This window comes from Ceratotherium simum, chromosome 1 (genome assembly GCF_057802395.1).
Source record: "Ceratotherium simum simum isolate JZ-2026a chromosome 1, ASM5780239v1, whole genome shotgun sequence".
In the NCBI taxonomy this organism is placed as follows: Eukaryota; Metazoa; Chordata; class Mammalia; order Perissodactyla; family Rhinocerotidae; genus Ceratotherium; species Ceratotherium simum.
In genome coordinates this window covers 76,155,191-76,443,548 of record NC_141900.1, presented here as the reverse complement: position 1 = coordinate 76,443,548, position 288,358 = coordinate 76,155,191, and the positions used below count along the sequence as shown (strand labels likewise).

The 288,358-nt window shown below is 38.9% G+C and overlaps 1 protein-coding gene and 1 non-coding gene across 6 annotated transcripts; one reads left to right on the top strand and one right to left on the bottom strand.

Moving 5' to 3' along the window:
• Positions 1-136,724: 136,724 nt before the first annotated feature.
• Positions 136,725-287,686, top strand: CTTNBP2 (cortactin binding protein 2). Of its 5 annotated transcripts, XM_004418768.3 has the most exons (23): positions 136,726-136,894; positions 148,253-148,360; positions 201,800-202,024; positions 215,413-217,069; positions 223,267-223,470; positions 224,886-224,985; positions 227,305-227,455; positions 231,702-231,959; positions 241,862-241,979; positions 245,313-245,588; positions 247,722-247,817; positions 249,035-249,114; positions 259,213-259,299; positions 259,381-259,480; positions 269,287-269,439; positions 269,616-269,803; positions 273,149-273,327; positions 275,827-276,032; positions 276,387-276,572; positions 279,835-279,898; positions 280,714-280,846; positions 281,983-282,084; positions 286,591-287,686. In XM_004418768.3, the coding sequence occupies exons 1-23, from the start codon at positions 136,814-136,816 to the stop codon at positions 286,834-286,836; spliced, it is 4,998 nt and encodes a 1,665-aa protein (XP_004418825.2). In that variant the 5' UTR covers positions 136,726-136,813; the 3' UTR covers positions 286,837-287,686. The 5 variants fall into 5 exon arrangements, with proteins under 5 accessions (XP_087286106.1, XP_004418825.2, XP_087286123.1 ...); XM_087429997.1 differs by lacking the exons at positions 136,726-136,894; positions 148,253-148,360; positions 201,800-202,024 and having other exon boundaries at positions 216,759-216,906; positions 286,591-287,683; XM_087429996.1 differs by lacking the exons at positions 136,726-136,894; positions 148,253-148,360; positions 201,800-202,024; positions 215,413-217,069 and adding an exon at positions 217,154-221,721 and having other exon boundaries at positions 286,591-287,683.
• Positions 271,522-271,627, bottom strand: LOC147918248 (U6 spliceosomal RNA). The gene has a single exon (XR_015553543.1). It is a non-coding gene; the product is annotated as a U6 spliceosomal RNA (small nuclear RNA).
• Positions 287,687-288,358: the final 672 nt, after the last annotated feature.

The following is a 288,358-nucleotide window of genomic DNA, read 5'->3' as shown; positions in this document are numbered from 1 at the left end:
GTACCACGGTACTGGTTTCAGAAAATGCTAGGATGCATTCTCCCTTAATCCTTCTCACTCAATTCTGCTATTCTTCCCAGTGTTGATTCTCTTTGATTGTGTCTGAGGTGACAGCAGGTATTGTTTTAGCCTCATGAAGTGATTCCTATCTCAAATATTCACACCCCTCCAGACATACTTGCTGGGCCGTTCTGTGTTTACTCGAGGCCAACCTCAATAACAGCTGACAATTATTGTCCTTTTATTACATACCAGACACTGTGCTGAGAACTCTAAGTGCATTATCTCATTCAGTCCCCATAATAATCCCCAAAAGGCGGGCATCTTATTATCTCCATCCCATAGAAGAGGCCCTGAGGTGTTGCAGTGCTAGGATTCCAATCCAGGTCCACTTACTCCAAAACCTGGACTCTTCATCATCACACTCTTCACAGTTAATGAATGAGTTCAAAATTCACCATCATTTAATGGATAAAAGTTTCAAAGAGCTAGAGAATTAAGGAGTATCTCAGTCAATTTTTGTTACAGTAACGCTGCGCAACAAATCAGTGGCTTAAAACAATAATAATTATTTATTCTTGCTCATGTGCTTATGAGTTGCCTAGAGTTTAGCTGATTAAAGTTTGGCCTGCCTTAGCTTAGTTCCAAACTGCAGCTTGGGCCCAGGTCTGCTCCACTGGTCTTTCATCCTATCCTCTTTGACCTGGAGCATGTTCTTCTCATGGCCCTAACAGAAGAAGAAGTAAGTGGAAACACATGCTGCCTCTTAAGGTCTAGACTTGAAGCTGACACACTGTCATTTCCACCCATGTTCCATGGGCAAAGTAAGCCACATAGTACAGCACACTATCAATGAGAGGGGGAATATACTCCACCTTTAGGAGGAAGGACTGCAACGTTACATGGCAAAGAGTGTGGACACAGGGAGACATGGAGGAGTGGGGAATGAGAACAATTTATACACTCTACCATAAGGAGATAAGTGGTTAAGAAAATGAGTTCTCTCAAGCCATGCTGTGGCAGTGACCCACATACAAAATAGAGGAAGATTGGCACAGATGTTAGCTCAGGGCGACTCTTCCTCAAGCAAAAGGAGGAAGATTGGCAACAGATGTTAGCTCACGGCAAATCTTCCTCAAGCAAAAAGAGGAATATTGGCAACAGATGTTAGCTCAGGGCAAATCTTCCTCAAGCAAAAAGAGGAAGATTGGCAACAGATGTTATCTTAGGGCCAATCTTCCTCGCCAAAAAGAAAAAGAAAATGAGTTCGCTATATTGTGTGAATGTTTCTAAAGAAGAAGAAAGAAAAAGAAGACTTGAATTCAGTGGAGCAGAGAAATAGAATCTAATGTTTCACTCCTAATCCTCATGTTTAGAGATGAGAGAGAAGGTCTGAAAGGTCTCAGAGATTATCACCTGCAAATCTAGCCACTGGGCAGTGATTTTAAGGATAGGCAGGTCAGTGAGGAATACTGTATTATAGTATCAATGCTCCTGAGATAGACTTGGCTGACAAGTCAGGGTATAATACTTATAAGAATGAAAACAATTGGAATTGGGAATATATGGAAAACTCAGGACTTACAGAACCTGTAGTCTGAAGAATACTTTTAAATGATTTTTAGACCTCTCAATCTAGCACAGAATTCTAGACTCCAAGTCAAAAGGTATCTTCAAGGTCCTCAAGTATAAATACCTACCCAGCGCTTGAATTCTCTCTGTAACATGCAGTCTTTATTTGAACATTTCCTGTGACCATACTTTCCGAGTCCATTTTGAAAAGCTCTGTCTTCCTTGTCATTTTAATGCATCCCATGTCTCCATGTCATTCCTGGGTGAGCTAGCAAGTAAGACCGTCCAAGGATGATAAACCTAGGAACACTCCTCCCCTTCCTGGTGATGAGCCATTCCAATGCAGAGCCGGCTTCGTAAGGCCCTGTGCTTAGAAGGGCCCCATGCTTGACTTGGTACTCTGCTGGTGCCACCTTGAAATTCTTAATAATTTTTTAACAAATTACATTGCGTTTTCATTTGGCAATGGGCTCCAAAAATTGTGTAGGCAATCTTGATCCGGAGTCATCAGCATCATTGTCTATCCCTGAATCAGTTCCCCACTGCCTGATACCTGACTCTCGCCTTTCTATTGGGGCAGCTCCACTGGCTTCCTTATCTGATTTGGTTTCTGCTTGACTCTGTTCTTCACCATCTCTTGATTTCACTGTTACCTGGTTTTGGTAGAGCGATTCCCTCAGTCTGCCCCAGCTGGACCAGGCCCTCACTGACACCTTACTTCCTCCCCCAGGGGAGAGAGATTTTGACCATGACTCTCAGGGCATTCTTCCTTAAGCCAAACTTAGATTTGGCCCCATTTGTCCTATCTCTCCCCATTGGAGCTATGCAAAATAAATCTTTTTGATTCTTCACCTTTTTGAAGCCAGCCTTTCAAAGCAGAACTGGGGAATAACTTGGTAGAGACACAGTTGAGCTCCAGGGAAGGGCCCAGGGGCACCTGACCATTGATGGGGGGTAAATAGAAGGTGCTCAGGCCAGGCTGTCATTATCCTTGTCTTTTAGTCTTCTTATCATAATCTGTCAGCTGCACTGATTTCGTGCCCACATGCGTCAATTTTGATGTGGTGAATTCCATCTTTAAAAAGCTTCGTCATCCTATTATTAACAAACTAAATTCAAAAACATAAAACCAGATAATTTATATTGAACACCATATCCTCTCCATAAATCTATAAATTATTTAAGCAGATCTTTTAGGTATATGATAGAAGAAATAGTACAAACAGCGGACTAACAGAAATTTCAAACATATTTAACTTGAACTTTTATACTTGATGCCAAATTTTAGAGTAATATTTAATGCTTGCCTTTTTGTTGTTGTTTGTAAAAATAGCACTTGTTCTTGTAGAAAACTTAGAAAGCAATTTTAAAGCCACAAAGAAGAAAACAAACATTTCCTACAATCTTATCTACTAAAAATAATTGCCCTTAACATATAGTTTAATATTTCTTTGTTTTTTCTATGAACATATATGTATAACTTTTAAAAGACAATATTGAGTATATTATTATAGATACTGTTTTATGACTTACTGTATTTCTTTTAAAATTTTATCAAGAGCATTTTCCAATTTGACAGGCCAATTCAGAGGCAAACAATGAAGCCTAAAGCTATGCAGTGACACAATTGTACAGTTCTGTCAAAAGCAGTCGATTCAGGAGAAAGAAATTAGAGTGGTCTACTTGAAGTTATGTAGGCCAAACAACGGTTTGATTTGCTCACTATCCACTAATACTAAATTAAATCCACCAACCGATTGGCATGCTGATTTGTGATCAGAGCCAGGGCTTAGGATTTAAAGTTATATACTGTTTTAATAAACACAGGGCTGTTCTGGATCCTTCTTTACACCTTTCAGTAAAGACTAGGAGTTTTTCTTTTAAAATTAAAGGCTCAGTTCAGAAGAAAATATTTTTATCTTCTTTAATGAGTTGCAAAAACAGGCAGAATAACATCCTAAGCCTATTAAAATTAAAGCTTCTGAGCCTGAAAGAGTCAGAAAAACCCAGTAGTATTTTGATACCCCAAGATTTTTGTTTGATGTGAATAGAGTTACACATTTAATAACTAAATACCCTTTCTTTCCCTTCTAAGCTTTTCATCTTCAAAGATTCAGCAGTATATGATTATTCCAGCACTAATTTTTTTGTCTGCCAGTAAAAATCTGTTCATTTAAAAATTCTTTAAAAAGCACCTGAATCCATTATGAATTTAGTGACCATACTTTAATTGTATAACTGCAGATGGTAAATCTATATTCAAAGACGCATTCCTGTGACTGATAAGATGGAAATCAGTAATACAAATCCCATGAATATTGATAATCTCTCTCTCTCTCTCTCTCTCTCTCACACACACACACACATACACACACACACACACACACATATACACAACATTTCAAAGTCATTGCTGGAATATTTTCCAAGCTTACATTCACAAGTACCTTTCAAAGAGTTAGATGTTGTGTTTTTTTAATTTAGTGAAAGCGAGAAGCAACTTAACATTTGCCTAATATCTAATCTATATTAAAAATCTGTTGAGCTTAGTTGTTTTTCTTTTTCTTTTTTTTTTTTTTACTAACCTTACATTGGTCTTCAAATTTGATTCTTTTAAACATGGGCATGATACAAGTTGTCTACAATAGACCTGAGAGTGTAGGAACTTGTGAGTTCTGGCAACCCTAAGAGTAATCATAAAGCAAACAAAAGCTAAAACTCAAAATTTCTGGACACTGCTTCTGTATTCTTGCTTTACCCTATCAGGTTCTATGAAAAACAGGAGAAAATGGGAAAATGTGACAGATTAATTCTCTAATCTTGATACTGAGCCTATTTTGCTTTGAGTTCTGTTCTTCTTTCCTCTCTACTCTTTCCTGCATTCTTAATATATACTTCTTTGATAAATGAGAGGTAATATTAAGCTGCTTTCCTCGATGTCTCTAAGATGATGCATTAACACTTCCATGCTTATTTACTAAGTGCACGCTCCCAATTTATAGTTATAGTTTGTCACCTTGACCTCATGCAGCCGTGTGTATACTGACTCTTTGTTACATATTTTGGACTAATTTGTACCCAATACACTGTAGCCAATATATCCAGATTTGAAGAGTCTGGGTCATTCCTGAAAACGCTTTTATAATATGGTGTACATACTCAAAACCTCTCTAGACTTCACTTTCTGGAAGTCAGTTTGGTTGGTGGCTTAGCACACAGGGCTGGTCTCGAGTACACCTGGCTTCAAATCCCAACCCTTCTTTTATGTCATTTTGGGCAAGTTTCTTAGCTTTTCTATGCACATTTTTTAAATGGAAACAAAAATGATACATAAATTATTTGGTGGTTATGAGGATTAAGTGAAATGGTGTACACAACGCACTTGGTGCTAAGTGCTCAAAATATTAGTTTCTATTATTTTTATATCATTTCAGATCAGTTTATGAGCAAGAAAATGACCTCATTACTTCATAGCCATATTTTATCTTGATCTTACAATGCTATTCCCCAGACTTATCAGCCCCTTTATTTATGAGACTTGTATCTAAATGACTTTTGACTATGTCTGAAAAGCAAATTTACTCTTAATGGCAACTATTTCCTCACATTAAAAAACAGAAAACAAAATGTTGTGAACTTTAATGGAACACTCAACAGAGGCATTTTGAGGAATGAATCAAATGCACTCTTTAAGTCCAAGCAACTTTAAGAAAGAAATAATTGTGATATTCAAGAGGCAGAAAGTAGATGTCTCCTTCAGCTAATTTAATCCTGCTGACATTCACCGAACATCTGTGTTTTGGCCAGGTACCCAACCTCCTCCAGCAGGGTGCAAAAATCCTGGAAAGCGGAGTCCAGGTCTTTTTCAGCATTTCATCCTGAGCACTTAGGGATTATGGAGGAAAAACTTAAGAACTCGATTTAAAGATATTTTTCTACTCAGACAGAAAAAGAAAGCACCAGCAGCTACCAAGAGATTCTAATGGGATGGTAAAGGGAACCAGAACAAGGGAGCGATGTCTCTGACCTAGTCTCAGCAGATCGTCCTTCTGGGGATGCATCCAGGAGTGGGATGGACTTCAAAGTTTATTGTAACAACGGCTCAGATCTGGGGTGGGCTGGCCACGTGAAAAGTTTGGGATATATTTTACAGACTGGCTTAAAGGAGGAATCAACTCAGAGCTGGCATCATTTGAACCATGTGTCAAGCTCACCTCTTTCTATCAATCCACAAAGATTTACTGAGCACCTACTAATTGCTCAGCACTGTACAAGACCCTACGAGAGACAGAGAAGAAGTGTAACCATGGCCATTGCCTTCAGCAATATAACAGTCTTTCGCCTTTATTATCTTCTCTCAAGTGCAGGTAGTTGCACTTTCTCCCCACTAACAGGCTTTTTGTCAAGTGCGACGAGGATATTTCTAGCCGGCTCATCTGCAGATGAAATTACTTTTCTCTGAACATTTCTATCCTCTCTCTCAGTTGTCCTTAAATTCCTGGCTTCACAGCTGCAAAATGCCCCTGAGACTTCAGACCAGAGCTCAGTGACTTCCGCAGGAGCCAACAGAATTAATAGGAAAGATGAAAAGTGGGAATGAAAGAAAAGACACCACACGAGACACACATTTATCTGCAAGTGTTTTATAATTCATATCTCTCTGACTTTTAATATTCCATTTGTGCTTTACAATATTGTTCATATTTATTAACATAATGTTTATAAGCATAAAATTAATAATAGAAAGTTAATGGACATTAGCATCCAAGAAAATGCTAAGCATGTGGAGAAATCTGAGTTAGATTTAGCCATGCCCCCGTTACAGAATGTTAACAGCACTTGGGTCGCATTACATGTAGTAGCTGTAAATGAAACATTGCTTCCGATCTGTAGTGCTTTTCCATCCCCCAGTGAAAATAAACATGCCACAAGAAAAACTAAAATCAATATCATAGCAAGAGAAATCAGAGTGGTTATTAGTATATTAATTGAATACCAGATGGAAAAGCAAAACAAACAATAGCCTGCCAGTCTCCACAAGAAACATTTTCTAAATATTTTAGAAGAAATTTTAAAGCAACATGTGGTGGTGAGGTACATGGGTAATATATTTTCAACTACCCTGAGCTTGCTGGTGACCAAAATAGCCTGTGTTTTATACCACTAGGGGATGTGAAGTCAAAAATTGTAGAGAAGTCTACCAGCAATCTAATGGGGAGTGACCTTTACGGATGACAAAAATAGATGCTAAGCTTTTGGTGTAATTGTGGTTAGTTTAATTATCCGGCCTGTGGGGGGTGTGTGTGTGTGTGTGTGTGTGTGTGTGTAATCCTGTTGTCTTTCTTGCCCCATGCAAAGGCCATACACTGTGGCCCCAGTGGCTCTGGGTGAAGATCAGTGCAGTTCAAGTGGCCCAGAAGCCTATGGGTGGGTTTACTCTGGGCTGGCATGGCTGGGGACTTATGGGTGATTCCTGTGAGCTGTCTATACTGACCCCACTCACAGCTGAAACCTGTGAATGGCAAAGTGTCTACCAGCCCACAATTTAGCAGCACTTGTAAACATTGCTCAAATCAACCGCATGCTGGAAAATGTGTCCAAACATAAGAAACCATTTGTTCCCTTTCATTTGTTCCCCATCATTTCTACAGGGAATATTTATTATCTCATTTCCTCATGTATTGTTTTCTAAAATGTAAAAAGATTTTTGTATATAATAAAGGACTCTCCTTAATGTGTTATATCCCTACAGACGCCTTACTTATTTTAACATGGACTTTCAAATGTCAAAGTTGACATATTCACCCTTTGTTAAATTCGATTATTCATCAAACACTATTGGACACATACTAGGTGTCAGGTGTGGCTGGGCACAAAGATGGATAAAGACACCTCCTCTGCCTTGATGGAGCTCCTGGGTGAGAGCGAGGCCAGTCACCTTCACCAATCACTGTGATGCAACAGGGTAAGAGCAGTAATAGGAGTATGGTAGATGTGCTACGGAGCCATGGGTGAGAGAACATTTAGTTCTGCCTGGGAAGGTCAGGGAGAGCCTCAGGGAGTGACCGAGTAAGAATTCTCTCTGGAAAGAGAAAAGATCTTTCAAAAGAGAGAAACTAGGTGGTAAATTCTTGGCATAGTATACATTCGTCTTTCAGGTCTTGCTTTTCCCAGATGTCTTCTAGAAATCCATCCCTATGGGAGGCTTCCAAACTGGGTTCGGGACACTCCTAGGCTATCTCTTAAACATCACTCATAGCTCTCATCACTGTTTTAATTATTTGCTTTCCATACCCCCTCTAGATAGGACTTTTCTAGGAGTGTCAAAATTACTCATTGTGGAATTCCCTAGCCCAATGCCTGGCATGTAGCAATCACTCACTAAATATTAAATAAAATAATAAGTGTGTGGGATAATCTAATGTGACGTGAATGTAGGGGACATGGTAGTCTGAGCCAGGTTGCCATAGGCCTAAAATGTGCATCTAAGTGAAGTTATAGATGTTATCATGTGTTGGGCAGCAGAGATTCAGTGACTACTTTGAGTGGTGGAATGATGTGGTTCCTCTGCTGGCAGGTGGGGTATGGATTGGAATGGGGAGTGACCGGCAGCTGGGAGACATGACCCTGCTCTGCCTCTCTGAGTGCAACAGATGCAGTGTATAGAGATTGGAATGTACTGACCTGCAGCGCAGGAGGGGACAGATTCTGAATAGTAACGTCCTACGGGATTTCTAAGTTTGTCACCAAGCTGGCATCTGAATCTAGGTTACTGGGTTCTAGAACATGGAGTGGAGGCATAGGAAGGCCAAGAATAGGAGGTCAGGAAGTGAGGACCTGAAAGAATTCCCTGTGCTGAGCAGCATGCAGCCACCGTGAATATTTATTGGAGGCAGCTTGCCTGTTAAGGGTGGTGACAGACTGGTGGGTAGAGAGAAGAGAGAGAAATCAAAAAAGACTTCGGGGCTGGCCTCGTGGCGTAGCGGTTAAGTGCGCGTGCTCCGCTGCCAGCGGCCCGGGTTCGGGTCCCGGGCGCGCACAGACCGATACACCGCTTGTCAGGCCATGCTGTGGCGGCAACCCACATAAAGTGGAGGAAGATGGGCACGGATGTTAGCCCGGGGCCAGTCTTCCTCAGCAAAAAGAGGAGGATTGGCATGGATGCTAGCTCAGGGCTGATCTTCCTCACACACACGCACACAAAAAGACTTGGATTTGGGTAACCTGGTGAGTGCTGATGCATTACCAGGTTAGAGAGGGAAGGAGGAGGAGCAGCTGGCAGCTTGCTAGAGCTGTGATCAGATTGTACAGCAGGGGGAGGTAGGAACAGGTGGCAGATAATGCATGGATTTTGTTGAGCTCTAGTTGGGGAACTTAGAGAAAAATCAAGATTTTGCATTGTGTTTTCAAGTTCATCTGTGAGAATCACTTTACTTTACTTCTACAAGTAGCTTTTTATGAGCAGGAATGCCTTAGCTACATTCCTAGTTCTAAGAGAGACTGTTCAAACTTTTTATACTAGTTTAGTTAATTAGGATCAGATCAAGGAGGTCTAAGTTGGTGGGTTAAGCACCTTCAGGTTGGTGAATAAGATCAGCCTCCTAGGGCAAATGGTTTAAACATTTAAGTAAACTTTTTTTCTATAACAAATATTTTCTGCGTAGTTGCCTATAATACACACTCATAGTCTCAAGACTACAAATCAGCAGAACTTGGAACCACCTACACAAAATGTTCAATATGAGGAGAAAAAATAGACAGATCAAAACCTAATTTTATAATGACAAGTTGTAGAGTAAGTATAACTTTAAGATACATTTTTATGGTAACTGTTATATAAATATTCTCAAATCTTCTCTCTTATATATTCAAAAGAGGGCTAATTGTTAAGCCAGTGCTTTGCATTTTCAAAATTACTTGCATCAACAGCTTTGTAAACTTTCTCTTATATCGTTTGCCAAAATAATTATGGCCTACGGATTTAAATTGGATTTTATACCATTTTGTTAATTAGCTTAGTCAAAGATTTTTGGGACTTATCATACTCTCATCATACTGAATGAAATATTGTTCTATTTCTTTTTTCTTACAGTGGTTTTTTTTCTCAGCCTAAAATAGGAGTACTCATTCCTGTGCCAAAGAGTATGAAAAGTCTCAGGAAGAATTTGGCGTTTTTTCCTAGAGTATACATTTTACTTGAGGAACTTGTCGGTTGCAAAATGGGGGAGGCTAATTAATTTAACACATTTTTACATTAAAATAAATATGCTATATTATGCTAAAATGAAAATTCACATGAATTTATGCATATTAAAAAAGAACAGCACACAAGACTTCAAATAGCTATTAAGCTGGCTGCCAGCATTTGCAGCTTCTCACTCAATCTCTGGTGAGGTTTCATGCTTCTAAAGACCAGTCTTGCAGATGGGGCATTTATTCCCATCACTCTGGTTGCTGTTCTAAACAGACTTCAAGAAGATGTCATAACAGAATCAAGAGCCCAGAAATAAACCCATGCATATATGGTCAGCTCATATATGACAAGGGAGCCAAGAATACCCAATGGAGATAAGACAATCTCTTCAATAAACAATGCTGGGGAAATCGATATTTACATGCAAAAGAATGAAACTAGACCCCTATCTTACACTACTCACAAAAATTAACTCAAAATAGATTAAACGCTTAAATATAGGACCCAAAACCATAAAACTCCTAGAAGAAAACATAGGGAAAAACTTCTTGACATGGGTCTTGGCAATGAATTTTTGGATATGACACTTAAAGTACAAGCAACAAAATAAAAAATAAGTGGGACTACATCAAACTAAAAAACTTCTGCACAGCAGAAGAAATAACCGAAAAATGAAAAGGCATCCTATGGAATGGGAGAAATATTTGCAAACCACACATCTGATAATGAGATAATATCCAAAATACACAAGGAACTCATATAACTTAATAGCAAAAAAAAATCATCCAATTTAAAAATGAGCAAAAGACCTGAACAGACGTTTTTCCAAAGAAGATATTCAAGGGGCCGACAGGTACGTGAAAAGATACTCAATATCACTAATCATCAGGGAAATGCAAATCAAAACCACAAGGAGATGTCACCTCATACCTGTTAGAATGGCCATTATAAAAAAGACAGGGGATAACAAGTGCTGGCGAGGATGTAGAGAAAAGGGAACCCTTGTGCACTGTTAGTAGGAATATAAATTGGTGCAGACACTATGGAAAACAGTATAGAGGCTCCTCAAAAAAATAAAAATATAGAACCATCATATGATCCAGCAATTCCACTTCTGGTGTATATCTGAAGGATCCAGCAATTCCACTTCTGGTATATATCACCACCCTGAAAAGATATCTGTTCCCCTATGTTCATTGCAGCATTATTTACAATAGCCAAAACATGGAAGCAACCTAAGTGTCCATCAATGGATGAATACATAAAGAAAATGTGGGGTGTGTGTGTGTGTGTGTGTGTGTGTGTTTACATACAGTGGAATATTACTCAGCCTTTAAAAAGAAGGAAATCCTGCCATTTGAGACAACATGGATGGACCTTGAGGGCCTTACGCTAAGTGAAATAACTCAGACAGAGAAAAACAAATACTGTATGATCTCACTTATATGTGGAATCTAAAAAAACCAAACTTATAGAAACAGAGATCAGATTTGTGGTTGCCAGAGGCTGGGGATGGGGTGGGGGAAATGAGTGAAGGGGGTCAAAATGTACAAACTTCCCAGTTATAAGATAAATAAGTTCTGGGATGTAATGTACAATAGGATGACTATGGTTAAAATACTGTATTGTATTTTTGAAAGTTGCTAAGGGAGTGGATCTTAAAATTCTCATCACTAGGAAAAAAATCTGTAACTGTGTGAGGTAACTGATGTTAACTAAACTTGTAATTATTTCGCAATATATACATTTATCAAATCAATATGTTATAGACCTTAAACTTATACAATGTTATTTATCAATTATATTTCATTAAAACTAGGAGGAAAAGATATCAAACAGCCCAAAGTAGTGGTTCTCTTTTATGTTTCACTACCTCACGGCTACCACATCCTCATCCTACGATCTGAGCACCTATAAAATTACAATGCTTATCTCACCATTTAACAATCATTTGCATGTCTCTCCAAAGTGCGAGTGTCTTGGGAGCAGGCTTTATTTTTCGTAATCATTTCTATATCCACAGCCCCTAGCTCCTGTCACAGAGTAAGTAAGTAATAATTGTGTGTTGAAGGACTGGGTGAATGAATGAATGCATTAATGAATCTCAGGACAGACCTGAGGACAGACCACAATTCATACACATAGCACTCTGATAATGACCCTGGGGTTACCCTCATGATTAGTCTGGGATGGAACCGATCATTACCATGAGGTGATACACTAGGCTGTGAGCTATGAGCTGCAACAGAACAAATCTTGTCACCACGGCAGGAACAAGGAGAGTCTCCTGGGAAATCAAATCTCTGTGTAATAACGGAGGGAACTAGATTTGTTACATTAAAGAAGTGTATGTTCTGCAAACTCACTGGGAGGAGAGACCCTGTCAGAGATCATCCACTCTTCTGGCAGCTGAGACAAAAAAGGACAGAAAAAAAATAGCAGTGAAAATAATGTGCTTTGAAGACTCTGTCTACCGACCACAATTGAAATGATCTGCAGTCAACATGTGTTGTTATTCCAGTAACCCATATGCCCAAAGAGATTGCATCATTAAGATCATAAAAATATTAGGTCATTTTTTCAGGTATCCAGACGTAGTCTTAGAATTAGTGGAGATTTTTTTTTAATTAGTAAAGAATGAATTGGCAACAAAAATAAATTGAGTTTTGCACATGAAAGATGAACCTAAACTACTATTTCTAAACTTGAAAAAGGAGAAGATTTCATCCATTCAACAAATATTTGAATTCTATTATGTGCTGAGCACTATTCCAAGCAAAATAAAGAGCAAAATAAAATGAGTAATAGACCAAATAAATATCAAAATATTTGCTTTCCAATCACATGTCCATTTAAGAACTTTGGAGTTTGAACAACTCACACTTTGCCATTTGCACCTTTATAATAGACATTATACTTTAGGTGTTCAGTCATGATGTGGTAGCCACACATTTCCCTGAAGAGTGAGGGGGAACATTTTCCCTATCGAGTCACACTTTTCTGATGAAGGATCTGGGGCATCAGTGCGGTAATACAACAATAACTTGCACATTCCTGTTGCAAACTTCAGTTGCAGGCAGTACGAGGACGGGCCATGGGCTTAGTATTCCATGGTTAGAACCCTACTGCCACCACTTACTAGTTGTATGACCTTTGGGCAATGTACTTATGGTCTCTATGACTTAGTTTCCTTATTAATAAGCAGAAGTAATCTGTTTATTTTCCCACCTGCCTTCCAACAGTTATTATGAAGTGAGATGATCTATATCAAGTGCTCAGAGCAGTTCTTGGCACCCAGGGTATACTCAGTAATCATAGTTGATACCAGAAATATAAGACTAATTAAATTTTAAAAAATACCTTTCGTGGAAGTGGATTTAGAACAACAAACAGACATGTTTTGGAATGGGAAGTTAAGTCCAGAGTGGTTGATCAAAGAGCTAAAATCCACCGATGTAATTGGGCATTCATGATGTCCTCAGCACTGTGCTAGATGCTGAGGAGGATGCAAATGGCCTGAAAGCTCATTTCTGTCTTTCAGAAATTTACATTTTATTTTGGGGAAAAAGGCAATAACAGATGGAAATAATTAAATAGGAAAAGATTGAAACAATCATTTAAGGCCACAATAAAAGAAACATCACAACATAGTATTATATTAAAATAAATAATAAAAAATATTAGGATTTTATAGTTGTAACTTTAAAAAACCCTGTGGAATTCCAGTGTTGACTTTATTTATATTATAATGTAACCTAAATATAATGTACATTTATATTTATGTACAAACATAAGCCAGATATACTCCACATGCTTATGGTTCTTACATAGCTATAAAACCAAAACAAATTTATAAATTAAATATGAAAAAATAACCAAAGCCACATACTCCAATTAACAATCATGGATTTAATGTAGTAAGTAATATTGTTTTACTGAAACTAAATTGGCGCAGAGTCTTTTGAGTCTGACATGCTTCTATGAGTGTGTGCTAAATGATGATATAATTCTCCCAGCACTTTTTCTTTTGAACTAATGGTCATATTTTCTGCATGTAGAATACTTTGCTTTCATTTAGCTTTCACTTAATGCAAAAGCATCATTTGCATCTTAAGTCTGCCTATGCTCTTGTCTTATTAGCTTGTTATGATTAAAGTGGTACTACTTGGGGCCAAAAGAGTCAGAAACTCAAATGGGTGCTGAAATTATAACGGCAATTATCAGTGATAAGGTATTCATCAGATGATCCAGAGCATGCCTCCATTTTTTAGATTATCATTGAATGAAGCACACACACACATAGTCAGATATAAGTTCTCACAGAGAACTAATGATACCCGAGAATAGGTCTGAGGTTGAGAAAGTCTACAGTAAACAGTTCCCAAATGAATTTTACAAACAGGAAATAGAAGTGCTACCGAAACTCAGAGAGAAAAGATCATTTTGTATTCAGATGATGAGTGAGGCAGGGCTTATGGAAGAGACAAGAACCTGGAATCACGTTATTATTGTGGTGTAGGATACATTTATTCATGGTGTTGGAGGCCTGTACATAGGTGGAGGAGATGAGGTCTTACCTAAATAGAGATCTTAATCCTTAACTTATGGATTTCTTAAATAGCATTCAGAATTTATATGAGAGAGCAAAGAGAGAGAATAAAGGACAATGTGATGTCGGGGGAAGACTTATATTTACTAGAAAATATCTTGATGAAGTGTATAAAGGATTTAGGTTTTCTCATCTGTGGTACTGTTAGGCAATGGCCCTGGTTGATTCATAAGCAGCTCATTTTAGGGAAACCCTGTGTTCAAGGGAATAGTCCTGTTCTGATAAGAAAGATTTAGTGTTTATTAGACTCACTCATCTTGAAATGCTCTTGTTATTGACCAAATGAGAGAACGTTTGCTTCCAGACTGCAGGTCTCAGTGGTCTTGCACTATACTGATTTTCCACTTCTCTAGCGTATGTTGAAAGTTTTAAAACCAATAAGAACACTAAAGCACAGTGTATTCACAATCCGGAATTCTTACACTAAGGGGATCTATCTGCTGAGTACCTGTAGAAGGTTGCTTACAAGGTGTTGGTTATGGACTCAATTCTGAATTGTGCCCCACCCCCATTCATATGTTAAACACCTAATTTGACTGTATCTGGAGAGAGGATCTTTAGGAGGTAATTAATGTTAACTTAGGTCATAAGGGTGGGATCCTAATAGGATAAGCTTGGTGGCTTTATGAGAAGGGGAAGCAATATCTCTCCCTCTCTCTCTCTCTCTCTCTCTCTCCCCCATGTGAAGACAAAGCGAGAAGGCAGTGATCTGCAAGCCAGGAGGAAAGGCTTCACCTGAACTCAACCATGCTGGCACTGCAATCTTAGACTTCTAGCCCCCCCAGAACTGTGAGAAATAAATGTCTGTTGTTTAAGCCACCTAGTCTACGATATTTCGTCACGGCAGCCCGAGCTGACTAATACAGTGTGAAACAAAATTATTTCTGACCTGCCCTATTTTCTCTTATTTTCATTTTCTTTGACAGACATACTTTTGTCTGATAACAAGATTTCTCAGTTGAGGGCATGGACAATGGTATGATAATTTTGTCTGGTTTGGTTTTATTTAGATTGTCTTATGAAGACAAGAAGCTACATTCCAATTATCCACTAGAATGTTATTTGCAGTACAATTTCTAGGCTGCATACACCTGTTTCACTGGTGAAACCTGATTCTTGTTTCTGGCACAATTTAAAAAATTGCTGCAAGAGCTGGGGGAGTTCTTTTACCCAGGGAGATGAGAAATTTCACAGATTTCATTTTGCGTGTGAAACTTAATTCATGCCTCTAAAAACTATAAAATATGGAGACTAAATATAGTCCATCAAAGGTATGAAATGTGAATGAACAGCAGCGGAAACCAAATTTATAAAAGAAAAGAAAATGGGTTGAACCAGAAGCCTACAGCTTATTTAAATTCTCCTTATTCCATCGCCAGGCATCTGCCTGAACAACAGATTGAAATTTGTGGTTATGGAAATGGAAGAACGCAAGTGTGGGGCACGCTCTTCCGCGTGCTTTCAGCGAGGAATTGTCACCCGTTTAATTGACCTTTTCTCCCGCTGTGGACTGTCACAGAGCTATCAGAGGAGGTGACTTCAGATGGGAAACCACAGGAACCTTTGCAGAGGAGGAGGGTCAGGGCTCCCTCAGAAAGCAAACAGCCCTGGAGCTGCACAGGCTTGATGCGTGGCCCACTCTCACCTTGAACACATTTCAATTCACTTCATTACACATGATTTGATCGACACGGGGTGACTTTTCAAGTTTGGAATCAGACTGTTTCTGAAACGTACAACAGGTCAATAGTGTGCTATTTCCATCCTCTTAAAGCAAAGCAAAGCGAGAGGCTTTTGGTTCCCAGCCTGGGGAGGTGTTCGTGCTGGTGGGTTTTAGGTTAGGGTCAGTCATGATGTGGCAGAAGGTGGGTGTTTTGGCTGGTATGAAACTTAGTCCATCAACGAAGCTCCCGCTGTACCGTGAGGTTGAAACAACCCCTAACACTGAGATTGTGTCTAATTCTGGGGCCTTACTTGGTGTTAAAGCATAACCTACGGGGCTTGTGTCTGATACAGGTGGTCCTTTATCTTTATTAGTGTTCAGGTTTATCTTTCCCATCTGATTCTCAGTAGGGTCCACTCAGGAACCCATTCCAAGGCTGCTTGGCATCTGGGTTTCCCTGAGCTCACTATCATGACCCTGTCAGGATCATGCTGCTGTGCCCATGAAGCATAGGGCTATGCAAAGCTTGGTGGCCCTTTATAGCCCTTCACCACTTCCCTGCTATGCTGAGGCACACAGGAATTATCCCCCTGCTCCTGGGTTGGGGAGGGGGCTCCATGAGGCTGCTCAGGCCTCTGTGCCAAGGCAAGTCATCAGGGTATTTTTACTTGGTGGTCTTGCTGCTTCTCTGATTCTACATTGGCAGATGGGCATGGATCCCCTCTGAATTCAGATTCCCAAACTAATCTATCTTCTCTCTCTGCCCCACCTCTGGACTTGCAGTTCATAACCCCACCCCTATCCCTCATTCCCAGCAACACGTGGTATCCACTCATTATTTGCTTCCTCTCTGACTCTCCTCCTTCCACTCAGCTCTGGAAAACAACCCAGTCTTGATACTCATGGGTTCTCTATTCCCCGAGTCTTTTCAGGGTCTAGTCCTTTGTCAGTCAAAGGCTTTTTCTCTATGTTTTGTTCGAGTACCCTTCCCTGAAGCATAGACACCTCACAATTTAGCTGATGAATTATTGTCTTGCTTTTATTATCCTGCCTTATGTTCATCATTTCAAATGGATAAGGTTGACGCCACCTTCCAAAGTAACTCAGATCAATTTTCTAAGTTTTCTCTAAAATGTCACTCCATTTTCTGAGAAAAGGGCAGAACAAGGTCTGGGTACAATTGTGACATCAATCACATTCATCTTCAGTAATCATAATCCGTCTCCTGTACCCTTTTTCTCCCTCTCCACTAGATGCTCATTAAGACCTAGGTCCCTCTCCTCTTGTGGCTCCTCTCCTCTTCTCATCAGTGAGCAAGTGGGCAGATGAATGCCTACTTTATCCAGAGCTCCCGGGAAATGATGTGCTCCACACTGACATTAATTTTCCAGGCTATTGAAGCTTACCTGTCTAAGGGAAAATTTTTAAAAGTTGTACTGGCTTTGAATAGAAAGTTTCTCAACATCCTTTGCATTGGTTCCTATCTTTAAAAACATGAATTCAAACTCCTATCTCTTTCCCTTGTAATAGTTTGAATCAATAACCATTTACGCAACAAGCATATATTGAGCATCCATTATGTGACAGACTCAGAGATACAAAGATGAATGAAATAATGCCCTTGCCATTTAAAGAGATTAAAGTCAAACTAGGATGAGGATATTGAAGACAAATTACTACAGTCCAGGGCAAAAGAGGTGGTACTAGGGCTGTGAACAGGGCATGGATGGGACAAGGAGGAGGAGCGGCAACTCTGCCAAAATGGGTGACGAGGTACCAGGACAGGCTCCTCAGAGGGCTGGTAATCTGTTATGAGGGACTCTGCCCTCCTCAGAGAGTCCAGACTGGACCGCATTTTGAGTTCTCCTGTCTGCTGTGATGGCATTTCCGTTTCCCCTACTGCTGCCACACTGACAGCTGTCACTTCTCTCCTAGCAGACTCTTCCCCTTCTGATTTGCATTTCTAACCATCTGTGAGTCGAGAAGCCTTATAACCAAGCTCCTTAGAACCAGGGCTCCCTTGGAGTAAATAGGCTTGCAGCAAGCCTGCTGGGGGTTCTGTTAGGATAACGGGCAAGAGAGTTGTTTGGGCCAGCCTGGTGGCGTAGTGGTTAAGTTCACGCGCTCTGCTTCTGCGCCAGAGTTTGCAGGTTCGGATCCCAGGTGTGGACATATGCACTGCTATCAAGCCATGCAGTGGCAGGCGTCCCATATAAAATGGAGGAGGATGGGCACAGATGTTAGCTCAGTGCCAATCTTCCTCAGCAAAAAGCAGAGGATTGGCAACAGATGTCAGCTCAAGGCTAATCTTCCTCACCAAAAAAAAAGAGCGTTGTTTGATTGCTTATTTTGAGTAGACTATTTTGATTGCTTTGTGCTTCTTTCCTGGTTCTTAGTTGACTTGTGAGTTTGGTAGATAAGCAACCTCTAAATAAAGTCAGGGTCATTATGGGTTGTTAAGAGAAGGGTTTTTAATCTAAAGAAATTATTAATAATATCTCTATTTAATGAGCATCTATTATGTGCCAGATTCTTTACCTTTGTTATTTCTTTAATCCTCACAATAGCACTGCAGTAGGTAAAATGATCCCCACTTTATGGAAAAAGAAACTAAGACTCAGGGGACTATACAACTTACTGCCTTTATGATGTTAGACCAGTTTCCTGATCTCCCTGTTCCTCAGCCCCTTCACCTGTAAAACAGGGACAGTACTACTGTGTGCCTTTCAGAGTTGTTGTGAGGATTAAATGGGTGAATTCATGTAAAGTGCTTATAACTAAAGTGCCTGGTACGTAGGAAGATTGAGTGGTAGCTGCTACTATTGTTATTGTCAATTTTATTGTTGCCAAAGTCATGTAGTTACTAAGGAGCAGAACCAAAATCTGAGGTCCATCCCACAGCAGGCTCTCTGACACCAGGAAGGAGAATTGCTTTGTAGCGGGCGACACTGCTCAGCGTGGCTCATATTACATGAGGAAGGAACAACGCGTCCTGCCTCTGAGCCCTGTGAGGGCAGAGTTGTGTTCTTACTCCTGCTGTCTTATCATTGACGCCCCAACTCTCACTAAAAGGGCACTGAGTTGTGACATTTTAAGAGAACATGGTAAGCAATTGCTTAATGTTATTTTTGAAGTTTCTCTCAAGTTCAAGTTTCGTTTTGAAGAAGTACAAGAAGTACTAAAGCCTCCACAGACATGGCTTTTCCTCTTATGGGGAGATACTGTCCAAGAGCTTTCTTACACTTCTTTGGAACTTGAAGATGCATAATTCCAGGCAGTATGTTCTTCATGTTGGCCCATTTTATTAAAAAATAACCCCCACCTGATGTGCTCAATGGTTACAGTCATGACTGAGAGTGACAGATTAAGAACAAACTGAGCATGTTTCCAAATATCCCAAGTTTCTGTCTGTAGACATAACTGTTTACAGTATGGATAGGACTTGGAACAATCATGTGCATGGATTTTACTTGATAATTCTCTTTAATTTCTTGAAACTTTAAAAAGGAATGTTAGCATGAAATATGCCATTCCACAAGTAATGCTTTCTTCCCCTATTTTTTCCAATTCAAAAAGAAAAAACTTTACTCGAAGGGTGTCTAGAAGTTCTCTGAAACATAATAGTTTGAAATGTCAATAAAATCTTGATTTGTGATGGGAGAATAGTGATTATATTATCCTCTCTTTTCAAGAAATCTCAGAACAAAAATTAAGTCCTCGCAGCATAATATAAAATAGAGTTGTCATCAAAAAGCACTGATTAGCTATTATTCTTGAATGATTCTATGCAAAGATGCTACCATGCATATAGCCCTCAACAAATACTTATTAAATTGAATTAAATCTTGTTACCCTACCCTATCCATCTCTGCCTCCTGGAGACCTAGTAAAAACTAAGGAAACGCTGAATACAGCTAACATGACATGAATGATATCAACATTTACAGTATAAATTTAACACAGTGTGAGTGTGTTTCCACAACCCTGAGTCGTAGAGATTCATGGAATTTGTCTTATTTAAGCACTCAGTAATATCACTTCCCTTTTTTATAGTCTTTGAGAGATTCTAAGATGAAATGGGACTTGAAGCCATACCTGAATGAAGCAAGGAACAGTCCTTGGCAAACAGGATGAAAGGCAAGTGTTGGGGGAGGGTATCGCTTTCGGGAGGCAGGGAGGCCCAGCCTCTGGAGGAGGCCTGGAGGCTCCCGGAGAAGGATCAGACTGAGAAGTCCTCAATCTTCTGTTGTTTGGCACATTTTCAACTTAAAGAAAGCTAGGCTGCCGAAACAAATCAAAAAAGCCTTTTGTCTTTTTTATCCTTCTCTCTACAAATACCAATTCTATCTGGGGAAAAAAATCTATATGTTATTTGGAAGGCAAGGACTAAAGAAATTTTCACAAGAATTCAGCTACCTGTAGAAAACAACTGAACATTCTTAAGGTCATAGGAAGTGGAATCTGACCTTTCTGACAGTCACTTTGATACGTGGCCACACACTTTTCTCTGGGTAGTGGGGCCGCTTGATGTTAGATTCTGGGAGGTAAGAGGAAGGAAAGGGGCATTTTGCATCTGAGAATGCCTCATGCAAAACTTTAGGGGAGCATTTCCCTGCAGCATCTGCCACGGAAGGAAGGAGGCTTCGGCCATGGAGGTAGAATGCAGAGAGAGGGGCGCTCCAGGCTGAGCCTCTGCCAGTCACTTCTTCCGCAGCTTGAGCGTGATAGGGAACCGTGTGGGGGCGGGACACAGAACCTGTGAAGCCTCAAAACCAGCCAAGAGGAAGCAAAGGGGGAGCAGGGTGTATTTTCTGTTTCCTTGTAATCCTCTGCCTTGTTGAAGGGAAGCAGGCTGGGGACCCAGTTCTGGGGATTTGCGACTGAGTTAGTAGGGAAGTATCATTAGCATTGCTGAGGAATAGTGCCTCTTTGCAACCATTTGAAACATGAGTCAGCAAATGCCAAGAGCTTAGAAACCAGAGGCTAAGAGAACAGGAGATGAAATCGAGGCACCTTTCACCTTAAACAACACCTGGGCTGAGTAGACAGAACTGTGGGGCATCTCTGGACCAAAGGGACTGTTGCTGGAGACAGCAGAATTGATTAGGTAAAGAAGGGCATGTGATAGACAGTCAGGATCCTTCTACCCAAGAGGCTCCCTCTGTTAGTCACTGATAGTCTCACTTGCCTGACCCGGGGCCTGGGGACACAGCACTGCCCCATAATCCCCCTTAGGACCTTGTCTTTGTAATGAGTCATCAGGAGCATCACACTCAGATAACTATTTAGAGTGCAAGGAACTACTTCTGTACAGGTGAGAAATCCCAAGATACCAGACTGCAAACGGGTCAGCATATTACAGGTTCTTATTTGGCCCTGTCAGACGTAAGTGTGGTTTATTTTTACCCCATCATGCTTCTCTGCCCTTGAGCAATCATTTTTAGCTTGAGACTGTGAGGAAAGCAGACTTTCAGCTTAGCACATTCTCCCAGAGGCAGGCTGAAACTGTTCTCCTGGTCCTTCTCCAGCACGCGAAGCTGGATTGCTCCCCTGGTCCTCATGCCCTCAAGTTTCTAGACACAATTTCTTTTCTAGGAACTGAACCCAGTTCAACTTTGTAACCTATTCACTTCCAACTCCTGCTTTAACTAACTGAATACCCTTCCTTCATTCTTTTTTTCCAATCTGTTTCACCTTTGGCCTCATGGTTTCATTTGCTTCCCAAATGAAGCACATGTACCCCCAAAAAAGAGTACACCCATAACAGAAGGGTGGGATGTTCATCACAAAGATGGCAGGAGGCAAACGGAACAAACAAGTTCTTGGTATTCGAGTGTAAAGCATTTGTGAGAGAGATGTTGACACAGAATCCAAGAACTGTAAAACTGAAAGAGACTTAAGTTTCTTTTAACTGTGGTCAAAGATTTGACTCGTCTCTTTGACTGTCCCCTCCCAAAGGTCATTTAGCCTATGCTTAAACACCCTAAGTGACCCGGAACTCATTACCTTTAATTAAGCTTATGTGATATATGGGAGCTCTGACGGAGTAGTCTCTTATAGAGAGAGCTGAAATCTGAAAGGCCAGCGCGTGAGGAAAGGAACCGAGGGGTTCTTAGGTAATCTAGCCCAGGCTCCTAATACAGGACAAGGGCAGGCTACTTGTTACCATCAGTACGTGTTATTAAAATTGCTGCTGCTATGGATGTCTGTGCCCCCTCCCCCACAATTTACATGTTGAAACTTTAATCCCCAATGTGATGGCATTTGGAAATGGATAGTGAAGATGGATTTCTCTCACGCAACAAGAAGTCCGGAGTTACTGCAGGTGTTTGTTGCTGGCTTTGGTACTCAAGCTCATGGTTGTCAGGGCAGGGTCTCTGCCACTCTCTTAGCCTTTCCAGGATGATCCCAAGATGGGTGCTGAACCTCCAACCACTTCGTCTATATTTCAGGCAGAATAGAAGCAGAAATGGAGGGGTGCTTACGTCAGAGAAGCAAAGCTTACTCAGATATCCTCGGCTGACATCCTTTTGGATAGAATTATGTCCACAGCCATGCTTAATTACAAGAGAAGCTAGGAAATGTCATTTTTCAGTTGAGCACATTGCTACCCCAAACAAAACAGGGTTCTGTTAACAAGAAAGAAAGGAAATGGCTATTGGTTAGGTAACTAGCGGTGTTTGCCAGCATGTATCAATAAACCCCTGGTTAAAACCCATATATGTAAATTATAAATGTCAGGACTCTTACAGGCAATAGAATCAGCTCTGGCTAGTCTGAGCAGAGAAGAGTTTATTAAAGGATATAGATAGCTCACAAACTTCTCTGGGAGGGCCAGAAAAACAAGTTTGTATATAATCAGCCATAGACACAGGTATGAAAAATGCCCATTTGCCACACAGGATTTTTATTGCAAAAAGGCTGCTGCTGCCTCTGATACTGTCCACTACTTGCCACCTAACATGCTAGGACCAGAAACCAAAAACTCCACCCCAGCTGCCATAAAAGAACCAGGTACCCTCACGCCTGCCTACTTAAAGAGCCACTCTCTCCTCGTGTTGTTCACTTCCACATCCAAGTCTCTGGTACATGGGACTGCATCCTAGCTGCTGAGCATCTGGGAAACATAGGCCTAAGCTTTCCAGCCTCACTAGTAGAGGAAGACAAACTAATAGGGGGTTAGGTTGGGTGTTGAGTAAGCCAACCTCTGGTATCATCACTATGTTTTTGAAATAGGGGAGAGCAGGAGTTCTACTTGGTTGTGTTTTATCAGGACTGACCGATAGTCTCCCATGGCTTTGAAGAGAGATTTGATGGCAAAAAAAAAAAAAAAAAATGGCATCATCTGGTTCTAGAAAACAATGGCTTATTGTGAGAGAAAGAGAATGACACACTCTTTTCAATTCTATTTCTTTTATTCTGCATTACATGGTACATTTTTGTAAAGATAACAGATGGGAATCCTATATTTATTAAGGAGAAAAAAGAACTCTTCATCTGCTAGTGTTTTAAATAAGGGAAATACATAGTATTTACTGCTACCCTTTGAAGACCCTTTGAAGATTTTAATTAACACTGAATGTATTATTCCATCTGCTTAAAGGAATAGACCACATGGTCACAAGGCCTCCCATTTCAGACTGGCAAACCAATACATTGGGTCTCCTTGGTTTGAATTAATAGGAAACACCTCAACTAAAAGTCCTCATTATATATTTTATATATTTAAAAATTCAAAAAAAAACCATTCAAATACATGTCTCTTTGAATTCAGCCCAGTCTCCCATAGTGCAATGATTTGTGATGTGTCTTTTTTTTTTTTTAACAATTTTTATGGCACTTTATATTTCATAGAACACTTACACATATTTTTATATGATCCTCTCTACCGTGTGAGGTAAAACAGAGTAGATAGTATTTTCTCTAATTAAAGATAAGAAAATGAAGGCTCACAGAGATCCAGTGATTTGCTCCAGCTTGCAAAGTTCAAAAGAGGCTTGCCTGGCCCTATAACCTAAATCTTTTCATTTCCATCCTAGTACTCTAGCCAGCAATGAAAGCTTAATCATCAAAGAAAGAATCTTCTGTCTTTAGGAAGATTATTTTTCATCAACTGGGCTTTACTTAGGTTAGATCTGAAATGTAATAATGTATGTTAGAAAAGTTATTTCAATAATATGGCAGTATGATATAATGGTTGTGACCATCCAGGGAGACAAATGCGGGATTGAACCCTGCATCAGCTACCTTCTAGCTGAATGACCTTGAGCAAGTAACTACTGAATCTCTATGAGGCTTAATTTTCTCATCCATCAATAGAGGACATAAATAAAACTCATATAGAGATGCAGCACACACTCTATGTTCCCTAGAAAATCAAATCACTCCACTGCTGGACTATTTTAATCAATTGAGGTCCATTCATTTATTTAAAACATATTAAACACCTACTCTGTGAGGGCTACTATTCTAGACACTGGAGATACAAAGATTAATAAAACAAATTCCTGCCCTTTTGGCACCAAAGAGGGTGTGGCCAATTTTACTTGGGTTGTGTGTTTGTGTGTGTGTGTGTGTGTGTGTGTGTGTGTGTCTTAGGGTCAGGAGAGTGCTAGAAATTCTCTATAGGTGATTTATTCCTTGAGATAGGTCTTGAAAGCTTGACTACATAAGTTTTTGAAGGGCTACGGTTCTGGAGTCATTATCTTATCTGTGTCAGTTTATGGGAAAAAGGAAGAACTGAAACATAAAGCCACCTACTGAAAATATTAAAATGACCTTTCACTTAGGTTGGACTTTTAACTACTTCAAAAGTATTTTGGGTCTGTTATATTGTTTATAGAACACACTTAGGGAAGTAAGGTGGTATTTCCATTACATTGATGAAGACACTGAAGCCTGAAGAAGGTAAGTCTTCTTCCAAGTCCCTCAAATACTTCAAGGTAAGAGTCAGTCCAGGCACTGAGCTAGATGCTTGGGACACAAATGTAAACAAGAAGAAATCCCTTCCCCTGAGAGCTGTGGATTTCACCATTGGACTCACAGACAGATATGTTGGCTAATTGCATACCAGGTTTATTATAATTTAGAGGCAAAGTTTAATTCATATATATCTGATTATGTATATTAATGGCCATTTTTATTACTTTTTTCCAATTTTAGTGTCAAATACATTGGAAGAAAACAAGTGCATTTTATTTCTGATGTCTTTAAAGTATTTTCTTGAGAATATAAATTATTAGTTTGCATTTTGACCTTTTTCTTGTTGAAGTATAATTTAGCTATAGTAAAACGCACAGATCTTAAATGTTCATCATGCATTTTGACAAATGTATATACCCAGATTTAAATCACCCAAATTCCTCATGGTCTTTTCAGTCCTCCATCTACATTCCTCTCCAGAGGCAACTGCTGTTCTGATTTCTAGCTTAACATCATAAATTAGTTTTGCCTGTTCTTAAACTTCATTTAAATGGAACCATAGAGTATGAATTCTTTTGCTCAACATCATGTCCGTAAGATTCAACCAGGTTATTCCTTGTATCAATAATTCCTTTTTAGTCCTAAGTCATGTTCTATCAAAAGAATATCTTCTTCATAGCCATTCCCTTCTTTTTTTTTTTTTTTAAAGATTTTATTTATTCATTTTTCCCCCCCCAAAGCCCCAGTAGATAGTTGTATGTCATAGGTTCACATCCTTCTAGCTGCTGTACGTGGGACTCGGCCTCGCGTTGGACGGAGAAGTGGTGCCTTGGGGCGTGTCCGGGATCTGAACCCGGGCCGCCAGCATCAGAGCGCGCACACTTAACCGCTAAGCCACGGAGCCTGCCCCAACCATTCCCTTCTTATGGGCATTTGAGTTGTTTCCAGTTTGGAACTGTTATGAATAGGGCTGCCATGAACATTTCACACAAGTCTTTTTGTAAAAATATGTATCCATTTCTTATGGATATATACCCTAGGAAGAGAATTGCTGGGTCTAATGTGGTTTAAATAAAAGGAGTATTGCTAATTATATTGACATATACCTAGCTCTCAATTACTGTACTAATATGCTCATATATATATATGTATCAAAGAGTAATGTAGATATTCCAGAGTAACCAAAAAATAATTCTAGATTTGGATTTGGAACTTTGTGTTCGTGTCCTCTAACCACATCCAAGCCTGGAAGGAAACAGTTGGATATCATTTTGCATTTTATTTAGTACGGAAAAAAGTCAGCCCAAGATCAAAATTTGTCAAGGATAACATGTATGGATGCATGAGAGTTGGCCACCATTTCCTTTATCCCCCACAACAAATAACCATCCACTATTTTACCTAAATTTTATAGTGCTTACACATTAGAAAAGAGAAGATATCAGATCTGAATTCGGCTAAAACAGAAACTTTTATCCCAGTCAGACCTTTAACAAGATGGTATCCATCTTTTTTTCCCCTCAAGGAGAGAAATACAGAGTTTTTAGCTTTAAATATTTATCTAGTTGATTCTATCCTTTCCTACATTTTGTCTATAGACAGGAACCCTATGTTTTCCAACCAAAACTGGTCGTTTCACCCTTCATTCAACAAATAATTTTTGAGCGCCTACTATGAGCAAGGCTTGGTAGAACATCTTGAAAATAAAGCATTGATGCAAGATGGATTAAATCTCTCCCCTTATGGAGCTTGCAATTTAATGGAAATAGATGTTAAGCAACTAATTACACAATCACATTTCAAAATAAAATTATAACATGCTTTATAAAGTAGAGGATGTTAAAAGAGCATGTAACAGGGCTGTGAAATAAGACCTGAGAGGTGGGCAGGAGTCAGTTTGAGCATGCCTGTCTTCATCTTCATGTAATGAGAAGCCACTAAAATAATCAGAGGAATGGGATGATTAGAGTTGGACTTTTAAAAGTTTCCTCTGGCAGTTTACTCTGGCTGCAGAGCCAAAAACTAGGAAGCAGATAGTGACTTTTCATTCCCTTTCTGGACATCATCTTTTCATTGACACATTCCACAATACCCAAGACCAGGCCCCCATTATCTTCCTGCTGCCCCAGCCTGCCCACCTACCAGGGCTTGCCCTTCCAGAACTACCCTGATTCTTCCACATCAAAGCCCATCCAGGTAAAGTGATAAACAGTTTTAAGCTAAGTTTCTAATGGCAGAGAGTAGACTAAAGTGATATCATCACCCCCTCCCCTTCCCCTGCCCTAAATATAATAGGATCCTTTTTGTTTCAGTACGAAGGAGTAAAGAAATGGGAAATTTTGGTCATCCAGGTCAGGACAGGTGGAAAAATATTTTTAATATGGGTAGTCAGGATGTTCATCATGCTATATATCCTATCAAATTAGATCACTTACTTAATCTGCATACTGTAGTCCTGGAATACGTTTCTTTGTTTATCATTTCAGGAGGGTTCTAGAGGCAGGAACAGTTTCCATAGTGGATTCTCATTGTAGCAGCTAGCTACCCACTCTCTTCACCAAGATCAAGGCACGTGGTATGTTTCAGAGCTTGTACAAATTCCATTTGTCATGCAGCACGAGGGTATCTGTTTTGCCTCATTGCTGGAGTGGGGTGAGCAGAGCCAATGCTTTTATTGGTGTTCTCATTTTCTGTCCAGGTCTTTTTTTTCCCCCCTGAAGATTTTGCAATGATTTATCTATGTTAAGCTAATCCTCAGTAACCTTGGAAAGATGGAGACTAAGGAAGCAGAGAAGGAAAAGGTCAGGAAGAAATCTACCCAAACAGTACTGTACTCCTGACTTTAAAAGGAGTGACAACAGCTGAGAATTTTAGCCACAAAGGACCAGGTGGGAGAAGGGAGGGCATCTTTGTTGAGCAAGTCCTTGCAGCACTCTTCAAAGCTGCTGCTGCTGGCCCTACAGGAAAGCCACTGAAATGTGCACCAATTAGGCCCCTGAGATCTGGGAGAAAAGCTCTCCAGGGCACCCCTGGGAGGGGAAGAGATTGCAGGCGCAGCCCTTTAGGTCAATATACAGCTGTAGCATTATTTCTCCCTGGGGCCTGGGAGAGTGATGCATTATAGAGAATAATTCCAGAAACAAGCCTGAGCTACAGAATTAGCATCCACCTCCAGTAGCAGCTTTCAGTTTGTTAGAAACACTATCCAAGGGGAGGCATAATTCACTCCTGAGCAGCTTGAACTAATATCATTGTTTCTCTCTAGCTTATATATCAACTTCACACTAGAATTAGAGTCGATAATCTTTTCTTCTTTCTCTAGCAAGCCAATCATGACAGTCCTCCCAGTGCCTGAGCATTCTCAGCATGATAAAATGTCTAAGAATGAAGAGCTTGCACCTTGCATTCCGAGAATAGTGAGGTTTCCAGATGGTGCTGGGGAGGAGGTGCAGATAATAGCAACACTGGGCTTCTAACGGAAGAGTGTTCACAGGCAATATATGGAAGCTCATCCAGGAAAAGGCAGGCATCCCCTAATTTGACTGGGCAGGCCATTAGTGACCCACTCACTGGGATATTAAAGGAAAATAAATGTGTGTGCTAATCTGTTACCAATGAAATCTAATAAATAGCTTCTCCACTTTACCACCTTTGAATTAGAGGTGGAAATTATAGAAATGAAAATAGCTCACTTGTCAAAACACTCAGTGCTATAGTGTTTGGAGCAATATAAATGAGGCTGAGAAAAAAAATTGCTGGGGTAGCAGTTCAGAAAATCACACTATTTGCTGCTCTTCTATCTCTGACATAACATACTTTCTTAGTGAGGGCTAGTAAATTTATCCTTAGCTGTTAATAGAGGGAAGTACATTGGTATCAGATAACCTGCATTCAATTATGCAAGTGAAAGCATTCATACATTATATTGTTTATTATGTAATTTATTCACTTACTGATTATGATTGTTATTAATTATTCATTTGTTGATTCAAATATCTATTAAGCCTACTAGGCCAAAGACTCTACGCAATATCTGGATACAAGGAATAACCTTCATGGACTTTATCCTAGAGTCGCAGTTCTTAAGCTTTACTACGTATCAGAAACACCTGAAGAGATTCCATCTCAGTAGGCTGGAGTGGGGCCTGAGAATTTGCATTTCTAACAAGTTTGCAGGTGATGCTGATACTGTTGATTGGGGACCACACTTTGAGAACCACTGGCCCAGAGCAGTGGTCCTGCCCATTAAGATCAACCAAGGAGCTATTAAAAATCTTGATAACCAGTCTTCACCCCAGACTGTGCAAATCAAAATATCTTGAGTAAGACTTAGGCATCCAATGTTAAAGGCTCTACAAACTGATAGTCTCTTGGGAAAGACAGACAAACCACAAAACCAACCAGGAGTTCTAGAGGAATCAAAGAGAAGGTAGAGAATGTAGAGAATGTGAATGGGAGCCTAAGATGACTAGGAAATATCATTCTGAAGATGTGAAGGAAAAGAAAACAAAAGTACAATGAACCATGGAATGAATATTTCAAATGGAAGAACCAGCATGTACATAGGCCCTAAAACTGGAGAAAATTTGCATATTTAAGGCATTAAGAAAGCACTAGCATGGGGCTGGATTATATTGAGTGAATGGCATAGTTGTCCAGTTGTAGTTGTAAAAGTAAGCAATAATGGGGCCGGCCCCATGGCTTAGCGGTTAAGTGCGCGCGCTCCGCTGCTGGCGGCCCAGGTTCGGATCCCGGGATCGCACCGATGCACCGCTTCTCCGGCCACGCTGAGGCCGTGTCCCACATGCAGCAACTGGAAGGATGTGCAGCTATGACAGACAACTATCTACTGGGGCGTTGGGGGAAAAATAAATAAATAAAATCTTTAAAAAAAAAAAAAAAAAAAGTAAGCAATAATGTAGAGGCTTGTAGGCCAAGACCAAGCTTTGAGGAAGAAGCAGAAGCCATTGCCTAATCAGATTTGCATTTAGAAGATCACTCTAGCTACTGAAAACAGATTGAAAGGAGATGAGAGTAAGGAGGGAGACTAATTAGGACTTTATGAGAGTTCATCGGGCACAAGGTGATGCTGGCCTGGATGGGGTGGCAGTGGAGATGGACCATGTGTAGATTTTAGTTTATGTTAAAGGTAGAATTAATAGAACTTGCTAAGAGTTAGAATGCAGACAAAGAGAGTAATCAACAATGATTCACAGAGTGCTGGCTTTGGCAGCTGAGAAAATACATTTATTTGTATGGGAACAGGATAGATTTTAGGGGAAAAAAATCAAAATTTCTGTTTTGGACATATTAAATGTGTTTCCTGAGAGATAGCCAACTGGAAGTATTACATAAGCATTTTGCTACTTGAGCCTGGAGCAAAGAGGAGACTTTGGAAACGGAAAAAAGAATTTGAAAGTCTTTGGTTGTTATAGCCATGAGATTGGATGATATTACATAAGAAGAGATTAGAGATGCAGGACTCGGCTCAGCCCTGTGAAGTCTATTTTATTAGTGGATGGACAGAGGAGAAGGAGCCAGTCAAGAAGACTGAAAAGGAAGCAGGAGAGCTTAAGCAAACAAACATGGAGTCGGAAACCAAGATAAGACGTGTCCAGAAAGAGGGAAAAGGTCAATTTGTCAGAGGCTGCTAAGAAGTCAAGGAAGAGGAGAGAAAAATTTCCATCGGATTTTACAATATGGAGATCGTTGGTGCCTCTGACAGATTTTTTCAGTGGTAGCATGAAGGGGAAAGGTGGATTGTAATGGGCTGAAGAGTTACTTGAAGGTGGGGAAATGAAGACAGCATAACCAAGGCTTTTAAAAAGTTCTACTTGTAAAGGGGAACAGCAGCTAGAGAGGGACATGGGTTAATTTATAATTTTGTTTAAGGTGGGAGATGCAGGAAAATTTATATACTGATGGGGAAGATCCAGTTGACCACGAGAAATTAGTGATACTGAAGAGAGGAATACCAGAGTAAAAAAGCTTAAGAAAGCAAAGGAGGAGAGATCCAGAGAACATGATGAACTCTTAGCTTTTGTGAGCAGAGAGAAACTTCCTAATAGGAAGAAAGAAGGCAAAGATCAACCCCAACACAGATAAGTTTGTAAAACTGGTCATGGGAAGATAAAGGACTTTCTTATGATGGCTTCTGTTTTTCTCAATGGAAGTATGAGAAAAGTGAGGTGTTAGGGAAAGATACAGAATGATAAACTCAGAGTATGGGAAAGAAACTTACCTTGAGGGTGAACAAAATGGCTATTGTAAGGAGAAAAACATTATCACCAAATCCTCTTAGAACACTGTATTTGGTAGAAAATGCTTGGGGTAGAAAGTGAGCTCTTCAAAAATTGATTGCTACGGTGCTACACATTAGACAAAGGGAGAATTTTATGTGGTTTCAGAGATGAAAGTAAGAAAAGAGACAAATGGGAAGAAAGAATGAAGCCAAGGTGAGGGCAGAAGCCTGTTCTCTGTGCTATGTGAGCTGTTCGTGTGATTCCTACCCCCCTACCCTATATCTCTAATAGTCTGTTGAGCACACAAAATCCTTTGTGTGTGGGTTCCTCCTGGAGACAGAAGAGCCTAAAGCAGCCAATTCCTTAAAAATATGAGTCCCCAGGGATGAACATAAATCGTGAGGAGAATTTAGATATCTCTAGGTATAGAAGGGGTTAAAACAATCTTTTCTAGATCTCTATCTCTTGATACTCAGATGATGTTTGTATTTCGAACTAAGGATGCAAGAAGGAACGATGAGTAAAATTCAGCCTTGGGATGGAGGAAAGTAAAGTGCATCTCCCATGCCTGGTCTTGGGAGTACTTTCAATCTTCTCTCCTACTTCTGAGCTCTGAAATCTACCTGGGAGTGCCTCTTCTTCCCTCAACATCAATGCCAATAAGATTTCTGCCAAGTTCTGCAGGAAGCATTATTACACGAAGAACTGCATTTCACTTTGTGAGATACTGAACCTCTCATATTAGATTTATTGGAGAAGCCTCAGAGGATAGAAATGATAGTTACTAGGATAGGAGATTTATAGGAAGAAAAACAAAGGAGTTCAAACTGTCAACCACCAAAATGTCACACCCAAATCAATAGTGTGAATGGGTCCAACCCACATTCCCTCTTGGATATCCAAGAAAAACTAACGTATAAATATACCGAGTGAAACAGGCCAAATGAATTATTCATACCTGAGTACTTGCCTGCTCAGTTTCTTCCAGACTGTAGGCCATTCTGTGGATACAGAGAGTAGGAAACGGAAAGGGGAAACTTTCAATAATTGCTTGCCCTTTGCTGGCAACGCAGTACCCAGAATTTTATGCTTCAGTGAACTCTCCAATATTTTCCCCATCTGAGCTTTGTACTACTCTACTCTACTGGTATGATAAAGATTCTTTTCAGATTTGGAATCAAGACCTAAACTTGGTTACAGCTGTTTTTTATATTCACTTGCTTGACCTCCAAGAAATAAAGTTCTACAAATGACTCCAGTACTCACATAGCTTTATCCATATCCTCACACAAACCTCACATTCCAGCCATACTAAACCACTGGCTGTTTCCTAGACATTACAGGGACAGGGATGTGAAAATCATTTCTCCCTATCTCCCCATCCTGCCCACCCCCACCACCTTCCTTGATCACTTTTATTCATCCTTTAGACATGGTTCATGGCTCAGATTCTCCTGGGAGCCTTCTCTTGTCCTCTTATACCCCTTCCAGTTAGATGATTTACTTCTCAGATTCTCCTTTGTACTTCTATAGTATCTTGTACCTATGTCTATGATAGCATTTTCTTGACTATAATATAATTTCACCATAATAACATTATTTTCCTATCTACTACTAGATTGTGTACTCTTTGAAGGCAAGTATTATGGACTGTTCGTTTTTTATATATCTACTGCCTGGTATATACTATATATGCAAATATGACAATAAATAAATAAGCAGAACCTTGAATTAGCTAGGATAGTGAATAATGAAAATTAACTTGTTTATTGTTAGAACATGCTACATAAACTTCTGTGATAGGTTTATCACTGGTGATAAACGTTTTCATTATGTTCTTAGTCTAGAATTAAATGCTCAGATACTGTAAATTTATTTTCAGAAGTTCAATTCAACAAACATGTATTAAGTATTTATTATATGTCCGACATTGTGGTGGACACTGGGGAAACAAAGACTAATGAGACACACCCCTACACTTGGGAACGTGTGGGTGAATTAAAGGGTACACAGATGATGCCAGGAACATTGGGAAGAATATGGACCGGGAGAGCACAGAGAAGGGAGGAATCAGAAGAACCTGGGCTTGGGGAGGGGGAAACTTTCCCAGAGGAGGGGACACTTGAACCAATGATGACAAGAATGGACAAAAGGCAGGGTATTGTGGATCAGGGTCAGGGCTGCTGATAGAGGGCATTCTGTCTTGCTTATCAGATTTGCCATGGAAAATCCATCAATACCATTGTAGTAACTTCCAGAAACCCATTCAGGCATTTCAGGAAAAGTCTCTTCAATCTCTCCTTTTATTATTAGCTCTTTCCTCTTATGACCCAACCATGCTCAAATCTCTCCCACCTTTAAAAATAACTAGAATAAATATCAGGTATAAATTGTTCCTTGACACTTGAAGCATAAGAAATGCCACATTTTTTTATCTTTCTAAGTCAAATTAATTTCATTTAATGATGAATGCAGGCCTCATTCATCAAAGTTGGGGAGAAGTCCAATAGCAGTCATTATGCGAAGCTTCCCCCTCTCACCTCAGGTCCAGAGAGTTGAAGGAAGATCCTGATAATGTTACTTTCCCAAACCCGTGTGGTCTATTCACAGGCCACTGTCTCCATTGATGGCAGCACTCTTTCCTTGCTAAGCTTAACCACTGAAAACCCTGAGGGTCTCAAGTTCTCAGCTCAGGGCTCATCCCTGATATAGGCTCTGCTGTCTTAGAATACTGCAACTCTCTTCCAAATCTTCAGGATCTAACACCTCCTCAAATTTAGAGTCCCTTCCTTCAATTAACCCTCAAAGTATAAAACCTTCAAAGGTGGTTATCAAACCATCTGAATCAGAATCACCTGGGGTGCTTGTTAAAATGAAGATAGCACAATCACCGCTAGCCTACAACTTCAGAATCTCTGTGTGGAATCTGAAGAAATGTGCCTTTAATGATTCCTCAGGGTCCGTAAGGACCCACTGACCTATATTCTCAGCACCAAAGTCTGTGAAGCAATTGTCTCCAGAGCAGCCTGTCCTCACTCCACCCCTCCACCATCTCCAATTATTCATTTATTCTCATATACTCACATACACATCTGTTTCTTTTCCATGGGCAAAAAATCCTGAATCTGGGCTAGACTCTGTCTCCCGAGATATTTGATATGGGCAAGGGAAAAGGAAGGAGAGACGTTATATTTCTTCTACGATGAGTAAATGGTAGTAAGCAAACAAACAATAGTTACAAAAACAAACCAAGAACCCAAAGCACCAATGTATCCTTAACAAGTCAATTTGTAATAGGAAAGTATCCAACTCTCTCGTGACCTTCCTCTCCCCTCCTCCCAATCCTATACCATCTCCTTTTCTCCATATCCAAGATTTCAGAAAGAACAATTTATACTCACTCATTCCACTTGGATTCCCTCCTTAACTCACCTCAGTCTATCTTTTGATCCATTATGGAATCTTGGAATGATCCCTTTGATGGGGTCCTGTGGGCCTGAAAAATGACCACCTCGGTAGAAATAGCGACAAACTAAAGACTGGAGGCCCTTCTACCAATTTCTAGGCATCACGTAAGCCACCAAAATTCTTCTAATACACTGGGGAGGATTCAGCATTCCTGAAACTGACTTTTTTTTAACTGCTCTGCAAACAGGAGGCTCTGAAGAAAATTTAAAAATTTAATTTGCTGTAGAAAAATAAAGCAATGTGATATTCTTATCCCTAAGCATTTATGGAATAAGGTTCATATTTAAAAGTGGTAGGTGCTGTAATAGAATTATATAGGGCATACTGGGGAGCCAAAAGAAAGTTATCAACTCTCTTGAGCAGAGTAAAGGAAAGCTTCAAAGAGGAGGCAGCTTGGGTCAAACCTTAAAATATGATTAACTGTTTGCTATTGAACTCCTGGTTAACAAATTTACTGTTCTCTTTTCATTGCCTATCCTTCTTGTCTTGGCAGCAGCATTTGCTACAGCTTATCCCTCTTTCCATCTTTCCACTGCTTGACAACCTTTCTTCTGTTAGTTTTTATAATGCCAATATCTCTTATAAACATTTTCCTAAATCCCGTCCTCAGTCTTTTTCTCTTTTAACTCCATATTATTTCAAAATAACGTCATCTAAAATTGCACATCCATTTAATACCTATACACTGACTCTCAGATCCATATGCCTGGCCCAGCTGGCTCCTCCATTCACGGACCTGAGTATTTACCCAGTCACCCAGCCTGGAGGCCTGGGCCTCAGCCAAGTCTCATTCCTTTCATCTAATCCTGGCAATTCATCTTCTAACTACCACTTGAATTCATTACTTCCTCTCTATTGCCACTGCCACCGACTTGCTTCAAGTTTTCATCATTTCTCACCTTATCTACTGCATTTCCTCCCTAATTTGTCTTTCTATTTCCAGACTTGTTCTGTTTCCAACACATTTTCCAGTGCCAGTTACTTATTTATTAAATAAAAATTGAGTCGTGAAAGTCTTCTGCTTAAAAGCCTTAATCATTCCTGTATCTCTCAAGATTCTAGGTTGCATCTACAGAAATGCAATTCAGACTGGCTTGTGCAAAGGTGAGAATTTACTGGCTCAAGTAACTGGAAAGTCCAGAGATCGTATCTGCATAGCCACAGTCATGTCCAGACTCTCTCACAATGACATCAGGATTCTCGCCTCTACACCTCTTAGCCTGCTTTCTTTCTGTTGACTTTATTCTTAGGCAGGCACTCCCAAGTGGTAGCAAAATGAGTTCAAGCAGTTCCAAAATTAAAATTTCTACCATTTTAGTCCTCTAGCAGAAAGAGGGCACCTCCTCCCTGATATTTCCAATTAAAATTAGAATCTAAGTCTCACTGCCTGTCTTGGGTTACATGAACAGCCCTGTGGTAGACAGAATAATGGTCCCCAAAGATGTCAATGTCTAAATCCCCAGAACCTGTGAATATGTTATCTTGCATGGCAAAGGATCTTTAGAGATGTGATTAAGTTAAGAATCCTTAGATGGGGAGCTTATCCTGGATTATTCAAATGGGCCCAATGTAATCACAAGGGTCTTTACAAGGGGAAGGCAGGGGGGTCACAGTCATAGAAGTGATGACAGAAGCAGAGGTCAGAGAAAGGGAGAAAGATTTGAATATGCTTTGCTGATGGTCTTGAAGACGGAGGTAGACGCCATTAGCCAAAAAACACAGGTGGCCTCTAGAAGCTGGAAAAGGCAGGGAAACAAAATCTCCCCTGGGGCCCACAGAAGGAATGCAGACTTACTGATATCTTCATTTTAGGACTTCTGACCTGTAGGACTATGAGATAATAAATTTGTATTTAGATCACTAAGTTTGTGGTAATTTGTTACAGCAGCAATAGGGAGCTAATACAACCCCTGAACCCACTACGGTGTTTAGGATAATGGAATGCTTTGACTGGACAGGCCTAAGTTGTGTGCTCATGGAGGTAGGATTGTTTGATTCATCCATACCTGGTAGTCAACATGGGGGATGTATGGTTCTCCAGGGAAGGTCAGGTGCAGTAACCTTCATAGAGAAAAGATGCCTGGCAGGTAAAGGCAATAAATGTCCTCTACAGACCCTCATTGTTTTCCACGTAAAGATTCTCAGTGCGGCAATAGATGACAGCCAAAATCTGGTTTTTACTTCTTTTTCTACTATTTTCTTATTCCTCTTTCATTTCCTCTGCCTGGACAACCCTTCCTTCATTCTTCAACTAACTTCTACTTATCCATCAAGACAGCTCAGGCATCACTTCTCCCAGGAAATTTTCCTGGATAGCCTGAACTAGGTGACCCTCCTCTGTGCTCTCCATGCAGTATGAGCATAGCACTGATCACACTTGCTTAGAAGCAATATTAAACCCAATGATAACTCTCATAGCCAATTATAGTAATTGTGCTGGAGGAAACATGTAAACTTGATTTCCTAAGCAAAACAGAATATTAGCTATTTTTGTAAGCCTTGTTTCCATGGAAACAACCATCAACGTGGCAGGAGGGATTCATTGTGACTGTGTTTGATATAGTTCAATAAACTGGTATTTCCCTCCCATTTCTTTCTCTAGGAAGATTCAGGATTTGCTTAGAAATCTACTCCTTACATGATAATTGATAGAATTGTTACTTGAGCTTGAAGCAACTGAAAACTATTGTTGTCAATGAATACAACAGCTTTCACTTCCTGCCATGACTCCCAGCCACAACTGCTGTTTACTTTAGAATGTAATTTAGGAAAAAATAATTCTAATGTTAATATTGAGGGTGCTAATTAGATATTACTTCAGTCCCCTCTGCTTAGAACAGAAGAATATCATAGGTCAGAGAAGGGATGTTTTAGTTCTAGTTCTTGTTTTCTAATACGAATTGATCTGCTTCATGTCAATAAATCCTCCCGACATTTTATAGTCACGGCACTAAATCACGAAAGCATCCACGTCAAATGAAAAAGCTGCTCAAAGGAAGGGTATTAAATGATGATTTTTAGGTCTTGTCACCAACTTTAAAATGTATTCTTGTTAAGGCATTGGATTTACATGTTAATGGCTATATTTCACCAATCCTGCCTAACATATCTGCTACCGTCCGTAGCAGAAAGTTATTAAACTTCCAAGGACCCTTTGGCTGAGAGAAGTTTTGAAATAAATCAACGAAAATGAGCGCGGCCTATTTTCTGAGTGTGGCACATCATGTCCATTTGACATTATGAGCACAGTGTTTCTTGTTTTTAGTCCAATAATATCCTTTAATTTTTGCAAGTTGTGGAAAGCAGTTTGATAGACCACAGGAAATATATTCAGTTATTTCGTGAGCAGAAGGAGGCATGAAGTACAAAACGGGATGAGGAGCATTTTCAAGTCATTGTCCTCCTTTTCCAAAAATGATGCTTTCCCTTTTTTCTTTTATTTTAGCATCAAGTCTAAATTTCCCTAAGGAGCTTTACATAAGAGCAGCACCAATTAGTCTGATGTGGCTGTCCTTAGACGTATTTGTTCTATATTATTATTATTTAACTGATAAACCAAAAAAAAAGTTTAAAATTCAACGGGTGAATGAATAAGCAGCTATATTTCATCATGCTAGCTCTGAAGTACTTCTAAGGAACTTAAGTAATTTTTTACGAAGTTATTCAATGCTGGTACCTAAAGATGGCGTAAGATAATTCACCTCCTATTACACACAATGCCCTACCTTTTCTCCTGCGCCCAAGCCTGGCCTACTTGCTCCACTCAGCTGCTGTTCACATTCTGCTCTGTGCCTCTGCTTCAGGAAAAAACAGGCTGACCCGGACTATGACACAGCTTCCTCAGCCTGTCGATGATTATTTTGATGTTGAAATGTCTTGTAAAGTCAAAAAGAAAGGCTTTTACGATGTTTTTCTGTGGAGATTTCAATGCCAAAAGAAAAAAAGGATTATCCTGGGACTGTATGAGTGGTTTCTTGCCTGAGAAAGTCTAAGCACAGATGCAGATTTTTTTTTTCCAATTTCCAACACTTCTGGTGGTATACTGGTAAAAACTTTGTAACATTTGCTTATTTATCCAGAGAAATCCTGCTGGAAACTCACACTCACGTCATCATTTGCAAGTTGTCTCAAAGAGTAGAGAAACATTCCCTTGGATGTCAAGAATGAGCTCTTCCCTGGATAAGGGGATTATTTCAGATTCAGGGTCAGTGTATTCCCACAAATAGTAACTGATTAAACTCACTATTCTCATTCCTCATAACATAATAGAGAATATACTTAATTCTTGGTTTGAAGTTTACATGTTCGAGATCAAAGAATTTCAATGCCTTATGTAGATTTTTAGTTCAAAAGTAGTTTATCCAAGGGTCAGGTTTCCTGAGGTTACTACATAGACACTATTAAAAAGTGAAGGAAAGCAGTTTAGCAAAAGCATTAACATCGTTTGGGGCATAATTTATGAATGCAGCTTTGTTGGAGAGCTCTGTCAGGTGTGGGCAGAAGCTGGACACCTGTAAACACGTGGCTGGAAGTTTCTATGGATGATGCACTTGAATCAAGCAAGGATCATAGGGGGGACGGCCCATCTGGAAAGGGGGACGAGCAGCCTCAGGAAGGCCTGGGCTTTGCGAGGGGAGTCAAGGTTGGACTCATAAAGCTGTGAGGGAGGTTATTTTAGGAGCAAGTAAGACTTGGTTTTTTGGAAACAGGCATAGCCTCCTCAGACTGAAAGGATCAGGCCTGAAACATCCACTGCTGCCCCCCGGCAGCATAGCTGCAACCTCCACCCAGGACCCTGTGCCCCACTGGCAGGGTGAGGGCTTCCAGGAGCAATGGCAGGTTACACTTTATTGCATTTCTCCACCTGGAGTTCCACAATCCTCAAGGTCGGTTAAGTACAGGAACTCTAGTTCAGGCAGAGAGCAGAATGTGAGGAAAGCCCTGGTGGCAGGTAACCCCTGGGGGTCCTGGAGATGGCTGGAATGTTGGGCACTGAGGGGGCATGGTGCGAGAAGAACCTAGAAAGGAAGACGCCCCATACCTAGGGTTGACAGATAAAATATAGGGTGCTCAGTTAAATATGAATTTTAGAGAAACAACAGTTTTTAAGTATGTGTCAAACATTGGACAGAACATACTTATATTTTTTAAAAGTCCATTGTTTAAAATTCAGATTTAACTGGGAGTCCTATATTTTTATTTGCTAAATCTGGCAATCCTACCCATATGCCACACTAAGGGAATGGATCTATCCTGCAGGTGACAGAGAAGCATTAGTGGACTTTAAACACAGGGATATTATGAGCAAATCTGTGTCATAGAGAGAGCTTTCTGTCACCAGGGAAGAATGTGGATCGAAGGAGTATGAAGCCAATGTTAATGTGGAGGGTCTTGGGGCAGGGGGAAAGCGAGTGAAGGATTTGGTCACAAAGACATAAACCCCAAAATAACACTATTTTGGATCAGACCAGTTATCTATTCAGTCCCATATTCTGTCTGCAATGCTTTGTAAAAAAAAAGAATGTCATGGTAAGAAAAACATCTGCCTCAAGTCTGGAGACCCAGCTTTCAGACCGGATGGAGGGCATTTGAACTTGTATAAATCACTTACCCTCCCAGCATCTAAGCAACCTCGATATACACAGGCTTCTACACACAGGTTTCTATTCTATTCTCAAATATTAGGGACATTTCCCCAAAGCCCTTAACACATCAAGGTTTCATGGTCTAAATGCACAAATGAGATAAGGCTAGATGCTTATCTTTACCCTCGGAATCCTTTCTTTGTCTTCCAAATCAAATCTCCTCCTGCTTTTGTTCAGGACCCTGCATCAGGTGTCTGATTCTCCCCATCTCCTCTCTCTGCTTCATAACTGAGTGTCTCCTCTTCGCTCCTGCCTAGTAAGTCCATTTGCTCTTGACTGCATGTAAATTTAAGGCTCTGTGTATGCTTTTTGCCACGTAAAAATGCCATTTTACTCCTCCCTCTCCACTAAAGCTACTTGGTCCCTTTCTTCTGCTTAAAGCTCACTTTTTACATGAAGTGTTTCTTAACCATTCTCACCTGGTTATAATATTGGTCTGTTCACGTACTCATCTTGGGATGTAATGTCCCCACACAGCATTCAAGTGTAAATCCCTCTATGTGACTGCATTTTCTTCTATAGTTATTATTCATGTCTTTCTGTATCTTTGTCCCTTGAAGGCCAAATGGTCCTCCTCTCCCCAGCCACCATGTAGATGTTTGTCTTCCCATAGTATGTATTGCAGAGCTGTAGACTATAGGCACCAAATAAATATTGTTGTGCCCCTAAGAGCAATGGTTTATTTATTGAATCAAAAGCACACCCTGGCTTAAACAAGTTAAACAAAGCCTAATGTAGTCCAAAGCACTGTTTTTCTTTGAAGCTGACTTAACGAAAAGAGGACATATTGGCAAAATGAGAAAGAGAAGCTTGGGCCAAAGATGAGATGGCCATGAGGAAAAGCATGATAATAAGTTGGAACGTTGGAGAAATGCAATGTCAACTTCTCCACCTCCTCAAGAGTAGTAAAAAAGCTGGCATAAAATTTCAGTGTTGTGGATATAGTGTTGAGAGAGCAATATCAGAAACAGTAAACCATAGATGAAAAAGTGGAAATGTTTTGAGGTGATTTTAATTTCAAATTCAAGAGACAAACAAATGATGTTCACATATCTTGTTAAGAGATACACTTAGATTTTTTTCTCTGTCCATAAAAAATATATCTGGAAGAAACAGAAAGAGTCATTGCATGGTCTGGGTTTTTATCCAGGATGTGTCTGTGGTGATGCAACCAGGAAGACAGAAATCACTTTGAATATTTAGAGCAGAGGAAATTAAATACAGGGAATTGGTTACACGGAGAATAAGACCAAAAGGGATCAGTGAGGCAACCTAGGCGTTAACAACCTCAGGAAGCCACTCTCACCCCTAGGCTGAGGGGACAAAGGGAAGCCACAGTGTTAGCAGAGCCAGGGGCTGGGGCCATCAGAGGACGCTGGGACCATGGGGGCCTGTCCATTGGGAAGTGGAGCCATGAAATAAAAGTGGCATCTGTCCAAACTGTACTCAAAGGAGAGTGGGTAGGGCAGAGAAATACTCCGGCTTCTTCCTTCCTATTGCCCTCCAGCCTCCTGCCAGTGCCTCCCATTGCCAGAACCAGCTGTAACCCAACAGACACAGAAGCCTAGCTAAGGTTTCAGTATCTGTAACACAGAGTGAGCACGAAATGGCGGGGAATTGATCTGACTACAAACAGACCTCGAACTGACTTTCTCATGTAGATAATCTCTCTCAATTCACGACTACTTGGTTTTTTATATATTTATTTACTTTATTTCTTATTTCTGAGAGGATTTGAGGCAGAATCATCAGCCAATATTTTTTCCCCTATTTCCATATGGCATCACAAACACATACATTGAAATCATAAGGGGGAAAAAAACAGACAGAAATGCAGTCTTTTATAGGTAAGGCAAAATGACCTTGCAAGTAACGCTTCTTCGCATAAAAGAAGCTTTGGTATGTGTTAGGTTTAGTATATGCAGTTACTTCCATTTGAAAATATATCTTTAGATCTCTTGTCCTCTGGCCACTTCTATACAGGATGTTTAGAATGCTTCATTTCTCCGAGTTTATGCGTGTGCATGTAGGTCAGAGGAGGGATGTTGGAGTGGTTGGTAACGCAATTGGCTTTCAAAAGCAGGGGAAATAAGAAATTCTCGGGAGATATGAACAATTCGATATAAGTGTGCCTTTGTTTGATGATAACATTATTTTTTATTGTGTTTTCATTAAGCATCAATAATACATGCAGTCCAGAAAAGAAAATCTTCTGGCTAAGTACATTTCCATTTAACACTGGAGAGAAGCAGCCTGTGAGACTTGAAACTTCACGTATGACAGGAGGCCTCTGTAATTAGGGCATCCAGAGGTCTGTTCATATCGTGTAGTGGTTTGTAATGGTGCCTTTAACTGCTCTGCACAGATTATCAGAAAAAGTCACATTTCCAAATGAGGCTGTGATGTTGAGCAGGAAGACTTCCTAAGTGCCACAAAAGTCAATTCCCCATGTACAGAATAGCATACAGTGGGGAGGAGAAAGAACAGAGCAGAGGCTAAAGCTAAATTTTATTCACTTGTTGGACCCATTTTCATGAGGAATTCCACATTAAAATATTCATTTATTCTTAAGATGGTGAAAGTTGACACTACTGGGGAAAAACATTCTGCAAGTGTTCATTAAACTAGGACATTGTTTAGCACACTATAGCTACTCACTAAATGGTGGCAATTAATATTGCAGAGAGAGATCAGGAACAATGAGAACTGATAAAATACTACCAAATTTATGATTAGGACAACAAACACTTCAGCAACGTGGACAGGGAAAAGGAACAGGCCAAAATCTAAGATGTAAGGGAGGGAATAGACAGTAAGAAATGAAAGGAAGCTACGTAAGCCCTTTGTTCTAAAAGTTTATTTAGGTAAGGAAGGAGAAAACAGAACAGAAGTCAAGTGCTAGCAGCAGGATCAAGAGACGTTTTTATTTTCTCTCAAGCCTAGGAAATCAGTGCATATTTGAAGGCAGAGTTCAAAGATGCCACAGAAAAAGTAAGAATGAGCGAATGAATAATTGAGAGATCAAGACCTTGGATAAGTTAAAAGAGGTAGGATCAGAGAGAATTAAAGGCACAGGTTTCAAGGATTCTAAGAGTTGGCCTTGGAAAGATGTGACATCCCTTTTTCCTCGGATACACGATAAAAAGGAAAAAGAATGAGCTTATAGTATATAATGTTTCAGAACAGAGCTCATCACCTTGGTGAGAGTTGGCCTCATCAAGAGATTGGAGATTGGACTTAATGCTCAGGTTATGGCAGGACTGTGGGTCAGAACCAGGTACAGGTAGAGGGAGGAAGTCTACACAGGATAGTAGAGCATGGTACCCAACTTATGGTGACAAGAAAAAGGCGATGGTACAGCACATGGCCACTATCAGGGATGTAGCAAGGGAGAGAAGATTGGAGTTTCAGGTATATAGAGAACACTAGTGGAGAGTGTTCACACTGGAGCATCTAGAACACATTGGAGCATCTAGAAGCAAATGACAAGGTTTTAGCAACGGGATGGTTGTTTAGACAGAACTTTAATAATCAAGGCTAGTAGGGAGGAGAAGTGATTGCTGAGTAAGACAATGTCCACCATGGATCAAAAGAACAAAGCAGAAGCTCAATTAGTAAAACTAGCCATAAGGTCAGAGGGGGATTAACGGCACATTTACCTTGGTGCACTATTGCTTGAGCTATAGCCTGTGACTTGAAGCAGGGTCTATTCCAGAGCCTCAGGTAGGGCTGAGCGGGGATCACATGATCCTTCTTGAGCATAGAGGGGAAGACAGATGAAGTTAGAAGGAGGAGGAGTAGAAGAGTTCAGAGCTGATGGCTTTCATCTGGTCGGAAAAGCAAGAGGAGATGCCAATTGCCAAAACCTGGAGAAGTAGGTGGGCTTCAGGTCTGAGACCAGAGAAGATCTGGAAGACCTCTTATGCCTGGAAAGCACAAGCAATCTCTAAGAGAAGCCTGAAAGGATTGCCAAATAGCAGAGAAACCCTGGTTGACATAGATGCATAAATCCATAGTGGTCCAAATTCACCATCCTTTCACAGAATAAAATAAATCATTCTATGCTCATAAAGCCTCCAGTCATAATCTTTTTAAGAAATTTGTCAGCTTTGGTTTAAACCGTTTAGTTAGCTTTGCATCTATTTTGATTCAATTTTTTAAAATATTTTGGTCCTTAAATGGTTCTTCTAATATTCTTGTTGCAATGCTTCATATCACTGAACAACAAAACCTAAACCATTTAGATTTTCATTTTGTTAACAAGTGAAATGGATCCTTATTTCCTAATATACAGGTTCTCAACCTAAATTATGTGTTTTTTCTTTCAAAAACCAAATTCCACTTGGAAGAGGGCACGAGTGTGATGCCTGAAAACAAAGGATAAAGAATAATGAGCTAACATGGAAATAGAGTGGAAAGAAATCAGATGTTAAATAAGAGAAAAATGCCCAGTGCTCACAGCCTCACAGTTTGAGAAACAGTTGGCTAGATCTAGATCGTTTCTTCCAACTGATTGATTTGAATGTCACAAGAAGGGAATTAAATTATTTGCAGGCTCAATGGCTCATCGCTCAGTTGTAGCAAGAAATAAAATTGGTTGGGTATGAATTCTTCATAAAGTTGTGCCAATTAGGACATGATCAGATCATCATTTCTTTTCCAGTAAATGATGGAATTGTGCCCAGCTAGTTTGGTCCTCGTGGAAATCAAGCAATGTAATGTGATCTTATTATTTTAGTTAATCGATGACAAAAACTAGTGACTGCCATGTCGCTAATTGGATAATATTTATTAAAAACAAAACCAAAGCAGACAGGAAAATAGCTAACTCAATCATGTTGAATGTTATATACATCCAACCTACATCTTAATTTCCTTGTTATTAAATAAGTGAAGTGACACTTTGTCAAAACATCAGTGAAATCCTTTAAAATCATTTTGTAAAAATCCTATGTTAAATACCAAAAATTATTGTTACGAGAAACTTACAATTTTGACTCTCTTTCAAAGTTTTCAGTAATAGCACTTTGTACTGAGGTCAAAATTTTCTTCTAGGGAATTGAAGAGCCAATGAATAACAATTTGCCTATTTCACAGAGAAGAATGTGCGTATAAAATTACTCCTAATTTCCTGTGTCGACTCCATTAACTAAATTTACGTTTGAGAGATGACCAAGGGATTATTAAGAATAAAGAAGAGGATTAAATTGAATTTAAGCTACCATTCTGTGGTAAATGTCAGGTATTCCCTTTTAAGGGATAGATTATGGACAGACAGATAATGGAAGCCAGTGTGTCACCCAAGGCCTTTTTGTCCTACTCACTAAGTGCTCTAAGATATATGTATTTTCCAACCTGCAAGTTTTAGTGATTAATATGTTTACATTTAAAAACAGGCCTATTTCAATGCAAAAATGATGTATTATTTACATCATAGGAAGACTGAATATGTAAGTAGGAAACATTAACTTAAATGTAATTCTGACAATTTCAAATTGTTTTTGGTATTGTTCTTATCTCTGGCTTCTCTGAAAGGTGATTGTACTTTATTTTTTTCGTATGACATGTACATTCTGCTCCATTGCTTAAACACCTCCATGGTTTCCTCTTACCTGTCAGACAAAGGCTGAAATATTTAACTTTAGATTTTTCATGGTCTGTTCATAACCTACATACCTAGCATGGACTCATGTCACTGCCCTCCACAGACACTGTTAGTTGTTCCCAATGTCCATTCTCCCCTTCTCCATTAGTAGTAGAACCTTGAGTTCTAGCTGGCACCACCCAGCAGTCTTCCAATCACAGCAACTAAAGCTATATCCTAACTAATACAGATGTCGTATTTTTAAGACAGTGAAAGAAGTGTACATAGAGAAAAAAGCCCTGGGCTTTTAACCCAAAACTACAGCATCCTTATTACGTTACCCCAGGATCAGATCATGGTCTTGTTTCTTTCCCATCAAAACTCAAGAAGCCATTAGAATTCTTCTCACTATAACAATATGGGGAAACTATTTCTAGTAAAGTAAATCATGGCGTGAGCCAGCTGCAAGTTAGTTCACCTCGAGCACATGCACAAGACGTGAAGCAACAAAAGCAATAGAATTGCTAGAGCTTTGGCTTATAATTAGTGGAGACTAAGATCGGATCCATTACAGACGCAAAGACCGGAAGTCCTCAGAAACTACAATATCCACCAATGTGGACCAGCATTATGAAAAGGAAAAACTCTGTGGGCACCACAGAATCATCATGGCAACTAAATACTCTTTCAGTCAGTCCTGGGTAAGATTTCACCAAATATAATAACACTGTGGGATGATTCTCTAGCTTTTTCTGCATATTTTTCAATTGTTTGTACATATTTTTTGTATTTAAGCTAAACATTTATAAAACTCTTTATAGTTCATAACCAATCTTCTTATATTTATCAAGTAATGACCACTTGTTAGGTACCATTAAGAAAATGTATCTGGGCTTCTATTTTCAACATTAGTATGGACTAGAGATCTCAAAAGCCTGCCAAGCACTGACATGCTGCGTAAAATATTTTGCAAACATCCTTTAAAAGTCATATATGAATTTTCAAGAATGTAAGAAAAGTCCTCTTAGGCAGGAATGTGAAGCAGGAGCATAAGACAAGAGAGGTCAGAAAGCCCTGTGGCCATGCAGCCCTGAGAAGGAGGAGGACAGCTGGATCTTCGGATTAATAGTCATGGAAGGGGACCAAAGTCAAGGGCTTGAAGGCACATATGTTTAAGGGTCAAGTTGGAGGCCCATGATATAGAGCAGAGATCCAAGAAGAACTATATCCTCCAGGAAAGAGTGAGGTAGGAATGAAAAACCATAAACAAAACCTGCCCATGAGGACTTGTCAGTCCTGACTTTGGAGAAAGGGAAAACATATCTCCCCTGAGAATTTATAGCCAAAGGCCAGCACTTATGGGAGTTGGGGCCAGATATTACACTTTTTATCTATCCTCTAAGACCTGAATTCAGTAATTGCAACAAAGTGTACCAGAGTTTCCAGTGCCTCCTATGCCTACTAGAAGCAAAGGCAAATCCTTTCTGGAAGAACATCTCCTTGATCCAGACCTCAAAGTATTCCCATGTATAATATTCCAATGAATATATCTTGTAATAAAAAACAAAGCTCTAAAACATAACACGGTAATAGCACCATGACTAAGAGTCAGCAAAAAAGAACGTCAGAACTGGACCTTTTTAGACTTCAGATATTGAAATTATTGGACAAAGCACATAAAATAACCATATTTAATATGTTTAAGACATATAATAAAGAACTGAAACCACAAGGAGCAAGAGATTATTTTTTTTAAACCAGTCATATTTGAAAAAAATCAAATAGAACTTTTCAAAATGAAATATAAAATCATTGAAATTGTAAAACGTGGTGGACAATCACAGTAAGTCAGACTTAGCTGAAAAGGAAAATCACAAACTAGACCATAGATCCTAAAAATTTTCCCAGAATGCAGCACAGAGAGAAAAAGAGATAGAAACTATGAAGAAGTTGAAATATGAAGGATAAATGCCTAAAATATATCCCATTGAAGCTCCAAGAGGAGAAAATAAAAAAGGAAGGAGAGAAAATATTTTAAAAGATGATGATTGAGCGCTTTCCACAACTGAAAACACATCACTCTTCAGATTGAGTAAACCTATGAATTCAAAACAGGAAAAATAAAAAGAAATTCTATATCAAAACGTATCACAAAGAAATCCAAAGAGAAAATAGAAGATCTTAAAAGCAGCCAGAGAGAAAAGACAGGCAAGCTAAAAAGGAGAAATAATTAATGCATCCAATGGCTTGCCTTGTCATTAGCAAAAATGGAAGGCAGAAGACAAGGGAATCAGTAGCATCAATCTGTTGAGAGAAAATAACTCTCAATTTAGAATTGTATACTCAAAATTAGCACTCAAAAAGGAAAGTAAAGAAAGACGTTTTTAGCGAAACAAAAACTGAGTTTACTCAGTAAAGAAAAATCTAAGCGATGGATTTTAGAAAGATGACAAAATTTTCCCAGAAAGAAGGTCTGAAGTGCAGGAAGGACTGGTGAATCAAGAAAATGTTAAAGATGAGAATAAATCTAAGCAAATATTGAACAAAGCAAAAATAACTATGTTTAATTTGGAGAATAAAAATAATTGAAAGTTGCAAAGAACTATAAAGTAATGAACAAAATAGCATGAAACCTAAAAGGTAGTGATGTGGTAGATGGAGTTAAACATCCATAGGTCCTGGCGCTATTCCCGTGGAGGCTTACCTATTGTCTTGTTACGTAAGCGTGGTAAAATTTCAAGGGTTTTGACTAGGAATAAAAATAGAGTCAGAAACATCAAAACCAGTAGAGAGGGAAAAAATGAATGATAATAAAAGTCTATTGACTTAAAAGAAGGCAAGAAAGGAGAAAAGGGAAAAAAAAAGAAAAAACAGGACAAAGAGAAAGTCCAAACTGTTGGTAGAGATTAACCAAAATACGTGTAAATTGACTGATTCCTTTCCTGTTAAAATACATAGATTGTCAGACTGGATTAAAAAGAAAATCCAGCTAGATGCTGTGTATAAGAGCCCTCCCTAAAACATAATGGCACCAAAAAGTTGGCAAGGAGGGAAAAAAGATATACCTGAAAAGTGCTAATTGAAAGAAAGCTGATGAAGTTAATTTATAATACACTAATATAATTTAAGGCAAAAATCATTACTAAAGACAAAGAAGTTCACTACATAATGATCCAACTTTCGATTCATCAGAAAGATATAACAGTGCTAAGCTTTTAGGCACTAATAATATAACTTGAATTGTATTATGCCACTAATAAAATTATAAAAATAACTTGTTACTCAAAAACTCAATGGATCAATATTCATAAGTAAGAATGGCACCTAAGTGCCTTTTTGCAGATTAATCCTTATCTGCTTTGGTCATCAAAATTATTTAGCCTCATAAGATGGGTTCTAGAATGTTTTCTCTTTTTTCTGTGCCAGGGTTAGAATTAGCTCCCTTGAATATTTGGTAGAATTCATCTCTAAAACCATCTGTGCGTGGCATCTTCTTTCTGGGAATATTTTTTTTAATTTTTTATTTTATGTTATTTTTTTTGGTGAGGAAGATTAGCTCTGAGCTAACATCCAATGCCAATCCTCCTCTTTTTGCTGAGGGAGATTGGCTCCGGGCTAACATCCATGCCCATCTTCCGCCACTTTATATGTGAGACGCCTGTCACAGCATGGCTTGATAAACAGTGCGTAGGTCCGTGCCCAGGATCCAAACCCATGAACCCCCAGCCACTGAAGTGGAGTATACAAACTTAACAACTACACCACCGGGCCAGTCCCTGGGAATATTTTTTTTAAATGCTTGTTTAATGACTTTAGTAGTTACAGAGCTACTCACAGTTTCTATTTTGTCTTGAGTCAATTTTGATGAATTGTATTATTCTATGAAAATATCCATTTCTTCCAAGTTTTCAAAATTTTTGGCATCAGAGCATTTTTTTCCCTTTCTCTATTATCTGTAATTTTTCATTCTTCAAAGCGTTTCTTTGAAGCTTACGTCTTTTTTTCCTTGATCAAACTTTCCAAAAAGTTGTCAATTTTTTTTGTCTTTTCAAAAACCAATGTTTAGTTTTGATGATCCATTCATGTCTCTGTTTCTTAGTTCATTATTTTCTGTCTTCATTTTGACTCTTCTACTTTCTTTGAGTTTATTGTTCTTTACCAGCTTGCTAAGATGCCTAGCTCATTAATTTTCAGACTTTCTTCTTTTCTAATAAAGCATTTCAATCTAAAATTTTTCCATTAATAACACTTCCAAAGTTTTGAGTTATAGTATTTTCTTTATTGTGCAATTCTAAGTATTTTTGAATTTCCAATTTGTTTCTCTTAAACCATGAGTTATTAAAAATGTATTTTAAATTTCCAAAATTATTTTTATTTTGTTCTGCATACACATGCATGAGTGTGAAATTTAAGTTTATTTTTATTTTTTTAATTTCAATTTAATTTCATTGTGGTCAGAGATGGAATTCCATGTAAAATCAGTCCTTTGGAATCTACTCTGACTCGCTATATGGCCAAAGCATTGTCATGTTTTGGTAAACGTTTCAGATTTTTAGTAAATATTCCTTGTAACTTGAATAGAACTGGATTCAGGAGTTTCTATATATTCATTAGATCAATATTTATTAAACCTCCTGTATGATAAGAATCAGCTGAGGCAGTTTGTAAAAATACAGCCTTCTGAGTCTCTTTCCTGGTGATCCTCGCTCAATAGGTCTGGTACTAGGCTATCAGGAAGCTTTGGGAAATCCTGTAGTAAAACAAGCAATTTTGTTATTCCATTCAAACCTTCCCTATTTGTACTTATTTATGTCCATTTGATCTATCACTTATTGAGAGAATTGTGTTCAGATATTCCAGAATGATTGTGGATTTTTCATGTTTTCTTTTAATTTTGTCAGTTTTAAATGTATGTGTTATATACACACACACATACACCTTTGATAGGTATATTAAATTCTCTTCAGCTTCTATGTCCTCATTTGTAAAGTGGACAGAAGTGGAAATGGAAATTATTTCAAAGAATCTTAGGACAAATAAATGGAAAATGCAAATAAACAAAGTGCCTGGTCCCTGGTAACTGCTGAATAGGTCATAGCAATTACTTTCTATAAGGTCACTTTCAACCCTAAAATTATCCACAGATATGTTCATGCAGTCCATCTATTTAACTACAAGCATAGCATGTTTTATCCTTGGTTCAAACTGATACTGAACCAAGTGGGCTCGCCTCCTGGTGAGTTAAATAAGACTCTACACCAGTAGAAGTTGTCTCACAAAGTAAAGTGTATTTGCAGCTAATAGGAGGCCACGAGGAATCATTTCCAAAGTCATGGTGTCTCCGAACAAAGGAAAGCAGGAACTTTTATTTGGTTGGGGAATGAATATTCAAAAGGGAAAAGCGGGTATTTGCTTGCACGGGCTCAGTTGGAGAACATGCTTCCACATAATGAGGCCCAAGCTCCTCCTGGAGAGATCTTTGCATTAAAAATAAGGCAAAGGGGGCTGGCCCCGTGGCTTAGCGGTTAAGTGCACGTGCTCCGCTACTGGTGGCCCGGGGTTCGGATCCCGGGCGCGCACCGAGGCATGGCTTCTCCAGCCATGCTGAGTCCGCGTCCCACATACAACAACTAGAAGGATGTGCAACTACAACATACAGCTATCTACTAGGGCTCTGGGGGAAAAAAAAAAGGAGGATTGGCAATAGATGTTAGCTCAGAGCCGGTCTTCCTCAGCAAAAAGAGGAGGATTAGCATGGATGTTAGCTCAGGGCTGATCTTCCTCACAAAAAAAATAAAAAAATAAAAATAAAAACAATAAGGCAAAGGTAATGGGCATAGCTCTTGTGGTGAGGCTTGGTCAGTTTCAGGATGGCTGGTGGTTACATCTCCTTAACATACAAAAGGAAAAGAAACAATTTGGAAAAACAGTTAATTGCTTCCAAACCCACCTTTTAGTTTCTCGAGGCACCCAGCCGGTGACAAAACCACACATCAAAACTCTATGTGCATGGACTATGTTACCTTCCCTGCCCATAAACATGTCAAGAAGAACTGTTTCCCCTGGACTGAAATGAGATGTTGTACTGTTGACTTTCCTCAGGACACGCTACCAGGCATGGCTTTGTTGTGTTTGTTCCTGAGGACATTGTCGACTTCTACCAGAGTCCCTAACACAAAGACTCATGAGAGAAGACTTCAGGAGTTAACTGTTAGTCAGAAGCTGTGATCCTCCTGAGGACCTTCTATGCCTTTTTCTTGACCTTCACATATAAAAAACAATTTAATTGTTGGTGTATATTATTATTTTTTCATTCCTAAAGCTCAGAACTAAATTCATCACTCAGCTAGAGCAACTAAATAGAAATTTGTAGCTTGCTTAGGCATAATATACTCACCCTAACACTCTCCTTAGCCCATTTACATCTCATGCTAATTTAGATTTTCCATGTCTTACTTTTATATTTTTGCTTTGCAAATTTATTGCATGTATTTACTGTTAGCACCTAAAGTCTTCTTGGAATAATCCAGGATATAAGCACATACATAGATACATAAATAATAAATATATATATTATACACATAGATGCATAACTGTCTACGTATGTATGAATTTAACTTGTAGACCAAATGGAAAAGATTACTTCACCTGAGGACTTCATGCCCGTGTCTAAGACTGTCTAATGGAAAAGACAAACCATAGAGCTATTACATAAAATATTTATATTATTCAAAAAGATAGAAAATAAGTGCCTCTCTTAGTTCAGTGCGATACTAATATAACTATAGTTTTTAAAGCAAGCTTAAAAATTTACAGAATTTATGGATTTTCTGCTTCCATAGGTATTCCTTCTAGAGTCATAGGAGGATTATGGCACCCTTTGTATTGAAGGCTTACTTATGGTTCTGTGTTTAGTCAAAATGTCATTTTTAAAAGAAATAGCTTATTTTCAGAATGGTATCTTATTTGCAGAAATTCACCTGCTGAGAAAAAGGAGGAAAGCTTGTGTGACTTGCTACAATCTGCATTATTCCGGCAATTTCTCTAAATGCATTCTTGAAGGACCGTGCAGCCTGCTTCTCTTGTTCCAAGTCTAAGATACTCTCCTCTGAAACACCATGGTGGTGATTATGTAGGCCCAGCTGTTTAGGGTGGTTTACTGGAAACGTTTTTAAAACAAAACTTTCTTCATGCCTCCTAACTCCTGTCTTCTTAACATTAAAACCACCCTTTGTAATTTCCTTGTTTTTCTCACATTGGCTGGATCTGAAGGGAACGTTTGTTTATGCCATAGCAAACACAGCTTAACTGGTATTTTGGCTGACAGAACAGCTTTGTTTCTATGCTTGTATAACCTCCTCTTCTGACAGCAGAACTTGGGGAGTCAGCCTTCTTAGCAAACTGCCTATGCAACGCCAGTGGAAGACATAGCGATCCTGTTATTACAGGAACACAGAATTGGTTGAAAGTTTTTTCATTTTTCATTTATTGACTTAAGGAAAAATAACCCCATGTTAAAACCTGAATATTACCTTAGAAATCAACAGAGATCACACTGTAGTCAGCTTTCAAAATAAAGGACAATTCTTTCATCTGGTAGTGGTAGCTTTAGGGCACCATAAATTTTCTTCTAGGATCTTCACAGGGTCCACAAAGACTGAGAAGGGTAATGATGCATGTCAGTCCCGAGGGAGGCTAGATAAACATGGTTTAAGATTAAATTGTTTCCTAGCAAAACAAGAATTATTAGATCACCACTTGCAGAATCAACCATTTTTATAAATATATGTATGCAACGAATAAAACAGTGGGCACTCTTCTCCAACTGGAAACAGTGCAGTTTCCAATTTCTGTTGTAAAGGGTCGTGATTTTAAAACAAACAAAAAATAAAAACCTTAACAACCAAATGTAAACTGTGAAGGCTCTTCTCCAATGACATAACGCTATTTCAGATACTTCTGGAATATTTATTGGAGACAATATTGTTTTGAAAGTCCATTGTTCAGCTATTATTCATCTCATTTATAACTCCCTCATAGCGTTGTTCAGATTATTGTCCCAAGTACAAAAGAGGAGATATAATACCACTTTTAAAATGACAATATCTCCCTAATACCCCGTTATGCCCTTAGCAACACACATCATTCTCTCTTTACTATAGTTTGAGCAAAAAATTATTAAAAGGGAGTCTATGATCTTTGTAGCCCCCATTGAATTCAAGTCTTAAGTGGCACTTGAAGCCAGTTAGAACCCCTTTGGTAGCAGTCCTCTTTGTAAGTTGTACAGTCCTGGCAAAATGTGGGTGGAAAGGGGATAAGAAGTAGCTTCTGGGTCCTTCTAAAGGTTACATGAGTTGACCTTACAGCCAGAGAGCAGAGCTGTGGGTTCATTTAGTCCCCCTATTTTCCTATAACTACACTGCAAGCTTGTTATCACATTTATCATGTGGTTGATGTGTGTCTGTCTTTATACCAGACAAATGACCCAGGAGATAGATAATATGAACTAAGAAGTCTGCAAGCTTGGCCCTGTCCTGACTCTATCCCTGTGCAATCTTGAGCCTCAAATTCTCCAAAGGTAGGGAAACTCATCCTTACCAGCTGCTTACAAGGAGGGGAAGATCAAATTTATAAAGTAATTTGAACTCTTCATTAACAAAAATCATCTATCAATGTATATTACTCACTATGAAAAAGAATTATCCTGTCCACAATTTGCTTTCCTTTCGCTTTTGATTAATTGTATCATGTATTGTCAACCGGGTCTCCACAAGGAAATACAATTAGCATTATCGATGTTAATGATGACTGAGAGTTGACAGGGAGCCAGATGTCTATACAGAATTCAGAAAAAAAACTCACTCTAATAGTCTTATAATCTAATTTAAAGAAGGTAACAATTTCTCAATTTCACTGAAATTTTTAACTTCGGAGAGCTAACTTATAAAGCAATCAAAAAGAAGTAAAGATGATAAAGGAGTGAAAAATGTATGCATGAGGAAAAGGTAAAGAAATAAAATATTTGGCAGGAGAAGTGGAGAATTGAGACTGACCTAGTAATAATGGTTTGCAGACTTGTAATGATTCCATGCTTTGGGGCAAAGTCAAGCAATTCTGGGTTAGTTTTTTCTTGGTTACTTTCATCCCCTGCTCACTTCTTTTGAATGGGCCCAAAACACTGCTTTCATTTATCCATTTATATACTCATTTCATACATTTTTATTATCTACTGTATGTAAAAAAACTATGCCAAGTGAGTGGGTGATAGAAAAATACACAGGACATAGTCACCTGTTCTCAAGAATACGTGTCTCAGTAGGAAAGATAAGACATAGACACAAATCAGTCCCATTTAAGGAAGTATGATAAACTAATGCAAGAGAGCAGGGAAAGGAAAAAGGTCCATTTCTAGTTAGTGTGATCAGGGAAGCCTTTTGAAGAGGGTCGCTTCCATCTGACTCATACTATTTCCCATCACCACTGAAAAACTCATTACGTCTTATACAGATAAATTGAGTAATGCCGAAATTAAGATAAATTGGTATGACAACATCACCACTCAGATTATCTCTACTTCTTCCAAGCAGTAAAAACATTCTGTCCTCTTGGCTGGTCTCTATTTTGTGAAGTCGCTCTTCAGCTCCCCTAGACAGGTCCTAGTAAACAAGTGTCACTTCTGGTACATTGGGTTGTGTTGCTACACTTTTAGATCTGGATGTTTTAATGACTTCTTGCTCCCTACTGGGTCTTGTTTGGGTATTAATGTAAAAGGTTAATGTTACTTGCCATCTGCATTTATCGTTACACTGGGTTGCGTTGGGAGGCTAAATGACCAAGTCAGATTTTGCCTATGATGGTGTGAGGGACAAAACAAATTATTCAGCCACTAAGCATCTGGATGAGGGTAGGACTTGATAAAATGAAGACCCCCAAAGGATGGTGACTCAGACTGCATATCAAGTATCTAGTGATTACAGTTTTTTCCCTGTAAAAAAAGTCTTTCTTATTCCTTTTTAACAGGAAGAAATGGCAAGGGAAATAATCCAGTACAATGATCTTTCCAGAATAACAATAACATGGTTTCTCTGGACCTTGTTCATGTCCTCACTGAATACTCACATCAATAAACTGAGAGACAAAGGCTTCTCATAAAAAAAATATAGAATGTGCTCAGAAATAAACCCACACATATACAGTCAACTAATCTTTGACAAGGGTGCCCAGAGTACACAATGGGAAGAGGATAGTTTCTTCAATAAATGGTGTTGGGAAAACTGGATACATATCCACATGCAAAAGAATGAAACTGGACCCTTGTCTTACACCATTACACAAAAATCACTTCAAAATGGATTAATCCTTAAGTGTAAGACCTGAAGTAATAAAACTCCTAAAAGAAAACAGGGAAAAAGCTTCTTGACATTTGTCTTGGCAAGGATTTTTTTGGATATGACCAAAAGTACATGCAACAAAAGCAAAAATAAACAAGTAGGACTACACCAAACTAAAAAGCTTCTGTACAGTAAAGGACACCATCAACAAAATGAAAAGGCAACCTATGAAATGGGAGAAAATATTTGCAAATCATATATCTGATACGGGGTTAATATCTAAAATATATAAGGAACTCATACAACTCAATAGCAGAAAAACAACCTGATTAAAAAATGGGCAAAGTACCTGAATAGACATTTTTCCAAAGAAGATAAACAAACGGCCAACAGATATATGAAAAGGTGCTCAACATCACTAATCATCAGGGAAATGCAAATCTAAACCACAATGAGATATCACCTCACACCTGTTAAGATGGCTGTTAATAAAAAGACAATAGAAAACAAGAGTTGGCAAGGATATGGAGAAAAGGGAATTCTTGTACACCATTGGTGGGAACGTAAATTGGTACAGTCATTATGGAAAACAATATAGAGATTCCTCAAAAACTTAAAAATAGGACTACCATATTATTCAGCAATCTCACTTCTGGGTATACATCAGAAGGAAATGAAATCACTATCTTGAAGAGATATCTGCACTCCTATGTTCATTGCAGCATTATTCACAATAGCCAAGACATGGAAACAACCTAAGTGTTTATCAACAGAAGAATGGATAGTAGTATATATGTACAATAGAATATTATTTGGCCATAAACAAAAGAAAGAAATCCTGCCATTTGTGACAACATGGATGAACCTGGAGGGCACTATGCTAAGTGAAATAAGCCAGACACAAAAAGACAAGTACTGTATGATTTCCCTTACATATGGAATCTAAAAAAGTCGAACTCATAGAACCAGAGAGTAGAACAGTGGTTACTAAGGGCTGGGAGGTGGGGGAAATGGGGTGATGTTGGTCAAAGGGTACAAACTTTCAGTTATAAGATGAATAAGTTCTGAGGATCTAATGTACAGTTTGGACTATAGTTAATAAGTATTGTATACTTGAAATTTGCTGAGAGTAGACTTTAAGTGTTCTCACCATAAAAAAGAAGGTAACTATGTGAGGTGATGGATGTGTTAATTAACTTGATTGTAGTAATCATTTCACAGTGTGTATGCATATTAAATTATCATGTTGTACACCATTCAAAAAAGCAAGTTGTATGACCTAAATCTATACAATGTTCATTTACCAATCACACCTCAATAAAGCTGGAAAAAATATGTATACGATGTGATCTGAAAGGTGCTGCAAAAATGCCAGAAAGTCAGAGAATATCAGGAAACAAGGCCTATCACTATAACTACTCAAACAGGATTTTTTTCCGTGGAAGAGTTGTTTCTTTTCTTTCTGAAGGTAATATTCTTTCTCTTTGAGGAAAATGAGAAACTTTTGATGTCTTGGGGATAAAGAGCTACTACGTATTGAGTGCCTACTTTATATTAAGCACTTTATATACTTCATTTAATCCTTACATCTACTGTGCAATATTATCCTCATTTTACAGGGGAGGAAATAGAGACTCTGAGAATGCGTGTCTTCACTCAGGGTATCCAACCAATGAGTGCTGGAGTCAGGATTCACACCCAAGACTGTCTCATTCAAAACTTGTACATGTTCCTGTAGGCCATAATGCCACAGAAACCCTTCAAGGTAATAGCTATCCCTCAATACTAGGGAGTAAGATGTGATCATGGAAGAACACAAAAATAAAAAAAATCATACAGTCTCCCAAAAGCGGAAGTAAAACCAAGAGAATGGCTTTCTAGCATACACTTATAATTCGATGCTTATTGATATATTGTACAGCATTTTTCCAAACACTGTTGAAAAGGTTAAAGTATAACATTCATGTCTTCCTATGCTTTCCTGTGGCCTTATGTATTTATTCTGGAGCCCTTCCAGGACCAGCCAAAAAGCTGTGACGTTTGTGATGTTTCTGAGGAGTTTGCAAGGCTATAGGTCGTGACCAGGCCGTGTTTCAGCTGGCCTTGCTGTGCTGACGTCCTCTCACTGGCTTTCCACTTTCCTGCCTCAAGTTCCACCTTCACCACGATGTATGCTTGACTCTCCACCAATCACTTAACCTTTTACAATTTGTGTTTCTAAATTGTAAAAGAGAACAGAAATCATCTTTAATGTTTCTGCAGCTCTAATGTTTGGTAAATTATAACAAAGTTCTCTTTTTCTTTTTATAAAACATATTTATGTATTAATTTGGGTTGAATAACCATTTATTTTAAAAATTATTAGTGAAATTCCAGCAACCATGGAAGAACTATGAAGATTCTCAAACTGGTTATTCATCTATTACCAAAAAAAGTGGTTATTCAATGGATTTAAACTTAGTTTATTTTAAAACTAACTTGTAATAACTAATAAATACACAATGTTGTGTTAAAATTAGGCCACTGTTGTTAAGCCTGTTGAGATTTAACTGAATACAATTCTACTTTTTGATGATTAAAGACAGCAAACTCTAAACTGCAATATTATTTCATCTAAATATAAAACTGAGGCAATTAAGAAAAATAGTATGAGGAAACCTTTATGTAAGGTGTTTCTTTTCCTTCTTTTTCTTCTTTTTTTGTTGTGTTTTTGTTGTCCTCAATGAAAACGAAAATATTAATAACATCTTATTCCTGCATGGTCTTTTTGATTTGCCAAACACTTCCATACGCAGTGGAGTTACGTCTGATGTGAGGATTGTGTTCTGAAGTCATCTCATACAGTGGAAATCACATATGGGTAAAATTACCCATGAAAATCCCTTAACCCATAAAGAATAGTATGCATAGTTTTATATATTCAAGATAAACGCATGCATGAAGGTAATATTTATAGTGTAAAGTATACAATAAAGAATAGTCCACAAAATTCATTTCTCAAAGTATTAATTGCATAAAAAAGCACTCATGGTTATGTATTTTAATTTCGTGGAAGAATGCACATTATTTGTATAACATAAATGCAAACGATGCTGCTCCGCATGGATTTCACAACATCCCTTGAGAGCTACAGATTATTCTATCCCTATAGTAGAGGAAAACAAGGCTTGGAGTAGTTTTAAATCTTGTCTAAAGCCTCAAAGCTAATAAGTGGCAAAGCTACAATTCAAATCTGTATTTATTTTACTTTCCCGCTGAAGTACATCAACGTTTTTATTCAGCTTCACTGAATTTTGCAGTTTTTTTCACTACAATTAATTTTCCCAGACAAAATTCTCTTCTTCAAATCATTCATTTCACTGATAATTGAGAATGAGAAAAGGTGGGGGAGAAAATGACGTTACGTTTGATATGTAAAGTCTGTTAATTACATTTAATCTGACTCACCCAGGAACTAGCCCTCTAAATTTGCTGTTAGGCTACTTTAAACATGTGAGACTTTATTGGGAAAAAGTTTTATCAGTTCTATCTCCACTTCTGAAGAGAGAGGGGGTAAAGTAGATATTTAACTACAGATAAGGGGGTCACAATTTCCCCTCCTCAGCTCTGGCCCAAAAAAATTGTTTTTAATTTCACAGAAAACATGGCTCAGTTGGTATGAGTAATGGTGATTAACATCTTGATTCTTATCTGTTGATACATAAAGCCTCATTTCAAGGCAAACTTTGTGTTTAAGCTCTACACTGAATCCCGCGCGATGCCATTTGCTTTCTCGGTCATTTGTTTGCTTCCATTACTATTACACTTAGAAAATACAGTAGTTTGTATGCTTTGGGGGTGCACATTGTACTTCAAGAGTTGGTCATGAGGACAACCAATTTTGGTCTGCCCAAAGACCAAGACACAGGGTTACAAACCTTGGCCTCAATTCTTATCCAATTAATAGTCTGGATGTGCAGCTAGATACAGCCACACCCTAACCTCCTTAGCCATATCTTCCATGTAAGAAATAGCATAATGACAGGTATGGACACGTAGAATAAATAAATAATGCAGCTGTGAATGTATTAATGTAGAAGTTATAAATACATACATTAAGTGACTATGTGTTGGAAATCAAGAAATTCTATTTATGGATTTTTTTTCCTGTTCCAACAGCTTGCGTGTTGCTTTTCCAAAGCAGAGAGAACACCTGTTAGAAATGAGCCCTTACCATCCTCTCAGCCGCTTCTCTTTTTAAATGTATCTTTCTATGCATTAAACCACATAGACATTTTTAGACTTGATAATTATCTCAAGTCATTATTTTTCAGAAGAGAAGCTGAACCCTCTCAATGTTAAGTGACCTGTCCAGGAACATTCAGAACTGAGACTAGAATGAAATTTTCATTAATTCTTTGATTCATGAAGAGGTATTGAACACCTACTGCACACCCGGAATTTTTGCTCTTTTCACCACATTGCTCCTATATCAATCAGATAGAAAGTTAGTTGATTCAGAAATGTGAAATAATAAGTGAGTAGTATAATTGGAGGCTAGTGTATAAGAGATTTGCTAACAGTGATTCCCAGGAAGAGAATTTCCAGGAGCTGCCTTCCAAGCTGCCTGACTGAAGTGAAGCAAGGATAGGTGATAAGGAAAGAAATCTGGGGCAAATAAACCTTTACTGTCTTTCCATGTGTTTTCTTTGGAAGAAAAGAGACATTAGTCCCAAAAAGTCGATGATTACAGGAAAAAGAGAAAAACGTACAATGAGGCGTAGGAATTACAGATTGTGTCCTCTTAGTCAAGGCCAGCTTCACGGGCATGGGATCTGTGCAGTTGCACAGGCCCCAGCATTTACAAGGGCTCCTGCACATTATTTAATACTCTGCAGTTGCCATCTTAGAATTCTTAATAATTTTTCACCAGGAGGTCCCAGATTTCCATTTTTCACTGGGCCAGACAAATTATGTTGTCTTCCCTGCTCCTACTTTTCTTTGCAGGGTCTGTTCTGCCTCCTTCCTCCACAACTCCTGAGTTTCCTCCCCCTCTCCTCCTCTGTTTCTGTGTGGGCTCCACTGCCAGGACCTGTTTCTGGTATCTCTATTCCTCCTTAATGTAAATCTGGTTTGCATAATAAATTCTCCCTCTGGAACTCAACTTCCAGGAGACTCATTTGGAAAAATGGAATACTGTTATACAACTTGCTTTTCCTATTTAATAATATTTTGAGGACATGCTTTTATATCAGTAAATATGTCTGCCCTTTATTTTTTATACCAGTAAAATCTATAAGTAGCCTGGATGATACCCCCCCATTGAGGACTCCCTGATACCTAGAGATCTGATTAAACTTGATACAAACCCCAATTCTACAATCCTGTGAGAGAAACCACATGGTTTCTGCTAGTTCCTGTGTGTAATTCTTCAGGATCCTCATCTGCATGTGATGTCTTTGTTTGTGTTCTATTAGTCCAGGATGAGGGTCTGGCTTCTTCACCAGTTTCACAAGATGTCCAGTAATATATATTTTGTGATGTACATATACATTTTATTGAAGATTTGAGGTGATTGGTGTTGAGGGGAGAGGTTCATGACAAGGTGAGACACTTGTCTGAAAGCCTAACTGATCTCTGTTCTCTCACTCATCTCCCTTCTTTCTCCAAAGTAACTAGGACAATTTTGGTCTTGTTTTACATAAAAATGTTCACCAGTATCGAGATCCTATTAAGGTCTTACATGCTACCTGAAGCACTTTCCCAGCTAAACATAGTTCCTAGCCAAAGAGAAATATTGGTTAAAAATTTTTTATATCAATCGTTTAAATTGTTAGCAGTAGTTTTCCCAGAAAGGTTAAAATTCAGAGAATTTTAATTATGATTTACATTTTATGATTTTTGGAATGTTTATACAAAAGATAAAGTGGCATCAAAAATGACCTACAGGGCCGGCCCCGTGGCTTAGCGGTTAAGTGCGTGCGCTCCGCTGCTGGCGGCCCGGGTTCGGAACCCCGGGCGCACACCGACGCACCGCTTCTCCGGCCATGCTGAGGCCGCGTCCCACATACAGCAACTAGAAGGATGTGCAACTATGACATACAACTATCTACTGTGGCTTTGGGGGGAAAAAATAAATTAAAAAATCTTTAAAAAAAAAAAAAAAAATGACCTACATTTTTCAAACTGGGCATGAATATGTATTCCAGATATTATTGCCTCATTCTAAAGTTCTTTTTTCCTTTTTTTTTTTCTTTCTCTTCTAAAAATATTTGTTAGTTATGAAAGAAGCTCTTTTTTTCTGGGTCACAGAGAAACTTTTTATTTTCTCTTAAGAAAAGTGAAAAAATTTATGCATTTTTCAATGTTAGAAGCTTGGTGGGAAAATATATTAAAGTTCAAAACAATATTAGAAAACACTTAACCCATCAGTTCTCATCATAATATGTATATTCATTAAATATTTTTCATAAATACTATATTTTGAAGAGATGCTTTCATGAGCTGACAATATATTTTAATTTGCTGATTTTGCTTTGCATTGATTTACTTAGACCCCATTGATATATGCTACTTAATTACAAATATGCCTTTGATAATGGATGGGTTTGATTTCATTACGCAAATAACTTCCCCAATGTAGTTGTTTAAGAGAATCTAGCAGTCTGTTGAGAATCCAGAAAAATGATTTACATACTGTTCTGCATTAACCAGTACTTCATGCATGGCCAGTCATTTCCTTCTCTTAATTGGAAAGTAGCCAATTAGCCTATATATAATTAGTTTGCATGTCAAGCAAATGAACTATTGAATGAAAACACTATATAATGTAGTACCAATTAAGGGTCAGTCTGCTGGAGTAAGCAAGCTCATAATCAGCCTCCCTCAGCTCCAAATAAAATATTTTTTGAAAATACAGTTAAAAATAGATAGAAACTTTACACCATATCTAAAAATTAATGTAAAATAGGTCATAGGCCTAAAATTACAAACTTTTTTTAAACACATACAAGAAAATCGTTGTGAACATGGGTTCATCAAAGATTTCATAGATACAACACCAAAAGCACAATCCACAAAAGAAAAAATTAAAAAATTGGACTTTATCAAAATTTTAAAACTCTGCACTCTGAAAGACGTTATTAAGAGAATAAAAAAACAAGCCATAGATCATGAGAAAATACTTGTAAATCGTGTAGTTGAAAATAGACTAGCATCTAGAATGTTTAAAGAACTCTAAAATCTCAATAATAAGAAAACAAACAACCCAATTTTTAAATAATGGGCAAAAGATTTGATTGGACATTTTACCAAAAAAAAGTTTACAGAATACAAAAAACACATGAAAAGATGCTCAACATTATTAATCATTAGGAAATGCAAATTAAAGTCACAATGAGCTACCACGACACACCTATAAGGATAACTAAAATTAAAATGTGTCACTTACCTATGGCCCAAGAAAACCCTTCAAGATCATCATAACTGGTGCTGTACTATAAGAGGGCTAAACATCTAGAATTTTTCTACCCACATGAGATAAAAACAAAACTTCTAACCCAGAGATCTGAACATTCCTACAAGATGAATGACTAGGCTTTGAGGAGCCTATAAACTTCCTGAAGTTACGAATAATATAGTATGTGTATATCTGTATGTGTATTTCTTGAGTAAAGAAAACAGGGATATCATCAAGTTTTCAATGAGGTCACTTAACAAAAACAGCAATAACAACAAAAAAAATTATGAACCCACCCTAACCAATAGCCAAACAACACAGAGAGCTGAATGAGGCAACCATGAAACCACTGTATCAGGAGAGGTGTCCATAAAAATAAGGTCCCTTGGAAGATAAACTTGCAACTGTAAATTATAAAGCACACAAGGAAATTCTTTCCATGTGAGACACTCAAAAGATTCATACATAAGAAGAATTCACAAATGATAAAATATAAATGATAGCATTCTGCATTTAAAATAAGTATGTTTAAATTTCTCAGAGATATAGAAGTGACTAGCATCCTGGAAACAAGAACATAAAGTTATCAAACAAGAGCAGGAATATATGAAAAAAGACCAACTGTAAACAATAGAAATGAAAAAATGGCTACTGAAAGTAAAAAGGATCTTAATATATGAAATAAAGAGTAAACTAGAAATAGAAAAATAAAAGTAGTGAGTAGAAAGATAGAACAGAAGGAAGCACCCAGAATACAACATAGGAAGAGAAGGAGGTGAAAAATGTGAAAGAGACGGGCCAGCCCAGTAGTGTAGCAGTTAAGTTTGTGCTCTCTGCTTTGGTGGCCTGGGGTTCGCAGGTTCAGACCCTGGGCGCGGACCCATGCACTGCTTGTGAAGCCATGCTGTGGCGGCATCCCATGTAAAGTAGAGGAAGGTGGGCATGGATGTTAGCCCAGGGCCAATCTTCCTCAGCAAAAAGATGAGGATTGGCATTGGATTTTAGCTCTGGGCTAACCTTCCTCACACACACAAAAAAAATGTGAAAGAGATATTAAGGAAAATGGCAGGCAGACTGAGAAGTTGCAAAATATAAGTAAGAATACAAAAGTAGAAATTATGGAGTGAGAAAATATTTGCCAAAACAATATCTGAAAATTTTTCAAGAATTGAAGAAAAGCATAAATCCTCAGATTTAAAAAATCTTACCACACGTTGAACAAGGTAAATAAATTTTAAAAAATACACTAGTAGACATATTGGTGAAATTTCAGACTACCAAGGGTAAAATGTAAATATGAAAAGCTACTAGAGAGAAGTTATAGATTGCCTACAATGCAATGACACTAGATTGAACACAGGCTGCTTCTTAGCAGAAATAAATAAGTGCCAAAGTACAATGAAACAATATATTAAAAGTGCTAATACAGACTAACTTTTATTCAAGACAGAGGGCAAAATAAATACATTTTCAGGCATAGAAAGACCTCTCACTGAAAGGATTAGTAACAAAAATAGCAACAACAAAATGAATTCAAAAAGAAGGTGCAAGAAGAAACTGTGGACAAAGAAATTGTTTAAAGATGTAAATTCAACTAAGTATTGCCTGGAAAAAAATTTACTGAAGGTAACGATTTCTGAAGGGTGAAAATGGGCCTGAACTAAAATTCTAGGTTACCCTCAGAGAAGATGTGAGAAGGCAGTTTGGGACACTAGAAGTCCTTGGAGAAGGCTAGAAATTGTTGCTATCTTCAGAGTCTTTTATAAAACAAGGTAATATCTCACATTACGGTGGTCTAGTAGTTCAGATTCTTCAGTGCTCTCACTGTTGTGGCCCCAGTTCATTTCCCAGTCAGAGAACCACATCACCGTCTGTCGCTTGTCATACTCTGGTGACTACATGTTGCTGTGATGCTAAAAGCTATGCCACCCGTATTTCAAATACAAGCAGAGTCACCCATGGTGGACAGGTTTCAACAGAGCTTCCAGACTAGACAGACTACAAGAAGGACCTGGCCACCCACTTCCGAAAAAACTAGCCGTGAAAACCCTACAAGTAGTAGCAGAACATTGTCTGATGTAGCGCTTGAGGATGAGAAGATGGTGCAAAAGACCCGGCGGGGTTCCTCTCTGCTGTACACAGGATCGATAGGAGTCGGAATCGATGGGATGGCACCAACCAATCTAACATTGCACTCATAACTTGTAAATATTTGATTTGAAGAAGGAATTTTTTGTACGCTTATTTCTAAAAGTGCCTTTATTTTTTCCGTAGAAAATAGTAATCTTTTTCCAAGTGAAAGAAACAGTTGATCTACGGAGAGTGGGATATCAGTTGAGGTATGAACACAGAATATGTCATTATTCAGTTGTCTTCTGAATTTTCCAGATGCACAGGATGGTGTTATGTTTTAAATATTTATTAAATGAGCTGTCTCCTAACTTTAAACAGAAATTATTCAATCAGGATATATATGGATTAATCACTGAACTGGTATTGAAAATAGTTTCCAAATGCAAAAATTAGTTATAATGATTTCTTTACATAAATTGGAAACAATAAATTCTGTATGCAAGTTCTGCGCTGTAAATTATCATAATGCTCTATGGTCAGTACTACTAGGTATGTAAAGAATGCTGTGGCAGCACAGACTGTGGTTTGGAGGGGGGATGTTCCTGGAGTTGCTGAACCTGGTGTTGAACCATCTAGAAAAGCAGAAGCCAGGCTTGGTGAGAAGGGAGTTGTTCTAGGAAAAAGGAAAAACACATGAAAATAGGCTTAAGTGGAAATTCCAGGGCATCACTGAGGAGGCAGAGCTATTGTCTTCCATCATTTTACTTTCAACGAAAGGGAAACTAACCCTTTCTGAAACTTGTCTGAATCCCAAGGAAGTATCACTACTCTTTTAATTTTACCCTTACTTTGTTCCAGATGGCTTCCTGCTGTCACACCCCCACCCCCACCTAAAGAAATTTAACCAAATCATGATGTATAACTCATTCCACAGCTTATCTGCTATGTGTAGAGCAACGGACTAAGTGACTGAGTAGGAGGAAGAAAGGAAAGAAATACAACTGCAATCCTTTGCAGTATGACTGGATCACCACTAACTTCTAGGAAGGAAAATTTATCCTTTGTCTTGGATTGATTATCTATCAAAGAGAGCTATGCCTGACCAGAATCTAAAACTGTCTATCTCTGAGAACAGCCTCACTTTCGTACCACGTGCTCTATCCCTAGAATTGATTGGTTGGAGTGGAAAATGCAAAATAAACACCGCTCTCCTTTAACCTGTATTGGATAGAATGGGCATCATCTCAGGAATAAAAGAAAGACGATTTTTTGTAAACCAGGATTATTTTAGCAATTATAAAATGGAAAATCAAATCTGTATCCATGAGGAAAAAAAGCACAGTGATATCCTCCCCTGGTTTATTTTGGAATCCAACAAGAAATTTAACATTTTTTTTATGACAGACGAGAGGGCAATGAAGCATTAAGCTAATGGTTGGTTGTCACTAGAAATGCATTTTGGTCTGTCTGTGGGATGACAAGAAGACTGGCATCCAGGGAGGGATTGTTATCTATTTTCAAGTCCACGGTCTAAAACCTGAAGCCTTTGGAACCAGAAGTGTTTTGGCATGCACTTTGTCAATATCAGAAAGGTAAAATGGGCAGATAGCAGACACCTTCTTCCAGATGTGGGGCAGAACCTCAAATTAAACACATTCACAGTTCTGCTAGAAAATGTATTAGTAATTCACACCAAGTGGGATAAGTAAAGACTATTAACAGCTTCTTGCCTGTTCAGATCTGATTCGCTGCCAAGAGAGTTCAGATCAGATATTGCCATTAAATGAGTTATGAAAAACTTTTGGTTTTCAAAATTGTGGATAAAGAATTTTGAACTTATATTACCTCTGGGGGGACAGTGGGTTGAATAGAGTTCACACATTCTTCAGTTTGAGCAAAATTAGTTACTGAATTTCCTATCATAGAATGTTAGTTCTCCTCTTATCCTGAAATAGGCCCTCAATGTATTCTGGGTGGGCTTTGGTGGAAATCTAGAAGTCATCCAATAGTTTAATGATGATATTTTTGTCTACTTTATTATTATTATTGTCTAGCCATGAATCACATGTTAGTTCTATTCTTGTTGATTTCTAATAAATAAAATACAACAAAATTAAATTAAATGTTGGTATCAACCTACCTTTTCCACTAGGCCACAGATTCAATTGTCCACATTATTTGAGGTGTGCTCTATTGGTCTGCTTCTGTGTTGGTTTTCCTCTACCAGATGAGCGGAACAACATCAAGGAGCCCATCCCATCCTAGCCAGATTCCCCTGGATCCTCATCACATACTTCTCTGAGCACCACAAAGTGTCAGACAAACAGAGCTGTAGCATATGTGTGCTCAGGTCCCCGCTCCTGGTTATATGGTAGTGCGAGTACCCCAGCCAGACCATCCTCCACCCAGCCCTACTTGTAGGGGAAGGATCTCCCATAGCCCAAGCTTTTCTCTCCGAGAAGAGCATACAGTTAAATGGTAAGTTTTAGGTAATCTCTCTGTGGCACTCCCTTAGGCCCTAGATAAACTTAAACTACCTTGTACTGTGACCACCTTAAATTCCACAACTCTTTTAGCAGCAGAGAATGTGCATCTCTTCCAGCCACGCATTGTGCTAACAGAGGAGAACGACCCTTAAGTACTTGACAGTTTGTGACAAATCCCGTGGGGCCACACACACACACACACACACACACATACACACACACACACACACCCCCCAACTTCAGTTTATTTTTATCATGAACTTTTTTCTTTGTATTACCTTTGTATACTTTTTTGCCTTGCTGGTTGAAGGTCTTAGAGTAAAAGTAAGAGGATTATGAACACAGCTTAGGACAACTCTCCCCAAAAAAGAATTATTAATGTTTTAAATATAGATACATTTAAGAAAGTTTTCCTTACATTTAAATTTTTCTTGGTAAAATATTTATAAGTTAACTTATTGTCTTTATTGTGTCCAACGTTACAGGGAAAAGCCAATGACTTCGTTACAGAAAAATATTCCTTGTGATCAGAGAGTGATCAGAGCACTGGGTCTAAAGGGATCCCTTCATTCTTTTTCCAAGTCATACCTGAGTTATGACTATGCTAAACGATGGCATCCAGGGTCCCCATAGACTGTGCCGCAGGCCAGCATAAACCAATTAATTGAAACCACCCCGGGGCAGAGAGCTCAGAACACTCGCTATGACTTGCTCCCATCTGAAGCAACTGCCCTTCCTGTGTTTGCACTGGGTCAGTATTTCAGTGAGACCGCCCCCTCCCCCTCAGTGTTCCTATTCTTGGAAGTTTTCAACATTCGTGTTAAAAAAAGAATAGAAAAGAACTGTGCAGGCCTCTGATGGTGGTTTCTTTGTTTTGTTTTGGAGCTTGAAGGAAACTTTTAGACCCAGGAGCAGAATGCCCTCATTTTACACAGGAAGATACCAGGGTGGGCCGACTTTGGTGCCTCTGACCCAGAGGGTGGTGAGGAGATTTGGAAATGTGTCTATCTTGAATGTTTTTGCTCATATTTATGTCACTGTTTTATTGATTCAAACAGAAAGTTAAGCTTTTAACAACTTGGGGCAAGCCATTGTTCTATAATCTTTGATGTTTTTAACTCACCTAAAATAAAAAGGAAGTGGAAGCAGTGTATTAAAATGAAAATATGACTCCATTGTTCTCGGCTTCAATAATCTTTAACTGTTTCCTTTCTGGAGTCAGTGTGATACTGTGTATGAATATGATATTTAGGGTCAGAAATCAGAGTTTGATTCCAGGAGCTACTAATTATTAATCTGGCCTTGCACAGGCTACTAAACTTCTTAATTAATAGGTGTAATGATATCTACCTCCTGAGATTTTGTGAAGATTAATCGGTTAATCAGAGGAAATAATGAATGTGCAATCCATGGAACATAATAGGGATTCAGTAAACGCAGGTTTCCACCCAGGCCTGTCCTTTCCTGAGAGACAGAGTTTTAATGAGGACACCACTTAATTTTAACATGAATACAATCACTTCTTTCTTAATCATTTCCTCCTAAATCAAAAGCTGACTCAGAGCTTATTTTCCCTCTCCAGACTTGCTTCCTAAGTCTAAAGTGAGGTACTTGGATTATGTTTCACCTTCAATGTCCTTCAGTATTTTGGCTTCCATGGCTTCATCCCAGTTTTCCTCTGGCCTAGGAAAATCCAGTTTATCTCAACCATCAAATCCTTCCCTTTGCTGAAAGAGAGAGTAAGTTGAAACACTTGTGGGTGACTAGCGGGAAAATGTCTTACAATTTCTCCTCTACGAAAGCATATTTTTCCATTTTTGTTAGCTGTAAAGTACTATATAATCATATAAGTATTATTAATATTACTACTATTATCGTTTTTGCCACTCTCACTATTCTGCTTCCTCCTTCTCCCATAATCAGATGAGAGAAGTAAATATTTCATAATAGGATAAATATATAACTAGGTCCATCAGAAAAAAAAAGATCTATGTGTATATACATCCCTACTAATTGTACTGGTCATAGTTTATGTTCCATCGCACCTCCATTCAGTCCTGTCTACTCAGTCACTTGCTCTCCCTTCTGACTATAGTGGCACTATTGATGGCTCATGACATGCCTGTGGTCAGAAATTCTGGCTGCCGCTGCTACCACCACTACAGATTCGGGAGCCCCCTGAGAACTCCTGCACGTAGGATAAGGAGAACTTTCTGCCCCTAGGCACTGGAAGGATTGGACAAGAGAAGGATCTGGCTTCCCCAGTGGTCACCTGGAGTGGCTGAATTACCCAATTTAGAAGTATGGAGGTGTTGTCGCTCAATGGGGCAGACTTTGACCAATAGGAGAGAGGAAGGAGCCAGCAGAGAAAGTGCTCTGTCTTCCACGCCTCTCTCCATCCCCCATGGACAGTTCTGAGATGTAGTCCCTTCATACAATCTCTCTGGAGATGTCCTATGAAAATTGAGCAACCAGATATGTTTGGTGATTGATGTAGTCACCTTGGTAATGCACCTCCTTGTATTTGCTCTCTGTCACACGTTGGGTTCCCTTGGAATCAGACTCTAAGATAAAGTTTGGTGTGCTGCATTAGGGAATCCTCTTGGGATCCATGCCTGTAGAAGGGAAGAAAGAAGCCGTTTGAGCAGAGAAAGAAGTTGAATTGTGATATAGTAAAGACATCAGCCATGCCTATAGATAGCTTTGAAGCTTTGATGGCCCTCCAGAATTATCCTAGATTGGTGCAAGGGGACTGGGCACTTTTACTTCTGCATCAGTCATTGGATATGGGCTGTCCTGGGAAGGCAGCAACCTTGAGAGAAGCAAATGCCAAAGAGGGTTGACAGTTGAGGGCTCTCTTCTGATAGCAATCCCAGCAGTTAAGGGAATAAGTCTACCATTCCTGAAGGAGGATCTGGGGGATGCATCTCAGCATCTACTTCAATGTACCCCTCTACTACTCAGATCCAATTCTTTGTATAAGTGGGAGCAGCTCCTTTAGGACTCTGCAGGGCCTCTTTTTCTGGGAGAAACTTGTCAGAGGAAGGTTAATGGGGTTAATTATAGCCACCACTGCTGCAGATGGTCTCAGGGCCTCAATTGATATACATCATCTCCCTCCTTTGTTGTCTATTCTAGGTTCTCCTCACCCTCAGATAGCACCTCTGCTGGTCTCAGTGGCTAACTCAATGGCATGACTCTGTCCCTCATCCCTGAGGAATCTGAGCCCCTTGAGCATCATGCCCTTTGCAGACTATGGTTACTATCTGAAGAGACATCTAAATGTATTACCTGGGAGCCAAACATATCTCTTCCTGTCATTGTGTAGCACTAGCCCGACCTCAGTTTCAGTTAACCCTGACAGGGTGGTGACTCCAAAGTGCCTGGAGAGCAGTCAGAACCTAGAGTTCATTGTGAGTCTTGATGTGTGCCCAGTGGAAGTGTTGCTTCCTTGGAACCAGGACCTCTAGACACATAGAGTTCAGAGTCATGAAGATGGGAAACACAAAATTCCTCCAATGGCTCCTTGGGAGTGATGGTAAACAGGCCACTTGTGCTTCTAATTCTTGGGTCCTGGGTCTATGTATTCTACCTATTGGGGACACAATATCATAAATAACTGTTGATTTAGAGTACATACTGTATCCTGGAGGGAAGTTTCCCACCCTAGTAAGGTATCAACTCTAAGCTGGTGCTTCCACTGTGCTTTCTTCCTCAGGCCAATCCATTGCTCTATCAGGCCAGTACCTTCTGAGTGGTAAAGTATGTGATATGGTTATGTGTCCATTCCTGTACATCTTTTGGTGTAAAGTAGGTCCCTTGGTCTGATGCAATATTATGTGGGATCACATGCTAGTGTATCAAACACTCAGTAAGACCTTGGGTAGGTCCTATGGGCAGGAAAGGAAACCCGTGCCAAGAATATGTGTCTATTCCTGTCAAATGAATTGCTGGGCCATCCAGACCGAAGGAGACCAATGGAGTCAATTTGCCACCAAGTGGCTTGTTAAGTGATGATGCTGTATCAGGGCCATAGAGCTGGTCTCTGTTGATGGCAGGTTAGACATTTGTCAATGGCAATAATAGATCAGCCAAGGTAAGGGGAAGTGGATTCTGTTGGGCTCATATTGTTGAGCCCTGCTACCGTGGCTACTCCACTCATGTGCTCATTACCCCAGCACTCAATGGCCAATGACAGAGGGTAGTTGATGTCAACTGTCTGAGTTGTTTTGTCTACATGGTTGTTTAGTGCCTCTTCTGTGATAACTAGTCTCGAACGGATATTGCATGTGATACAAAAATCTTCATACTTTGTGTCGACTTCCATATGTTCATCCACATGCTTCCTTGTCTCCTTATAATCTTTCTCCTTCAGGAGAAACCCATTTGTCATTGCCCACACATCTGGATATATTATAACCTTGGGCAAGTTCTCTTTGTTCATAAAGTCTATTAGTCAGGTGCACAAACCAAAGTGCTGCCCACTGACCACACTCAAGTCAGGCTATAAAGCAGCCACCATCCACTTTTGACTTATACCTGCATGCCAAGCCATTCCATCTATGAACCAAGCCTGAGGTCCTTCCTCCATCAGCTGGGCATGAGATTCTCCTCTGCAGCTTAAGAGTCAACTCAGGGAAAGACCCTGGAGCAATAGTGGTGGATGACATGAGTGGTCTGGGCCACGTGTTGTGCAGTTTGCTTCTATACTCTGGCCTTGCTTGGGTTCAGTTTGAGATGTACAATTTCTATCTTACGATGGATTAGTGCTGGGCCGTCCTGAATATACGGCTTAGTAGGTTTGACAGAGCCCAGCTCATGATGGCAATTCAGGCCACATGGTCACTTAACATCCCATGGTTAGGTACATCCTCTCTACCTAATTGTATGACAGAAGCTGTTCTTTGATAGGGATCTGCATTATCATTCCCATTGCGGCTTGCCATAAACTCCATATGGCATCTTTCTCACCATTGATGCCTTTAATACCATATGGTCAGCTAACTTTTTTGTGTGGCCCAAATAGCAGGCCACTTGCACCACATGAAGAGCCCTTTCCTATTCTGGACCCCACTCAGAGCTGGCAGCCTCTCATGCCACCTGGTATACAGGGCAGAGTAGTAATCCCAGGTGTGGAATATCCTGCCTCAGAATCTGTCAGACATGGAGGTTCTTTTTATGCAATGGGAGGTGAAAGACACAATAATTTCTCCTTTTTTTGGAGGAGTTGTCTTAGGCCACTGAATCCCCAAATGTCACTGATGTGATAGGCCCATGAATCTTTGCAGAGGTTATCTTCCACCTGCTAGGTCTTACCAAAGCCTCCAAAATTTTCACCACTTCTCACTTTTATGGTCCAATTGGCATGATGTCCTCAATATAATAGACCAGTATAGCTGCAGGATGTTAAGAAGATTCAGATATCTTTGGACAACGTTATGACAGAGGGCAGCAGAGTTAAGGTAGCCCTAGTGCAAAACATAAATGTGTATTTTTGCAAGTTGGGTTCCCTGGGAAGCAGACTGAGACGGAGATTAACATGCAGGAAGTTTATTAGAGAGAGATCTTGAGAAGGGATGGAAACAGAGGTGGGCAAAGGGGAAAGCTGGGCTATGATGAGCCACAACAAAGGCCTCATCTGACTTCCTGGGGAACTCTGGAACTGAGACAGCCCTTCAAAGTTGTCTTGAATTGAGGCGAGAAGGCCAGGCCTTTATGCTGCTGCACTGACCATAATTGGTTCTGCTCTGGGAAGAAGGATGAGGCATCTCTCTTCATGCAAGGCAATTCCTGAAGAGGGCTGACAGCTAAGGATTGTCTCCAACAACTGTTCCAGCAACTGAGGGAATAACATCATCATTCCTGAAGTGAGATCAAGGTGGTGCATCACAGCATCCACTCAACTTTTCTTCCTCTCCTGCCTCATTTCCTTCTTTCTTTTACTCTTAATTTCCTGGGATGTGCCCTTAATAAAGTATTAGCATGTAAGCTTTTGCCTCAGGCTCTGTTTTCTAGAGAACCTAGGCTAAAAGACCAAAAAGCTGTATATGTTTGTTTTGGCTTCTATTTCATAGCCCTAAGGGACCTGCTCCAAATTAGAACTCTCTACTATAAAAGGAATGTATAGAATTAATACCACACACACACAAAAGGCTTAGAACAAGATGGATTAAGGGACAGGACATTGACTTCCAGTGGAGCTCAACTATTCACTTGTGAATATTAGGAATGTAGCTTGGTCTCTCAGATTTAGTTTCCAGTTTGATATAGTGAACATAATAATATCTGATTTTTCCAGCCCCATAATGACATCAAGAGTCTGAAAGAGTATAATGTATAACAGAGCACTTTACAGATCTCACAATGATATCTCTTATGTTACTAGATGTCTCTAGAAACAAATTCTTATCCTTCCCCACCACGTTCTCTAGAAAATGTACTGAACGATGCAGCAGTGATGCCATCCTTCAAGAATCATTGCCAGGGCCACATGGAGCACAATCCTTTACAAATGCAGTGATGCTAGAACACTAGGAAGCTACCAGTTCAAATGTCTCTCTTGTCCCCTGCCAAGTTTCCTGACACTCCACCACTGAAAAGTGAGGTTCTTCTGCCTTAAAGCCTTTTTGATCTTTTAGTAAAAGCAACAGGGCAATAGTATTGCCCAACTCCAGGCAATACTCCAGACACATTGCCAGTGTCTAAATGGGGCCTCCTGGGGTTATGCTGTGCCATGGCCTAGTTGACAGGTACCTGCGAGCAAGACAGGCACCTTTTCTGTGGGGAGAAGAGAAGAATGGAAGGGGAGATATTGGGAGTCAGGACAACGAAAAGAGGAACTGAAATGTGAAGTCGGGGAAAAGATTTTCCCTGCCTTCTTGATTTCAATAAGGTCTAGCTGTAGTTAAATATATAGTGGGTCTCCACCAAGGACCACAAGAATAGCACACTCCCTGCCAGAAGAGAGCTAACACCAGAGCTGTATCACTCCTGCCTGTGACCCCTTGCTATTCTACTTTCACTTCTATTTCCTTCCTTCGGAACTCATCAATGGATTCCCTCAGTGGGATTTGTACCAATTTCTCTGTTGACCTGTGTATGAGAGAGTGATGTTCATAATTATTACAAAAAAAATTTCTAGTCCCTCTACTTAAGCCTTACAATTAAAAAGACCTTCACTCTGACTAAGAATAGGAAATTAGAACATGACCCACTCTTACTTAATTAGCCCCCTCTTTTGCTGCCAAGATTTAATTCTGCAAGTCTTTTGAAATGCAACACGTTAGAAATGAAATAACACAGAATCCTCAAGCAGTCTCAGGGGAGGAATGGGTAAAAGTCTTTTTTAAAAAAGCAAAAAGGAATGGGAAAATAATTAAAGGAAACATCTCTGACATATTAAAACTAAAACAAACCATATGCTATGGAAGAAAATTATTTCCTGTGGCCCTGGATGAAGGCTGGTTGAGGAGGTCCTCCTCTCCTTTTTGAAGACTGTGCTTTGGCTAGTCCCCCTTGGAATCACAGGGCCTCATTCCCTCTGACCTCAGGGCTCTGGGTGGCTGTCCTGCTCCTCAGTATCTGCTACTGAGCCTGCCACAGAGCCAACAGCAATTACTGGAATGTCATTCAATGACCTACTTTCCAGTTTTGTGAACCAGTAAAACCAATTTAGTACTCTCTTTTCCAAAGCACAGACTTCATTGATTTTTCAACAGACTGATGCCAGCCACCCTAGACCACAGCAACATTGAACAGTCCCTAAGCAGTTCTGCTATGGTGAACTGAATTGCACAGTCAACTAAATATGTGCATCTACAGTGTATTCTTTATTGGATCCACACATTCACTCTGAAGTAAAATATCTGTAGATAAATCAACAGAGTTACAGAGCGCCATTTCCAATCCATCAATTGAAAGGAAATGGCAAGATGCCAAGAAGCCAAGCCTGGGACTTGTCAGTGCTGGTCTAACAAGTAGCTGCAAATTTGAAGTAATTTGAAGAATACCCAGATATTAATTCTGCACAAAAGAAAGAATCATAAAATGTCATAGGTGGGAGAGACCATGGATATGACCTAGTTCAGTGATCTTCAACTGATGGGTAGGATGTGGGTGGGTGGGGGGGCTGTTTATTGGAATCACTAGGGAGCTTTTTAAAAATATACACACAGGTTATGTAGAACCTCCTGACTCAGCCTGAGGGTGTATTAGAGTCTGAGAGCGTTGGGAGGAGGTCTCACAAATATTTTTAAATTCTGGTAAATGACTCCCCACCTTCGTAGAGAACCCACTGTTTTACAGAAAAAGAAATTGAGTCCCAGAAAGGTATGCTTTAGCAAAAATCACACAGTTAATAAAATCTAGAACTGGGACTACTTAGCCAGATGTTCTGATTCCAAATTCAGACTGTTATAAATTTACTTCATTATTCTAGAATATGATCAATCTGTCATTAAATTTAGAGATTACATGCTATAATCCTTTGTATCTTTTCACCTCAGTGCCTACCTGAACTCCTTACAGGTGGTATGAATTGACTGTTAATTTGAAAACATAGATTATAAAGTTTCTTCAAATGTTAAGATTTTATATGCACAAATCATCAATGGCTTTCCTCAGTGGGATTTGTACAGTATCTCTTTTGACCTATTATGAGAGGGTTACCTATGTATGAGTGAGTTTCTTAAAATAGCATAGTTGGGTCTTCCTTTTAATGCAATATGACAATCTCTACCTTATAATTGGAGTGGTTAGACTATTTAAATGTCACGTAATAACCAATATGGTTGGGCTTAGGTGTTATATTTGCACTATCTATTTTGTTTCTTTTTTTCCTTTCTTCCTGCTTTTTCAGGGGGGTAATGAGATAAATGAAGTAGTTTATGTATAATTTTATTTTTCTCTATTATTGTTGTATTAGCTGTGTCTCCTTCTTGTTGCTTTCTAGTGGTTACTCTATGGTTTATGGTACACATTATTATTATTTTTGCTTTAGGCAGTCAATTGTCTTTTAAAGAAAACATTTAATTAGAAAAAAAGTATTTTATATTTACTCATATTTTTAATTTCTAGTGCTTTTCATTCCTTTATGTGGATCAAAATTTCCATCTGGTATTATTTTTCTTCTACCTGAAGGACTTCCTTTAATATTTCCTATAGTGCAGGCAGTGTGTGCTGGAGTTGACCCACATATGCTTGTAAGAGACAATTATGTGCATCTCTTCCCTATCCTGCATTCAGAGATGATTGGTTGATAGCTTGAAACTGGCCATAGTAGGATTGTTTACACCATGGAAATCAAGAAATGCAACAAATCTAGGCTTGTTTTCCTGGAAAGCTATTTATTAAACATTTGGCATCATGCAATTTAGTGCAGGCCTGGTTGGCAATAAACTCTCTCAGCTTTTATGTCTGAAAATGTCTTTATTACATATAAATTTTTTGAAAGAAGCCCATGACCCCCCAAAAAGGACAAATATAAACAAAATAACATCATTATACATCACATTCAAAGTACTAAAAGCTAGTGAGAAAAGAAAATCTTAAGAGCTCTCAAAGGAGATAAAGACACATTATGTACAAAGGAGCAAAGATTAGAATGACAGCAGACTTCTCATCAGAAACATTGCAAGCTAGAAGAAGATGGGGTGACATTAAGGCAGATTAGCTGCCTAATATCCTTTAATACATTCTTGTACTGTGTAAACTAGCATGATAGGAGTCTGTTGTTTTCGCCTAAAAAACCCAGCTGATACATTCTCTATTGTATTCTGATTTTCATAGTTATAATCCCAAATGTACCTCTCAAAACATTCTAGCACTCTTTCATTCCTCAAAGTGCTAAATTTTCAGAATTCTGACTTTCCATACTCACATGTAGTCAACTAATGCATAAAATGCTTTTCCTAGTATATTCCTGACGTAGCTCCATAGAGTCTTGTAAATCCCATAAGACCTCACCTTGGCAAAGATTGAATATATTTCAAGGGGCACCAGAGAAATGTTGAATAAAAGGCATATCCTTGAGAATCAGATAGTTCTGTTTCCTCTCCTTAATGGAAAGAGGAACTCTGGTGGGAATTATATTATTCCCTAGTACACTCAGGATGCCTGGTGAAAACCCCTGTGCTCCAAAATAAAGACTTTGCCAAAGGTACCTGGAAGAACATTGAAGGTTTTGGTCGTCTAGGAAGCCATTAACTGTCATTTCTACAATGTACACTTCACAAAAACAGAAGAAGAATTAATAAAGAAATCAACCTAGGGTCCTTACCGCATGAACATGAAGGAATTTTGACCAGCCAAGAAACTGTGTTGAAAGAAATTAGCTATTCAAGTGTGTGATACCACATAAATTCCTCCTCTATTTTTAGAAATAGAACAAGATGTCTTGAACATGCAGGTTTTCCCCAAAATATTTAAACTGAGTTTGTTAGTGATTATGAATTAATATATGTAATTGGCACAATAATTGAAATTAGCATAATTACAGTTTTTAACAGACTTTATCTCCAAGTGCCCCCAGGATGGTCTTTCTGTGCTCCTCCTCCCCTCCAGGGGCTCCTTTGCTCCACTCCCCTCCCTCCCTTTCCAGGACCCAGCGCACCTTCTGTCCTTCACTACGTTAGTCCTGTGTCAGTAGAGGAGCAGGTGTATTCGTGCATGCATATGTGATTGATAACGCTTCACTACTAACTCTCTGGCGGGTGTTTGCATTTCAACTTTAAGCCTTAGGATGGAGTGCTATGAGAGTCTGCCTCTGGCTTTCTTGTCATGTCTAGATTTACATTCCTTGTGAAGCTGCCGACAAGACTCACAGCCAGTATGTAAGGCAGTAATATAGATTGGCCGTGCCTGTATTTACCTCGGAGCTGGGCATGCCTTTACAGGTATTCCACGCAGAGAAGAGCTGAAATCAGTCTCTGAGGCCTTCTTACTAAGTTATATATTCAAGAAGTACTGAAGATTTAAAAAATAAAAATACAAAAGCAAGTCTGAGACGTCATTACAACAACAATGTGACATGCCATTCTTGTACACAGCCAGGGTGCACCATCACTGTGATGTTATCTGCCTCCTATAGGAACTGAACCTGCTGCAAGGAGCATTTGCCTTCGTGAGAAATCTGAGAGCCGCCATGGGCAAGGGGAATGGAACACTCCGTGGTCAAGAAGGCTCACCAAACGGCTTCAGGAGCACAGCCATTTCACCCATCCTGATTCTCGATTTGGAATAACAGTTATTTCCATTTGTTATATTGCCTGATAATTTGCAAACAATTTCATATATGGCAGCTTTGGGAGGACAGCAGGAGAGGAATTGTTCCTACTTAACAGGTGGGTCTCAGAGGTAAGGGAGTTACTCAGGTGACACATCTAGGAATGCTAGAGAAGAGAATCAAACTGATTCTAAATCTAGCACTCTTCCTACCACCTCCCACTCTTTGTCGTTCATCTCCCCTGAAGGACACACACATACATACACACACACTATAAGAGGTTGATGAATACTGAACTAGTCCGTGTACAAAGAATACATTTATAAGCAGCTACAGAAGCATCATGATGGGTTGGTAAGATAACAAAACTCACTAGGTAGGGAAGGATTCAACCCTTCATCCCACAAGCATGTATTAAACACCTGTGTGTTAGGCACTGGACTAGGGGCTGGGCTACAACAGTATGTAGGGTTGATAGGGTCCTGGCCCTCCCAGAGCTAATCTAACCATTAAGAAAATGAGAACAGTTGTTCATTTCAGCAGCTAAGGTTTATGCTCACGGTTGCTTAAGACTGGAGCTGACTGCTTCACCCATCACATTCTGCCTTATGCTGTAATTTTCTTATGAAAAGTCCCTTCTCTAGCTGGTTATAAATACCAGAGGGCAAAGATCACACATTTTTATAAGCACCATGTCACAGCTCAAGGGAGGAGAAGGGTGGACAATGTGTGAAAAATTCCAGGGATAGCTCTCTGTAAAGGGAGTTGAGGGCCATTGGTTGTTGGTTTTCACCTCCCTAAATCACTCCACCAGGCCCCACTAGAGTCATATGTTTTCTTTATATAAAAAGGCTTACCCACAAAAATGTTGGGAGGGGGCAGAGATTGGGCATTCAAAATGTGATTCGGAGTATCAAAATTTCTTGAACAAAACATCTGAGTTACTCATTCTATATAGGCAAAGACATAGCTATCTGGCAACTCTGACCTAAGATGCCCGTATGCTGCACTGTGGCCATACGTGGTATAACACACGTGCATGTGCACTGCAGCTTTCATTTCTCTGTAAGCAGGTGAGAGAAAACAGCCCCCAGTTGTACAAAATTGTGAGGGAGGGCTAGTTTGCCGTATGCATCTTTTTCTCTATTCTATTTGCAGCATCTACCATATTCGTGTCCCATAACGAAATAGGAAGTAATCTGACAGGAATATTTTACACTTTAGTATTCAAATTCAGCAAACATTTTTGTGTATCTACTATGTGCCAGCAGCCATAATACTGATCACGTTTCAAAAAGAGCTTCTAATCTGTAAGAGAGATAAGAGACCTACACAGAAAAGTATAGTTTCTAAGTTACTAAAAAAGTGGCACATAGGCACATAGGAAATGGATAAAAGATGATAGGAGCAAGTGAATTGAGTAACTAATAGATAAATGATTAATTTGTTCAACCAATATATATTTATCCCATGTTTCAGAAACTTTGCCAGTTGCTGGAGATACAGAAGAAAATAAAACAAGCTAAGTACTTGCCCTGATGAAATTTAAATTCTAGCAAGAGAAATAGATGAATAAATAAATAATAATGGAGTAATGTCATAATATACATTTTTCCCAACCAACCCTCACATGTTCTCCACGTTGCACCCCTCCTGGACTACAGGCTATTCTATGTATGAGCCATTTTTATTAATATCTCTCAGATGTTGTTTCCAAATTTCCTCCACTTTCTGGTCTGATTTAGAAGGTTCCCTCTCATCTTTCAAGGCTCAGCTCACAAGTCAGCTCTCCTTCCAAGCCTTGTACTAATCCCAGGAAATGTTAGCGTTCTCTCCTCTGGGTTACCATAACACTCTATACATTGGGCCTCAATTTCTGGAGGTGCAACAATGAGTGCAATTAAACATTTATATGCCTTTTCCCCCATTAGACAAAGAGTTTCTGAAGAGAAGTGGCCATGGCCTTTCCATGGACCTTCCATGCCCCACGCTTAGGAGATCACCTGCACATGGAGCTGAACTATAATCGTATTATTAACCACAATGATAACAATAACACAAGCTAAAAGTGCCACTAATGTGCCTGGCACTCTGCTAAATGAGTTAATTCCAAATAATCCTTTGAGTTATGTATTTTATTATCTCCATTTTATAAATGAGAAAACTGAGACCCAGAGAGGTTATATGATTTACCCAAAGTCAGAAAGATAGTAAGGGAGAAATATCTGATGAATGAATTAAAAAATTGACTTATTTTACTATAATAAAGAACTCTGTGCACCTGGATTCATCCTTAAAAATTAGATATTCATAAGGCATAAGCATCTGCTCAAAACTTTTTAAAAATTGGAGGGATATTGATCGTTATCATCATCATAGCAGCAAAATCTAGTTACATTTCAAGTTTCATGGACCTGAACAAATGTATATGGTTTTAAAACTAAGAAATAAATGATTACGTGAAGGAACTCTGATGCATACAATTCCCGGAGGAACACTTGAAAGCCTTGGCCTTTATTTTCTCTTGGACACATATTTTCTCCAATTTCAAAGACAGCTGTTAGAAGGAAATGAGGCAAGGGATTTAGGGACAGTCATGAGACTTCAAAATAGAAAATGGCATTTTTTTCATCATGCAGTGTCTCGTTTCCTTCCATGGCACAGTATATACCACGTCTGTGACCACATAGCTGACATTCACTGGATCTTGGAAAATCATCATGGACACAGTAGCTCATTTCCATAGTTAACACAGAAAAGTTGGATCAAAAATATTCACATTGGATGATTTATCCAATTTGTCTGTATTATAGAATCTCAAGAGTCACCAGCTTATTGTGCACTCGAGCTTGTTGAGCTAGAGTGGGGAAAGACAGAAGCTGAACATGTTAATTCCTAGTGGTCTGACGCACTATGATACTAAATTTGTCTGTAAAAGCTCTGAGTCTCATATAGTGAAGTTATCATGAAAACGTAGAACACTGCAGCATTTCTCTTTAACAAGGTCTTCCTGGTATCCATTTCTTTGCAATAAAATTATCTTTCTTGATACAGAGATAGGAAATAAAGCAGATTTTGACCATTCTCTCTGGGGTCATTTTAATCAGCCTATTGCCTTAGCATTCATGATACCAACAGCATTCATTTTGAAAAGTTCTTTTCAGTCATCCTAAATAAATGAACCATTAAAAATCCAATCAGTGATGGTGAGCCTGGGTATTATAAACAGTCATGCTTTGAATCTCAATATATTTAAAAATATTCATATTATTGGGATAGAAAAAAATGTTACTTAGTACAGTATTAAACTGGTTATAATTTAAAATCCATATAATTTTGCTTGTCAGCTAAAGACATACAAGATAATAGCTGGTGGCTCAGCCATCTCTCAGCAGGAAGAGGGCTAGCCACGCAAGACAAAGGAATCCATTGCTCTACCTCTGGTCAATCTTCAAATTAGTAAGAAAGCCCTAGATATAGGAAAGATTAATAGAAGGGGTGTTTAGTGAGCCCCTCCCTCAAATAAATAAAAGCCCTGAAGAATCCTATTACTTGTTTCAGAAAGAGCTAGAGACTGTAAGTCAAGGACCGTGATTGTTAAGATTTTGCAGCCTTCTGGGAATGTTTGTAAAATCTCTGTGTTGTTTACATTTGTTATCTCCTGTTTGTTTTTCATTCCAAATTGTAGTAAAACCCTTAAACTAGGTGGGAGGCATAAAGGAAGGTGAAGGGCTACAGAAAAGCCTCAATGAGAGTGGTGGCAGCTGCTGTGACGGTGAGGAAGGAACATAAGCCAAAGCCCATAAGGCAGGCTGTTAGGAAGGGTGGACTGGAAACTCTTAAGCAGGGACTGATGCTGCTTCCACAGGCAGAATTTCTTCTTCCTCAGGGAAGCTTCAGTTCTGTTTTAAGGCAACTAATTAGACCAGGCCCACCTAGATCATTGAGGATAACCTCCTTTATTTAAAGTCAACTGATTTTACATGGTCATCACATCTATAAAAACCCACAAGGTCTTTGAAATAAGCAGAAACACTGCCGACTTGGACTGAAGGTGACAGAGATAGGACAAAGTGAAAGAGAGATGTTGGACTTCCAAAATTCTACACTTAGGAAATGAGCTGATAGAGCTACTAGCTGCAAGCATATGCTACCCTTCAAGGAAAAAGAAAAATGACTCTAAGGACAGGAGCATGGGTGCAGAGGCCAGAGGCGCAGAGTCAGAGGCAGGATCTGGAGGCACAGAGGTGTACAGAGCTGCGAGGAGCTCAGAGGACAGAGCCTTGACCCACAGAAACTGAATGGAATTTGCTCTGCTAGATTTCAGACTTGCTTGGGGCTGGTTACTGTTTTATTCTTCCCTTTTTTCCCTTCTGGAATGGGAATGTCTATTCTATGCCTAGCCTACCAGTGTATATTTTGGAAGCAGATAACTTTTGTTATAGTTTCATACAGATGGAGAGGAATTTTGCCAGAGGATCAATAATAACCAGAGTCTCACCTGTATCTGATTTGGTTGATTTAGATCATGAGATTTGACACTTTTTTGAGCTGATGATAATTAGATGAGATTTTGAACTTAAACTTGATACTCTATTTGATTGAAACATTTGGGGGTGTTGGGATGGGGTGAATGTATTTTGCACATAGGACAGATATGAGTTTTGGAGGTCCAAAGGGTGGACTATAGTGGGTTAAATGGTGGCCCTGCAGAAGATATTCTCACATCCTAATACCCGGAAACTGTCAGTGTGATCTCATTTGGAAAAAGAGTCTTTGCGAATATAATTAAGTTAAGGATTCTGAGACGAGATCATCCTGGATTATCCACATGGTCCCTAAATTCTTTGACAAGCATCCTTATAAAAGATACATAAAAAAGAGGGGAAGGGCATTCAAAGATGGAGACAGAGCAGAGTGATGCAGTCACAAGCCCAGGAATGCCAAAAGCCACCAGAACCATGACGAGGCAAGGGATGGAATCTCCGCTAGAGCCTCTGGAGGGATCACAGCTCTGCTGATACCTCGATTTTAGAATTCTTGCCTCTAAAACTGTGAGAGAACAAATTTTTGTTGTCTTAAGCCACCAAGTCCACTGTAATTTGCTACAGCAGCCTTAGGAAATTAACAGTCACCAAGCAGTAGAAATGTGGAGGGGGCTCCCTGATGCAATTTTTCAATAATGTGCCAGAGTATCCACAAAAGAATGATGTCCTCCTTTTATGCAATGTTATGCTAAGTGAAAGAAGCCAGGATCACTCATGACATATTGTATAATTCCATTCGTATAATGTTATGCATTCACCCTGGAGAAAGCTGGCAAAGCTGTAATGCCAGAAAACAGATCAGTGGTTCTCAGGGGCTTGGGGTTGGGGATAGAGGAGTCTCCAAAGGGGCACAAGGGAACTATTGAGGATGATGGATGTAATCAATATCTTGTTGTGATAGTTATACAATTGTATGTTTGTCCAAATTTAAACTGTACACTTAAAAATGGTGTATTTTACTGTATGTGAATTATACCTTGATAACCTTGACTTTAGAAAGTTTTACCTTCCAGTGATATAGGTTTATAGAACTCTTGCTTTAAAATGTTTGTAACAAGTATTTTGGAACCACGTGAATATCAGTCTCACATTGATATTTATTTACAGCTGCAACTGACTTGGTTTTACATGAATTTTTTATTGTTTTCTGATATCAATTCATTTTCAAAGGATAATGATTGTTCCACCATTGAAAATATACAAAACAAAAAACAAAAAATCACTACACGTTCTACTTTTAATTTCTAAAGAAGAGTTGAAAAAGTGTTTTGTTATTGAAATAAGCGTATAACATCCAAGTGACTACTTTGTTTAGTTTAACTTAACAAATATTTATTTAGTGTCTTATGTGGAAGACACTCTGCTAAATGCAGGACTGGAACTAGAAATGGTTAGAGTGATGATTAAGAAACTATTCCTGGGGCCTGCCGGTGGCACAAGCGGTTAAGTGCAGGCGCTCCGCCGCAGCGGCCCGGGGTTTGCCGGTTCGGATCCTGGGCGAGCACTGACGCACTGCTTGGCAGGCCATGCTGTGGCGGCGTCCCATATAGAGTGGAGGAAGATGGGCATGGACGTTAGCCCAGGGCCAGTCTTCCTCAGCAAAAAGAGGAGGATTGGCAGATGTTAGCACAGGGCTGATCTTCCTCACAAAAAAAAAAAAAAAAGAAAGAAAAAAAAGAAACTATTCTTCTGCAGTTAGAAAGAAGTATAAAATAAGAAGCAAGTAACTCTAATACAAAACAGATTCAAACTAAGAGCTTTGGGGTCTTAGAAGAGGAAGCAATCATACCCAAATGGGAGGATCACTTTCAGATAGATGAGATGGAATTGAAAACAGAAAACTGATGACTGTGGATTTCAACAAAAAGGGGCCTCCCAGGTGGAAGGAACTGAATAGGCAAAGACACATGCTATGGACTGAATGTGTCCCCCCCAGATTCATATGTTGAAGTTGAAGCCTGCTCCTCAATGTGATGGCATTTGGAGATGGGGCCTCTGGGAGGTAATTAGGTCATAAGGATAGAGCCTATGTGAATTGGATTATTGCCCTTACAAAAAGAGGAGACAGGGGAGCTTGCTCTCCACTCTCCAGCATGTGAGGATACAAGGAGAGGAGTACCATCTACAAACCAGGAAGAGTTATCTCACCAGACATGGGATCTACCTGAATCTTGAACTTGGACTTCTCAGCTTCCAGAACTGAGAAATGAATGTTTATAATTTAAGCCACTCAGTCTGTGGTAATTTGCTACAGCAGCCTGAACTGACTAAGACAGTGCAGAAATAAGAACAAACTCAGGGAACAGTCAATAGTCTCTTTGACAAGAATTAAAGTGCATGCAGATGAGTGGGAGACAAACCAGAAAGGGAAATTAGGATAGTTTTCTGCATATCTTAAATGGCATGTTGGGGGATTTGTATTTAATTCAGTGGTCAGTGGGGAGCTATTAACGCATTGCTTGAGAATTTTGAGAATCTGATAAAAGCTATGGATGCATTTGTCCAGAAAAATGCACATGTGTACAAAACGTACGTACCATCTCAGGAGCTTCACAGACACCTGGAGCTCCTCCAGGGCCTTCCTTCCCTGGGAATCTCTGGATTAAAGAAGTTTTAAGAAGGAGCCTTTACATGGAGAGAATTATCATTTCATGTTATTTTAGTTCATTCCTCCATACATGATCAGAATGGAGAATTAGAGTGACACAACTTACAAACTAAAATAGGTTTTCTTAAAGTGTGATCTATATGACAATCATCTACAGGGCTTATACCACATCTGTATTCCTAAGTCCCACCCAGATATGCTCAGAATCTCTAGTGGTGGGGCCAGGTGAGATACATTTTTAACTAGCACCTAGCTGATTGTCATGCCCACTTCACCTAGAGCACTGCAGAATTAGTGATGAAGAGGGTAATATGGTGGACATTCTTCGCTTTCGACTTCCCAGCAAAGCCTGGAAGAGACAGAAAGAACTCAAGAAAAAAATATAAAAGAGATTTCTTTCAACTCCACCAATTCCCAAGACATTCTCTGCAGTCAGTTCTAATTTAAACTAAGCATAGGAACATCTTCCTATGTGTGTTAGACAGGACGGCATTTACCCTGGAGAAAGATTTCTTCTTTACATTAGCCAGAACATTGAAGAGGAACATTAGCATCGTATAGTCACAGTGTTGAAAGCTACTGATGGGTCCCAGTGGATTAAGATAAACAGTCATAATCCTTAACCTTAAAATGATCATCTGCCACAGCAGCCAGAGTAGTTTCTGTTCTGTGTCTTGGTCTGAAAAGATCCAAGGTTTCATCTATATATCAGTCAATCTTTTCAGGAAGGATTTTGCAAAATGACAGTAATTGGCAAGGTTCTGGAATCAGTAGGGTCTGTTGCTTATCAGACTTTTATGGGATTCTGACATCTTTTCCTTTTTGTAAAACAATCAACATGACTGTATTCTAAAAAATGCTATTGATCCCTGAAAATTTGTTTTTTGATTCAGACATTCCTCACATTCATTCCTAGTTAGGAACACAACATTTTATGATTTAACTTTAAACCACCAAATCAATGTGTTATGCTTCCTGATTATTTTTTAACAAAAGAACAAAAATAAGTTTGTAGAGTAGGTTGATTGAGGAGTTAGTTGCTAAATGAAGCTATCATTTTTATTTTCCTGACATTCCAAACCTATTCATGAAATATTTACATAGCAAGCACACATACTACTATCCATACTCAAGTGTTCAGTTCATGGAAGAACAGACTCACAGTATTTGCCTAAATAGCCATTTTTATTCTTTCTTGGGTATGGTAGTATATATTTATTGTTTTTGACTTCTCAGCATCTTTTTTCCTCTTGTGGTTACAGCAACCCCTCTTCTTTGGGAGAGCTCTTCCTTCCCAACTGTAGTCATAAAGTTTTATTGGAAGCTGTCAATCACAGAACTCCACCTCCATCCCAAGATAAACCAATCACATTATCTCACCTCATCAAGGGACCATCTGATTGGCCTGAAAATGGACACAGAGTTCTCCAGTTTTTGAACTGGAGCTGGGGTAGTTAGGAGAAAGGTGATAGGGAGATGAAAAGGAGTTCTCTCCTCTCTGAAGTGTGTGAGTCCAGAGAGGACTTTTGTTTAAGCCACCCAGTCAATGGTATATTTCCAGGCACACTGAGAAAGCAGATCAGAAGCAAACAAAAATGAAGCCAGCATACAAAAGATGAGATGGTTTTAAGCAGCTCCTTTGATTCTAAGAGCCACCCTAATGTGCTTCAATGTTATGCTATCTAATGTGGGATAGCCACTGGCCACATGTGGCTAGTTAACACTTGAAAAGTGGCTAGTCCAAATTGAATTGTTTCATATGTCTAAAATAACATTAGATATTGAAGACTTGGCATAAAAAAAGAAAAGAATGTAAAATACCTCGTTAATGATTTTTTGTAATGAATACATGTGAAAGTATAATATGTTGGATATATTAGTTTAAATAAACTAGATTTTAAAGTTAATTTGATCTATTTCTTTTAATTTTTTTAATATGGCTTCTGGAAATTTTTATATTGCATATGAGTCTCAAATTATATTTCTATTGAAACAGCCATGCTCCCTAGTGAATTTGTTTTTGGTTTGTTTGTTCATTTGTTTAGCGACTTTGGGTGGGCTTTGTGCCATTGGCAACCAATAGAGCCCTAATTGATGTTGAAATTGGTAACTGGGACAGAAGCATTGAGAGGGACAGATCCAAAATGTGGAACTGACTATGTTCAGGTGCAGAGGGGGCAGGGAGGTTTTCTCCATCCTGAGTTAGGAAACTCAGTAGCAAAGCAGTTAGTTAATCATTACACATTATTTATTGTTATTCACGCCATGTGCCTATCCTCACTGAGCGTAGAGTTTTACAAGACTTGGTAGAAAAAAACTGGGATTTTGGAGGTTTTGGCTACTTCTTGCAGCCGTCAATAAGGTGCTGCAAAAGAAAAAAAAAAATGTGGTCCAAGCAGAGACAGCTGAAAGGGGAGCAGGAGTAAGCTGTCTGGCACAGCTGCATAAAGAGAGGCCATTCTGCTACTGGGCATGCTCTAGATTTCAAAAGACATCCTACTGCACCAAAACCCAGCCAATGTGAGCCAGAATGAAGAAGCCAGATCCTCTAAATGTCCACAAAGCACTGTTACCTGACAAAGGCCATTCTCCTTTCCCCAGGTTACAAAGGATATTGGGAGCCCCTGGGGCAGAGGGCCTTTTAGCCCTGCCCCATCATGGCAGCCCACCATGCAAAGACAGAGACCAAAGTGAGATGCACTCAGATGAGGCCTAGGAGGATGGGTGGTGCCCTTTGAAGAGTCACCAATAGACTGAAACCTTGGAGGGAGAGGGGATCCAGACTCGAATATCTTGACATGGCAAGATTACTGGCTTTGTTACTAGCAAACAGAGTTCCTAAACAGGAAACCTCCTAGGGTTTTAAAAAGGTTCTATTGTCACCACCACCATCTCCAAACAAAGAAAGGAAAAAAACACAAAAACAAGCCTGGCAAAAAGGAATCCAGGATTGCCCACTGCCTAGGGCAATTCTTCCTGTCCTATTATTGCCAACAGCAGGAAATGCACAGCTAAGGAAGTATAGGCCCTGTGGCAAAGACACCTAGCTGTCCACCTTCAGACATATGCCTAGGCCCCCTTACAGTGAGCTGTGGTCCTTTGACTAGTTATCTCCAATGGCATATGAGAGGAAGTGACTTCTCCCTCTCCCAGTCCTGGCCCCTGAAAATCATGTGCAATCTCCATGCTCTTTCCCTCTTCTAGCTGACAGAGGTGGAGAAGACCACCAGGACAACTTTGGAAACTGTGTGTTGAAAATAGCAAAACTGGAGCCTCCCTGGACAATTATGTAAGCAAGATAGAAACTTTTTTCTTCATGAGCCTTTGCATGTTTGGTTCTTTTTGCTCTCACTTCCTAACCCGATATATCTGCTAATAGAAAAATCCTCACAAATGTCCCTGATGACCAAAACCATATAAAACACTAAAAATATTCATCTTTCTGGTACAGACCAGCTGGACTGAATAACCCAGTAGATTATCCATTGCCCTAAAGGAAAGTTTACCAACAGGAAGAACCTGCTTCCTTATCTAACAAGGCAAGGATAGTGTCGTTGTGTGCTGCTTCCCTGCCCCCTACTTCTAGGCAATAATCTTTTTCAAATGGAAGATTTTGTTAACAAATTTTTTTCTATTTGTATATTGGATGTGTTAGGGGTGGTTAAATATCTCACTTGGAACACAGTAGCAGGGATGACAAGAAGCCATAGCAAGACCTCAGTGAGAAGAATGGACAATAAACAGACATTATGGACTCAGAAATGGTTGCAATAAACAGGGCAGAAATACAGGTTGTGTCCCCTGGGGAGAAGGTAAATATATGTGGAATTGTAGTATAATCATTGCAATAGGAATTTGGAGAATTATTTATAACTGTAGACAGGTATATTTGTATATTAGACACTAAACTACACAGAGTCCAAGTTTCGTAGTAGAGTTTGGGTCAAGATCTGCATAAAAATTTCTAGGCATCATCAAGAAAATAGACTTATGGAAACCATGAAAGGAGTAATCAAGGTTGAAGATAAATATTTTAACCAAATGTCCTTTTTTAATGACTTGAGTACAACATACCAATGTTATTCATCCATCTATATTTCAAAATGTCACAGTGCTTGATAAGTTAGTACCAAATAAAACAAAAGGTGAATCTGCACTGCTCCTCTCAAGCCAGTCTCTTCAAGGTATTAAGACAAGTTTGGTGAACACAGGGAGGAAAATCAGACTATCCCTAAGTAGACGAGGGATCATTACAGGCAGCAACCTCTATTTGTTTAATGACACTATCTTTTGCTTGGGTATTGTATTGAATTTTTTTTTTAAAAGAGAGATGTATATTGTTTCAATTTAAAAACAGTTTATTGTAACAGAATTATCATCAGAGATAGTAACAGAAAACATTTATCCTGTGAAAAATTATTAGACCAAAGACTTACAAATCATATTTTGAACTTGAGTTTCAACAAGAATAAGTCTTTCCTGTGCTTGAACTAAAGCCAGCACCTTTCCCTGATTGGTATTTCAGCATCAAAGTCAGTCTCTGCATATCTAATTCTACTTTTCTCAAGTTTGTTTTTTTTGTGTGTGTGAGGAAGATCGGCCCTGAGCTAACATCTGCCAATCCTCCTCTTTTTGCTGAGGAAGACTGGCCCTGGGCTAACATCCATGCCCATCTTCTTCCACTTTATATGGGTCGCCGCCACAGCATGGCTTGCCAAGTGGTGCGTCCATGCGCGCCTGCGATCTGAACCAGCGAACCCCAGGCCGCCACAGCGGAATGCGCGCACTTAACAGCTTGCGCCACCAGGCTGGTCCCTGCTTTTCTCAAGTTTTTAAAGTCTTGAATACAATTATCAGGACTGCTGAACCAAGAAATTCCTCTTTTTGAGAGTAGCAGGCTAAATTAAAAGGATAGTATTTTTGTGGTCAAGTATCTCCAAGATGCCTTACTGAAGGAGCATCCAGTTAGCAGTAGAACAAGGAAGCAGATGCTGATCTGTAAAATCAATGTAAAGTCAATGTCAGTGAAACTCCAATTGTTCCCCCATTGTCCAGCCCCCTCAACTTGACTTCCCCAGGTTCTGCTATAAAATGCAATTTTTGTTTGACCCTCCTGGATGAAACATGGTGAAGAAAGAGAACTGATCATTCTGATTCTACCTCATACTTACATGGGGCAAGTTAAGTAAACTTCTGTGAGCCCATTTATTCCTTTCTAATATAAAGACAGTAATTTTACCCTGCATTCTTCATAAAGTGATTGGGATGAACATGAAAGTTACTTACAATCTGCAAGTTACTATACAAACTTGAAATCTTTTTATTATATAAAGAAACTTCCAGAGATATTTTACTACTTGACATAACAAACAGGAGGCACGTAAAAATAAGAGGCAATATAACATGAAATAAAAAACATGAGCTCTGTTTCTGGCAGTTTGACAGACTAGATACCCTGCACAGCCATCTCAATTGGAATAACTAAAATTTTGGATAAACTATAAAGAAGAAATATCTTTTAAATGTATTTCTGAGCTGAAATGCATTTAAGCTGAAACATCTCAGCTGAAACATCATTTAAATGCATTTCCTTTCCACAAAAGGAAAAATTTTGAAGAGGACAAAAATGAATTGAAAGTAGTAATGCTGGGAGGGAACACAAACATAGCTTAACAAAGTATTAGAATATCAAATCCAGCAATGTGTATAGATATATATGATATATGTATGGTATATGTTGATATATGTATATCAAGGATAATATATCATGGGCCATTGCAGTTTATCCTAGGGAAGCAAGGTTAGTTTAACATTCAAAAATCAATGAATGTGGCAAACTTCCAGTACTAGCCAACATGCAGTCTATCCCTCATATTGATTACAAATAAAAACTCTGAACAATATCCAAACAGAAACTACTTAGGACTTAGAAAATTAAATATTAGTTGGAATATTGGGAAGGGATGTCAAAACTTGAAGAATGACCAATGTGGTGGTAGTGAATTTCTGAGATATTTTTTCCCTCCTTTATCTTTTGTCTTTGATCCAAGGGTGGGCTGAATCAGGCGACAAGAAAATGGGCACTGTCAGCAAAAACTCAGAGAGAAGCCCATCTTTTGGGCCAGAGAAGCAGAACAAAAGACCCCTGCAAACCATAAAGTGTGGTGAGAAGCCTCTCTCTCTCTCTTTCTCTCTCTCTCTGGCTCTGTCTCTCTATACCACCCCCTATCCCAGCCTGCCCAGAGGCAGTCTCAATAACAAAACTAGGCTGCGACACAGTTGACAGCCATGATGGTGTGTGTACCTCAGGCCCTAAGAAAAAGCACATCCATCTGAATAAAGAAATGAGGAAAATAGTCTCTGTAGTATAAAGAGTGGAAGGGAATCTCCATAATTTCTTCTCTCTCTTTTCTATCATCACTTTCACTCGAAAGTGGCCCCAGTCACACAGAAATGTACAACACTGCAGGAAGCTAAAACTCTGAGAGAACCCCAACTTTCTGGCCAGATGAACCTGAAATGGGGACTCTAAGAACCAGAGAATGTGAGGGAAATTTCAAGAAAAAAAGCCTGGAGAAGGGGAGCCATGACTTTGGTATGAATTGATACAAGTTTCATCTTATCTACAAGCTGTATATGCACAGAACACACCTAAAGAAGAATAGCAAAGGATTTGAGAACTGAACTATGATATAAATGACTGCCCAAGTCCAGACCAACCCCTGAGTTGCACATGAGAAAGGGAGACCCAAACAGACTACAAAAGCCTTGAAAACTGAACTGCATACGAATCACCACACACAATAGTCAAGACACATCTTTCAATCCAGACCTTTGCTAGTTTGATTGCCTTTCAAAACAAAAAAATCAACATTCTCTAGAGGATCTTAATAGGACCCAAAGTTTCACAGCATAGTATGTGAAATGTCAAAGATATAATAAAAAATTTTTCTCAAAATACCAAAATACAGGAAAATCTGACCACTTCTCAAGGGAAAACACAGTCAACAGATGCCAACCAGAGATGACCCAGATACTGGAATTATAAGAAGACGACTTTAAAGCAGTTATTACAAGCATGCTCTGTGAGGTAAAGGTGAGTGTTTTTGAGACAAATGGAAAGACAGAAATTCTCAGCAGCGAAATAGGAACTATAAATAAGAACCAAATGAAAATTTGAGACCTGAAAATTAAAATATCTTAAATGAAAAATTGACTTGGGCTCAACGGCAGAATGAAGATGATAGAGGAAAGAGTAAGGAAATTTGAAGCTGTATTAATAAAAATTAGACAGTCTGAAGAAGACAGAGGAAAAATACTGTTACATTCCTTGATGTTGTCCCACCAGCCTCTATGAGTCAGATCATTTTATTTCAATCATATGATTGGAGTCTGAAAAAAAGGAAAAAGGCATTGATGCAGAAGAACATTGGAAGAAAAATGATTGAAAATTTCCCAAATTTGGTGAAAGCCATAAATGTACAGATTCAAGAAGTTCAAAAACTTAAAACAAGGTAAACTCAAATAAAGACATACCCAAATGTATCATAATGTAACTATTGAAAACTAACAATAAAAAAAAAATCTCTAAAGGAGCTAGAGAAAGTTGACACATTATATTTAGAACAATTCAAATGACTGCAGATTTCTTGTTAGATACCTGGCTAAAGACAGGAGAACAACATCTTTAAAGTGTAAAATAAAAAAGAACTACCAACAAAGAATTTGATAACCAGTGAAAATATCTTTCAGGAATGAAGGCTAAATAAAAACATTCTCATATGAAGTTAAGAGAACCCATTGCAAGCAGACCTGCTCTAAAAGAATTGCTAAAGGAATTTCTTCAGGGTGAAGGTGAAATGATGAAGGAAACTCGAGCCTTCAGGAATGAGGGGAAAGTCGCAGAAATAATAAATACCTGGGTAAATATAATATTTTATATATAAATATGTTTCTTGTCACAGGTACTTTAAAACATTTAAGATTGTTGAAAGCAAAAATTACAACATCACCTGGAGAGGTTTCAATATATGTAAATGTAATGTATATGACAATTATAATTAAAGAGGGTAGAATAAAAAGACCTATATGGTAGCACGTCTTCTATGTTTTATCTAGAATGACAAAATATTAACTCTGTGTGTACAGTGACAAGATTGGTATATATATTAAAATTGCTAGAGTAACCACTAAATAAATTCAGCGAAATATAGCCAAAAAGCAAAAAATAAGTTACTAGAATACTAAAAATAATAAAAATTTACATAGTCCAAAAGAATGCAGATAATGGAAACCAGAATTTTAAAAAAGAGAGAAAAAACAAACACTTTAAAAAATGGTAGACCTAAGTTCAGCATTTAATGTAATACGTTACATTACATTACATTAAATGTAAATGGCATATACACACTAATTAAAAGACAAAAGTTGTCATATTGATTTTTTTTTTAAAAACCAAGTATATGCTAGCTATGAAAACATCTGCCTGATATATAATGATGTGAATAGGTTAAAAGTAAAACGATGGGGAAATATACCATATAAACACTAATCAAAAGAAAGCTGGAGTCAGACAAAGTAGGTTTCAGCATAAGGAAAATTACAAGGGACAAAGAGGGCATAATGATACATAATGATAAAAGAGTTAATTCACCAAGAGGCCATAACTACCTGGGATATGTATGTGCTTAAAAATAGAGTTACAAAATATATGAAGCAAATACTGATAGAACTGAAAAGAGAAATAGATCATTCCAAAATTGCACTTGGAAACTTCAACATTCATCTCTCAGTAATTGATAAAGCAAGTAGACAGAAAATTGGAAAACATATAGAAGACCTGAACAGTATCAACCAACTTGACTTAATCAACATTAAACCCCACTTGGGCCAACAAAAGTGGAATATATATGAAATATTCAACAAAAAAGATCATATTCTGGACCCTAATACAAACTTTAACAAGTTTAAAATAATTGAAATCATACAAGGTATGAAACTAGAAATTAAACTAGAAGTCAACCACAGAAAGATACCTGGAAAATCCCAAAATATTGAGAAATTATAAACAACACACTTCTAAATAGCCCATGGGTCCAAAAGGAAGTCTCAAAGAAATTAAAAAATACTTTGAACTGAACGAAAATAAAAATACAACACATCAAAATCTGTGGGTTACAGATAAAGTAATATTTCAAGGAAATTTTATGCCAATAAAAGTTTATGTTAGAAAACAGAAAAGACTCAAATCAATAATCTAAGCTTTCATCTTAAGAAGAGCCAATTAAACACAAAGTAAATAAAAGGAAAGAAACAATAAAGATAAAAGCAGAAATCAATGAAATTTAAAAAGGAGAAACAGTAGAGAAATATCAATTGAACCAAAAGCTGTTTCTTTGACAAGATAAAATTGATAAACCTCTAGCCAAACTGATAAACCGCCAGCCAAACTGACCAAGAAAAGAGAGAAGACACAAATGACCAATAACAGGAATAAATGAAAAGATATTACTATAAACCCTGAAGGCATTGTAAAGAATAATAAGGGAATACAAAGACAATCCTATGTCCATAATTTTGACAACTTAGATGAAATGTACCATTTCCTTGAAAGACATAAATTACCAAACTTCACACAAGAAGAAATAGATGGCCAGAATAATCCTATATGATTTAAGAAATTTAATTTACAATTGACAACCTTCCAAGAAAGAAAAATCCAGTCCTAGATTGTTTTCCTGGTAAATTCTACTAATATTTAAAGAAGAAAAACTAGAATTTTTCATGATCTCTTCCAGAAAGCAGAAAATGAGGAAGCACTTCCCAACTCGTTTTATGGAACCAGCCTAGCCTTTTCTATACAACCGAGCAATCCCATTCCTGGATATTTACCCAAGTGAAATGAAATTAACGTTCACGTAAAAACCTATACATGAGTGTTTAGAGCAACTTCATTTGTAATCACCAAAAACGAGACAACACAAATGTACCTCAACTGAGGAGTGCATAAATAAACTCTGTTACATTCATACAATGGAATTCTACTCAGCAATAAAAAGAAAGGAAATATTCATATAGGCAAGAATGTACAGGAATCTCAAATGCATTATGTAAAGCAAAAAAAGCCAGACTCAAAAGCTATATACTGTATGATCTTATTTATATGACATTTTAGAAAAGGTAAAACCAAATGGATAGAGTGCAGATCAGTGGTTTTCAGTGGATAAGGGTGATATTGGATATGACAGTAAAGGGTTACCACAAGAAATGGGGGGATGGGGGTTGGGCGGGGTGTGAAATTGTTCTGTATCTTGACTGTGATGGTGGTTATACAGTTCTATGCATTTGTCAAAACTCATACAACTGTACACCAAAAAAAGTGTGACTCTCGCTGTGTGTAAATCACATAATTCACACCAAAAAGTTTGAAGCTTGCTATGTGTATGTTTAAAATACGTGGAAATGAAAATTCAAAAATATCAATCAATGTAATTCACTATATTTATAGCTTAGAGAGGAGAAACCATATGATCATCTAAATAGATGCAGGAAAAAATTATTAAAATTCAGCAAACTTCAGTAATTTTTTTTGAAGGTTGGAAATAGAATAGGATCTCATTAACCTAAGAAAGGATACCTACAAAAAGCATATCAGAAAAATCATACTTAATGATGAAAAGTCAAAATAGTTCCTTTTAAGAATAGGAAAAATACAAAGAAGCTCATTATCACTTCACTTAGTAAACACTGCAGTAGAGGTCTTGGCCAGTATAGATACAGAAAAGTGAAAAAAGAAATAAAATCTATAAGAAATGAAAGACGTATGACAATGAAGAAAAGACAATCACAGCTATATTATTAAAATCAGTAGTGTAGCAAGGTTTGCTAAATAAAATGTGTAAAAGTCAAGTGCATTTCGTATACATCAGCAGCAATCAGTAAAAACAAGAAAAAGTGTAATTAAAAAACCCACACCCTTCACAATAGCAACAAAACATAAAGTACCTATGAAGAAATGTAATAAGAACTGTAAACAAAGAGGGAGAACTCTTTTTTGAAGACAATTGGAAAACTTTATTGAAAATATAAAATAATATCTAAATAGATGGAGAAATGGATACTATTCACTTGAATAGAAAAACTCAACATAATAAAGATGTCAGTTGTTTCCAAATTTAGCTTCAATGCAATTTCAATCCAAATCTCAATAGGATTTTTCATGGAAATTGATAAGCTTATTCTAACATGGATTTGAAAGGGCAAAGGATGAAAAATAGCTACACACTCCTAAAGAAGAAAAAATAGAACAAGATGGGAAGACTTACCCACCAGACACAAAGACTTAATATAAAGCTTTAGTAGTTCTTAATGTGATATTGCACTAAGGCTGGAAAAGAATAGAGAGGCCAGAAATAGACCAGAAATACATAAACCCTTGATTTGTGACAGATCAGGCTTTGCACATCAGTGGGAAGAATTGATTATTTAATACGATAGTGCTAGAACAACTAATTATCAAGATGAAAAAATAAAATTGGAGCCTCACCTCATATTATACACAAAAATTAATTTGGGGTAGATTAAAACTTAAATACAAATAACAAAATGGTAAAACTTTTAGAATACCATTTAAAAAAATAATTTTATGACCTTAAGATAGGGGAAAGATTTCTTATATGAAAAGAGCACAAACCAATAGGAAAGAGATTGACAAATTTGACTGCCTCATAATTAAGAACTCAGTTCATCAAAGAACACCAAAAAGAGAATGAAAAGACAAGTCACAAACTACAAAAGATATTTCCAATACCTATAATCTGCAAAGGATTGTGAACCAGAGTCTATTTTTTTTTTAAAAAAAAAAACTCTTGTAGAACAATAAGTTCAAGACAAGTAATCAACTGGGAAAAAAACTTTAGCATATCTCAACAGAAAGGATACACGTGTGTCACAATATGTAAGACATTTGTATTATATAATATATATAAGACATTTGTATTATATTTGTGTATAATTTGTAAGACGTATACACCTCATTAGGGACTAAAGAAAATTCAAATTAAAACTACAATGAAAATCCATTTCAAACCCACTAGATTGAAAAAATTTTTTAAGTCTCGCAATTTCAAATGTTAGCGAGGATGTTGAGCCAGGAAAATTCTCATCCACTGCCAATGGTAAAATGGTACAACTCATTAGAAAAAAGTATGCCATCACCTAGTAAATTTAGATGTGCACAAGTCCTGTGTACGGCAATTCTAATTCCAAATATCTTTACCAAAAAATACTGTTGTAAATGTTCACCTGAAATACATACATGAACACAACTTTGCTCACATTAAAAGAAACCAACAAACAACACAAAAGTTTACCAAAAGTAGAAGGAATACATAATTTGTGGTATATTCACGCTGTGGAATATTATACAATAATAAAAATGAAAACAACAACTGCATGCATCATCAGAGATGAATCTCAATATCAGAGACAATACTGAGCAAAAGTAACAACTCCTAGAAGAATGACGTCATTTATATAAAGTTCAAAAACCGGCAGAACTAAATAACACATTGTTCAGAGTTGTGCTGTCCAACATGTGCTACTATAGTCATGAGTGCTATTGAGCACTTGAAATGTGGTTAGTCCAAATTGAAAGGTGTTCTGAGTATAAAATACACACCAGATTTTGAGATTTTGAAGTACAAAAAAATAATTAAAATATCTTGATAATTTTTTTGTGCATTATCTGTTGAAATAATATTTTGAATATGTTGGGTTAAATAAAATATAACAATTTCACCTGTTTCATTGTAATTTTTTTAAATGTGGCTATTAGAAAATTTTAAATTAAATATGTGGCTCTCATTATATTTCTAGTGGACAGTGCTGGTTTAGAGATATCTACACAGGCTTTGTTTTTTTTTTTTAAGAATTAGTATTATTATATATTTATTTTTTAATGTTTTTTTGTTGTTGTTTTCTGGGAAAGATTCACCTGGAGCTAACATCTGTTGCCAATCTTCTTCTTTTTTTCCTCCCCAAAGTCCTAGTACATAGTTGTATATTCTAGTTGTAAGTTGTTCTAGCTCTTCTATGTAAGTTGCCACCACAGCATGGTTACTAACAGATGAGTGGTGTTGTTCCACGCCCGGAATCGAACCTGGGCCACCGAAGCAGAGTGCGCCGAACTTTAACCACTAGGTCATCAGGGATGGCTCATAGGTCTTTAAGTTATAAATAAAACAAGGGGAAAGATTAATACAGAATTCAGAATAGTGGTTATATCTATAAAGGAAGAAGAGGGATGTGATCAGGTAGGGACACATGGGACTTCTAAGTTCTGGTAATCCAGTTTTTGTGCAGAGCAGAGCTACCATTGTTTGTTTTATCATTAGTCATTACATTTTTATTATATATACACAGTTATGAAGGATATATTTCACAATACATATTCAAATAATCAAATTTGAAAATAAAATTTACATGAGCTTTGGAACCAGATCCATCTGGGTTTATACCCTTTCTCTGTCTGAGCTGTTGTTTGACCATAGATAATGAATGAGACCTCTCTGAGCCTCACTTCCTGTGGGGTCAATAATATGCTCCTTTACATACATACACGCACTCACAGACTCATACACACACAGGGTTGTTGGAAGATTGGTGAAATTATATAAAATGCCTAGCACATAGTGGATCCTAAATAAGTACTAAAATTACTAAATAATTATTTCATATATAGTTAATGGTATATAGTTCAAAATACTCTGCTGACAATACATTTTCCAAAATTGTTTCTAGGAAACTAAGAAAACGAGATTGAATGGATTTGGGTGAATTTGTTTGTTATTATTCAATGACTGAGGGATAAATAGATGATATAATGCAGTTCTATGACTATCCAGTAGTTCATGAAGTTAGTGATATTGCACGAGTTTGGAATATTGCATAAAGAAAAATTATGTCTAGATAGACTGATAGACTAACATTAAAATGTGTGAATCGTTTTATTTCTAAATTTATTCTAATTTAAGAATGTTTCAAACAGTAAATTCTTATCTTCAACCTTAATACAACACAGTGCCAAACTTGAATTAAATTGATCAAGTACCATAATATTTAGACTCTCATATTAAATACCTAAAACGCACTTTAAATTTTTACCTAATTTCCTTTTACATGATTTTTTCTATAGACTGGGATTTCTATTTTTCATGATGATGCCAACACATGGAAGGGTATAATTTTATATTAGGAATATATTTTCATGGGAACATACACTGTATTTAGGTTCTATGGGCTGCATATGAAAATACTATAGGGTTTAAAGTACTTTATATATATATATATCTCCATCCATGTTATATGCATAGTCAATGTACATATAGGTGTATACCTAAATATATATACTCATGTAAAAATAGAAATTAAGACTGAAAATCTTACAATTATGGATTCTGGGACCCACAACTGAATGGGAATGATTGCATTAGAAAAAATGAAAAATGTAGTTTCTTTGTTCACTGCAGCTTCTCTTCCTGATATTATTGTATGAGGAAGTTAACTCCTAGAGCATTATTCACATCAGAATTAGTTTATACAGAGAACTGTTTAGATTGGTTGATGATGTGGAAGAGGGACCTCATTACTCTCTGATGAGGGTAGAGATATGTAAACTTTAGCTTTTTAGAACAAGGAATAAAAATAACATTAGTAGAATTGGTGGGGAGAAAGATTTGAAAATATGAATATAGCCAAAGTAATCTAGAGAGTTTGGGGATGTAGAATAAAATTCCATATATTTTGCTCATATTAGAGCTCCTCCAAATTATTCCTTATTCAGTCAAGGATAGCAGAAAACAGAATTTGCTTCCAAATTGTTCAAATAAAGAGACTTTAAGGAAGAGACTTCTTATAGAGGTGTGAACAAGATTAAAGCAACAAATGTGATTTGGTGAATCACTCAAAGCCCTTCTTCCCACCACTGGCTGAGGAAAATAAGGAGGAAAAAATGTTGCCAGGAGCCCAGTGTGAACCGGGGCGTCGGGAGAGGCGGGGGGCTGCCTGCCATGAACACCAGTCACAGAGGGATGCGACTCCTGCCACAGTTTCAGGGCCAAAGCAGAGAAGCATTGGGGAATAAATATCTGGGTCTCTCTCTCCCACCCTCCAATCTTCTGCTAGTGCCTCCCGTTGGCTAAACTCAGCCTGAAACCAGACAGGGAGAAAGGCGGAGATTGGATTGGGGCGGGGGAGGCAAAGAGAATTAGGAGCATGCGCTCTGTCACATTACCCTATCTCCTGAACAGCCCTTTTACTACCTGTAATTGCCTTTTTAATTTAGTCGTTTATTTGTGTATATTCATCTCTCCCTCAACCCTATGGAATTTAGAGTCAGGATGTAAGGATTTGGAAACTTCTGCCCCTAATCCTAGGACAGAGATAAAGTGAACGAGATGTGCACAGGATTCTGCTGTACATCAATATTTCCCTTTCCTGAAATATCAGTCAAGTGGGCAAAGAGGGAGAAATTTTAGCTTGATTCTCCCGTTTCCTGGTTCTGCATTGTATATATTACTAGAGGAAAGACATTAGCCTTCTCTTTCTCTCTCTCTCTCTCACACACACAAATACACTAAAGGGCAATGTGTTTCCTTTAAACAAATTATCAAATGCATACAACAGGTTTACATACAAATTATTTTTTAATGATTCCAAAAGCCATAAGAAGAGAATTTCATTTTCTTTTCTATCACTGAAAGGCTGGGGGAAAGACTAACTGGTAATGAATGGTTGTAAAGATGAGGAACGCGGCTGGCCCGGTGGCGCAAGTGGTTAAGTGCGTGCGCTCCGCTGCAGCGGCCCGGGGTTCACTGGGTCGGATCTGGGCGCGCACCGACGCACCACTCATCCAGCCATGCAGTGGCAGCGTCCCATATATAAAGTAGAGGAAGATGGGCACGGATGTTACCCCAGGGCCAGTCTTCCTCATCAAAAAAAAAAAAAAGAGGAGGATTGGCAGATGTTAGCTCAGGGCTGATCTTCCTCACAAAAAAAGAAAAAAAAAAGATGAGGAAGCTGTAGACTATAGGATTACCTATTTGGAATAGCTACAAGCCTTTCACCTTAGTAGTCAAGCGAATGTTAAAATTCAACATCTAGATTCAGTTTTCCTTTTTATCCAGATTCAGTTTTCCTTTTTATTTCTAGTAAAACAGAGATCCACACATTGAGGCAGAAAGGAAATCAAGGAGAAGGGGCACATCATCCTTTTTGCAAGCATTTGTGGAGAAGTCAGTGTGTGCTAGGCCTGTGCTTCGTACTTTATGTGCCAGCTTAGAGAGGATTAAGAATTTATGCACACAGCTAGGATATTGCAGAGTGGAGCTCCCAACTCAAAAACTCTGTTTCCATAGACTTCCCTACCATTCTAATCCATGTGAAAATAACAATAACAACAATCTTAAAATAAGCTTGCCATTTTTTAAATAAAGCAGAACTTTAATAAAGAGCCATGAAATTGAAATTTGCATGTAGGGCTCTTGTTTTCCTTGTTTCTAATGTTTTTGGAGGAGAAAAATTGCAATTTATCAATTTGGACAATGACACTGTTGTGTCCAGCATCGCTTATTGGTTTACTGCAAAGATTTATAGCAGCCTTGTTTGAATTATCTGTATTTGAGTATGAATCTAAGTCCTCCCAGCTAAGATTGCAATTCCAAATTGTACGAACACAGTTCAATAGCTGTCAAAAGCTTTTCTATGCCTTCACAGTTTGATGCCACAAATTGCTAGACAGCCTGCTTTTAGAGTTTAAATAGATCACCTCCCTTTGAACTCTTATAACATCCAGTTAGATGGTGGGGCTATAGCTAGGTAGCACAAAAATAATCTTGCTAGGACTAAAATGCTATCAGTCTCCTATCATTTCCCTACATTCTGCTAATCATCTAGGTATTTCCAAATATCTGGGTTGATAACACCGTGTAAAAAATATATCTAGACATTTTAAAGCAGGGGCCAACAAACTATGGCTCGTGGGCCAAATCTGGCCCACCACCTGTCTTTGTAAATAAAGTTTTATTGGAACACATCCATACTCAATCGTTTATGTATTATCTATGGCTGCTTTCATGTTATAACAGCAGAGTTGAATAGTTGTGACACAGACTGCAAAGCTTCTGCAACATCCAAACTACTTACTGTCTCATCCGTTAAGAAAAAGTGTGCCAGTGCTGCTTTACCTGAAATTTCTCCATTTTCTTAGATTTTTTCTTATTTTGTTATTTCTCAATAACATGATCAGGAAGCAGAAAAGTTCCCTCCATTTTCTTTTGGAGCATTTAATCCCTCTGAACCAGTTATTACATCTCACAAACCAGAATCAGCACTTTATAAACCTAGCCACTTTATAAAGTACACACAAAAGGTAATGTAATAATAATGGGATGTGTGTAATTCTTGTTAAGCAGAACATGAGTTAGTTCAGAAAGAGCTGGAATAATTTTCCATCTCACAAATTTAACCACGCTTTGGATGAGGTGGGCCACAAAGGGTTACAGGCCAGGTTTTGGAATCAGACCTGGGTTTGAGCCCTGGCTTTGCCAATTATGAGCTCTATGACTCGTCCTTTGCCTGCATCGGTTTCCTCCTTTGTTACATGGAGAAGACAAGAATAGTATCCATCTCATTGGATGGTTAAGAGGATTAAATTCTATTAAAATGACTATGCTGAGCCTAGTGCTGGCACATAGTAAGTCATCACATTCTGCCATCAGCGACTTAGGAAAAGAATTGAAGAGACTTCAGAAGTGAATGAATGAAGAAGGGAAGAAAGACAGAATTAAAACCACCAAAAGAATGGAGGCGTCTTCCTGCTTTACTGCCTTACACTTCAATTTCTAGAGTTAAGATGTAGTTCTCTCTTTAGAGACAAAAGAGCAAATGCTTCAAATATGAGGTGTCTTCATCAGTCAAATTATTTAGAAATGTATGGGTTTGCTTGTTAATATGAGCAAATGGAATTTGTGGAACCTACAGACATCTTACTCACACTCAAGGCTCCTTTCAAACCTCAGGGATCCTGAATGAGATGTGAACTCATCCTCTGTGCATGTGGACACATAAGCAATAACTGATTTCATAAGCTCGGGAAGCATATTTACTTTTAGCAAGAAATGAGCTCTTGCTTGGAAAATTGGTCTGAAAACCCATTACTGCAGTGGATTCATTTTCATTTATTTCCCAACAGGTAATGGAGTTTATTTGGAGTATTGAGAGAGAGTGCTTCTCTGAAGCTGAGTATTGTCTCATTTACATGCAAATATTTTTATCTTCATCTTAGATAGAAATATAATCATGCTCTGTAAGGCTTGTCATGCACCCAGAATTTAATTAATGATGTGTCTGCACAGAATCAAGATAAAAAGCTGAAACGAAAAAAATTTGGCAGCACATAGCTTCGAAGCTCTTGGCTGTTCTAGTAATTTCACTCATTTATTCATTCAGTTATTCATCGCTTTAACAAATATTTATTGGGTTCCTACTATGTGTTAGACAGTTGTATATGATACAAATACATAGACGGAAACACAAAGCCTTGCCTCCAAGAAGGTTACAATTTAACAGAGAGCCAGAGGCAAACAGAAAGGATCCTTCCAGTTTTGATGAAATAAGGCCTAAGTACATTGGAAATGTGATTCCAGGGGGAAAAAAGTAAGCTTCACATAAATGTAGTGTCTTACTAAGCCTTGAAAAATGGGCAGACAAATGTGGAGGGCATACCAGGCAAGAAACAGTATGCCCCAAGTCTAGCAGTGTGCAGACCATGAGTGTTTGGGGAAACTAGAAGTGGCATAATACTTCCAGAATGTACAGTGTTAAGTGAGGAGAGGGTACAAGACAAGTGGAAGTGGCAGTTGGACAGGGAAGGTACAAGACAAGTGGGATTGGCAGTTGGACAGGGTCCTGATCATGAAAGACTTTGTCAAGCAAAACACTCCGGATTTTATCTGAAGGCAACCAGACGCCACTGAATAATTTTGAGCTGTAGAAGGAAGATTCAGATTTTCACACTAGCAGTGTCACTTCAGTAGCTTTCTGAAGGGTAGTGAAGTAAGGCTAAAAGTGGGGCAACCAGAAAGTGGCCTATTATGACAAATGGGCAAGTGGTGCCAAGGTCATGAGCGATATGGGTAACCACAGTTATAGAGAAGTGTAGGGAAGTACAGAGAAGGTAGAAGAAATATTCTTCTACCCTCTAGGTCCTTCTAGCTGGTCTAAGAATTAAAGTGACATGAGACAGAAGAACAGGAGAAAATCAAACAAATTTAATAACACATATACGTGGGAAAAATCCAGGAAAACTGAACTTGCCAAAACGGCCGAAGCCACCACCTTAAATACCATCATCAGCTAAAGACAAAAGAGGATGTTGGGTGTAGTGGTTTGGGACTTCAAAGGGGAGAAAGGCTATTCATATGAAGATGGAAAAGCAAATGTTTGGTAAATAAATGTTTGCCATAGCTAGCAAAGACAATGGGACATGGGGAGGACTTTGATCAACTGTGCCTTGCTAGGTTCCTCCCTGTCTATCACACTTAGTTTATATTATACTATAGTTATCTATGGTATTAGCTCCTTCCTGAAACAGGCCTTCTATCTTAAATTCTTTTAGGCAGTTAGAGGGAAAGTCAAAGTCTCTTTCTGAGTCTTTTTTTCTTAAAAATAATCAAGCCAAAGAGATACATTTTGGGATGGTAAATTCTGATCCCCTACAGAAGGGGGCCTAGCATGAGAATTATTTAGGAGGCAGGATCACTGGAACACAGGGATGGACAAGATAACTGCTTTAAAGGAGAAATAGTATTCCGGGATGATACCCTCACCTCTGGCTTGAGCACCTGGGTTAAAAAGGTATCATCTATAAGATAAGAAATTCAGGAGAGGATTCATGGGGGCAGGGTATAGGATCATTATAGAAGATGATGAATTCTGTTTGGGACACCATCACTGTGGAATATGTAAGCAGAGATGCCTAACAGGCAAATAGAAATGAAAGTTTGGGGCTCAGGAAAGAAGTCTGGACCAAAGCTATAAATCTGAGAGTCATGACCATTTAGGTGATATTCGATGTTGTAATCATCAATTTTGTGTCAACCTGGCTGGACTAAGGGATGTCAGATAGCTGGTAAAAGGTTATTTCTGGGTGTGTCTGTGAGGGCGTCTCTGGAAGAGATTAGCATTTGAATTGGTAGACCGTAGACCGAGTAAAGAAGATTACCTTCACCAACATGGAGGGGCATTTTCCAATCTATTGAGGGCCTGAAGAGAATAAAAAGGCTGAGGAAGGGTGAATTCACTTTCTCTGATTGAGCTGAGACATCCGTTTTCTCCCCTTGGATATCCACGCTCCTGTTTCTGAGGCTTTCAGACTCAGACCTGGACTTACACCATTGGCCCCCCAGTTCTCAGGCTTCCGGACACAGACTGAATTACACCACCGTCTCTCCTGGTTCTCCAGCTTGCAGGCAGTAGATCATAGAACTTCTCAGCCTCCATAACCGTGTGTGCCAATTCCTATACTAAATCTCTTGATATTATCTAGATTTATCCTACTGGTTTTGTTTCTCTGGAGAACACTGACTAATACAGATGTTGCGGGTATGAATGAAAACACGCAAAGAAAATGTAGCATAAGGAGAGAAGACGAATCAAAACGGAACCTTGAAATGCTTCAGAAAAAAAGCAAATAAGAAAATTGAAAGTTACCTGAAGGACGGCATTTGGGAGACCATCGTTGGCTTTCCGGAGATAGGTTTTAATGGGAGGCAAGTCAGAAGGCGGGAGGTGGAAAGTGGTTGCAGGATGGAGTGGGAAGAGCCAGAAGCTTGACCGTAACGAGAAAATTGAAGGGAATAAAAAATGAGCAGAAGGTTGTTTTGGGTGGGAGAGAAAAGGCCAATGAAAAGGGAGAGGTTGAAGGCTTGGGAAACGTAAATAGCTATTTATTAGGTCAAGTCCTACACATTTTAACTTTTTTTTTATATAGATGAGTCCAATTTTAAAATAAACAATTTCACAGAAAAAAATGATGGGTGATTCTACTTGATGTTAAATAATGATATTGAGTATCTTCTCGCTTTTAGCTGGAAGTTTTTGCCTCGGATAAGTAGCCTTGTAAAGTTAATTTTGGTGTGATGAAAATGAGAGAGTTGATTTGCCAAACACGAGGAGCATCTGAGTGGTAGAGTCTCTCTGAGTTGAGAAGGAAGCAGATGTGTTCTTTCTGGAGCCCATAAACACAAGATCCATTACAACCTTGTCAGTGCATGAAGAACTTGCTTTCGAGTAACGGGTTGCCCTTTAACGAAGTGTGTTGTTCCCTGTGTATGCGGATGCTCAGCTAACAGTGGAGGCAAAGTCTTCAAAGAGCAGCTCTATAAACCACAGAACTTCTAAGAGAAAAGATGCTAGGGAACCTGTTTTCTCAGCTTTGCTGCTGCTGCTGCTCCAACCGGCTCAGCACCAGTCTCATTCCCAGAGAAGAGGTGCTAATAGTTTGGAGCCAGGACAGAAAACCATGGCCAGGGCCTCCCCTGGGCCAGGCCTGGGGAGTTTCAAGTCCCTGAGGCGAGTTTGAGCCAGCACTGACTGGGCTGTGGTAGGCACGAGAAGAAGACAAGGGGGACAATAGAGAGAGGAAGAAACCCAGAATTCCAAGTGATCCAGAAGAGGGCAGAGGCTGTAGCTGAAATCAGGGGAGGCTGAGAGATCAAGCAGAGCCCACTTTGCCATTCAGCAGTTATCAGAAACTGATCAAGCTTGGGGTTTTGCCTGGTACCAAATAAGTACAAATGCCTGAGACACTGTTCCTAGCCTAGAGGATATAAACAATCCACACTAGGAAAAATATCTAAAAATTAAAGTACCAATCCATTTATTTCTTCAATATATGATATATATTATATGACCAATGTGACAAAAACACAGGTTTTCATGTGAAATAAAGGACTACATGTATTTTAAGATATTCTTTATGAGCTTCATTTTTCTGTTAACACTTGTCTACATTACCTGATACCTTCTATTAGTCATTTCAAAAACAATTCACCATAAATAATGGAATCTACTTTTATTTTAAATCAAGGTGAATAAATATTTTCTACTAAAATCCCTTTATATGTATGTTATTTGTGCGAAATTTAATAAAGATTAAGAAAGATTTCCAAATTGCAACTTACTTGATATTATACTTCATGGCAGGTAAAAAAACATTTTTCTTTTTTTTTTGTATTGGAGGAACAAAGAAGTAAAATATCAACCAAACTGAAAATTCTACTATGTTTCTTTTTAAGGCTGATTGAATTCACTTTTTTTAATTGAATTTAAGGGTATGACAGGAATATGAAAAATCCTTAGATGTTAAGGCTGGGTTCCAAGCAATATAAGAATCAAATTTATACTCCAGTTCTGTATTTTTAGAGGGCAGATAGCATATATTATGTCAGGAGCTAGAAATCCAGAAGCAACTAAAATGCCAACTGAGGTTTCCTATTCCTAGGAAAACTAATTTGAATTGTTCACATCTATTTTTCTGAAAGCTTGGTCATGAAAACAGAATAAAAGGGCTTTGCTATCTACCTCTGAACGTTTTGTGCTGCTGCAATAAATCATATTATTAAGACATTTCTCTTATTCATACTCTGATAATTTGAGCATGTGGAGAAAGTCACTCTAATTAATGGGAAAACTGAGAAAGTCACATTAGTATTAAGGGTAAAGATGTAGGTTACATCTGCCTCTGTCTTCTCACAGATTTATCAGACTAAGAAGACAAAATGAAAAATACTCAATTAGAGCGATGTGTAGTATTTTAATTCTCATCAAAGGTCACTCAGCCAATTTACAACGCCAGCACGTCTTGTTTGCTAGATTACCTGGGCATCTTTCTAGTATGTCAAACAGTCTTCCTGTCCTTTCTTGTCCAAATCAGGGTGTGTTGAATGGATAACTGCACTTGCCTCATTTTTTCTTAACACGTATATTTGCTCTTTTCCTAAACGTAGCTGTATGTGCCCCTCCCTCTACAACAGATGGCCTAATAATGTATTCCAGGTCCATCATTAGAGAATCTCCCTTACCAGACATCAGGATTTCAAGAGCAAGTGGTTCATCCAAAGCATATTAATTTGATCTGATACACTGACTAAAGCAGTCTATCTGATTGAATGTGACCACATGTAAGTTTTTCTTGATCTTAGAAAGACAAAGCTGAATTAAAAAAGGAAGAGAGGGAAGAACAGCAGGCAGAAGAATGGAAAAAAATGGAAACAAGAGAAAGAATGAAGACAAGAGGAAGGCCATGTTGACAGAGCAGCAATGCCTAAAAACATTGAAATTACATTTATAGCATGCATACCTGCAGGTATCTTTATACAGCACACCACATCTTGAGTTAGCATATTGCTCATGCCATGTGCCGCATTTTGTGCTGCATTAAATTATGACGAGCGGAGAATGGCACAGTTGTCTTGGTCTAAGAGAATTAGCTTCCATGTAAAGAAACCAGCCCTTTAACGGACAGAAGTGCCTAACTCGGATCGTGATAGGAAGACCCCAGCTCAACTTCAACCAACCCTCCTCTTTGGTCAGCTGTCCAAACCATAGTTTTGAAATTTTACATATTTTACAACTACTTTACATTGATTTTTTTTCATTATACCTAACACAATTTCTGCATTATTACATTATATTTACAGCCAGTTGAAAATAATACTAACAATGAGTTGGTTTCTAACAACAGTAATTATTGAACAGTATTTAAACCTCTTTTGAAAAGAGGTTACCACACTTAAACAGAACAAGTAAATTGGATGCGTATGAGGCCAATGCATTAATTTTGATTTTTCCCATTAATGATAGTGATAAATTACATTTTTGTAGCATTTTGCAGCTTACAAAGTAATCATCTATGCATGATCTCACTTGTGCCTCACAGTAACCCCTCAGTAAGAGAAACATTACTATATCCATTTTCCTTATGTGGACATTGAGGTTCAGAGGGTATGTGAGCTGTACATGACAGAACTGGTGAGTAGAAAAGGCTCAGCTCAAATCTGTTGCTTCCCAATTCCATTTCCAGTCTTTTCTCCCTCCCAGCAGAGCTGGCTCCACTGAATACTGAAGTCATAGAACCAGATGAGCCTTGGACATGGGTCACATAAATCCTTGAAATCACAGGAGCATGTTTTGCTCACTTCAGAGACCCTCAGTGTCTAAAAATTGAGACATGATGCTTATAATAGCTGCACAATTGAATATCTTTAAATGTGGAAAGTCCACACCTAGATATCTTTCCACTTTCACAAAAGGTCATTTTCCTCTGGGTACCTCATTGTGGTGTTTTCCTGCTCCATGGTGCAAGTTCACCACAGAGGCCGCAAGGCAAAATTTTCCCTGTGGGGCACTTCTTAGACCTCACCTGGACTTGTCCTGATTGTTCAGGTCTGCTGTTCTTTGTTGGCAGCTCTGCAGTTCAGAAATCACTCACCTGGGGCAGGAAGGGGCTGGGGAAGAGAGAAGGCAAGGTTGAACATCACAGTGTAGTGACAGGGACCCCCTTCACAGAGCTGCCACACGTGTAAAGGAATATGGGGAAGGCTGCGGTGGCAGGAGTGTGTGGGAAGCACTGCGTGGCAGAGCAGGGAGCTGTGACATGGATCACATTGAGGGGGATCTTTTATGATTTCTAACACTCTGTACCACTTATTGTTTCTGCAAGCTCAGAACTACACGAACAATGCGGGTCCCTCTAGGATCCCTGACTCCCGACATGACGACTAAAGCACAAACAGCCACGGGGCCAATTTTGTCTTAATGTATATCATTCAACTTTTGCAATTTGACGGCTATAAGTAAATGGCATAAAGGAATTTCAAAGCCATGAGTGGGAGCTGTGAATACTGGAAACTAAAGAATCAACTCACATGCTTAACAATTCTATTCTAAACAACCAAGAAGGTGTTTGGAAAGGAACACGTAGCTCTGCTTTTAAATTGCCCAATTTTCTATAAACATATAATTTTATTAATAGTCCGCATGGCTGGACTGTTCTAGCAACAATGCCAACCACACTGGGCCTGACTTTCCCTCTTCACTGAACTGCACTCTCTGGGCATGGAATTCGGGGAAGGGGGAAAAAACTTCTCCGTGACTAAGAAACCTTCAGAAGACATCTATCCTTTCTAAGAGCCCCTCATGGACACAACCTGCAAAATCATCCCAAGACTCCTCATCTTTTACCAAAGAGTATGGAAAAAAGCCGGAACCAGAGGAAGAGAACTAATATATGCAATGTGGAAAAAAGGCACTCCTGGTAATCAATGCATTTCTAAAAAAAGTTGTCAATCAAATATCAGAAAATGTGTGTGTGTGCACGCACGTGTGCACAGGCACCAGAAGAACTTACTAGTATAGAGAAAGCTTTGTATTATCTTTTCTTAATACACCATGTCTTCTGAAGGCACAAAGCTCCATTTTTCTGTTTTGAAATTTCATATTAGTCTGAATCTCTCTTATTTTTCAAAAGCAAGGAACGTTTGCAACTCTATATTACCATTTTACAGACAGTAAACCTGAAGGACAAAAAGGTTACTTGGCTTAATTTTAGTTACATATTAGCGACCACAGCCCTTAATTTTGTTGTCACAGGGGGAATTGGAAGGGGCGCAGCCCTTACTCCTTGGGCTTTCTGTCACACCTGTATGGCTTCTGAGTCACAACTGAAGTATGACTCTGAAGGACATGGATATTTTCTCCATATTGGTGGATCTTCTCAATCCTCTGAATGAGGGTGGTCAGCTCCAGTTCAATGCTGGCTCTTCACATTTCAGAACATGATGAGGCAGCATGGTAGAGGGGTCATGCATGAAATCAGAGTCCAAGGTAAAATCTTGGCTTTACTACTTGGAAATTGTATAACTTCGAGCTGGTTGTACCTAACCTTTCTAAGCCTCGGTTTCTTAACGTTAATAATGAAGCAAAAAACAGCAATTACTTTATCTCAATGCTGTGAGGATTGAATGAGGTTACCCACAGGGTCCTGATGTGGCCCGACCTGCTGCTACCCTTCTCATCTTTCCTCCCACCGGAATTGCCCTCTCTCACTCTGCTCCAGGCACACTCGTCTCCATCCCAGGCCTTACACACCAAGTCTGCTCCCCACAGGGCCTTTGCATTTGCTGCTCCCAGTACTTAGAACCCTCATCGCCTGATGTCTACATTGGATCTCTCACACCTCCTTCAGGGGTTGTTGCTCAAACACCACCTTATCAGAGAATCCTACATGGTAGGTAGAATAATGCACCCCCCCACAATGTTAACATCCTAATCCTTAGAACCTTCGAATGTGTTACCTTACATGGCAAAATAGACTTTGCAGCTGTGACTAAGTTAAGGCTCTTGAAATAGGGAGATTATCCTGGACTATCTAGGTGGTCCTGATATAAACACAGGGTCCTTATAAGAAGGAGGAGTGAGAGGGAGGGGGGAGGTTTGAAGATGTTATGCTGCTGATTTTGAATATGGAGGAATAGACCACAAGCCAAGGAATGCAGGCAGCCTCCAGAAGCTAAAAAATGCAAGGAAATGGATTCTCCCCTAGAGCTTCTAGAAGGAATGCAGCCCTGTTCAGTCATTTTAGACTTCTGACCTCCAGAGCTGTAAGAAAATAAATTTGTGTTGTTTTACATCACTAAGTTTGTGAGAACTTGTTACAGCAGCAATAGGAAACTAATAGCCATACTCTCTACATAAAATTGCTCACATCTCTGCCTCCATACCCATCACTATTCTGCTTACCCTGCGTGGTTTACTTTCAAAGCACTTGATCACCACCTGACATTGGTTTGTCTATTTTTGTCTCACCTTACTAGAATGTAATCTTCATGAGAGAGGAGTCTTTGTTTTATTCACTGTTTTGTCCCTTGATTTGAGAAGTGCCTGGCACATAGTGAGTGCTCAGTAAATATTCTCAGACGAATAAAAAACCCAGTATGAAGTAATTCCTCCATGATTGTTGGAAATCGATAACTCATCTGCCAGTGTAGAACTTCTAAACAGTGAGCTGCAGCCTAACTACTGCCTCTCAAAGGAGTCCCAGGAGTGCCTGATATACTGCTCTCCTGGGCCCTTGAGATGGCAGGTAGAGCTGCCATGTCTATTTATTCCAAGTGTGTTGTGCAAATATTATTGTGTTCTATGTGTGCGGTCAACAGTGACTACCCTGCAAAAATCAGGGTTCTTTTTTCTGAGAGCCAAGAGTTTGTTGACATAAAATAACCAATAACCATTCTATAGATAAGAGAAATAAGGTGAGTTTACTTGAGCCAGAGTGAGAATTATAACTTGGGAAGGCCTTAGACAGCAGTCCAGAGAAGCATGGTTTTCAGTAAAGAACATACATTTAACACATCCAGGATACATTTTCATCATAACTTCAAAGAGGTATTCAGTTGCAAATTAGCAGGTTAACGTGACCTTGATGTCAGGAAAGGGACTAGGTGTTACCAATAGGGCGTTACTTGTAGGAGGGGAAGTATGTATTCTTATCTTAAGAGAGTGCATTCTTTACTTTAATGGTTAAGGAGATGTACAATGTATGTTTGATAGGCCATAAATCAGGCTTTTTAGTTCAAGCCAAATCAGCTTTGAACCCAAATAGTTATCCATATACCTCAATATCTGAGAATCTCATGTCAAATTCCAGGATGCAGTTGTATACCAAGCATGAAGCAGGTTTTAGTTTGAAGGTAATGTCAACAGATAGCCCTCTTTTAATGTGGAATCCATTTTTAGGCTATGAGTGACTTCCTAGAGTAGAATGCTTACTACTAACAGTAAACATGAACTCAAGGGGTAGGACCTCATCTAAGGCTTCCATTGGGCTTTGGGGGCTCACTCTGTACACTTAGACTGGCCTCTCATACCTCTGCTATCTCCTCACTGGCCACCCACATTCCTTAGCTTGCAAGGCCTTCTGTTTCCTATATTGACCAACTATTTCAAACAGGTTCCCTGTCCCTGATGGGTGGATTTTTCTTGTTTGACTTTTTTCTCATTACCTCAAGTGTTGCAGGATCATTGCTCATTAGCCATTTCATTTGTGCTAGTCTTACTACTATCACAGGAAGAGCTGACTGCTCTAATAATCAGGGCTGTTCATTCCTGGAATTTGCTGAACCAAACGTCTGTGCTGATGGTGAGTGTGTTATTGGAGAAACAGGGTTCATGAGATTAAAGCCATTTAGTTCTGATGTTCTATTTTAATTCACTTATTCATTCATTGATCCATTAATTCAATAATTAGTTACTAAGCACCTACTACACGCTGGGCCCAAGGGATAAGTAGAGAGCCAGATAGACACTATCTCTACCATAATGAACGTTACAGCCGAAAGAGTTAGACATCGACAACTAATGACAAGCACGTTGAGTCTACAAAGGAGAAAAGCAGGATTCTAGATGAACATATAACCTGTTCCATATTCAACAGTTGTTTAACAAGTGGCTACTCTGTATGAAGGACATGTTTTAGGTGCTGGGAATTCAACAGTGAATGAAACTAGCAAAGTCCCTGACTTGGTGGAATTTACAACCCAGTAGGGGAAAGAGAAACAACAAATAAAGAGATACATACTATACTGTCAGGGAATGATAAATGCTATGAAAAAAGATTAGGAAAGAAAGATGAAAGAAATGGTGAGTGGGTAGTCACGGAATGCCATTCTGAGGAGTTTACATCTGAGTTGGCCTCTTAATTATGGAACCAGCCTCCTCTCATCAGGCTTCCCGGGAAACAGCCTTAGGAGCAGGAGGAACACTCAGAGATGTCCCCGTATATTCAGGTTGGCTTACAATGCCAGTGCCATCACCAGTTTGAGAGAGGTCTTCTGCACAACCTGGAAATACTATTCGTGTTCCCATTCATACTCTCTAGGGCCTTGTTGAGTCCTTTTATGCCCATGCAATAATCACATAGTAATTCAACTTCTACAAAGAGCTACGGAATAAGTTTTTAAAAGTCAACAGTTATCGGACAAGGGTAGGAAAGCTAATTGTGAGGAAAATTATAAGAATTAAATCTGGGTATATGAGGGGCTTAAATGAGATGCAAAATCTATTGGCAACCTTCTAGCCTACGGCAACTTTTTCTCAAGCCCATTTGAGGATACTACTGAGGGTATGGAATCATTGACAAGAGAAGACTATGAGGAATGAGCAGTTACCAAAGAGGTTACCAAAGAATAGGTTTTTATTGATCATCTACTTTGCAAAATGGCTATAGGCTAGGCAACTAGAAACTGAACCGGGAGCCTTTTTCTCCTGTTGCTGTTCTCCACCTGGAATGTACTTTTATACTACCTTGTACTCCTGGCTAGCTCTATTTATGCTTCAGAATCCAAGATGGACATCATCTCTTACATATGCCCTTCTCTGAACAATGCCTCCCCAAGTAAAATAAGATTCATTCCTCTCTCCTGTATGCTACATTCTAGGCTCCTACACACTTGTATTTTTGCTGTTATCATCACAAATTATCACTACTTGATTACACACCTCCTTGAAGGGAGGGGTTGTGTCTTATTCATTTCTGTATCCCCCACGCTTTACCCAGTTTTTCCCAAAGTGCCCTGATGGTAAGAATTGCCTGGGGGCACTTGTTAAATTATCTGGCCTCGCCCTGGAAATTCTGATTCAGTAGTTCTGGGTTAGAGCCTCGGAATCTGTTGTTCTAACAAGCATTCTGGGTGAGTCTTATCATCGGGCAAGATTGGGAAATACTGGCCCAGTGCATAGTAACACTAAAAAAATGTAATTGAGTGAATTAAAAAACTACAGATGAACAGAACTTTCTCTTCTCCTTTAGATCAGATAATCATCACACAAATATAGTATTCCAAAAGTATTTGTCAGGTTTGGCTCCTAATTTTGATGAAATTAGGTAAAGGCAAATATGATGGATTTGCCTTGGACTTGAGTGGAGTAAATTAAGAAATGAACAAATAAAACCATAGTTGCTGCTCATAATGTAGCTATTTATCAGTCATTCATTCACAACTTTGTACATTAAGCAGTGCTTTTCAACTGGGTGATCTTGACCCCCAGAGGATATCTGGAGACATTTGGTTGTCACAACTGGAGGTGTCCTACTAGCATCTAGAGGGTAGAGACTAGGGATGCTGCTAAACATCGTACAATGCACAGGACAGCCCTCCTCAAAAAAGAATTATCTGTCCCCAAATGTCAATAGTATCAAGGTTGAGAAACCCTGCGTTAGACTCACCTGGAAGCTTTAAAAAAATCCTGATGCCCAGGCCACTGTCCAGACCAGTTACCTCTGAATCTTTGAGGGTAGGACCCAGGCATGAGCATTTTTTCAGCTCTTTCAGTGATCTCAGTATGCAACCAAGCTGAAAACCATTGCAGAGTATACAGGATGCTAGAAAGAGAAGTGGACACAGGAACCTGGTTTTAAGTTTGAAGTTTATAACCTATTAGCTGGGAAATTAGTCACAGAACCTCCCAGTTTCTGTTTCTTCATCTGTAAAATAAGAATAATACCTACATCAGAGGGTTATTATAGGGATTAAAGAGATAAAGCATGTGGCAGTGCCTTGTAACTAAATATACAAACGTAAGGTATCATTACTGCTCCCTGTTCAGGCATCAATCCAAGAGGCAGAACTGGGTAAGTTACTTGCTTAACACCACAAACACATTCTTGCATGCAAATTCATTCTTGTATTTTTGCCTAAAATATGTTCTACCTATGCCAAAGAAGTCAGAAAACTCATGCTTAGGTGAATTTTTTTTATGTAATCAACAGTCTTCTCCCACTCTCTCTACTTATTCTACTTGATATGTTTGAATTTATATAAGGCTTTAATAAACCAATCCCTATGTTGTTTGAAAATAACACAGTTTGACCTGCAGTCCACCAGCTACCTACCTACATCTAGAGACAGACCACACCTGGGAAGGCCACCATTAATCTTGTATAGCTAAGGTTGGGGCTAAGAGTAGGAAAGGTTGTAGAAGTGCAGAAACCCCACATGTTTAAGGAGAATGAAGTTTACAACATTGCTTTGGAGCATGGGTTAAGATTGAGTTAAGGCAAAGAGTCCTCTAGTACCATGTTAATTCCAAGTGTGGTCCATAGACCAGCAGCAGCCATATAAACTGGGTAATTGATAGAAATGCAGAATCTCAGGACCCAGCCAGATGTATTGAATCAACATCAGTATTTTAATAAGCTCCCAGGTGATTTGTAGGCACATTAAGGCTATAGAAGCACCATCAAGCATGCAATAGTCCTCTGTGAATCCCTGTCTATTTTGGTTCCTTGCACATTTCATATGGATTCAGACTGCTGCCGACTACATGCACAGGAATGCTCTCAATTTATTCATTCTCACATCCTTTGCTACCTCTGGGTTTTTAGCAGCCATTCTAAGTTATTAGGCAATGATCTTAGATCTTATTAGGTAATAAACTTAGCATAAGTTTAGCTAGAATATAATCACTATTTATTTTTGTCATCCAATCATTTGAAACATGTTATTTCTTTGTTTTCATTATCCTGAAAGATAGTTTACCTGGAAAGAGAAGGGTTAATTCATGAGCTGCAAAACTGGGTTTTTTTGTGCTGAGAGAGCTGGCTGGCTCATCCTTCTTGTTGAGAGAGCCAGTTAATCAGTGTATAAAGACCTGTGATTGATGTGGCATAACTTCAAAAGGTGCAAAGTTTATTTCTCAATGCAAGTGCCTACTCCCTGAGAAGCAGGCCAACAGTGGGTCTCTGTGAAAGCCACGTCCTCTCATCTCTTCCTATGGCCTGCCTGGTGCTTTTAATGTCAAATCGTCTGTGCCCTATTGTCCTACAGCTTCTCCTACATCAGATTCTCAGTGTCCTCTGAAGAGCTTGTTTTTGTTGGTGGGGCATCTTGTTCTAAGATGACATTGGTACCCAATACTTAGACTCACTTTAAATCAGCTAGAAATTCCTTCCATTAATTCCTATTTCACCTTTTTACCAAAGTGTCCTTACATTTGCAATTGCGTGCATTATTATTATAAATTTTATGCAGTTGTTCACATCTCCACCCAAGAAATTAAAGCAATTTCCAGGTTATTTTGTAGTTTGTTTGGAGAAAAAATTATTCCAATGGGAGGGAAAGGCATATATTTCACATGAAAAAGCAAATCTAAAAATACTTAGCTCAGAAAGGAAAACACAAAGCCCTAAAGAGGAGTGGGAAAAAAACTAAGATTTACCTTGTAAGGAATTAAGTGCAAAAGAACAGAGTAAAGCTTTTTAAAAGTCAATTAGGGGGCCTAGAGAAGAGTTTTTAAAAAGGTCCAACCTCTTGAGTTACTTAAGAACCCAAATCGCTGCTTAAATTCCTGGCTAATCCACCTTTTTAGAAAATATCAGTAAGGCGGCCTCTTATGTGATGTATGTGAATTAGAGTTCTTGCAGTCCAGTAAGCAAAGTAATCAGCCTCTAACTAGTCAAAAAAATAATTTTTATGATTTAAAAGCACATTGCATTTTAAAGTCAATGTCCTTCATCTATTAGCAATGTTAAATGTATCAATACGTATAAGATGCGACTTTAAAGTTACACGTTCGTTTGGTTTTAAGAGCTCAGTCTTATTATTGCAAAGTCACAATTCTTGTAACAGTTTAAAAAAACTATCACTAATAAATCCTATGAAAAAGAGTGTATCTTTGTAGACTATCTATTTTTACCTAAAAGAGACTATCTTTTGTAGAGGATACTGAAGACAGTCTTACCATCAAGAACTTAAGTATCCTATTTGGAGAACAACAAATACATCTGGCATAAGTAGAGCATAATTTGTTTTTCTCTCTCTTTTTTTTTTCCCTCCCCAAAGCCCCAGTACATGGTTGTATATCATAGTCGTAAGTCATTCTAGTTCGTCTATGTGAGCTGCTGCCACAGCATGGCAAATGACAGACAGGTGGTATGGTTCTGCAACCGGGAAATGAACCCAGGCTGCCGAAGTGGTGAGAGCACCAAACTTTAACCACTAGACCGTCAGGCCTGGCTCTAACTTGGTTTTTAAAAAATTGAGATTTTTATGTGTTTGTGAATGAAAAATGTGTTCAGAGAAAGAAGAGATCATGGTGGTTGGAAGTTTCAGAGTACACTTAAGGGAGGAGACGGAATGTAAGGCTGGACACTGAAAAAATAAAGAGTAGGGTTTGGAATAAACAGAGATGGAGGGAGCATTTTACACAGGGGAAGATCATGTGCAAGAACATGGAGGCAGAAATGAGCTTAACGTGTATATGGCAGACCCTGTTGGATGTCTTCCCCAACAAACTTTTCTAGCCCCTTTCTCCTTGTCTGTCTCCACTTAGGATTCAGAAAAGCTAAATACTCTCCCAGCCTCCTTTGCAGCTACGGCTGATCACGTGACCAGGAGATAGTTCTGGATGATAAGTCACATTAATAGAATTCTGCTTGAAGTTTCTGGCAAAGTTTTTGTTTTCTTGATAAAAGGGACAACCATGATTTACACTAACATTTCTCCTTTCTCTTTTCTTCCTGCCTTGAATGTGAATATGATGGCTGGTGCTGCAGTAGCTATCTTCTGACCATGAGGGTGCCTAGAGAATTCAAAAAATATAAGCCCAGAATTGTTAAATTGCTAAGTCAACACCAGTAGCCACTCACTTCCCAATTTTTTATTGTATGGAAGGAAAAAGTTAACCCATATTTGCTTAAGTAATTGTAGTCAAGTTTTTGTCACTTACAAGAAAATGCAATTCTCCTTGATATAGTATATGAGGAGAGGAGTGAAAAATTTTTTCTGAATGACACAGAAAGAACATTATGGAATGATAGAAAATAAGATTGTCTTGGAGGAGTTGGTTAGATTATGGAGAGCAGAAGAGTCTGTTTGACACTGTGGGTATTAGGAAGCCATTGAATATTATCCAAGTGAAGAGAGAATATAGAAGAGCTACTTATTGGAAATCTTACCAATAAATAAAAAGATTATTCTGACGATAATGTGCAAGATAATTTGGAAGAAGAATTAAAAGCAACACAACCGTATATTTATGGTGAACCTCATATATAGTAAAATTTAAGCTACTTTTTAGTCACCTCACTCAGAATTTGAGATAGCTAGACCAGGTGTTGTGATTTCACATCCTGTGAATATGTCTTAGTTTGGGCTGCTATAACAAAGTACCATAGACTGGGTGACTTATAAACGACAGAAATTTATTCCTCACGATTCTGGAGGCTGAAAGTCCAAGATCAGGGAGCCAGCATGGTCAGGTTCACGGTGCCACCATGGTGAGGGCCTTCTTTCTGCTTTATAGATGGCTATCTTCTCTCTGTGTCCTCACACGGCAGAAAGACAGCTAGCTCTCTGACGTCTTTTTATAAGAGCACTAATACCACTCATGAGGGCTCCACCCTCATGACCTAATCACCTTCCAAAGGCTCCACTTCCAAATACCATCCCTTTGGGATAAGGGTTTCAACATATGGATTTGGGGGGGACACAAACATTCAGTCCACCACAACACAGTATAGGTTCTAAAGTCAGTGTGTTAAGATGAAAATTGCATATAGTTAAAAACACCATGGAGAATCCCCTAGAATTCAAAGGACAAAACTTTTTGTGTTTGTTTATGCATTTTTGCTGTGATCTTCCTTTCCCTAGTATAGTGCTCAGCAAACTTTTTCTAGAAAGGACCAGAGAGTAAAGATTTTAGGCTTTGCAGGCTGTACAGTCTCCACTGCAACTACTCACTTCAGCTGTCACAGAGCAAAAGTGGCCATAGACCGTACATAAATTAATGATTGTGGCTGTGTTCCAGTAAAAGTTTATTTACAAAAACAGACAGCAGGCCGGATTTAGGCTGCAAGTCATAGTTTGACAACCTCTGACCTAGAGCATTGGAAACTAGTCTTCTTTAAAGCACAGAAGAGCCAGCTCTGAGGGCCTAGTGGTTAAAGTTCGGTGCTCTCTGCTTCGGTGGCCCGGGGTTCGGTTCCCCAGTGCAGAACCACACCGCTCATCTGTCAGTAGCCACTGCTGTGGTGGCGGCTCATATGGAAGAACTAGAAGGACCTACAACTAGAATATACAACTAGGTACTGGGGCTTTGGGGAGGAGAAAAAAAAAGGAAGATTGGCAACAGATGTTAGCTCAGGGCGAATCTTTCCCAGCAAAAAAATAATTAAACAAAAAAAAATAAAATGGAGAAGGGCCATGAAGTAAATTAAGGGTAGAGGCTATATAGTTTAATTTGCATAATATAAATGTACATGAAAATCAATTCTACTGTTTACAATGTAAATAGTTTTATGTATTTTCTATAATTTTTAGGGTCTTATTAATGAATAAAATAAATTCTATCTAGGATCAGTAAATTTTTAAACTAAAAGGCCTTAAATCATAAAGATTCATTAAATTCACTTTCAACTTCTAAAAATGTAGTGTTTGTATAACTTTTTATGCAATCTAAGTTTGTTACTTTCCTCATTGACATAGTTCATTATCCCCAGGTAATGATTATTACAGAATGTCACAAAACTGTATTTCTTTTAAAATATTTTCTAATTCAAACTTTTAATTGTATTTTGTTTTTATAATTTTTCCCAGTAATTTAAATATCACATTAGTTACTTCCTTTTTTTTTTTTTTTTTAATTTCCTTGTTTGTCAGGATAGGCTAGGTGATGCTGTGGTAATGAATTACTGCCCGCGTCTCAGTGGTGTGACACGGTGAGTGCTGTTTCTCACTCCCAGCAGCTCCCTGAGGCACCTCTCATCCAGGCGGTGACTCAAGGGTACACGTTGGAGCTATGCCATGTGGAACTGCTGACTTCTAGATCCCTGAACAAGGGAAAAGAGATCATAGCCCTTCTCTGTGCTTTGGCCTGGGAGTTATATGTGTCCCTTCTGTTTACAGCCAAGTTACCAGAACCAGTCACTTGACCTCAATAGAACTACCTGGCAGGCTGAGAAATGCCATCTTCCTGTGTGACTACAGGGACCTAGAGAACACTTAGCATTGCCTCTCCCACATCTTTGTTCTATTGCGTAAAAGACCATTAAAAAAAAACAATTTATAGTGATTTGGTTGAGGTTTAAAAGGCATGTAGGCTAAATATCCAACATAACATATAACAGCACATGGAGACATCATAAAAACCCTGTAAAAGTTCAAAGGTTATTACCCAGTTTTGTTCCCCAATCTAAATAGCTGTGTTATAATACCTTGATGAATCATCAGAAGGATTAGTTGAGAATTCAGGAACCTAGACTGTAGAATGAGAATCTGTTTCAGATGTAATGCTACTTGACAACCACAAATGATATGTGGTGGGGTACCGATATTTACTCCAATTCATTCCCTATAAGGATTTCATGATCATCCTTAGCCAAGCATAGTCAAGAGAATACGTTTTGTTCTAGGCCATCTTTTTATTTTACCCCTCAATCCCATTAATCCAGTTGGGACCCTCATGCCATTATTGTTATCACTGATCTTCACTGTGGTGCTGTTTCTTTAGACGAGAGCCCTTATTGCTGTTTGCTGGATATCTTAAGTTTTGATGATGAGCATACTCTGAGATCACTTTAAGCATCAACTCTTTGTCAGTAGGGGTGCTAAGGATGCTTTACTTCCCTCTAATGAACTATGTAAAATTGGCTGCCTGCTTTGTGTATGACTCCAGAAGGAGCAGAATGTTACCATAATCTGTTTGTTCTCTCGAGTCTGAGCCTTGTCACTCTGCAAATTTACCCCAGGTTTTCTGCCAGAGAAGGGAGCTATATTCAGTTCCTTTAGGCACAGGGAGGCATGGATGTCTGGGTTTGGAGGTGGGAATTAGAATCTCTGGAGATATGAGTAGTGTGTGTAGTAAGAAAAAGCATATTTAGCATAAGAATGCAATTTTATGTTTTGAAAAATAATTGTTTTTATGAATCAAACTCCTGAAAGTAAAATTCACCCATCTTCTTGGCTGCTGGAAATACACAAATGTTGGTGACTTTCAGCTGAGTTGGGAGGATGCATTTCTGAATCAGCAGGGTATTGGATTTTTACATTTATTAAAAGGTTCATTGGGTTTAAAATGTGGAGACTTTTTTATGGTAGAAAAAGCTAAGAATAGATCCTCCACTGTGCAGAAAAAAGAAAACCATGGCATGATTGGGAGATCTGAGGGCAAGAGGGTCAAAATGTAAGAATTCAGAGCAATGGGTAAGGGAATAACAAAAGGGACTGAAAATACCTCTAGGAAATCCTTAGAAATATAAAGGAGGGCACTGGGCATACCTGGGTTGTGTGGGATGAGAACTCACATTATTTCATTAGAATGTTAAATGAAGGCTAATAAAGTTGTGGTCACTAGAATTGCACTTATGTTTGAAGCATAACCTGTGACCTCCTGTATGGCTAAAATCACAAGCCATCAGGGCCTTGGTTTCATCTGTAAAGTTAGAAGATGGATGATGGCCATGGTCTCTTCCTTTCAAAAATTCTGTCATTTTCTGAGACTGTCCCCACAGACTGTCTCCACACATACACAAAAAATCAAATAATTAGCCAACAGTCTACAAACATTCATCAAACCCATATAATGATCAAAACATGGTAGGCCAAAGTCCTATAAGTGTTGAAAAACAGAATATAGACTTTCCTGTCTGCAAGGAACTTACAATCTATTTGGGAAGACAAGATATAATTGTAAATAATGCTAAAAGCACACAATTTTCTACTGGAACAGGGGTAAGCAAAATATGGCTTGCAGGACAAATCTGGCTCCACCTCTATAGTTGCTCTCACACTGCATAAGGCAGAGTTGATTTGTTGCTACACTATATGGTCCACAGGTCTAAACTATTTACTACCTTGCACTTTATAGAAAAAGTTTGCCAACACTTATATTAGGATAATCAAATAAAGCCACAGGCAAAAGAGAATAGATTCCAAGTAGATAAACAGAGACGACAGAGGCATTGAGGTTGAGATAAGAGGACCAGCCTGAGAATGCTTCAAGGGGTCCCAATAGCTGGGATATTCAGAGAAGAGAGCAAAGAGATTCCAGTTTCTGTAGAAAAAAGGTGGGGAGCAGGGAATCCTTATAATTAATAAGAAAATTCTAGACTTAACTGCATATTGTTTTTATTATATCCTTATCGTTTTTACTACGCCAGTCCTCAAAATAATTAATTTGGAAAAATCCAATCCTTTTAAATATTCTTCACAATGTGTTCCTAAATCAACATTGATTAAAAATTCACCACCCCTCTCCTGAGAAGCAGGAAATATTGCTGCACAGATACTTTTAATAAATGAAAATTTGTGATTCACTCTAAAGATAACTAGAGGAATATATAAATGAGTTTCAAGGGAATTGACAGAAAAATCTGGAGTTTGAAATAAAATACCAATATTTATTGTATTTTGATTGAGAGATTTCTATTACTATCTGTCCTTAACTCATAGATGTATTTTATTAACCACCATAATTTTGACAAATGAAAATACCTGAAGATAAATTGTAATTGCTACAGAATCAGGATCTAATTATTTTTCACTGTATTAAACTTTGCTATTGTGGTGAAACAGTTAAGTTTATTTTGATGCCTTTAAACACTTCTCAGTGCCTCCTAGCTGTACGCTGTGGGGTCATACACTGAAAGCCACTCCCCCAGGCCTGCCTTCCCCAGAAGATGCCCCATGTTCTAGGATTTTCCCTGCTTTTCTCTCTTGCCTCAATCCAAATTTATTTTCCTCTATTTGCTTGGTATCTTGTATCTTGGGGGCCTTGCTAGCTACCTGAAGACAATTAGATAAAAATGAGTTAATACCAGTTTTAGTAAAAATCTACTAGTGTTATGATATAGCACTAGGATATGGAAGAACTCATTCACTCCTAAAACCTCCTGTGCTTGGTAATGTTCTGGGCCCAGTGGACACACAGATGGACATTAGCTTTTGAGAAGCTTGCTGTCTTCAGCAGTGTACTCCAAAAGGTGGTCCGTGAGTGATCTCCAGAAAAATCTCCTGGGCTGATGATTAAAATATGCAGCTATTTAGCCTCCAAAAAGGGCTCATCCAGTGGGACTACCTGGGGAGGCCACTCAGAGCGCACATTTTTAGCATGATGCCATTTTTCTGTACTTTAAGGCTAGGGGAAGATGATTCCTGGATTTGGGGCATCCATCGATCAGAACACTGGCAGCCATGGTCAGATTTGACTCACAGATAAGTTTTTAAAATTGGGAAATTTCGCATAAACATTTGATTTCTTCTTTCTCTTGAAAAATTAGAAGCTCTGACATCACTGGGTTTGTGTTTCTTGACTCAATTCAAGGAATTTTTCCCCTTTAGTTGGATAGAGCCTGTGCGTTCCTGTTGTTCCTATCATTCGCTATTGTCTTACACACCTGGCCACCCTTATTCAAATAGCCGACATACCTGTCCCTTGTAATCATTTGATTTAACAACCTGTGATCTAGATTCAAGTGGATAATTACATATTTAAAAAAACAACAACAACTCTGTTAATGTTGCCCCAGTTTATCTGTGTCCCAGGTCACGTTGGGCTGGGACTCAATTCTCTGCACAACCTCTGAAAGGTCTTGGGAAGTGGGAGTCTTGGGTTCTTGAGCAGAGAGTGGTCAAGAGATTTGGGGCAGATGGTCACTTTCAGTCATCTGGCCGGCACAGGTTTGCTTTAGGCTGTTTCATGGGTAGCAGGAAACAGTTGAAATCACCTTGTTTCTTTCCGAATCTAGCATTTCTATAGCAATTGTCACCACGGTATCTTGATGTGTTCTGACATCTGAGGGAAATTTCACTTATAAAAAAATGTAGCAATGAGGGAAAGAGAAACTCCTTCCATGCTTTGACCCCAGAGGCATCTCCTTAATGAAGAGCTCAGTAATATATGTGTACACAGGACAGAAGTCCCACCATGGTCTGACCCAAGCGAGGGCTGGTGGTGTTTCTTAATGATGAGGCTGCAGAGGTCCAGCTGACAGAATCCTCGAACCTGAGGGCTGGAAGGCATCTCAAGGTCATAATACTCCTTGTGTAGCTCTTTTCAGCAGTCCAGGCACTTGTGCATGTTAATCTCATTTAATCCTCACAACAACCCTGTGAAGTAAGTATTGAAATGCTCATTCCCATTTTATACAGATGAAAAGAGATTCACTGAAGATCAGTCACTAGTTTCAGGTCAAACAGGTCTTCTAATACCAAATCCTGTGCATTTTAAGTTATAACCAGTGTTTTTAAATCTTATTCAGCCTTCACAGGCTTCTATGGAACATGTGGCTTCCATTTACATAGACCACCAGATGAGTGGCGCCCCCTGGAGTTGTGCAGTGTGGACGGTTCTGATCCCTGGCACATTGATGGAAAGGTTTGCATGTGGGGTACACTGCAGGCTTGTGATGAGCTTTGTGCAATGGATGGTGGACTGGCTACAAGTCCTCTTCTTCTCAGGCTCATTAAAGCTATTCAAAATCAAGTGAGTGCGATGATATAGAAATGATCTTGAATCTGATCTCATTTTCAGTACCAAAGAGAAAAGCAAACTTCAGTATGTCTATTATTAAGGACAAATTGCTTGTGATGAACTTTGGGATTGCAGGTAACAAGCCTGTATGACAGAATACTTGCACTGAGAAGCACCGAGGCACCCCACACTGCCTCGAGTCTGTCCATAACTTCTTACCCTAGAGATGAGCTGATTGATATAATAGTCACTGTGGGAGAGCAGAGGAAGAGTGAGTTCATTCAGAACAAATGCCATATTAGTTTGCTGAGGCTGCCATAATAAAGGACCACAGACTCGGTGGCTGAAACAACAGAAATTTATTTTCTCACAGTTTTGGAGGCTAAAAGCCCAAGATCCAAGTGTCGGCAGGTTGGTTTCTCCTGAAGCCTCTCTCCTTGTTTTGTACAGGGCCATCTTCTCCTCTCACAGATGGTCTTCCCTCTATGTGTCTGTGCCCTAATCTCTTCTTATAAGGAAACCAGTCATATTGGATTAGGGTCCACACTAATGACCTCATTTTACCTTAATTACCTCTGTAAAGATTCTCACTGCAAATACAGTCACATTCTGAGATACTGGCGGTTAGGACTTCAACATACGAATTTTAAAGGGGACACAATTCAGCCCATAACAGATGCATATATTGACCTTTTTTAGAGGATTTATGAACTGTCAGCAGGCATTTTGATGGTGAATGGCAAGATACTGGCATCACCAGGACTTAGATATGTTTTTAAGTCCAAGTTTCATCTACATTTTTTTACTGAAATGAATAAAATGCATTACATCTTATTGGAATCACATAAACTACAATGTTTTGCATTAGGGATTATGAATTTAAAACCCTATGGAAGACAGGAAAGTAACGTAATTATGGGAAACACAGAAGTAAAGTAAAATAAAACAAGGCAGGTGGAAATTCCAGCAGGCTGGAGAGGGCATGCCTCAGTCTCAAAGGGACTCAGTGTGAGCCCAGTGGTATCAGATCCTCTGAATTCTTGAGAGGTTAGAAAGCTGAATTTTTAAATGAAATTCCCTAATTTTTAAATGTTAGCAATTTATTCCTTTTTTAAAAAAGAAGACATTGTATGAGTCAAACAAAACATGTCTGCTTACTGGGTTTAACCTGTTGGCTTGGACTAGGCTCGTTTTGGATCTAATGGCCTGGACTAAATCAGAGTTTGTGACCCCAGCTCTACATAAGCCCTAGTGATATTTTTGAACCAATACTATGTACTCTTTAATTAAGATTTATTTCCTCATTTGATAAAAAGAGACATGCCCTAAAGGTAGCAACAATCAATTGGACGGGAACTGACTTCTATGACTAATCCCACATTTCTCTATTATGACTGCTACGAGCTCTTACAGAGGGTTTTTACTACTTAATCTAAAATCTTGGAATATCTGGTTTAAAATGAAAATTTTTTTATAAATAGCCTTGTTAGGATTGTTGTGTAATTGTAAAATCATGTATATTAGGGCAAGTGAAATTCCATGTATATTAGGATGACTGTTCATTCTTTAATAGTCATGTGCAGAGCAGGAAAATAGTAATGAGTCAAAACTTACTGGAAGTTTACTGGGGGCCAGACACTAAGTGCCTAAAATGAATTAATCGATTTAATCCTCTTAAGAACCTTGTAGAGGCAAGAGTCATTAAGATTGACACTTAACTGATGAGGTAACCTAGAGAAGCACTTGCCCAAGCCCCACACAGTTAGTCAGAAGCTCTTCATCATGGAGCGCTGCACTTAATGCTACTCTACAGTGTGACTTGAGTTGTTTTGTTTGGTTTGGGGTGGGGGGAGCACTGCATTTGAGAATCTTTAAGCACTCTCCTTCTCAGCACAACTACTTGGCCTATCATATCTAAATTTCAATCCTCCCTGCTTCCAAAAATAAAAGATATTTATATATAACTCCACATGTTATATAAATATATAATATATATTTATATGTATAACTCATTAAATGTCTCAAATTGGGCAGGAATTTTCATTTTAATAAGTATGAACTTTCCCTAATATCTAGAGAGTAAGGTTCTTAAACCATGGGGATCATGGATAGAATTCCACAGGAAGTCCATGAAAATAAAAATAAATTATATTTTCATATTCACTAACCTCTCACTGATAGCTAGAATTTACTTCAATTATGAATTTAGGCAATAGGCCACAATAGACCTGGCAGTACCTGTGATTTCATCACAATAGAAATCAGAGATATTTTAAATTCTCAATACAATTGTGGCAGAGATCTCAAAATATGATTTACACTCATGGAAACTTCAAAATTACTTTAATTATGGGGCCCACCACTATATCATGTTATTTATTTTGCTAATGAAGCACATCTATTGCTACTTACAAATTTGTTTTTTATATGTAGAATTTTGATCACTGGATTTGAATCTAACTGGTTTTCTTTATGGTTTTATGTTATATTTTTTGCGTTTAATTTTTTTTTCTGAGAAGGAACCCATAGGTTTCATGACCATGTCAAAGGGGCCAATGGCACAAAAAAGTAAGTAAGTAGTAGTATTTACTTCATCCATTTATTCATCTATCTTTCTATCTATCCCCCCATCCGTTCCATTGGATTAACTTGATTAAGTATGCTTGTCATGTGCTGGGCTCGGTGTTAGGTGTTGCAAACTTGGAATTAATGTTCTTACAGAGCCACCAATCGTCATTTGACCTTGAATTCCAGAAAATCTGCCAAAGGTTCCCAGAACATGCCAGAATCTTCACATTTGAGATGACTTTGTTCTTTGAAAGATATCCATTTAACCACCAATCTCTTAACTGAGGGAAACCCAAGGCCACTGTCACTCTTTTCTTCCTCTCCTCCTTTCTTTTTTTTTTCTGGGATGAAGATTAGCCCTGAGCTAACACCTGTTGCCAATCCTCCTCTTTTGGCTGAGGAAGATTGGTGCTGGGATAACATCAGTGCCCATCTTCCTCTACTTTATATGGATGCCACCACAGCATGGCTTGACAAGCAGTATGTCGGTCCGCCCCCGGGATCCGAACCTGTGAAACCCGGGCCGCCAAAGCTGAGTGCTCCAACTTAACCGCTATGCCACACGGCTGGCCCCTCTCCTCCTCTTTTCAATCTCTAACATTTTCCTCATTTTCTGAAACCTATGCAGGTGTGCCACTTCCTAGAAATAAGAGGAACGTTGCTACATTTTAAGCCTGGTAATAGAATTTGTACGTCATGGAATTATATTCTATTGTTGTAAGTCATCCTTAATTGCCAACATCGTTTTTCATGTCTGACTATAGAGATGAGGTAGCAGATCAGCGCCTAGATTCTATTTGTCAGTGGCAACTGGAGAATCCAAGCTGGGTTCTCCCCATCTCCAGGATGAGAAAATAAATAATATGGTCCTGGATACAATCTGATTAGGCAAGGGAACATTAGGAAGTTTTGTTGGTTATAAACACTCTCTCTAAAAGTAAGCACATGTGGTTTTCAGTTCCAGTCATGACAGAGAGGCTAGTATTGAGCCAACCCTCCTACTGAAAACAACGAAAAAAAGTGAAAACAATATATATGAAACAATGCTTAGAAGGCATTGGCAAGCCATGAATGCAAGCAGGACTTGAGGAGCTGTGATTCTCAACAGAAGGGCTAGGATCAGGGTGGGAGACAGCTGGGGAATAAAGATGGGTTTTCTGGGCTAAGGAGACAGAAATCAGGAATTAGGGATTGCCAACATGTCTGGGACTTGAAGGACAAAGAACCAGAGAAGAAGAAACTTAAGAGAAAGAGTCCAAAAAGTCTGTACACAATTTCCTCTCAAATTTCAGGCTGAATTCTAAGCTGGGCATGTGCAATGAGACTCCAAGAAAGCCAACAGAAAACAGCATCTGGGAGGCTAAGGAGCTGAGCAAAGATTTCATAAACAGGACACAAAACACTAACCACACAAGAAAAAGATTGATAAATGGACTTGCATTAAAAGGACAGACTTATGTTCTGATTTACAAGTTCATGAGAATATTTTTGTTAGAAGCTTTATTTTTACTATTCACCTTTGAATCTATGATTCCGTTTTTGTGTGTTTCTATAGCTCTAAAAATAATTTTTTACAGGAAATGGAACCATACAATGTGGTATTTGTAAACAAGGTGTCTTGATCCACTGCTCAAGCTCAGGGGTCTTGAGCAGGTTCAGTTCAACTCCTCCCTTGCCACCACCTCAGGTTTTAAATTCTGAGAATGGGGTTCCGCACCACCATTCCAACGGTATCTCTGGCCATATCGGGCAGGGGTTGAGGGTTGATCCAAGCAGAAAATGTGTCTTGTGACCCATATGGTGTCTTGTGACCCATATGACATCATGCCTTTTGGATGGTCAATGGCCAGGAGGTGGAGGCCGAAAGCTGACAAAGTGAGGTCCTTAGCAGATACTGAATGAAGGAAAAAGTAGAGGTAAAATATATCCCAGCTGAATTGATTCTTAACAAAGACGATGTTAACGCTGAAAGTGATAAATCGTGAGCATTAAGTGATGATGTGATGATAAAGGGATGTTGACTCGGATAGTAAAGACCAGTGTGTGCCTATTTCTGCTTTTCCATAAGGAAAAAATATTGTATTGCTGGCATAAAACTACTTCAGTGCTTAAATCTTTCTTTAATTGCCAGAATAAAACATTCCAGACTATTTAAACCTTAATGTTGATTTGTCAGAAGTATTTTTCTTTATCATTCTACAAGTGATTTCACCTTCCCTAGGATGAAAATAGCAACACCAATGCTTTCTTCTTCTTTCAGTCCTTGAATCATAAATATAATTAAGTCTTCAAGTCTAGCCATGACATTGTGTTATAAATATTATGAATTAAATTTTATTTTCTAGTTATTGGTTAATTGAATAACTTCTCTCTATATTTACCTTATTTCTTTTCAGATAATGGCATCACATTTCCGGGCACTTTTAAATGAGCCCAACTGATTTAATCAATCAAAAATGTCTTGGTGGACAAAAGAACTATTGTCATCAAGTGAGTTTTTCGGCATTGTGAGGTGGAATTTATGTCTCAAAAATTCCAAAGGTATTAGAAACTCCATTAACTTAGTATATGAGTAATGATTACTATTGTCTTGGAAATGTTGATGTATTGGTTTATTTCACAATTTTACACAGGAAAGCTATACATTTGCAGCTTTTCGCCTGCATTTTGTATCACAAGTAAATCATCACTGAGTCAATCATAAATGCCATCTGCATATTTATGAAAACTGAAGGGCATCAATCTATAGTTTCCTTATTAATTCTTCAAGCACTGCATTTCCTCTTGAATTGAACAATACATACCCCATAGTGAAAAAAAAAATTTCAGCTTTGGTTTTATAGCTAGCTCTACATTTCTAATCAGAGGATAAGAGTCTGATCTCATGACCTATTTATATAGTTTTCAAATTTTCTAAGAAAAATAAAGCTCGCTATAATGAATACCTAATGGTATAAACACTCCTCCATTAGTGGTTGCTTAGTAACTACATACTGCAAGCTTGTGGGGTTGCTAAAGAGGCTGAATAAACGGAAATATTGAGATCTATTTCCAATTCAGGTGGATGAGGGGCAGCAGTGGGCCAGATTCCTTTGTTAAAATTGTTTTTCCATAATAGTTTTGCACTAAAACATCCTTCTGCACTAAAACTTACTCTTGTAAATGACTTCTGCAGATAAGAGTCCAAACCAAGTAATGGTCTAGGATTTTAAAAACATTCAATAAAACTGAACCAACACTGCTTCATTGTTCTGTATTAGCCCCAGTTTCTGTTCTTAGAGTGACTAGACTGGGGAATAATATTCTTACTGTACCTTTAACTCTTTAATGAGATCTTCTATTTGGACATCACTTTAGCACTGAATAACCAAATGCAGTTCCTAGCTAGAGGTGGTATTAAAAGGGGCTGGGAGTGATTATAATGATCTATTTATGTTTAGCTTTGGCTCGCTTCCTACCTAGAAGATTTAATTTCCTAATTATGTTTTGCTTTAGCTTAGGTAAAATTAGCTTGCATTCCCTTGGCACACACCAACTGCAGTTGGTGGAGGAGGCCTTCCAAAACCATAGGTTGTTGACAAGAGTGGCTAACTAGATTAGGATTAAATTTACTGAGTGAAATCCACAAAGAGCCTAAACACATGTAGATAATAACAAGCTGATGATGAGGGAATGTAGTCAGGTCATATGAAAACTCGTTTCTGGCAATGTCCTGGTTTCAAAAACATGTGATAGACACAGGGCACGCCAAGCTCATCTGTGCTCTTTGTTAGACTTCCTGATGTCAAGATTTGGGGCTTCCTAGGTTGGTTACCGTGGTGTAGACAGGGATAAGTGTGGTCTGGAATATTTAAATTGTATAACTATAGCCTTGTGGATACAGTCAGAAATGATTTGCTACTCAGTAATTTTGTCATTTGGCAATACTAAGACATGATAACATATGGTTTGCTCTTTGGAGTTAACATAAATGTTGTCATTTGACTGAAATAAAGAATTCCCTTATTCCAAGAGGGAAACTGTTTTAGGATATGTGTATGTTCTTTCATCTTTTCGTATGGAAGGAAGCATCTCGTCCCATCATTATGTATAACTCGCTGGGTTTTTGGTTTAATGGGTTGGAGGCTGTGGCTGGTGAGGCCAAGGCCATGGTTTAATCAGAAAACCACTTGGCTCCCCAACTACAGTCTGCATTCCTAGCTGCAGCAACCCATTTCACTGGTCTTAAAAGAGAATCTTGAAGAATGCTCTAAGGCTCAGCACAAACACCTCTGTTCCAGGGTTCAGAAAATAATTTGTCTCATTCTTTTCTCAGTGGGTCATCTACATCATTATATTCAAAGGAGAAAAAAAACTAACAGTTTTCTCTGTTTGCAATAGATTCAATCTCTTTTCATTTTAATGCTGAAAGAAATTCACGGATTAAAAATCATGATTCATTTTTGTTATAGGGATTTCTTTTCTTCCTGCTTATACTTCCATCTCTCTTCTTTTCCCCTGCCTTTCAGAAATTTTCTCTTCAGCCCTGGTATGTCTTTTTTTTCAATTTACTTAGCTGTTTAATGAAGCTTCAAAAGATTTAATTTCTGGAGCCATCAAGTCACTACCCTTTCAGATCTATTTGGTTTGACTCTAATAGAGCTTGTCTTTGTGCAAAGAAAGTCTTTCAGAAAGAGTTAATTTGCAATCTCAACAGAGGCTAATTCTCAGGAGAGATTTTAAACCAGCAAGTGTTCTCCTGGTGGAGAAGCAGCCTGGGGCCAGGCCACTGTGAGGGAGTTAACTCCTAGCGTGCTTCTTCTGTGCATTAGGGTGGGATATTCCATCAACCCTCCGCAGCAGGCAGTGGCAGCTTTAAGGTACAGACAAAACCCTGTTTATTTTCCTCCCCAGGTCTGGGACTTAGCAGTTAGAAAATATGCTGTCTTGTGATTTTTTTTTTCAACAGTTTATTTTTCTTCAGGAAAAAGAAAAAAAGGAGGTGAGAGGGAAGAAACCACTCAGGGATTCATTCCTTTGTGGGGTGATTCTGCTTTAAATTGTATTTAGACTAATAGAAGCTACTTCTTCCCAATGATGATTTTTTAAAATTGAGCTGCATGTATAAAATAAATGGGATTTGCTTTCCAGGGATATTGTCATGTCATATTCCCAGTTCTTAACCCCTAAGTGAAGTTTATTATTTTATTCTTTTGTCTTTTTTCAGAAGTGAGCCAGTTAATTTCTTGGGTAGTAATTCAGCATCAGTATCAAGCATCAGTATCAAGAAAATTCATTGCCTTGTGATGTGTGAAAATGCATTTTGAAAAGAACAAGGAATGCTTTTGGTTCCAACTTTAAATTTTTACTACCACTTCAGCATCTAAGTTTTACTGTCAAACGCTTTTCTTTCATCTTATAAGGAGTCTAGTTATTCTAATAGTGAGCAATTTCAGAGAGAATATTTGATAAAAGAAAGTGGTATAATGAACAGAGATGGAAACCATAAGTCTAAGAGAAGGAGTAGCTCTCAGAGTAAAGTCAAAGAAAATAAACAAATGAGCACCTTTGTCTACAGGATAACCTGGAGGTGATTTCTAAACCTGTGACCCTTAACCCCAGGGCTCCAGGTGAAAGTTCTTTCTTGATGTAGACCTCTTCTGGGAGGAAACTTTTTACAATTTATTGATCAATCTTTTTCAGGGTCTTTGCAGAAAAGATGTCCTCTGCCCTGGTTTGTGTCATATTTAGATGCAATTTGGAAAGTGAAGCAATTAAAGTGCCAAAACCTTTCATTAGGAGTCTGCCATTTTTTAAAATGAGCTTGATCTGTAACCCTTGGACTGAACATTCCAGTCATTCATCTTCCAGAATTTCAAGTCCAGGATTTGGTTGTGGTTTGATTTTACTTCGTTGAGACGCAGCCTGAATGCCTCCATTTGATTTTGCGCTTCCAACACATTTTTGGGATCTGGTGATTTGGGAAGGCCTGTACCATATGGTCTTGATAAGATTTTCACATCCTGGGAATTGGCAGGAAAGGGTAGGAATTGAATCAGATGTGGGAAGGGAAAATTAAGAGTTTGGACCTAACTCACTCATATCATGAAATATATTCTGAGACCTATAATTCCCATAAAATCAATTCTTAGGGAAGGTTTTTTTTTTTTTTTTTTTTTTGGTGTGTGTGTGTCTTCAACACATGGGAGTAATTCTTTTAACTTCTCTTAAAAGTTGAAAGCTTCCTTTTGCAAGCAATGACACAAAATTTCTTGGTTAGTCCTTCAGAAAATAACTCAGACTTGGAGTCAAAGAACAAAAAGTGGCCTTGCTTCACCTTTCTTGAAAAAGAGATGGAATAGAAAGGTATAGACCCAGGGGCCAGGTGCAGGGTAATAAAGGGTACCAGGACGCATTTTGATCTGGGAGGTGTTGGTTTTGGGAGAAGAAGAATAAGACAGAGGCAGACATAGACACTAGGAGGGTACAAATGCCCCGGCGGCAGTCTTGCCAAAAAAAAAAGAAAAGAAAAGAAAGGAATTTAACAAAAAGAAAAGGGTGCCTTACGTGATTCCTAGCGGCGGGATAGAGAGGACTGAAGCGAAGGATTTTTCCCTGCTTTACAGAGAATTCGGATTCTGGAGGCCTGACATTTAATCCGGTGGGTCTGCACCATCCGCTTCGTGGGGGCTGTGCTGGGCGGGCGAATCACCTCTTGGGCTCTTTCTTTCCTTCACCTCACCCAGCGGCTTTGATTCCCCCATCTCCGCGCCGCGCCATAACCTGGCCTGGGCATGTGCCCATTTCCCGTATCTCGACGAGCCGGCTGAGGGCTGGCGCCGGGCGCGGGGCGGCGGGGCGGGGAGCAGGCGGCGGGCGGCGCTCCGGCGCGCAGCGGGTTAAAGCGGCGGGGGCGGCGGCGAGGGGAGGAGGGAGCGCGGCGGCTGCGGCGGCGGCCGGGCTGCGAGCGCCCGCGTCCGCGTCCCTGGACCGCAGCGGGTTAAGCGCCGCCCGCGGCGAGAGGGCTGCACCCGGAGCCGCGGCTCCGAGCTCGCATTCGGATCCGCTAGGGCAGGAAGATGGCGACGGACGGCGCGAGCTGCGAGCCCGACTTCTCCTGCGCCCCCGAGGACGCGGCGGGGGCCACGGCGGAGGCGGCGGTAACCGTGGTCCCGGGGTGGGCGCGGGGTCTCGGGGTGGGCGCCCCCGGGCGCTGCGCAAGCCCGCGCTCCTCGGGGTGCCCTCTCCTAGGGGTGCCCCCTCCTCGGGGAGCTCTCAGGGCCGGAGGCCGGGTCGAGTGGGGCGAGGCGGCTGCCCGGGCTAGGGATCCCCCTTGTCCTTTCCGAGCCCCGCGGGAAGCAACCCCGGTCCGCCCGGTTCTCGGGGCTCCTGCGTGCGTCTCCTGCGACCCCTACGCCCACTCCCTCCGCTGAGGTCGGGTTTGGCCCCCGGGCGAGGACTCGGGTGTATTTCCTGGCGAACTTGACCCCTCATTGTTCGCCTCTCGCTGCGCGCGTGGTTGTGGGCGCGTGTCTGGGGGGGTGCCTGGCACTTCTCGGCGGACCGGGGAGAGCAGCGAGGGGGAGGCGGGTCATCGCCGAGCAGGTGTGGGGATGCCCATTGTGTGTGTGTTCGTGTGCCGGAGGCCCCTTGGGAGAGGCCCGGTGTCCAGCTGTGGGCGCTGCTGCCGCTGAGCTCCGGCGCTTTGGGTCCTAGCTGCCTGCTGCCCCACCGCTTGGTGGTAGTGGCTTTTGGGGGTGGAGGGGCGGGGGGGAGTGTTCTTGTTCTTCCCGAAACGATGCCTGGGCGAGGTGGAGGTTCAGCACCTGGTATCAACACATTGTTCTTTTTTGCTGGGGGTCTGGAAGCCGAATGAGCTTCCATCCATCGCTAGTTCCCATTTTCACCCCCCGAATATTCCCGTGCACAGAGGCTCAATGGTGGTTTCTAGCTTCTACCCTGGGGGAGGGCTGGATCCACATTTCCTGTGTGGAAACGTTCTCGGGGTTTGGGAAGCAGCTTCGCAGGAGCTGCAAGGATCTGCAAAGAAAGGCAGCTCTGGGAGCGCCTCCCACCCTTGGCGCGATCCCGCTGCTCCCGCCAGAGATTCCGGGTGGGATGGAGTGAGCGGAGCAGGGATGGCCCTCAGTTCTTCCCATGACCTGAGCAGAGTTGCTGCACGAGTGGCAGAGGGCAGGGCCAGGTGTAAATAGCCAGGGCTGCATTGACTTCCTCTCTGTATAGAGGTAGGGCTTTCTGGAGAGGGAGAGGAGAGATGTGGAGGAAGTACTTGGGCTTGAGAGGAGCTGAGCCAGGGAAGGAAAGGAAAAAAAGAGGGAGGGAAGGAAAAACGGAGGTGGAGGGCTGCTGATTTCCGCTTGTGAAACTGGCAAGTTTTGATCTGAAACTTTTAGGAAAATTGATTTTTCATTCTTTACGTGGAAAATATGAACTTTCTTAAGATTTCAAATGAAACCTGCCTACTTTTGATGCCGTGAATCCGTTCCTCTCTGTGAGGTACAATAAGGAAGCCAGCTATTAAGACAACAAGCCTCTCAGGGAAGTTGAAATGGTTGGGTACCTTCATCCCTAAGAGATGGTAAGGGGAGGGGAGTGAGAAGAAAAAGAAAGAGGGGGGTGTGTGTGTTTCTCCTTTCCCAGGATGGTTGAATTTGTTTGTTTAATGGACTTAAAATGGGCTTCGTTCTATTACCCTCAATATTTTAATCACCTGACAATTAAACCAAACACAAACATCTGATTTATGGTCTGTAGCCGATCTATAGTTTTATTTGGATAGATTGTAAACAGAACCTTGGATGCTAGGTGGATTTTTGTGTTAAGGAGGTCAGTGTTCCCTTTCTGATGCTTAAAATTTTCAGGAGTCAGATTTTCACTGCTGATGGGTAGGGATTTGATCATTTCACCCTGGTTAATGGGAATAGCTATGGAAAATCGGTGAAAGTCCTTTGATATTTCCATAAAATCCTGTAGGGTTCTGAGGAGATGCAATAAGGACTCTTAATCTGATAGTTTTCTGAAATAATTTTTGACTTTTTAGTAAAATTTTGATGATGGCTTCTTAGGCAGTAAACTGAGTATTTTACTTTTCACTTAAAGTACTCCCATATCAGCCTCTTGACCTGTAGACTGATTTTTAAGTTAAAGAAATCTAGGTTGAGGAATGATATTTGTTGTTATAACTGCTCCTTATCTAATGATTAAAAATCAAAGACATTTTTAGGCATTTTGGGTTCATGGCAACTGAGGACTTAAAATTTTTTTCGTTTTTAGTGAATAATTCTTTTTTGCATTTTAGAGATTTCATTTCAAGTTGGTTTACATATTATGCATTTCCTATGTACATTTGGCAGTTATGAGCCAATGGAGATTCCAAAGCAGTAGGCTATTTTTGAAAGTGAGTGTTTTCACTAAGTTTTGACTATTTAGATTGTTGCTTAGAGACAAGTTTAATTTATAGTTTTCAGCTTAATATGATTTTCAGTGGAGTGTTTTAAATTTAGTTTGTGATCCTTGTTCTTAGCTGTTTAAATCCTGAAAGCATCCCAAGTGTAGAGCCGGGTAACGGCTACATTATTCACTAGGATCATATTAATAGTTTTTGCTGTGATCCATGCTGGGAGACCTGCTATTTTCAGTGCCTTAGCAAAATGTGACTTTTATAGGCTATATTGCTATTTCTACTCTGAAAAATAACTTCTGATGGACAAGGCAGTATGGAAAACAAATCTTCCTGCTTTTTATTGTCACCAAAGAATTGAAGAGTGAAAGGAAAGTGGAGCTCTTTTTAGAGCTATGTTTGGGAAGCTGACCAGCATTCTTGTCATTCTGGACTTTTCTGGAGCAGCTAATACGCAAAAAGTAGATATAAATTTTGTTGTCACAGTGAGAGTGGCAAGGAGAAAAATTTGGGCAATTTTGTTAAAAATGCACAACAGTAACATTAAACAAATTAACTGGCACCTTGAAATTTTTTTTTTTCCAGGTGACAGAATTGAATGTAAATGCAATGAAAAGAACCTTCTTAGCCAATTTTGCTAAGCTTTCTTTAAAAAACAAGAACAACCTAAATTATAGTTATATGGCAGCTATAGAATATTGAAAGTTTCACAGTACAATTTTTAAGTAGGAAATAATCTAAATTTAATACGCATTGCAGAAGACTTACTGAAATGGAGACATCACAAGTAACATATTTGCTGCCCTAAAGTAACGCATTCCAGTGTGGAAACTGTCGTGTAGCTAGGAATCCAATCAGAGATGATGGTGTCATGAGAGGCACAAATAATTTGTGTTAGGAGTCTGGGGAAGAAGAGTCGTGGAGAGGATTCCTAGTGGAAGGATCTGGAAACATTGCACAGAAGGATGGGATTTGAGCTGGGCCTTGAGATGTAAGGAGGACTCAGACAGGGAAACTGCAGATAGCTGTGTGCAAGTGTGGCTGGTTTTTAGGGTTCCTTGAGAGATGGCCTGGGGCACATGTGAGGAGCTTTCAAAGATGAGCATAGAAATTTCAATTTCAGTCTCAACTGTGTGCTTTAGAAAAATAGTTTCGAAGTTGAGGAAATAAACTAAAATATTCCCCCAAAGAATAGAATATAACTGCTTTCAACATGATGCTTTTCACTCTTTACTTTTTTTCTTCTTAAATAATAGGTTGTACCTTTCTGTTTGCTCTTGTGTTTTTGGACTTCATTATTGTTGCTATCGTGGTTGTTATATTTCTCACAGGAACAATTGTGTTTAGAGAAAAGCATTTGTCCTCTCTGTGATTGAATCCATGCCTAGGCTAGATTGCCAGTTGGTTCTATCCTCTTGCGTTTCATGTAATTTTATGAGGTGAGAAAATGTTTCACAGACTTAGTACTTAATCAGCCATTTACAAATATCTGCTGTTGATCATATGGACAGCAAGGCTGTGGCTGAGAGAGAGCAGCCTCCTCCTTCAAGAGGAGCTGTGTGGGTTTTGTTTGTAAAAGAAAGCAAAAGTTGCTTAGCACAGTTCCAGGCACGTGGTAGGTGTCCCACCAATATTTATTGAATGAAGAAAATGAACACTCACCAAGAAGCTGTGTCATAGTAGTGAATGTTGATTGGCTAATTAGAAATTTTACTTTGTGCATTACCAGATTGTAATGAAACTATTGGCCTGTGATTTGTAGTAATTAACATTATAGATATTATAGATCTTTTCTTCTTTCAGAAAGATGACCCTGATTCTTATCGTTTTTGATTTTCATTTTTATATTGTCCCATTCCAAGCTGCTTTTCTCAATGACATTTCAGATACTTTACAGATTTTTTTTTTTAATTAAATTTCCAACACAATTACTTTTCCCTTTAGATTTTCTCTCTTCAAAACAGTGATTGAACCTGGAGATGTGGTGGTGGTGGGGTGGAAACTGCACTCTCCCATCCTGAATTCTTCCAATAATAGAGTCAAGGCCAAATCACCCACTGGGGTGTGGAGGAGGGAACGATTGAGAGGGGGGTTAAGAGGGAAAAGCAGGGAAGTTTGCAAACAGGAAAAGGGGATAAAAAGAAAGATTGGGCAGGAAGAAGGAGGTTAGGCAATGCTGTGGAAAAGTCTGCAAATGCCCAGAAATGTGGGATTAGAATTCAACTCTGTGCCTAGGAAGGATGGAGCAAGTTTCTCTCCCTTCCATTTAAGCACATCTGAGTATTGCTTTAGAAGGAGACTTTATTTGAATGCACTTGATTGTATTCTTCTCTATTGGAGCTCCTTTACAAGACTTATATAACATGGAAAAGGAAACTTGTCTTTTGTCTTTGAGGATTAGGTAAAGAAATGGAGAATAGTTACAAGAGAGATGATGATGATGACATTGATAACAAAGGACTTTTAAAATTTTAGCTTAATCTGTTACAAATAACTTGTACAAAAATAATGAGATCATGTTATTAATGCTGTACACAATATGATGCCATCCATGTAGAAATCTTGATTTTAGAAAAAAAAAATTCTGTCTTGGAATAAATTGTTAGTAAATAACCAACTAGGTTGAGAATCGATTTAAAAGGTTATTATAGTAAGTGCAGTATAGCCAAGTTAAAATTACTATGTGGAATGGATACTTGTTTGCAGATGATTTGGTTTTGACATTTTTATATTTAATTGAAAAGGCAACAAGATGATTCCAGAAGGCCTGAGTTCTTCCACAAAAGGGCTTTTAAGAACATCATTTAGATGTCCCTGTCTCTCAGCCTCTTCATTTGAAAATCAGCATGCTGACATTTGCCATCTACAGATAATCGAGACGATATTCTTCAATGCGTTTTAAACTTCTTAAAGGACGGATACTGGATCTGGATGCCAGCTCGCATGTGGAGATGATCCATGTCCCATGTAGGGCTGATGTAACATTGAAAAGCTGAATTAGGATGGAAATAGACGTTTGTTTTATCTGAGATGTAGTCCTTTCTTTCCAAAGAGGAAATGGAGACTGAGAGAAGATCTGAAAGGAAGAAAAGGGATGTAGCTGCACTTAATTATCAGAGGCTACCACCCCTGACTAAACCAGTTTTCTGCTTTCATTCCAGTTTTCTCTACTTAAAATTAGTTACATCCATTACCAGCTTTCCTTCTTGACATTCTATTTACTTGTCATTTTTATCTCCTTCCAATACACTGAGTTGCTTGTCTTGTGTGAAAGACCCCAGGCAGTGTGGTTGATTCGAGGCGCATGACCCCAGTTTCTTGCTATGATGCTGTAAAGGCGCACACCAAATTGCCCTAGTTTAGATTATTCTAAATGGTTTTTGAAACAATGAATGAAAATGATTGAATGATCAGTTACTTCGTTGCCCTCTAAAGTGGGTCATAACATTGTATCTTAGTAAGACTGGTGTATCATTTACATATCGTTCACATGCTTTGTGTTTTTATACTGAGTGAAATACGCATTTCACTCAGTATAAAAGTTGGGGAGTGGGGTATACATGATGGGTAAAATTATGTAAAGATATAATACTCTTGCTGTCCTGACACATCGAGTAGAGGTGAGAAAATAGAGAGTTAAGATAGATAAGTTTAATATCATGAGGAAATACACAAGGCAGGACACGATTAATAGCCAAATGAAGTAATAGAACAGACTCTAAGACTGAATTGAAAGAACGAGAGATTTCTGGAGTCTGGAAAGACATATAAAATGGGATTTGAGCTATGTCCTGAAGATGAATTAGAGGAGAAAGGAGGTTTAGGAAGAACAAAATCAGAGATATGCAAACCCTGTCAGGAACACTCTTCCGTGTAGAGAGAAATCAGAAGGAATAATCTCAAAGCAAGATATAACTTTAGAGATTTGAAATAGTTTTAGAGCATGAAAACATGTACTTTTGTTCATGAAAATCCTTGTAATTGGCTAAATTCACATTTTCTTAATATTGTAAATGTTCTCTGTACCTAGAAATTTGGATTTAAATTTTTCATGTTAATGATACAGTCTTCAAATTTTGATTTTCTATTTGAAATCTCAAGATGTGTTTCATTGCTTTTCCCTTCTTTACAGCCTTTGTTATTCATCCCCAAAGCATAAATTTTGCTTACACGGAAAATTCTAAATGGATTATTAATTATTAGTGTGCACTGTTAAACTGAGAGGAAAATACATTTCTGTAACTTCTGAGCAAAGAGGCAAAATCAGTTTTCTGCAAATATCTCTCAAAGGCTTCAGGGAATGACCTAAATTTCCTCAGTCCAGTAATCCAGTTACCCTGATGGTATGTGAAATCAGGACATTTGGGGGCTGGAAGAGATTTTAGAGATCACTTAGTGCAACATTCTCATTTTACCACTGGGAAACCTTAGATCTAAAGAGAAGAAATAATGTTCTTCCAGTCCATCTGCTTTCTCAGGTACTCACCTCCCTCCCACATGGTAAATTCATTGATCAAATGTAGGCACAACCTACTAGATTTGAAACTGGAGGAGATGCTCTTGGTGTCTATGGAAAGAACCAGAGAATGTGTCTGGTTTTGTGTTTGGTCACTAGATTTTGGCCATAACTGATATGTTTGGGCAAAGATCTGAGGGGCACTTCTGCCACTGTGGCTCATATCTCCTAAAGGCTTTTTGGCAACCATTAATGTGCTGACTCCCTTAATTCTTAAAGGATATAGGTAAGGGTCTTCTGGCCTTATTTGGTTATGACTGTTGAATTGCATACATAAATCCAGTGTTTTAGATTTTTTTTTTTGGTGGTGGGGGGTGGTAGTGAAGGAAACTTGATATTGGCCTGTGTTCAGTTCTGGCCATTTAGGATGACAGTTTAGCCAGGTTCTATTTTATCTTCTTCCACCCTCGCCCCCGCCCCCTCTCTCCTGTATGAGAAAACCCAGAAGAATGCCCCACCCTCGCCCCCCATGACCACCCCAGGTAATTCAGGGCTGTTGAAAACTGCTGTGTTGAACAGTAAGAGTTTGGGGTTGTGTCCTCTTTCATGTATATACGTTTGTCTGTGGCCCCAAGAAGGCTCGCTCTCTGTTTGATGACCAGACTCTGGGTTAGTTTAAGTTGCCTGTGCCAGATTTTTAAAACTAGGTGTTAAGAAGTGCTTTTCCTAGAGTACTTTTCCTGGCAAACCTCAAACATGACAGGCAGACTTGTGGCCTGTGGAGTTGAAATCTAGCAGAGTTTTTTTTTTTTTTTTTCTTTTTTGAGTGCCTTGCTGTCACTAAAAAATGAGATCTGGATTTTTCTTTGTTAGTTAGGAAAAGCAAGTACAATAATAACAAAGCTTAGTCTGTGGTCATGTCTGATGTGATTTCTTTTTGGGGAGGGGGGAATGTCATGTTTTATGGGTGCCCTGATGGAGATCCTAATTTTTTATGTGAGTGCTGGCATGTGGATCTATCCTGTCTTGTATCTTCTTTTGAAAATGAGGTTGTCAAGTTAGTCTTTTAAAATATAAAATTTATCAAAAAATAAAGAGGATAGGAAGAAACTTTTGCAAGTGGTGGATTTATTTATGGCATAGATCGTGGTGTTGATTTCATGGGTGTATACTTATCTCCAAGCTCATCAAATTATATACATTATGTACAGCATTTTGTATGTCATTCATACTTCAGTAAAATGGTTTAAAAATATTATAAGATTTAGAACAATTATTTTGCTCTTAAACCAAGAAACCTTAATGATTACTTTTTCTGTGTCCAAGTACTTTTGTACCATATGTGCATCAGGTCAGATAAATGCCACTTCATATGAAACAACAGTGTAGTTTTTATTGGGATTTTTCCTTCTGGGTTTCTTTATTTTTCTAAAAATGCCAAAGTGCTTTGAAATTATTTGTAAAATACTTAGAGTCTTACAACCTGTAACATGTTTTCGTATACTTTCTTTTACCCTGTTTTGCCAGAATAGGGGATGGAATCACTGAGTGTTGGAGAATGACAATTTAAAAATATTATTCTGATATTTTTATTATTGAAGGCCAGGATGTAGTAGTGTTTTTAGCGAGGAAGCGGGGGTGAGAGGCATAGGGGAGAGAGCAGCTGGTAGACAGACGCACTATATATTTAAAATAATACATCACTTCATACATTGTGATGGAAGACAGATTTTTTTTTAACATTCTATGTAATGTAATGTATGGTTTAGCAAGAACCCTTGTAACAGTGTTTTTTTTTATTTAGATGAATTTCCCTGTTTATTGATGGTGATGTGCTAAAAACAGAAGTGTTGGTTGCAGGTCACATGTTGTGATGTTGACAATGGAATCAGGGCAGGCTTTCCTGACTCTAATGTGAATCAGAATCTTGGCAGTATCTTTTATAATTTATTAGTTTTTAACATGGAGTGCTTTGCTTATGAAGCTTCAGAGAAACAAGGACAATATATACAATTAATTAAAATCTTTAGAACAACCAGCAGCAGCATTAATAAAACATTACCCTCTAAAGCACATAAGAATTGCAGCTTACTCTCCCATTTCAGTGGGAAAAACCAGGATAAAAGAGTCTGTCTTTCATCACAGTCAATAAGCTGAGTTTATTGGACCTGGGCTGGTAGATTTTCAAAGAAATAGGCTCATAGCCAATATCCCACTCCTCCATACGTAAAACATCTGGGTGCTCTCAGCTTCAGTAACAACAAGCACCCGCCTTTATTTAGCACTTACTTCATTGATGTGTTCTTGTTTACTCCTCACAAGAGCTTTGCCGGGTAGATGTTAGGATTTCTATTATGTAGATGAGGAAACAGAGACTCGAATAGGTTACAAAAATGCTTCTCCAAGTGTAGTCCTTGGACCAGCAGCAGGAGCTGTTAGAAAGGCAGCTTCATAGCCCCACCTCAGACCTTCTGAATCAGAAACTTCAGGGGTGGAGCCAACAGTCTGTGTTAACAAGGTCTCTGGGTGATTCTTAGGCATGTCTGAAGTGGAGAACAATTGGGTTCTAAGACTTATGTGACACCACTATGCAGTGGGAGCAGAATTTGAGCCCTAGTGTATTGGATTTTATTATTCACAGGCAATATCTCTAAGCAAGGGCCTCCCAGAACTGCCCATCCTTTAGGCTTGCTATAGGTTTTTTTTTTTTTTTTTTTTTTTTCCCCATCCTTAACCCCTTCCTTTTCAAATCGCTACTCTATCTATTGTATGTGCAAAAAAAAAAAACAATTTTAAGAGGAAGATCCTTTTAAAATCTTTCCTTGGAGAATCAGCTTGTTCTGATCTCATCCTGCTTTATACTATTATTATCTCCTTCCAGAAGGTTCCTTTGAGACTGAAAAGTGACCAGTTCTGGTCATGCCTGTTTGAAAGCTCCTGGGATCATTTATGGGCTTTGCTATGTTTATTGTGTGTCATCACAAGGATAGGATGGAGTCAGATACACAGGTGCTAAACTAGTTCTATTAGCTGATTAATAGAATGGCACTATTTTCATCTCCAGAATATTGGCACTGTGCTAGTAAATTGTGTACACAAGTCACAGTGCTTGGTTGTAGTTTTGCTATTTCCTGGTTGCGTGATCTGGGTACATTATCTGACTTCGAGTTGTGGTTTTCTAAACTGAAAAATAAGATGATGATATCTTATAGATTAGATTTAGTTCTTTGAGAATACTTTGGAAACCAATGGGTGCTCTGCAAATGTCAAGTAATATTCTAGAATGTTCTGAAGAGTGGCTTCTGAGGTTGGGTGTTCTGAGACGTTTGGGGATGAACGTGTATTACCCTCCCTCTGACAGTGCCTGGGTTTGTCAAATGAGTCTCTCCACAGAAGGGAGCAGCGGAGTAAGTGCTGTGGAAGGAGTTCAGGCTGTGGACTCATCCAGGCTTCGCTATGAACATGCTAACTGATCCTTTCAGTTTCATCAGTGAGATGGGTGTCAGAAAGACCTGCTTGTAAAAGCTGTTGTGAGGAAAGAGAGCAGAGTTGGAGACAAAAGAATTTTGGGAGTCAGTGGTGTATCAGTGGGGTTTAAAGCCATGATTGGATGCAATCACCAGGGAGGAGAAGACAGTGGGGCTGGAAGAGTGGTGGGTGAGGATTATGACCCCCAGGGCCATGGTGCTGATGCCTCGTGGTGTAGCTGGGTTTCTGGAAGGCTCACTTATTCCTGCCTTAGCTGCCTACCAAGCCTGCTTTATGGAATAGCTAGAAGCTGCAGAGGCATCACATAAGAAAGTGTTTGATAATCATAAAGCAGGGCTTCCAGAGTTACTGATCACAGGCCCAGACGACTAAACGTGGGTGGCGGGCCAGCCCTCTTAAAAGTACATATACCTGCTCCCTGTGTAGGGGGGAGAGGCGGGGGTAGCAAAGTGAAGACAGTGTTCTTTCTAAAGTGTCTGCTGCTAGTTGGCTCTGTGGATGATTGCCCTGTGGGAATATGAATCTGGGGTTACCGGCTCATCTGAATTTTGAAGAGAAGCCAGAGATCTGGAGTTTTTGGTGACGTCTTCAGATTGACTTAATGATGGCTGAATAAAAAAACAAAACACTTTGTGGCCCAAGTAACACACATCTGTGGGCCAGATTTGGCTGTAGGCTGCCAGCTGGTGGCCTCTGCTGTGGAGTGTTATATAAACGTGACCTGTTATTATTGGATGTCCTGGAATTTATAATAACCTTCCAGGAGCCTTTATGTTGGGGTCCTTCTAGGAATGCATTTTTGCTTTTTTTGCTACCCTCACAACTCCTCACAACATACACTGGACCTGTTTTGGAACAAATTCCAGGGACTTTAAATCTGTGTTGCAAAATTTGAAGAGATTCTGAATCCAGCTGTGCAGGCAGGCTGGGAAAGTAGATGTCCTTAGAGGAGAGATTTGGGAGATTGGCATTATGATTTTTACCTCTCGTCCTGGGAGGTCAGGGCATAGATTGTCTGCTGCTGAACAGGGCCCCAGTGCTTCTTGGATTTGCTGAGCCGCTGGGATAAAAACGATCCATTGCATACCTTTAGGATGTATGTATTGTTCCTAGGAATAGTTTTTCATTGTTTTTCTTAAATTTGTGTTACAGAAAAAAGAGTTTGATGTGGACACCCTCAGTAAATCAGAGCTTCGGATGCTCCTCAGCGTGATGGAAGGGGAGCTCGAGGCTAGAGACCTTGTCATCGAGGCCCTGCGGGTAAGAACTTTCTAGGGCCAAGTCCCATTACTGTGTTATTTTATTTTTTCAGAGGGCCAATGGCAAAGCTTCTTTTTCTTAATTTTTGAACCATATAGATATAAAATGTTACATCAGGTTCAAGTGTGCCCGTCACCCAAACACCAACCCATAACCTTTATAAGCCCAACAAACACTGAAGTTGGATGGTCATTGAAATGATGGGGACAGAAACTAAATTGTTTAATATGGGAAACTTGAGAATTAAGCTGTATTGGTTCTGAAATCCTTTTATGTTTCACATGTTTATTTGGTTAAAGGCATAAGTTTTCAGGAAATTGGTAATTTGGTATCCTACATGTATGTGAGGGCAGTGAGGAAAAATTAAGAGAATCATTTATAAAAGATATTGCTGATAATTGAGCTTTTTCTATATAAATTATAAATGGTTTCTTATTTTCAGAAATTCCTAAGAGTTAAAAACTAAGTGTTTATATAGATACAGAGAACAGATTGGTGGTAACCAGAGGAGTAGGGGGTGGGGGAACGGTGAAAGGGGTAAAGGGGGACATTTGTACAGTGACAGATGGAAACTAGACTTTTGGTGGTGAACACACTGTAGTATATACAGAAGTTGAATTATGATGATGTACACCTGAAATCTGCATAATGTTATAAACCAATGTTATCTCAATAAAAAAAATTAAAAAACTAAGTATTTATCTTTTAGTTTTATTTTTCATCTGATTTTTACAGTAATTTTGAAATTTTCATAATTTTCAAATAACTGTCTTCTAATTTATTACCTAAATACTTCAATAAAGTTTTGGTTTTTTAAAAATAATGTTGTTAAACTTTCTTGATGCAAAACTTTCTAATTGATTGTTCTCCATCTGGTACTTGTTTTAGTCTGTGAGCCACAGTTAAGTTTTTTTCTCTTTTATATTTAATATTTTGTACGTAATCGAGTGTTTCCTGTCTCTTGGTAATTTGACCAAGAGGCATATATTTATTATATAGGAAGTATGGATTTATCTTTTTTCACCAGGGAGTATTTCCTCAAACTTTGTCTTGTCTAGTTTATTTTAACATATGAAAATCTGTGGAATGTCAAAAAATTGTTGCCCCCAGTGGGAGCTTACATGGTGGGGGAAAGAAGTAATAAGGGTGGATGGTTAGTTGTAATGTGGAAGGTGGACGTGCTGAGAATGAAGTTGTACAGGGAAGGGGTTCCTGAAATAATGACTTCAGTACTTTCTCACAAACTCCAGTGGGGATAATGATTATTCCTCAGTCTGATGACAGAGAATGATTGCCTCAGAAAAATAGGAGTAGAGTTACCATTGGCAAGCCAATATTGAGTTGCAGGTGTTGCTTTTTGAATGACAAGCTTTGCTAAGTCGACATTTGCGCAGTTTGGTTGGGAGAGGTTTCATCCTGTTCCACATTTGCATTGCTTGCCAATGTATACTTTCTGGAACAAACTTTGTGGAAGAAATGCTAAGGCTGTGTGTCACTAAAATATGTGACCCTCAGCCTGAGGAGAGAACAAGGGCACAGTCACCTGTGAGGCCAGTTGTGTAGCGTCTTGAGACGACTTGGATGTGAGGCTCCAGTTCTACCTCAGGTGTTTTTCTGTCCCTCTCTGTTAACCTGTAAACGGCATCAGCACTGTGGCAGTTCCCACTGCTCACACCAGTGTTTGAGTGTTTAGTGGAGTCTGTGTTTTTGTGTATCGCCTTAGCAACTACATGTATTTAACTTAATTGCAAAACTTTCGAATGAAAGAGTAGAGGTAAAAGCTTGCTAATGATCAGGGCTTGCCAAACTGAAGTTTTCCATAGAATCAAGGAATGTTGGAATTGCAAGAAGCCTTACATGATATTCTAGGTTAGTGGTTTGCATCCCTATCAGATCTAGTGTTAGGGTTTTTATAAAATATTTTGTATTACGCTTTTACTCTCTGGCAATGAAATTTATGGATAATTACCTGTATAAGTAGATTATGTTAAAAATAACCAGTACATTGCCCTGATTGTGATATAAAGTTAACAGGAGAGTAATTTATAACAAAATATTATGTATTTCAATATATAAATGCAGAGGTATGACTATACTGGAAGACACGATAACGTAGGTAGCTATTGGCACCTATTCATAGCATCGCCATGAATTGCAATAGCTGCAAAAGAATCCTGGTCCAGGTATGCCATATTGCTGACCCAGATGCAGTGAGTGGATTTGCTGTGGGTGAGGTGATTCTTCTGAAATGGTGAAAACTCTTGGTATAATTCCAGACATATTTACATGGGAGTCGAATCCCTGGAAAATTCAGTGTGTGTTAAAACTGAATTTAAACAATTTGTTTATATGTAAAAAAGAGTTACTCTCTAGGCTCAGATAGTCATACTGAAGGTTCTAATGACAGGAATGAACAGAGGGACGTCTGAAAGTTGTGGGGGACTTGGGACAGTTCCTGGATATGTGAGACCCTCTACTCTTTCCCCCTAAGTGCCAATCACTGTGAAAACTGAAAAGGCTCTCTCCTGTTTCTAAAAGGCCTCCCAGGGTACTGCCCCTGGGGAGAACCATGGGCTGACACCAGTCTCCTTTGTTTGTAGATTAAAATCAAACAAGCGAAAAGGAAGCCCAGAGAGATTGTGATTTATCTCAGGTCATGAAGGTGGTGTGCATGTGTACTTGGAGATTCTTAAAGCTTTGTGTCATTTTTTAAAATTGAGAATTGTGGTTGATTTAGATGGTTGTGTTTTTAAGAGTAGATAATATGGTCATTTTCATACACCTTTCATAGCTGTCATAGACTCACTGTGGGGACTTACTGATTGACTATTCCCTTGGGGAAGTCACTGAAACTAGTGAAATATTTACATGGGTCCAGATGTGTCATTTAGTTGCCTTTTCCTTTAATAGTAGCATATAATTTAGTGACTGGCTAATGCCCCAGCAAGAAATTGGGAAGGAGAGAGAATGTGAAACCTTTATTTTCATCTCATATTATGAGATAAATTTCTTCCTAAATTAAAAGTCAAAGTCTACTCAATCAATAATCATATGCTACTATTCAATCGGGAGAGAAGTACATTTTGTTTTAAAAAATAGTCAAAAGTAATATTTCTTTGAATATATTAAATATTTTTGAACTTAATATATTATTTTTTTAGATATAAATATATCTAATTTGTACCCTGAACTTTATTAAAATTTAGAAATTATTCTGTTGTGAGACATTCACATCCTTTAGAATTTTAGAAACTTTAAAAAGATGTTTCAGACCAAGCTGTTTTACTTTTTTAATCACGCTACTCTGATGCTTTTGATTTTCAAGTTATAAAAAGTTGCATAGATCATTGAATTAATGGCAATAGACTTTTCAAAATAATCCACAAATATGATTTTGGGGGAGGGTGTTATGAAATTATAATATCTGTCTTGGTACTTTTACTATTTTCATATTAAAGTAAGAATATTTCCTAATAAAAAAAGTCCGTGACTTTGTAACAGATAATATTCAAGACATTAGTTTTTATTGGGGAGAAATTATATTTTAAAAAGAACAATATTAGTGGAAAATCTGAATTGTCTAAAGCAGCTTAACTGAAATATATTTTGCTTTAATCACATAAGAAATATTTTGTTTCTCAACAATTCCCCCTCATTCACAGAAAGTAGGAATAAATCTTTGAATAAATATATATATCAAATGAAGTTTAGAGGAAGATACTTTGGAGTTTCATTGAGAATGTGCTCAAGGAGAAGCAGTTGCATTTTCTGAAAACCAAGATAGAAAACAGAGCTTTTTGAATTAAATTTGATTGAATATTCAAAATTTAAATATACAACTTATCCAGAAATCATTTGTTCAATGCTAATTGTTTGGTTTGTGGAATCTTCTGGCCTTCACTTTTTCCCTCTTGCTCCCAGGATTTTTATCAGTATCTTAGTCAAAGGGAGACAAGGACAAGAAGATGAAAATGCTGTAATTATAAAATTTTAAGAGTCAAAATTGTTTTTTTTGTACATTTTGCAGGGGCCAGCCTGCTATTGTTAGCATGAGTTTATGTAAATATTATATCATTGAAACACTGAATTCCTTGGGTAATTAGCTCCAGGTTTCTTGTATGCCTTCTTTTTCCTTTTAGATTGGATAAATGAGAATTGATGGTATTGTAGGCATGGCAATCCTTCCTCCTAACCTATAGTCACTAGAGTGACTATATAATCTGGACTTCTAATTATTATTTGCATTGAAACTTTTAAAGATTAGCGAGTTTAACATTTCTTCAGATAGAATGCATTTATGGCACTTGTATCATAGAAGATATCAAATTATAGAATTTCCTTGTACAAGCAGCTGTAACCAAGAGACCCAAAGTCTAATAGATTAAATAAGAAGTTTACTCCTCACATACCATTCTGGAGGTGAGTGATCTGTGCTGGAGAGGCAGCTATATGCCAAGTGGTCATTCAACAACTCAGGTTATTTCCATCTTACTGCTCTCCTTAGGGAATGAGCCTCATCCCTGTGGTTGAAGCTGGGTCAATGCCACTCTACATCCTAGCCTATGGTAAGGGGACAAGAGAGGAAATGAAGGACAAGCAACTTCTAAGCAGTGCACACATGTACATTGATGAGAACTTTTGTGGATACACCCAGTAGCTGCACAGGAGACTGGGAAATGGTGCTGGCTGGCTGGCTACATTCTAGTACCTTGGAGGAAGGCGAGGACTTTGGAGAACATCTAACAACCTAATGCAGTCCATCATCTTGGTTTAATGTTATCTTATGAAGTGCCCTGGAGTGTGATAAAAGAAGACAGATCCTTCTTTTCCTCCTTCCCTCAATAAATATTTGTTGAGTACCTACTATGTATCAGGCACAAAGATAAAAGTTTGAAGTACCTATAAGTGGAGATTTGCTATTATGCTAAAACTGTGTCCATTTAGAAAATTCTTATATGTTGACTTTATATATTTAAAATTAATTGTTCTGAGTAGTGTCATTTGGGCCTAAATTTTACTTTTCTCAGACTGTGACTCAGTATGTTCAGATTTTGCCTAGAATGATCTTCCTTTTTGAAAACCTGACCTGTTCATTGAGTTCAAAACTCAATTTTTAAAAACTTTTTAGTGGTTTTTGCTTTAAAGCAGGTTTTCTCAACCTCAGCATGATTGACATTTGGGCCTGACTCTTTTTTTGTTGTTGTGGGGGAAAGGGGCTATTTGGTGAATTGTAGGATGCTTAGCAGCATCCATGGCCTCTGTCGACTCACTAGATGCCAGTAGTACCTCCCCAGTTGTGACAGCCAAAAGGTCTCCCCATGTGGTACCCAATCACCTCCACTTGGGAAACACTGCTCTAAAGCAATACTGGTTAAGAAAATGCCACTTTTAAAATTATATTTGTTAAAATAAATGTAAGAACTCGAATGATTCAAATACATTTCATTATGATATAATGATTTTCTTGTGTAATATTTTCCCTCAAAGCTAAAAATTCATCTGAAAATGCCCATTTTAACAAATTTCATGACTCTTTCAAAATACCACATATTATTTCAAATTGCATTATAGTTTTTTTAGGCAGAAATTAAATACTTTATTTTTCAAATTAGAAGACCTTTGTGGTTGTATGCCTCACATGCTGGAATCTTTACATAGAACGAAAGGTATCTCTTTAAATGAAATCAAAGCATTAAATAGAACAATGCTTCCACTCTTGTTTTGAAAGCAGCTACTGGTGTACTACAGAGTATTGTGAGTTTTCCTCATATGACACATCTGCTAAATAATGATAACATTCTGGTTTCAGCTAAGTAAAACACACAGCCTTTTGTATTTCAGAATTCTCTTATGATTGCAGGCAATGGATTAACCAAAACATACCCTTATTTGTGCAGTTCATTTTAATTAATGAATGAATTAGTTTGCTGAACAGAGCTGAAGTCATGAAAACATAAATTGTTTCCTTCCCTGTCTCCTGACACAATGCCTTTCTTCCAAGTTTAGAGAAAGGAAGAGGAGAGGTGACCAGATGTGTTGTTTCTGCAGGCAAATCAGTTTTCATAAAATGCAAATAGATGATGATTTTTAAATAGCATCGTATTTTTTCCAGTAGGACAAGTATAGGAAATATCAATTTTGATTCTTCTGAGAAATTTTATTTTCTCTGAACATTTACTATTAGTGAAGGAAAAAAATAGAAGAATAAAAGGCAAAATAATGCTTTTTTATATATAAAGAAATGAAGGTGATGATGCCATGAAAGCAAAGTGTTTGTCACTCCCAATTAATAAGCAACCGAAGTCACTTGGGCAACATCTTCTTGATTATATTAGTAAATTATCAGGATATCTGTGAGAACAAACTAAAGATGAAGATTTCCCAGCTAGGCAATGTGTCATTTGAGCCACACTGGGTGCAGAATAGATTCAGGGTTACAGATGGGACGAAGCCAGGAATATATTTTTGTACACTTTGAAGATTATCATAATTTGGGGGACTGTCAGTTCAATTAACAGTTCCTTTTTAGAATTAGTTCCTTGTGATCTGAAAATAAGGGATATTCCTTTGAGGCCTCCTGAAAACATTTAACCACCTCGTCTTAACGCTCAGTGACTAAGCTGCAAGTCATAGGATCTTCTGGGAATTTCCTTTGCCATGTTTATGATTAATTCTGTGTCTTGATTTTAAGAGGAAACAAGGCTATAAAGAAGGCCTCAAAATTCTACCTTTCTTCTCTTTGGTTGTGGTTATTTTGGAAAGAAAAATTAAGAGGTTTCAGTTTCTACTCTAACTTTCTGAGTCAAATGTACATAATTGTTGAACAAATGAAATAAGAAAGAGAAGGCTTTACCCTCTGTTTGAAATGGTATGTGAACAGAGTGGGGAAAGAAGGTGAGGGGATCCATGCATCTATTCATTCAACAGATGTTTATATCTTTAGGCATGTCCTGGGCTTCGAAGGTGGTTAACAAGGGGCATGGTTTCTTTCTCTTGGATCTTAGAGTCCAGTGGGAGAGATTGACATTAAAACAATAAACAAAAACAATTGATTACAAATTATGACTATGGAAGAAAAGAATGCCATGAGAGAGATTACTCTAGATTAGGTCGAGAAGTTGGGGGGGTGGTACTCTAGATAGAGTAAGGAAAGGCTTCTCTAAGGAAGTGACGCCTCCTGAGACTTGAAGGAGGGGTATCACAAACCCAGTTGGAAGAAGAGTGTTCAGACAAATGGAGCAACATACACAAAGGCCTTAAGAGACAAAGGAGGTTGGCAATTTCTAAGAACTGCAAGAAGTCAGAGAGCAAGAGAGAGAATGGCACAAGTTCAGATGCATAGTGAGGCTGGGGCCAGACCACATTAGGGTGAAAGCCAAGGTAAGGTTGGATTTCATCCTATATCAGGTGGGTAGCCATTGAAGTGTTTAAGCTTAGGAATGCCAGTGTTTTGATGTGTATTTTATTAAAGATCACTCTACCATCACAATTATATTGCATTTTATTTTTTGCATGAAAAACTTTAATTTATTAAATGTAAATATTTATCACCATTTTTAAGGGAAAAAATTAACAAAGATCACTCTAGCTGCTGAGCGGACAAAAGTTTGCAGGAGAGCCAGAGTGAGGGCAGAATGCCATGGTGGTTGTTTAAGAAATGTGAATATCTCAGATGCTTATAATTATTGCCCTTTAAGAAGCCATGGAAAATGTGCTTCCTCATCTCTTTTGTCACTTAGCAGTGAACAGTGTTTTTCTTCAAACTGTTAACATGAGCTAATGATAGTTTTTAGTTAAGGTGTTGTACACCTAAAATAATGTAGATAAGGTTAAGTTCTCCACTTGAAATTTTTTTAAAGGAAAAATTCTATCTTCAGTTTTATTTTTTCCAATCCAGTTCACCTCGATTCAGTTTAGTTTTTAGTGCCAGATGGAAACAAAGGCTAATCTACTCTATTAATTTATCCTCGCCGCAAGCCTAAGGCAAGTGGGAAAAGAAACAGTCCTGTGAAGTCAGGTGGGTATTTTGGATGCTCAGACGAGAGGCTGGAGAGAGCTGGGGTCAGCGTCGTTTCACATGGCCACTATGGGTCCTGAGTGGTCAGTGGGGAGAGTGCATTGGAGAGAGGGAAGTGACCTGTCAAGTGTTGTCCAGACAACGTTCTAAAGCAAAACTACCCCTGCCCTTCAAGGAGGGCTTAGGAATTTTGGAAACTTTCAAGTGTATTGGGCATAGTATAATATGTATTGTTAATGATTTTAAAAAGTGACTTTTAAGTGTGTAGGAATGGCATGATAAAAATTAGGTCTATGAATTAGTATAAACACTCATCCTCCAGCTTGCCAGTCTATTCCCCACATCTCCATATGTAGTCAGCATATTCTTTATTACATTAAATCTTTGATTTTCAGTGGCATTATTTTAAACTTTGCATGAATAGTTTTGTTTACAGCCACCTCTGTTCATGAAGAGGAGGCAGGTGGTTCAATCCTTTTAAACAGAAACAATTTCTTTTCTACAACCTCCTCCTTCCCTATGATTGTGGGTTAAGCAGTAGGCAAACCCGAAATCAAAAGGGTCAATTCCATTTTGGTTCATGCTGCACAGGAATCATGAGGTTTGCTGTTGTTCCCAGCAGGCTGAACTTGGAGCAGGACACAGAGATGGAATGGGACTTAGCATGTGCTGGGTACTTCACATGCATTATCTCCTGACATCTCTGTGAAATCCCTTGGGATCAGTGATAGTATCCCACTTTAGGAATGGAGAGTCTGAGCCTCAGAATAAATAAGCCATTTTCTGTCTGACTCTTAACCTTGGCTTTCACCATGCCTCTGCTTCAAAGGCAATGCCAATGAAACTCAGCATTTTCCTAGAGCTGAAAGTTGTCATTCATAGATTCTTTATTTTACTTTCAATGCTGTGAATTCCCAGCACATTTCCCACACACCTGTAATCAATTGCAAATATCAAAAGCTGCACAGAAATTGAAGCTACATGGAAATTGTTAGACAATCTTCTATGTTTAATCATTCATTTGCTGCTCCCTCCCAATTGACTGCAGGTAATTATAAACAGAAGTAAATTCTTCAAGACTTCTAAGATCTTACTGAATGGCGATTATGATAATGTAGAAGAGCATCATTGATTTTTTTAAATGTTTCCTTCTCACTAATTATCATACCAAAATTTATACTTTTCTGTAATTAGGATATTCTCATCTTTTGGATGAGAACGTGCTGAAGTATATGTGAATACTGCATGACCCAAGTTTAAGGAAATGATGGACATTTCTGAAACGGATCAGGATGCAGTAGCTAGGGAACTGCTGTTTCTATCCTGATCATCTTTGCACATGTCGGTCATTAAATCTATCTCTTGCAGTCACATTTAATTTTTTGATTTTTTTTTTTTTTTTTTGTATTTGGTCAACTTGTTTTTATGTTTGCATTTGCATCTGAAAAAAGGCAGGTGGTAAGTTGACTCCTTAAAGAGGAATTGTTTCGTTTCCATGAAAGGCTGTTGTACTTATTTCCTTGAGTTGTATAATCTTTTGATTTCTACCAATCAGTAGAAGTTACAGGGAATTTGTGAAAGTGGATTTTATGTAGCCAGGGTAATGATAGATTTGTGACTAATGATGAGTTCAATATTTTTAATAGTCAGTATATTAAAATGCAGATGTATCATTTGCCTTGTTAGAAAGTTTAGGTTTCCTTTCACAAAGACTAAATCAACAGAATTGAGTAGTTTTAGATTATTTTAAATAAAATTCTAAATAATCCCTAAAAATTAACTTACAGTTGACAATGATTTCCTATTGATGAGTCTCTTTCCATTGAGTCACTGGGGCTACTTCTTTTATAGACACTCTGAAAAGTGTATTGGGCTTCCTTCTGGAGAGTGTTGACAAAATGAGCCCTCAGTGGAGTAACTGGATGCAACCTTCCATCGTCTCTGCCTGGCTATGTCAGGGGCTCCGCGTGTTTTTGTGCCTGTTTGGGGGATGATAATAAGACGTGAGTTTGGTTTGGAGAGATGGTAGGTAGGACAATTAATGGAAGAGCTTTAGAAAGCCTTAATGGGAATTGTTAATATATTTGTAATGAGGTTAAATTTCAAACAGTTGACAATTGAGATTCACTGTAGGCTCTGAAGTAGGAAAGGATATGATAAAACAGTGTTTAAAGGAGATGGCGTTAACCACTTTTAGAATTAGATTGACAGAAAAAGTGAGAGAACAGATCTGAGGAAACAATTACGATTGACATTTATTAAAGTATGGGTTCTATAAAACTCTGAATTCTGGGTGATGGCTCTAAATGTAGGTGATGTGCTGTTGGGGAGTATTAAAAGGACTTGAATAGACAGAGAGGAGATTGTGAATAAAAATAACTCCTCTAGCATAAGAGTGCATTATTTCTAACTTCTGACAACAGCCAGTTATTTCTAAAGCAATTTCAGGGTCAGGATATAAACCTTTTTTCTCCTTTTTTTTAAAGGATACAGTTGGCCCTCTGTACCCATGGGTTCCACGTCAGCGGATTCAACCAGCCACAGATTGAAAGGCCTACAATGGTTGCGTCTGTACTGAACATGTACAGACATTTTTCTTGTCGTTTTTCCCTAAACAATAACAGTATAACAACTGTTTACATAGCATTTACACTGTATTAGGTCTTATAAGTAATCTAGAAATGATTTAAAGTATGTGAGAGGATCGTGTAGGTTATATGCAAATACTGTGCCATTTTATATAAGGGACTTGAGCGTCGGCAGATTTTGGTATCTGAAGGAGTCCTGGAACCAGTCCCCTAGTAGACACCGAGGGGTAACTATATTGTGTTTATGCTCCATGTAAATTCATACTTAAGTAATTCAGGCATCAACTCCAGTTCTTTTTAGTGCTAGTCATTCAACATTCACCCAACAAATGTTTATTTAGTGTGTTCTATCATAGCAGGTGCTGGGCACTGGGAAGAGTGTGTAAGCTAGACAGTCCCTGTACTCATGGGACCTACTGCCTAGGAAGGGAGACTAACCATTATTAACAAGTCTCATTGTGGTAAATGCAGCAAAGGAGAAGTACTGGGCACTAAGATTATGTACCATAACTGATGTTTTTCTAAGACTCACTATGGAAGGGTGTGTAAAAATAAGATCAGAGTAAGAATACTAATAACTTAGCAAAATATTAACATTTTAAATCTATTTAATAAAAGGAAAATAACCATGTATCTCTGGTTTGGTTTCTACTTCCTATGTGTCCCAAGATTTTGTGCAACTCCCCCCAGAAAGTTATTTCTTTTTGTATGTCAGCTGCTATGCTCTGTCTCCTTCTATTCTTTCCTTAGATGCAGATGATGGCCTCATGGATTTCTTGTTTTTCAAAGTGGATGTTAGTTTCCCCTGTTTAGCATTCAGTGGGTTACTTGAGATTACAAAGCAGTACTGCTATTTGTACTGCTGATTTTATAGAGTTTTTTTTTTTTAGCTCCATTTATATTTATTGAAGCCTCAATTCCTCAGGGTTCTGCCGAAACTCTCGTGGGAGTTAGATGAGATGAGGACTAAGGGTGTTTTTCCTATGTTAAAATGAATTCTTTCCCAGGGAGTTCTGTGTTTACTCGCAAAAAGAGATCCCCTGGGAGGATTTCCCCTCTAGAAATGTCTGAATCTTGTCATGAATGCTATTGAAGGTCTTAAGCTACGGCCCTCTCTGCTAGAGTGGGGAGAGGATGCAAAGATAATAACATGTGCCTGCTTTGTCAGCTGTTGCTATGTTACACACCACCCCAAGACTTAATGGTTTTAAACAACAACTTTATTTTGCTCATAAATGTGCAATTTAGGCTGAGCTTGATGGGGACAGCTCATGATCTGCACCTCATGTGGCAATGGGAGTGGTGAAGTGTTGAAGGATTTACTTTCAAGATGGCTCCCTCCTGGGTTGGCTCTCTGCTAGAAGGTCAGCAGGGACTGTGGGCTGGGGGCTTGGGTTCCTCTCCATGCACTGCTCACGCTTCCTTGTCACAAAGTGGTGAAAATCCATCAGTGAGCATCCTAGGAGACAGGAAATAGTCTGCCAGTTCCTTAAAGCTTGGGTCACAAAATCACCTTCCATTATATTCTATTTATTAAGCAGTCACAGAACTCTGATTCCTGGGGAAAGAGTCATAGACCTGACCTACTTGGGAGGAGTGTCAAAGAATTTGGTGATAATGTTTTAAAAACTTCAGAAAACCGTGACAATTATTTACTGAGCCCAATCTGCCAGGAGTGCTATTTAGCACTTTATGTGGATTATCTCATTTAATCCTCCCAAGTCTCCCTTGAAGGCAATACTCATGTTACCTCGCTTTAAGGCTCATGGTTACGTAATCTGTTCTGTGTCAAACAGCTGACAAATGTGGAGCCCAAACCAGTACCCATGCCTTTCTGACTCCAAGTGCATCTTCTTAACCACTCTCCTATATAATCTAGTGGAAGAGAGCTATACAGTGCTACTAACTATAATGCAAGGCAGGCTCGTGTAAGCATTATGGTGAAGCACAGATGAAAGAGGTCTAATGAAGATGAATTATGGATGGCTGCTGGGAAGAGGTGGCATTCCAGGAGTCGTTTGAAGAGTGCGCACATTAATAACTAGAGCAATGAGAAGTGGGTTTGAGTCAGAAAGCTTAAGCACAGGATCTGGGTGTGTTCTGGGCACAGTGAGGAGGTGAGTGGGCCTGGAGCACAGGCGCAGGGACTGGTGGCGCAGGAGATAGGACAGGCTCCATTGAGGAGGTTTTGAGTCTGAGCTGAAGCATTGGTGTGCCTAAGATGATAGGCAGGGCAGAGCTCCTGAAGACTTGTAAGCAGGAAAATGGAATGACCTGAGGCATTGGTTCTCAAAGGGTGGTTTCCAGACCAGCAGCATCAGCATCACCTAGGAACTTGTTAGAAATACAAATTCTTAGACCTCCCACCCTAGACCAACTGGCTCAACAATGCTGGGGGTGGAACGAAGTATTTTGTGGTCTCGAGAGCCCTCCAAGTGATTACGATGCACACTCAAGTTTGAGAACCACTGATCTGAGGGATGGGTACTCATTGCAGAGGAGGTGTGTTTTACATAACATAACATCAGGGTGCACTTAAAAATCCCCGCTGCTGATTAAAATCCCTGAAAGCTGGAAAGGCTTTTTTGCTCAGGAAGCAGAATGGCTAGCAAATTGGTGGTTGATGCTAGTTCTGGTTGTAAAGAGATTTTGATGAGAAAGAGACAGCCGATGGCTAGTCTCAGGACAACTCCTCCAAAAGCGATCATTAAGTGCCTCTAAGTGACTCAGCCCAGACATGTTCTCAAAGAAGCTTATGGAAATAGCACTAAAGGAGCTTTCTCGAATTGTTGGATTAAAATAAAACATAGATTATTAAGACATTAAGAACTGTGTGCAGTAAACTGACGTTCTGTTACACTTGATGTAATTGTTTTTATTTACTTCTTAGACCACTAATTGTTCCATAGAGGATTTGAGGTGGCTTACAAGAATAAAACAGCAAAATGGAAAAATATAAGTATATAAAAATCAAGATTAGGAACTAGAACAGTGGCTTACAAACCTTGTAGTCATAAGACCTTTTTTCTAATGAAATCTTGCTTGAAGCCCAGGGGTACATAAAACAGAAGCTGGCCGCTGAGGTGAAGCAAAGGTTGGAGCTCTAAGCTTCCTGGTAAAATAAAACAGGAATGGGGTGAGTTACATGATTTCTGTAGTTCATAAGGGAAACAGCCATGGCAATTACTTCCTTAGGGAAGGTAAACTCGTGGTGCTGAGATCTAAAATTTCTGTTGTGCCTCTTTAAGTCAGAGGTGTTGGGTCATGTGCATTATTTTCAACAGTATCCACATAAAATGCGATAGCGGATGTAAATGGATGCTTTTGCATACCATCCAAGGACATAAGTGAGGGACAAGATGCTTAGGTGAAGGAGCTGGGGTGGAAGTGAAGGGGGTAGGGAAGCGATGGGTAGGCAAGACAGTGGGGCTTTAAATGCACAGCCTTCTCATGGTCTGCTGTGAATTAGCATTCAGTAGATGTTTTAAATAAACAGATGAGCTGTGTGACCTTCAAACTGTTTGCAAGTATGATCTCATGTCATTTACTAATGTTCCTTGTTTAATTTATGCACACATTTTTCAGACTGAACAAGTATATAATTTATATTCAAACATGGTTAGGCAAAGCAGTAGCTATAAAAATTTGAACATGGGACAAAAGCATGAAAACAGTTATATCTGTTTCCAAAAGAGAAATAATTTTGGCTTATTACACTTTTTCTAAGAATGTATGATGACTGCCTGTAACACAAATATTTTTATGTTACAAATTTATGAATATACTTTATATTGTAAGTACTGTTAGTTGATATTAACCTTTTGTTTTTAGCACTGTAATAATTTTGCTAAATATTTCCTCTAATCAACTTAAGTTCAGTTTGGAAGTTCATCAGTTTGAAAGCTTATCAGTTTTCCATATGCTTGGTTTTGGACTTTTCAACTCCCTTTATTGTTCTACTTTTCATGCTTTGAAAACCAGTTTGTGCCACATTTTTTTCTGGCACACCTCAAATGGTTTAAAATGTTACAAGCACCATGGTAACCCTATAATCTAAAATTTTGTATTTGGCCCTTTCTTCCTGCTAGTGAATTATATATTAATTTTTATAGGGTCTTGCTACTCTTTATGGTCTGTAAGTAGATAGTTTGTTTTTAAATTGTAACTAACCAAGTATAACTTTTGGTAAACATTCACTACCATTTTTGTTTCATAGCAAGGTAGGCTATTCCTTTAAAATGAGAGTATTTTTGTTGTGAGACAGTACAACATTATCTAAGTACATTTTTAAGACATTATCTAAGTACCTGTTTAAGAAAAAAAGACACTGTGTTCAAGAAGCTACCTTTTAAATTTTGATGCATTTAACAAAGGAGTGAAGATTACCAGATAGTAATAAAAATGGAGTAGCTTTTTAAACATTTTTATTAGTAAAAATGATTATTTATAAGAATTGAAAGTTTATATCAGCTTTGTAAAATGTAACAATTTGCTCTACAGGCTATTCAGATGTCTCTTCATTGATCTTTGTTTTAACTGTATAGAGAACTTTGGGTGATATTTTAAAGTCACAGCTCTTTTTGTTTTGTTTTTTTCCCCCTTAATTTTGTACATGATCTATAGGACCCATGTGGGATTAGTCTTTCTCCCTGGCTCTGTTTTCCTCACAATAACTGAATTTTAGTCCTTCATGTACCAGAAAGTTATACTACTTTTTCTTAATGGAAACATATATCATTTGATAAATTCTGACATAAATATTCACCCATAATCTTACTACCATAACATAGTTGTAACTAGGTTATTCAGTTTTATATTCTCCATTTTTTTATCAAGCATTTTAAATATTTTCAGTGTTTCTGGTGTTCATAAATCATAGCCTTCTTGACTATACTGTATTTCACATGGTTGAAGAACTAAAACCTAATTATTCCTCTATAGTCTGTCATCTGCTGTTTTTCTGTTAGTCTGGGCAGGCATGATTTTCAAAATGTTTAACAACAGAAACCACACGGGCACCAGTGAATCAAAAAGGATGCCTAACTAACAAGGACAGATGACATCCCTTATACTACATTGATGCGTACTGGCTGAACAAGAGCCTTTGGTAGGGGGATCTTTTAGAAATGTTTAGCTTGGAAAGCCTTCCAAGGAGATGCACAGTCCAATCAAATGCCTTTGCTTGTAAAAATCTGTGTCATCTTAATGTGCATTGGTAGCACCTCTTAATGATTTTAGGCTGACCTATTCACATAGAATAAAACTTGTAATTTAAGTGGGTACAGCTTTAAATGATATAATTTATAAGGAATTTTAACAGCTATGCTATTTAAAAAACATGTATAATTTTTCCCTAATTATTAATGCAATAAATATTCTTTGTAAAATATCTTAAGAAGGCACATAAAGGAAACTTTCCCATCATTCAGAAGTAACCGTTTTTCTCTGCATTAATGAACATACATAGTACGTATTTCTCAAAATGGGATCATGCTCTACGTAGTAATTTGTGCAGCCCGTTTGTTTTCTCAATATATTGTGAATGTGTCACTAGATATACTTCAACATTGTGATTTTTAGTCACTGCATGTCATTTATTTAATGAAACCTCCATTGTCGGAAGTCTCCTTACCCATCATAGATCATGTGAAGTATTGCTGCAATTCCTCCTTTGCAGATACCCCTAATTCCCTTGTTCATCTCAGTTTGCCCTGTTCACTTGGCAAAAACTTGATGCTTATTAAATTCAGCTCTGCCTACCTCATGCCCACACCAGTAGGGTTGTACAGGCTGGAGAAAAACCATCCAACGTTGATGACTGGTCTCGCTTTAAGTTCACAACTATATTCTCTTGTTGGCCCTTTGTGCTCGTTGGCAATTGTATCACATTTCTTAGTGCTTTACTCACCTGTTCCCCTAAATTCTTTTGTACTTTCTTCTCTCTTCTGAGACCTTCCCTCAACACCTCCTTCCTTTGTGTCACTCTCAGCTGCTTTCATTTCCACCAAGAGCATAGAAGCAATCAGAAAGAGCTCCCATACTCTCTCACTATCACATCAACCGACTCACTGGCATCTGTACCCACATACTCACCTTTACTCTTCTCTCTGTGGGCGGGCTGTCCTTCCTGGCTCAGGTTCAGCTGGCCATTGTGCACCCAGTTCTGTGCCCTTTGAAATATTCAGGGACACTTCCTCAGCAATTATCCCCACCCTTCTGTGTCATCAAATTCTTCCTCAGATTGGCCCTGCCTCCCATCTGTTGCTGCATTTCCTTTTGCCCTATTGTAGATAAACTCCTTGAAATAGTTGTCTACTAGCTGATGCCATTCCTTTTCTTCCCTTCTCCTTTGGACCTACTCTGATCAGGCGTTTTCTAACACTATCCCAACCAAAAGTCAATCTTTTCTTGTAGTTGCCAGGAAAAACAAACAAACAAACAAAGCTTAGAGTAAGACTTAGTTTGTCTTTTTCTCCCACACCCACGTCCAATCTCTCTGTAAATCTTGTTGCTCTAACTACAAGATATACACACAATCGGACTGCTCTCACTGTCTCCACTGACACTTCTCTGTATTAGTTTCTTGTTGCCATCTGTCTTAGTCCGTTTGGGCTGCTATAACAGAAATGCCACAGACTGGGTGGCTTCAACAGCAAACATTTATTTCTCATAGTTCTGGAGGCTGGGAAGTCCAAGATCAAGATGAAAATTCAGTGTCTGGTGAGATCCCACTTCCTGGTTCATGTCCTCCATGGTGGAAGGGAACCCTCTGGGGTCTCTTTTATAAAGACACTAATCCCATTCATGAGGGCTCCACCCCCATGACCTAATCACCTCCCAAAGGCCCCACCTCAAAACACCATCACATTGGGGATTAGGTTTCAACATATGACTTTTGGGGGGACACAAACATTCAGTCTATAGCACTGGTCTAGCAAAGTATAGCACAAAACAGCACAAACTTACTATCTTACAGTTCTGGAGGTCAGAAGTCTGAAATGGTGGTCAGGGCTTCATGCCTTCTGGAGGGTCTATCGGAGAATGTTTCCATGTTTTTTCTAACTCTAGAGGCTGCCTGCCTTAGCTTGTGGTCCTTCATCTTCAAAGCCAGCTGTGTGGTATGCTCTCCTCTTTCTTCTTCCCTCTCCTTCCCTCTTTTCCCACCTCGCCTCACTCCCTCCTCCTCTTCCATAGTCACATCTCCTCTGATGCTTCTGTTTCTCTCTTACAAGGACTCATGTGATTATATTCAGCTCACCCACGTAATCTGGGATAATCTTCCCATCTCAAGATCCTTAACTTAATCATATCTGCAAAGCCCCTTTTGCTAGGTAAGGTAACGTATTCACGGGTTCCAGAGATTAGGACGCAGACATGTTTGAGGGCAATTATTCTGCCTACCAAAACCCTCTGGCCTGGACTGTTTCAATAGCTTCCTTACTACTCCCCGCACTTCTGCAGTTGCCCCACCATAGTCAGTATTCTCCGGAGCAGCCAGAGTGCTCCTGTTAAAACAGGAGTCAGATCATGTCATCCTTCAGCTCGCAGCCTTCTAGTGGCCACCATCTCTCTGAGTAAAAGGTAAGGCCTTTTGGTGGCCTCCAAGCTGCTTGATCTTCCTCTTCTGTCTCTGGCACCACCTCTTGTCCCTTCTCCTTACTCTTCTGCAGCCCTGTGAGCACCCTTGCTGTTCCACCCTTGGGGCTTTGCATTTGTTGTCTCTGCCTGGAAAGCTCTTCTGAATGGACCTGTGGCTCCTTCCCCCATCTCTGTAGGTCTTTGCTGAAATGTCATCTTAGTGAGGCTTTCCCTGACCATCCTATTGTAAATTGGCAGCCCATCCACATCACATGCAGTTCCCATCCTTCTTTCTTGCATTATTTACCTCTTACACTCATTACCATTTGACGTGCTATATATTTTTAATGTTCAACATATTTACATGTTTGTTTTCATTTTCTCACTAGAACGTAAGCTCCACGAAGGCAGGATATGGTTTTGTTCGCTGGTGTATTGTACCTGGCTCTGTAAATCTTTGTTGGTTGAATGGATTTAGATTGACTCCAAATTTGCCCTGTTAAATATAGATGCATTTTTATATCAAGGAGGTTAGTTAGTGAATATTGTATAGACATATTGTATCCCGTTTTTATCTTTTTCATGTTATACAGAAATGTCCATTTTCTGATTTTAGGTTATTACATTTTATCTCTATTTTTCCGTAGATGTAGATAAAGCCATTGGGGGAGGACAGTTTTTATGAACTACTTTGTTCTGTGGTGCTACTTGAGTCTACATTTCTAGGGAGCCTGGAGTACTTTTCTCTACTTTACTGTGGCTTTTTTTTCCCTTCACTCTATGGTATATAGAGATTAATTGGTGATTAGTGTGGTGCCATGAAGCCTGGAAGAAATTGGGGTCCAACCAGGTGTCCCTTTTCTCCATGCTCTCCCCCAAGCCAAGGACCTGTTGTTTCTTGTGTTTCTTCTTCCTGCCATTTGCTGTCCTGGTTGTGGATTCTAATGGCAACTACTTCTAGTTGTTACTGTTCTCTTTTTTCTCTTGTGTGCTTTGACTTTCTATTCTCTTTAGTACACCATCATTTTCCAACCATGATGGGGAAAAAAGTTATCTTTTATGTGACCACATCAGTTAGTGTCTTTAGTTTTCTACGTGTGACATATAATCATGTATTCATCAAGCACCCCCCCCCCTGCTTTTTGCACTCTTATGGATGCGATTTCTGGTGGGGAGAGGGGGTTCAAAAGGCCACAGCTTTGTATTTGACACTTACTTTATCCTTGGAGAGGTGGGGGGCCAGCTTCTTTGAGTCCTGAGGCTACCACCACATTGACATGGATGTTTTAGGGGTTGCTGTTCTCTCATTAACTTTCTGGCGCAAGTGTGTGTAGAGGTCTCTTCATTCTCTGTAACAAAACTGATACAAGGCTGAAATGTTCTAGAAAACTTAATGAAAGGGTGGGGATGAAAGGAAAATAAAGACAGAGAATAATAGAGTCTAGACTAGCAGCTGTCAAGGTGTGGTCCAGCATCGCCAGAATCCCCAAGACCCTTTTAAGTAGTCCAGGACATCAAACAATTTTCTTAATGGTAATACACATTATTTTCTGTTTTCGCTCTTTCTGTCACAAGTGTACATTGGAGTTTTCCGGAGGCTACATGACCTATGATTTTATGACAGATCAAATGAAAAAGCAGATATGAGAATCTGGCTGTTTTCTATTCAGACAGACATTAAAGAAATTTGCAGAAATACAAAACAATGCCGTTCTTCCCACTTAACTTTGTTTGGTTTGGAAAACATAGTGGATTTTTTTCATAAAGACATGTTTATGTTAACGTGCAATGGGTTTATTATTATTTTAAAATAAATTAATGAATAGATTTAAATGGTCTCAGTTTTAATTTCTAATAAGATAAATCACAATAGCTATAACCCACATAAACAAAAGCTCTTTAGGTCTTTAATAATTTTTAAGAGTAGAAAGGGGTCCTGGGACAAAAAAGTTGAGAACCACTGGTCAGAAAGTTTGGTTTTTGAAACATAGCTGCTTGTGTTCAGCTGTGTCCTACCTGGACCCCTTCTTCCTCAAGAGCCCACGCTCAGCCATTTCTCTCAGTTACTTGAGGTTTGCCCTCAGGTTTCCTGCGGGAAAATATAACTTTTCCTAATGATACTAGAAATAATTGCGTGCGAGAGAGACCCAGACTCCTTTCCAAAGAGATAGAACCATACTCTTTGCAGCAGGCTAACTCTGTAAGATGACTGTGTAGGATCCCTGGCCTGTGCTTATAAATGATGCACCTGTGTGATACTAATTTATAGGTGTGAGGAAGACATTGGAAAGGGCAGGGAAGGGATTTTTTTTTTGATCCTGTGATGTGCCTGACCCCAACTTGACACTGGGGATGCTGACAGAAGTCAGAAATATCCCCTCCTCTGACTCTTTGACAGAGGGGTTGGTTGTTGCTGAGTGTCCTGCTTTTCACAAAAGACAATTTTTTCCCTTCTAGGCTGTTTCTGGAACTAGAAATGTTTCAAAAGCCTATGGGTTCAATAAAGCTGTGATGCTTAGTTATGGTTTTGTACTTTTCAGCCTTCAAAATCCTGTAAAATATGACCTAAATATTTATGGAATGTATGAACAAGTGTTTATGGATGTATGCATATATATTTATGTGTGTGTATACACATATACATATATAAACATGCGTTTATTAATTTCTATGCTCCACATATATTTGGAGAAGTGAATCTTTCAGAGTCAGAAAAATAATTTGGGTTATAACTTGAGAAGTTTAAGTTAATCATATTTGCTTATTTGGTAACTTATTATTACAATTATTGTTGTATTTAATGGTTATAAAAAATTTGATGGGTAAAGCCAACAGGATTTTTAAAAAGCCATTTTAGGGAAATCTTATAGAAGTAAAGATGTTCTACTCTGTGGGACTGTGAGGTCATCATGCTGTGGATGATAAAGCTGAGGTGTAGGGAGCTGGGGCCGTGTGGCCAGAGTCCCACAGCTGGCAGGACCGGGGCAGGGAGTAGAACGAGGGCCGGACTCCAAGTTCCTGCTGTTCTATCGTGGTCAGAGATTTGACTGTTTTTTTTTTTCTTTAGATAGAAGTAGCATTTTTATTAAATTAACCCTGTGGCTGAAATGCTCATAAGAATACATTAAGAAGAAGAAAGTGCTTGGATCCCATTAAATGAATAATCTGCTAGCACATTAACAATAGTGATTTGTCACATTATAAGTGTGTTGAAGTTTTTCATTTATTGTGATCACTTTAGCCATTACTACAGGATTTTACCAAACTACTAATGCATTATTAAGGCAGCTCTGTGGTACTAATACTGGGCTTTGGGACTAAGTCCAGACTTTGCCTTTATTAGCTGTGTGACTTTAGGAAAAATATTCCCATACCTTAAATCTCAGTTTACCATTTTGACAAATGGGGTATAAATAGCTATCCTAATGTGGTTGTCAGGATTTAATGAGGCCATATACAGCAACTCTAATTGTAATAGCTGACAGTTACCTGGCCCTTATGATGTGCCAGATGGGGAGATGGGGTGAGGGGAACAAACTGTGGGAAAAAATAACTAATTGTGACAAGATTTTATATTAAGGAATAATGGGTAGGTTCCTACTTTAGATCGGGTGGTTAGGGAAGGCCTTAAAAAGGATTTTAATGTTTCCCTGGGAAATGACGATGAAACTGTAGAAATTACATTTTAGAGGATTTTTTTAAAAGCTCCCATTTGGAACATTCATATACATTATTAAACAAAAATGTGGGAAACATTTTAAAGAAATGAAGAAACTATAAATAATAAAATAGTACAGTGGTTCCCAGCTGCCACATAAATGCTTATTATTAAAAAGACTTATAGGAACAAGCCTAGGGAAATAATAGTAAGTCCTGAAATCTTTATTCTAGTGCAGGCTTCTTTCAATATTTTATATATGTTAATGTTTTCATTAAAATTTTTGTACAGGAAAAATCACAAGTGATAAATAAGAGTTGAACCCTGCAAATGACAGATTTTGGAGAATTTCTCCCTCAGATCTTCCAAGCTGAATCACTTGTTAAATAGCTGATCATTTGTGTAAAAAAAAAAAAAGTCTGAATTTAGATATATAAATTCTTTTAGTAGCTAGAATAGTTTGCAAAGATTAGGCCTGTGATTAATGCAGAGTAACATGTTAATGAATTTTTTGAATTCTTTTTGTTCTTGCTGTAATGATTAAATAGTATCTGAAAAGAAGAATTGTCTGTAGTCTAAGTTATGCCCCCAAACAAGGTATGAGATACTATGTTAGGCTCTTTAATAATAATATTAGCATTCGAGACCATGCTCATGTCTTGTGCCATGCATTCTTTAGAACATGCTCCATTTTACTTAATGGAAAACTGCAGCTCAGTAGGTTAACTCTCTACTGGTCTTAGTGGCAGAAGTATGATCTTTGGGCTCACAGTCTGCTTTTATTTTTTTTGTGAGGAAGACCAGCCCTGAGCTAACATCCGATGCCAATCCTCCTCTTTTTTGCTGAGGAAGATTGGCCCTGGGCTAACATCCGTGCCCATCTTCCTCTTCTTTATATGGGATGCCACCAAAGCATCGCTTGATGAGCGGTGCATCGGTGCATGCCCAGGAACTGAACCTGTGAACCTTGGGCCGCTGAAGCGGAGCACGTGCACTTAACCGCTGTGCCACCGGGTCGGCCCCATCAGAGTCTACTTTTTTTCCATTTCACCATGATGGTTGCTAACACCAAAGATGGACTCTGATGCTTGAGAGGGTTCGTCGAAAGCATTAAACTGTTCTGTGCTACTGAGCATCGTGTTACATGGTACTTACCTCTAGGTGGAGTCTATGTATCTCCAGCCTCAGGAGACTGTATCCCTTAGGCTAATATTTCAGTTACCTATTTCCACATAAACTATATCAAAACTTTCTGATTTTAAACAGTGATTTGTTCCTGCCATGGTCTCTGTGGGTTGGCTAGGCTCAACTGGACTAGTGTGTGGGATAGGATAGTAGGAGGTGAGGCTGAGAAGGCAGACAAAGGTCAGATGATGAAGGACCTCGTGGGCCACAGCTTCAGGTAGATGTCACCTTTATGGGGCCCCTGGGCCATCTTTTATATACAGGTAATTGGTATTTCCTTAACTGGGAGAGACTGGTTGGGGCAAACGACAGGAAGAGTGTAAGAGCAAAGAAGATAGCCAGAAATCAGAAAGAAGCTGGAAAGAATGCTGTCAGTGAGAGCTAGTGGTGGTGAGAAAACGCAGTTACAGTTTATTAGGTTGGCAGATGTTAACAAGTGTACATTTTGTTGTTATTGGTGGCGTCGTTGTTACAAAAGTGTGGAATTCAGTGCCTTATTATTGAGAAATTTTTTGGTTGCAAGTAACAGAAAACAGATACCTCCCAAGAAATATATTGGCTCACGTAACTGAAAAATTACAGGTGTAAGGAAGCCTAGCTTTTAGGTGTGGCTATACTCAAGGACTCAAATTACATCAATCAGAACTCAGTCTCACTCTCTCCATTTCTCAACTCTGATTTCTTCAGGTTAACTCTACTCAGGCAAAATACTGGCCCTGATTTCACTGAAAAGTATAGCATTGGTAGAATTGGAGGATTGGGATATCTTCTATATGAGTTACATTTATTAATCCTCTCAATCAGTATTCTTAAAAATCACTTCAGTTTTATAGAGAAACATGTGAAGGGGAAAAAAACATGAAATGAAAAAATTTAGCACTGCACACCTATTAGAATGGCTAAAATCCAAACACTGACAACACCAAATGCTGGTAAGGATGCAGAGGTACAGGAACTCTCATTCATTGGTAGTAGGAATGCAAAATGGTACAGCCACTTTGTAAGATAGTGTGAAGGTTTCTTACGAAACTAAACATACTCTTACAATCCAGCAATCATGCTCCTTGGTATTTACCCAAAGGAGTTGAAAACTAATGTCCACACAAAAACCTGCACATGGATGCTTATAGCAGTTTTATTCATAACTGCCAAAATTTGGAAGCAACCAAGATGTCCTTCAGTAGGTGAATGGATGAATAAAATGTGGTACATCCAGACAATGGAATATTAGTCACTGCTAAAAAAGAAATGGGCTATCGAGCCATGAGAAGACATGGAAGAACCATAAATACATATTACTAAGTGAAAGAAGCCAATCTGAAAAGGCTATGTACTGTATGATTCCAACTACATGACATTCTGGAAAAGGCAAAACAGAGACAGTCAAAAGACTAGTGGTTGTGGCAGGAGTGGGGAGAGGGAGAGGGATGAATAGGCAGAGCACAGAGGATTTTTAGGGCAGCAAAACTACTCTGTATGATACTATAATGGTGGATATATGTCATATATTTTTCCAAACCCATAAACTAGACAAGACCAAGAGTGAACCCTAAGGTAAACTGTGGACTTTGGGTGACGATGTGTCAATGTAGGTTCATCGGTTGTAACAAATGTTCCACTTTGGTGGGGGTTGTTGATAATAGGGGAGGCTATGCGTGTGTAGGGGCAGGAGTTGTGTGGGAAATTTCTGTACCTTCCTCTCAATTCTGCTGTAAACCTAGAACTGCTCTATAAAATCAAGTCTTTTAAAAAATTTAGCAGTACTTCTTAGCTTGCTAATCCAAGAACATGGCTTGTGTTTAAAACTCAAAGTAGCAAGAGGAGGTAGGAACATCAGTATTGATAATGAATCCTCCCATAACTAACCCTTTAGCCTAGACTTAGCCTGTAGTTTATAAGTGGTGTATAAATTATCTTACCCTCTCTTACTGAGAGGACAGAACTGAACACTTGTCGTGTCAGGCAACATGCTATGCACTGTACGTTAATGATCTCTTTGAGCCTTACAACAATCCTATGACTTAGGTATTATCTCTGTTTTACACATGAGAAACTGAGGCTTAGAGTGGGTAGCAACTTGGCAAAGGTCCAGAACTAGGAATTTTCGAGCCAAAATTCAAATCCAGGCAGTTGGAAACCAGAGCATCCATTCTGGACTAAATTATGTGGCTTTGCATCCCTAGAATCTTCAATCTCTTTCCAGATGCTCAGCCAGACCCTCTAGCTTGAAGCAAGATGAGCCGTGTGAGTTAGTGTGCCTATCTTTCATGTGGACAAGACACACTGACAACTCACCATGCTGTCCTTGGGGCTCAGAGAGAGGATCATTGCTCCTGCAAACACTTTTCAAATGCAACTTCAGCTGTCCCCTGTGGGAGGCTTGGCGTTTAGAGCATCCATCCACGCATGGCAGCTAGCCTGCTTGGGTTCAGAATTCCACGTAGGACTTGAGCATTGTGAGCTGTTTTCCCTTTTATCGATGCTGGCAATTATCTGAAGAGAGCAGGAAAATTGGAACACCGTTGTATAACTTTGAGGCATTTGCAAGAGGTACCTCTAAATACACAAGTAAAAGCTGAACATTTTTGCTTGTGTAGCTTTTGAAGGGCCGGAATTATTGTTTGGGGATATAAGTAAACCCAGCCTAGCACCTTCCATGTGGACCAGAGAATTTGTCCATATATTCCTGTTCCTCTGTTCAAAACAAAATAGAGCCAATTATAAGAGCTCACCATTTCTTGAAAGCAATAAACTTAAATGCTCTAAATGAGATTTTTCCAAATGTTAAGATGGAGAAATTTAGGATCAACACTTTAAAAAGTAATGTTTGTTCATTTTTAAATGTTAGTTTTATTATAGTTCTTTAGTAAATTCACATAGGTAGGTACTCTTTTCCTCAAACTATGTACTGACCTCAAATTCTAACAACTTAGCATTGAAATTTTAAATTACCTTTCACAGGGAAGAAAAGAGAGATCTGTGCTTTATATCACTTCCTAACTGGAGTGAATTATAAAAGAATCTTAAGTAGGGAGATAAAAAGGAAATTAGCATAAGTTCCTAGTTAGTCAGAATCAGATTGTCTTCTCTGTTTTTGGAGGTATTATGTTGTGGATTCTAAGGTTATATCACATACCCTTAGCCAAATATATGTAAGAAAATACATTCCAAAGTCAATATATTTGACTAGTTGAGCCACCATTAAGATGTTATCTATGTTTATTTTATTTATTTTTTTGGATAGTTTAACTGACTAAGAGTAAGCTGTGTCTAAGGTTATTACTGATTAACTTTTTTTCTTCCAGCTACAAATTCTTAATTTGAAAGCTCAATTTCAAAGCAGCAAAGCTGGTCATTAGCACTACTCAATACTAACACTATGATATGCATTTAAATTAATTCATAAAAATTTACTGAGTGTTTATTGTGTATTAGGTTCAGTGCTCATGATAAACATGAGTATGGCCCAGTCTCTTTCTTGTAGTTTACAGCCTAGCTTTGGAGAAGAGAGAGGAGAGATGGACTTTCAGGCGGATAATTATGGTTGTGATGAAATAGCAAATACTCAGCCAAGAGCTGTATACAAAATACAGTGGTGGAACAGAGAGAAGGGGTTCAACAATGGGGTGATCAGGAAAGGCTTTACAGAGAAAGACAGACTAGAAACTGGGTCTCATAGGAAGAATACAGCTTACTAACTGTACACACGGAGGCATGAAAGAGCATGATGAACTCAGGGCCTTGTAAATAGTTTTGTGGTTGAAGCTTGTTGTAAAATGTACCCAGGATTTGTTTTGATCAGATATGGTAAGACATGCAGACATGAAAATGACTCTCATGAAGAAAGAAGTTTTTATACTCAGATTGCTAGAACCAAAGGCTCAGCATTGCCACACAGGGCCATATGGGGAAGCACCAGGTCAGTCAGGAGGCAGAAGAAGTGAGGGGAAAGCGTGGGCACAAGACTTTATTGTGGTTTCCGTGGCAAGGAATGGGTAAGGCAAAGGAAGCAGGCTCAGGGTTAGCTACTGTGAATAATTTCATAAGGCTCTGGGATGTAGGGACTGCTCCTGGTTCCTGATACCTGGCTCTGGGGTGATCAGGGCAGGCTGATAGTGGCTTGAGGTGTGAGAGTTGGATAAAGGAGGTGGAGAGAGTGGGGCATGGCTCTAGACTGTTTAGTTTGCATATGAAAGTCACACTCCCAGGAGACTCATTTGCTGTCTCTAAGAATTGGCTGGCCCTGGGAGGGGCAGTCTCTCCTTAGTCAGTGAGGCTCCAGATGTCAGATCATCAAGAATACAGAAAATAGGAAAATATAGTTAATACAGAGCTTAGGAGGTAAAAAAAGAGGGGGGGGGGGATGCTAGTATGTTAAAAAATAGAAAACCAAAAGTAGAGAGAAAATAAACGGTCAGATGAGAGTTTGGGCTTTATTGTTAAGTAATAAAGAGCTCTTGACAGACTTTGAGCAATGCCGTAATACCTTAGACCTGCATTTCAAGGTAATCCTTCTTATCAGCAAAGAGGAAGATTGGAGTGGTGTCAGGTCTGGAGATATGCAGACCAAGTAGGGGACTGTTGCAAGTGTTAGTGTGAAAGATGACAAGGCAGCATGGTAAGACAGTGATGGCAGGATGGAGAGGAGGAGATAAATATGAGCAGTACCCAGGATGTAGCAATGATAAGCCTTGACTAATGAGCTGTGGGCAGGAGAGGGGTGGAAGTGGCATCTCTATACAGGCTCAGGTTTCAGTGAGTTGTAGGGGGGTAGTGCCACAGCCAGGGCAGTGACTATGTGAGATAAAAGGTGTTTGGTGGGGAAGATGAAGAGTTTAGTTTGGTACTTGTTGAGTTTTCTGGGCTTGTTGAAACACCCAGGGTAAGTTATTTAGCAGGTGGTTGAATTTAAGGGTCTGGAAGAAGTAATTTTAGTTATAGAGTACTGTTTGTAGCAGCTTAGAGATAAAAGGAAGTAGAGGGAAGGCAAGACATAGGTAGAATTAACCTTAGAGACAGGCAAAGGCGCGGTTTCCTTTGAGAAAGATGATGAGAGAGGGAGCAGAATTTTGAGAGTACTGGAAAAACAGTGATCACCAGCATGGAGAGGAAAGCAAGGTTGAATGTCATGAGGAGGATAAGGAAGGGTTAGGAGCATAGAGGAGATTCAGAATGTCCACCATGGAACCAGGGACATGGAAGGATAGGCTTCCTTCTAGCCAATATGATTCACTGTCTGTAGTAATCTCGGCTCCTTGGGCCCGGGTGAGTTTGGAGACTTCAAATGTGTATTGGCTTTAAAAATATGCTGTTGTGTGCTCTAGCACTGCCCAGCCTCCTGTGAGAGCACAGATGGCAGATTCTGGATGAATCCTATGGTATTGAGAAATAATAGTTTGAAGAAATAGAAGCATCTGGAGAAACATGAGCTCCAAACTGGATAGAGAGAAAAAGTGGTTGGAGAGTGTGAGATGAACTGGAGGAAAAAGAAGGCACTGAGGTCTTTGTGTAGTCGAAATGAAGTCCAAGGATGTGAGGATGTTGAGGGAGAGTTCTCGTGAAGGCTGTTGGAGCCGAGGACATTAAGGAGTCGTGAGCTGTGATTCTTTTGCGTGTCCACATGATTCAGAGCCTCCTGGATAACGACAACGTTCTCAGTGAATAGGTGGAACTAAAGTCTTAGAGAAGCCATTTTTATCTTTTATCTTTAAGTGTATGAATTTAAAATGAAAGTGAAATAATAAATATTTCATCCATAGTTAGAATACCTTACCTTAGCCTGAGGTTCATTACTTTAAAAAAAGCAAACAAAAAAAATGTACATGTGGAAACATCATTAGCCTTTTTCAAGCCAATCGGATTCTTTGACCATTTGATAATCTAGGCTATTCATCCCCAAAGGGTAGATCAAATATAAATTCCTGTTGTGACCTTATGAAATGAAAACAATCATTATTTTTTCAATTAATTCAGACTGAGAAGTGTTTATTTCCTGTGAGGAGCAGGCAGCCTCCAGGGCCATACAGCCAGGGAAGAGGGATGTTCATTCTACCGACGAGGCTTTTGTAATGAATGAAGAACAACCCAATGCTGTTGCAAAACCATCAGCTGTTTAGTGACTCTAATGCCTTCCTGGGTCCTTTCTCCCTCCAAATAATGGATCAGCTCTGAGGACAACATTCCTCCCAGTGACTGTATGTTTGGATTTCTAATTCTTTACTCTCCTTTCCAAATCTAGTTCTTGATGCTTGTAGAGTGAGAGAAAAGGAATATCAATACGAAGTGCACAGTGTTTTCCAATGTGTCTCTGGTTCTTTTACTCAGACATAGGGTAACAGGGTTATTAATCCTAGGGTAGATTCTTAGTATATCTTGGTGCTGATGAATTTCTTGACCTTAGAAGGTATCCATTGAGCTCTTGCTGTTGGCTTCCCAGCATGATTTTGTGGCTCAACAGAATCGTAGCAAAAACACTGTTAACATAAATCACCCTAAGAGGTGCATCTATTTGATTATTATCCTCCTCGAAATAAAGAAAATTTGATTGCCTGTGTACACTCCATGTGTGTCCTGTGTGTTTGAAAAAAAGAATCTGTTGTTTTTTAGGGTCAGTTTAACATTGAGAAATAGTAATAAAATTAAGATGACTGTTACTAAGTCAGCTTCAAAAAGAATTATTTTGGAAATGAGCTATTAAGATTTTTCCTTGCGTAAACAGATTTTTTTTGTCATTTTGGTGGACTCTTCTGTTGATACTGTTATTTATATATAATGGAGTAAGAATTGTTTCTGTGGATGCCAGGCTTAATCTCAAGTACATGTTATCCTTTACTTCTCAAACACAGCTGCAAGTATCCGTGTGCCTGGTACCATTATTTAAAAATAGACTACACAGGCAAAACAGTCTGTGCATTCACTAGCAAGCGCGGTATTATTTTAGAGGGATCTTCTAAATGCGTGGCTGTACAGAGTCAGCTCAGACAGCTTTCATGATGCCTCATACGTACTCTGACAGCTCCTCTTTTATCAATTCTGATGTGCAGTAAGGTCAGTCGATATGAATGTGGGGCTATTGTGACCAGGGCTGTGGATGTGATTCCTATTTTGGGCATTTACTGTAGCACAGAGGCAGTTAAATTATACCAAGTCCTTTCCCGTTGGCTAGCCAAATGGGGAGACAGTCACTTGCAGGGATGGGTGAACGAGTGTTTCTAGTCGTATTGCTCCTTGGGATGTGTGTCTGCTGGGAAGTTTCATAGCATCATCTGATCTTGTATACAAAGCAAAGGCGTTCAGATGAAAAGAAAATGATTACTTTTAATGTGAATGATAGTGTTGTGCACTCTGGTTGAGGGACTGTGACCATGGACTTTAGTTCTACTTAAACAACACTTCCGTGTAACTGATCACAGTTTTAAGAACTGACATGTTTTTGGCAAAGGGTGATGACCTTAGTCCCATCCTAATTAACTTGGTTATTTTTACTATCCTTCGTGTTCTCAAGAATTATTAATGGGAAACTAAGAATATTAAAGGACAGAAACAGATGCCTTCAGTAGCTGCTCCAGGATAGAGGGGGTGGGAATGGCAGGGTTCTGATCTCTTTCCTGCAGCAGATTCCAGTGAGTGGTGTAATGTGCCACCTACACAGAAGAGTGGTGTCATCTGGTCTGGGGCCACCGAGGGTTTTAGACTCACGCTCCACTTTCAGTGAGAAGGTGGGTGGCATAGCTTGGAAAAGAGAAAACGGATTCTTACAAGAATAGATTTAAAAATATAGCTCAGGCTGACTCTTCTCAGAAATTGATCACAGCCAGTCATAAGTCATGTTGGAGACTCAGGAAATGATTACCATTTGTCTTGGCCTAAACTCCTTCGGTGGAGACGCCACATTTCACTATTTCATAATGTGTAGCACATGTTCACAGTATTCTATAATTTATTCTCTATTACAGACTATTTAAGATACAGTGCCCCCTTCTCATTCTGCCCACAAATGCCCAGCAGAATAAAGAAGACAAGGGCAGCTGGTTGCTGGAGAAAAATGGCCCATGCATAGACATTGCTTGATGAATTCTCACTGAATAAATGATGTAATGTAAAACGTCTAGCAGAAACAGTTGAGCATTTTCACCAATGTCAACCAACACAAACAGGCCTGTGATAAATGACCTATTTGATTTTATATTAATAATACCAACCAACCTATGTATCACAATTGATGGTTTATAAAGCATTTTCACAGCTGGTTTTGCATAAATTACAATAATGGAAGACAAAATTGCGTGATCTGAAATGGATTCTTACCCTGTTCCTGACAATGACACTTGTCCTGCTGAGATCTGCCTGTCCCTTGAATAAGATCAGCTCTTCCTCTCACCTTTTGCCTACTAGATCCCTGTGCCTCTGACCTAAGAGTAGCTAGGAGCGTCCAACCTGTGGTTTGCACATCTGCCACCTCGCCGAGGGGCACAGATCTTTATTGCAGGCATATGATGAAGTTACCCTTCAAGGACTCTGCTTTCTGCCAGGGGTACCCCATGATCTATATAGTGATCCTTTTCTGGCAGCTGCAGTGGTTTTCTGGTTTGCTGTGGGGAGTAGTAGGAGGTCGACATTCTTTCAAGGACTGGGGAACATTTAATGGTGGTAAAATTACTGGCAGGGTTTGAATAAAGACTGCTTTCAAACTGTTGACATTCCTTTTCCTTTGATTGTTGTTGATACGGAGTGAGTCATCTTCAGCTGGTAGAAGGTGAGAATATTGAGATCTTTCTGTTTATGTTTTCCAGATGCTCAGCACTTCTTGCCATTGGTGAGTTACTCCTCAGTGGCCAAGGCTGGGTCCAGAGGGAGTTGGGAGGGGGCGCGGCACCAACAACAAAACCATCTTTACCGTTCTCTCTGTGTGTCCTGGGGAATTTTATTTTTAACCAAGCCAACTTCTGTTTCCTGCAGCTATAAAAAAGACTGTATTTTAAAATTTTTAATCACAACCTCTGCCCACAGAAATTATCTGTTATATTATCCCCAGTAGACAAGACACTGCCTTTGTTTCTTTGTTTTTCACTTTTTAAATTTTTCGCGTGGGGATGCTGATGTTAACACTGTCCCCACACCCACTACTGTTTCCACATTTATTTTCTGGAGTCACAAATAAGTAGGCATTTCCGGAATTATCATATTGGAGAACTACGTTATTCCCAAAATATTGAAATATTTCAAGGGGGATACCTTGCATTCTCGAGGCTTGCTTGTTTGTTTGGATAGCTGCTTATATGTTCATTTTAGGCAAGATGTTTAATGCTGGGGTTGTCATTTTTTTCTTTTGGTTATGAGTCAAAAGTCCTAGATTATTAAAGCCAAATAAGACAATGCTTCTGTGCAGTCATAAGGATGTAAATAAATAATCTTCCATGCAAGTGGAGGAAAAACCTGTTTGGGAATTTTCAGAACGGGAATTTGGTCCAGCAAACCTGAAGGGGGTACCTGCAGAATCCCTGCCAGTGTGCTTGGTGCAGGAATATTTGATAGCAGAAATGGTAATTACTTCTCTGGACAATGTCAGACTCACTCTACAAGAGCCTTATTTTTCAAACACTTATTTTAAAATCAATGGTTAGGTAAAATTTTGCTCTTTTTAATCATTGGAAGTATGTTTTCTTACATAAGTTATAAGTCATCTCTTTACCAGGAGCTATTATTTTGCTAGTTCACTACAATGTCACGAACTCTGATAAGTTTTTTGATGGGGTTATTTATTTTGTTGGAAAATTCTACCAATTTACTCAGTATTGAGAGGCTTTAGAAAACTTAAAGAATATGATTTAGAACTTAAGCAAATGAATGGCTTGTGTACATTTGTTATTTTAGGGCTACAACTGGAATATTTACCTGTTGATATCTAAATTTACCCTGAAAGCTGCAAAACACATCCATTAATAAGGGCAAAGCGGGGCCAGCCCAGTGGCATAGCGCTTAAGTTCTCACGTTCCACTTTGGCAGCCTGGGGTTCGCGGGTTTGGATCCCGGGCATGGACTGAAGCACCACCTGTCAAGCCATGCTGTGGCGACATCCCATATAAAGTAGAGGAAGATGGGCACAGATGTTAGCCCAGGGCCAATCTTCTTCAGCAAAAAGAGAAGGATTAGCAACAGATGTTAGCTCAGGGCTAGTCTTCCTCACAAAAAAAAAATAAATAATAAGGTTAAAGCTTATCAAGTTAATAGCATAGCAGTATCTCTTTTCTCTAAATGTGGTGCTTCAGAACACATCATTTGACTTACATTAGAACTGATTTCATTTATGAAAGAATGCTATTGAAATAGGATTCTGCTATATTTTGTTCTGAGTCTGCTTTTTGCTCTGTAATCCTTTAAAAAAATCTCTCAAAAGAATTTATTATTTATATTTTCTCTCTCCGTGGAGTACATTCATGTGTGTTCTGCAAGTGTTGGATGATGATGGCTTCATTTCTGTCCACGGGCATGTCAATTCTATTTTATTTAATGTGCAGCATTTCATAAGTGCACCCCCAGTGCTTGGTGTTCCACATCCACTGAAGGGGCTCTAGAATAATGAACCATTAGGAGCACAGGACTTTTCCCTTAAGGACTGTGATGCAATAGAAGCGACAGAATAGTTCTGTGTCTGTGGACGCACACGTGAAAACAATCACCCAGCATGCTAGATGCTTGATAAACTTCTCCTGGGAGCTCTAAATAACGTGCCGACTTGGGCAATGGCATCTGACTCCCAACTTGCCATTTCTATAATGAGATAACCTAAAGGATATAAAAATATGCAAAAAGCTAGAAAGAGCTTCATCATTATTAAAATGATAGCTATCCATTATTACGTTTGCTATTGTCCAGGCACCCAACTAAGTGCCTTACATGCATTATTTCATTAATCCTTCAAAACAACAACAACAACAAAATCTTGGGTTAGGGACTCCATTATCCTCACGTAACTAGCGAAGACCCAGGGGAGTAAAGTAAGCAGTCCAAGTTTACTTGGAATGGCAGAGTCTATATTCAAATCCATGTTGTGATTTCTGAGCCTACTCTCTCAACTGTTGTACTACTCCTATCTTGAAAAATAAAGGAATATCTGCTAGATGTAATGTCCATATGACCAGACTGAGGGATAAATGAGAACTGACTCACTTCCTGGGACCCTGTGATGCTCTCTCAAGAGGTAGAACTGTAACTTGAAAAGAGCCAGCCAACTCGGACCTTCTTGGATTTGGAGAGGCAAGGGCAGGCTGTGGGATAGGGAGGGAGTTGCTGCTTGAAATCCTTTCTATGACTGAGAAGGAGAAGCACCAGAAAGCAGTGTTGCTACAACAACCAGAAAGCTTGTCTAGGCATCAGGGCCGCTCCCTGCTATTCTGCCAGGACAAAGGATGGCACAGACATGTCCTCATACCTAGTGGGCAGGCACAGCCAAAGAGACTCCTTGTCCTTAACACATAAGGTGGTGGGGAAAAACCTAACAGGAGCCCATTTCTCTCGCAGGGGCTGCGGCTCTGACTTCCTCTCACTCCTCTCAGCTGGAAGAAGCTCTGCGATGTAAATTTGCATCAGTGTGCCCACTGACTCCGGACGTTAGAGAAGCATTTTAATGGCATCCAGCTGGAGAGTAAAGATAGTGGGGGAGATTCTACCTGCTTTGCTTATGGATAAACGTCAGATCTGGGTTGACTCCTACTGGTCCAAAGATAGAGTAAACAGAAAAAAGAAAAAGAGAACATAAGGCCTATGAAAAATTTCGTAGCGTAGAAGGAAGGTAACACTTAAAATGCAAAGAAACAACCTATATCCGACAAAATTATTATGAGATACAAGTAAATTTTAGAAAGTAATTTTTAGATAGCATCTGCCTTGTGTCTTAAAATTCAAGGAAACATAGGCTTTAAAGTGAGACTGAATGGTTGGTGAGGCAGATTGTGATGAAGGGGACTGGCTGCGAAGCTGGGGAAAGAAACCATAGAACAGGGCGTGGATCTTGGAGACAGATTGCTGTTTGAGTCCTGGTTCCACCACTTTTGGGCCCCATCAATTTTAGCCATACAAACGTGGACAAGCCCCTTGCCCTCTCAGTGCTTCCATTTTCTTATCTGTAATGTGAGGATAATAGTACCTACTTAATATGGTTGGTATGAGAATTTAAAATGCACTAGGAGAATTAAAGCGAAGTCAGAGTGAAAAATAAACAGTCTAAAAAAATTGAATTCATGAGCAAGAGTATCTCTCAGAACCCAGAGGATGGAATTAAAGTAATAAAGTAGAAACAAAGATACATGTATATGGAAGATAGAGAATGGAGACACACCGGGAGAAAAACTGATGTTCCTGAAAGAGATTAGAACAAAGGATGGATGGTGCAACTACGATTTAGCAGAATCTTAAGATTAAAAAGGCTGTATGCCAGGAAAATACCAGCCAAAACAAGGAATAATCTTACAGGTTATTTATTAATTTTAAGGTTTGAAAAAGAATCGATTTAATCAGGTAGAAAAGCAGAAGGCTTACTTGAAAGGGAGAAAAATCCACCTGGCCTCTGCTTGCTCCTGTGCACTGCTGAATGCAGGAGGTGATGAAATAATGTCTAGTGTTGTGAGGAATACGACTGAGGAATGTTTTTACCCAGACAAGGTGTTGTTCATGTAGGAAGGGAATAGAAATCATTCTCAGATTGGCAAGGACACAAAAATATTCCCATCCAAAAACTGCTTGAAAAATAAATGACCTAAAGATTTACCTAGTTGGAAGTAAGCATAAAGATATTAAGTGTGGAAATAATGGTATAAAAGTATAAAGGAGCAAGAAATTGATTACTAGTTCTTGTCCTTGTCTGGGGCATCAAAGTACTTAGCAGAACCATGATAGAATTACCCATTGAGAGAGGGGCCAAAGCTGAGTGTGTGCAAAGTTAATTGCCTTAGCAGTTTTAATCAAGATGAAATATGTACGCAGATAATTAGGAAAGTTGGGGGGATATTGCCAAAGAGATGTAAAAAGATTTCTTTTATTCTCAAATTTATGGTAATTGATGTGAAAATATAAAACTTTTTTAAGATATAACAGGAAATTTTAAGAAGGAGACAAAGACTTTTTTTTCAAATGAGAAGACTTAATTTTATGAAAAAGTCCTCTTTCCTCAAATGCATCTCTAATTTATACATAGTTCCAATCAAAATTATAATGGCCTTTTTTAGAAGTTGATAATATAAATTTAAATTTCACCTAGAAGAATAAGCTTATAATATAGCAAAGAAATTTTTAGAAAAGAATATTGTGAAGGAGGCTTATCCTATTGGTTGCTAGCATTTAATAATACAAACTAAAAGATTTGTACTGGCAAATTATGAATAGAAAGATAAAGGAAACAGAATACAAGATTCAAAAACAGACTCAGTATTATAGAGGTAATACAATTCATATGATCAAAGGGGCGATTCATCAGAAAGATATAATTATAAATGTTTATGTAACTAGGAACAGCTTCAAAATACATGAAGCAAAAATTGACAGGATTAAAGGGAAAAATAGACAATTTGATAATCATAGATTTCAATACCTCTCTCAGTAGCTGATAGAACAACTAGTAGTTGATAGAAAACTCACTAGAAACATAGAAATATGAATAACACTATCAGCCACTTAATTGACATTTGTAGAATGTGTTCAGTGACCTCAACAGAATTAAATGAGAAATCAGTAACAATAACCTATTTAGGAAAACTCCAAATATCTGGAAATTTTTGGAAAAAAATCTTCTCTATACTTTGTCAAAGACAAAATCACAAGGAAATTAGAAAATAATTTGAACTGATGACAGCAAAAGTACAACATCAAAATATTTGATACAGCTAAAACAGTGCTTAGAGGGAAATTTAGAGCTTAAAATGCTTACATTAAGAAAGAGAAAGATCTTAAAAATCAATGACTAAGGTTCTACTTTAAGAAACTACAAAGAGAGCAAAGTAAGTAGAAGGAAAAAAAATGATAGTGAAAGAGTAGCAATCAATGAAATACAAAACAGACAATAGAGAAAATTAATGAAGCTGAAAGCTGGCTCATTGAAAAGATAACAAAATTGACATATTTCTAGCTAAGATGAGCAAGAACAAATAATACAAATCACCAATATTAGGAATGGAAAAAGGGATTATCACTATAGATCCTATAGATGATAATGATAATAAATGAATAAAACTTCAACAATCTAGATGAAATGGGCAAATTTCTTGAAAAATGCAACTTAAAAAATTGATACAAGAAGAAATAAAAATATCCAAGTAGCCCTATATCTATTTTAAAAATTGAATTTATTATCCAAAACCTTCCCCAAAAGAAAGCTCCAGGCCCAAATGGTTTCACTGGTAAATTCTATCAAACGTTCAAAAAGTAAATAATACTGATATACACAAACTTTTTCAGAAAATACAGGAAAGGGCATCATGGCCCAACTCTTTTTTGAGGTTAGCAATACTCTAATCCCCAAGCTGACAAAGATATTAAAAAAAAAAAAGGAAATTATAGACTGATATCTCTCATAACTATAGATGCAAAAAAACTGCTAGTGGGAATATAAATTGGCAAACTCTCTCTGAAGAGGAATTTGGTAATGTATTTCAAAAGTCTTAAAAATCTTTTTATTCTTTAATCCAGTAATACTCCCTCTATGAATTTACTTTAATAAATAAACATTCTCACATGTTTACCTACAGATATGTTAGAACAATTGAGAACAAAGTAAATGATAAACAATAAGATTTTTTACTGTTAGGATTCATTTATGGAATACTATTAAAAATATTGGTATAGGTGGGTGACATCAGCATCATGGCAGAGTGAGCTTTCCCGTAATCTCTTCCTCCAATAAGATACAACAAAAGGAACAGTCACAGACCAGCAACAGACTCCTAGACAGCGAAAAGGAAGATCGGAAAGATCCACACTGCCACACATCTGAGAGTGGAACGTGCAGGGCCCCCGGAGGAAGTGGGAAGAGTAAGGAGAACTCCTCTCCCTCCTTATCAGATCAGCGATCCCGGTCCCCGCAGCTCCCAGAGACGGGGGCAGGGCGGCCCTCTGCAGGGAAACCACAGCTCTTTGGGCTCTCTCAGCTGGTGGGAGACTCCCACACAGAGGACTCAGAACTGCTACAGGGGTACCATCAACATCCCAGGAGAGCAGATAACGAGGGGTGAGCAAGAAGCACCCCATGCCAGGGACCCAGCAGGCAAAAGAGAGAGCCCCCCTATCCCCGCATGGCGGACACTGCAGCTCAGCTGACCAGACCAGACCAAGCAGCTGGCCAATCACAGTGAGCAGCTGGGGCAGAGCGCAGGGGGCTCATATTACACAGCTCTTAACCCCCATACGGTGGCAACGGGTGGAAATTGCAACCAGATATTTCCAGGATGAGGAAAAGCAAAGCAAATACAGGAACCACAATGCAAAGGTACACGAAATCACCAGACCAGAAGGAAAATGACAAGCACCCAGACACCAACCCTGAAGACACAGAAATCCATAACCTAAACAACAGAGATTTCAAAATAGCTATCATAAAGAAACTCAGCGAAATACGAGATACCACAGACAAACAATTCAATGAGATTAGGAGTTTCTTCACCAAAGAGATTGAAATCATAAAGAAAAACCAATTGGTACTGATGGAGATGAAGAACACAATGGAGGAGATAAAGGAGAATCTGGAATCTTTAAAGAACAGAGCTGACAAAATGGAGGAAAGAATTAGCATTATAGAGGATAGGAATACAGATATGCTCCAGATAGAAGAGGAGAGAGAACTAAGAGTAAAAAGAAATGAAGAAAGTCTCCGAGAAATATCGGACTCTATTAGGAAATGTAACATAAGAATTATAGGTATTCCTGAGGGAGAAGAGAGGGAAAGAGGAACAGAGAGCCTATTCAAGGAAATAATAGCTGAGAACTTCCCAAATCTGGGGAAGGAGCAGGAAATACCATTAAGTGAAGCCAATAGGTCACCTAAATACATTAACAGGCAAAGGCCCACTCCACGACGTATGGTGGTAAGGTTGGCTAAAGTCAGTGACAAAGAAACAATATTAAGGGCAGCTAGACAAAAACGAAAAATAACGTACAAAAGAACTCCCATCAGGCTCTCAGCAGATTTCTCAACAGAAACTTTACAGGCTAGGAGAGACTGGAATGATATATTCAAAATACTGAAAGACAAAAACTTTCAGCCAAGAATACTCTATCCAGCAAAAATATCCTTCAAATATGATGGAGAAACAGTAACTTTCCCAGGTAAACAAAAGCTAAGGGAGTTCATGGCCACGAGACCCCCACTGTGAGAAATACTCAAGAAGGCCCTCAGGCCTGAAAAAAAGAAGAGAAAGGGAACACAAAGCTTGGAGCAAGGAGAAAAATAGGTAGACAAAATCAGAAAGATAGTAGATTTTTACTGGAATAGGTTAGCAACCACTTAAATACCAAAATCAAAGATCAAAGGAAGGAAGCCACCAAAAATAAAGATAACTTCATCACTGTAAACACACACCCACAACACAAGATAGAATAAGGTATAACAAGATGACTTAGAAGGGGAAGAGGAAAGAGATTGAATTAACTTAGTGTAAGGAAATAACAGGCCATCAGATAATGGACCAGCTCATACACAAGATTTTTTATACAAACCTCAAGGTAACCACTAAACAAATAACCAAAACAAAATCACATATGTTAAACAAAGAGAAAACTAGAAGAGTCATAAGACAGAACAACCAAACTGAAAGGGCAATCTGAAACAAATGGGAGAATAAACAAAGGAAATGCAAAAGAACCAGAAAATAAATGACAAAACAGCAACATTAAGCCCTCATATATCAATAACTACCCTAAATGTAAATGGATTGAACTCTCCAATCAAAAGATACAGAGTGGCAGGATGGATTAAAAGGCAAGACCCAACAATATGCTGCCTCCAGGAAACACATCTCAGCTCTAAAGACAAGCACAGGCTCAGAGTGAAAGGATGGAAGACAATACTCCAAGCTAATGGCAAACAAAAGAAAGCAGGTGTTGCCATACTCATATCAGACAAAGTAGACTTCAAGATAAAACAGGTTAAGAGAGACAAAGAAGGGAAATATATAATGATAAAAGGGACACTCCACCAAGAAGATATATCAATTATAAATATATATGCACCCAACATAGGAGCACCAAAGTACATAAAGCAACTATTAACAAACCTAAAAGGAGACATTAAAAACAACACAATAATACTAGGGGATCTTAATACCCCCCTTACATCAATGGCTCATCCAGACAAAAAGTCAATACAGAAACAGTGGACTTAAATGAAAAACTGGACAAGATGGACCTAGTAGACATATACAGAGCACTCCATCCAAAAACAGCTGACTACACATTCTTCTCAAGCCCGCATGGAACATTCTCAAGGATAGACCATATGTTGGGAAACAAAGCAAGCCTCAATAAATTTAAGAAGATTGAAATCATAACAAGCATCTTTTCAGACCATAATGCTATGAAACTGGAAATCAACCACGAAAAAAAACCTGGGAAAGTGACAAAAATGTGGAGATTAAACAACATGCTACTGAACAACCAGTGGATCATTGATGAAATTAAAGGAGAAATCAAAAAACATCTGGAAACAGACAAAAATGAAAATATGCCATACCAAATCATATGGGATGCAGCAAAAGTGGTCCTGAGAGGGAAACTCATAGCGATACAAGCCCACCTTAACAAACAAGAAAAAGCCCAAATAAGCAACCTTAAATTACACCTAACAGAACTAGAAAAAGAACAACAAACAAAGCCCAAAGTCAGCAGAAGGAGAGAAATAATAAACAGAGCAGAAATAAATGAAATTGAGACAAAAAACACAGTAGAAAGGATTAATGAAGCAGAGTTGGTTCTTTGAGAAGATAAACAAAATTGACAAACCCTTAGCAAGACTTACTAAGAAAAAAAGAGAAAAGGCTCAAGTAAATAAAATTAGAAAGGAAAGAGGAGAAATTACGATGGATACCACAGAAATACAAAGGATTATAAAAGAATACTATGAGAAATTATATGCCAACAAATTGGACAATATAGAAGAAGTGGATAAATTCTTAGACTCATACAACCTTCCGTAACTGAACCAAGAAGAAATGGAGAATCTGAATAGACCAATCACAAGTAAAGAGATTGAAATAGTAATCAAAAACTTCCCAAAAAATAAAAGTGCAGGACCAGGTGGCTTCTCTGGTGAATTTTACCAAACATTCAAAGGAGATTTAATACCCTTCCTTCTCAAACTATTCCAAATAATAGAGGAAGATGGAACACTTCTAGCTCATTCTACGAGGCCAACATCACCCTGATACCAAAGCCAGACAAAGACAATACAAAGAAGGAAAATTACAGGACAATATCGCTGATGAACATAGATGCAAAAATCCTCAACAAAATATTGGCAAACCGAATACAGCAATACATTAAAAAGATCATACACCACGATCAAGTGTTATTTATACCAGGGACACAGGGATGGTTCAACATCCGCAAATCAATCAGTGTGATACACCACATCAACAAAACAAAGAATAAAAATCACATGGTCATCTCAATAGACGCAGAGAAGGCATTTGACAAGATACAACACCCATTTATGATAACAACTCTCAACAAAATGGGTATAGAAGGAAAGTACCTCTACATAATAAAGGCTATTTATGACAAACCCACAGCCAACATCATACTCAATGGGGAAAGACTGAAAGCCATTCCTCTGAGAATAGGAACGAGGCAGGGCTGCCCACACTCACCACTCCTATTCAACATAGTACTGGAGGTTTTGGCCAGAGCAATTGGGCAAGAAAAAACAATAAAAGGAATCCAAATAGGCAACGAAGAATTGAAACTGAGTATTTGCAGATGACATAATTTTATATATAGAAAACCCTAAAGAATCCATTGGAAAACTATTAGAAATAATCAACAACTACAGCAAAGTCGCAGGGTACAAAAACAACCTACAAAAATCAGTTGCATTTCTGTATGCTAATAACAAACTAACAGAGAGCTCAAAAAGCTAATACCATTTACAATTGCATCAAAAAGAATAAAATACCTAGAAATAAATCTTACCAAGGAGGTGAAAGACCTATGCAATGAAAATTACAAGACATTATTGAAGGAAATTGATGATGACATAAAGAAATGGAAAGACATCCCATGCACATGGATTGGAAGAATTAACATAGTTAAAATGTCTATATTACCTAAAGCAATCTACAGATTCAATGCAATCGCAATCAGAATCCCAATGACATTCTTCACAGAAATAGAAAAAAGAATATAAAATTCATATAGGGCAACAAAAGACCCCGAATAGCTAAAGCAATCCTAAGAAAAAAGAACAAAGCTGGAGGCATCACAATCCCTGACTTCAAAACATACTACAAAGCAATAGTAATCAAAACAGCATGGTACTGGTACAAAAACAGACACACAGATCAATGGAACAGAATTGAAAGCCCAGAGATAAAACCACACATATACGGACAGCTAATTTTCAACAAAGGAGCTAAGAACATACAATGGAGAAAGGAAAGTCTCTTCAATAAATGGTGTTGGGAAAACTGGACAGCCACATGCAAAAGAATGAAAGTGGACCATCTGCTATTGCCATTCACAAAAATTAACTCAAAATGGATCAAAGACCTGAGGGTGAGACCTGAAACTATAAAACTCATAGAAGAAAATATAGGCAACACACTATTTGACATTGGTCATACAGGATTCTTTTCGGATGACATGCCTACCCAGACTAGGGAAACTAAAGAAAAAATAAGCAAGTGGGACTTTATCAGATTAAAGAGCTTCTACAAGACAAACGAAACCAGAATCAAGATGAACCGACAACCCACCAGCTGGGAGAAAATATTTGCAGAACATATATCTGACAAGGGGTTAATCTCCATAGTATATAAAGAACTCACACAACTGAACAACAAAAAAACAAACAACCCGATCAAAAAATGGGCAGAGGAAGTGAACAGACACTTCTCCAAAGAAGCTATACAGATGGCCAATAGGCACATGAAAAGATGCTCAACATCACTAATCATCAGGGAAATGCAAATCAAAACAACACTAAGATATCACCTCATGCCCGTTAGAATGGCTATAATCACCAAGACAAAAAACAACAAATGTTGGAGAGGATGTAGAGAAACAGGAACCCTCATACACAGCTGGTGTGAATGCAAACTGGTACAGCCTCTATGAAAAACGGTATGGAGATTCCTCAAAGAATTAAAAACAGAAATACCCTATGATCCAGGTATCCCATTACTAGGAATCTATCCAACAAACCTGAAATCAACAATCCAAAGAGGCTTATGCACCCCTATGTTCATTGCAGCATTATTCACTATAGCCAAGAAGTGGAAGCAACCTGTGTCCCTTGACTGATGATTGGATCCAGAAGATGTGGTATATATACACAATGGAATACTACTCAGCCATAAAAAAAGACAAAATTGTCCCATTTGCAACAACATGGATGGGCCTGGATAGTATTATGTTAAGTGAAATAAGCCAGAAAGAGAAAGACAAACACTGTATGATCTCACTCATATGTGGAATATAAACCAACACATGGACAGAGAAAACTGTATTGTGGTTGCCAGGGGCAATGGGGGTAGGGGGTGGCACAAGGGGTGAAGGGAGGCATATATATGGTGATGGACAAACAAAAATGTACAACCCAAAATTTCACAATGTTATAAACTATTAAAACATCAATAAAAAAATGTTGATATAGATTATTGAAATGGGAAATACTTAGCAAATTAAATGGGAAAGGCTACTTAAAATACATTCCCTTAAGTCCTTGACAACTATTTTTAATACATGCTTGGAAAAATTAATTTGTAGAGTACAAGGCAAACTTAGTAATGACTACCTTCTGATGATTGAATTTGGGATGGTTCTGGATTTTTTTTCTTTTATCAATATTTTCCCGAGTTAGGTGAACTTGTGTTATTTTAAATAAAAATATAAAATAGTTCAAATATGCTTATAGATTTGGGTAAAGACACTTATTTAGTTTTTTATTAATGTTGAGTAATAGTGCCTCTTTTGTGAAATTTTAAATTACTCTTTTATTTTTTGATATGAAAAGTTCATTTATAATTAATAGTCATAGAGAGTGACTAATCCCAGTAATAGGAACCATTACTTCTACCAACCTTAAATAGGTAACTGGTATGTGTGAGCTATTCTGCTAGTAGCTCTTTAAGTTACAGAGATGTAAAAGGCATGGTTTTAACTGTCTAGTAGAGGTAAAGATATAGCTAATCATAGCATTTAAATGCCCAGGGCAGAGAGGGCAGGTAGGTTCATCTGTGTTCCAGTTCTGATTGATGGGTGGTGGCTGTCTGAAAAGGTGTGTTAAGACAAATTGTGAGGCCATTCCTGGAATCAGCTTAACGTGTGCTGATGATTTAATAATACCTACTCTGATCAAGAGAGCAGAACAGTGTGGGACTGTGTGCCATTCTTGACCTAGTTAGGGAATAAAGGTAATCTTATTTTTAAAGATGAGCATGGGACACATATCTGCCTGAGATGAGCACTGATGGATATGTGCAAGGTGGTAAGTGGCACACAAGGTCAAAATAAAAGGTTGGGAGATTACTTCTGGCTCTGACTGCTGTGAAATCAGGCCATTTCATGGCTTCTGTTAGAATGGTTTATATTTCTGAGAGAAAATTAGTGGTTTATTGAATTATGACTTCCAGATTTTAGCCTCAGAAACCAAATAAATCTAAGTCAGTCTTGATATATGATGCATTATATGCATTATGTATACTCCTGGCATGACAATTTCTGCACATCCAGATTATTATGTCCATGAGCAGGTAGGATGTTGTAGGTGGCAGAAAGGATGGGTACGAAGGTGGGAGGGGAGTGAGCAGGGAAACCTTGCCCCTTCTTTGATATGCTGCGGCAGTGTCACTCACAGGTCATGTGACGCCATGACATGCCTTCATTTCTGTGTCCCATGGATGTCTGTACCCATATAAGCAGTGTCTGAAAGGTTTTCAGACTTTTTGGCGTTTAATTCATCATTAAGTTATATTTTGCCCCTAGCTAGTGAATTTCTAAGCCTTTGTGATCATTGAAGGGAAGTGACTATCCTTTTCTGAAGGACTGTGTAACTTTTACATTGCTAGTCCACTCTCTTCAGTCCACTCACTTACTTCGTGTGTGTATGTAGTGTGTATGAATGAAACTCACTCCTATACTCCACTCCACCCCTCTTCGAGTGAGAATGAGCTCTGAGGACCACAGCTTATCTCTGGCCTTCCATTCCTTTTTTATTTACAATTTACAAGGAGGATTTATTTTTCCCCTTTCTTCTTAGAAGAGCTCTTAATTTTAGTTTTATTTAATCTTGGTCTACTTGAACTCCTTACCGTTAAGACAGAGATTTAAAGCTGAGTTTTTATTATTAGTCGCTTCCGACTCCTAATAACCCTGGGTGCAGCAGAGCAGAACCCTGCCCCATCTTTTTGCGCCATCCTCTCACCTTCCGGCACTGTATCAGACAAGGCTCTACTGCTATTCATAGGGTTTTCACGGCCAATTTTTGAGGGAGTGGGTGGCCAGGTCCTTCTTCCTGGTCTGTCTTAGTCTGGAAGCTCTGCTGAAACCTGTCCACCATGGGTGGCCCTGCTGGTATTTGAAATACCGGTGGCATAGCTTTCAGCATCACAGGAACACGCAGCCACTACTGTATGACAACATGGCAACAGATGAGTGGTGTGGTTCCCTGACCAGAAAACGAACCCAGGTCGCGGTGGTGAGAGCACCAGATCTTAACCATTCTTAGAGCCAACGTAAACATTTATCTAGAGCTGGATATATAAACTAACTTTTTATGTTGGCTGTTTGGAAAAATCTCTATGTATTTTCCATCCCTCTTAATTTTGATTCATGGTATTTCAGGGTTTGAGCGAAGTGTAACAGTTTAGAAGCCCAAGACCTTCCTGATTTTTGAGACCCCTGCACTCCGTTTCTAACACATGTTTTTTCAGCCTATGTGTGAAACGCAGCCAGAGACAGAAATTACACTCCAATCCAATACAGCCTATTGTATCTTTGGAACAACTTTGACCGTTAAAAATTCTTTATCATAATGGCCATAATTCTCTTCCTTGGGAGTCATGTAAATAGTCAAGCACCTCTTTAAACGTGAGATGCCTTCAGATATTAAAATAGTGCTGTCATGCTGCTCTGTCTTCTCTTTTTAGCATCCCTGCTTCCTTCTACTCTTTCTATTCAGGGCCATCTTCAGGTCCTTTTTCTATTGATCATTCTTTAAATATTTCACCCAGAAATGAGCCCAGTAGTCCAGGGATTGTCTACTTCTGCTATCTCTTTTCTATTAACTAGTGAAGACTTGGGTAGAGTTGCTGGTTTGAGGTGTGTGTGGGCAGTTTGCATTTCATTGTTCACTCTTTGCATGTAGTGTTGAAAGCAACCCCTAAGTGTTTTTCGTACTTGCTTCTGTGTTTGTACTCAAGAGCTGACTAATACTTATTCCTGTGAAAGTCCATCTTGTCACATTGGGCTCGTCATTTCAACCATCTCCTGTGGTTTTGTATTATTGGCACCCAAGATAGTGGCAGCTGTGTTGAGTAGGCTAGAGCTGAGGACAGAATTCTTCAATCTTGCAATTAGATCCATACTAATGCTATTTTTTTTTAAATTTTTAGGTAATCAGTGCTTTTTGATAATATGCTTTTTGGGAAAAGCATAGTTAGAAACCATTTTTCTTTTTGAATTGAGTTTTGCGCTTAAATGATATTCTCTGAAGAATCTTGGGGAAAAAAACTGAAGTTTGATTAGATTATATTAGCATATGGTCAGTAACAATGAAAGTACATGTAAAGCCTTAGACAACTCTTCTTGAGAAAATTAAATCATATTTTTGTCTTTCTTTTAAACTTTCTTTCTTTGTACTGGTTTAAATAGTGTTGTAAACAATACTTAATTTTGAAGCATTTTCTAATGTTCCAAAAACCTTTTAGTGCTTGAAAGTGTAAGCTTTGGAGTAAGACTGCCTGGGTTGAATACCAGCTCCTGTGGAAGTGGCCTTGGGAGAATAAGTTCATCTTTCTAAGCCTCAGTTGGCTTGTCTATAAAATGTGAATTAAAATAATGGCTGTCTCCTGGATTTATTTTTAGGAGAAAATGAATCTAAAACACCTTATTACTTATAGCGATAGTAATCTCTCAAATGTTATCTTTTATTAGTATTTTTAAAAATGTTATAAAATCATTACAGCTTTTCATAAGATAAAATAATTTTAGCTATAAGTTTACCAATATGTTTTAAAATTAATTAATGGTATGTTTTAATTGCGACCCACAATGCAAGTTTTAGGTTTTTTTCCTAAGAGGATTACCTGCTGTAGGAAAAGTTGAATATCTAAAGTATTTTTTCTTTTATTATTACTAATCAGGTCCAACTTAGTTCAGTTGATCTTATAGAACAGTGAAAGTCAAGAGTAGGAACTCGATATCTGTCAGATCCTCACTAATAATGGCCATGTTTTTATTTCTTCCTTGTGACTGTCTCAACAAGATTCTATAAAACTTCAGATTCTGATGAAATTATATTTTTATTTATCAATGTAGATAGGTTTAAGAGTTCCTTTAAGAGTCTGTTTTCATAATTATAGTTAGTCTGTGTCTTCATAATGACTCATTTCCCTGAAATGCATTTCATTCTCAAGTAATTCTGATGTGTAAACCAAGAAGTTATCTGCACATTCAACTCTTCCCTTTTTTTAGGGCAAGTCCTCTTCAAACCCAGTATGATAAACATTTCCAGTCATTTTTTGTACCCTAGTCTCCTTAAATATTAATACTTATATGTATTGTTGATTGCCCTTACTAAAGTAATGTGGTACCTTAAAAATAAACCATTCTGTTACAAAGTAAGATGTCCTAAGAAAGGTAAACTTTTAAAAAGAATGTTAAAAGGAATAAACATTAATAGTTGAAACCTGGGTAAAATTAAGGGCTTTCAAGTGGCTTGGATATTCTAGGTGCTTCCCTGAATCCAAATTAAGCTAAACTCTGAACCGTTTGAGAAAAGCAAAAGAAGGGGAGGTGGCACTGAGGGTTGGTGTTCAGTGGGGAGTTACCTGGGGAAGAAGGGGAGACTGTCCCAAGCAGCAAGCATCACACAGACAAAGGCATGGGGGAGAAGAGTGAATATGGGAGTGTGAAGGGCTTTAAGCAGAGAAGTGACTGAGAGAGTTTCCGTTTTAGAAAGGCTATTCTGACAACTTTGTGGTCAACAGAGTGCCTCTATTATATACAGTCCAGGTTTGGGATGTAATTAGTGTAAAGAATCATGGACCATGGAAAACCAGCTGCCATCCCTGGGGGGGTCCTCCTGAAACTGCTCTCACCTGGCTTTAGATTGGAGAATTAATTGAGTCCTTCTTGGGATCCCCTAGTTCTGCCTTGGGCAGTGGGTAAAGTGATCCTTGGTCATCATTTTCTTGGGAATTAGTTCTGCATAGAGGACTCGGACATTTGCCTAACTTCTTCTCCAGGTTCCTGGTAAGATTCTCCCAGGATGAAGAAACTACTTCCTCCAACAGGCAGACATGGTCTGAGATTTTTCCTCAGGTGGCTTTGGGTTATATGTTCCATTTTCCTAAGTCTGTTAGATGCTACATTTATCCATTCGACAAGTATGCATTATGCACCCATTGTGTACCCTGTTGTGGGCTGGAAGAATGTCAGCTGAATGAAAGTGCCCCTACTTGAAGGGAGCTCAAAGCAAAATGTTTAGGAGAAGACACAGCCCAACTAGACTCAGAGTGACTGAACTCTTCCCATAATTCAGAGATTACAAAATAGGTGTCCTGCTGGCCAAACAAGGCCTGCCAGTTCTATTTTATTTGATGAAGTGTTGTAATTTTTTAAAAACTTGAATGCCCTTTGTTAGAGCATCTCTTTGATATATACCATATCAAATATACACGTTGCTGTTGGCTACCTGACCTCTGCCGGCAGTTTCCTAGTGGGGAGCCTGGTTGTTGGATCTTGAAATTTCCAAGTCACCAAAAGTTCCCAGGTGGATAATTGGATCTACTTATGTTCTCTCTTCCTCCAACCGGGAAAACTCACTTGGCATAGAATATGTTGATGTACGAAGATAATTTTCTATTGCTCCCTAGTAAGAATCAAGGAAAGAAAATGGATATATTTTATTCTAATACTAAATATATAAAAATAGTAAAAAATCAGTTATTAGTGGATAATTTGTCATATCCCGTGTTGTGAATGCACTAAGAGTTAATTTTGTAGCATCTTTTCTTCATGTCATATTCTTATTTAATTTGCAACTTTTAACCATGGAATCAAGATGGGCACCTGTGTTCTTATAAGCCTGATAGAAAGCTGTAGACTAAAAAACACATTTTAAGTCTTAGAATTATTTATTTCTAGAAACCCTGTCTTATAACTATGACAAGGATATATAAAAGCATGTGGGATATATATAACATATATAAACAAATTCCTGTATGGCTATAGAATAAAATTATTACCTGGCATCTTTAAAAACAATAAATATGGGTTCAGGGTCAGTTTAACATTAATGGAATGCATGTGGTCTTTCACATTCATTTTACCTGAGGTTTCCATACTTTTAGGAACTTTAAAAAAAAAAAAACGAAATCAGATTTGTTGTCTACACTCAAGGTGTCTTAGAGAACAAATGAGGCTGCTTCATTTCTCTTGTTCTGAAAAGGAAAGATATTAGGGACATAGTTGCATAGCTTGTTAGCAGCAAATACAGAACCACTACTTCTACCTTTAAAAGAATCTAATGTATGTATCTTGCACTTCATCATAAAGGTTAAGTGTCAGTTTATATTTGCAAAGCAAATCAATTGGCAGTTTTATGTTTATGATCCTGTACACATATAGTTATACAACGTTTTTGGCAGAAAAAAATTTGCCTGCATTTAAGAATGTTGCAGTGTGACTATCAGTTAAAGCTAGTAATTTTAAAACAAAACCAAATACAACAACAAATACACACAAAACTGTTTCATACTAGTAAAAAATATACTAAATATTTTCAGACCATAAAATCTGTTTAAACAGGAAACAGGTCCATGATATATGTATTGATCTCTTTTTTGTTGTTGTTAGTGCCATTGAGTTGTTTCCAACTCCTAGCAACCTTGTGTCCATCAGAGCGAAACCCTGCCCAATCTTTTTGTGCCATCCTCTTACCTTCCGGTGCTGTATCAGACAATCCTCTGCTGGTATTCACAGGGTTTTCATGGCCAGTTTTTTTGGAAATGGGTGGCCAGGTCCTTCTTCCTAGTCTGTCTTAGTTTGGAAGACTCTGCTGAAGCCTGTCCACCATGGGTGACTTGCTGGTATTTGAAATACCAGTGGCATAGCTTTCAGCATCACGGCAACATGCAGCTGCCACAGTATGACAACCGACAGATGGGTGGTGTGATTCTGTGACTGGGAAATGAACCCGGGCTGAGACAGTGAGAGCTCAAATCTTAACCACTAGACCACCAGGGCTGGCTATTTACCTCGTACATTATGTAAAAGCTTAATTTTAACCCATTTATCAAAAGTTCACTCTGATTTAAGAATAACTTGTGTGGTTAAGAAATGGCTTGAGTTAGTGTTACAAGTATTGTACGTAATAAAATATGTTGAATGAGTGTGTAGACATCAGGTAATTAAAATTGGTTGTTAAAATGTCGGTTTCGGCAGGGGACCCATAATGATAAATATTGGATACTAAAATGAGGACCAAGATGGAAAATTTTCAGAAGAAATTTGGAAATCCAGTTTTGACTTTTAAACTCATTACTCACGTTGAGGGTATAAAAAAATTTAGATGTTGGAGATTAAAAAGAAAGATTTTTATCAGAGAGCATTTCTCTGGAGAGAATTGTGCTGAGTCCTGCCCCGTCCCGTTGGTTTTTCCCTTCATCTCAAGTCAAGAGAAAAGGGCTTTAAGCAAACTATTTAATGACTTTAATAAATTTCTCCTGCAGATCTCGGTGGGCTGAGTGGAGGTGGGGCTGAAAAAGCAGACATGCTGTGGAAATGATAGAAAGGTGGTTGCGTGGTCATCTTGCACTCCCAGCTTTTGTTTAGGTGAAGATTCATGAGTGTTCCCTATAGACTAGGTTGTGCCATGGGCATCAAAGAGTGCAATTGAAATTGATTCATATCCCGTTCAATAGAGTCTGGAAAACATGGGACCTCAGCTGACAAAAAAATGCATTCTAGAGCCACATGAGGGATATATGCAAGGCTAGCTTCATGAGTGTGCAGCTTGCACAGTTGCAAAGGAGCATGCAATTAGAAGGGCCCTGTGCTGGTTAAATGGTGTGCTATTGTCATCTTGAAATTCTTCATAATTTTTGAACAAAGAGCCCCATGTTTTCATTTTGCACTGGGCCCCACAGATTATGTAGTCTGTCCTAAATTTATGACCTACATTAAGGAAACTGTAGACGAAGGGTCCCCAGCAGTGGGAAAGGGGGTGGCCCTCTAAAGTCACCAAGCATTTCAGGGGAAAAGAGTAGGCCTTAGGTAATTGCCACACTCAGTTGGTAAGGCTAGCCTACCGACTGAGCCGGTCAGGTAGAACATTTCTGCTCCTCTCACCTCCATCTTCATCATCTACCTCCAGTCCCTTCCAACCCAGAGAGGAGTGAAACAGCTTAGAAAGAGGAAGAGGTTTGGATAAAAGGAGAGAGGCTATCATAAACACTCCCTTCCCCGGTGTTGCATGTTAACCTGCAGCAGATCCTAGCTGGGCAAGGGAAGCTGTCATACCACTGAAGCTGGATATTCTAATAACCAAATTGAGATTGTTTTATGTCTAAAGTGACTATAGGACTTGTATTAGATAAAAGTGATTGGAAAAACCACGAGGCTATCCCAAGTTTTCATCCGGGTGTGGAGGATGAACTACTACATTGAATAAAAATCAAGAGAAAAGTGAAGGACAAAATGAAATTGTTTTTGAAATTGCATCTCTGAAGTGATACTTATTCAGTGTATTGATTACATAATTGAATTTGAAGAATTTAAAAATATCAAATGCTTTTTGACTCATAAACCATGTTGACTTTTAAGTTTAAAATGATCCTCTGAAAACTAGTTTAAATTTAGTGGTGAAATTGGACTTTTTGTAAATTGTATTTCTTAATCTAATTTGGTAATGGGAAAAGAGATATTAGATTATTCCATTTGTCATTTGCACTTGTGTTCATTTAGTTGTTGGCTTGCTGACAGTGATCTAAAAATAGAAAAGTTTAGTTGTTCAATGCAGTTACTTTTAAAGTGAGGAAATGTATGTAATATTTCGTTAGAAAACAACATGTTTAACGTTTTGGACACTTAAGCTTGATTTATTATAAAGTAATTTAGTTTTTCCACTGGCAGTGACATAGAATAATTTTTTTCTAGTGGCTATTCCAAATAACCTGGGTTAGGAAAATGTTGCTAGTTTTCAATATATTTCTACTGCTGTTTTCCATTTTATGCAGACTGTTATAGGCTAATTATAGAAAATTACATTTAGTGCCATGTGGATGTGAAATTAACTTCAATGCTAATGGACTGACATTTAGAGTAAAACGAGGTTACATTCTTGCCTGGGATTCTGTGAACCACATTTTAATGCCCTTCAACAATGAGGAGATATTTGCATCTTAAATTTTCTGCAGGTTTTCTGTAGTTGGTCAAACTTCACAAAATGTGAATGTGTGCTTTTTGACATAAATTTCATGAAGTATTTTCTTCTTTAGCAAATATCCTTATAAATTCTTTCTGGCTATTAAAAAAAAACTTGTAAGAAATTTATATTTTACTACTTAATTTGATAAGTGTTGTGTGAAATGTTCTATCAGCATAGAGATAATTTTTTTTATTTTAGAACTTTTGCTAAAAGTTATTTTAATTGTTGATATTTCTAATTTTACTTAAAATTAGAAAAGATTGCACCTAAAATTCAGATCCTTGGAGGAGTGGGCATCATGGGAAGAAACTATATTTGCATCATTTGTAATTTAAAAGACAATAGTCTTAAAGGAAGAAAATTTGAAAGTAGACTGGCATGCTAGGCTAGTCGGGGCTTGGGGGCACATTCCCTCACCTCTCACTCACCCCCTGATATCCTAGTAAGCCATTACTCACCACAGTTGTGAATACCATTTGGAAAAGTAATCACAAAATCTTCTTATAAATATCTTTCTGTATATTTTCATTTCTTTCTTCAATACATTCCTCTGATTTTGTCCTAGGCTCGCAGGAAGGAGGTATTTATTCAGGAACGGTATGGGAGATTTAATTTAAACGACCCGTTCTTGGCACTGCAGAGAGACTATGAAGCAGGTGCCGGCGATAAAGAGAAGAAGCCAGTCTGTACCAACCCCCTCTCCATCCTTGAGGCAGTCATGGCCCACTGCAGAAAAATGCAAGAAAGGATGTCCACACAGCTGGCTGCTGCTGAGAGCAGACAAAAGAAGGTATTGAGACTTTCAAACATTTTCCCCATGACACAGTATAGGATGAAGAAACCATCTCTGAGGTTGTTGTTTGTTCTTAAATATTGTATTTTCAAGAAGGGTTGGGATTAAGTACTTAAAAATGCAAAATGCTGACAGATTCTGGTGGCCCTCTTCAAATGTAACTCAAAATAAAAATAACACTAAACCATAAAAGAAGTATGACAAAGAAGTTATGTTTCCCATAATGGTTACTTTGATGCTTTCTTTAAAATATGGATTTTTGTTTTTGGACTTGCCTTTTCTAGTGCCATAATACATGCTTAATTGCTAGGTGGGTGATCCAGTAATGCAAACAGGATTCTAATCATATGGTGGCATCCCAAACTTATTTTATCCAGCTTCTGTCTCAAATATTTCTTTGCAATTAGAAATAATTTTATTATTTCTTTGGAAAATGAAACCAGCATGAGGAGAATAGAATGAAAGTTTGTATGGTATATGCAATCTCACAACGTGTCATCTTGAAGTGCTGGTTAGTCTCAAACTCGCCTCTGGGGTCTGATGGCTATGTCTGCTGCAGACCTCCAGGCTCCTGCTCACATGTGTTTCATTTAAACCAACCTCCTCCCCCTCCTCACCTCCCCACCAACGCACACACATATTTATTACACATGAGTACATGCTTCAAAGAGGCCTAAGTGATAAAAACTGTGATCAGCCATAAGGAGATAGAAGTTTATATTTTGTCCTTCCAATATGCTGCCGAGACTACTGATTCCCTTTATTAGAAAAGAGAGTGAGGAAGTCAGAGAAGCTAATGATGTCTGCCATGATTAGAATTAAAAGCAATATGTTTTTCCATCCATTATTAAAGCATAAATTAAAGTGTTTCTTCTATTTGTCCTTTTCAGAGAATTCGTCATAGCTCACATTTAACACCTGGTTGACAATTAACCTGAATGCACTATACTATAAATATTTATGATAGTCTCATTTAATGTGTGTGTTCTTTCCCTGTAATTATATCTTTGCATTAATATATGTATGCCAATGTTCTGGTATAGGTGTTGAATAAAAGCAAACCTTTTCCTCAGTATGTCATATGATCCAAAACTAAAGCACTGAGTGAAATAGTGGAGAAGAATAGAAGGCTTTCCGTGGATGTGAGACAGAATCAAATAATTTTACTCTGGACTTTGCAAACCCTCTACAAGGGCCTGCAGACAACCACTGAGGTCTCTGGAGATTTTCAAAAATCCCCACGAACCGCATAAGCAAGAGCCAGTGTATTTTAGCTGATGTCACTGAAGCTCATTTGTATTTCTTGGCTGAGACATTTCAATTATGTTCTTAATGTGTCAAATGAGCTATTTCATAATAAAATATTTCTGCTGGGTTTTATGCTGTGTTATCAAAAATCAAGAAAATATTTTATGTTCATTTCATATATAAAAAGTGCATGCTTTCCTAAATTTTACTTCAGTTTTGCATTTTATCATTTCTCTTATAGGAGAAAAAAAGATACTGATTTCAAGTTGAATCAAAGATTTTATTATCTAGCTGAATTTTTTTTTTTTTTTTAAATCAACTTACATCCTGTTTGTGTCTGAATGACTGGGTCATTTCCAACCTGGCTGGGAGTGAAAGGAAATTGTTTCTGTCCTATGGGTCCTGAGAGGCTAATATGAAATGAGCCAGTGATCTGTCTCCCACGTATAACGGGAATACAGGAGTCCTTTATGGCCATATTCATTGGCTGTGTCGTCTCAGTGAAGAGTGGCTCTGATAGGCAATGCCACCCTTTGTCCCTAAAGGATATTCTGTCCTGGTAGATTGTGACATGTGAGAAGAGTTACAGTTTGTATTCTTAATATGAATCTTTACTTATAAAGAAAATATCACATCAGCTGATAAGACCAGAAACACCAAAGTTATCTTTTTAGCAACAAAATTACCTGTCCCTTTAGTCCTGAAATATTTTACCCAAATATCTTCAGTTCCCTTGCATATAGAATAAATTGTAGCTTTAGAAATCGAAAAGCAGTAAGACAAAAAAATCCATTATTTTGAATGAGTTCAGTTCTTTAAATCACTGCCAGAGCAAAAGTCGGGGAAAGCAAAGGCCCCATTATCTGCAATTCGAGTATTTATTGTCTGACACCAGGCATAGCTCTTTGGTAATTCTAAGACATTTGGCCTGAACACTGCTCTGGTTGGCCTCTCAAGGCAGGAGAAGAGGCTCCATGCTCATTCATGCATCGGTTCCTGCTGAGACTACTAATAGGAGGGTTAACTGTTGGTAATTTGTGTGCCAGGAAAATTTGGGCAAGAGTCAATTTGGCAAATGGACTGAGCCCATAAAGCCACTTTGAATAAGCTAATGAGTAATCACCATGGGGAACTTTGCCTCTGGTAGTCTACTGCCCCTTTAGAGCCAGTAACCCAAGGTGGAATGATATTTGGGTTATTATTATTTATCTTGTGCATCATCTGTTAATAAAGTTCTATTCTAATTTATTTTCATTCGTTTTATTCACACTTAGCAAGTATAATTTCTAGCCCTGAAATAGGAAAGACCTTTTAATTTGAGCAGAGCCTTTAAAAGTAAGAAGCTAAAATAATAACTACAAAATTCAGAAGGGAGCAATTATTTTTTTACCAGCGAACAAACTAAAAGTAGCTCTGTGTATTAGATATAGCTGCTTCTGGGTGGCAGCTCAGTGTGAGATCAGTTGATGGCAATAGATGCGTCAGGCAGGATTCTTAGTTGCAAGCAAGTGAAGCCAACATTCATTGAGTTAAGCAGAAAAAGTGTCTATTGGTTGGCTTACGACTTGGTAGAGCAGGGCTCTTACTAGCCAGCATCACCAACAAATGTTCGCTATAGATCTAGTCTGCAGTGGGTGATACTTCTGCTGATGAGAGCTGGTTACGCTAGCTTGCTGACACCGGACAGCACCACTGCCATCACTGCTCTGGGTCTTGAGAGGTACTTCCCCTGGCCCCACTGCTTTGCATCACTCATTTCCTACTTGAAGCCTATGAGGAGGTGCATTTGATTGGCCAAGCTTAGGCCCCACACCTCTTCCTACCTACCAGGAAGACCAGCAAAGCAACAATTGGGTGTATATAGCCTCTATAGGGGAGAATCATAAGGTGGAGAATTCTCCCAACATAAGAAGGAGTTTCAGGTGCTAGATAACCAAAGAAATGACAAATGGGACAGAAAAGAACAATCAAATCACTCTTTTTGTTTAATTTATTACATATGCCTTTTTCTTCCTAGTGTAAATAATTGTACTTTGTTCTGCCATTAGTATTCAGTGCTCTCTACTTCATTATATAATGGTTACTTTATAACATATAAATATAATTTAATTTTAAATTGCTTTATAGACTTTCAAGGATAACACGGTAAAGAACCATCTAAAATGACATTTTTAGGAAGAGTATTTAGGACATTTTGTACATGAATGACTGTTTTTAGCTCATGCCTGAGTCTTTTTTGCATAATTCATTGTTACATTTCAAAATGCATTTTAACTCCCCAGGAGCATAGCAGAGTGAATATTAAGGGGGAGCTGGAGACTGAGGTCTGTGGCTCTGAGCAGGGATTTAGAGGAGAGAGTGCTTTGCCTGATCCATGACTTGCCTGCCCTCTCTTAAAACTCTAGCTCAAGAGTTGGTAGCTACGCCTCCTATAGAGAAAAAAAAGATCTTTTAATATATCTTCTTGTTATGTATTTGTTTACCAGGATTGGACAGGTATATGGGGGGGTGGGTGACCAGGTGGAGAAGAGGACAAAGATGCAATGAGTGTTGAAAGATATGGGAGAGCAGGAAGTAATATAGTTAAATGTCATGAGAGTCTTTCGTGGTTGTGGCAACCATGCCCTCTGCTTTCTCATTTTACAAATGACCATAATTGCTTTCCTCTCTGTTTTCCACTTTGAATTAGAACTAATTGCTTTACATTGCTGCTTTGCTTCCACCTACATAGTTTTCCCTTTCATTCTGTAAAAACCGTTGTTTGGTGACTCTTCATTCATGGCTCCCAGGCTGGGTGCTATTCTTGGAGCAACCACCCACTTTCTCGCTACCAGTGAAGCTGTGTTAGTTCTGAGCTCTTCCATACAATCCCCTGCTTTTGGCAAAAGGATTTGCTGATATTGCTCCGTGCAAAATTACCCCTCAGCCACTACTTGAAAGTGCTTGTGAGTAGATGTAAGTTGGACAATAATAACCAAGTCAACTGGCACTCAGTAATCTATGTACACAGGAGGCTGTGGTTCCTTTATAATTGTAGTGGTATGTAGTTGAGTTGGAGGGGTTTCTACCCCAACACATCAGATCCACAGCCCCTGGATCACTGCTTAGAATTTTACCAGATTTGGCCAGTGAGAGGCCTTTTAAGCTGGCTCCTTTTGACATGTCCCCATCATTCTATGTGCACTTCCTTACTTTCTTGCAGCAAGATACTCCAGGCTTATCTTCTCTTTTCCTTATCCTAACCCCTGGAATTAGCCATTACTCCCAGGAGCACTAGTTTCATTTTTAATGGAAAAATGGTGTTTATAAACAACTCTAGAGCTAAGAAACTATGTATATTTATCGTATTCATAAATATAATGTACACACATATATCTATATTTTATTTATCTATATGTCTTTTTATATCAAACCATTGAGTTCCTATGATATTGACCCCTCTGATTCTAATCCAAAACCATAGGGTACATTCTTGTATTTTTTCTGTTTAAAACTAACTTCTCCAACAGTGAGAAACCTGGCTCCCATTACACTTCAATATATTTACTCATTTACTCAAGCCTAGAACACACAGAGAGTAGTTTTCACAATTGCTAATCCATAGCACTGTAAAAAGCAAACATGCAAATCTAGAATTCACTATTGTTTACAGCTCTTTGAAGAAACACTTACTTGAAGTAAAATTTATACATCTTAAGTGTACAAATTGATGAGTTTTAAAAATGCATACACTGGTATAATCTGTACTCTTTACAAGATAGAAAATATTTCCATCACCGCAAAAAAAGTTTCTTGGAGTTGTTGTTATGTGCTGTCAAGTTGGCTCTGACTCCTGGTGACCTTATGAATGAGTGACGTCCACAATGTCCTGTCCTCAACAGCCGTATTCAGCTTCTGTAGACTCATACCCATGGCTTCCTTTATCTTCCTCTTTTCCTGCTGCCTTCGGCTTTTCCCAGCATTATTGTCTTTTCCAAAGAATCCCACCTTCTCATGATGTGCCCAAAGTAGGACAGCCTCGGTTTTATCATTTTTGCCTGTAGCAATAGTTCAGGCTTAATTTGCTCTAGGATCCACTTATTCGTCTTTGTGGCAGTCCAGGGCATCCATAGAGCTCTCCTCCAGCACCATATTTCACATGAATCAATTTTTTTCCTGTCAGCCTTCTTTGCTGTCCAGCGTTTGCACCTGTACATAGTAATTGGGAATACCAGAGTGTGGGTAAGCTTGGCTTTGGTCTCTAATGACTCTTCCTTACACCTGATGACTTTCCTGATTCTTGCATGGCTGTGCTTCCAAGTCTTAGTCTTCTCTTGATTTCTTGGCTGCAGTTTCCCTTTAAATTGATGACTGAACCAAGGTAAATAAATCTTTAACAATTTCAGTGTCTTCATTGTCTATGTTAAAGTTGTGTAGTTCTTCTGTAGTTATGATTTTTGTCTTCTTGATGTTCAAATGCAGTCCTGCTTTGGTACTTTCTTCTTTCACTTTTGTCAGAAGTCATTTCAAGTCATTTGTTGCTTTCATGCACCCTTATCTGACGCCTTTGTCTATAGGAAATCATTCTGTCTCTCCATATTCTGTCCTGACTGTAGCTTCTTGTCCGCAATACAGGTTACGCATCAGGACAGTCAAGTGCTGAGGCACGCCCATTTCTTTCAGAGCAGCCCATAGCTTTTCATGATCCACACGGTCAAAGGCTTTATTATAGTCTATAAAACATAGACTAACCTTCTGAAATTCTTTGGTGCACTCCAGTAGCCAACAAATAATTGCAGTTAGGTCTCATGTGCCTCTCCCTTTTCGAAATCCAGTTTGGACAGGAGGCATTTCTTGCTCTATATAATAAGATAAAAGCCTTTGTTGCAGCACCTGCAGCATCACTACTTGCATGGGAAATTAGAGCAGTGGTCCCATAGCTACTACTCTCCTTGGCATCTCCTTTCTTGGAGATTGGGATATATATTGAGCATTTCCAGTCTGTAGGCCATTGCTTTGTTTTACATATTTATTGGCATATTCTTGTTAGGATTTTGGGGTTTTTTTTTTTTCCAATGAGGAATCTTACTCTTTTGACTTAAGGAAGTTTGTCCCTGAGCTAACATCTATGCCAATCTTCCTCTATTTTGTATGTGGGTCACCACTACAGCATGGCTTGATGAACGGTGTAGGTACACTCCTGGGATCCGAACCCTTGAACCCCAGGACGCTGAAGCGGAGCACATGAACTGAACCACTACACCACTGGGCCAGGTGCTGTTAGAATTATGACCGATTCAGTCTCTGTGGCTTGAAATAATTTTCTTGTTGTCACCTTCTATCCCTGGTGACTTATTTTTTCCCAGTACTTTCAGAGCAGCTTTCACTTCACCTTCTAAAATTATAGGCCCCTCCTCAAAGGAATCTGTCATCCTTTTGTCTCTTCTGCATAGATCTTTGATATACTGTTTTCACCTTCCCTTTATTTTCTCCTGATCAGATAGTGTGCTTCCCTGTTGGTCATTTAGCATTCCTATTCTAGTTTTAAATTTCCTTTTGATTCTGTAAATCTTCTGGAAAAGACCTCTTCCTCTTCTTCTTCTTATTTTTTTTTTTTTGTTTGTTTTCTTCCATCTCTTTCCTGGAGTACCTTCCCAGTAAATCTCTCCCCCAATTCAGGCAACCACTGAACACTCTTCTGATTTTTTCATCATGGATCAGTCTTACCTGTATTCTAGAACTTCAGGTAAATGATGACTATAGTTAAATAATAAGCCTTAAATGCCAGAACTGTATTTCAATTTTTTCTTTATCAAAATTGTTTTGGCTGTTCTAGATGCTTTGCATTTCTATAAAAATTTAAAATTAGTTTGTTGGTTTCTCCGGAAGTTTGCAGGGATTGAAATTTCATTGAATCTGTAGACTTAATTTGTTGAGAATTGACATCTTAACAAAACTGAGTTTTCTAACCCATGATCAAAGTGTATTTATTCATTTTTTAGGTCTGTATAATTTTTGTTTTTAGCAATGTTTTGTTGTTTTCAGTGTAGTGGTCTTTTATGTCTTTTGTTGGGTTTATTCCTAAGCATTTTATGTTTTTGATGCTATTGTAAATCACATTGTTTTCAACTTTTTTTCCAAATATTTGTTGCCAGTATACAGGTATTAATTGATTTTTGTATGTTGACATTGATCCTGTGATCTTGCTAAACTTGCTTATTAGTTTTAGCAGTTGTTTTGTATGTTGTATATGATTTTGTCAGTAAACAAACATGTTATCTGTGAATAAGGCTCATTTCACTTCTTCTTTCCAAATTGGCTGCCAGCCTCTCTTCCGTCTCCTCTCCCCTAATTCCGTCATTGCACTGACTGGAACCTCCAGTACAATGTGGAATAAAAGGAGTGAGAAATGACTTAAGTGCCTTTTCCTTTTCTTAGGGAGAAAACGGTCTGTGTTTCACCATTAAGTATGATGTTAGCTGTGCTTTTTTATAGATGCCCTTTATCTCATTGAAGTTTCATTCTGTTCTTTGTTGAGAGGTTTTTTTAATCATGAATGGGTTTTGAATTTTGTAAAATGGTTTATCTCCTTCTATTGATGTGGTCATGGTTTTTCTCTTTATTCTTTTAATATGGTAAATTAGACTGATTGATTTTCAAATATGAAACCAACTTGGATTTCTGACATAAACTTCAATGGGTCACCTTTTTTTTCTTTAGTCTTTTTATATATTGTTGGATTCAGTTTGCCTATATTCTGCTGAGGAGTTTGGTGTCTGTGTTCATGAGTGATAATTTTTCTTTAAATTTAAAAAACATACTTGACTGGTATTGATATGAAGGTAATTCTGGGTTCGTAAAGTGAGTTGGAAGCATTTCCTCCTCTATTTTCTGCAAGGGTACGTATAAGTTTGGTATTATTTTTTTCTTTAATGTTTGGCAGAAGTCACTAGTAAAGCGATATGAGCCAGGAGTTTTCTTTGGGAGAAAGTTTTTCTTTGTGAATTCAATTTCTTCAAAAATATTTATCTTTTCCAATTTCCATTCCAATTTTCTATGCCGTTTTATGTCAATTCTGAAAGTTGTATGTTTCAGAGGAATTTTATTTGTTGAATTTATTAGCACAAATTTATTCATTATTATCGTCTTAATATTCACTCTGTAGTGATAGCCCCTTTATTCCTATTTGTGATTTGTGTTTTTCTGTATTTCTTACTTTGTTTTTTCCTAAATATTTAACAATATTATTGATCTTTCAGATGAAAAGCAACTTCTGGCTTTGTTAATTTCTCTATCATTTTCTGTTCTATTTCATTGGTTTCTTACCTTTGTTATTTCTTTCCTTCTACTTACTTTGTATTTAATTTGCTTAACTTTTCCTAGCTTCTTAAGGTGAAAGTTAGATAATCGATTTGAGAAAACTCTTCTAATGTAAGCAGTTAATTAAAGATATCAGTTTCTCTCTATCCTCTGCTTTAGCCGCCTTTAAATACTCTTCTTTCACTGCATCCCACAAATTTTTGTATGTTGTGTTTTTATTGTCATTCAGCCCAAAATATATTCTAATTTCCTTTGTGATTTCTTCTTAAGCTTTTGTGCTATTTAGAAATATCTTGTTTTATTTTTGAGTTTTGGGGTGTTCTTAATATCTTATTATGATTTCTTTGTGATTTAATTCTGCTATGGTCAGAGAACAAATTCTGTAAGATTTTAGTCTTTTTGGTTTTTAATAGCTCTTCAAGTGCGTCTGAAAAGACTGTTATCTTCTGTAGTCTTGGGGTATTCTGTTCCATAATGTCAATTAGGCCAGGTGGTTTTTATAGTGTTATTCAGATCTGTATTCTTGCTGATTGTGTGTGTGTGTGTGTGTGTGTGTGTGTGTGTGTGTGTGTAAGGAAGATTAGCCCTGAGCTAACATCTGTTGCCAATCTTCCTCTTTTTGCTGAGGAAGACTGGCCTTGGGCTAACATCCGTGCCCACCTTCCCCTACTTTATCTGTGGGACGCTTGCCACAGCATGGCTTGATAAAGCAGTCCGAACCTGCAAACCCTGGGCCACTGAAGCGGAGCACGTGAACTTAACCACTACACCACCAGGCCAGCCCCTTGCTGATATTTTTAATCTAGGCTTTTTTATGAGAGAAGATTGTTATTATTATAGAGTCTATTTCTGCCCTTATTTTTTGTCAGTTTTTGCTTCATATATTTTAGAGACATTAATTCAGCCATCATTTATATTATAGTTTCTCTGTATGTAATATCTTTATTTCTCTGGCTGCTTTCAAGATTATTTCTTATCTTTGTTTTCAGTGCTTTTACTATGATGTGCCTACATTTGATTTTCTTTATATTTATCCTGCGTTGGGATTACTGAGCTTCTTGGATTTGTAAGTTGGTTTTTTACCAAATTTGTGAATTTTTGGCCATTTTTTCTTTTAATATATTTTTCTTCCCCATTCTGTCTCTCTTCTCTTTTTGGAACTCCAGGTACGTGGAACTCATACCACTTCGTATTGTCCTACAGGTCACTGAGGTGCTATTCACTTTTTTCAATCATTTTTTCTGTTCCTCAAATCAGATACTTTCTTTTACTCTATTTTCAAATTCATTGTCTTTTTTATTCTACTCTCTCAAATCTGCTATTAAGCCCATTCGGTGAACTTTTTTTCGTTTTAGATATTACTCTTTTCAGTTCTAGATTTTCCATTTGGTTCTTTTCTTCTGTTTTCCATTTCTATGCCAAGATTCCCCTTCTGTTCAATCATTGTGACCATATTTGCTTTGAAAATGGAAGCTTTAAGGTCCTTGTCTGCTAATTCCAATAGGGATCATCTTGGGCCCGGTTTCTATTTGACTGCATTTCTCTTGACAATGGATCACTTTTTTAAAAAAATTTATTTGCGTATCTAGTAATTTTTTATCATATACTAGACATTATGGGTGATATGGTACATAGACTCTGGATTCTGTTATCTTCTGAAGAATGTATTTTGTTCTAGTAATCAGTTAACCTGGTTAGATTCGTACTCCAAACTCTGCCTCCTTGCAGTTGGCAAGAGCTGAAATATGTACTCAGTTCTGTCAACCATTCAGCAGCTACCTCTGTCATTCATTGTGGAGTCTCCCCCATGAATGTGTAATTCAAGAGTCAACCAAGGATAGTGGTGGGGTTAGCTGAGACAGTTCCATCCTCTGACTCCTCAAGCCAGTTTAAGAGGTGCTTTGTGCTTGAGTCCTGCTGTCAGTGCTATCAGGACAGGGCATTGCCCTCACTTGAAAAGCTATACAAAGGCAAATCTCATCTAGTGCTGTTGGCTCCTTTCTAATGAGAGGGTGTACTCCTCTCTTATGTCTGCCGCTTTTATTGCTCTCCAGAGCCTTCAAATAGTTATATTTTATATTTTTTCAAGGGTTTATAATTATTATCTACAGGAGAGATAGGCTAATAAAAGTTAGTTCACCATCACTAGTAGTGGAACTTCTCTGATATACTTTGTAATGGTTGAATTATAACTATCTAACTTATAAAGACATCCATCTGTATATTTAATATGGTCATTTCTCTACATCCTTGTTTGCCTGTAAATGTGTTTTTAGAGGAAAAACGTGCAAAAGTGACACATTTTTAAATAGCACAAATAGTGATTATGACTTGAAAAATTTTTTAATGCCAGGCACAATGGTGTGTGCTTTACATGTGTTGCCTCATTTAATCCTATGAAGTAATCACTATTATTGCTATATTGTGAAGTAAGGAAACCAAACAGAACTGATCTTTAGAGAGAGAACTTACCAAGGTCACACAGCTAAGAAGTTTTGGATCAGAACTTAGTACTAAACTTTTACTCTCTTAAGCACAGAAACTTTGTTTCTGGGTCAGAATGGTCAAGGAATTTTTTTTAATGTAAAGAATTATCTTTTAAGTATGGGAGTGTGTTTATATACTGATTGGAAGGAGCTGATAGAGAGGGGAATGTTTAATGTTTATAAAGAGCAGTGTGATAACTGATGGAGCAAGTCTCAGAGGTGACAGGAGAGAATGAAGTCAATTGCTGAAGAAAGTCTGACCTGCAACAGATGGAAGCCTTTCTCCCTTAGAGTTAAGGGAAGGACATATGAATTGGTGGGGCTATAGAAAGGCTTAAGGGAGGAGACAGGATGTAGAGGGAGTGAGTTTGTCTGAATATTCTTGATAAGAGTCTATTAGGGTAGACTAAGAGTCAGTCGAATGGTCATTGGGTATAGTTTTGGGGAGAGTGGCAGAGGTTTAAATATCCCTAAAGTAAATGGCAGAGGAAGCTAAACAAAGTTAGGTAGAGTGATTGATGAGTGGGGCTCAAAGCTCAGTTGAGGTTGGAGCCATGTGCTTGTAGGTGCATCAATTATGTGGTTTCCTCTCTGCTCTGCTATCTGTGGTGAGATTAAAAAAGACTCATGTTAGTCTGAGATAGGATTTATAAGGCACACATGATGGAAGGACAAAGATACAAGAGAATTATGGGTGCTTTTATAGTAGTATAGTTTTCAGTGTACATATCTGAGATTAATTGAGTTGATCTCCTGTTGGAAGACTTTCTTTGATTCTGAAATGTAAGATGAAAGTTATCATTTCAAAAATAAAGTGTGAAGACCTATAGTGAATAAATACTGTGGGCAAGATGTGTGATGTGGTGAGACAGTCTTGAGACAAATGGAACCCTGAGTGAGTGCCATGATACTGACACTGATTAACTGGATGACATCACGGAAATCACTAACTTGGACTGTAGTTAGTTTTGTAAACTGAAAGTAGCCCTTCAAGTTCTACGAGACACCTTGTTGTCCACCTTCAGTGGTAAATTATGAAATTCATATTTTAAAAATAAGCTGAAAATAGACCTACTTTGTGCTTTTTCCTGCATTGCTATAAGAATTGGGAGGGGCTAGTATAAAATATATATGAAATTTTCTTAATACTTCTAACTTTGTGTATGCCTTGCAGAGCAACCTATTATTTGATGCATTAAGAAGAGTTAAATGTGCTTTAATAATTGATTAGTCAAATTAAATGAATAAGTCAAATTTTCTGTGAGGCACCCAGATGAATAAAATATACATATAGTATATGACAAGATTATTGTTCCCCAAATCTTACCTAATCTACTTATGAAGTCACTTCCAAAATTTCATATAGTAGAATAGAATATATGTGCATAAACAATTGTCTCTAATTATTCTTGGAGAATTATCCATATTCCTGATCACCTATTTATAGGATGCACTGCAGTGCTATTTCAGCACCTTCTTCAAAGCAGGGAGCATCTCAAAGTAAATAATATCTCTGAGTCCTCGTTAGGCAGTGAGCTGTTCTCTCCTTTTGGTCCCATGACTGACTGTGAGGGGAATGGAGTAATGGATTTTCTCAGGAGGGTGAGGAACAGCAGCACATCCTCACAACTGATGGATCATGTGCGCATCTCTTTCCTCTATTATTGATGACTAGAAGCTGGCTTAGTTACTGGCTATCTTGTGTTTAACATGTAGGTGGAGGAGGGGAGTCCTTTCCATATCTTGAATCAGTAGATCTACTTAACCTTTATGAATCATAAGGCCCTTTATGAACCCCCAGTGGAATGTTTCTCTGGTTGGGAAGATAAGGCACGTGGACCAGCCTGACTGCTGCAGCCCAGCTCAGGGATGTGTCCTTCACGAGCACCTCATGGCAGACGTTCCCCTGGAGAGTAGTGAGAAACCTGTGTGAACGTGTTAGAATAGCGCATCTGTATGGCCTTTGTACCCAGAAAGGCTATCAGTGTTTGGAAATTTGTTGTTTGTGTGAACTCTGTTAATTTCATTCATTCAGTCAACAATTTATTAAGCATCACTGTGTGCCAGACACTGTTCTAGGTCTTGGGGACACAGCAGCAAAGAAGACACAGTCCCTGCCCTCATGAAGTCACATCCTAGTGGGGGCAGGTGGGCGCTAAACAAGGGGTGATAAGTACAGGGTTGGGGGGACTGTTGTTTTCAACAGGGCAGTGAGGGAAGCCTCCCTGTAAAGGTGGCAGTGGAGTAGGGGGCTGAAGGAGATAAGGGAGCCTCCCTCTGGTGCTGTGGGTGCTTTTGAGCTAAAAGAATTTTCTGCGTGTTAATCAGGGCTGTCCTGTGAATTTCTTTCAGCTGGAGATGGAAAAGCTTCAGCTACAAGCCCTTGAGCAAGAGCATAAGAAGCTGGCCTCCCGCCTGGAGGAGGAGCGTGGCAAGAACAAGCACGTGGTCCTAATGCTCGTCAAGGAGTGCAAACAGCTCTCGGGCAAAGTCATAGAGGAGGCCCAGAAGCTAGAAGACATAATGGCCAAACTGGAAGAGGAAAAGAAAAAGACGAGCGCATTAGAAGAGGAACTTTCTGCTGAGAAACGAAGAAGCACAGAAATGGAGGCTCAGATGGAAAAACAGCTCTCTGAGTTTGACACTGAACGGGAACAGCTTCGTGCCAAGCTACACCGAGAAGAAGCACACACCACTGACCTCAAAGAGGAGATAGACAAGATGAAGAAAATGATTGAGCAACTGAAAAGGGGAAATGACAGCAAACCAAGCCTCTCTCTCCCCCGGAAGACCAAAGATAGGCGTTTGGTCTCCATATCTGTGGGAACAGAAGGACCTCTGACAAGGTCTGTTGCTTGTCAGACAGACCTAGTGATGGAAAGCACTGACCACATGAAGAAGTTGCCTTTGACCGTGCCTGTTAAGCCTTCCACAGGGAGCCCTCTAGTTTCTGCAAATGCAAAAGGGAATGTGTGCACCAATGCCGCATTGGTCAGACCAGGTATTGACAGGCAGGCTTCCCATGGTGACTTGATTGGCTCCTCTCTGCCCACTGTCCCACCTCCAAGTGCAAACAGAATTGAGGAAAATGGACCGAGCACTGGCTCAACAGCAGATTTAACAAGTAGCACACCCGCACTTCCCAATAATGCTGCCCCTCCCATCCTGCAAACGCCAGGCATAGCTCCCCAGAGCTACTCGCAAGCTCCACCTGTGCACAGTTTACATTCACCATGTGCCAATGCGTCATTGCATCCAGGTCTAAACCCACGAATCCAAGCAGCTAGATTTAGATTTCAGGGCAATGCTAATGACCCAGACCAAAATGGAAATACTACCCAAAGTCCTCCATCAAGAGATGTCTCTCCTACAAGTCGTGACAACCTAGTGGCCAAACAACTAGCTCGGAATACAGTGACCCAAGCACTGTCAAGATTTACAAGCCCTCAAGCGGGAGCACCCCCAAGGCCTGGAGTGCCCCCCACAGGGGACGTTGGCACCTACCCTCCGGTCGGTCGGACCAGTTTAAAGACTCCCGGTGTAGCTCGAGTTGACAGAGGAAACCCTCCTCCCATCCCTCCAAAAAAGCCAGGGCTCTCCCAAACTCCTTCTCCACCACACCCCCAGCTCAAGGTTATTATGGATAGCAGCAGGGCCTCCAATGCAGGGGCCAAAGTTGATAACAAAACTGTGGCTTCGTCTCCTTCCGGTTTGCCACAAGGGAACAGGGTAATAAATGAGGAGAATCTCCCTAAGTCATCCTCCCCTCAGCTGCCACCAAAACCATCCATAGATTTAACTGTGGCACCGGCAGGCTGTGCCGTTTCAGCCCTGGCCACGTCTCAGGTGGGTGCCTGGCCTGCTGAAACCCCTGGACTGAACCAACCTGCATGTTCAGAAAGTTCCCTTGTCATTCCCACCACCATTGCCTTTTGCTCTTCCGTAAACCCTGTTAGTGCCTCATCCTGTAGAACAGGTGCCTCAGACAGCCTCCTGGTAACAGCATCAGGTAAAGGGATTGAAATATTATACCCTTCTTTAAGAATGTGGCCTGTCCTCTCACTTGCCTTAATTTCCTTCACATTGCCTTGAAACTTTTTTTTAAATTTGATACATTTTTTTTCTTATTTCTTCCCTCTCTTTTTTTTATATTTTTCTTTAAAGGCTCTGGGGTATGGTGATTCATCTTGCTATATGATTTGTGGTTTCGTTATGCTCAGTGCTTTCTTCTTTTAAAATAACCTGAAAGGAGTGGTTTGGAGTACATGGAGACCATTAATTTAGAGACTAAAGCATTTCCATGGGAGGAAAGGCTATTCTTTCTTATTAAATATTTATCTCACAAGACTTCAGTATTCGTGGGTCATCACCAGACAGTATGTGTTCAGTTCCATCTCTTCTGAGATAACTTTAAAAAATACTTTTAGTAGTTATTAACACTACAGTCTACCTTGGATTATCAAATAGATTTCAGTTCTATAATTGGTAAGTTCTAATTTTTAATATCAGTTTCAAGTGTTTTTTTAACCTCAAAAATAGAGTGTGTATATTTATAAATCTCTGTTCTGAGTTTAGTTTATTGCAAAAGCTGTTGACTCTATTTAGAGCTGTTGCCTTCCAGCACTTGAGCGCAGATGGATAACATAGCATGTGGGCTATATTAGAGAAGGTTTCCATTGCAGATGTGGTTTATGAAGTCACTGAATGTGGGATTCTTGAACAAAGAAGTCGATAAGGAACTGGATGTTGCCCTTTTGTTATACGATGCTAGAGGAAGCATTGCTTTTTATTGACATGACTGGATTAGTTCTTCACTGAGTAAATGTGGCTCTAAAATAATGTTATGGTGTGAAGGTTCTGTTGAAACTTTGGGAAAGTCTCTCCTACTGTGGGATCTTAGTGGTTAGCAGAGACTATTGGTTCTAATGAGAGAGAAACTAAAGAATTAAAGGAAGATCTGAGTAGTGTTATATTTAAAATTTAAGGGGGAGAGTGGGAATGAGAAAAACAGCACTTTACTTGCTAATTATCAGATAATGAGAGCAGTATACCAGGGCTTATTTTTCCATTTATAAGTTTGTCTCCTTGAAATTAAACTCCTTGAGAGGCTATGTTCATATTTTGAGGAGTAAAATTGGGGATTGGAAACAGCGTGGACTTGGATGACAGTCAGATCGGCGTTGGAATCTAGGCTCTGCCATTTACAGCTGTGTGTTTTGGGTGAATTTTCTTAACAAGTTTTCTCATCCTTAATACGGAGCTTATGCTACTCATGGGGGAGGGTGGCTATTAGGGGGATTTAATATCAACACGTGCAAAGAGCACGGTATTGCACTTAGAGCAGCATGGGTGACAAATAAATAGAGGTGATACTACTGCTTCAGTGATACTGTTGCTTAAAGCATTTTTGAAAATTTTCTTTAGAATTGATCTCACCACTACTTTGTGATGTCCTTACAGGCATTCAGCATGCCATATTTTTTATCCAAAATGGTATTACTGAGCTGGACAGCCCTTCTCGAAATGGCCTAAAATGATGTTGGCTGTTTTCCACAAGTTAAATCCACCTTCAAAGGGGGAATTTTTGGTACCATTAGGGAGAATCAGAGAATGTGCTATGAGGTCTTAAGGCAGTTGCAAAACACAACTTCCAAAAATGTTTGGAGCAGTAGCAGTGCTGTTGACATAAATGCACAGACTGTGAAACAGAAAATACTTTGAAGGATATATAAATTTTGTCAGTTTTTAAAAATTACAAAACCATCTTTGCTTGGATAGCTTGATGCTTTGCCAGTTGTTGCCTTGATCATTACTGTGGTCCAGAGTCCAGCGCAAATGCCCTTTGGTTTCAGTGGAGAAGCTTTAAAACCAGGATCCTTGACTGAGGAACATTTTATCCACAGGATTATAAGTTAACCTTTAAAGACAGAGAATTCCTGGTCCATTATATATTCACCAGAATGGGCTGCCTAAGATACAGTGGAATTTTGGATAAAGGAGCCATAACCCCTCTGAAAAATGCCCCTGTGCTGGTATCCAGAGAGCAAAAGAGTATAAATACAGGGGCCAAAGAAATAGCAGCCACTGAAGATACATGAAACTGGTTCCTCTGATGGTGTAATTTATTTTTTTTTTTTTGAGGAAGATTGATCCTGCGCTAACATCTGTTGCCAATCTTCCTCTTTTTCTTTTTTCTCCCCAAAGCCCCAGTATAGTTGTATATGCTAGTTGTAGGTCCTTCTGGTTGCTCTATGTGGGACACCACCTCAGCATGGCTTGATGAACGGTGAGTAGGTCCGTGCCCAGGATCCAAACCGGTGAACCACAGGCCACCGAAGCAGAACACGTGAACTTAACTGCTATGCCACCAGGCCGGTCCCCCCTATAATTTGCCCACAATATTCTCAGAACTTCAAGATTACCTTTGGTGGGATAACAGGTTTCTATCATTTGATTATAAGACATGGCTTATTAGGGGAAAATGGAGGCAGTGTCATTCAGCAAGTGTTTACTAACTATCTAGTCTATTCGGGGAAGGGAAATGTTATTACAGTTACATAGTGGGGTATATAGCTCAACCATGGGTGTGGGTCAACCTGAACTTTCTAAATGAGATATAGGATTTCAACTCTTTTCCATTTAGATTGCCCCTGTTTCCACTGCCTTGCCCATTGCCACTAGGAAGCACCGGGGATCCCTCCATCCTCCTTCTTAACCTATCGGTGCCCCAGTGAGCTTGTGCCTCTCTAGATCGTAAGCTCATTGATAGGTATTAATCTTCTAAACAGCCACTAATGCCATTGTGGTTGGTTAGAGCAGGGCATGGGGACAGAGCTCATCTGCCGAATACCTGGTAGATGCCCTGTTCTGATTTCAATGATGAAAAGAACACTGGACCAAGTGTAATAAGGCAGAGTTAGGCCATTTCTGCCCTTTTCTATGTATTACCCTAAAGAGCAAATTCTCGCTGAGCCAGTAGCTTTTCCATCTGAAAATGAAAGTGTTGAACCAAAAAGTAATAATAGTTCCAAATCAAAAAGATAGTAAACTTGCCTATTGAATTTTTCAAACAACAGTTTAGTACCTCTCCCTCCTTGGAGAACTACTAGAGCCCATGATCTTCCAAACTCTAAAATTCTGTGTTTCTATGCCAGCTTATATCTATGACAAACAATTAGGATTAAGTTAAAGCACTGGGGAGAATTGCAAATTGTGTTGTAAATTACTTTAACTCTATTAGCAATTTTTACGGTCAAATGTTAAAATTTTAAATAACATTTAAAATTGTAAATGAGTTAGAATTCCTTGTTCCTCCTGAACTTGCCAAAGGAACACATTTTAATTGTTAGATGAACAGAAGTCTCAATCAGAAATTACCGCAGGCAACTGAGTTTCCATACCCTTGGAAATTTTTTTCTTTTTTTTTTTTTTTTTTTATTTCATACATTTTACTTAATTTGGTTCAGACTTTTTTCCTTGGTTAAACATACATTTAAAAAATTATTCTTCATGTATGATTGGCTTAAAGGCTAAACAGAAAACGAGATTGATCTGAGCTATGACATTAACCTTCTCCACACTCTGAAGCTGATGCCAGAAGCTGTTCTCAACTCCTCTTCCCTCTGCCACTGCACATTCTGTCTGTTCCCTTCGTCACTGCATGTTCTGCGAGATGCTCACTTTTCCTAATGTTTGCATATGACGCGGCAAAGCTGAATGACCTTTTTCTAACATCATTAGAGGAGCTGTATGACCACAGGTCTCTTCTATCATTACTTAACCAGTCAACTAAATATTACCATTTTTATCATTGCTGGGAATTTCAAATGAACAATAAAGTCTCATGGTGAAGTTTTATTTTATTTTTCCCATATTTATAGCAGGATTTATTAAAATAACGTAAGCTTGTCTTTGTTAGAGAAAATTGGAAGTGCTAGTAGAAATAAAATTTATTTAAACTTTAAGAATACTTGGTATTTATAAAGCATTTTTCTTTTGTAAAAAAATTTTTAAATATATTGCAAACCTCTAAGAAAATAAGAAGTTGATATATATTCTTCTGTAGTTTTGTATAATAGTGAGAAAAGTGTCTAAGACTCTTGAGTGGTCTAGAGATTGAGAAAATTTTTGAATATTTTATCTTTCAGATAGCTTAGCATTAAAAATAGAATTTCCCAGGAAAGTATGTCCACAATTGAATATTTCCATATAAATATAAAAATCTAAATATATAAGTATAAAAATATATTTATATTTAAATTGACCCCCAAACTCTAGAGTTGTATTGAAAAAAGGAAAATGAAAACAAAACCCAAAAGAATAGCAATCCATTTAATATATACCTGTTGATATTCTTAAAAAGAAATTAATAACCAAGACCCCTTAGATGAGATAGAGGGATGGGTTGGGGGGAGGGAGGCAGGGAGGGAGACAAACTGACCGAGCTGAGCCACATCCCTCCTTTCCTGGAGAGGACCACAGTGTGATGCCTTCATATTGCCTTTGTGTTTGCTTTGTGTCAAGGTTTCATTCCTTGATGTTTATAATTTCTCTGTTTGTCATCCATTTCTAATAAGTACTGATTTAATTTTTGTGGGCTTGTTTTTTTGTTTGTTTTTAAGAAAATACAAAAGGTAAAATGTACCAGAGAGAAGCCTTCTTGTAAGTATGAAGTAAAAATACTACTTTTGTAAGAAGAGCTATTGAATATCAATGGGAAATATAAAGCTTAGATAAATATTTAATTTTATGAGCATTTGAATTTTGTGTGTCATTGCAGTCTAATAGGGTAAAAGCAATAAATTATTCATGGACCTAATAATTGATTATGAAGATATAATACCCAGCTTTTAATAAGCAGTCTAGTTTCATTTGTATAAACTGCTTTGTTTTGTTTTTTTACAAAGAATTTTTAAAATACTGAGAAATTCCTTTGATATGCAACCTTTAATATTTATTAAAGTAATTTAAGGCCAATAATTTAAGATTCAATTCTAAGAACTGAGTATGACATACATATTAATATAACACCCATATATCTAGAATATTATCGTGATACCAGTGAGCAGAGAATATAAAAGATCCATCAGTTGTATCTTACTACAGGGGCTATTACCGGATATGTGAGGAATGAATATATGAACGTATGCCCCCATGTGCACACCAATATTACTTATTACTTAGAGGTATTTGGGGCTCCATAAGAAGGAAAGTAAAATTACTTATTTTGAAATTTAGTTGTATCTAAGCCAAAAATCACAAAATACCTATATATCACATTAAATAAACATTTTTACTTTACTGTTTTTACAGCCTTTTGATCAAGGAAGAATTCAGAAAATTTTCCATGCTATATGCAGCCGACTTCACATACTTAACAGACTCTCTTCTAAAGCTGCTAAATACTGATGAGAAATGTCTAACTATGATAACTCTTAGGATTTTTCTTAAAACTGTATGGTAGAGTGTCCTGTTTTATTGGCTGATTACAAGTTTCTGGTACACTTGTGGTAAAGGTGGCCAGATGAGAAAGTCTTCAAAATTGCGTATTGAATATTTGTGCTGGTGTATTCTAGATCCAGTTACATATGTTGTGCTTCTATGAGCTCTTGATACTGAATAGCAGTTGGCCCCCCGTTATTTTTATTCCCAAATAAGGGAATTCAAGGAATGTAAATAGATTCCTTGACAGTATTTGGTCCATCTTAATGGTTTATGTAAAATTTATAATTAAGTACCTTGGAAACATTGGTGAAAAAAGAAAATCTCTATTTCTTACAATTATTGCTATCTTATACCTAAAGATATCAGTTCATTTTTTTCAGATTGATAGTAAATTGAGGAAACCTATACGTAATTTTAAAATTCAAATTGTTTTGAAACCCTGTAGAGGAATTTGAACTCTTCAAGTGAGACAGCCATCTTAGTTTCCTAAAACCAGTTACCACTTTTAACACTTATCTGTGCAAGACTGACAACTAAAAATAATTTGTCACCATGTGTGTTAATTTAATTAGCAGATATAAGATTGAAATAACAGTACCGATTTGTGCAAAGTAAATATTAACAGATTGATAATGTTAGAAACCACATAATCCTCTAGGGATACGTGTTCATATGTCTGTGTGTGTGTAATTCAGAAAGGAATGGGTAATATCTGTCTCTTGTCCTTGCTTCTACTCTAACTAGGGTCACTTTAACCCACAGGCTGGTCACCCTCCCTAACCCCTTTGCTAATGAGTGGTGGTCCTGCCCCCCTGGCTGGCAGGCCCACCCTTCTTCAGCAAGCTGCTGCCCAGGGAAATGTCACTTTATTATCAATGCTGCTTAGTGAAGAAGGACTGGATATTAATTACTCCTGTGAAGATGGCCATTCTGCCTTGTATTCTGCTGCTAAGAATGGACATACAGGTAAGGATGGTGAGATCTTACCTCATTACACCACCTGCTTGCAAAAGGGTGGAGAGTCAAAAGCACTTATAACCATTGCTATGAGCAGAGGGTTCATTTTGGTTTCAGTTTTCTCTTACAGGTAGTAATGGATAATTTTTTTACGTGACTTAATGATTTCAAGATTTTGTGAACATTAAAAAAAATCCAAATTGTACAGTTCCATAATAATAGAAAATTTATTGCAGCTAGCAGAAAGTAATCTTTGTTTTATGCACAATGAAATGTATTGTGTATATAGAAATTTGGGGTCTGTAACTGTGAGGCACATTTTAGATTAAAGTCCTCTGTCTGTGATCACTTTGGTCAGGACGAAATAGCTCTAATTTGTCTGTTAGAAATACCTGATGTCTGTGGAAGTCAAAGCCTCAGGGCTTTAGTGCATGCTACAGTGAGGGAAAGTTTTAGTCATTAGGAAAGGTCATGGGTCTGAAATTGTTCTGTAGTTGGAGCAATTTATAGTTATTTGGATTTTTTAAGAGAACTGAGAAGTTGTACAACTATAAATGACATATCGATGAAGTCTGGGAATTATTCTTTTCCTTAAAATGCAAATCCTATAGTCAAATATACTAAAACATATGGTAGTGCAGAAAAAGAGATGATTTGACTGCAGATGCAAAGTCAAATAGCATTGCATGTGTAAGCCCTATGATTGTCGATTCATTCAGAATGTGGCTTCCTTGGAAGTTTCCGAGCTTCACGTGTTCGAGTGGACTAAATGGAAGATTCTAGTGAGCTAAGAAGATAACTCATCATTTTAAAAGTACTTTGTAATTCTTTACTTCCAAATTACTGTGGGAGTTTTCTTTAACATGCAGAAATTGAATCTAGTGAAGAACATGAAGAGCATGAGGTCTAGGTGATATTTATACCTGAGTCAGGTGAATTTCTATGGGGTCTTGATCCTCATTCATGAAGTTAAGTGTAGCATGACTACCACACAAAAACATTTTAGAGATTAAATAAAACATCATAAAGTTAGAGTTTATTTAAATACAAAGGATGGTACTTTAATTTGGGAAGCGGATTTGGTTCTACATCCAATAACATTTTCTGGGATAGGCTGGTGGAAAAATCTGGTAAAGCATTTTCTGACACATGACAATCCTTTCACTCAAGAAGAACTCTTCCCAAAGCACCAAAATAAAACAAAAGATCTTAGTTGGTGAGCCTGGGGTATTACAGTCTTTGGGAAAAGAAACTGCGTCCCTGTAAAATGGTCCATGGAGTCTCACATCGGCCATGACAGAATTTCAGATGAACCGTGCGTGGGAGAGGTCCTTTGGGTCTTGTATATGTCTACAGCTTATATAGATTTGGCTGACCATAATTCTAAGTGGGGAATTAACACGGCATTCTATTAAAATCCATAGATTGTGTGAGATTGCTGCTGAATGCAGAAGCCCAAGTCAATGCTGCTGATAAAAATGGCTTCACACCCTTGTGTGCTGCAGTTGCTCAGGGACATTTCAAGTAAGTGAGGCTCTTACATTTTTTCTCCTATGAAAAGAGGCTTTTTATGATTTGCATACATATTTTAGTTCAGGCTGACTGTGTAAACTTGTTCTTAAAATCCATTGGCAAATAAATTCACTAAATATATTTGAGGATTTAAATGCAAGGTAGGATCCTGTATTTGCTCTTCTTAATGACAGTTAAATAGTTGTATATGAGGGAAGTGAGGAAGAGAAATAACACTGTGTCCAAACCTTACACGAACAAACTTGCTTCTGAAAAAGATAAGCTATTTATAGTATATCAGCATATATATATGTAGTGATATAATGGACTGTTAAAGACTTCGTTGTTCACTGTTTTCCATCACCTCAACACAAAAAAACTTTTTTACTTACAATAGCTTTAAAAGTAAAACATAAAATTATATTATTTGTAATAATCTTAACTTCTTAGGGGCAATTTATTCAGTATTAAATCCCAGTTATTCACCTTGTTTTATTATTTCAAAAAAAAATTGAAGCAGGGACTTTATATACTGAAAGTAATTCGAGCACAAAACCAAAAAGAGCCTATCAATTAAAATATACATAACTTAGGAATGATTCTTCAGTATCTTACTAAGTCAGTTGAATATAGACATGACTTTTTAAAACTGAGTCATAGTTTAATAATAAAATAAAGCCAAGTTGCTTTCTCTGCCTGTGCTGAAAGGGCAGGTTGTGAGGAATGCAAGCTGTTTTCAACTTTTTATCTAACTAGCTTGATAAAAATGTTCTTTAACAGATTTCATAATTCTTGAAATATGGGTTTTAAGATTCGCACCATTATTAATCATAAATGTAAATTGTTTAAAATTCAAAATGCATCCTTAGAGTACAGCATTATTTATTTGTTTCTGCAGGTCTAACACATATGTCACCACCCTGAGTTTATTATTAAGGACCATAGGTACTGATTTTACTGTTACTTTTTGCAAGTAACAAAAAAATCCAAGAAGGATTTTTTTCTTCTGGAATATGCTTTTACCTTTACTGTCACCAGGGATCTGTAGAGCCTCTTGCTTGGATAGGATCACAGTCATGGGAATGGGGGCGTGGATAGCTTTGCAAAAAGGGAGGACCCTGGGGAAATCCAGGGGCTTGATTAATTTAAATGTGTATGAGATACACACACATATCAATATGTAACATTTAAAAAATAATATGGGAGGCTGGCCCAGTGGTGTAGTGGTTAAGTTCACGCACTACGCTTCAGCAGCCCAGGGTTCACATGCTCAGATCCCGAGTGCAGACCTACACACTGCTCATCAAGCCTTGCTGTGACAGCGTCCCACATACAAAGTAGAGGAAGATGGACACAGATGTTAGCCCAGGGCCAATCTTCCTCAGCAAAAAGAGGAGGATTGGCAACAGATGTTAGCTCAGGGCAAATCTTCTTCAGCAAAAAAAAAAAAAAAAAAAAAATTATATATATATATTATATTTTATATATATATATACACACACACACACACACACCAAATGTTGCCAAGGAAAGCCAAGAATAAAACATGCATCTGAGCAAAACAATGAAGACAATGTGAAGTACTTCTTAATTTGATTATGATTTAGCCCTCTTTTCTAAGTTTATTCTCATCTAATTTTACAAACTCAAGCTCTCGGTGTTTAGCTAGTTACTAAGTGCCACTATGTCTTGAATTTACCTCATTTCTTTCCATCTTGATTCTCAGGGCGATGAGTTTCTGCTTAGCTGTGTCTTTTTCCTCGTAAACTAGCCCCCGTGCAGGAGACAGGCAGCCTCTGCCGTCTTCCCTCCCCAAGGCAGCCCTTTCCTCTGTCTCCTGCTGCCTTTTATAGTGGAGGTACATGGTGCCCTGCTGTCTGTGCTATTTATGATTATTTTCTCAAGTGAAAATCTCAGAATGACTCAGCAGCCTAACTTTTTTCAAGGTTCAAACTATTTTGAACCACAAATAATATATATGTCAAACACAGTTAAATCATTCATCCTAATAAATTAAACATATTCCAAGGACTCCACTTTTGCAAGTTGGTTACAGAGAAGTGTCATAAACCGAGTTTTAGCACTGGATCAAAGCTGCTGTTTTCAGTTTTCATGGGGGTAATTAAATTTGTGATTAAAATATATCTTCTAGCTTTGTTTAAAAACAGTACCCTTATAATAAGACTCACGGTAATTGATTATAAATATGTATGTATAATTGATGTATGTAAAGATGCAGAATTGCTTTAGCATTGTTTTCTATATTTAATATCTTGGTGCTTCAGAAATCAAATCCAGTTTTTATGTAATTAATCATAATCTTGTGTTTAGGTGTGTACAATTATTAATTGCATATGATGCTAACATTAATCATGCTGCTGACGGAGGACAGACACCTCTATACCTGGCCTGTAAAAATGGAAATAAAGAATGTATTAAACTCTTGTTGGAAGCTGGAAGTGACCGAAGTGTCAAAACCAGAGTGAGTACCAGTTTTTTGGGTTTTTTCCTATAATTTATAATGTGTCTGCAAACTCTACAGCTAGAAAAATAAAATACATTAAAATAGAGATTGCTCTGTTTTGTTTTGCTTTTAGGATATTGGATAAGGACAGTGTCTGACCTCTGTTTGAGTCTCTGCTAATTAAAAGTCTTCTCTTTTAAGGATTTGTTAGCTAACCAGTTCTTTATCCTCTGAACCTCAGATTATTCATCTGTATAAAAGGAAAATGGGGGGCCGGCCCTGTGGCATAGGGGTTAAGTTCGGTGCTCTCCACTTCGGCAGCTCAGGTTTGGATCCCGGGTGCAGATCTACACCAATCATCAGCCATGCTGTGGTGGCATCCCACACACAAAATAGAGGAAGATTGGCACAGATGTTAGCTCAGGGCGAATCTTCTCCAGCAAAAAAAATTAAGGGAAATGAATACCTGTGTCCTGACTGTTTTCAGAACTAGGGGAGATCATGGAAATATAAGTTTTTATTCATTCAACAAATATTTCCTGAGCCCCCGCTGTTCTAGGGACAGGAGAGACTGCAGCAAACAAAAGTCTCTGCCCTCATGGATCTATCCCATTATGGGAGGGGGCACGGCAATAAACAAATAAGTGAATAGATGGTAGTTGGATGTTTAGGAGGTAGGAGTACCTAGGGCAGAGGGTTACTTGATAAGAATTGATCGGAAAAGTCTTCAGTGAAAATGAGACAATTAAGCCAAGACCTGAAGGAAGCAAGGGTGTGGGCCATGAAGAGACAAGGGGAGCAGTGTGCCAGGCCTGAGGAACAGTGAGCGCAGAGGCCTGAGACGGGAGAGTGGTGGTACCCTGAGTGCACCTCAGGGAGGCCAGTGTGGCTGGAGCAAGTATGAGATAGTGGAGGCCGGCCATGGAGGGCCTAGTGGGCCATGGCAAGGACTTGGAATAAGGTCTGTGGATGGTTTTGAACAGAGCAAGGACATGAACTGACTCATTTTATAAGAATCACTCTGGCTGCAGGGTTGAGAGTAAACTATAGGTGGGGCAGAGCAGACATAAGGAGGCCTGTCAGGAATCTGTTATTTTAATCTAGGGAAGAAGTAATGTTGGTTTAGATCAAGGTGGGATGGAAATGGTATGATTCTGGATATGTTTTCAAGGTGCATTATATATTTTATAAAGTACTGTAGATGTATAAACTGTGGCAGTTGTGGCAATGATGATGATGGATAGGAAAAGTATTCAATAATGTCTAGGAGATCAAGCTCTGAAATCAAACCCGGTGGGCTTGAACCTTGCCTCCACAAAGCTCTGTGACCTTGGGCAAGTTATGTTACTTCTCTGTGCCTTGGTTGATCCCTTTACAAAATGAGGCTAATAGGAGTAGCCATTATTAGGGATATTAAAATGAAATGAGCTTATCTATATAAGGTAGTTGGTAATTATAAGTGGTCAGCAATTGTTAGCTGTCATTGTGGTCATCATCATCCTCATCATCAATAGTAGTACTGGGTTGTAACACGTGTAAACGAAAGGGAGTTTTGTGACAAGATGGTGCCCATTGCCAGCACTTAGAGGAGGTTGTTTTTGCTCACTCTTCCTCCTAGGACTGATGTTTGTTATTGCTAACATCGTGCAGCACCTCACAGAGTGCAGGGTCACTGTCTAATTTGCCTCAGAACTTGAAGCGCTGTATATGGAAATCCACTCTGGAACCTAACACACTGATGTAACTGTTGACTCCACCCCACACAGTTCTGATGTCTCCCATACAAGGTGCACAGGTAAAGTCAGAGATTCAGAAACTGAAGACATTTAGAGTCTGATCCACAGAAGAGTCCTTGGATAAAAGTTCTGGGTCAGCCACACAGAAATGCCTTTGAAACAAAACTTCTCAATTAACCCTCCCAAATTTGTCTTCATCAACCTATTGTGATACACTTGAAGACTAAAAAATCAGCCCTGCATACACTGACATGTGTTTCTCTGATAGGAGCCCATCTGAGGGCTGGAGGAATTAAGGAGCTTCCGCCATGATCCCCCCTTCACCGGGCTCAGGCGTTACTTCATTTTTGTTATTGCAACTTCCCAGAATGTTAAAAGTGTAATAATCTCCGCCCTCCAACATATTCCTGGTGAAAGACAAGTGTAGACGTTTGAATTTCCAAAGGTTACCTGTACCTTGGATCTCTTCTGTTAACAGCGAATTGACTATACTGTGCATCCGTTCCATAGGAAACATCCTTAAAATTTCCTAGGATAAAAAGGTGCATTATGTATTTTACAGGTCACTCTTGGATCCTGGGTTTTCTTAAGTAATTTCCCAAAAGAGAACCAACAATTAATGGTATACCAGGGATATAATATGAGCTAGGTATAAACATTTTCCACTGAGCTAGAGCTTTTTTTAAATCTCCTTTTTATTTTTGAAAATCTGAGAAAATAGTTCAGTGTTACATTTCTTTATGTTATTTTAGGTATTTTTTCTAAGAAATCTGTAGTGTTACACGTTCGTTATAAAATTCTACCTTAAATGAGAAAAGGAATGAATTTTATAACACTAAGCTGAATGAAAAATAAGTAATGCAACATAAAAATTTGTCACATCCTGTAAATTAAAGAACATAGAAATCAATGCTCTCAAGCTAGTTGTTGATGAGCTGAACAAATCATAAAGTACAGAGGCAAATAGTATAATTGATGGAGAGATCTTAAGGGAATAATTACTGTGATTTTTATTAAGAAAGGGGAATGGAAGATTGAAAGTTTTTCAGGAACAGCTGCATGACCTTTGTAATATAAATTAGGAAAGGTCAAGACCACTTACTCTCTGGTGCCTGCATAAGGCTGATAACCCAAGTAAAGGTGCCCACAGCCTAACAAAGAACAAGGCATGAAATGCTTTACCTCGCTGGAGTATGCCTGAGGACTATACAGTATACCAGTTATTGCCCGGTCATGATGTTGTCTTAGCCAAGTCGACTTCATTGGTATGAGGTACAGAACCAGAGAAAAAGCCACATATCAAAGGACAGCTTTAGCAAGTAATCAGATGACTCAGTCTAAATGTAGATTTTTACAATTTATTGTCTGTTTTTCTCCCTGTCTTCTACCCCATTATTAAAAAAAGTGTGCCATAGCATCCTGAAATATATTTAGTATAGCAGTATGAAATACCACATGACAAAAATATGCCAAAGGGAAAATAAAATAAAACCAAAATATAAATCACCAAAATAATGCTCACTTCTCTTATAAAACTCTTAAAAATCTAATGAAGATGGATGCCTGAGTAGAAGGCAGATCCATCTCTATGTAAAAATGAGAGACTGTAAGCGAGACCAAGATTTTTTCTGGAATAGTGCTTGTCAAACTTTAGTGCATCAGAATGAGCTGGAGGGCTTGTGAAAACACTGATTGCCGGGCCCCACCCACGGAGTTTCTGATTCAGTGGGTCTGGGATGAGGCTCACAATCTGCATTTCTAACAAGTTCCCAGGTGATGCTGATGCTGCTGGTCTGGGGAACCATACCTGAGAACCACTACCCTAGAAAAGAGTTCTGAGTCTACTCCAGCACCCAGCGAAGTGGATGATTGAGGCTTCGAAATAATATATTCTAGAGAATGGGCCCAATAATTTTAGTTGGAACATTTTTTAAGCTTACATTTGTCTATATCCCACTGCAGTCACAGAACACTCAATAGAGGCCTGTCAACATCCCATGAAGTCGTTTGGCTTTGTTTTTCCTGAATGTGTACCTTTTCCCCATTATCTGGAATCTTTCCTTCTGGAATCATTGGCATAAAATTTTAAGATCACTCTGCCCTATAAGTAAAACTTGCTTATCACAGCATTTATTTAGTACAGTACTAATAACATTATACTTGGCTCTAAATTTTTAAAAATCTCTTTGTATTCAAGTTCATTGTCTTTTGTAGTATTAAATTGATATTTTGTTTTACCATACATAATTCTTTAGTTACTAGCCTGGGCAGTACCTGCTCACTCCAAATGGTTAACTGTTCAGTGGAAATTCTTACAAAATAGCAAACATGACTCATAGCAACGGGAAATACAGTAATTGACAGAGGTCAGAGAACTTGACTCTGCTCATCAGTGACATTCAGGATTGGAATGCAGGCTTTTCCCAGCTCAGTGGTCCATGCCCAAGAACATTTAGAGGTGAACTTTAAATTACACTGTTCTCAGCATTAATGTTATGCCCCTTTCCCCCTGGTCATTTTATTTTCAGGATGGCTGGACACCAGTTCACGCAGCTGTGGATACTGGTAATGTGGACAGCCTTAAGCTTCTTATGTACCATAGAGCACCAGCTCGCGGAAACTCTTTGCATGAGGAGCAGCCGGAGTCAGGCATCTTTGACTTGGACCATCAAGGAGAAGAGAGTCCTGAAGGCATATTCAAGCCTGTGGTTCCTGCAGACCTCATTAACCACGCTGACAGAGAAGGCTGGACTGCTGCCCATATTGCTGCCTCAAAGGGTTTTAAGGTGTGTCTGGTAGCAGCGGCCTCATTACACATTGGTAATTTGATGAGTGGCAAAGTTGTCTGCTATTGACTGAGTATGTTTCAAGTGAATAATTGGAGACTGAGTGATATGATTGCAAGGGATGATTAGCTGCCAATAAGAACTGACTTTTCTGTCCAGCAGGTATTTATGGTCAAGGGTATATGAGACTTGTCATAAAAATTATATTTGGAGTTTGTTAACAAGAAATGTGGGAGTAATTTCAGACATTTTCTCTCATCCAAAATTAGGAGAAGAAGTTTGGTGTTGATTTAGTCCGCTGGATTGTTCGATTCAGTACCATGGCCAAGCTAATAGTTGGAGGGAGGGCCGGGATTCACATGCATGCCCGCTGCTCTGAACTGCCTCGCTTATACCCTGCCCATGCTGTCTTACTGATATATAAGAGGGAGCTCTAGATTTCACTCATCACTTAGAGTAGAAAAAGATTCTGTTTATTAAGGAAATAATAGTAGGCCATTCACTCATACTTCTTTTTCTATTTAAATCACATTAGCAATAGTATGCTTTAGCAATAATAAGTTATAGGATGCTCCTGAGTAGAAGGCACCCTGTAGGCTAACGTTTGCAGGGATCACTTATGCCACTAGGTAACTCTTAGTTCAGAGGAAAGGGTGCAGGGTACAAGACAAGTGTAGGATAAGAGAAGTACAAAAAATTAAAGCAAAGGTGATAGATGTGGTTGGAACAGTATAAAAATGAAAATTTGTATCTTTGTGAAAAAAGAGAGAATGCACGTATTTCAGAGCACAGAGCTGCAGGATGTGAGGCTCAGAAATGGCTCACTCTGGAGGAGATGGAGATGATTTGGGGCTTTGCAGAGTAGGTTAAGTTTGCCACTCTTCACTGGGAGAGTCGTTCAGATGGAAAGGGCAAGAGGAACAGCAGCTGAAAGTAGGGAGGTGGGTAACGGCTTCATCTGAGCTAATGATGAGTAGTGAGAATAAGACTAGACTGGGAGTTCATAGTATGGCACACACCTTCAGGGATATATTAGAGGGTTTGGGCTTTATTTACTAGTCAGAGTTAAAGCCTTTGAAAGGTTTGTGCAAAGGAGCAAAATAATCAGCTCTACAGTTTAAATTGATGAACTTAGCAATAACATTTAGAAGATCTGGGGTTATGAAAAAATTAGTGGCAGGGAGAGAGACTAAGGGAAAGATGATGAGAGTGGTGGAAATAATGAGAGAGATTACAGACTAGAAATGTCTAAGGATGGCAGACACATTAGATATGAGAAATGAAGATAATAGTGACTTTCTCAGAAAGAGAAAAGAGGCATCATTGTGATCAAGAAGATAGAATGTGGGTTTGGACATGCTGAATTTAAGTGCTGTGTTATGTTCATCCAGATGTAGAAATCTGGGCATGGCTAGAAATGTGCATTTGGTGCTCCTGGTTGGGTAACTTCCTATTATTGAGATCTAGAGCAGAAGCTGTTCATTTGGGACTTTGGCTTTAAAAAAAAAATAAAAGTGAGAAAATGGCATGGTTTAGTGCAGTGTGGAAGTATTGTTTGTTAGTAGTAGTTTTTTTCCCATTTTACCCTTTAACAAAACAACCTACAAAAATTCTGTGATTTGAATTTCAATGGAATGCAATACCATTTGACATACAAATTTTTAGGGGACAAAGAAGGGAAATGTGAAAAGTTTAAATTTGAAAATGTACAGTTAATCTAAGACAGTGAATCTCATTTGATGGTGGAAAGGTGCATCAAAGGGGTAGTTTGCAGCCTACTTCCACCCTCAAGAAAATCTCTTTGAGTACGATGCAAGATGTTACTGATAGGAGTGGATTGTACCCATGCCTCAACCTGGAGGCAAAAAAAAAAAAAAAAAATGCATAACAAACCCTGAGCACCGCTGATCTAGAATATTTAGCTATTGAATCTCTCATGCTAGGCAGAGAAAGGAATCCACTCCTTAGGGTGAGTTACCCTGCAGTGTAGGGGGCTTGTGTTGCCACTCAGCTCCTTAGTTGTGAACTCCTTATTAGTCCTCGTGCTATTTGTAATGAGGGATGTTATCTTCATGGATTCCCAGCCCCTGGCAACATAGATGCTCTGTCATTGCTGAGTAAAGGGAAATATGACCTCTTTCTCACATATAATATGACTCTCCCTGTATACTCGTACTTTAAGAAGCATAAGATGAATTTTGAACAAGAAAAGAGAGATTTTAAAAGGTGAGTATAACTGACAACATTCACACACTGCTAAGTAAAATAATAGATTAAAATAATAGATTTGTTTTAGGCCTAGAGTGGATGCTTGATCTTCTAGTCAAACCTCTTCATTTTATGATTAGGACATTTAAACCCTGGAGGGAAGAATAGATAGAAGTTGGAAATGAAGCCCAGATTGTCTGATTTCATTTCTTTCCATGCTATACCGTGCTGCCTTCCTTCTTAGTCAAAAGGTATTGGGGAATATTTTTGTATCATTTGCCTAATACAATGTTTCTATCCTGGCTAAGACAGTTCTCCAGAAGGGTAATCCATTTACAACTAAATTGCTAAGACCAGTTTTCTGTGAAAATAAATTACAGTTCTGAGTTAATCATTATATGAGTAGAAGATTCTACAGTGACCACAAGTAAAGCTTAAAAAAACAAATGTTTTTTCTTTCTACAGTAGCATATGTGTGTCCAATCTACATAAGGTAGTAGTACCATCGTTACTCAAGAAGATGAGTTCAGTTTCATGTTTTTCAATAAAGAATTGTCAGATTTCACAGCTCAAAGGGACATAGCTCATCCAGTCCAAGCTCCTCATCTTGCAGATGAAAAAACTAAGTCTTGGGAAATAGTGTAACTCATTCCCCAAGGTTAATTCGTAGAAGATCAGATTCCCAAATCAGTGCTTTTTCCATTTTAGTCCTTGGTCTTTTTCCCAAAGGTTAAGCAATTTATGCAAATCATCATCTAGTGTTGGGTCATAGGAGTACCTCTCTCTAAAGCTGGCCTGTGACTACTCGGAGCTGAACTAATCGTTGAGGATAAACCTGTTTTCATCACTTAGTGTGAACAGATAGAAGAGTTTCTTAGTGAAACTCTCTGTTCTGTCATGAGACCTCTGACATCAAGTTCCTGCAGCAGGAACATTTAGGGAAATGGTTTGGATTTGAGCATCTTTGTTGTTGAAGCTCTCATACTAAGGGATTCTTTCTTTGGGGATCTGTGTGTGTTTTTGCTGCAGGAGTAGACTGTAATTCAACTTTATATATGGTCAAAGCCAGTGACTTCCTATCACTCGTGCTCTTACTCAGTCTTTCTGGGATGTTTAACATGTTAACTATCTACTGCCAACTCCTCCCTCCACTCCCAGAACACTGCCCCTTCCTCACTTCCCCTCTAAATTTGATGACCAGGCTTTCTCTTTGTTCTTCCGTTTTGTTTTTTAACCATAAGCAACTCCCAAGCTCCATTCGCAGCTGCCTAGTCTTATTTTTTAAGAGCTTACCTAGTCTTTCAGCTTTAACTGTGGCTTCTGCAATAACTAGTCCCAAACCCAAATCTCCATGCCTGCCTTTTTACCTATCTTCCAGACATTTATTTCCAGCCTCCTAGAGGTCATCTCTGAGCAGACCCACTGTCCTCTGGTCAGGGAGTGGCCCTCCTGTTGCCATCATTAGGCCATTCTTGCATCGTGTTAGGATTGTGGTCTGTCTGATGCGTTGTTAGCTTTTAGCCAGGTGAATGTCAGGCATTTCCTCTCACACTGTAGCATCTGCCCCAACTGAGTGGTCGGGATGAGGTGTGTTTCTCAAGTGCAGAGGCTCACACGGGACCCCAAGATTTAAACTCCCTTTCTCTAGGTCATGGCTATAAAGAGAAAAAGATGATAGGAGTCACTAAATTTCATCCTTGTCACATAGAGTTGGGTACCTGGCTAGGAGAAGAGAAAGACAAGATACCTATGAAACTGGACCAAGTCTTTGGGACTACATGTTAATTAGGATAAATAGAAATCCGTTCTTTGGAACCTGTTTTTGATTCTCTATGATTATTTCTTTTCTTGCCTTAATTTTTCTAAAATTATTTTTGAAAAGGCCAGACTGACTCAGCTCTATGTAAACAAAGGGAAGGCTTTTTTTTTTTTTTTTTTAGCACTCATTCCAGAATGTTCAGTGCAGAGTATTGCATCCTTGCTTAATTTGAGCAGCAGGGATTAACTGACAGAATCCTCTAGGATTCTAACACAAACTTAGCCAACTAGGTGGCGGGGTCATGCTCCATCCCACACCCAAGACATGGACTTTCTAGTGTTTTCCAATAACACCTTTCATGGATCTGGATTTGACCCCTTTTCTCCTCTCACTCTGTACATTCTCCCTTAAATGATCTTACTGATCCCCAGAATACAGTCTATAGAGATTCCAAAATCTTATCTCTAGCCCAACTAACCGTTTCCTGAATTCATCCAGAAAGGTCCTGTCCAGGAGGGCCACAGTTTACAGGGCATCCCCTTGATAACTTGAGGAACAAACTTCCCAGTTTGCCCAACACAGTCTTTGTTTATGTCTGTCATCCCAGTGTAATTATTAACAGTGCCCCCTCTTTACTCTTAAGTGTCCCAGTTTAGACAGTTATATGGTAACCCTCTTGATGACCATATTCATTTTTGCTTCCATCAGACAGCTCCACGTGGATGCATCCTTGGGCTCCCATGTGTGTGCTCCTCAGCCAGTCTGCTGCATCTCTTGTTCTTCCTCTCTTAATCCAATAACATCACCTGACGTTTGGCTTTACTTGCTTCATCTTCCTAACTTAATGAATTCAAATGATTGATGCAACTCTAAATTTTATTCCTTTATAAATGAACCTTGAATATGTTGCCTTCTCCATATCTCCTGGCACTGCCCCTGGGGAGCCCTCATCATCTGCTCTCTAGACTTGAACAGGGCCTTGCTATGGTCTCCTCATCTCCAGTCTCTCCAGCTCCTCTACACTGCCTTGAGAGAGGCCTTTCTAAACGGGGGAAGTTGGTCATGTAATTTACCTTTCATCTTTCCAAGGCTCTGTCGTTTCCAGGAGAAGTGCCAGACCTTTATCATGACAGACAAGTGCCTTCCTGATCTGACCTTAGTCTACCTCCACAGGCACACTTCCTGTCTCCTTCCCTTATACATTCTGTGCTCTAACCATGCCCTGCCAGCTGCTGTGCACATATCCTTTGCTCTGTCTTCTCTCCCTTTCTTTGCATCTGCTGTTCCCATTACCTCAGGTGGTCTCTGCTCCTGTCCTGATCTTTCCCTGCCTAGAAATATCTCAGCTTAAGTCTTGGCTTCCAGGAGTTAGGTGTTCCCAGGGCACCTCTCCACACTTCACTTAGAGAGCTTGTACTTTACTGTAATTGTTTGCATGCCCCTCTCTCTTTCTGCCTCCTCCAAAAAATCACTTCTCCATCTTTGTGTATACTGTTCCCAGCAGAGTCTCGCCCGCAGTACCAAATGTTTGCTGAATCAATGAGTAAATGGACTATTACAGTTCTTTCTTAACTGGGCTCCCTCTTGTCGCCTTCCTCCTTTCCAATATCTCTTCCGAATGCACCAGTTGGTTTTCAGAACCAACGGAGCTGATCATGGCATCTCCCTACCTGAACATATCCTCATGCCTATAGAAAAGTATCCAAAATCCCCAAGCCTTCAGAAAAGCATCCAAACTCCTCAGCACTCAGCCCTTCACAGCTGACTCCAGCCATCTTCATCTTTGGTGACTTACCCCTCCTTCTCCCTTTTTGCTTATGCCATTATTTCCCATTTTAACAGTCTCCATCTCCCTTGCTCTGCAAAACATTGGGTACACCCACACCCTAAGGTTGTTCCCAGCACCTGCGCTGGACCCTACCTGTGCACTTGCAAACTGCTTTTGCTTTCATTCCCTCTGCCCAGTCTTGAATTCTCAGCTTCCCATCCTGACTTTGATTTTATCTCTAGCTCCTTTGGACTTGGGGTTTCTACTTGGTCTCCCTGGCACTGGTACCTTGCTTCTCAGCTCTCTTTAAAGGACCATGGCAGAGATGGTTCATTGGCCCTCAACATCTCTTCTACCCTTCCTCTCTAGTAACAGATCCCTCAGTTTTTAGTGGGGTCCATGGCCACCCAAAATAAATACTACATTCTCCAGCCTCCAGTGCAGGTAACTGTGGCTACGTACCTAAGACCTGGCGAATAGGACGTGAGTGGAAGTGAAAGCTGAACCTAAACCACTGCTTTTTAAGTCTCTGTTATTGCAGATGTATCTGTCTGGTAATTAATAGGACTTTGGCTTAAATTACTTCATCCAGATCTCTTGCTCTACATCACTTGGGTAGAGCGCCTTGCCCAGTTTAGGCCCCCAGGGAATCCATTTCCAGAATCAGTGACTGGCTTCACAGCATTTATCCTCTTCACTCAATCCCACCCATCAAGGAGAGAGCTTAGATTCCTTTCTCCACCTTTCCCTACTCCACCTCCTCCTCCACGTAGTAAAACTTGGGACATCCTTGGGGCCAGCCGGTGGCATAGTGGTTTAAGTTTGCACACTCCGCTTTGGCGGCCTGGGGTTCGCGGGTTTGGATCCTGGGCGCAGACCTACATACCGCTCTCAAACCATGCTGTGGCGGTGTCCCACATACAAAACAGAGGCAGATTGGCACAGATGGTAGCTCAGGGCCACTCTTGCTCAAGCAAAAAGAGGAAAATTGGCAACAGATGTTAGCTCAGGGCTGATCTCCCTCACCAAAAAAAAAAAAAAAACCTTTGGACAACCTTGAACAGCCCCATTTCCTGTGTACATTTTCCCCATGTCTCTTTACTACACTTTGCGTTCCTCCTTGAGAAACAGGACCGTTACCTTATTCGTGGTCATAACCCTTGGCTCTGACATGGCGCCTGGCACAGAGGTGCTTAGTCCCTCTTTCATAAAGTCATGAGGATTGACGAGCACTAAAGACTTGTGCAGTGTTGGAACTGTGCCTGAAACTTAGTATGCGCTCAGTAGTTGTTGTGGCTGTTGTTGCGAAGTGTCGACAGGGTCAAAGTTTTCATCTTCTTTGTTGCCGACGGAGCCCAGCATGGCGCTGTAGAATTCACACTTGCGGCAGTGTTTGGATATGTGTTATCCTGCTGTCTTTGTGGGGACTGACATTTTGTGCTTCCTTATAGAGAAAGTCACTGTTTATATTATTGCCCACTGACCTAGCTGAGTGAAATAAAAATTATATACAACCCACTTTGAAGGTCAGACATAAAAGAATCTTGCAGGATTTGGTTGCATCTTTTATCATTTCTGTTTGAGATCAGTGACATTTGTTGAGGTGCTGTAATTCCTCACCACCTAACTGAATATTTGGGCTATTTTCTAATTGGTGATGCTTATGTTGATTATAATAATAAGAGCAGGTAATAAATAGAGTTTAGTACATGCCGAGAATATAAGAGGTCTTTATGCATCTTTTAAGTCACGTAACTCTATGAAATATAGATATTTGAAACACAGATAAGGAAATTGAACATAAAAATGTTAAATGATTTACCAAAAGTCATAGATAAAATCATTTATATTGGCAGGATTAGAATCCAGGTCTGTTTGGACTCTTACCTGCTTTTCTGCAAGTACTAACTTTTGTAATGTATTATTTTTATCTCATCATCTGGGAATTCACAAGGTTTAGTGCTCAGATTGTATTCTACTTAGTTCTCTTGTTAATTTCCAATTCAATATTTGTGAATTTCTTATTAACTGTCTTATACATTTACTGGTTTTGTACAAATTAGTAGTAACAGTTTGATAAGAACTGTTATTTATATATTTGAGTGTTTTTAGTTCATTTCTTAGCTTAAATCTGAACCTCAGACCCATGAAAGCCAGACTTGGATTACAATTGTTAGAGGAGACCCCTCCAACCTGAGCAGGGGCAGTGAGAAACCAATGTCCTAGTCAGTTCCCACTGCAGGCAGACAGATTTTCTTCAGTCAGGGGTCCTCTGCTTCAGCTCCTCCATTATGTGGGTCCCAAGGCCTAGTCTCCCATCCCCCAGCATCCAGAAAGCTTCTCTTTATTGGCTTTACTCTCAAACCAGCACTGGCTTCCTGTTCAAATTTCACTTATTGGTGGTTTCAGCTTACTCTTTGTGTTTCTTTCTGACCCGTATGGATTTCCTGTACTTCCTTGTGAACTTGTTGACTGCATTTCAGGTGTGTTTGGGGGGCGATATGAAACAACCAGAACTCACGTTTGCTCCTGGTGGGAGTGGAAGTTGGTAGAGCCACTTTCGAAAGCTCTGCGGTATCTGTTGATGGAGAACATATGCATACCCTGTGACCCAGCAGTCCAGCTCGGTACTTAGACCCAACAGAAATGTGTACATGTGTCCTCCAAAGGACATGTACTAGAACGTTCACAGTAGAACCCAAAAGTCCATCAACAAGAGAATAGATAAGTAAATTGTGGTATATTTGTATAATGGAATACCACATAGTAATTAAAAAAAAGAAAAGATGAACCATGACTATTTCCAACACATGGATGAATTTTACAGACATTATGTTGAATGAAAAGAAGCCAAATATAAAAGTGTACCTACAGTATGATGCCATTTATATAAAGTTCGTAAAGAGGCTAAACCAATCTCTGACATTAGAAATCATAATAGTAGTTACCCGTGGGGGGAGAGGGGATGGATGATGTAAAGGAGGGTGGAACATAAAGGAGGCTTCCAACGTGCTCCTTACTTTTTAATAATTCTTCAAGCTGTACATTTATTTGTATTCTTTTCTATGTGGATATTATATGTCAATAAAAATATTTACATAAAAAAGGAAAAGGACATCTTACAAAAAGAAGAAGGGTGTTTAAAGCAAGATTAAAGAAAGCTTTTCAGACTTCCTGGTTTACTGTGTTGTCAGAAGTGGAAGCCAGCCCAGAACCTGTGTGTGTGTAGTGTGTGTATGTTGGGGGTTGGGGGGAGTGATGAGAAGGACGTTGCTTGTTTTGATTGTTAGTTCTTTTTCATGGTTTTTGGTCTATTCAGTTTTGTGCTTATTCTGGTGGGAAATCAGTAAACAAATCATGACGTGGTAAAAGTTGGTATAGCAGAGTTCCTTGAATAAATATCCTGATGTAACATCCTGCTGTGCAATTGTTTATTTGAAAATGTTTGCGTATATATTATCTTTTACTTTGATTTGAAAAATTATGGAAAACTAGGACTGTTCAGTTCATAGGTTACTGATATTTTTTGAATGGATATTTCCTGAAGCAACACAGCAGAAAAACTGAAAAAGAGAGGGCACATAACTTCAATATCTATTGGGAATGTTTTTCTAAAAACTCAATCAACATGGCTTTTATATTTTTCAAATAAAAAAAAAAATAGGACAGCATAAGATCTCAAATATAAATGTGCTTACGAGGACTCTGGGACAGAATTGTTAAAATTGGAGCCCTGCACTTATGTGACCAGAAAAGCAGTTCATAGTCTAGAAAACAGCAAGGAGCATCTGGTTTAGCAAAAGTCTTTTGCTTTAAATTGCCAAATTACCATAAAAGGATTCTGCCTGCTGAAATCAATTTCTTTCTTAATTTCACTCTGTAGATTAAATGATTAGTAAGCTAATTTTTTTTCTCTTGAAACCTAAGAGGCTGTTCTGTGGAGCAAAGTTTTGATCCTGTGATTCGCATTTAAATGAAACACTCGTTGCTTTTCATTTTGAGACACTGTTGAGGTTAATCTGTATATTTGGGTTGGTGTTATTGAAATAAGATTTCTAGCTGGTAACTTCTGATTTGCTTGCTACAGGCAACTGACTTTTCCCTTGGATGTTTTTTGCTTGAGTTTATTCATTTGGACATGAGGTCATAGAGCTCTTGTCTTTACAGAATTGCCTAGAAATCTTGTGCAGGCACGGAGGGCTTGAGCCAGAAAGGAGAGATAAGTGCAATCGGACTGCGCACGATGTTGCCACTGATGACTGCAAGCATCTGCTAGAGAATCTGAGTGAGTGCCATTCACAGCTTTGTTGTTCATCCTTCATCTGCTCTACTGGGGCCTCTGGGACAATGGGAAAATATTAATGCAGCTGCAGTTTTCTCATTCTCTTCATAGCCTTCTTTGAGCCCTAGCTACTACAAAAACACTTTATTGATTATAAATGTGGTGATTATTTTTTTCCACGTAGCATGGCTTTTTACAGAATTAGTTGCTATTCAAATAATCTTCGATCTTCCTTGTATTTTAGTGGCCATGGATAGTATTTAAACAATTATCGCTCTTTTCTTCTGATTTAGATTGTCTTTCTAGACATGAGACTAGCAAAATATGAGAAATCGTGGCTGGGTACTTTTCCATTAGCTGATTATGTGAATTGCAGCAAGTTGGTATCTCTCAACATTTGGTTGCATACTTGTCTATGAAGATAATTGATGATCCTTTGGGTCCCTTCCAGCTCTAGGATTATATGCTCATCAGCACATTTTATGAAAGGTTCACTTGGGGGTTTATGAATATGAAGTGCTAGATCATACAAAATATCATGACCTCTCATATCAAGATTATTGCTCAATCTGTCTAATCAGCCAGCTGTATCAGTAATTCCACTTTAGCTTATATTCTAATATTAAGAGACAGAAAATGAACAATAAACATGAGAAATAATTCATTATATAGTATGAGAGATGCTAATATGTGCTATGGAAAAGGCTAAGAGAGGTTGAGAATGTTAGGGTGGGTTTCAGTTTTCATAATGACGGTCAGGGTGACCTCACTGATAAGACATTTAAGCAAACACTTGAAGGAGGTCAGGAGGGCGGCTGTAGAAATCTCAAGTAAGACAGAATATCAAGTGGACAGAGGCTCTAAAGTAGGAGCAGCATACCTGTTGTGTCTGAGGAACTGCAGGGAGGCCAGAATGACTGAGTTAGAATGAGGAAAAGGGAGAGAAGTAGAACAACAGGTCAGAGAAGTTACAAAATGGGGTGGGGGTGGAGGCCTGATCTTGTTGGAACTTGTAGGCCATCTCAGGGACCTAAGTTAGCCATTTCAGTGTTTAAGGTTAGGAGTGACAGGATCTGGTGTACCTTTTAATAATATCTCTGCCTGCTTTGTTGAGAATGGACTATAGAAAGTCACAGGTAGAATCAGGGAGACTCGTTAGGCCATTAATGTGGTATTTCAGGTGAGAGACACTAATAACAGCTCAATCTAGGATTATAGCAGATGAGGAAATGAGAAGTGGTTAGGTTCTGGATACAGCTGAAGGTAGAGCCAACAGAACTTCCTGGTGGATTGAATGTGAAGTAGGAGAGAGAGGATTCATGGATAACTCCAAGGTATTCAGCCTGGACAACTGGTAGGATGGAGTTGCCGTCATCTGTCAAGGGGAAGGCTGTGGGTGAAGCAGATTTTGCTAATGAAGATCAGGAGTTCAGTTTTGGATCAATGAATTTGAGATGTCTGTTAGGATATCTCTGTGGAGATGTCACGTCAGCAGGAATTCCAGAGAAGAGTATGAGATGGATATATAAATCTGAGAGTCAGCAGTCTATAGATGATATTTAAAGTCATGAGACTGGATGAGATCACTAAGGAAGTGAATACAGATAGAAAAAATAAGAGAATTGACCCTTGCAACTCTCTATCATTAAGAAATCTGGAAAAAGTGGAGGGACCAGCAAAGGAACAACATTGAAGAGTGACCAATGAGGTGTGAAGAAATCCAGTAGGAGTACATCAGAGAGCAGAGAGAGATCAGTTGTGTCAGATGCTATTGATAAGTAGGATGAGGACTGAGAAGTGACAATCAGAAATAAAATAATCTTGTAGTTGGGCAGTTAATGGGAAAAGTCAGTTTAAGAAGTAGATCATTGGGCCGGCCCCATGGCTTAGCGGTTAAGTGCGCACGCTCTGCTACTGGCGGCCCAGGTTCGGATCCCAGGTGTGCACCGACGCACTGCTTCTCCGGCCATGCTGAGGCCGCGTCCCACATACAGCAACTAGAAGGATGTGCAGCTATGACACACAACTATCTACTGGGGCTTTGGGGGAAAACAAGGAGGAGGATTGGCAATAGATGTTAGCTCAGAGCCGGTCTTCCTCAGCAAAAAGAGGAGGATTAGCACGGATGTTAGCTCAGGGCTGATCTTCCTCACAAAAAAAAAAAAAAAACAAGAAGTAGATCATAAAACTACACATTTTTAAACATTAAATTTAAAACACACAAATTAATTTTTTCTTCAACTTTTAGGTTGATGATTGAAGTTCCACATATTCTTGTTTGAACAAACCACACCTTTAATACTTCATCTATGATTTCTAGTGTTTGAAGACTTAAACATATTTATGAAGCAAACTAAAGGCAGTATCTGTCTAGAGATAATTAGATTTTTTCTAATTTTGTGTACTTGTCTCATCCATACCTAATTAGGTGACTTTTTTTTATCACCTCCTTTGTTCAGTGTCTCTAAAGTGTTCAACTTAGTTTTCATAGGAGTAGTAACTCGTTTCATCAGTTTATGGAATATTTATTAATTATAGTAATGAGTTCAACAGACATAGAAGATAGGGAAATAAACACAAGTGACTGTTGGTAAGCATATAATTCAATTCATGAGAACAGAAATATATAGGGTGCTGCCCATCTCAGTGGGGCCTTAGTCAGTTGGTGTCACAGAGAAATTGAAGAGATCATTTAAGAAGCTTCTGCACCGTTTACCATTTATCAAATACTTACTGGTACTTATCGTATAACAGAGTGTGTGAAATCCATTCCAAACATGAGTTAATTTATTCTTTATAACAACTCAATTGCACATTCTTTCCATTTTATAGAAGAAATTGGAGTATAGAGACATTGAGGCAATTTAACAAGTACACACAGCTAGTAGAAGCCTGACCCTGAGGCTGGGACCAACGTCTGTATGAGTCTAAAGCCACTGTCCTAAGCACACTGACCTGTACAACTATAACCTGCCTTATTCATGATGGTATCAATGAAGGTGAGGAAAAAGGGCAATATAGAGAATTCAGAGTCAAGAGAAAGCTTTAGTTTTCTCAGTTTTTTTTTTTTTAAGAACTTTAGAATCTTGCTGAAGGGGAAGAGTGAATGAAGTAGAAAAGGCCAAAGATACAAGGAAAGGTAAACAGTTCAAGCAACGTTGTTCCTAAGAGACTGGGGGACCAAAGTTTACTCTAGTAGAACATTCAATTAATGTTATTTAAAGAAATATGGTAGCTTCCCTTTGCTTTGCTTTGTTTTTAAAATGTTAATATCGGCTTATTTGCTGTTTTTTCTATGAGGATTTCTTTTTCCTAATTCTTTTATTCTTCCAACAGATGCTCTTAAAATACCCTTAAGGATTTCAGTGGGTGAGGTTCAACCAGGCAACTATGGTCCTGATGACTTTGAATGTGAAAACACAATATGTGCTTTAAATATCCGCAAACAGACATCATGGGATGATTTCTCAAAAGCAGTGAGTCAAGCTCTGACAAATCATTTCCAAGCCATCTCTTCTGATGGGTGGTGGAGTCTGGAAGATGTGACGTTTAATAGCACCACTGACTCCAGCATTGGCCTCGGTGCAAGCAGTGTGCGATCCATCACACTAGGTATCAGCAGTCGTGCAATGGAGAGAAAGTTAAATGTTGGGGTTTATTTATGTTTATGGGCTCAATAACCTGATACTTAGTTCATTGATTAAATATATTGAAAGCTCACTTGTGGCAGCTGCTGGTGCTGAAGACCTTGAGTATTCACAATGCAGCCATTACATAATGTTGTCTGTTCGTATAAAAATGCTTTTATGCCTCAATGCTTAGAGAGTAAGGAACATAAAAGCCCTTGATGAGGCTTTATGATTGCACTTGCTATTTTGATAAGTGCAAGAAACTAACCACATTGCAGCTGCTTGCTGATGCACAAGTTCTGAACACAGCTCCAAATTTGTACTCGGGCTATGCCAGGGATGCAGTACATTAACACCTTACCTCCAGGACGGGAGTCCCAATGAAGTCTAGAGTTGGAAGAAGCACATTAATGAGAATACAATCAAAGCTCCCACATGGGATGAGTCAGGTGATAACTGGTTATTTCTGTTTGCTAGGCATTATGAAACAGACTCCAAAGAACTTTTAAGATTGCATAATTAGTGCTCTATAAATGTGAGTTGTCCTGGTTAGTTTCTTTCCTCTTAAACCAGGAGAACTAACATCTATGCAGAGTCTGCTGCTATGCCAGAACCATGCTGGGTGCTTTATATACGGGACCTCAGCAAGTCCTTACAACAGGCTCATCTCACAGATAACTAAACAAGTCATAAGATGACCTGCCTGAGGTCACGCAGCTAAGGAGCAAAGCAATCAGGATTCAAATGCTAGTCTGCCTGATAGGAAAGCCTTTATATTTTCATCAGCACCATGTTGTAAAAGAAAGGTCAAGGCTGAGGGAAGAGCGAGCGAGTTTCACCATGCTATTAATGTATCAGCTTGTTATATCAGGACATGTTTTATTCTGTTCACTCATATATGCTAAAACACTTTCAAAACATATATTACCACTAGTGTTTAAACCAAATTATTCATAATAGCTTAATTTTATGTCTCTGTGGCATGATCATTAAAATAATTGTAATTATTACAGAAGAATTAGCATATAATTAAATAATTGCATTAAGAAAATCAGTCATAAATGATTGTTGGGAACACATTTTGCCCACACAGCAGAGTGTTACTCAGGTGTGGTTCTGCCCAGGGGTCTGATAAATAAAGTCAGCACAACCATGTTTTAAAGGAAATGCTCCTCTACCGTCAGCCCTCATCCAGCTAATCCGGAAACTGGCGAAAGCAAATAGATATTCTTCACCATCGGATAGATTTACCTCTGTGAGCAGAGGAGGCTAAGCCTTGATGGTTCCAATGTTCATGCTTGTCACTGGGGTGCAGAGCACCCTAGTAGCATTTCAGATCTAAAAATCTTTGAGTTTTTGGGTAAAGGGCTTAGTTTAGTGCCTTGCTGTAGCCACTTGATAATTGGTAACTATAACATGATTGTTATTAACGTTATGTATATAAGTGATTTTACTGTATTACTTTAACCTAAGCTAAGTTAAAGGGACCCAGGCCAACAGAAAAGCAGAGAGTTATGGGTGGGGTATGCAGAGTATGCGTGTGTGTTGGGGGCGTGCTGAAATAGGTATTTAAGAATTGATCTGTGGAAGGGGAGAGATGGAAACAAGTACTTAATGACTAATCCCTCCCTCAAGTAGACATCTGTGAAGTGGGGCCCTTTGTGAGCAAGAGTGAGCAGAGGGCCCAGACTGTGAAGAAGGCTTGCTTTATTCTAAACCCCCGAAGTTACCTGTTTTTTCTGGAATCTAAAAATTTGTTGGAAAGGGAGGCAGGGACCAGATCATAAAGGACCTGTTATCTCTCCAGAGTGCTTCGACTTGGTGAAGCGAGCACTGGAAGAACCATGAAAGGTTGTGATCAGCTGTGCTCTTGAAAACTTAACCCGAGAAATATTTAGTTGTAATTTCATTCTCTAGATTTCTCTCTTAATCTCTCCTAAGGACTGCTTTGGAGAAGCCCGTAGTTTGAAGGTCTTCCTGTTGACCTTCTGTGTATGCCTTTGACAGTTTAAGCTCTGGACTCCTTAGGATTCTCACAGAGGAAATCATACATTGACCCTCATGAAAATTTACTTTTAAGCTTCTCTTGACACTTTATTTCATTTTTTTGAACTAGGAAACGTGCCGTGGTCAGCAGGTCAGAGTTTCACCCAGTCCCCGTGGGACTTCATGAGGAAAAATAAAGCAGAGCAGATCACTGTGCTTTTGTCAGGTAAAGATATTCCAGACTGAGGTAACGTTGACAAGGGGTTTGCTTCATGATTGTTTTGTGGTACCGGTTCTTAAATCTGCATGTTTTTGTCCTGTGTTCTCTAGTCATGCACGTGTGACTACTAAGTAATTAGATGTTTTTTGAAACGTTCGATTAAGGAAAGGAAAAGTTGAAAGCCATGTTTCTGACACCTGTGGTGACGTCTGTCCTGACCATTGATTGCTGCGATTCTGACTGCGTCTCTCGTTAGGGACAAACCAGAGGCCAAACTTAGTGCTGATGAAAGAGTGACAGATACCATGTTAAGAGAAATGTCTTTTGTTACTGTCAAGTACAGTGTATGTTTTATATGACTATTATAATGGGACAAGTTCATGGTTCATGAGCACCTACTGTGTGCTAGGCCCTGTTGTTGACAGCACATTGCAAGTATAAATTCATTCAATCCTCGGAACAACCCAATGAAATCTGTTTACCCTCATTTTATATACAAGGAAGTTAAGGCTCAGAGATTGATTTTCTTATCTAAGGTCGTACAGCTGGTAAGTGATATAGGAATTCTCAATTTATCAGCCCTTAACTCTAAAAGGCTACTGATTTCATCATGTGTTTCCCATACTTCGGAATGGAGTCTTTAAAAATTCAGTTTCAGCTAATCAAGTTTTATTGTATTGTTTGAACTGTACTTACTGAAGCTCAGGGGGGAAAAAAAAGTGTGAGACCATTCCAGAAAATTTCTTTAGGCCCAAACAGTGTTTTGAGAGAATGGCAGAATTGGAAGGGGGGTTGGGAAATAGGCCTAAAGGGAGACCCCAGACCTGTGCATTAATGCTGGCCAAGGCTGGAACTTGCTGAAGATTGGGATTATCTCTGATAACATTTGCTTATAAACAGTAAAATATTGAATCCAGCTATCAGAGCAGATACCAGCTACAGTGTTGGAGCGGGGATCTGGAGACCTGGCTGTGATTGATGGGAGCTGAGCTTCCTGGGGGGAGGAAGGGGCAGCTGGGGAGTGGCTGTTTACCAGCCGGTACAAAGTGTTAGAATATTTTCACAATGGTCGAGGCACACTGGTGCGTCTTGGCCAAATGTCAGCTTTGCCTACATAAGTCAATAGATATGTTGTATCTTTTATGATAGATTCTATTGTGTTTTGATCATTTATATTTAACAAGGAAGAGCCAATTTTCCTTCGGTGTGTTTTTTTCTTACAGGTCCTCAAGAAGGCTGCCTCAGTAGTGTGACTTACGCATCTATGATCCCTCTTCAGATGCTGCAGAACTACCTCAGGCTGGTAGGTGGATGCTGTTGAGTAGAGTGTTATAACTCCCTTCCCTGACACTGGAATATTGGGTAGCCCATTTTTATGTTTGGAAGAGTGTGAGCCCCCACTCACCCTGTGCCCTGTGCTCTGACCCCATGACCTTCCTCAACAGCCGCCTCCCTGGTAGTCTGCTGGTCACTTAGTTATGGATTTCTGTCACAGTCATCCAGGTGTCCATTGCCTGGACCCAGAGACTACGTGTGACTTATGTTTTAATTTGGGCAGGATGAGGTTGTCTTCCCCTTAAATGGACTTAACATCAAATAACTGATCAATATGGAAGAGCACAGCTATAAATATCAAGATACCTCGCTATAAACTTTTATAATTTAAAATTGAGTAAATACGTTAACATTAGTTAGAATATTCATTTGGCCACTTTGATAGGAACCAAACAGTTATAGCTTAAACAGGATAGAAGTCTATTTTTCTCCAACATATAAGTCCTAGCAGCTGAGAGATCCAGGGAGACCTGCAGGGTCTCAGCACCTTCTCTCTCAGTCTGCCACCATGGCCTGGGGTGTTGTTTGTGTGGGCTTGGTCAAAGAGTCACCTCTCCCACACCCAGGTTCTAGCCTGAGGGAAGAGAGCCTGGAGGGCAAACCCCTTTCTTTCAGAGGAGTTGCACACGTCATTCCTGCCCATATCCCATTGACCAGAATTTAGATGTTCATGCCCAGCTGGGAAGTGTGATGTTTTGCTGAACAACCATGTGCCCAGCTAATACTAGGCTAATACTAGTAGTAATACTGTTACTAAAAGGAAGAAAGGGAGTATGATTATCAAGAGAAAGTGGCAAATTCTGGATACAAAATGGATAAATGTAATGCTTTGCATTTGTCCAGTATAGTCATGCACCACATGACGATGTTTTGGTCAATGACAAACCACATATACGATGGTGGCCCCATAAGATTGGTACCATATGGCCTAGGTTTGTTGTAGGCTATACCATCTAGGTTTGTGTAAGTACACTCTATGATGTTTGCACAATGACGAAATTGCCTAAGGACACATTTCTCAGAATGTACTCGCTTTGTTAAGCGACACATGACTGTACTTATTACATGCCAGGCAGTGTGCAAAGTGCTTATACACATCTTATTTATTTACTCCTCAAAACGTCCCTATGAGGTAGATAATGTCACCTATTTTACAGATGAGGAAACTGAAGCAGAGGTAAAACAGCTACAAGGCCTCATAGCTAGGGAGTGATGAAGCCAGGATTGTGCAGGATTGATACACATGTGTCTGTGTGTATGAGAGCTATCTAAAACTAATATTGATGCTATAAAACATTAAATAAACAATCATTTTGCTTGCTGCCTTATTTTGGAAAGCCTTTTAAAAAAATGAATGGGCTTGACTGTGACCCTTTACAAAAGTTGTTTCATTAACTGTGAATTGATGTCTTTGTTCCTGATGAAAAGACCATTTCATTGATTTTCTAGCTAGGCTCAGAGCTGAGACTGACCTTTGTAAAATCAGCCACAAAAGCACAAAACATTCAAAGGCCTTACAATTTAGAAGAGATGGTGTCTTCTAAATCTGATACTTTCACTTTTTTCCTTTGTTATTTGCTCTCCTCTCCCTAATACATCAAAGTAAGCCTGAGGTTACATATAAAGAGATTTGCTTAAGTGAAGGGTGAAGTTGTGTGACTAACTGGTTTTCAGGAATGAGAGCCTCAGGCTGTCGGTAGAGTCAGCTCATAGAACCTCTTCCTTCTTTTCCGTCTCCCTTCCCAGCTTCTCTGTACCAGGCAGAGTTCTGGCTCACTGCTTTGCATTCACCTGATTAGATGGTAACGTGAACAGAAAGGCAACGGCAATGAATTACAACTGCACATTAGCCTTGACTGAGTAAATCGGTCAAAGGAAATGTCTTCTAGTCACATTATATATAGAATATTCCAAGTACACTTAGGTGTGCCTCCTAATGAATGCATAAAACATAGTTTGACTAACAATGACTAGCAAACCAGAGACTAGAATAACAATGTTGTTAGTTCTATTCTCAATTAAATGAGTGTACACGAAGGGCTTTTTTACTCCAACAATTAACTCTTGGATGAAGATAATAAAAATTTATCACTCATTTTAGCAATAACTTCAAAACTTAAAGTGACTGAGGCAATAATATATTATAATGGTTGTCAGTGTTTCTTCTTCCGTGTAAGATTATAAACCCCTTAAGGAATTAGACCATGTGTTATGCATTTTTGTATCCTGTTTAGTTATTTAATTCAGTTGTTTGACAACTATTTATTGAGAGCCTCCTTAAATGCAGGCGATGTTTTAGAAACTTATGATATAGCTGTGTATAACACGCATTCCCTCAATGCATGGAGCTTACATTCTAGCAGGGGAAGACAGGTAAAAAGCAGATTAATAAATACATGTGAAATGTGATGGCTAGCACTAATTACAAGTAGAAAGAAAAATAAAGCAGATAACGAGATAAAGAGCTAGTGGAAGGGGTGACAGAAAGAGCTTTTGGATGGAATTGATAGGAAAGACCTTTCTATAGTGACATGTAAACAAGAAACCAAATGAAGTGAAGGCAGGAACCTTATGGAGGGTGTTTGAAGCAGAGGGAACAGCAGGTACAAAAGTGTCTAGACTGGCGATGAGGTCTGGAGGTGACCAGAAGCTAGATCATGCAGGACTATGGCAAGGACTTTGTGTTTTATTACAAGTGTGATAGGAAGTTACTGGTAGGATTTAAGACAGAGAGTGACATATCTGCCCAATGCCGCGCTAACTGTGGGCACACTGATGTATCTTTGAATTGTTGAAAAATCTGTATTATAGATATGCAAACCTAGTAATATCTGAATTTTACGAAGTATTTATTATATACCAAGCTCTGTTCTAAGTATGTAAATTGTCTCATTTAATTATTCTATGAGGTAGGTGCTTATACCAGTTACTCCCATTTTACAGGGGAATAAATAAGGGAATAAATAAATAAGACTCAAAGTAATTTGCCCAGGGTCCTCAACGAGTAAGTGGTGGAAGCTAAGGAGTTGAACCTAGGCTATCTTCCATTCTCATGCATGTAATTATACTTTATACTACACTGCTGCTCCACATAATGACGTTTCAGTCAATGATGGACCGCATATACGACAGTGGTCCCATAAGATGAGTACCATATAGGCTGGCCCCGTGGCTTAGCCATTAAGTGTGCGCGCTCCACTGCTGGCGGCCTGGGTTCGGGCCCCGGGCGCACACCGACACACCGCTTCTCCAGCCATGCTGAGGCCGCGTCCCACATGCAGCAACTAGAAGGATGTGCAGCTATGACATACAACTATCTACTGGGGCTTTGGGGGAAAAATAAATAAATAAAATTATAAAAAAAAAGATTAGTATTATATAGCCTAGGTTTGTAGTAGGCTATGCCATCTAAGTTTGTGTAAGTATACTTGGTGATGTTCGCACAACAACAAAATCTCCTAACAACACATTTCTCAGAACATATCCCTGTTGTTAAGTGACGCATGACTGTAGTTATTAACCTATTGGTTAAGAAAGAATTGCAGTAATCGGTTTTTGTGATTATAACCAGTAAATGTATTTTATAAAATGCATATATTAAAGCCCTCATGCAGAAATCTACATGGAGTAAAGATTTTAAATCAGGCTTTTTGTTTCTGTTTGTTTTAATGATGTTGTTTTCAAATACTTTCATTGAATAGTTAAAATAATACAGGTAAATTTTAAGTCTCCGTCCTTGAGTTAATAAGGAAACATTTAATTTAATTGAGTTTTGAATCACTAATAATTTATTATCATAGTTGAACTTTGTGCATTAACTCAAACTTTTTTCTTAGCCAGTTGCCATTTTTATTAGCTTATTTGCAACCTTGTATTTTAATACTTTAAATGACTTTGAATAATTCTTATATTAGAAAAATACTTGAATAGATCATCCTAATCTGAACCCTACTTTAAAATATAGGACTCTGAATTCCCTAGGACATAACTCTTGAGATTCCATCGGCCGTTAGATATGTGCCATGCTGATCATCAAGAATCATGACTACGAGAATCTACTTATTCTTCATACATTCCAAAATAAATTGACTACATTCCCATACAAATAATGTTGTAAACGATGGTTATGTATCTAAACATGCCCCCAAAACTCCATCAGTCCGTTTAGCAGATGACTAGTTCTAGCCTGATCTTTTTCAGTGCATGGGGGAGTAAGGCTGGCTAAAGTCCTAGTGGAAGGAGGAAGCTGGTTCCTGGTATGATGAAGAGGTGGCTCCAACACCAATGGATCCTTTTGCTTCCATGGCAATAGTGGAAGAAGATTCTGGGCAGTAGGGCAGGTAGGGCAGTAGGACAAGCAACCCAGAGGAGGTCTGGAGCAGGAAGAGTTCATGAGTGCTAGAGCCCAGATGACAAAGGAGCAGTTATGTCCAAGAGTCATGTCTTATAGTTGTTTTTTTTTAAATAGCTACAATACACAAATTATTATGTCTGTGTTAATAAATGAGGGCCTATCTTTATTTGAAGTTAGTCACCAAGTCTGATTTTGGGTTTTACAGTTTTAGTAAGCTAATTTTTAAAAACGGGCTGGCACAGTGGCACGTTGGTTAAGTTCGCACACTCAGCTTCGGTGGCCCAGGGTTCACAGGTTCAGATCCCGGGCATGGACCTACTCACTGCTTATCAAGCCATGCTGTGCCAGGCGTCCCACATATAAAGCAGAGGAAGATGGGCACGGATGTTAGCCCAGGGCCAATCTTCCTTAGCAAAAAGAGGAGGATTGGCAACAGATGTTAGCTCAGGGCCAATCTTCCTCACACACACACACACACACACACACACACACACACACACACAAATACATGTAGTGTGTGTCTCTCTGTGTGTGAACTATCATTTCTCTTGAATTCTGATTGTTCTCTTATACTTATTCTATAAAGAGGGACCTCAGCAGATGGTTAAAACCCTCTCTAACAATGAAGGACTCCAGTTTTTTGTATCCCTAATGCTGAATGTGCCAATATTGTTTGGGAGGATTTTATATGAATAAATTGACAGTAACTGTGTTGTTTGTGGTTCTAAAGTCGTAAATAAATTAGTTCTTTAAAATTGAGTGTCAGAAGAGGTCGGAACGAAAGTCCTAGCTATAAAGCTTGACACTTTAAGCTATAGCCATCCCCATTTTATTGGCCCTTTCATTCTTTTTTGAGTTCAGCATCTCAGCATGACCTGACCTAAAACCATCTCTGGACAGTAGAAGCTTTTCCTCAGACCCTGACAAGTGAACTCCAAACAAAAGTTGAGGTATAATTGCTTTAAAATAATGCCACAGGTCTGAAAACACATCACAGGTGCCACCTTGACCATAGTGGAGACCGTAGCTACTCTAATAAACTCTGTTCTGCAGAAAAACACTGGAGTGAAAAAAATAAAGGGATGGATGGGCCTTTGTTGAGGTCATCATTTCCATGTAATCCAGAATTCATTTGCCTCACAAAACACTAATTCACATGTGATAAGAGCTTCCTGAATAGGCTGCGAAAACACAAGAATAAAAGAGTTTGGTACTGATTGTGATAATAAGGCCAGTGTCCCTTTACTAATAAGCAAAAATGTCACACTGCAAATGTATGCTTAGGGGATAATTCTGGTGACTACAATCCACCTTTTAGAAGTTCAGTTTGATTTTCAAAGAACAGATTTGCTTTCAACACAATTAAAATATTACCCCCTTCCCCTCACCCCCCACAAATCTGCCTGCCAGGCTGTCTATCTATCTGTTAGAGCCCTCTGCTGGAAGCGTGGAGCATGTATATTTATTATACCTCAGATCCTGCTATTTGGAGAAATGTAATATGGTAACACTAGAACAGGTATGTTTTCTTGGCAAAGCTTTTCATGTTTGCACCAGTCTCAGCAGAGTAACAGGCTCCAAGTAATTAAGTTAATTTTTTTGTTCAGATCTTAAATGGTACCCAACACAACTATATCATTTGACAAGATACAACAAAATGCCATTAACAAAAAATTGATAATGCTGAAATGAGGAGAAACCTGCTAATGGAATGCATGCATTAGAATGTATGAATGATCTGGAATGTTTTACATATTTTTCTCTTTATTAGTTCACTTATTTCCTTATATTTTACCTTATTCCAGAAAGGATATTAGACTATGTGAACACAAAATGCTTACTGCTAGTGAATGGCCTTTTCAATGAAATTTTAAATTGAATGTTTCCTGTCTGTGTTTCATAAGAACCTACAATCAGAACAAATGAGGTGTTGAAATTGAAGACAGCTTATCTGTGAAGTTGGGTCTCTTGCTGTTATATGATTTCAGAATCAATCTTAAGAAGATGTAGGCAGTTTGACAGGATGGCTATAATGAATAGAACACTCTTGTTTTCAGAGTGAGGCAAGACTAAATGGCAATGCTGGTTGAAAATCTCATGGGTAGAATATTCAGTATATCTTGAAAATCTGTATCCTGTTTCATTGGTGTGAAATAATCCATTCCTTGTGAGAGAATTTCTACCCAATAAGTCATGGCAGTTTGGGATTGATTTGGAGAGCTTAAGACTTCGGGTTTAAAATTGCACCTGGCTAGCAGTACCTAACGCAATTTCCCACTAAAATACTTTTGCAAAGTGACACCACAGTGAATAACACACAACAGTCACAGTAACAGTGAAGAATAGAACTGAGGTCTCTCTTTGGCAAGAATCTGGAAAAATTTTCCACTACCTTTAGGGGTAAGAGAGTGTTAGGCTGCTTATCTGAGGCTGACCTGAAATTAGGTAGGAAAATACTTCTATTTTTCTCTTACCATCTTACTAACGATTTAAAAAAGCAAGATTTACACCAGTTAGAAAATTGGGCATACGTCCTTTACTGCATAGTGTCTGCTTTTTGCAGCACCATGGTATTCTCCTTCCCCCCGTCAGTACGGGTCCTTCTACATCCGTTCAGAGATTAATGCTCCTGGAAATAGGTAAGCAGGAAGTTGTGGGCTTTGGTGAGACTGCTGCATCTGGGAAGTGTGTTATATAAGCACTCTCAGCAGGATGGATGCAGGAGAATCCTGCTTTCTGGGGCTGCAGTTTATCCGTGGTGGACAGCAGGAGTTCAGCCCACTGCAGCCACTGCTGGATCCTGGAGTTTAACTAGCAATTATAGACACCAGCCTGTCATCACCAAATGACTGAAGGTGGGATTCAACTGGAAAATTAGTGGACAGTGAGTGAAACCAGTGATGGTCCACACATCCTGCTTGATTGCAAAATTCTTGCTGTGGTTTCATAGTACATAAATACTAATAACAAGTTAACATTATACCTATGGAAGAATACTGCAAAACGGAACAGAGTTATCATTCTGAAAACTCAGAAGAAGAACACACCTTAAAAATTACTAGAAAAAACAGAAAAAAAGTTTGGAAAATTGTGTTCATTCTCTAGAGGATGCAAGGAGATAGACTACAAAAGCAGAGCAAGGAAGCCATGGTAGAGTGCGGGCTAGGATTAAAAGGAAAAGTGTTGGAAAGGAGATGGGTGACGTAAGGAACTCGAAGAACAACTAAAACTGCAATGACATCATTAAAATTGTACTTGAGAAAATAAAGAGCAGAAGTGAGATAGTGAATATTCTGTTCACTGTTGTGAAAGACTTACTTGAGGAGCTCTCCCAGAATGTAGGAGAGAAAGACAGGGTTGTGATAATGATCAGGGACAGATATAATCGTTGAGAACGGAAAGGGAACTTAGGCATTGTAGGTGTTCCTTAGAAATAGAACTACAGGGGCCGGCCCTGTGACATAATGGTTAAGTGCGTGCACTCTGCTGCTGGCGGCCCAGGTTCGGATCCTGGGCGTGCACCAACGCACCGCTTGTCAGGCCATGCTGTGGCGGCATCCCATATAAAGTAGAGGAAGATGGACACGGATGTTAGCCCAGGGCCAGTCTCCCTCAGCAAAAAGAGGAGGATTGGCGTGGATGTTAGCTCAGAGCTGATCTTTCTCACACACACAAAAAAAGAAATAGAACTAGAAGAGGAGAAATTACCAAAAATATAATGGAAGAAAAATTTCCTAAGCCAAAAAAGGTCTGACTGTGCATATTGAAAGGACTTACCATGTTCCATTTAAGATTGGGAGAAAGGGGCCGTAACTAGACAAATCTGGGCAACATTTTTTAATTACAAGTACAATCTGTACATCCCCCAAGCTTCCTCATCTCATAGATACAAATGAGAACAGATTATTCTTTAACAATAATTTACCTCTGAAGGCTTTGGCTCCATAGCCTCACTACCTAGAAGCAGAACCTCAACTGAACTTTCCAGGATATTCTCTTTCTCATGTCTCCAGGGGAGTCCCTGTCCAGTCTTTGTCCTTGCCAGGACCTCTACCATTGCTTATCTCACAGACCCCCAATACCACAGAAAACAGCCCAGGCCAGCCACTGTTGAGTTCATCCTGTGGCTTGAGGATGCTGACATTCTTTGGGTAACTACAACAACCACTGTCATGTTCAGGCACACCATTCTCCCTCTAGCCCCACTGTGAATCCAACTGTTCCCTTTTTTATCGAAGGGTTGTCAAAAGTGGAATAATATTCAAACTTAGAGGAAATCACTGGTGGCTACCAGATATGTTGTATTTCAGAGCCTAAAACCCAGTCCCAAGTCCAATATCAAGGGGCCCCTTAAAGGACCACTTCCCTCCTTCGCTCATGGTCTGACATCCAGTGGTCAAGCGTCGTTTTCCTCTACGTTCCAAGAGTTCTTCCACACATATCTTGGTCTCCTTGGAGGCCAAAGCACAAGTCTTAAAGGCCTCAGGTAAGGAAGGAGTTCCCTCTTCCTTCCATGCTAACAGCTTTCTCTCAAGCCTCCCTTTCATATCCTGGAATCTGCCTCTTCCCTATAATGATGGACCAGGGGCATATTCACTGTCTTCACAGAAGTCTACCCCAGCCACCCTCAATGATGTGGCCTTCCTCTATGGCCTCGAAGGAACAACTTCATAAGAGCACAGTACAGCAACAACAACGCAAAGATACATATGTATGTCCTTACATTGTCCCGTTCCAGATTATAAAGAGAGAATAGACCCTTTCATGTTTAATATTTCTTTAAGTCTGCATGACTCAACCTTCACACATGAGCTACATCAACTGTACCGGTTAGGTTGACACTTCACCTGTTCAGGTCCTTTTCTGCAAAACCTTTCCAAGAAGAGAGCGTGGGGGCGAGGAGTGGGAGCTGAGCCCTGGGATGATGGAGGTGGGAGGATGACTTCCCCCTCCACATCTTGCTCCAGACATCACTGCCTTTGCTCTGGGTAGGTGGTCATTGGCTTTCTGTCTCACTGTGTGTTATACGTAAGAAGTCAACACAAAGATATTCTCTGATATATGACAGCTGTGAAAAGATTACACTCATGTATCCTTCTAAATACATCTATTCTATGTAAATATGTAAATATACATACACACACATCAACTATGCAAAGAAAAAAGCTGGAAGGAAACAAAAATATTTACAGTGGTTGGTTGTGTGTGCTGACACCATCAGTGATTTTTACTCTGCTTCTTTACGTTTCTTTGTATTTTCCAAAATTTCCTTAATGAAATCCCTCGCTGTTTTAATCACTAAAAAGTAAGATAAGCATTGGGAAAATTCAAACTAAAGAGCATCTGCAAGGGATAATAAAGAAAAAATTATAAACATCTGCAAGGGACAAAATACAGTAGGCACTGTGTACAGCTACAGACTGAACCTCACAGTAGAAAACAGGGAAGAAAGGATGCTTTTTCATCAGATGTCAGCTCTTGCAATAAATAAATACTATATAAAATACTGCATAAATATATAAATACCATATTTGCCAGTATTTCACATTAAAGTGAAAGACTTCAAGTGCCCAGTGAGTAAAGTTGATATCTAAAATATTATTTTTAATCATTTGAAAGGCTGAGGACAATCAGAAAGGGAATTTCACGCTTGTGTATCCCTTTTTTCCTCTTAGCATTTTCACCTAAGGTCTCTTCTTGGTTTGTTAATAGGTCGAGCAATATCATAATGTCATTTTCCACGGCCCAGAAGGAAGCTTGCAAGACTACATAGCACATCAGCTCGCACTCTGCATGAAGGTATCAGTACTTGCACATCCTCTCCCTTTCTTTGAAAATTCGGAAGTGTATAGAACTAATCATTCTGTTTTCTTATCTCAGCACAGACAAATGGCTGCGGGATTCTCCTGTGAAATAGTGAGAGCCGAAGTGGATGCTGGTTTCTCCAAGGAACAGCTGGTAGACCTGTTCATCAGTAGCGGTAAGACAATTGCAGCAAACTGAATTTTGAGAACCAAAAGGCATGCTCTTTCAGTGATGCCATTAAAAGGAAGTAAACTTAGTTGCTTGGGGATAAATTTAAGTCGGCTTTTCGGTTATTCAGCAGCTATGGGATGAAAACTGGGAACCTAGGTCAACACTTGCAAAAAGTTATCTGCATCTATATATTTATTGCACATCCTGCATTTTCTTTTCTTCTTCTTTTTATCTTTTGTTTATAAAGCATCCATTGTAGCATTCTATATAAACTGGCACTAGTGTACCAAGTGAGGAGGTGGTGGGAGCTGTCCACCCTAGCGGGACTAAGGATTATATCCCTGATGCTATTTAGAATTGCACAGTGATAATAAAAGGCAGATCGGTTTTTAGTAAATTTTATTATTATTCGTAAGTTCTCTACAACCAAAGCACCCCTTATTGCAGCACCTGGGGTAAACTACTTACTCCACATAACCCTTGGTATGCCGTTGACTGGCGCTTTGCTAAGCACATTGCTCGCATTAGTTAACTCATTTAATCTCAGACAGCCCTATGCAAATAGGTATCACTGTCTCTATTTCAAAGGTAAGGAAACAGGCACAGAGAGTTTCAGTAACTTGCCACAACTACATAGTGGCAGAACCAGGATTAACCATGTTTATTAATATAACATTTTCATGAATTTTCTACCTTGGGCTCTAGAGCTTAACACCCCAAGCTTTACCACAGGTAGAGTTAGCATAACCCTGCATAGCATAGCATGACTAGTGACTGTGAAACAGAACTGAAATGGACCAGACTCCAGTCTCCAAGGGCTCAAAGTGATGGAGACCCTGAGGAGCGGGGCAGTTGCAAAATGGGTGAAGGATGAATTGAAATGCAAATTCACATCTTTCTTTAGGGGCAGGAGTGCTTCTCATCTTTGGAGCCATGATCAAGGGAGATATCTTGTGGCTAGGACAGCTGTTGACTAGGCTTAGGAAAAAGAAATTACAGCAGTTCCTAAATCAAGAAATAAAATTAACGGGCAGGTTTGGGAAGGGACTGAGGAGTCCACAAACCTACAAGCACATTTTGGGGACAGGAAACTCCCACCAGAATCTGAATGTTGCTGTGGTACTCAGGCCAGTCTTTGGCCAAAAACTAGTGAAAGTTAGCTACAGAAAGCTGTTTTCTCTGATGATGTTACTAATAATATCTCACATTTATTAAGCTCTGACTCTGGTAGATCCTATTCTAAACACTCTGATTTATAAACGTGAAAACACTTGAGACAAGAGGTTAAGTACCCTACCCAAATATGCCACAGCAAGGACACAGCAGAGTGGTACTCAAACCAACAATCTGGCTCCTGAGCCTGACCTTAATCACTGCCAGCCACTGCTCCTTAGAAACTCACCTGTGCCAAGATTTCTATTTCTCCCCTTAGTTATATAACAAAAGCCCCCTAACGTTTTTTTCAACTTTCAGTCGTGTAAGAAGTGAAAATATTTTGTTCTCACCCTATCAGGGTAGATAGCATTTACAGACTGAATTCTGCTTTAAACTTAGAGAGCTAAGAAAACTGGAGAGCAGTGAATTAGGTCATGAAGGATGCAAAGGGGACTGACTCAGCATTTCTAAATCTTTGGGGAGCATTCTTAAAAAGAGCTTCTCTTCCTAATTTCCCAGTTTGGTGAGTGGCACCAGTCTCTTGGCCCCCCACACTTGGAACGCAGGTCTTGTTGGCAGGCTTGAAAATCTTAATGCCCGCAAGTGCCAAAAAGCCACATTAAGGGGTGAAGCAGGCTGCATGGGGCCGGGGGAAGCAGGGAGGCATGTCTCCATCTACATGAGGGCAGCAGTTCTCAACTCCAGCAGCTTGTGGCTGGCGGAAGTGTAGATCCAATGTCGGAAGGTCTCATGACTTTGAGGAAGAAGCCAAAAATCCAGGTTTTTATGTGAAAATTTGGGAGTCTGTTCTTTCAATGTTGTAAACTATTTCAATTTTTAAAGCAATATGAGGACCACCTAGAACCCCAAGGTCCTCTCATTCGTGGTCCCCTCACCCCTGTCTCTTATATGGCCAGTCCATGGTCATGTCCTGCCAAGTTGGTCTCAATGTGCCTGTTTCGTCCTTCCCCATTAGTACCACCCTACTTTATTCCCCTTTTCCTACATCTCATCTACTTTCCTGTAAATGGCTGCTCTGCCTACTGCTTCTCCTCCCTGAACATCCTTCACAAGCCACCAGACCCCTGATTAAAAGCTCTCTGTGATTTCTGCCCCCCACATCTCTCCATCGCCCACTGAACTAAGTTGAGGCCATTCAAGGCCTTGCATTCTAGGACATTGATCCACTTGATTTGCTTATCTGATCCTTTTTTATTTTATTTTTTTTATTGAGATATAACATTATGTTTCAAGGTATACAATGTGTTGATTTGGTACACTTATATATTGCAAAATGATTATCACTGTAGCCTTAGCTAACACCTCCATCACCTCACATAATTACCATTTCTTTCTTGTGGCGAGAACATTTAAGATTTACTCTCTTAGCAACTTTCAAGTATATCGCACAGAATTGTTAACTATGGTCTCCATGCTGTACATTAGATCCCCAGGACTTACTCGTCTTGTAACTAAAGGGTTGTACACTTTGACCACCATCTCCCCATTTCCCCCACCCCCTAGCCCTTGCCAACTACCATTCCACTCTCTATTTCTATGAGTTTGGTATTTTTAGATTCTGTGTGTAAGTGGGATCATATAGTATTTTTCTTTCTCCATCTGACCTGTCTCTCTTAGCATAATGCCCTCAAGGTCCATCCACGTTGTCACAAATGGCAGGATTTCCTTCTTTTTCATGGCTGAATAATATTCTATTGTGTATATATACCACTTTTCTGTGTCTATTTATCAGCTGAGAGAAAGGTTGTTTCCATGTCTTGGCTATTGTGAATAATGCTGCAATGAATATGGAAGTGCAGATATCTCTTCGAGATCTTGATTTCATCCTTTGGCTATATACCCAGCAATGGAAGTACTGGATCATATGGTAGTTCCATTTTGCATTTTTTGAGGAACCTCCATACTGTTTTCCATAGTGGTTGTACCAATTTACATTATCACTAACAGTGCACAAGGGTCTCCTTTTCTCTACATCCTCACCAACACTTGCTATCTCTTGTCTTTTTGATGACAGCCATTCTGACAAGTGTGAGGTGATATCTCATTGTGGTTTTGATTTGCATTTTCATGATGATTGGTGATGTAGAGCATCTTTTCATGGACCTGGTGGCCTTCTGTATCTTCTTTGGAATATCTGACCCTCTTGTAAATAGATAACTGAGCTCCAGAAGAATATGATTTTTCTTCTGCACATGTTCTTTGCTTTTCCACTTCCCATGTCTTTGTTCACGCTGCAACTTTCATCTTGCGTTATAGAGTAAACAAACAAACTCCGCCCCCTATACACACGCTCTGACTACCACATAGCAGGTACTATGCAAAGTACTATGTTGTACAGTACTGATTAAAATAGACATGGTCTCTGCCCCACTGAAAAGTACAGAAAAAGCCCCTGTTAAAATGCTGTAAGGACACCTCAGATGAAGGCTTCTCTGATCCCTCCAGATGTGACCACTCTCTCTAATGAATAGCAGTAGACCTTGTTTATACCTCTGTGCCCCACCTAACTATGGCTCAAGACAGTGAGGGTATTATCTGGGCTTTTGCCTTGGCCCACACACATGTTGTATTGTGAGCTCCTTGAAGGCTAGTAATGTAGCTTATTCTTCTATTTCACCTTGTACACTGATTCCCAATAAATGAGTGGGTCAATCTCCTCATTCAAGAAATAGCATGGACAAAGAAAAAGGGATGTTAGTCATATTCAGGTGTCAGCAAGTAGAAGAACTTGCTTGCAGTGGAAGTAGAAAGAAGTAAGATTAGAGAGTGCAGGAGCTGATAAGAAAGTAGTTGATGATAAGGCATCAAGAGAGTGAATTGGATTTGAAAAATGAAGTTTTCAAACAAAAGACTGAGGCCAAAAAAATCTCCATTCTAACTACTTTCTTATAGAGGAAATGGTGTAATCATCTCCAAATATGAAAGTATTTGGCTCAGTAATTCATAAATATCAAATATCTTCTTTCTCTTTCTAATAACAAAAGTAAGACACAAATGCAAGATTCATCTGCTAAGACCTTGAATGCAGTCGCCCAAGTTAGCAACCTCAGCATTATCAGAGATTCCTCAGTGTGCCTTGTTCCCTGTGTCTAGTCAGTCCTGAGCTCTGTTGAGTCTGCTTCCTGTATCTCATCTCCACCTCGTGCTCTCCATTCTCCCTCCCACCTATAGTATCTTGCTCAAGGGACTCTGGAGGCCTCATTACTAACCCTTCTTATTTCCTCTGGTCTCACTCCCACCACAAGCCCTCTACAGGCTTCTAGAGGGCTCACTCTAGAATACAAAACTGCTCATGACAGTTCCTTGCTATTATATTCCAATGGCTCCAGAATAAAACTAAGGTTCTCTGAATGTTAGGTCAAGAACATGATGATCTGGCCTCTGATCTTGCCCTTGCTGCTGTCCATCCTCATCTCCTAAAACTCCGTCCACTATCACCATCATTTTCTCAGTAGGACCCACTGCTGTTGACTGGTGACCAATGAAGAGATAACAGAGAACGTTCACTTTAAGTAGAGTAGATGGGAACACCAGAGGCCTATGAGTAGTACAGGGGAATCTCAAGTGAGCCAGAGGGAAAGATCCATCAACGGGCGTGGTGTCACTTCTTTTGTAGTGCAGAAAGCACATAGCAGGGAATGTTCTTTTGGTTAAGAGATGATGGAAAAGGACAGAGAGTAGAGAAAGCAGAGATCTGGATGAGAGAAAAAGGGTTTCTAGGCTGTTTCATTGAAGCTTTTAGAATAATGAAGGTATAGGAATTATCTATCAGTTACTCTCCCACTTTTCTACTAAGAAATTAAATTGATCAAATTATATTACTACAGTGAGAACTACGCTGATTTGTAGGCATTGTACGTTTACTCCTGGTTTTTAACCTTATTTTCTCTAAAGAAAGAGATTTATACTACGGTCATACACTGCATAACAACATTTCAGTCAATGAGGGACCGCATATATGACAGTGGTCCCCTAAGATTAGTACCATATAGCCTATGCAGTAGGCTGTGCCATCTAAGTTTATGTAAGTACACTCCGATGTTTGCACAACGATAAAATCGCCTAACGACACATTTCTCAGAACACATCTCTGTCATTAAGCAATGCATTACTGTGCTTGGATTGGGCTGGGGTTAGAATGTTGAACTTTTATCTTCTACTGTGCAAGGCACGTATATTACCTTATTTGTTCCTCTGTCTGACTCTGGAAAAGAAAGCCAATGAAGAGTCACAACAAATGAATAAAAGAAGTGTATAAGCAAAAAATACAAGAAAGAAGGGTAGCAAACGCATTTTAAATAATTAGCTTTAAGAATCTAAAACTTATATGGAGATTAAAATAGTGCTAGTGAAGAAAAGAATGTAGAACAGAACACTTCAAAAAGAGGGATGTAGTTCTTATGCTAGCAAGGGTTATTTTGTGTTTATTTTAAAATAACGTCTTCCTTTTCATATTGCTTTTCATGAAAGACAGTCACTTCACATGGCTCTGGTATTTGGTAAGGAGGGTGTGAACGTGTATTACGTGTATTAGAATTGTGTCAAATTTTGCCTCAGTGTAAGGTATGCAGTTAGGTTAGCAAGACAGATACTTTTTAAAATTACATGTGACAATAAGTAGTAAAAAAAATTCTTTTTAAACACTAGATCAGTATTTTAAAATAATAATGTGAATTCCTGAGAGAAGTTTCCTTTTTAGAAGTAGTGAAGATAGAATTACTGTAATAATAGTAGAAGAATCTGGTCATTGGAGTCTACATAACTGAGTTTACCTCCTGGGGCGCTGTATCACTGGAGGCTCTTTGAAGGTTTGCCCCTTCTTATCTGGACTCGCAGAGCATCGTTTTAAGTGGACAGTGTAAAAGATGAGCTGTATTCCATCTCCAAAGGGGAGATTACGGACTTGGGGTCACTTTAGACACAAAGGAGTTTGGATTTAACTAGAAGTGTGATATGTTAATTATTTTTAAGCCAATGAGTGTTGATCTAGAACTAACTATCCAGAACTTTTAAGACAAGGGTGTATAAAACTGGAGTGTAGCCCTGAGACTAGTTAAGAGGGTGTCTGATTACCAGCCTGCAGAAGAGGAGCAGGGCTGACATAGCCTATAAAGTTGGAAGAAAAAAGGACAAAAGAGTAGATTCACTTCAAAAATAGGGCTTTGAAGTAGCATAGGCAAAGGGAATCTGAATAGCTGACATTTGGCAACAGGCCAATAGGAATCTCCAGCTATACAGTGGGGTGGGTGGCCTCTTTTGTCCCCATCAACCCTCATTAGAGGCTGGTTAATCCTTCAAACAGGACTCTGTAATGGCTTCCTGCTTCTGTGGTTGGTTAATATGTTAGACCTGAAACTATGCTAAATAACCTGACCTAGACAAATGCTTTTCTCAACTAAAATACAACTTACCTTTGGACCAACTTGTTTAAGGATGTTGAACTTACGTGGTCAGATGGAGAAGTAGGTGTTATTGAAAAATTGAGGACGTGAGGCCCACAGTGTTGAAGACAAAGCTTGTCACCAATGAAACCCAGTCTATTTGACCCTTGATTGGTACCTCATGGGAAACCAAGATAAAGGAAGATGAGGTGGAAACCCAACCCAACTGTTATGAACAGCAACACTACCCCCTTTTGTCTAATGCACAAGCTGTCCATCAAATGTGGGATTAATGACGTCGTTAGCAATGCAGTCCTTGCTTGTGAACTCAGGAGAATGTTTATCTCTTTCTAAGAGACCGCCTGCACTCCTATAAATTCATTTATTTTACCTCAGCCTGAATCCTCCTTGCTGTTCCCATCCTTGTGTTCCACCACCTGCAGGACATCTCAGAAGGGGTGCCTCGCTCATCAAACACATCAAGCCTGAAACATAACCCATCACCACTGCCACCACCACATCTAGTATGCTCTTGCTCATGTGCTCGCTGCCTCCATTAACTGTATAACCTCTTCTCTGGTGGAAACTTCAGTGTTGTCTGTGATATTTCTTTTCTGTCCCTCTCAAAACAGTCAGCCACTGAGCCTTATTGACGCTATCTCAAAACGCCTTCTCATTCTGGGCGCTGGCCCTGGATGAGGCTCCCATTACCTCTTGCCTTCACCTCAGCAACAAGAGCTTATAGGTGTGTTCTGTTCTCCTGTTTCTTTCCTTACCAGTCAACTCTTAGCGACAGAGTGAGATCTCAAAGCAGGAGTCAAATCCTGTTGATCCTCCCTCCTTAAAGACTTCCCCTAATTCCCAGAGCTGGTATTTTCTCCCTCCTGACATGACACTTTGGTTCTTCCACTTTTCATTTGTGGCCAAGTTCTGAGGCTTCATATTAGCAAGTCTCACCCCTGGCTGCACATAAAATGCCGCTGCCCCAGATTCAGCACAGACCAGTTAAATCAGAACCTCTGGGGGTAGATCCCAGGTGATCCTACTGTGCAGCCCACGAGGAGGACACAGCCTGCCACCACAGCTGCTCACGGCTGTGGTCAGTTGATCCCGTTCCACTGATGTGGCTCCACCTAAGCTCCCAGCCAGTCCTGACTGGAGGTGTGTGTCAGCTTTGAGTTCACTCTTGCTACCCTTATGGCTATTCTGACCTTGATTTGATGCCCCAGTCCCTTCTAGGACTGAACTCCCCCAAACCTCCATTCTTCCTCCTATGCTGTTTCTAAACCTAGAAAGACTTCTCCTGACCTGCCTGTTCAGATGCCATTCCTCGTAATAGGTCCAGTTTAAAATGCCACAGCCCCCCTGTTAGAATCAGTCACCTCTGGCATGCCATAGCTCTTAGCACAGGACATACAGCTAGGGGACACTCGATAAACATTTGTTGAAATGCAGTTACTTGTTCCTGCAGATACGTTCTAGCCCGATGCAGCAGCTTCAGGGCCGTTGGAACTAGCCATACACTTAACACAAGGGAAACTGGAGACTTTTAGTCCTTGGTTGCAGAAAAGCAGATACATACCATCCAACCTGGTCTGTTTTTTTATCACTTAGTAAAGGTTTGTTAGTTTATTATTGTTATTTTAACCAATTATAGATTTCTCATACTTCCATAATAAATGTATTTTTGAAATATCATTTGAAAGCTGAGAAGCATAGGATTTTAGCACTCTTTAATAAACAGCTGGGTTGAAGGGCGTCCAGCACACACCAGACGCTAGTGGAACATCCCCCACAAATACAACTAAATTGAGACATGGCTGTTATTGTTTCTAGTCTTCTCATTTTTAAAGCTTCTTGGCATCCAGAAAAGCTATTTCAGTCTCAGAAGAGATTCATTTAGAATGTTTAAGTACTGCTTTTGAAAGAGAAAATGCATTGTGTCTATAGTAACAAGGAGGAAGAATGGAATATAATAAGACTATCATAAGTATTTGTGAAAAGTGGAGTACTTCACAAAATTACTCTCCAGTGTTTTAAATTGATCTCTGTTTGTCAAGGTTAATTTGGCTAAGATTGGGGCATCTTAGAATCTCCTAAAATATTAAAAAGTGATTTAATGTTTTTATTAATTCATTGGTATATAGGAAGTACTCTATATGTTTTAACGACAATATTAGTAACATTTGAGTGCTTGGTAAGTGCCAGGGACTGATTCAAGTACATTTTGTCCACTGACTTATTCATTTCCTACCTATAATAATAATCTTCCATTTAATTTCCATCTTTCATTTTGGGTTGATATGCAGTTCAGTCCTCCCATCTTTAGTGGAAGGACCACTAAAATAAGATCAGAAGTCCTAGATTGTAGTCGTTCCTTACCACCATTCCTGAAACCTTAGTCAAATCACTTTAACCTCTCTGAGATCTGTAAAATGAAAGGAGGGATCTGCTGATCTCTCTGAGGTCCCATCTACATCATTTTATGAATATTTTATATGTGAAATTTAAAGGTCATTTAAGGGTTTTGGCCTTTTGTATTGTGAAATATACATCTATAAAATCATACTACAGTTTAATACTACAGATTAATCAATAATTTTAAATAAATTTTTAAAAATAATTTTAAATAAAATAACCATTTAACCACTCATCAGGCCAAGAAATAGAATATTCCCAGCTTCCAGAATGCTCCTGTGTGCCCCTGCCCCTGTTCACAAACCCTTCCTTCTAGAGGTAACCACTAGTCTGTCTTTCACATAATCATTTCTCTGCTTTTCTTTATAGTTTTACTACCTATGTATGACTTCCTAAATTATATATTTAGTGTTGCCCATGTTTGAACTTTACATGATGAAATCATATTGTATGTATTTTTTTTTGTGATTTGCTTCTTAATATATTGTCACAGTGCTCCACGTGTTGCTTCTGGTTGTGTTTTGTTCACTTTTATGTCCATTGTATGAATATACTCCTATTTATTTACCCATTCTATTATTGGTGGACATTTGGGTTGATTCCATTTGGGATCTGTTAATGGAGCTACTGTTGGATCATTGTGTGTGTGTGTGTGTGTGTGTGTATAGCTTCAACTTTATTCAGTAATGCCAGACTGTTTTCCAGAATCCTTATACTCTTCCAGCAATGTAAGAATATTCTTGTTGTGTCACATCTTTGCTAAAACTTAAATTTTTGCCAATTTGTATAGGTTTTTGTAAAACCTTTAATTACTGAATTTGCTTTTTGACCACAGCATGTCTGATCCCAGTGAAACAATCTCCTGTTAACAAGAAAATCATCATCATCTTAGAGAATCTGGAAAAATCTTCATTATCTGAGTTATTGGGGGACTTTCTGGCACCTCTGGAAAATCGCAGCACTGAAAGCCCCTGTACTTTTCAAAAAGGTAAAGATAGTGGGAGACCATGCTGAGAGGCAAGTTTCTTGGAGATCCTTCTAACCTTTCTGTTTACCAGAGTATGAGTTATACTTCACGTTCTTCTTTCTTTAGCTTATTTTAATTTGCATTTGTCCCATACTCTGGCTTGCTGAGGTTGGACCATTGCTTTTGGTTTGTTTTAGGAAACGGAATGTCTGAATGTTATTATTTTCATGAGAACTGCTTTCTTATGGGAACCATTGCCAAGGCCTGTCTCCAGGGCTCCGACTTGCTGGTGCAGCAGCATTTCCGCTGGGTTCAACTGCGGTGGGACGGCGAGCCCATGCAGGGACTGCTGCAGAGGTTCTTAAGGAGGAAAGTTGTGAATAAGGTAACAAATCACAGCGGCAGCCTATTGCCGGGAGAGGGGGCTTGAGTGTCAGGAGACCTGGGCTTGAACTTGACCACTTACTACCTGTGTGGCCTTGGGCAAGTAAACTTTTTGGATATTCAAAGGTTAAATAAGATAACGCATGTAAAACCTGTAACAGTTTCTGGACTATATTAAGTACAAAAAAAAGCCAGTAGGTTTTACTGTTGTTATTAACTGTTCTCAAAGAGTCTCTCCAACTTCTAAATGCTGTAGGAGGTTGGAATAGAAAATTAATCACTCTTCTTAGGGAAAAACTTCTGCTTCCTTGGAGCCTTCAGAACATTATCCATCCACTCAAGCTAGTTTTAATGTATGACTGTTATACTGCACTATAGTAAATACTAAACAGTCACATGAAAAATTAGAATTCTTTATCTTTTGACACATTTTCAAAAGTAATAATAACTTTTAGTGATTTTTCAGAATAATATTCTGAAATTCTATATTCTATTTTCTCCCAGTTACAAAATTAATTTAGTGCTGACCAAATTTAGTACATTACTATTTAATTTAATATTCTTAAATTGGGCGTAGCTGAATGTCAGGGTAGATTTGAAATAAAAGAGCTCGATTTAGCAAGATTTTATCATTTAATCCTGCATGATGGGCCACGCGTGGAGTGTCTTCATTGTATCGGCACAGTATTTTAAGCTGCAAATAACACAACACCCCACTGGTAACTGCCTCACAGGAAGAGGCTTTTTCCCCTGACATAACCAGATGCTTGCAGTAGGTGTTGCTGACATCCCTTCAGCATCTCCGTGATGTCAGGCCCCTGGGTCTGGGTGAGTCTCTCCACCTCCATTCAAGATTGCAAGACGTCTGCAGGGCTTCGGGCACCACACCTCACACAACATGTTCCAAGTCAGAAAGCAGGTGCTGCGGGGGATAGAGAGCTTAGGCTTCCTCAGGCTCCTCCTCCTCAGTGAGCAAAGCATCTTTCTCTGAAACTCCCCAAAACATGACTTCTCCTTAACTAACTAGAGCTGGTTTCCATGCTCACCCCTCCGCCCCAGACCACGGCTAGACTCACCTTCCCAAGACTGAAGCTCTCCACCAAGAACCTGAACAAAATTCTCTGTCTATTGTGTTAGAGTATGTGAATGTACATCTGTGGGAGACGGGGGACGGGTAGGTGGGGGTGGAGGAGAAGCGTGGGGTGGGAATGGCTTTGGTAATTCAGTGAACAGTGCCAACCACAGGTGATTTGAATTAGTATCCGAAATTCTTAATTTAATCATAGAACTCTTTTACTCAAAGCTATGTTAAAGTCAGTTGCCTGGTTATAAATATGTGCTTTTGACCAAAGCATATCCATTGTATGACCTCAACTAGTGGGAAGAAAGGTGAGGTAAAGATGGTCATAGGTCTGTAGCTTTTCAAATTACTGATACTTCCATTAACTTCATCACTATTAATATTTAAATCTCATTGCCAAAAAATATCACATAAATAATCACAAAAGTTACCATTTTTTTCTAAAAGACTTTATTTTTTTTAGAGCAGTTTTAGCTTTATAATAAAATTGAGAGGAAGGTACAGAGATTTCCCATATACCGCCTGCTCGCAAACATGCACAGCCTCCCCCATTATCAACATCACTCACCAGAATGATACATTTTTTTACCGAGGATGAAGCTACATTGACACATAAAAGTCCCTAGTTTACCTAAGGGAGAAATATGGAACACTTCACAAATTTGCAGGTCTTCTTTGTGCAGGCGCTGTGCTAATCTTCACTGAAAGGTACCAGTTTTATTTTTTAGATACAGCACTGTTTCAGGTAAAACGTACCTCCTCTTCCCCCGCTCCAGCCCTCTGATAAACATAGTTTGAAAAGAATTGGTTTTACTTATTTTTGAAAGGAAAGTTCCAAGCTTCAAGCTCTATTTACTTTTCCATTGTGTTTGAGAATGGGAATGTGGGGTGTACTGTGAATAGAAAGGGGGGAAAGGGTAATACCTTTTATATATCAAAAATCACTTCAAGTAGGTCAATAAAGCAGAGTCCTGGGGTAAGTGTACAATGGGCATGAATGACTCCTGCAAAACATCAGAAATCTTGTCACTGCGGAACAGAACCAAATCTTTGGGGGCGCTTTGAAGCACTTTGGCACTTGGTCATGATTTCTTCTTCCAGTTTCTTACAGGGATATAAGTAAACAGACCTTTTAGGACAATACCAATCTTCCTATTAATACTTAATAAGTAATTATACTTTTTTTGAGTAGGAAATTAATATTCAGCTATCATTAATCGTAGTACATGATCTCATTATTCTTGCTGGAAGAATATCAGAGAAAGTGAGAGAAATATAATGATTGTTCCTCTTTTGAAGAAAAAGGAAATTATGATAACAGATCCCAAAGCCTCATGTGACACAGTGATAACACTTGAATGGAGACACTAGTATCACTGAACCACTGTCTCATTTTTCTTAGGCTGAATTATATCCCTTCATGTAGGATGTACAAACATTCACAGACCATCCTCAGTCTTAATACCATAATTACTTGGTAAAGCTGAGATTCATGTGAGTTTGCTTTCTTATAAAATACAGAGTTAATTGCTATATCTGACTTCTAAATAATTGAGAGATATTTTTTCTCCTAATAGTAAATAAATCTTTGTCCTTTTGTGAACCCTGTACTAACAAAAAGGGACTTGATTTTGTAAAACATAATTCTAAAAAGAATTGCTCCCATTAAACCATGCTGCCATTACACAATATTCTTTAAAATTTGCACGTTTTAAAATTTGAAAACAAATTTCTTTATGCTGGCAGAGCTCTGTACGTTTTGATGAAGTTAACATTAGCTGAGACCTCCCTTCTAGGGAAATTAAAATTAGTACAAGTTGAACACGCAACAGATCCAGATATATCATCTTATCACTTATCCAAAATATTGAAATGTTAATGTCATTTTTAATTGCATTTATTCAACATGCTTTTTTAAACACTTATTTGCAAGACCCGGTGAGGTACTCTTTAGACATGTGAAAAATGATTTCTTCCAAAATTGATCCCAGGTTTCTTCTTAGTCTACTTACTGCTCTACTGTATCTGAACTCTTTCGTGTCATGTAATAAGCTACAGATCTGTATCTGTATCTCATGCTAACACACATAACAGTGTGTGTTATTAGCTGTCCGTCCTTCAGCCCCCCTAAGTGAAGGTAAAATCAGATTCAGCTACATTTTTATTTTATAGTTTTAAATTTTTATATTTTTAATTTTGAACTGTTAAAAAAGGAAAAGAAGTACTGTTAAACCAAGCCCATGTTTCAACTCCCTGTCTGTCTAGTTCAGAGGTCAGGTGCCCTCTCCCTGTGATCCCGTGTGCAAGACAGTCGACTGGGCCCTGGCCGTCTGGCGCCAGCTGAACTCCTGCCTGGCCCGCTTGGGCACACCTGAAGCACTTCTCGGGCCAAAGTATTTCCTGTCTTGTCCTGTAATCCCGGGGCATGCCCAAGTGACAGTGAAGTAAGTGTCATTTCTCCTTATTTGCCTATTTAAAATAGAGCCATGGCCACTTTGGGATGTTTGGGAGTGAGAATGCTCAAGGGGCTACCTTGTGCTGCCTCCTGTCAACATGGGGCACCGGAGCTCTGTCCATCACTTGTCTGTTGGATAGTTCTTAAGGAAACTGTTTTTGCTAAGTCTAGATAGCAGTTTCCCTCTGTTAAAGAACTCTTATCATGGGCTGGCCCAGTGGCGTAGCTACAGTTAAGTTCACGCGCTCCGCTTTGGCGGCCCAGGGTTTGCAGGTACGGATCCTGGGCACGGACCGGACCAATGCACCGCTTGTCAAGCCATGCTGTGGCAGCGTCCCGTATAGAGTAGAGGAACGTGGGCACAGATGTTAGCCCAGGGCCAGTCTTCCTCAGCAAAAAGAGCATTGGCAATGGATGTTAGCTCAGGGCTAATCTTCCTCACAAAAAAAGAAAAAAACCTCGCATCAAAGTCATGTGTGACTTGCTGTACAGTGTCTCCTGGGGAAGGCCCACATGAAAAGCTTGGTCAAGTATCCTGTAACCAAAAAAAAAAAAAACCAAAAAGCCTTGCATTCTATTGATGAATTGAAGTTTCCTCCTTTATTAATGAGACTTATGTACTTGCTCTGTTTTCCTTTGTAGCAGCTTATGAGAACAGACATACAAACAATAAGGTTAATGAAATAGAAAATCAGGAGGAAATTGAAAGGAGGAAAAAATTTGTCACCATCCAGCTTAGTAAGGGTTCTGTGATTAGCTATTAGATTTGATTCTGCACTTTCTGGCATCCTGGGCAGAAATCTATTTTGGAAAGCAGGAGATGCAAATAATATATCTTCTCTATTGTCAGACAAACTGTCAATTTAATAACAGCTAATTAGGGGGAAAGGAAGAAGTAGTATATTAAAATATACACAACAATTTCTTGTTAAAAAGCAGAGATATATTTATTCATATAATTACCATTTTCTTCATCAGTATCACAATTAAATTTAATCCCTTTTTACATCCAGTGTCCCACGGTTCTTAGGAGCCAATTTTGGCCTTTCCTGTCTGGAGGACAGTCGTGGTGGTGAACTAGAGGCTCTGAGATTTTTACCCTATTTGCAGGCTAACAGGTTAGGCTGCCACAGGTTCAGGATGCTGAGCCAGAGGTCGGGGACTTCATCACTCACACACAGCCCCTGCCTGGGCTTCAAATTTGCCTTGGTTCCCCCAGCTCCTCAGGTCCCACGGGGTGACGCACAGCGGCACAGGTGGATGCTGGCTTTGCATCACGGCTACAGAACTGTGAGCTTGGGAGTCCCCCAGTCTCCTAAAGGGGGGTGCTGGCAAATCTGGAAGCAGACATTACTTTCATTCTCCTGGTCAGGAAACAGATCTGCCTCTGCTCCAGGAGACACCATCTCTGTCTCCCAAGGCTGTTTGCTGTACAAACATCCCTGAAAAGATGGTCCAGAACAAAAGCTGACATAAGATGTGCAGAAATGTCATGGAGAATTGTCTCTCAACAGCCATATTAAGGAACTGCTACTTTTTTTTTAACCAGAGCTTATCATCTTTACCCTTTTCGCACCTTTAGGAGGAACTGTGTAAGTTTGACTCATGTTGTAGAATACCATATTTTTGTCTATATTCTCTATTGTAATTTCATATTACTAGACATTAACAGAGAAGCTTACAATAGGTGGATGCTTGATACCTGGGTAATAGTTTTAACAGGACTTGAAAGGTTTACGCCAATATCTGATAGCTTTGAAAACTTTCCCATTCTGGGAGATGTGGTTTTGTTTCTACAGCCTTTAATCATGTTAACTGTTTTTTAATGCTGCAACAAAGTGTAATCTTTTCTGAAGGAATTTTGGTTGGCATTGAGTTCTTCATACTTGGGCTGAAGTCCCGCTGCTACAGCTATTAATGCACCGAGTCTACCTGGGGCGATGGCTGGTTGACCCCGTGCCCTCTCTGCAGGGCTAAGGCCACCTGCATACAGACACTGAGCCCTTGCCTTGGGGCAGGCAAATTTAATTTGCCAGTGATTATAAGATGTTTCCTAATTTCAGAAATATTAAAATACAATATATGTGTGTCTTATTAAGGAAATAGGGCAAATAAGTTTAAGCTCTTTAGACACAGACCTTCAGGAAATCTTTTTCCCAGACTTATTCCATCTGTAAATTTACCTTCCTTTCCATGTATTTCTTTCTTCATTCGTTCAACAAACACTCAAGCATTGATTCCTGCTCTCAAGGAGCAGTAAAAGGAGACATGGAAACAGTTTCATTTGAAATACATTGTATTTTTGAGGGAAATTCAAATTACTTTGGTGTTGGATAATTGCACTCATTTCAAAACTACCTGGGAAAGATAGGATATCTATAGAAATGCTTATGTGTTTTTCTGTGGTCTTCAAACCTGTCCTTTGTAGAGCTGTGTGTCATTCGTGTGAGACCTGGTCCTGACTGTGAATCCACCCCTCTCTTGCAAGGTGGATGTCTAAGTTGTGGAATGCCGTCATTGCACCCAGAGTTCAAGAAGCAATATTGTCAAGAGCCTCTGTGAAAAGACAACCTGGCCTTGGGCAAACAAGTGCTGAAAAACACCGTAGCCAAGGGCAGCAGGCTGTGGTTAAAGCTGCTCTCAGCATCTTGCTTAATAAAGCTGTTCTGCATGGCTGTCCCCTCCAGAGAGCAGGTATGTGGGTTGGTGCTGGGAGGAGAGGAAGTTCACAGCCTTATATAACACATGTTGACATTTGCTTTTAGGGAGTTCTCTTCTCTCTCTTTGTAACTAGAGAAATGATCTCGACCTTAATGGATATTTCACAGCATTGCTCCAGAACTGTTTTTTAATTATTGGCTCCTGTTTAAATACCAGCCTTCCAAGGAAAGTTTGCTGGTTCACAAAACCCCTGCTTAGGTATTAAGCAGGCCCGTGATTTTGAAGAGTATTTCTTCGAGAGCTGGAAAGGATGTATTTTGCTTGACTCTATGAAACTGCGTTATCACTGCCGTCCTTTTGGCAAAACGTGGTTTTCTGTTGTTTCAGAGCTGGACCAGCATACAGCTGATTTCAAAGGAGGAAGTTTCCCTTTATCCATAGTTTCAAGTTACAACAGTTGCAGCAAGAAGAAAGGAGAGAGTGGTGCCTGGAGAAAGGTGAGCACCAGTCCTCGCAAGAAGTCTGGCCGTTTCTCTTCACCCACCTGGAATAAGCCGGACCTGAGCGAGGAAGGTAAGGGGGGCGGGCACTCATGATTCAGTTTCTGAATGCAGATATGCCTTTATTTTTGTCACTATGCATTCAACAAAATGCTGAGTATTTCAATGCATGTTTTCATGGAATAAACCAAGTATGTAGTAGGTAATTTCCAAAAATAGTTGGAAGCCCCCTCCCTGAAGAAATAACCTTTCATACCAGAATTCTGAAATTAAATTTATCTTTACCATGTTAATGATCACCTGTTTTTTTATTAATTTTTCTTGTTGTCTACAATTATATTTATGGAATAAAATAATTGACACACAAAAGGAGAGAAATATGCCAAAGTGCATTCCTAAGCCAACATTAAAATTTTAAAAGGGTGTGTACAGACGTATTTGATACCAGTTTAAGGCCTTTATGAGTGAATCAGTTTTACTATTTCTTTTTCATACATGGGATGCACCATGTGCCAGGTTTTATTCTAGGCACTGGCCATAGAACAGTGAAAACAGCAGACAGAAATCCCTGCCCTCATGGAGTTTACATTCTAATAAGTCATTAAATAAATTCTGTATAATGGGATGTCAATATAAAAAAGAAATATGTAAGTTTTCATTCTATCAACACAGAAGGCATAACACGTCTATCTCTGGTGTTAGACCTATTCCTTTTGGCTTTGATAGTAGGATAATCAACAATTATACAAATTATAAATGTCTTCCCTAAAGGAGATCCAAATTTGAGTAAAAATGAAAAGATGTTCCCACCTCATATGCATTGTGCATTTCTGATATATGTAATTAATTTTAGGTCTTCAGGAGCCCCCTTGTACCCCACAGTATTCTGTTTTGTGTAATTTTATGGCAACTTGACAGCAGTGGAGTTGCTAAATAAAAGAATATGATGCCTAAAATCTTAAACATAAAAAGTTGCTTTTGTCCATTAATATGTTTTTATACATAAGCTTCTGTGTTGATTTTTAATAAAAATTTAATATGGTTTAAATGGTTTTTAACCATATTAATACATGCCAGAGTTTTGTAATTACCCCAAGTGTGTGAATAAATCGTGACCACTTTTTTAATTGATTGAAGGGCAAGTCACTGAATAAAATGAGAGTTTACTTAAAATTTTTTAAGATAAGTGTTGTGTATTTATAACGGGATACAATTCTGATCCCAAAAGTTCGCCATTATTCCCCAAAGTTAGAGTGTTTGATTCGAGGAATAAAATCCTTAGACTCTAAGCCCCCATAGCATAGAGATTCCCCAGATGACTTTCTGTAGCAAGGATTATACCTTTCACTTGTTTATCCCTTTATAGTATACCAAAGAGCTCTACAGTGAGGATTATCATCCCATTTACAGATAACAAAACTGAGGTTCAGGAACCCTTGGCTACCTGCTCCAAATTAGCTCTCCTGGAAACAAGGTGTTCTGCATTCCAAGTTTTTGTTTCTTACAGGTCCAATGCTGTTTTCCTCAGTCCATGGCACATGTAATAATCCATAAGCTCTTAGATAACTGACACCCATCCAGGCTCTTCACTGTATCATTTGCAAGTTTATCACAATTTCTTTAGGATTTAGGACCAGCTTCTTTCTTGAACTAAATAATTCCCTAAACAGTAAGCATTGTCAATATATGCTTTAGAGTTAACAAACAAAATCAATAAAATGCATATGAATTTAAAGCAATATTATGGACATAGGTCTAAGTCATAAAACTAATATGCAAAATATTAAAAAGTAAAAAAAATTTAATTATAAATGGTTTTAAATTCATTTATATTTTCCATAATTTGTAGTTTTAGAACTATTTGATATGTCAAATATATTCTTTGAAACATGAAACTTATTTGAAAGATTAATAAAATTGTATACAACCATAGTTTACACTGACTTCAACGTAGAGATTTATAAAATCTAAAAATTTTACAAGGTAAATTAATCGGCCAGTGGTTAGGTGAATGAACCACTGATTGGTTAAGAACCAAAGATTGACATGTCTCTGATTAGTTTGCTTATTTTTTATAATAGTAAATTTATTACAACAATGTTTGGGTTGATTTTGGTTTTTTTTTGACATGGTTGTTAAGAAAAAAAGAATAGGAACCCCTTTACATTCCATGCAGATCACTGTGAAAGCTCATAAAGTTTGGTAAAGACACAGCTTCATACTCTGGAGACACAGAAGGACAGTGATGTCAAGTCACAGGCTCTGGAAGGCAGGGCCCAAGCCTGTGCACTTATGTCGTAATTAGGGGAAAGCTACTAGTCAATGCTTTCTGACAATAATGACAAAAATACGTGTAAAGAAACTAGTACAAAGATTCTCTCTGATGATCTGCTTTTAATCAGCATATATTCAATTTACTTTTCAAAATCATTTATTAGAGATAATTTGTGCTAGCAATATTCATATAATTTTAGAATTCACTCATAAGCAACTAAATGTTTTAATGAACTTGTAGTCTGAAATGGTTTATAACAGTGTTGCTCAAACTTTTTTGACCATAACCCACAGTGAGACATATATTTTATATCATGACCCATAAACACAAATCTATGCATTTGCATGTATATATAATGGATACAGTATATTTACTGCAAGCAGTGCAATCGGATATTTCAGATTACGTTTCTTGTTTTGTAAATGGGTTGAAATCTGCAGTTTGAAAAATATTGGTATGATATGCAGTATTCTTTTTAAGTTCTGTGACTGTATACTGTTTGTATTTTGCTTTCTGTATAATACAAAGCAATTAAAAATTAAATTTCTACAAGTACACTACTGATGCCACGTGCACTGTAACACATTATGTGGGCCCACACATCAAAAACTGCACTTGATCTGCTTGGTCAATGATGTTGGAAGGCAAAGAAGGGTAGAGAAAGGGAAATTAGCATCATCAAAAGGCAGGTATTAAATCCCTTTTTAGGTACTTAGAGAAGAAAGGCCTAAGGACAGAGGGACTTGACTAGTGAGCAGAGGGGCCACTGATAAAAGCAGAGTTCAGGATTCCTGAATTGAACCTCAGGAGGTGGTAGTTGTACTGACTTTAGTCGTAAATGTACGTGAGGCTGTTGGTCATTCCCTGCCCTTCCCACAAGGCCTGTGCAGGAAGCTACATCCAGAGCCACTGCCCTGAGGAAAAACTCCTCAAGAGATGGATTTAATTCAAAAACAACAGGAAAGTACAGCAGAGTCCATAGCCTGTTTCTTTTAAATACAAAGTTCAAGATGCACAGAGATAATTATTTATTGAAATGATTATATTTTTCTTTAAACAGGTATCAAAAATAAGACTATATCACAGCTGAATTTTAACAGAAATGCTTCTCTGTCAAAACAAAAGTAAGTTCCTTATTCAAATTTAACTCGTAGCAAACAATACACATTCTCATTATGAGTTTGTACAACTATTATGCTGTTAATATAATTTTTTAAAAAGCAGTAAAGGTCAAATGCTAGTATTAAACTGAAATCTAATGAATGAATGAAATCTATAAAAGGTCATATTTAGGACCCTGTGGCCTGGTTTGCAGAATTGCAGAAGGGTGGGGAGGGTGAAGAGAAAGAAGGGGAATAAAGGAAACTACATCACCTGCTTGTTTCTGCCAGGCCCACTGTTAGATCTGTTATATTCAACAGCCTATAGAATTTTCAATAACTCAATGATATAGGTATAGGGAATTCATTACAGAGAAGGGAACCCAGGAACTGAGATGTTAAGGAGGAAAAAAAGAAAAAAGAAAACGTGGCCCATGGCCGTATTGGTAGTAAGGGGTAGAGCCAAGTTTGAAATTCATATTTGCTCCATTATATCGCACTGCCCCCTACACCAGAGTGTTTCGTGTCTTAGGTTTATCTGTCCTTCGAGACAGAGAAGAAAAGGGAAGTGTAAGGAGACTGGAATGTTATAAGTCAAAGTGGATTTCTTTGTGAAATAAAATTTTATCCTATTGACAATATTGAGTAGGAGTTACCAAACTCCTATGGGAGTGGGTTGTTGCATTAAATGACATTTGTAAACTCCTGTAAAGGATATTAAAAACTCTTTTCCTACTCCTCACCATGTCCCCAAAAAAAAGGTCTGGTGTCTAGATTCCATATTGGGGATTGGATTGTTGCTCTCACTTTGAAAAACTCTTTCCTGAACTTTGTGTTAGGTCTTTAGAGAATGATCTGTCATTGATGTTGAATTTGGATCAAAGATTCTCTCTGGGTTCAGATGATGAAGCAGACCTTGTCAAAGAACTTCAGAGTATGTGCTCCAGCAAATCTGAATCTGATATAAGCAAGGTAAGCAGTACGAATGGGGGAGGACATTGAAGGGCTCCACCCAACAGCAGAGAGACTTCTTGGAGCCACACCATAACACTCATTCCCTGAAAGAAATTCCTTATTGCATAGGATGGTTAATGCTCCAAATCAAAACATCGCTTATCTTGCTTAGAAAAGCCCTTTTTTTCAAAATATCATTTCTACAATAAGGGAGCTCTGTTTAGCACAGCTTGCTTTTCCAAACTCCTCTGAAAAACCTGAAGTTAAAATTGCCTGTGTTAATTGTATTAGCCCAAATCACGCCAACACATTTGGGCAGCATTTGTATAAGACACAATTTTAGTTTCCTCAGGCTTTTTTCCTTTTCATATTCCTAACTTTGGCATGTAAGTCATCTATCAGTAGGAGAGCGTCACAGCAGACTCATATTGTAGACAAAGCAACAACTTTCCTTACAAATAAGAAAAGTAATTGGCCTCTATAATGCATGTAGTCGTAGTCTTTAAGCTATGAAATTTGAGATCTAAATATGGAAATCAGTGACCCAAAATCTCAAAGAAAGCATTAACAGCATCAAGTTCAACCTGTTTTGGCACTCTGATATCTGCAGCAAATTTGACCAGACTTCCTTGATAAATGCCTTTTACTTGAAAGAGAGCACAAGAAGGTAGTTATAACTTGTGCAGGTTCCACTGAAAGACTCAACTATTATATTCGAACCATCATAATCTCGAGGACAAAGTGGAATTGACTCTCTTCTTTAGCCTTGCTGGAAATGAATTGAAATACTTAGCCACTAGAAAAATAAGGTAACAATTAAAATCTTGCAAATTTTATATCCTTTCTTTTCTTGCCAAGTGATTTTTTTTTTCTATCGAGCTCATCTGGTTGTCATCTTCTGACGTTTTTTTAAGACTCCCTTCCCTTAGAGACTATTTTTCATGTATTTGCTGTTAGTCTCACATGAAGGCTTCAGGTATCTCATAGGCACAGTTCAGGACTGGAGGGTGTGTTCTGTAGAGCTCCTGAGGGTAGGGGAAGAAGACAAGGATAATACTTCTGCTGTGGGTTTTCCATAGTGACTTTAAGTTGTGCCTTGAATGTGTCACTGTGTGACTGTGAAGACATGACTTGATAAATTGTATATTTTCCAGATTGCTGATTCCAGGGACGATTTAAGGAGGTTTGATAGTTCAGGAAACAACCCTGCATTATCAGCAACTGTTAATAATCCAAGAATGCCAGTGTCACAAAAGGTAACTGTCCCTCTCCTCCCAAAATGGGACAAAGAAGGATTACTGTGGAATTGACTTCACAAAGCTTTCAACGTGCATCACAAGGTTACTTTTAAATCACAGCTATGAGATGAGAAATAGGGTGAAGGTAAACCTGTTCATTAGTTAGTTAAGGTTAGAAAGATTGCTGTCTGGATAACAGCTTGAAAGAATAACATAGAAAAGTCTTACTTTTTTTCCTTCTATTTGATGCCTAAAAATTTGATTCCAAAATTTTGGGTACCTTTTGAGAAGGTCTCCATTGGTTTTCATTCATTTATGCCAAAACTAGAAATAACGTAACAGCTGTCTTTGTTGTCCCATTTTAAAATGGAACATTGATTTTCATTTGAGAACTTTTAAGATTTCCTGCATTTTGGAAACTTTGAATTAACTACAACAATATAAAAATCTTTTAGACACAAAACATAAAGTGATAACATAAAGATCTTTTACACAAAAAATCTCAGTTTTAATTTAGTTTCTCAGCTTCCCATAACATGCATTATGTTTCAGTGAGAGACTTTCCTTTAAAAACAAATCAGAATGTCAAACAGAAGAGCCAGGATTCCAACAGACTTCATTAACCTTTCAAAATTACTTCTATGATTTGGTTAATAAATGCCAAGAGATGCCCCAGCATGGTGCTCCTGGGTGAACAGAAACAATAAAACTACTTTTTACTCAGTAGTTATTTTGTGAGGATGCAGATTTTGTGGATGCATTTAGTAATATGTGGTTTGTCCACCAAACCATGTCGATTATGATTCACATCCTGTTCTCATCCACTCCCCTGTGGCTTACAAAGACTTGTGTGGGGGAGTGCAGAGAGCAGGATTATAAAGTGAGCATGGTGAGACTATTAAATTATTAATCCTTATCTGATCACCTGACCGCCCTGGGCTCCACAGCGCCTGCTGTCTCACTGCTTTATTAGGTTTCAGTCCTGATTAGTCGTATGTGAAACTATGTGAGCTGTGGGTGTTAGGGAAGGAGGTGTGTGTGTGGCAGAGCGGGGGACGGGTATTGGCAAGGTGAGGTCTTGAATAAAAAAATACGTAACCTGATGATCTGTGAAGGAGCGCATGACCTTTCTGGCTCACTCTATCATAATGTCTGATTTTTTTGGTCAGTTGGGAATAGTTTGGAAGCACAGCAAAAGCATACTTTGGAGAGCATGTAAGGGAGGGTGACCTAAGGACGTGACCTGGGGTCCCTACTGAGAATTCTGGCTGGAAAATATTTTCTTCAGGAGCTATCCCTGAGCTTTGGTTCAGAGCACATTTCTTGCGCCTTTAGGACCACTCTTTAGGATTCCTTAGTGGAGGGGTCCATGAGGGTGTGGGAAGAGGAACAACGAATATTTCTCCACAGGACCAAGTCACTTTCTATATAAAAATGTTGACTGGTAGTGCCTGGCTGCTATTGTTTAAATGTCTAATGGAGGCACGATTTTGTACCCCTGCTACTGTCACATGACGGTACTGGGTTGCTACAGTAAGGTACTGTCCATAAAAAAATAGTACTGAAAGTGAGATAAGCTCTGGGCAGTTCAGGACAGCTTTGTTTTTAAAGAGACCTTTAAAAAAATAAGTCTTTTTATCTGTGGGCTCTTACAAAAGAACTATGGGGTTGTTTAAGTGTGTGATTTGATGTGCGTATTAGGACAACTACCTCCTACTCTTCTTTTTTTACCCACTGAACACATTTGGAGGGACTATTCCCCAATGGCTGGAAGATGTTTTTCTTAGAACCTGCCAGCAGAGGGCAAAGTAACACTCATTTGGCAGCCTTCTGAAAGCTTGGCAGCCTCCCTCTTTTTCTATCTTTGTGATAAACTCAGCTAGCGTTTCTTGGTTAGATGCCCAGTTTCTTCTGTTATCAGGAAGTAATTCCCTTAGAAGTAAGAGCTCTCTGGGTTAGCTGAAATCACTTTCTCCTGTGTGGCCAGAGAGGCGCCTTGCAGCCACCATTGGCCATTGGAAGACAAGAATGAATAAATTCTCCTCATCACTTTACTGCTACATCAGTAAGGGAATGTAGTGGGGTTTATTAATCAGATGGCATGTTAGCCAGCCTTCTAAATTAAAAACAACAGCAACAAATACACATACACATATTTAAATCATCAATAGAAAGAGCAGATACTAATAAATAATGTTTTCTTCTCATGAAACTGCACTTTAATCCCCCTAAAGCAAAAGTTCTCATCTTTATTTGCATAATGAACTCCACTTAAGGATTTTTTTTTTAATCCCCGGTGCCTGGACCACGTCCCCTAGAGGTTCTGATGTAATTGGTCTGAGGTGCAACTCGGACATTGGGGTTTTTAAAAGCTCCCCGGTGATTCTCATTTGCAGCCAGGGCAGACCCACTGCTCTAAAACATAGCTCTGAGCTGCCATCCTCCTTATTTTCCAGCTCATTTCTTTCCAAATGTATCTTTAGAGGGGTTGCTATACCTTCATGTAACTTATTTTTACATGTAATTTACTATTTCCCTACCATACCCTACCCCTCCCCATGTCTGTCTTCCACCTTCCTCCTACCCATGAAACCCTTTCTCTCCTCTTCACCTTTCTAGTCCTCTATCTCCTTAAAGATCCATCTACAGTGTCATCTTCCCTACAGTGTTTTCCTTTACTGCCTGCCCCCTACTCTCCCATCTAGAGAGCAGGAATTATAGTGTCCTCTTAACTTCCAGCAGATGCTCAGTATTGAATGAATGGCTCTGCTTTAACAATATTTCTTTAAGGCTAAACAATTAAAACTTACTTTAGGGGCAACGCCTTTCCATACAAACGGGAGGTTTTCTTTGAGCTTAACATGGATAACAACACTGATAGTAACTTTATGTGTTGAATAGAGAGAACTTTTGGGTTTTAGCCCAAGAAGCATTAAACACCCCTAACTCTCCTAGTCCCAGGCTCTGGTACTTCTTAGCTTTGGGGAAAACACCTCAAAACCTGCACTTGGCTGCCAGAATGTCAGGAATGTAACTCTGAGCGTCAGTCACTTGCCTTATTCTTACACGCACAGCCTTGAAGTGCTGGGGCCTCACTAAGCTGAAGTGATGCTCCATGCTCTCCTCACACCTCCTATTCCATCCTCACACCTCCAGGGACTAGCTCAGCCCCACTTATCCACGCCCAGCCTCAACACACCAACCACATTTTTAGCTGTTGTGAGGGCTCCTTGGTACTTCATTCTATGTGGGCATTTCCTGCCTCAGACCATAAAGATGCAGCCCCTCCTTGCTTTCATGATGCAGATGAAGGGACAGACTAGCAAAGAACACACTGTATGCTGCCTTTCCTCTGTCTGGGCCTTGGCACTACCCCTGTGGATTTCCAGAGGAAGGTCAAAGATTATGGCAGAATTATTTATTGTTAGATCCACCTCCCCTCCTCACAGATTCTGTATACCAACTATCTGTTATCCTTAGTATAACATGCCATGTCTTCGGAATACTATGTATGTGTTGAATTTACTGGTGTTTTAGACCAAATTACAAGTTGGGATTGGCCTTAATGGGCCCACGGCTAAGTCCCATTTTACAGATTTAGGAAGACACCCAGGAGAATGCAACTTCCAGCTGAGGCCAAACAGTTACTTTCCATTAAAAGTCATATTAAGTATTTTGCTTGTTAAATTCTAGTTTTACATTTTAAATCTTTTAATGGTTACATTGCTATTTGGTTGCATTATTACTTTTAAATTTAAAAAGAGGGAAATTCATCAATGTCAACTGCTTCAGAGGCATTTGGAGCAGCTCACTGAGTAGGCCTGACTTCACGTTTGCTGGTTGGTGGAATTTAACGCAATATAGGGGAAAACACCTTGAAAGAAAGTTGGAAACCTGAGGTCTTGTCCCAGCTTCATCACTCTGTGACTGTGAACAAATCATCTTACCTCTCCAGCTCTCACTTTCCTCGTGGGCAAAATGAGAGACATGGACCAGGTGACCATAGGAGTTCTGAAACACTAGAAGAATGAGAGCCTGCAGTTTCCAAGTATGGAGGATCTTTAGCCACCTCGTCATAGAATTGCTATGCATGAGCCTTAATTCACTAGAATGTAAGCTCCGTTAGAGCAAAGGTGTTGCTCTTTTGTTCTCTGATGTATGCCAAACACCTAGAACAGTGCTCATCTTGTAGTTAAATGCTCAAAAAATATTTGTTGATTATTAATAGTCCAATGTTTAGTTTACAGATCTGAAAGCAGAAGGGTTAGGTGACTCACCCAAGGTGATATAGTTGATCTGTAGAGCTGCTTACAGACAGTTAATTGTCCAGTCCAATCTGATGATTTCCTCAGGCCTAGGACTTCATGAAGCTCCTCTTTGGCACTATTGTGTTTAGAGAGAACTTGTGTTTAGGGAGAAACTCCTAGATGCTTGTTCAGAGATAGAGGAGGAAGAGTTAGGACTGAGAGAAGTTGGTAACAGTGTCAAGTGTGACAAACGTGGTTTGTTTCTCTCTTCTTACAGGAGGTCAGTCCTCTCAGCAGCCATCAAACTACCGAATGCAGCAACAGTAAATCAAAGACTGAGTTGGGTGTTTCAAGAGTTAAATCTTTTCTTCCTGTTCCTAGAAGTAAAGTCACCCCGTGTTCCCAGAACACCAAAAGAAGCAGCAGCAGCAGTAATACAAGGCAAATAGAAATAAACAACAACTCAAAAGAAGAGATTTGGAACTTACGCAAAAACGAACAAGTAGAAAAACCTAACAAATAGGCCTGCCTACAATATTCTCACTCTTAACCTCTGTATATTTCACACAGAAACCAAGGACAACAAGATGTAAATACCTTTAAATGAATAAAATGTTTTCATTGTAATATAAAGTATGAGTGCGGGACCACTATTCAATTTTTTGTAAAGAATGTATTTATAACATTTTGTTGCTTTTTTTTTTTCCAATTCTGTCAGATTAAGCTTCAATACCAAGAAGTTATGCCAACTTTTCAAGTAGTTTTATAATAGAAAAATTGTAATAGTTTTAATCAAGATGTTCAGGGGTATTAAAACGGAACTGTCTGCGTACTGTATATCTATATATATATATGTATATATGTATATTTAAGAAAGTTCATGAATCATATTACATACTACATGTTACAAAAATGTGTACAACATTGGCTTGGATAACATGTACCATTTTAAATGGAGATCATAATTTTATGTCATCTGATGAGGAATGACTAGAATGGGGCAATAACAAATCTCTAAACAGTTACTTTCCATGAAAAGCCATATTAAGTATTTTGCCTGTTAAATTCTAGTTTTACATTTTAAATCTTTTAACGGTTACATTGCTGATTGCATCATGTATATTTATGCTTATGAGTTTGCATTATGACTCCTGTAAAATATGAAATTATATAATGCAATAAAAGTGTTATCTTTCTTACATAAGTTTTGTACCTAAGTGGATATAAAATAACTGTAAATGCTTCAATAAATTAATTCAGAATTAACTTCCTCTTCAATTTAATTCTAGTAGCACAACTGATAAAACTGCTATTTTCTAGAATTGTTTCTTCTAAAATTACTAATGAAATTACTCTTACTAATACAACTCAAAGTTAAGATGCTTTGACGCCAAATAAAATATTGAATTAGTGAAATAATTTTGATGTAGTTTCTATCTATAGCTCTTAGTAGTTTATCCATGCAACAGATATTTGTGTTCAATTTAGGGACATTCATAAAACTTGTTCTCCATGTTGGTATTTCACTAGCTATTCACAAATACAACATTTTTTTCTGTGCAATTAATACTTAATGAAAATTCAGTTGGCTAGACCTAAGCATCACCTGGTTTAGGTACCTGTTCTTAACAACTATGACCCTGTGAAGTTGTGTGATGCTTTCTGAATTCTATGACCTCTTTTGCAAGATCATTTTTCTCAGAGAACATCCAGCAGATGTCAAAGGAGTAAATTAGTGAATTTACTCTGTTAGTTTAGTTTGGTTTTTATTATGAATAAATATGTTTAGTTGTACACCAAGACTGAGTGTTAACTTGAAAAAAGGAACTACAGAAATACATTGAGAAGGGATATGAGAGTTACACACCATATCTATTCTTTTATAGTGAAGATAACACTCAAATATCAAGAGTCATGAGCTAAAGTTCTGGCTACAAAGCTAAGACAACACTTACCATCTCTAGGCTTCAATGTCTTCATTGGGAAAAAAGGGGGATTTTTCTTGTTCCCAGAAAGAAAAACCCAACAGAAAATCAGAAATTATG

Coding starts and splice junctions, on each gene's coding strand:
- CTTNBP2 (XM_004418768.3), top strand. CDS start 136,814: ATGGCGACGGACGGCGCGAGCTGCGAGCCCGACTTCTCCTGCGCCCCC. Junction 259,481..269,286: donor AGACCTGTTCATCAGTAGCG/GTAAGACAATTG, acceptor TTTTGACCACAG/CATGTCTGATCCCAGTGAAA. Junction 279,899..280,713: donor GCTTCTCTGTCAAAACAAAA/GTAAGTTCCTTA, acceptor ACTTTGTGTTAG/GTCTTTAGAGAATGATCTGT.